The sequence below is a fragment of the Podarcis muralis genome, chromosome 9 (genome assembly GCF_964188315.1).
Source record: "Podarcis muralis chromosome 9, rPodMur119.hap1.1, whole genome shotgun sequence".
Lineage (NCBI taxonomy): Eukaryota > Metazoa > Chordata > Lepidosauria > Squamata > Lacertidae > Podarcis > Podarcis muralis.
In genome coordinates this window covers 60,081,200-60,314,520 of record NC_135663.1, presented here as the reverse complement: position 1 = coordinate 60,314,520, position 233,321 = coordinate 60,081,200, and the positions used below count along the sequence as shown (strand labels likewise).

Here is a 233,321-nt window from a genome sequence, read left to right as displayed (position 1 = left end):
AATTGCTGCTTCTTTTTTATTTGCTCATTGCAAACAGCTGAAAGTCTATAAATTTTTATAAAAACCTGATTTGCAATCAGGGTTGAATATTTTCGATTACAACTGTATATATGTGTGTATATATGCATATCTGTAACTCTGGATAACATGAGATAAAGTGCATCTCATGAAGTGAACTGTAACAGAATTATTAGTATTTGAGGTGCAGTTTGTGCTGTATAGTAAAAGGCAGCTTTAAAATGGTAGAGTCTCAAAGCAGCTTGTAATATAACATAGGGCCTAATGCCCCAAGAAAACAAGTATGACATCTGGTTTGACATAACTCTGGACCATGGTCCTATAGATGTTTTGAACACTGATTTATATACTTTATGAGAACTGTTCTAAGAGTTGATATGCATGCCTACAGTCATATAAACACCAGCCCTAATAACACTTGTACAAAGTTTGTAACAATAAAATGCTCTCCAATAAGGATTGGAAACATTTTACATCTTTTATGCAGAGAAAAGTCAACATGGTGAACAGTTAAGTGTTAGACTAGGCTCTGGAACACTAGGGTTCAGATCACTACTTAGCCATGAAACCCACTGAGTGACGTTGAGCAATCAGAATAAGATCTATTACTAGATTATTGATGCAAATCTCCTCTATCTTCAGCACATTGTATTTTATTTTATTGCTAGGGCTGCGGGCTGGTGTGCAAGTAAAGACTCTTCTTCCGATTCTGAATTTTGGGGTCCTCCAAAAAAAAATCTTGACAACTTTGCGGGTATCAGGAATATGGCAACCCTAAAGCTCAACAATTGTGGTGGTTTCCTTACACTGTATTTTATTTTACTGCTAGGGCTACGGGCTAGTGCAAATAATGATTCTTCTGATTCTGAATTTTGGGGTCTTCCTAAAAAGATGCTCGGCAACTTTGCAGACATCGGGAATATGGCAACCCTAGGCAAAAAAAATTAACAATTGTGGCGGTTTCCTTGCATTGTATTTTATTTTATTGCTAGGGTTGGTGCAAATAAAGCTTGACCACTTTGCAGGCATCAGGAATATGGCAATCCTAGGCAAAAGGGCTAAGTTTCTCAAAATAAAATAAAAATTATTTTATTGCTAGGGGTTGGTGCATGTAAATATTCTTCTTCCACTTCTGAATTTTGGGGTCTTCCTAAAAAAAAAACAAAAAAACTTGACAACTTCTTGCAAGAATATGGCAACCTTGGGGCTAGGTTTCTAAAAAAAAAAAGACAAAGCTCAACAATTGTGGTGGTTTTCTTACACTGCATTTTATTTCATTGCTAGGGCTGGTATGCAAAGCAAGACCCCTTTGCGGGCGTCCAGAAAGTGACGTTTTTTGAAAGATGGCGACTCTAGGCCAGAAGGGCACGAAGCGGCAGAGCGTACCTGGCGAGGGCCTCCGGGGTCGGGTCTGTGGGCCCCACCGCGGACTTGCCCGGGGGGCTCCATGTGGGGTGGGAAGGGGCCTGTCAGGAGCGCGGCGGCGGCGGCAAACGAAAGGCGACTTCCTATTGACCGAGAAACAAGGGAGCGCGAGGGGAGCGCGCAGAAACCGGAAGTGAGGTTTCCACCCACCGGAAGGGCATCGAGGGCGCTCGTTCCCATAGACGACATGACGCCTAGAAGGGAAATCCGGAAGCCGGCGGAACGGGGGTCGGAGGAGGCGGGAGAAGACGCAGCCTCCGAGGGCGGCCCTAGGGAATAGAGGTCTCGCTTCCCTCCCGGAACCCCGGGGCCGCGAAACCTTTCCTCCCCCCTCCGCCCTGAGGGAAATGGGGGAGAAGACAGGCAGCGGATACGTGAATACGTTGTAGATATTTTCCCACATTTATTATGCTGTTTTTGTGATATACAAATGACATGAGAAAACCTGGCATGCTTGTTTGTATAACGTTATTCTTTTCTTTTTTTTCTAAAAAAATTTTATTGGTTTTACAACATTATAAACAAACAAACATTGGCTTAGGATTTTATTTATGTTAAGGGGTGAATTAATATGTTTAATTTCATAATGTGAAGATCTAAGAATGTCATTGTTTAAGAATTGTGATTTGGAAAACCGTTAAAAGGATATGCAGTGAAATTCAACCAAGGAGAAGCGAGGAAGTCACCTAACAATGTTAATAAGTGTAATTTTCAATAAGGCTATGATTTATGTTTGTCTTATGTATAACGTTATTCTTGTTTATAAAACCCAATTAACAAAACCAAACACCGTGGCTCCGAAAGACAGGCAGCGGATACTTTAATATGTTGTAGATATTTTCCCACATTTATTATGCTATTTTTGTGATATACAAATGACATGAGAAAACTTGGCATGCTTGTTTGTATAACGTTATTCTTGTTTATAAAACCCAATTAAAAACAAAACAAAACACCGTGGCTCCCAAAGGGTGCGGCAGCAGGAGAGGATCCAAGAACAAGCAAACGAGACATTTGAGTGCAGTGCAGTATAGTATCAAAATACTTGTTTCTGTGCAGAATATGGATGTTTTGGGAATCATTCCTACTATTTTTCTATAAGCTGCACGGTTCTACATTTGCCGGATGCCCCGCAATTGTGTTATAAGGTTGCTGTGTTGTCAGTTTGCTTTCCAGTGTATTTGGAAATCGGTCCGTCAACTAACTGTGAGAAAGGCTACGAAATTAAAGTGGAGTCAATAGATGTACCGTATTTTTTGCCCTATAGGACACACTTTTCCCCCTCCAAAAATGAAGGGGAAATGTGTGTGCGTCCTATGGGGCGAATGCAGGCTTTCGCTGAAGCCTGGAGAGCGAGAGGGGTCAATGCGCACCGACCCCTCTCGCTCTCCAGGCTTCGCGGACCTCCCCGCAAGCAGCGGGAGCGCTCCCGCTGCTTGCGGAGAGTTGCCGGCATGCCGAAGCCTGCGCACGCTGAGATCAGCGCGTCCAGGCTTCGCGGACCTCTCCACAAGCAGCGGGAGCCAGCGCTGGGCTCCCACGGCTTGCAGAGAGCTGCCTGTTTGGGGGCTGGGGTCGGGGGAAGCTCGGGCCTCCCCCGCCCCAGCCCCGCGCCTGGGGGGGAAATAATTTTTTTCCCTTTATTTCCCCCCAAAAAAACTAGGTGCGCCTTATGGGATGGTGCGTCCTATAGGGCGAAAAATACGGTACCCGTTTGCATTGTGACACACACAAAAACCCAATAAAAACGAGTAAAAAAAATCAGGGCGTTGCGAGCAATTTTTTATTCTGAAAGTATGGCCCAGAGGGGTGGGGGGGAACCACCGAATATTTCTCATACGTGTTTAGTTTGAGCTTGAAGCAAAAGAGAGAAAAACGATTTAAGAGAGTTTTGAGGTTGCAGTCCTACACACGGTTACCTCGGAGAGTGCTCCAGTCAGGGCTGACTTGAGTAACATTTTGACTTGGTAGAGCTGCAGTTTTTAACAACTTACTGTTTTTGCAGCATTAGGAGTCCCGCAGCACTTTTTAAAGGGAAGGGTGCCCTTGCACATGTGCAGAGTGCCTAGTCTCTCTAAAAACCCCCCAACTCAATAATTCCTCTGCACATCAGTGGACAAGCAAAGTGCTTCTGTGTATGAAGGCATAAGTATGATTTTTGCCTCTTACTAAGAAATAAACCACAACATGAGCATGGGCATAGCTGGGGGGGGGGCTGCCAACGAATCAAATAAATCAATAAAAATACTGAGGTTCTGCCCCCCCCCCCCTTATCATGAAGCCTGCCCCCTCAACATAAATCCTGGCTACATCCAAGACCATGTGAAATAAATTTTTGAATTCATGTATTTCCGCACCTACATACCTGTTGCCAAAAAACCCCTAGACACACAAAAACTTTTTAGAGGTGCGGAAAACTTGCTTCTGGCTTGCATGCAGTTTCCTAACAGCATCAATTTCACTTCCTTATACAAAACACTTTTCCCCATACATTAAAAGAACAAAGTATTCCAACCAATAGATGGGAAAAAATGATTGTTTAATTTGAGCCAGGGCACATCAGAACACATTTGCAATGCATGGCTCAGTCCTTAAAATGTGAAGTAATAATCTCTCTTCATGTGTAGAGTTCATCATACCAGACTAAAATCCATACTCTGTAATTGCATGTGGCCCAGAACTACCTGACCTGCCCCAGCCAGTAGCTGTTGCAGCTTTTAAGGAGTAAATGTACGGAAATGGTTAACACAGTTAATTGCAACACATATGCAAGCTGTCGACTGATGTCTCCTCCCAGTTCCCCAATTAAAAGCAGCAAAATGATTAATTAAACAATATGTATTATAGAAAGAGACTCACTGTTGTTTCTTTGTTTGCTCACTTGCTCTATTGTAAGGTAACAAAACAAATACTGAACTAAATAGCAAAGTAGGAGACACTCACTGTTGCTTCTCTGGCCTTCGGTGAAACAGATTTGACTATGCTCAAAACCATATTCTGATAGGCTAATGCTGCTAGTACATTGGTCTGCTTTTTAAGCAGCTCTGACTCTTCCCATATCTGCTACAGTGTGCACTAGAAAGCCTCATAACAACAGCTGGAGTAGGAGCTTTCCTACCAGGGCTGACTTTCCAGCAGCCCAATCATTCACATGGTTTTTCTTGCTTAAAGCACATGGGAAGGACTTCATGGCCAGAGCTATACTTTTGTATTAGGATTGGCTGAGTGGTGCAGAGAGCAGAATGGCCAGAGAGCAGGAGAATGACAGAAATGCCTCTAAATTCAAGGAAGTATAAAATGTGTGTGAGACAAGAAAGGGCTTGAGCCAAGTAGCGTCAGTGGAGCAGCCGTCATCGGCCTTAATGAACTTAATGAGATTTACTTTGGCTAGATACGTAGAGGACCGCATTATTGGACATTTGGTGCTTGTTTTTCTTCTCAGTTCAAAATGAAATATCCAACATAAAGAATTCAAAACATGTTTTCTATATTCAGATTACATGATTTGCTAGAGAGACAGGAAAGAGAAGTTATAATTGGGCAAAATATATACAAAATAAAAAATAAAAAAAGTGTCCAGTAGTACCTTAGAGACCAACTACGTTTGTTCTTGGTATAAGCTTTCGTGTGCATGCACACTTCTTCAGATACTTCAGCAGATGGTATCTGAAGAAGTGTGCATGCACACGAAAGCTTATACTGTACTAAGAACAAACTTAGTTGGTCTCTAAGGTACTACTGGACAATTTTTTGTTATTTTTTATATTTATTTCGACTGCATCAGACCAACACAGCTACCTACCTGAATCTTGTTAGAAGGCATAGCAAAAGAGAAAAGCATTTACTTACTTTTTTTTAATGTAATAATGTTTGGGCAGTGGGTGCTCTTACACTAGGCTGGTTTTAGCTGAGCTTACTTCAAAATAAACATGTTTCACACAGGTAATAAGTGGAGCCTAACATTCACATCTTTTCTAGTACTGTACGTGCAGAGTCATCTGGAAAATCATAGCATGGTTAGGTGGAGCTCAAGTACCATGAAGCAATTATTATTATTATTCTAACTGAAAGCAGCTAGAAACTGCAGCACACTTGCTCGTTCAACACAAGACAGATTAATAAAATCAGAACAGGGTCGGGCAGAGTTTCAGAGAGCTAGGACTGGCAAATCTGCAATCTAAATGAGGTCAACTTTATAGGAAACAACCTGAGTACACACCAGCTGTTGACCCCTCTGATTTTTCACTGAGGTTCTTTTATCACGGATTCCTGAAACACTGGTTTTGCCTGTGCACATGCTTCTTGTCCATTTGGGACTGGAAGCCAGCTCTCCCTAGTCCAATAACCTAACCATCTTGTGGCTGAGACTTGTGAAGGCCTGACACGAACTTCCACAGGTTTGATATCATGCAGATGAGGTAGGTCAAGGAAATGAGACAATCTACTGACTACAGATCACGCCACCTATGTGGATCAGAGTCACATACATCCTAGAATACATTTACTCATTGTATAGATGAAGAATACCATCAGATTACTTATGCAAGCCAACAGGTACGTACATGGCTGTTGCAGCTCGGTCAAGAAAGAAGGTCCAGTGAGGAATTATTTATTTATTGTCAAAAATACACCTACAAGTTAGGAGAAGGCATGTCTGCCAGCCCTATGTCTCTTGGCTATGTCTAAGTGTGCACCCGATGAAGCAGTTGCCTCAACGGTGAGGCTCCACCCCAAATCTCGGCTTCCCCATCCGACCTGCGCACAAGCAGGCAAAGACTACACCTGCATGTAATGGGCTTCTGCTCCTCCCACTTCAATTCTCTCCTGGTCCTGGGAGACAGTGGAGCAGGAGAGGTGGAGGCAGGAGGAGGAGGTGTGGAAGCCCTTGACTCTACAACTGCCTGACCTCTCTCTCCCACCTCCTGCACCTGTTCTTCACCCTTCAACCCTGCAGCTTCTCCTGCCACTGGCTCTCATCTCCCAGCTGTCTCAGGTTTCCCCGGATCACTGATCCCTTCTTCCAAGCAAAACTCCCTGTGCTCCCTCTGCAGTATCCAGCTAGTCCCCGACAATGGCAGAGCCCACAAGTGCCATGAACATTAGTGTTATGTACTGAAGTTCTCACCCTGGGCCAGCAGGGGGATACTGTAGATAGTTCAGGTCCACATATGCAAATAAGGGATCGAAAGTGACATTCAGTGATTTGATAGTTACAGAAAGTTGTTACAGTTGTGTTGTACTGGAGCTCTATATAAGCAGGTTGGCTGAACCCTTCAGTTCAGTTCTGTTCTGGCCTGTGAATAAAGAAGAGCTGTTTGAAGAATCGCTGTGTCGTCTGATATGTTCACCCACAACTTAACAATTAGTGTGGGTCAATGGAAAGACAGCTTAGAGCAGATGAAGAAAAAAGTGGACAGTAGAGACAGATAGCACAGAGAAATGCACAAGAACTCGGCATCACTCGCTGAAGCTGGTATCCGTTGTGCTGGTACTAGGCCACCAGCCAAGGGGAGGCTAGATGGCACAGGACATGGAAACAGCCCTGAAGATTACCCAGCTCCTTCTACAGTTGCCCTAGCCATTGATGAAAATGCCTGGAGCAAGAACTGCTGCCAACCTGGCTGCTTTTCCTGCTCACCTCCACCGCTACCCTCCCAATTTGAGCCAAGTGGCCTAGAGGACTGCTCACTCTCCTCTTTGCTCCCATCTTTCAACTTACGGTCCTTCCCATCCCACCCCCACTCCCACTCCAGTCTGGCAGCCAGCCTATATAGCTCCCCAAATTCCCCGAGACAAAATTAAGATATAGAAATGGCAAAAGGCATGCAGTTACAAAAGCTGAAAGCGACAAGGCTTTGGTAAAAGTGCATGATTGCGAAAGTCATGTGGGTCCATTCATCCAGCAGGTTGTAGAACTCTGTGGGCAAAAGACTTTAATGCATAAGTGGATTTGTCCCTACAAGTGACTGACAACTAGCTTGGGATTCCACCCTTGGCGTGGCATGTTCACCATGAGGACAGCAGCAGTACATTCTGTGCTCAGCTTAGTCCATTGTCCAAGTCACACTGTTGGCAAAACAACAGCCCATTCCACTTTTGAGCGAGCTGTGTTGATTCTGAGTTCCACAATGCACCCCACCCATTAAAAAATGTGAAAAAGAAAGACCCAATATTATGTTATTATGTTATATGGCCCTCTTGGCATCCTGAATTTTGGCTGCTGCCTCTGGGTAATGTAATGCAAGGGGGACACTTAACTGCTCCATAAGATATTTTATTTTAAAATGTTGATCTGGTCACTGTGGGGGCAGCAGCCTCCTGTGGCCTTTGTGGTGAATACAATAGGCATGCTGTTCTCAGACCAAAACACCACATAGCAGGATTCAGATCACTCACAAGGCAACCAAATTAGTACACTGGTTATGACTGCCAGATTTTCCTGATTTACAAGTGCCAAGTTTTCCTCCACAGCAATTGAAAAGCTCTCCTTTCAGAATTTTGTGAAGACTTTGAAAGTTTCCTCCAACATGAATGCCATTTTGTTTGCTAGTAGGAAAATAATTCTACATTATGGTGCAACACACAATAAACTTTCCAAACAATATATTAATGGATTCATGGATATAAAGACATATCAATCCAGCTGGATTCTTAAATATCCTTGGAAAGTTTCTCCTAGCATGGAAACTGGAACATATGTGGAAAATATAAATTCAAAGGAAGCCAGAGCTCATGTTATAGCTTATTCTATGGTGGTAAAGGCAATGTAGAAGCAGTATTTCTCTGCCAATAGTGCATTATCATCAATGCTGTCCAGGATAACTTTTATAGGAAGTCCATGGCATTCTCTAGTCTGACCAACAAGATGATAAAAGGGACCACTGTGACTTGTTCATCAACTATTTTGTGGATACTGAAAATTTACATCAATACAATTGCTCACATCTGTAGGAACCTGGACTCCATTGCATGTAGTTAACATGCTCAGAGCACCTAGTCCTATACTGTGGGATGGCTTTCATTTGTTGAGGCTTGATGACATGTATCAGGTACTTAGAAAAATGTAGCCAACTTCTTATTTGCCCTGCTGGGGATTAATACCAAGAAGGGGAGGATTGACTGGCCAGGTCCAGCAAATTATAAATGTCCCTTTCAAAGCAACCAAATCTACTCCTTCTCATAGTAAAACAGTTTTGGATCTAATGCAATAAGGAACTAGTTATAATATCCAATGTCAGATTTTACAGAGCACCTATAAATAGTATGAGAAAGAAAACTGCAGGCAGATGTGGTTGATATGAACATGACTCAAGAATTTCCAAAATAGTTTTAACATGCTAATTGTGAAACAAGCATCTATTGCTAAGATCCTTCTGTTATGTTTTATTAAGTGGAAGTCTTTTGCTGCAAGTCTGAAAGCACTAACTCAAGAGTGGATCTGTTTAATTAAATGGTGTTACTGTCCATACTGATTCCATTGTATGTGATGACTGTAGCACTATAAGGGTTAAAGCAGCATGGTGAAATTATTTCTTCTATGCAACTATCAAAAGAATGTTCAGGGTCTGGACTTTGTAGTCCGAGGAACATCTGGATATTTTAGAATCAAAAAACCGATTTGTTGGAAAGATCAGTTCCCTGCACATTCCAATAATACTAGATACTATAAATAGGTTTGATAAGAGCATGAAAAGCACCCACATGGTAGCAAATCGTGATGAAAAAGTACAAAACTTGTGTGGTTCCCTTGTGAGGAATTGTATAAGAAAAAATATTTCAAAAGCACTTTCTCAAAACCACGAAGTTCCTGCAAACCTACAGCTGAAGCCTGGGAAATTCAGTAGTTTATCTCAGTGAAACAATGTGAATAATTTCTGGCAAAGGACAATATCTGCATATTTGACATTATCTTGGCAAAACACGCAGAAAAAGAAGCAACCCCCCTGCTTTTATTTAAGGAAAGGAAATGTTTCCATACTTTGAAGTATATGGCAGTCTTTATTGTAATTATAGCAGGGACAGAGAGATGCTTGGAGAACAACCAATATGTGCTTAGCTCAAGACCAGAGGGGGAACAAAGTGAACAGAAACAATGAAAACATCATCACAGGAATGCAAGCTGCACCTTAGCATTCTTGATGACCCCGCCATGCAGTGCCAACACCCCCTCCTTGCCCAGAAATGGAAGGAACTGGCCAGTCTGGAGCACAGGCATGTTGCTGACACACTTTCTCAACATTTATTTATTTAATTGCATTTATATCCCACCTTTCTCCCAAAGAGATTAATGTGGCATACCTGGTTCTCTTCCTCCCCCCCTGCACCCTCACAAGAAGCCTGTGAGGTAGGTTAGTGTCAGGAATGAGCCAGCTCAAAGTGAGGGTTTGCAGCCAAATGCAGAAAGCAGCCAACAACAGGGAGGCTTTGATGTTAGTCAGGCAAGAGATAGCCAGCAGTTGCAGATTTTGGCTTTTCCTGACCTTGATGAGCCGGATGGTAAGGCAGTAGCTGAGAGCAGGCTGGAACACAGCCAAAACTCGATGGAAGCACAATCAGGCACAAACAAACCCCTCTCAGACCTGGAGGAGGTTGGAGCTGATCCAATAAGTCCGTAGAGTCGGCGAATGGGGTGGTGGTGTTAGATCAGAAGCAAAACAAGAAACATCAGGGTTGTAAGTTCAATATGTGTTGGCAATGCCGGAAGAACTCTTCAGAAGGGTCATCTTGAGTAATGGTGCCGGAGGCTTCGTTAGAGCCATCCGGAACTATCTGTTTCTGCAATAAATCCTCCTTTTTCATTATCTACGCTTACTGGATTATCAAGCTGGGAACCTGACAGTTAGGCTCAGAGACAGTGACTAGCTCAAGGTCACCCAGTGGGTTTCATGGCTGAGCAAGGATTTGAACCATGGCCTCCCAGGTCCTAGTCCAACACTCTAACCACTACACCACACTGGCTCTCGAAATATAAATTTTAGGTTCTACCTTGATTTGAACTCAGATCGCTGGATTCAGAGTCCAGAGTGCTAACCGCTATACCAGAGGACCACATGCACAAGAGATACATCTCACCCTCAGCACCACCCATTCTCCCAAAATGTGAGCACCATTCTTAGAAATGGCCCTACAATAAACCACCTTGAGTCTCTTGAGCAAGCATGTGGGGTTTTTTTTGCATCTGCACCTTAGTTAGTTAGAACAAGGATATTTCCTTTCGAGCATGTAATTCCATCAGTAAATATAGCTTTCTTATTTTCCTAACCTCACTTATACCAACCTCCAGGTATACTCCTCCAACAGGGATCCAATGTTCTGTTTAGCTTCTGTGAGCGTGTTAACTCCGAACACCAACAGGAGATCCACGTAGATCCTGATTTCTAAAAAATTTTAACACCAAATAATGAATGTTGGGTACTCTTAAGTTTTGATGCATAAGTTCTCAGAGCAAAACCGGTCATTTGAATTACATATTACTTACTACAGTACTTTGTTATTTGAGTTGAACACCATACATTCAAATCACGCTCAATATTATTTACTCTAAGGCCGCTGTCTATGTCCCACTAAAGTCAACTGGGCTTGCTTCTGAAAAGACATGTATAATTGCACTACACTGTAATGATTACTCTCTAGTTATTTGGGCTACAAACAAACAATTATTTGAGTACAGCAATGGAGCCACTTTTGAAACATGCTCACTGTTGTCTGTGCAAAAGAACAATTCCTATCCAAAAATGAGCTCAGAGAAAACTGGTTCTGCAAGTTTGCTGCACAATCTCTCTGCACTGTGTTGATGTGTTGAGACACTATGCAGTCATCTCCCACCTGATCCTTGAAGCATTAACCACTTTGAAAAAAAATTGCAATCAAATTGTACAAACATTTGAGCTAATGTCTGCACATCTGATGCCTACTAAAAAATAATAATGAAGGTGACACCCCGCAGCATCGGATGGGATATAAACAGCTATAATAATTAGGACAGTTACTTCTCTAGGCAAATAAAATGGCCGACATGTAACTGCCATCAGTTCTAGATCTGGGGAGCAATACGTGGAAGCTACTTTGTTGTTAACGCACCAACCACTGTGTATATAAATACAAACTCCTCCACCCCTAGCTTTACCAGAATCACGGTTTCTATCAGAGCGATAAATTATTCGATTTATCAGCTCAACTGCCGCATCTGGTACTGCTGAATGTAGCCAAGTTTCTGTAATAATTACCACACAGCTCTCACAAAGAAGCTTGTTTGCTGCCATCAGCAACTGTAATTCGTCAATTTTGTGGACGAGAGATCTGATGTTGGCCAGGAAGATGCCTGCCAGTGCTGGTCTGGTGGGACTTTTTCGAAGCCGGGTTAACAGACCAGCTCTGCAATCACGTTTTTGCTTTCGCTCTTTTCTCTTTCACTTTTTTCAGCACTTCCCCCTCCTGTCGACAATCCATAGAGATCCTGGAGGTCTTACTATGCAGTTTGGTATACAGTGGGACCTTTGAAACTCTCTAGTTATCTCTATTATTCTTGTGAGCCCGATGTTTACCAGTTTTGTGCGTGAGTAGGTGAGGTATTGGGAGCTCAGAGCCGCAGCGTATGAATGCGCCGCCATCTTGGAATGGAATGCCTGAAACTTGGGAGGAGAAAGTAAGATTGATGACTGAAATCTGTGTTGAATTGCTGGCAAGTACATCAGTCAATTCTGTGGCAGGCAGACACAAATCACCCCACATGAAAAGGTATGTTACAACTGTTGCAAATGTTTTGTGTGTGCAGTCTTACATACAACACTAGGTGAGCAGCATCCCAGATGGAAGAAGTGATGTGGCAATCGGCAGCATCTAGCAAAACATCACCACACATGTAAGCAAAACCCCACCCACACAATGCGCTACCATTGCACATTTTCCAGTGAATTCCAGAATGTGAACCACTGATATTGGGTCTACACTTAACTGTAGCCACTCCAATTGAGGCCTTCTCCAGCAGAATTACAGCCTGAAGCTGTATGGTGGACTTGAATCTACTTTCCCTTCAGCAATGGGAACTTCTGCTACCTTCCCCAATATAATTCAGGCAGCATTTTTCGATACTCTGCGGTACTTCACAGCTGCCCAATGACACACAAAAAAGTATTTTAAATGGTTTGTCTTCACCACTTGCCAAAGGCAGAGAAATGGAAGACCAGTAATGAAAATGGTGGATAACTTGCAGGGCAGCAAGCACACCCACCAACAATTATGAAGGAAAAGTTGAAATGGGAAAGTAGAAAAACTTTTTTTTTCAAGCTTAAGTCACTGCTAGCAATTCCTATGATGATGGTGCAATGCTACAGCACACCACAATCACCAGTACACGGACAGCAGAATAACCTCAGCTCTGGAAAAGCATGAAATGAACAGGCAGAAATAATAGGTGGGGTACAGATTAGCCTTTGTCGGTGCTTCTAGATGGATTATAGGATTGGTGTTCCTCATGCATGGACATTTTCTGCACATGGGATCATAGTCCTAAAAGTGACAGACTGATATCTATTTATACCAACCAATATTTACTGATACTATTGTACTATTATTTTTAAAAATAATAATACATGGTCTTATGTGTTTTTTAATGAAAGTGCAGCATAGCAATATTTAAATGAATAGTTTTAAATATTAAGCTCCTGTCTGCAAGCAACTTGCTTCAAGCGGTACACGCAAAAAACCAATGTTGCTCAGCTGCAGGAGAAAAGCAGTGTGTGTGTGCAGACGGGTCAAAGGCACATTCAACAAGTGGGATATAAATCCCTAAATCTAAATTATGTAAAATTTAAAGCATTTTAAACCCCCTGAAGTAACAGCACCACCTTTCTCATTTAAAATGGAACAGAGATTTGGCCGACGAGGAAAAACCCCACGAGGGGAGATTTAAAGGGCCCCAAAAACCCCTGAATTCTCCGCATCAACGTTGAACAGCTGGGCGGTCTTTCTCAGCCCTCTCGGGGCTCCCGAGGACAGAACCAAGATTGATGTCCACCTTGACCACTCCCAGAGAGAGGAAGCGACTTCTTCACACCAATAAGCGTGGGGGGAGGGCGGAGCTTTGACCACCTCGGCGTGCCGATTGGCCGGACAGGTCGCCCGCCTTGGCGCATAGGCTCGGAGCCGGGGCCTTACCGCCGAGGTAGCCACTGAGGATGAAGGCGGGAGGCGGGCACGGGAGAGCGACGCTTCGCCCGACCAACGAGCCGCGGGGATGCCTGTTCCTGTTTGAGAGGAACGTGCCAATGAGGGTGTCGTTAGGGCGGGGAGAAGAAGGAGCTGGGCTTTGCGAGTTATCGAGAGAGAGAGAGAAGACTCGGGATAATAAAGGCGGCGGGAGGCGGCGGCGATTGGAGCCGTTCTGAGCGGCCACTGTCGGGCGGAATCCTTTTCAAAGCGGCCGCGCGGAGGGCGGAGCAGGCGTCGCCGTGACGGGAGGGCGGTGATGGTCGCCGACAGGATGAAGTAGCTTCGGGGCGGCGGCGGCGGCTATAACGTCCGGGCTGCTTCTGAAACCTCCGCCAACCGGGGCGAGGTGAAAGCGCCTCAGGAGCGTCGCCACCACTAAGCAGGTATGGAAACCTGAGGAGCCGAGAGAGAGAGATTGTGGTTTGAGCGCCATTCGCGAGGGGTTCTGTGGCGGCGGCGGCGGTTTCCCGGTCCCAACGGAAACGGAGCCGCCGGCGCGAGACCCTCTCTGGAAACGAGGCCGGGCGCGCGCGAGCAACGGCTTCTTTCCCTCAGGCTGCTGCTGCTGCTGTGAGGCGCTTTTGTTTATAGCCGAGGGGCGTGTGTGTGTGTGTGTGCGCGCGCGCGCGTTCTGAGCGGCGGTTCTCCTCCTCCCACTCGAGGGAAACCGAGGAAGAAGGGGGACCGCGGGTTCTCGATCTCGCGCCCTTTCTTTCCCAGAGCAGGTAGCGGGTTCGTCGGGCGTTTCGCGGAGGAGAAAGCGCAGCTGCTAGGAGGAGAGCGGGGAGGCCGGGCCGGGGGAGGGGGGTCGTCCGCAGCGAGGCTTCGGGAGTCGCCTGCCTGCCTGCCTGCCCGGGAGGGAGCGCCTTTCTTTCTTTCTTTTTCTTTCTTCCTCCCTTCCCCTCCCGCGAGGGAGGCACCCACGCAGCCAACTTTCTCGTAACTGTCGCTCGGCGGGGCGCTTCTAGCCCTGCTTCCTTCAAGACGCAAAGAGAGAGGGAGAGAGAGAGAGACGTGCGCGCAGGCAAAACCCTGTAAACCTGAGGATGTGGGTGTCTTCTCTGGCGATCACTCGTAGCCGATTGTCTTCCACGAACACGGTCTTAACAGCGAGTCCGTAAGTGACCGTGGAGGCCAATTCTGGATCCACACGTCCTTCCACAGTGGCGACATAGGTTTCTAGGCAGGAGTTGGTCACGGTGAGGATTTGCCGAGCGTGCCTTCCTCTTAGCACGTTTCCATTTTTAAGTTCAGAATAGAGTACAGTAGTTGCTTTGGAAGACGATCATCAGGCATCCGCACATGACGACCAGTCCAATGCACTTGATGTTGAAGAATCATCGCTTTGACACTGGGGATCTTTGCTTCTTCCAGTACGCTGGCATTAGTTTGCCTGTCTTCCCAAGTGACTTGTAAAGTTTTTTGGAGACACCGTTGATGGAATCTTTTGAGGAGTTGGAGATGGCGTTTATATGTGGTCCACGTTTCACAAGCGTACAGTAAGGTTGGTAGTACAATAGCTTTGTGAACAAGCATTTTGGTTTCCCTGCAAATATCCTCAAACACTCTGCGCTTCAATCAGGAGATGCTAGATTTCGGCATCAGTGTTGGCCCTTGTGGAAAGATAACTGCCTAGGTAGAAGAAGTGATTGACACTTTCCAACGTTACACCACTGGGTTGGGTTTGTGGCGCTGCAGAGGGGTTGGTTTGTGCCTAAGGATGTGGGTGTAACCACTCTTCGGCTCTCCGTTTGCCCCCGCGGAGTTCAACACCTGAGCCTAGCTGCTTCCCTTTGGTGCCTCGAAGGAGGCTGTGTGATAGGGTTGCCATAGTTTACACAGCGACAATCTGGACAGAAAAGCTGTGGGTTGGGGGAAGTTGTTGAGCTTTCTTTCATTTTGCCCAAAGCTGTTGAGGTGGGGTGTTTTTGGTTTGTTTTTTGAAAAATCGCTAAAAATAAATGCTATTTTTGAGCTATTTTTGTGGGGAAGTGGCACTGCCGACATGGGCTGACGTACAGTCAGATTTTTTGCGGATTTCTGCCCGGACTGCTGCCGACTGCAGTATTCTGAAGGTATCCAGGAAAATCCAGGCTTACAACAACTGTACTACTTTTTTTCCAAATTTTTAAAATTAATTTTCCAAATTATTACAAATCAAACCAATTGAATTAATTTAATGCAATTTCTTAAAATCAGGTTTCCTGCTCTGGTTCCAAACATATGATCATTATCATTTCCTTGTATAGCCGCATTGTTTCTTATTTAGACTGAGTCCAGTTGACATCCTTCACTTGCTGTTAAACCATTCTTCCAGCTGGCCGCTTTTTCCACCTTGCAAACAGCACCTCCGTTACATCTTATATGACAACCCCACTACATGATAGCTGTGGGAGTTAGACTTGGGCTTGCTAGTGGGCGTGAAGCCCAAGGGGGTGACAGGTGGCAGGCAGGTCACTGTTGCTGAAAGGAAGGGTGCAGAGTGTGAGCATCTGCCTATGCCAGCACAAGATGCCTTTGGTTCAGTCCCCAGTGCCCCAGGTAGTGCAGGGAGAATTTTCCCTCTGAAACCCAAGCTACCCTTTGCCCATATAAAATGAAAACTGGCTCCAGGATCTGCCATGGTGGAGCATTGCTGCTTTCTCAGTGGGTTCCTGGAAAGAAACATTCTGTTGTGCTAGCAAGCCTCATGACAGTTAAATGAAATGTAAGGCACCTTTAGGGATGTTTGAAGATTTCCAAATATGGTCTTGAGAAGCTTGTTTTGAATTGGAATTAACTAATCCCTGATCTCATGGCTGTGTAGTGGACAGTGGGAGTGGGGGCTAGTTTCTTGATCTTAATACAACTTGTACACAAATAGGAATAGTAAGCAATATGTTGTTGATAGTTGTGTCAGAAGTTCTGTTGGGTGAGCTTATGTGATCTTCAAATAATACATGGTACATAGTTAGATAAACACAGATCAAAGGAGTTGAAGTTTGGCTAGAAAAGCAAGTGTTTTCTTGAGACTGCTGATTTTTGTTTTTTCTAGGATCTATTGTAAAGCGCCCTCATCTTGGGAATACAAATTACACATTCCAGATGCAAACTTTTTGTACTTATGCCCATTGTTTTCAGGTCACATTAGTAGCACATTTTCTTTTCCTCCCCTTGTATTTTGCAAGCTTCACATGTTTGTGTTGGAGAGCTGAAGCCCTTCTCCTGCCCCCTTTTCTTTGCTCAGTTTGCTGGGACTGCCAGGGCTCTGATCAAAAGTTCAGAAGGAAGTGACACATGGCCTCAGAGGTTGAAGAAAGTTAATTTGTCTGTGAGACACTGCAGATGAACTATTGAAACAGGAAGAGTTATTACCCAATAATACACTATTTAATGCTGAGCATTTTGTAATACAAGCAGTGGCAAATGACATAGGAATAATCCATGTTACTTGTTACTTCTGTACTTGTAAACAAACACATCTGAAACAAAGTATCCAGACAATAAGCGCTACAGTAAGCCCAACCTGGTTTGCGCTCTGGTGGACTTCCCTTTCCACAAGTATGTTACTATATTGCAGTACTTCACTACTATTGTAACTTATATAGGTTTATGTAGAAAAACTTCAGAATCTCCATAGATGGTTAGAGAGCACCAAGTGTTGGAAAACTGCAGAGATACTTATATTGTCCTGCTGTTGTTGTTTTTGGATGCAGGGTATGTGGAGAGGGGGAAGAAACTACTGGAGATAAGAACTATAAATTGTTCTGCTCTAATGTCATCTGATATGTAGTTGCCTTAATATAATTTTCTAACTCTTCTGTTAAATTAAGGCCATTGAGGAGAGGGAGAAAAGAAGGCCTTGTTTAGACCAATTATTTTAAAGAATTTTTGAGTCATTAAAGTCCTAAATGGCTTTGGCCTGAAGGAGTGTCGCCCCCCCCCCCTTGTTCAGCCCGGATACTGAGGTTCAGCTTCTGGCGGTTGCGTCATTGTGAGGTTACAGGGAACCAGGTACAGGGCCTTCTCAGTAGTGGCACCCACCCTGTGGAATGCACTCCCATTAGATGTCAAGGAAATAAACAACTATCCAACTTTTTGAAGACATCTGAAGGTAGCCCTGTATCAGGGATTTTTTATGTCTGATGTTTTACAATTTTTAATATATGCTGTAAGCTCCCCAGAATGGCTGGGGAAACTCAGCCAGATTGGTGGGGTATAAATAATAAAATTATTGTTGTTGTTGTTGTTGTTGTTGTTGTTGTTGTTGTTGTTGTTGTTGTTGTTATTATTATTATTATTATTATTATTATTATTAAAAGATGATAGTACATTGTTAATAAGGTTTAAATGAAAGAATACATATAAAAACACATGCAATGCATATAACAACCCTTTTCCATGGTCTTCTGATTTCAAGCCAGTAGTCTATAGTCGCACCTTGGATCCCAAACGCCTTGCGAGTCGAACGTTTTGACTCCTGAATGCCGCAAACCTGGAAAGGAGTGTTCTGGTTTGCAAACATTCTTTGGAATCCGAACATCCGACGTGACTTCCGCGGCTTCCGATTGGCTGCAGGAGCCATTCCTTGGTTTCCGAAAGTTTTGGAAGTCAAACAGAATTCTGGAATAGATTCCATTCAACTTCCGATGTACCGCTGTAATTGTAAACTTTAGAAATAAACTTAAATAGACTTAAAATCTAAAAGCCATGGCGGGTAAGGGAATTGGGCCTGGGACAGTGCAAATCCACCCAGAATACATAATCTGCATAGTCCATTCTCTCACCTGCCAAAAGCAGTCTTGTATGGCCTAAGTTTCAGGTGGTTTCTCTTGAGCCAGTCATTATTTTACTGAACACCTACAGACCTGGTTTACATGTCAGATTAACCATAGTTAGTGCTTCTGGATGCTGCTCAAAAGTATCAGCACAGCGTGGCCATGAGTGGGAGAGGAGTGAAACGGAGGTGTTACAGCAGCATGCACATGCTGCTTGTTTAAGTTTAAACCATAGTTAATATTAACTATGATTTAATGTGGCTTGTAGACAGAGCTATTGTCACATCTGAAGTTGATGGAAAGTTGGAATTTGAGCTACTGCATTGTGATGATACTTCACATTCATTCAAAACCTGCAAATGAGTTATTACACAGTTTCATGTAACAATTAAAGGGCAAATAGTAAATATCATGAAGGACCTAAGTGGGTCCCTCTGACGCTTGCAGGAAAAATACCCTGAGGTGCCACAGTAGTTCTCCCAACCATCTAGAATTGTTTTGTCAGATAGGATCAGAACCACTAGAGTATGGCAGCAAGAGGTGATGAGAGGTCTAGGACAAGTTAACACTTCCGCTTCCTCTTTCCCATAAAGGAGCTTGCCCACTAGTATGACTAAAGCTGGACTAGTGATGAAGTTGAAATGGTTTCGAGATTTTTGTTTGTTTGTTCCAGGAGTGTCTAGAATTGCATTGGGGCCCAATGAGTTCCCCAAAGATTTCAGTATAAACTTCATAAACTGGCTGGATATAGTAGTGAAAATGTTGGGCTATTGATGGGTATGTTACAGCTGGTTACCGTAGTTGTTATATATGAACCCCTACAGTGTACGTTGCATGTAAGCCCTATATGTAGTCTGCCATGTGATTTTCATGGTTTATTTGTGATTTCCTTCTGCCCACATTGTTCTCTGCCTTTTGGCATAGTTGGTAGTGACTATCTTGAGCGAGCAGTCCTTACAGTCAGCTTGTCATATGCTTAACCTGTGAGAATGTTCTCAGAAGGGAAAATGTCAGGGTGGGGATGGTGGTTTTTCTACTCACAACACTTTGAATGCTCCCAATTCTGTGTTACAGTCTCAACAGTACAGTGTTTTTCTTTGTTTCCTTCCTGTGGCCCCACAACCTGTCCTACCAGTAGAAAGGTAGCGTTTAAAATGTTTTGTTTGTAAACAAAACATGCTTATAAATAGAACCAAGCAGTTCAAAAGCACACCAGTGCAAGTAGATAAATAGGTACCGCTGTGGTGGGAAGGTAAATGGCATATCCATGTGCTCTGGCTTCTGTCACAGTCCTCCATGTGCTAGAAGTGGTTTGTCTGTGGACAAACGCCACCTTCCTTGGCCTGAAAAGTGAGATGAACGCTGCACCCCATAGTCACATTTGGATCCTTTCCAGTTGGGATTCAGGCATAATTATTGAACCGAAACTCCTTGGTCGCTCTGGTCAGTGATCTCCGGCGGGCTAGGGACAAAGGCGAAAGCTGTTTCCTAGTTCTGCTGGATCTCTCAGCAGCCTTTGATAGAATCAACCATGACATCCTTCTAGACCGTCTAAAAGGGCTGGGAGCTGGGGGCACTGTTATACAGTGGTTCTGCTCCTTCCTCCTGGGCTGTGTCCAGAAAGTGGTGTGGGGAGATGAGTGTTCGGATCCCTGGGCTCTCATTTGTGGGGTGCCTCAGGGTTATGTCCTCTCCCCCATGTTTTTTAACATCCATAAGCCGCTGGGAAAGATCATCAGGGGGTTTGGGCTGCGTGTTCATCAGTATGCGGATGATACCCAGCTCTACCTATCTTTTAAATCAGAACCAGTGAAGGTGGTGAAGGTCCTGTGTGAGTGTCTGCAGGTGGTTGGAGGATGGATGTCGGCTAACAGATTGAGGTTGAATCCTGACAAGACAGATGTACTGTTCTTGGGGGTCAAGGGGCGGGCGGGTGTGGAGGAGTCCCTGGTCCTGAATGGGGTAACTGTGCCCCTGAAGGAGCATGTGCACAGCCTGGGAGTCATTTGGACTCACAGCTGTCCATGGAGGTGCAGATCAATTCTGTGTCCAGGGCAGCTGTCTATCAGCTCCATCTAGTACACAGGCTGAGACCCTACCTGCCCATGGACTGTCTCGCCAGAGTGGTGCATGCTCTGGTTATCTCCTGCTTGGACTACTGCAATGAGTTCTACATGGGGCTACCTTTGAAGGTGACCCAGAACCTATAATTAATCCAAAATGCAGCAGCTAGACTGGTGTCTGGGAATGGCTGCTGAAACCATATAACGCCAGTTCTGGAAGACCTACATTGGCTCCCAGTACATTTCAGAACACAATTCAAAGTGTTGGTGCTGACCTTTAAAACCCTAAACAGCCTTGGCCCAGTATACATGAAGGAGCGTCTCCATCCCTACCATTCAGCCTGGACACTGAAATCCAGCTCTGAGGGCCTTACGGCAGTTCCCTCCATGTGAGAAGTGAGGTTACAGGGAACCAGGCAGAGGGCCTTCTCGGTAGTGGCACATGCCCTGTGGAAGGCCCTCCCATCAGATGTCAAGGAAATAAACAACTATCTGACTTTTAGAAGAAATATTGTTGAAGCAGAAAAACATATAATCATAGAATCACAGAGCTGGAAGGGTCATCTTTCTAGTGCAACCTCCTGCAATGTAGGAAACTCAGCTAAAACATCCATGACAGATGGCCACCCAATCTCTGCTTGGAAACCTCCAAGGTAGGAAAGTACAGAACCTTCCAAGGGAGATCCATCTTCCATGTTTTATAAAATGTAAACAACTCTTATTTGACCCCAGTTATCTGACACAGATACAGTCCAAAAGGAGCACAGGGAATTGTGTATACATGGGAGAATTTTAAGAAGCAAGTGGTCCTCACTAACCTGGTGCAAAAAGATATTGTCATCTGGAGGAGGCCTGACTGCCTAGATCAGTGGTGTCCAGACTTTTTTCAAAGAGGGCCGGATTTGATGAAGTGGAGGGCTGACCAAAGGGCCAACCAAGTTGTTAACCTTTTTTTAAGATTGAAGTTGTTGAGCTTTTTTTATGATTTCCCCCCAAAGTTAAAGTTGTTGAGCTTTTTTACAATTTAACCCCAGGAAATAAACTCCCACTGGGGCTGGATTGAACCGACCAGCGGGCTGGATTAGGCCCCTGAAATGGACTTTGGATTGGACATGCCTGGCTTAGATAAAACACTATAGCGCCACACACCCTTACTTGGTAGAAAGACCCACTGAACTCAGTACAGCTTTCTTCTAATAAGGAAAAAATTCCACTGCCCAGCTTGTCAGGCTGCCACTTCCTGCGGGTCCCTCTGGTCAGCAAAAGGAGTCTGCAGCCAAGTTACAGAAGCAAATCGGCAGACAGGAGACCGGATCTTTACTTGTTGCAGCAAATGTTCAAACACCAAAGAGGAAGAACCCTGAGCATGGGGTTGCATGAACTTTTAAGACTTTCCCCCTTTTCCCACAATACATTTCCAGTAACATCATCAATATATCACAGATATGTCACAGTAGAGGCATGGTTGGCATGGAGAAACATGAAACTGTCACCCACTCTAGTTCCCAACACCTTTAAAGTATCTGCTTTCCCAAGAATAATAAAATTATTTACACATTTCTCTGGCCTCCAGGCTTCCCTGTTTGTGAGCTTTCAAAGGATATAGTCTCAATCCAATCTACCAATGGATTTCTATCTGGAACATTGTTGTTCATGAACACCTCCTGCCCCCCACTGTGGGGTTTGATTTCACACCTTGTGGAGGAGTGAGGAGCATTTGACCATATTCTCAGGGGATTATGGAGGAAGGCAGTAGCCTGGATCCGCCTTCCCTTTAGGAGTAATACACAATTAGAATTGAGAGATCGGACAAACCGTTGATTTCATGTGAATTTTTGAAGTTTGGGTATGTTTTAGGGAACAGTCAGGCTCATCGTCCTGGCCTTAGTTTGAGGCTGCGATGGGGATTTCGAATTTTCAAGGTATCACAACTCCCCCCCACCCTTTTGGTTTTAATACATTTTTGAGTAGACACTTACTGTAGTTATTTACTAGATGCAAGTCAGCAGCACCAGATGACCCCACTCGGCTAAGCACTGGGGTGGATTTCACCCTGTGCCTTGCAGAGCTGGGCCGACGCTGCCAACGGGCCCTGTCCCCCTCGGCAACATCCAAAGGCCCTGATCCACTAGGTGCTGGGGTGGATTGTACCCTGAACCTTGCAGAATCAGGCCCAGGCTGTCACTGGGCCCCAGGACTGATCTAGCAGGTCCTAATGCTAGCAGAGGCAATGGCATACTTGGGAGGGCAGGTTTAGGGAGCACTTTTGGGCCTTCAGGGTAATCAAAGCACTTGGGCACATGTTAGGCTAATTCAGCAGTCATGTGTATTAGCCAATAAAGGTTATGACATATGTAAATGATCATGAATGATAGCCAGTATTTGAGTATTTGGATAACACCCACAAATTCCAGAAGGATCACTATGTTAGTCTACCAGCAACAAGAACAGAGAGCCTTAAAAGTCCTTTTAAGACCACCACATTTATTGGGGCATTGTTACAAACTAGAGTCAATGTCATTAGATGCATGGTATGCTATCTTCAGTTGATGGGTGTATACAGATGGGGGGGATGGGGGGTTAAATGATGCATAGGGTGTTGTTGTTTTTTAATAGCACTCTTATTTAAGAGATTCTATGAAGTAGTGAGATTCTATTAAGAGAGCGAGCACGATTTTTAATCCTCTATTTAATCCAAGCATTGCATTTATTTCCCTTTTCATGAAACAGTGTGTGCCACAACTGGCCAATAGCTACATATATGTATAAAGCATATATCTTTTAGGCTGGGGTAGTATCCTCTCAAATTTAGGAAAGTGCACACATCAGTTAAGTTATAGAGTAGCCTTTCCAACCTTGGGTCCATAGGGTTGGTTATACTGTACTACAACTCACATCATCCTTTGCCACTGCCCTGATGGCTAGGGATGATGTGAGTTGAAGTTCAACACCCTTTGGGGACCTAAGGTTGAGAAGATCTGCTCTGCAGTGTTTCGCAACTGGGGGCCCATCATGGATGTTTTAGCTGAGTTTCCTACATTGCAGGGGGTTGCATTAGAAAGATGACCCTTTGGGTCCCTTCCAGTTCCATGATTCTGTTTTTCTGTTTAAACAATATTTCATTATGTTCCTATCATTTTATGTAATTGCATTTTTTTAAAATTATAAAAAACCCATGTTCTGTTTACAAACAGAACATTTAAATAGCTACCTTTCTACCGGTGGGACGGGTGGGGGCATGGGTGTAGCCAGGATTTTGTTAGGGGGCAGGCTTTTGTTAGGGGGGGCAGAACCTCTGATTTGTTTTGATTTGTATTGATTTTTACTTATTTGGGAGGCAGCTGCCCCCTGCCCCCCTTGGCTACACCCATGGGGGGCACAGGAAGGAAATAAAGTTGTAAGGAGGCCACAGCTGGAAAAATGTTGGGAAACATTCAATGTTAGATATTGAGATATGAAAGCTAGGAGCTAAATGGCACCTTACATCTAGATTATGGGTGCAAAAACAGAATCTCTACGCACCCTTTTTAATAACAAGAATACAAAGCAGAAAATGAATGAACTGCAGTTAAAATATTATGTCCATTTTTCACATGGTCTAGTCCAGTTTATCTCAACCTGTGGGTCCCCAGATGTTGTTGAACTACAACTCCCATAACCCCTAGCTAGCAAGGCCAGAGCTCAGGGATGATGGGAGTTGTAGCCCAACATCTGGGGATCCACAGGTTGAGAACTGCTGGTAGGCAAACTAAGGCCCGGGGGCCGGATCCGGCCCAATCACCTTCTAAATCCGGCCCGCGGATGGTCCAGGAACCAGCATGTTTTTACATGAGTAGAATGTGTACTTTTATTTAAAATGCATCTCTTAAGTTATTTGTGGGTCATAGGAATTCTTTCATTTCCTCCCACAAAAAATATAGTCGTCCCCCCCAAGGTCTGAGGGACAGTGGAGCGGCCCACTGCTGAAAAAGTTTGCTGACCCCTGGTCTAGTCCTTCCCCTGCCGTCCCCGTTAATATTCTTCTCCAGTCTTCAGAGAGTAGCTGGAAGTGGGAAGGCAGAAAAAGGGCCTCCTTTCCTTCCACTCTGCACTCCAGAGCTCAGATACTGCTTGCACAAATGACATTCCCAGTTGCAAAATGTGCCTAGAACAATGGGAGTTTTGAACACTGGAAACACTGCTCTAGAGCAGTGTTTCCCAACCTTGTGCCTCCAGCTGTTTTTGAACTACAACTCCCATCATCCCTGACTAGCAAGACCAGTGGCAAGGGATGATGGGAATTGTAGTCCAAAAACAGCTGGAGGCACAAGGTTGGGAAACACTGCTCTAGAGGACTCAAGTTGGCACCTAGAGTTCTTTCTTAATTTCTATGAGTTCTGTCATTATTGCTTGAGAGATATTGGAGGGGAAACACTGTAGCAACATTTGCAGGGGAAATTTGATTATTCCTTGCAACTTTAAATAAGCTGCATAACTTTCATAGGATTTTGTCTGAATTAATCCAAACAAAAGATGGCAAAAATGCTCACCCTATTGTGGTATTTTCAGTGGAAAGCACTTTGTCACTTTGAAAGTGTATCACCATTTGCAATAGCTAGTTTAGAATAGCCCCATTCAGTGCTACAAAAAGCATATTACTAAAGTTTTGTGAACTCTGTTTCTGCTCTTGCTATTGCCTATCTTGTGTGTTCTGAAAACAGATTTTTATCTTGTTCTTCTGGACAACTCTAATCAGGAAGTAGAATCAATTGTGCATAAAATGTGGAGGATGATTAAGAGGGAGTGGGCTTCCCATGTTTGACTGGTTTCCCATTGTTTACTTCTAAAAGGAAACCAGTAAATTCTTGCATCAGAACACTGATAAAACTTGTTCTGAATACAGCTTTGTTTACATCTGTAGACTTTCAGACTATGGTAACTGACAATATTTTGTTTTTTAGAAATACCCTGTTATTGCATGCTGAGACTTGAATTTTTGTGAGCAGTTAAAATGCATTCGAGTCGCCTCCAGTGTGAAATTAATAAGTCTTAAACATTTAAAACACTTGCTGTGGCTCCTAGTAGGGAAGAGGAACAGGGGGAAGCCCTGAAGCTTAAGCAAGTTAAAACAAGTTTGTAACTGACATGGAGTCTGAAATATGCTCTCTTGAACCTTTCCAGTGATTCACTAGTGAGGCATGGTTTTAAAAATGTAGGTGTTACTTGTAGTGTCATAAACACCAGCTCCCTAGGCCTGAAGCAAGATGAGCGCCACACTCCATAGTTGCCTTTGACTGGACTTAACCATCCAGGGGTCCGTTACCTTTTACCATTGATTGGTTTTCTTGAATGCTTTATGTATAGCATTTAACCTTAAAAGATATAAAATTAAATGCCTTTTCTAAGAGGCTGCAGGAAAAAATATTTTCCTAGTTACCTCTATTATTAAAATAACATGCTTTCTTAGTAATTTTGAAGCCAGTCGTGAGCTATACATTCCATAGTGTATAACGTCTTGAATGAAATAGATATACATTCTCTTCAGCCTATTTTAAGGACTATCTCCATAGAGGGATTTATACAGTCTACTGTGGTTTTGTGGTCCTCTGTGAATTGAGTAAATGGAAAGAAAACAGATGAGGTCATTGCTAGGTAGAATATAACTAGACAGAGGACAGACTGTTTGCTGCTTGGGAAAATGGCGAGTGGAATAAAACATATCTGTCTATGTCAAACCAGCTGACCAATCAAATTAAGCTGAAACTATCTTGAGAGTAGTAGTATTAGGACAAGAAGACAGGATATAAAGAAATTCAGAGGAACTCTTTACTAATTTTTAAAAATATATATTTCCCCTCTTTCTTTCTAGCCTTGAATATATCAGTTTCTTGTAACCTATATTTGTCCAGCAAGGGACCAAGAATATTTCATCTTTTTACCTGCTCTTATATAGTGAAAGTACAAGCTTGGCTCCTGGAAAAATATCATGATAGGTCCATTCCAGGTGGCTTGCATCATTTGTTGTTGATCACAAATGGTTTTACATTGGTATATCCTCCTGAAAAGGTACCTTTACCTTTATCCCCCTGAAAAATCTTCTATAACTATAGCTACTTTGTATTAATCTCTGCTTTCCCCTTATATTGGTGTGGCCCACTAGATGTTGCTGAATTACAACTCCCATCATTGATGAACATTGGCTGTGGTAGCTAGAGTTGAGATCAGAAAAGCCACAGGTTGGCTACTTGTGTCCTAAAAGCTTTCATTTTATTTATGTATTTATTTCATAAAATTCATATACCACTTGATTGTAAACAACAACCACCACCCCTAAATTAATAAATGTCTTTTCCAGTTATACCCACTACTGTATAGTTTTACATGTGATCTTAAAACTTCTAAACTGGAACTTCAGCAACTGTTCTTCAACTATCATTAAAGGCTACCAAAGCATTAACTGTACACACTGTTTTCCTCTAAGCAATGAATTGGAATGTTCTCTTTGATCTACAGTCCTGCTCTTGAAAACTGAAATGGGGTGGGAGTGAGAGGGTCATTGGTTTTCAGACTCTTAAATAATTCATTTTAACCTTGACTGAAGCAGAAATGGCTCATCTCTGAAGCAGAGGAAATAACACTAGAAGGAGAGGTGATGAGAATCTGTCGTAACCCATTCTTATCCTAGTATTTATTGTCCGGCTGAGTATGATTTGCTCATATGGGTATTTGTTACCTTATTGACCGAGTTAGAGAACCTCTGGGCCAAAGCAAAACACAGCGCAGCATGCCTCCCAGTTTGGCCAGTTTGGGCAAGCCATGCTCACCCTACAGCAGATGTCATACATGGTGTGTGGTGGGGCAGTTATGGGCAGGTCTTCAAAGGGGCAATTGGGAGCTTAAAGTGAGCTCCCAGTTGTTCCTCTGCTCCAGGAGGGGGTGAGTAACAAAAAGGAGAAAGGTGACTAACAAGTATTCACACTTGATGTTTTAATGTGTGTTAAACCACTTTGAGATTTTTTTCCTTTAAAATGTAAAGCGGTATAGAAATGTATGCTGATAATAAATAATTATTATTCACTTCTCTCTCCCAGTGCTGCTTCTTGAACCTTTGAAAATCAGAGGTTCGAAGATCAGCATGGGACTTCTTGCAGCAAGGTTTTCCAACAGCCCATCCTCCAAAGTCCCTTTGTCATAGTAATGCCAAGGTGATTATATGTTAAATTTTGCCCTTCAAAGGTGTGGGGATAAGGACCTGGCCTGGTCAGGGGGAAAAAAACCCACCCCGATATATAAGTACAGTCATATCTCGTGTTGGGTTCATGTTGCGTCTTTTCGGCTTGCGAACGCTGGAAACCCGGAAGTGTATACTTCCGGGTTTTGCCGCTCATGCATGCGCAGAAGCGCTCTGTTGTGCTCTGCACTTACACAGAAGTGCCGCTCTAGTTGCAGACTTTTCGGGGTGTGAATGGCACCCCGGAATGGATTGTGTCCGTAACTAGAGGTACCACTGTATATGAATATAAGTATTCATATAGGAAATCCTGTCATAGTTTTCTTATCTGTGCTGTCAGATGGGACACAATGCATTCCAGAGAAACCATTGCAGTACACCACAAATAGTGACCATGAAAGGCAACAGAATATACTGTAGTTCCATTTTCTCCTGAGACACACTTGCCAACCGGTTATGGAATATTTTCCCAGCTGGCTTCAGAGCCTGAAACTTCCTCATGTAAGCTGGAGTCATTGTCCATCAATTTAGTGCATGGTGTTGTTTTTTTAGATGTAGTCACCATATTTTTCACATGCAATAATTTGTAGGCTACTAGGCCTTCTCTTTCAATCAAGTGAAAATGGTTAAATCACTCTCTCTGCCTCTGAAAATGTTCTCTGGAAGTAAAGTCATTGAGATACACTAACCATTGGCTGTCTGTTTGAGGGATTACAGAGCACAGAGATTATGCAATAATTTTGTGGCATGTTTCTTTAATTTTTCCCATTTCATAATACACAATAATCATAAGTATATATACAGCTGTACTTACTATATCTATAATTACTGTTTGTTTTGATTCCAGTGTCACAAAATGGTAAGCATTTTTTTCCCTTTAAAGAGTCTCCTCTGATAGCATAGTTCCCTCCTATAGCTGCTTATATCATTATTTTATTCATAATCATTACATTCCAGATCTTCTCCTTCCAGAGGTCTGTTGGTGATACAGTATCTATTTCCCTCATGTTTGCTATTAAAACTGAGCATCAATCACCATAAGAGCAACCAGGACAAAAGTCCCTTGGCCAATGTGGTATTCTTCATTGCCCAATAACATTCTCAGAACCTGATATTTCTGAACAGTGGTACCTTGGGTTACATACGCTTCAGGTTACATAGGCTTCAGGTTACAGACTCCACTAACCCAGAAATATTACCTTGGGTTAAGAACTTTGCTTCAGGATGAGAACAGAAATCGTGCTCCGGCGGCGCGGCAGCAGCGGGAGGCCCCATTAGCTAAAGTGGTGCTTCAGGTTAAGAACAGTTTCAGGTTAAGAACAGACCTCCGGAACGAATTAAGTACTTAACCTGAGGTACCACTGTAATTTCTTGCTTATTTCCCCTCAAATGCCTTTCAGACATCCACAGTTCCACCATAGATGTGCAAAAGTGCCTCTGCTATTGAGGTTCTTCTGAACAGCTGTTTCTTTACAGGCCTTTGGAGTTGTGCCTGTGTGCGTGTGTGTAGGAAACCCATGCTGAAAATGACTGTGAAGCTCATTAGATAGCCCTGAGCAAATCACAATATCTTGAGCTAACAAGCTTGCTGAGAACTTTTCTCAGTCCTCCTTGTAAGAAGGGCAGAATGCAGAGTAACAAGCTTGCTTGTCTCAACTCTGCTTTTGCAGATACTTTATTGAGTGTATTTAGAAGACATTTTTGAGGGGTTTTTTATTTTGGGGGTGGAAATATCTGTTTCTGGAATCTAAGAACAGTAAGATGTGTCAAAATGTTTTAAACTAGTCAGAACTAGTCAGATATGCACTTGTATAATTCAGCTAGCAGTTGGAAGATGTCAATTGTACTCATGTTGCTTTTGAAGTGATATGTTAAAACATTGTTCTGTGATTGTGGTTTCACATGTGCAAGGCATCCTTCAATCATGCCCTTACGTGTGCATCCTTAGGCTCAACTCATTAGGTAGGAATGGACTGGAATGATTCAAGTGAGATGATGGACTGTGGACAGAGGGCCACTTTTCAAAAAAATGCACCCCCCTGTTAAAACACAAACTAATACAGCAGAGTTTGGAAGAGTTTGGATTTGATAATCCCGCTTTATCACTACCTGAAGGAGTCTCAAAGTGGCTAACATTCTCCTTTCCTTTCCTCCCCCACAACAAACACTCTGTGAGGTGAGTGGAGCTGACAGACTTCAGAGAAGTGTGACTAGCCCAGGGTCACCCAGCAGCTGTACGTGGAGGAGCGGAGACCCGAACGTAGTTCACCAGATTACGAGTCTATCGCTCTTAACCACTACACCACACTGGCTACAGCCTTCTTCGCAATGTGTTTTTCCTATGTCTAGGAAGTTTCTACATGAGGAAACTTTCAAGAAAGGCACCCCTTATTTACAGTCTGACATATACAGTCTTCTTAGCATCTCTTTCTGGTGCATGTATAATGATCTCAGAGGCTTGGCTCCATTAACTAACATTTGTCATTAACAAGGATTACAGCTCAGTAGATCAAAACAAAGGCCTTTTGTTGGACACTTCTATCTGCTAATTGTAATCTTGATTTTTAAAAATAAAGTTGTCACAAGAGCTGTGCTGTGTCAGAGCAAAGGCCTATCTGTCCAGCATTCCCTTTTCACAGAGGCCAACCAGATCCCTATGGAAGGTCTGCAAAGCAGTACACGAGCTCAACAGCATTCTTCCCAACTTGTGTTCCCCAGCAACTTGCATTCAGAGACATAATGCTTCCCATTCTATAAGTAGCATGTTGCAAATAGCCATTGATAGCCTTAACTTTCATAAGTTTTATCTAATCTGCTTCTAAAGCTGTCCAAGTTGGTGGTCATTGCTACTTCCGGTAGTGAATTCTATTTTTCCCCACTATGTGCTATGTGAAGAAGTATTTTGCCTGTCCTGAAGGTTACAGCATTCAGCTTCATTGGATGATTCTAGTCCAGTATTGTGCGAGAATGCATTTCTCTTACTCTGTTTTTGTGAATTACTTTAGCATTCAGGGAAGCACTGGCTCCAAAACAGGGGCAACGTTTGAAAGGGGAACATTTAGTGATCGAAAAAACTTGGTTTTTGCTTTGGGCAACAAACAGCAGCACACGTAGGGGGCCTTCATACTGGGGTAGGGAGGGAATTGGCATGTATGCTACACTTTGTTTAGTGGGAGTAGCCCAATTCAATAACTGTATTGTTCTTGGTTTCATAGGAATGCTGTATTTAATGCCATGTGAATTTTATTTATTCTAGTCATATTTTAGAACTATCCTTTCTTTAGCTTTTGGTTACTATAATTTTTTGTTAAACCAGAATGTCCAAGATACTACAATTATAGAAACAAAATATTTTGTGTATTTAAACTTCTTTAATAAAAACCCCCAGTTGCTTTAGGTTTTTGTTTTTTATTGGTAGATCTCTGCAAACAGCTCTTACTTGTGTTGTGTCTAACCAGCAAAAGAGCTGTTTCCACCTAGCCCTATTCAGATGTCATATGGAATGTCCCTTGTATGAACAAGAGTCAGAATGAATATTGTTGTTGTTGTTTAGTCGTCTTAGTCATGTTTGACTCTCCGTGATCCCATGAACCAGCGCATGCCTTGGAAACACTCACTTTCTTCTCAGAGCTTCTCCTTTTTTATGTCCATGGAGTTTTCTTGGCAAAATACTGGGGTGCTTTGCCAGTTCCAGAAGTGGATCACATTTAATCTAAACTCTTGGCTATTACCTGTCCGTCTTGGGTGGCCCTGCACGGCATAGCTCATAGCTTCCTGGAGTTATTCAAACCCCTTCACCACGACAAGGCAGTGATCCATGAAGGGGAAGAATGAATATTGGGACTACAGAATTGAAGAGAGGAGACCAATAACTAGGGAGAAAAGATGGGACAGCTATGGGTGGAGTCAGAGTTGAATAGGATGGAGGCATCACTTCTTGTGGTGAGCACACTTGCTTTCTTTTGCTCTACAGTCATATCTGATTGCAGGTTTACGAAGACTTGTGAACAGAGCTGGGATAGGGTGAGTGTGTTCACACTGGGTAACAATTTTACTGTTGTACTATCTTCAGATTCCGTAGCTGCAAGCAGATGTTTGTGTTCTTGTTTTTTCATCTCACTGTAAATGCACTAATCTTCATAGGGCTGATTTGGTTCCAAGACATCTGCTGTGTTTGGCTGCCTGTCCAAACAGTGTGACTTGCATGCAGGTGACAGCAAGCATGCGGCCAAGCAGTTAGGTAAACTTACCTTCCTCCCTTTTCTCTTTTTTCCCTCTACCCCAACCCAGGGTAGAAACAATTTTCTTTACTGTATGGCAGCTAAGAACTTGTCCTGTTGGAAAAGCAGGATGTAAAATTGCAGACATAATGTAGATGGTTTTAGGAGCTAACTAGAATTTCTGTCTTTGGGTTTATAATACAGATGTATTCTGCCCTTTCTTGAAGGAGCTCATTGCAGCACACAGAGCTTTCCAGCTCACAGGAGTATGTGCAGATTTGCCTGAGAGAGGTCACCAACTGAGCAGGCCAAATGGGATTTTTGTCTTTGTGGCTTTATATACTGCACCACGAGTTCTTTGTTAGTACTTGGAATGTGGCTGAATTTGAGGAAAATGCTATATTTGTGAAGCTTTTTGCTATATCCATATTCCAAGTCTGCTTCTTTATCTGAAATGAAGTGATTGTATCCCCATGTCTTCTCCATTTTTCATTTTTGTTGCATAACTAGTAAAATTCAGGGATTTGGAATAAAAATCTGGGTTTTAGGGGGGTAAGTACAAATACTAAAACGTAGGGCTGATAGTGGATTAAATTAGCTTTTGACTCATCCTACAAGTTTCAGTTTATATAAACATGTAATGTAATGCAAATAAATAAAAGTAATAGTTCTGAAGGAAAAAAGGAATGCTTAATTCCTATTATGGCATCTGTATACATAGTCTTATACGCACTGTTTTCTGTGTGTGAGAAACAGAAAGACTTTCTGTAAGTTGCCACCAGCTGTCTACATCTCTTGTAAATATTTTTGTATATATCCTTGTCTAATCAAAGATTGTAAGACTTTTTAAAAAGTGGATATCAAACTGACTAAATGTTGCAGCTCTGATATAGATTTTAGCAGTAGCAAAGTTTGCTGTGATCAAAATCGTACTCTTATACACTTGTTTTCAGGATCATTAGTTTTTTGTATTCCCTTCTCCTTGGAAAAAGAAAGAACATTTGGCTTCTCTGTTGCCTGGCAAAAACATCAGAATGCATAACAGAGAAGAGAACTTTCCTTAATAGGAAGGGATGGACGAGGGAAGAAAATTAGAAGTATCTCTGAGACCTTGATCTAAGGACACATCCAAACATTATTTATGATTCTATGATTTACTTGAGTGAAACTGAAGTACTTAAAAATAAAAGTCTTGGTCTCTTTAAAATTGATCTCTCATTTAAAAGATTACTCTAATTCTATTTTTGTTCTCTCCCTTTTGAATTTAGTTGCTGTTGCTTTTGGGCTTATTTTTGTGTTCCTGAAAATTGGTAATTGGTGGTAATTATACCTGTTAGTCATGGTTTATCCCACAAGAGCTCTCTTAAGCATTTCACATTTCATGAAACAAGGATCAAACGATAGGTGACGCTGTCTCACTTCTTGAGGAAGCACATTCTGTGGAATTGCCTGCTCATAGCAGGTGCAGCACAAGCAATAAGAGGAAACTCTCATGAAACTCAAGATGGTATTAGTGAGGAACCTTTAAAAACATTTATTGTGGTACCAAAAACATTCTGCAGCAGAACCTATCCTTCTTGAGTAGGGCAGTTCCATGGAGATTGTAGGCTTTAGTTAGGGGTGGGAAAGTAACCTACCGTAGATATTTCAGAAGCATGTGGGCAAATAGTGAAAACATTTTGTAGTTAAAACAGGAAATAAAAAGTGGTAGATTTGCAATTGTAGCTGGATGTAGTTTGGTATTGTCTATTACATGGGTAGGCAAACTAAGGCCCGGGAGCTGAATCCGGCCCAATCGCCTTCTAAATCTGGCCCGCAGACAGTCCAGGAATCAGCGTGTTTTTACATGAGTAGAATGTGTCCTTTTATTTAAAATGCATCTCTGGGTTATTTGTGGGGCATAGGAATTCATTCATTTTTATTTTTATTTTCAAAATATAGTCCGGCCCCTCACAAGGTCTGAGGGACAGTGGACCGGCCCCCTGCTGAAAAGGTTTGCTGACCCCTGGTCTATTAACTAAGGCAGCAGCTCTCCAGGGTGTCAGGCCGAGCTGGAGATTCAACCTTCTGCATGCAAAACATGTGCACTACCATTGAAGACTCTTGTTTAAGTACTTTGTCCTCAAATCATAAACCTAATTTCAGAGAGTGTATTTTAGTCTAGGCTTTTAGGTGCTCAAAGTAAATAATTATTAAACATAAGGTACTTGTTGACAGATCTACATGTACCTTTCATTCATGGAGTATTTTGCACTGCCATCTGGTGGCCAAATAAAAATAGATGTAAATTTATTGGTTTTTTCCCTTTTAAAGAAGACGGTCATGGTATTAAAGAGTAAGAGGCTTAGAACTATTGTAGTTTGTACAGAGAAACATAAATGGCTCAGAAGTGCATGCATAGTCCTATGCTGCTAATCACGTGAGGCTTTTAGAGTACCAAACAGGCACTATTACTGTCTGACTGGATGATGAAGGGATGAGTGCTGAAAGTTTGTTCTGTTACAATTGGTAGAAATGTTAGCTGGGTGTCTGGCCACTTTTTCAAGTCACATGCTTGTATTTAAGAAATGCTTGCCTCCAGATTTCTCCATGGCTTCTGCAGTTGCATTAATACAGGTGTGGAAAGGCAACTGAGTGCTGCTTTTGTCTACTTTTTATCAAGGCCAGAGTGAGAAAGATGGCTTTATCCATCAGCTAAGGCACTTCAGACTGCCTCAGGTCCTGGAATCTCCTGACGCCTCCTCAAGTGAAGTCTTTGTCATGCAGAAGCTTTTCATGTTTGACGGACTATTATATTTTAATATTTTGTTGGAAGCCACCCAGAGTGACTGGGGAAACCCAGCCAGATGGGCGGGGTATAAACAAATTATTATTATTATTATTATTATTATTATTATTATTATTATTATTACTACTACTACTCAGGAGTTGCAGCCTGTCCTGGATAAAGTGAGACTTGAGGCCATTTTCTCCTGCAGTTGCCTTAGGCGGCAGACTGGGGACAGTTGGGAAGGGTGGCAGCCGAGCACTGCTGGAGGAACAGGGGTGCAGGGGGAGCGCACCACCCTCTGCAACACGATATTGGTGAGGTGCCATCACGGCTGCCCCCGTGTGCTGGGTGCCACGCCCCTGCAGACGGCACCCCATGCTCCCAGGACGTGAGCCACGCCCCTGCAGGCAGTGTGCCACGCCCCTGGGATGCACACCAGCCACGCCCCCGCCTGCTCTCTGCCCCCCGCTGGAGCTTGAAGCTCCACCACTGCAGCCGAGGAGCCTCAGCAGCTACCCACCCACTGAGACTTGCCTCCTCCTCCTCCACTTCCTGGTGTGACTCTGAAGCCCCCAGAGGAGTGCACGATTCACCATCACCTAGGAAGGGTAGAGCTGCCACTTCCTGTTCTCTCTGTCCTCCTGGTTTTTCTCTCCCCCCCCCCCTCCTTCACCATGTTGGTGCTTCCCCAGGCTGCCTCCGGTTGCCTCAGGTGGGATAGGGGGCGCAATTTTCTATACATATTGGCCGGCCCGGATCTCTCATAACCTCCAGACTAGACAAACACTGAAAAATCCAAGAATTCTCCTTTTAACCGTGTGTCTTTGAAACTTGGGTCCTGTAAAACTAGAAATCAAGAAATTTTAACTTGAAATTAGTGTATGCCCTGAGCCTTGTAACTGAATTCACTTTCTCACTGTGAAAAATGTAGTGATTATAGTCAAACCACATCACTTTATAAATTTGGGGTGGATGTTTTCAGATCTCAGCTTCCATTTCTTCTCCTAGCCTCCCACCCCGGGAGTTTTTCTCTTCCCTGCCTCTCATGCAGGGTCCTTCACCAGTCATCCATCATCTATCCTCATCAGCCCAGCTTAGAGTACTGGTAATTCTTTGTTTTTACACTTTGTTCAGTTACAAATCAAAAGTGGACACTGGTGAGAGTTTGGTTTAATAGTTACACTAAAACTTTCCCATCCATCAGTTTTCCATACAAAAAGCTTGTACGTTTGGTGGTCAGGCCTGCAAAATCGTCCCTTTCTACTCTGGCTCAGAGCAGCTAGGAGCCCAGCTGCCCATCCTGAGCACTTCCTGCACTGCTCGTCTGCTGCTCTGGGTGGCCGAGTGAGGCTCACACGCTCATTTGGCAAATGCACAAGGAAATAGGGGGCGCTGTGCTGGCACAGCTCCTTGCCAAGGATGCCAGCGAGCCCACATGCTCCTCTGCTGGTGATGGTACAGTTTGGAGAGTATAGCTCAAGGATTTGCACACTTAAAAAAAATAGAGGAGGCTTTATTTTGGAAACAAAATTAGTATTAGAATACAAAGTATTACTATAGAGACTGCAGACGGGGTTGATAAAAAATTACAGAATGCTAAGGATAGAAAATTCGTAATGCTGTGGGCATGGACAAGCATTACTCTCCTTGGACAAGGAAAGTGGGAAGAAATCTGCAGTAATTTATATTTCATTTTATTTTAGGTTCTGATATGGACCATCAAGAGTGTCTTATTTCCCCTTCTTAAGTCTTAACATGCATTTAAAATTTTCACCACCACTGTGCTGCTATTCTCTGTTTACTAGGCCACATGACATTGCATTTTCTTCTTAATTTGTGAATGGAAAATTTGCAGTATCCTTGGAGCACTAAATGGAGTTGCAGTTCTTGTTAAAAATGTATAATCAGCACAATACTGGCCAATCTGTCTACAGATAAGGAGCATTGCTTTATCATCACAAAGATCCAGATTTTTATCAGGTGAAGCTTGGCTGAGATACTTATATTTCAGTACTGTTTATAAAGCCCTTTATAGCAGATGGCATACTGTAATCTGTAATTACAATCATCAGCATAATACATCTCCCAGCTTTCTGCATCTGAAATTGGGGGATAAGGTTAGAATTACAAAGAGGATTACTCACGTTCTGTCAAAGTGAAATTCAAGTCTTATGACATGGGAAATAAAAAATTGAATATAATTAACATGGAATATCTTATAAAATGCAATAAATGAATCAGCATGGTGAAGTAATGTCCAGAGCTAAAATCCCAAGTTAAGACACACTGGATTTTTTTTTAAAGACAACTGATACAAATAGAAAATAATCCTTACAAAACAACATTTTATTTGATTTTATTATTGTAAATTAAGAGTTCTTTGGAATCCGATGGCTGTTTTCCTGGAGCCAATATAAGTAATTTGCTTTGATCTCTGAGGTAAACAAATAATCTATTATAGTGTATTTTGTTGTGAGGTTTTGGCAACTAAACCTGAGAAAACTGGAAACAGTTGGATGACTTTATAAAAACAGAATGTAGCCATATTTTGGAAGCTTTCCCCATCTTTTAAACAGTGTTTAAAAACTTTAATATGTTTCTGTCCTTTCCTTACACTTGTTTTGAAATGTGATGGTTGTGTCTGGAGATAAAAGTTCTGATAGACACTGTTGAATTAAGGCAATTAATATAATCCAGAACTAGAGATTTAGAGGGCTGGGCAACAATCTGTCAGTTGAACGCTGACTCAGAAGACTGAGATCCTAAGATTTCCCCACCCCAAATATTTGGTCAGGGAACACTGGACTTGATAAATTTAATCATTGGCTCATTCAACTACATATCACCTTACCTGCCAAAAAATGCCCTCCTACTGTTTTGATAGGGCAGACAGGTCAGCCTTTATGCAGTGAACATGGATTTAACTAAAATGGGAACATTCAGAACTTGGGTAACATTTCAGTCTCTCAAAACTCTGCTGCTGGATTCATTCACCATATTCCAATAAAGACAATAGAGGTAGCATGAAATTGCCGGCATAGAATTTATTAGCAAATTCCATCCCTCCATGTTAAGCTGGTGATACATCTGTCACCACTGTCCCTCTATAGGTGTTAAATTTGCAGAGCAGGAAACATAGTATTATATTAGATTGCTGATGTGCACGAGGTCAACTCTGTTTGGACTCCGCATAGAAATCTGACAGTACTACAGCTTACCTTGTACATTTCATAGCCTTTTGACCTTGCTCTTGACAGACTTCTTGTTTTGTTTTTTTGTGAAAGAATGGACTGTCCTGGGGTTCAGCAGCATAGCAGGTGGCAGGAACAGCTGGGGCAACCTTCCCCCAAAGCCTCTTTTGCAAGAGCTGCAGGATCACCTTATATCTGCATACATGGAAGCAGAATCCCTGCCCTTGGACTTCAATAGTTGCACTGCCTGGTTGTGAACTCAGTAGTGTTAGGTAATCTGGGGCTTGCCATAAGCAGGTTAACTCAAGCAAGGGTAGAGTCCCTTCAAGGGCAGGCTGAAATAGAGGAATTGTTACTAACTCATATCCATTCTTGGTGTTGGTAACTTCTAGCTTTTGTAGAAGGGTCTCAGAGTGGAAGACAAACATCCTTCCTCGAAGTTTGAATGGGATGGTGTGTGCTCAGGGTATATTATTCTTGGGACCATAAACTTGAGTGGTTTCTCAGTTTCATGCAATTTGTTTGAATGCTACTAACATTGTATATGAATAAAATATTTTAAAATTATCTAGCAGGAAAATAATGTAAACTTTCTAGTGGAATGTCAACAGCGAAATGAACATTGTTGGCAGAATGAATGCCTCTCCCCGCTCAATATCTGCTCCAGACACTAACAGATTTGCAAAGGGTGTAGTTGACTACAGCAGCAAGACAGGAAGCAGAAATCTACTTGCATGATGATGGATGTTGGCTTCTGCTTGAAATTTGTTTAATTTTTGTTACGGTCAAATCCAGGTAATCTTCCAAACCAGTCTGATGCCCTCTAGATGTTTAGGGTGAAGACTTGTTGATCATTGTTCATGCTGGCTGGGAATGATGGAAATTGCAGTTCAAAGTTTCTGAAGGGCATTAGGTTGGGAAGACTGATACAAACTAAAGGCTATAAATTTAAAAAATTCAATCTGAAAAAAGATAACTGTGCAACATATGTGGATCCAAATGTATGAAAGACGTTCAGCCAGCAGCGCTTCTTCTTTCAAGTACCTATTCCTGTATTCTGAATATGTGAATTTCAGTAGCTATAAAATGAAGGGTGATTAATAGTTTAAGAGATGGAGCCCTGGCTTGAACACATTTTTGTACTGAAGTTCACCTAACTTTGTGCATTTGATGGCAGTTACCTTAAAAATAAAATAAAATGAATAAATGCAATGTTCTTACTTCAGTGCAGGTAGTAATTTAGTTTTATTTCATTTCTCCTTAGCTAAAATTCTTGTCTTCCTCTGTGATGGTGTGTATCACAAAGTTCAGCTCAACTAGCCATCCCAACAATTGTAACTCCAGTTAGATGCTTTCTGACTGAAACGGTGGTAAGTGTGTATATATGAAATAATTTATGCCCAAGTACCTTGATTTCTGTTAGTCTACTCTGAACGTAACTTAAGTCAGATGCCATCCCCTATGTATCTGAATGTGTATATCTCTGTAGCATGAATTTAACAAAAAATGTGCAATTACATGGAACAAGGAGCATTTTGCAGATTTGTTGCTTATATATTGTTGCTTAATGCAATAGTTTCATTTGGATTTTTTTTTTTTATGGTTTCCTCTTAGCAATATTTACCAACGAAGTGTACTTGCAGGAAGGAAATTGCTATAAATTTGCCCTCACTGGCTAATACAAGAATTCATCATTTGTTGACAAACTCGAAGTATGAGCAAACAGTTCATTCCTTCTGCTTTCTGACTTTTCATACACTTTTAAAAGATGATTCAAGTGTGATGCCAGCATGCCTGAATCTAACCTCAGTACAGATAGTCTAAACTTTAAGTAAGGTAAAAAAACCCTCTCTGTGTGTGTTGGGCAGGGGGGAGTAGAATAGTAGTCCTGAAGTCATGTATTTCCTTAATCGTCTATGAGTGAACTACCTTGAATAGACCAATTGTGGATATTGGAAAGAATTCATAGTAGCAAATGAGGCAAGCAAGGCTAGTTTTGTAAAAAGGCTTTACATGAAAACATATAAAAAAGCTATTTGTGTAAAAATGGTGCTTAATAAGCTCATTTTCATATACTGGTCAGACTGCCATAGATCTTGCTGCAGTTCTGCTTATCTCTTAAGGAGTTGGAAATGTTTAGGAAAAAATATTTAAAGAAATCGCCTTCAGTGTTGTTTTGTTGAAATTATTTGTTATAATGTAGTGTTGTACACTGTTTTGCCAATACCTTTGAAAATCAAGATGGTATAGAAATAAAAGCTGTGCACGTGTTTCATTTACTTCCACATAAATGACATCTTTGAATAAAGAACTGTTGCAGAAAACAAATTTCTGCTTCCTTTTTATATAAAGCTTTGTGACTTAAATTCTTCACTAGCATTATTCCACTTGAGGCAAATAATCTAAGCTTTTTTAAAAAGCTGTTTCTACTCAGTCATGTCACAAACTGAACTGATCCAGACTATGTGGTGTTGTAAACTGATAACTGGCAGACTTTTCACAGTGATAACTGCTATCGGTGAGTGCAGATGCATACTCCTCCCTTTACAAGATAAAATGAAAACGTCCAGCTAATTGGATAGAAATAAGCTTGTGTGTGTATGCACATGGCATGTTTATGAATCATTAAAGCAATAATTTTGCTAAATTGATTAGTTTATTAATTACCAGTTTAAGGGTATATCTAATGACTGAATTGTTTCAGTCAGTGAAACGTATGGCTTTAAAACTTTCCAGTTAGGAGCTGGTTTGCTGGTGTTTGAGCACCACCCAGTTGTGGGATGACATCATTATGCAAAGTAGTACACAGGCTGCTTTTAGCGTCTCTTCAAGGAAGTTTGCACAAGCACCTGGACTTGCACTTCGTGCAGCTAAACTGGAGACTTTAATCAATGTTCTGGGAATGGTAAAACTCAAGCATGGATTTCTTTAAAAAAATGGTGCCTTCCGTCATGTCAGGAGATGTTGTTTTGGATGTTGGAAGTACTATTTGTGAAAGTTCTCCAAAGCTGCTGAAAATGACACGTACCAACCTGCTCTCCTTAGGGCAGACTATAGAAGGTGACATTCATCTTTTGCATCCTAATTACAGTATGTATCTCTGTAAGTTTTTGAAGTTCAAGGCAAGTGTAATTTATTAAAAAAGTGTTTTTATTGGTCAGCTTAGATTTTCCATGTTGGACCATGATATTTAAAAATGCTGCAGATAGTTTTCTGACATTGTAAGGTTTCTGTATTGTTTACTGTAGAAAGATCATTTTGTCCAATTCGTGGATAGAATTGAGATCCGTTAAAATGTATATCTGCACATTTTGCTGGACTGCTGTAAATATAGTAAAAAGAAATGTTGCATGACTAATGCGAAAGATGTAATATTGCCATGTTGGATGCAACTCATGATCCTATTGCTTTATTGGGTATTTTTGTGCTTGAATTCCAGCTTCATGTCTTGCCTGATCATAGTAGCTGTGTCCAGCTTGAAATCTTCTATTCTATTTTGTCTTTTTTCTCCCTACCCTTTTTCTTGGTATGAAGCCACATTTGAGGATGACAGCTTGTGATGACTTTGACCCTTAAATGTGGAATTAGTTGATGGTTTGGTTACATTGTTCCTCATAGCATGAGATTTCTGTGTGAAATCCAGTGAGTGTTTCTTTTTCTGTATTTAAGCTCATTTGGTATGGCTTGAAAAATGTCAAACAATAAAAAAATATAAATAGTGTCCAACATAAGGACCAGTAAAATCCCAGTTACACATTTTTAAGACCATTCCTTGTTTCCTTTTTATATTATAGCTAATATGATGAATAATTACTTATTTTAGTCTCAACTGATTCTGGTGATCCGGTTTGTAGTTTTGGTTTTCTCTCCAGATAAATTTATAGCAAGTAATTTTGTTCATCAGTGTAATATTCCACATTTATGGTTTCCATACTTCTAATATTTGGTGCCAAGATTTTCTCCATTCTTTTGCCAAAATAATCCATCCTATTATAAAAATACAGGTGACCAAACCCCTATGCTTTCTCTTCTCTTTTCTGTGAAAATATCTCAAGAATGCATTTCTTGTCTAAATGAATTTAATATACTATTGAAATGGCAAACATTCTTAACAATATGGAAGGGAGGTATCTAGTACTTACTGCAGCACAGGTTTATGTTAGGAACCTCATGATAAATTCCAGTCTTCCACATTAACCATGATCTTTCTAGGCAGTTGAAATAAACATACGGTAACTGACACTTTCCAATACTTAACCTTCTGTTGTTGAGCTCTCATGTAATCTAATACTTGCCTCTGTATCATGAAACCCAAGGACATTATCACTTCCTCCCAAGGTTCCCAGTACTTCCACTTTGTCAATCAGTTCCTCCCTGTTTGTGAGGACCAGGTCCAAGATAGATGACCTCCTTGTTGCTTCTTCCATCTTTGGAGAAATGAAATTGCCAGGGAGGCAATGGAGGAATTTGTTGGACCTTACATTCTTAGCAAAGTTTGAGTTCCAACAGATATTGGGGTAGTTGAGATCTCTCATGGCTACAGTATCTCTCCTTTTTGAGTGTTTGGCAATCTACCCTAGGAAGGCATCATTCAAGTCCTCAGTCTCTCTTGGAAGTCTGTAACAGACACCCACAGTAAGGTCACTATTGTTTTCTCTCCTACAATATTTCCCTATATACTCTCAGCTTGCCTTCCATGCTCCAGGCCATAGAATAACTGCATTGTATAGTTGGAAGGGACCCCAAGGGTCATCTAGTCCAACCACTGCAGTGCAGGTCATGGATCTTTTCACAAGTGCACACACCCTTTACATATAATGCTGCTAGACCATTACTGTTTGGTCTATTCCTTTTGAACAGATTACAGTGGTACCTTGGGTTACATATGCCTCAGGTTACATATGCTTCAGGTTACAGGCTCCGCTAACCCAGAAATAGTGCTTCAGGTTAAGAACTTTGCTTCAGGATAAGAACAGAAATCGTGCTCCAGTGGCGCAGCGGCAGCGGGAGGCCCCATTAGCTAAAGTGGTGCTTCAGGTTAAGAACAGTTTCAGGTTAAGAACGGACCTCCGGAACGAATTAAGTACTTAACCCGAGGTACCACTTTATACCTCTTAATTTCTACATTCCAGACGCAAGTCGTATTGTAGGTTTTTTGCCCATTAGCAAGTTTCTGTAGCACCACTTCAGTTTCCTGAGCATCAATGAAGCTATTATCCCAAGTACCAGGTGGTCCCCTGTCATCTGTAATATTGCCTCCCCTTCCCCCTCAGGATTTAGTTTAAAGCTCTCCTAATCAGGTTCATGAGACTCTTAGCAAACACATTCTTGCCAACCACTGCGATGTGGGACCTGTCTCTTGCCAGAAGTCCTTCCTCAAGGAAGCAGAGAGCATGGTCCAAGAAAGAAAAGGTAAGATTAGAACTAGGGATTTTTTATTTGTAGCTCAGTCACTACACTTTTGCAGCTTTGTGAAGCCAACATGTTTTGTATTTTAAGTAGAACGGCCTAGACAGAAATTATGCATCACTTTAACTGTGAATAAGAGGTGTGTATCAGTTCTTGAGTAAATGCTATATTTGGAGGGAAGTTTATTTTGGTGTGGACAGGTAACTCTAATGCATCATTAATTTTATCATACTATCTTCTCAAATTCAAAAAGCTTAAGCTATGCTTGTGAACATGGTATTGTCTAGCCATTGTGATTTTTTAAAATTTGTTATTACTAAATGCAGACATATTTGTGCTTTGATTCAATTTACCATCTTCTACTTGCTGAAATTCAAGCAACCGACTGCCTCTAATTCGATTTAAGGAACTGGAGTGGGTGTGTAAGTTTTAGAGTCACAGCCAGCACTCCACATAAAAATAATTTAGTGTGAGGTTCACTGGCAGCTTAGTTTTCTTGCTAAACATAGTTAAAATTGAAAGTACTGATAATCAGTTAGATTGAAGTGATGCTACTGTAACACAGTGAGACTGCAGGTGGCAATCTGCAGCAGTTGAAATGAAAGAGGTCTTTTAACATTTATGTTGGATGTACTCTAGCTTGGTTGAGCAATTGAGATAACAGGCATAAAGTACTCTAATCCTACAGTTGAAGATTAATTCTCTATTTGGTCTGTTTAAATGCCGCCAACTGGCTATGTCATTAGAAATTTCTCCAAATCGTTTCCATTACTACTATTGCAGAACTGTGTGAGGTAGGCATTTATGAAATGCAGATTATAGTATCCTACAATCATGCTTTTTACAATAGTAGACAGCAGCTGAATCCTCTTTAAATTATCTGCTTATTTCTATTTTTGTATCCTGATAATGGAATGAAGTGCTCTTCTAGCACACGCAGAGAACTGCTGAATTACCAGTGGGATGTTAATAGAAGATGGGGGTCTGACACAGGTAATGATTAAATGTGAAATATAACCCAACTTAAAAGGCTTGTTAATAGGAGATAGCTGTACGTGTTACGATATTTGTAGTAAAGTTAAGTAAACTTGAATAAGTACAGTATTAGACTGCTTGTTCTGTGTACAAGTAGCTTACTGATAAGCAATGGGAAGTTGCTGCTGATGGTCTTATGAAAGCTGAATTTAGGTTTATAACCTGCACTTACTGACATAGGTATTGGTGAAAACCTGATCTTTTGCAAAAACTTGTAACAATAATAAGAAAATGGAATTTTATTCCTATTTGTTTCATAAAGGGAGATACCTGTGCAACTTCAACCAAGTATTGTTCTGTTGTATAAATGAAAAAAAGAATAATTTGTACCTAAGGTTTATATGAAATTGATAATAGTGATGTGGTCTTCTTAAAATAGATAACAGGGTAGTGCTTAATTAGAAAGGAATATTGGACTGAAAACATATGCTAAAAGGATTTGTTCACCTATTAGATTGATGTCATTGGTAACTGTCTTCAAAATTCAGACTACTTGTGCAAAAAAACTTAAGGCCATCTGTAAAAATAATAATGAAGGGAAGGTGCCGTGGGAAGAACTAAGCATGATGCGTTACCTATTTTTGTAGATTCATTTTTAGTTACAAACAGTATCTACAAACATTGGGTCTCCGTTCTTGATCTCCTTGTACTCTTTGAAAATATCAGTCAATGTATTACTTTTGGTCATAAGTTGTTACAACTGTAGCATTATAAACAAAGTACAAAGGGGAAAAATTAACTTCAAGACAGTTAACAGTGTAGTGTTCCACCTCTGGCTGTTGCAAAGGTACATAAACTTATTCCTAATCTTTCCAGCTACCGTTATGGGCAGTGCTGCCCAATAGGTAACAAATTTAGTCAGATTGGCAAGGGTGTGGCTAGCAACCTGAGTCTGTAAGTCCTGATTGCTTTTTGTTGGTGTCTCACAGTAAGTCTCTTGAGGAACACTGCAAACAGTAATGTAAAGTATATTGTGCAATTCCCTCAATTGTACTTTGGCAATGTGAATTTTATTGACAACCCACTCTATCTGCCATCCATGATACCTGAAATGGGATGTATAAGCTTTTGAAAGTATATTTCCTGAGAACAGTCCACCTTCATAAAGTGGCACCACTGCCGTCAGTAATGTACTCAGAATTGTTTCTATACCTACTAGGAAATGCTTTAAAAAATATCTTAAATCTTATGTCTACTGTGGCTCAAACTTTGTTGTGCTCAGATCTCTATTAATTATAATCTGATAGTAGCAGCTCCTGTTACCTTGCCATGGACTTTTTCATGGCTTATGCAACTTGCACATATATGGAAATACTTGAGCACTCTGGATTTTACTGAAGGAAAGCCCAGCTTCTGAGCTATGAGGCAAACAAACAGGGTGTTTTAAATGGAGCTGGACAAATTTTAAAGCTAGTATGTGGTGGATTTGTGGGGCCTCAGCAACGTGCATCAACCAGGCAATGAGTTTAGCCATAAAAACTGTATGGGCTAGCAAATAAACTCCAGATAACTACAAGCAATCCCATAGAAGTTGTAGGTTGACTGGAAGAGTTATGCCCTTTTAAAACAAACCATCTAGTGCACATACTGTACAGGTAAATGGAAGTTGTAGCTAAGTCTAAGGCTGATATAGCCAAACTGATATCTATCTGAATTTATGTTTTTGGCAGGCACACTAAAGCGATGTAGAGGTGTAGAAATATTAACTGATTTCTCCAGAGATTCTGTATTTATTTATTGTTATTTCATAATTTATTATTTATCTTTTACATGTGTGTCAAGGCAGTTTACAAACATATCACAAAAAGAGCCAGAAACAACCCACACCAATAGGCGAGGCTATAATTCAGCATGTTGTTCTAGTTCCTAGAGTGTCTTATCAATTGGTCACTCTAAGCCAAGAACCAATTAACAGACTGATTTTGCTCCTTTGGAGATAATGCATTTCTCTGCCCCACCCCCACAATTAGTCATATATCCCCTGCTTAAGCAGTAGGACTATTCCCCTGTAACAGATCCATTTCTCACATCCATTATAATATTGAGAAATAGGTGTTGTAGCAAGGGATGCGGGTGGCGCTGTGGGTAAAACCTCAGTGCCTAGGACTTGCCGATTGTATGGTCGGCGGTTCGAATCCCCGCGGCGGGGTGAGCTCCTGTCGTTCGGTCCCAGCTCCTGCCCACCTAGCAGTTCGAAAGCACCCCTAAGTGCAAGTAGATAAATAGGTACTGCTTTATAGCGGGAAGGTAACAGCGTTTCCGTGCACTGCGCTGGTGCTGGTTCGTCAGAGCAGCTTCGTCACGCTGGCCACATGACCCGGAAGTGTCTGCGGACAGCGCTGGCTCCCAGCCTCTTAAGCGAGATGAGCACGCAACCCCAGAGTTGGACACGACTGGCCCGTACGGGCAGGGGTACCTTTACCTTTACCTTTTAGGTGTTCTAGCACTAAATATAAAAATGGCCGTCTTAATTTAGGAAAAGACCTTAGTAGGCTTGAGAAGAACGCTGTTGAGTCTGAAATGACGGTATATAGTGGCCATTCAAAGTGTTAATCTTTATGTAACTGAACACAATGACAACCTGGAACTTGAGAGGAAGGACTCCGCTCACATGGTTGCATATATTACTGTTTGCAGAGAGCCATAAAGAAATCTTCATTTAGGCTAAACTAAATTACAAAAGCTTGGGTGTTCCTTCTGGAAGCTCACAAGCAGGGCAGAGGTAATGGTTATCTTCCTGAAGTATCTGATAATCAGAAATATATTGCCTCTAAACAGTGAGATTCTATTCATGGACTGTTCCTGAAAGCTGTAAAAAGATACACTCAAGTCTGAATGCATCTCATTAAATGTGTCTTCTCTCTTAAAAATAGGTGGGGAACTGGTTATAGCTGGTGGGTCAGATCCTGACGTCCCCTACTTTTGGCAAATGGCCACGGCCACTCACTTGTAGGGCTGGGCGATATCAGCTTTTTAACATCACGATGTATCGCCAGCTAAACATTGCAGTTTGGTGGTATACAGTGATATTGAAAAAACATCTGCATTGGCCTCTGCCCGTAAGGTGCCCCAGCTCTAACTGTGGAAGCTGAGGTGCTTTCACCCAGGTGCTTGTGGGCTGGGACAACAAGTTTGTTTACTCAGCTCAGCTGGGGATCGGAAAGGTTCTCCCTCCCCAACTGAGCCAGCCCCGGAGCGCCCATACTGCCACATGCTTGCAGGAGCCAATACCGGGCTGAAGGCTCTTATTGTTATTGTTATTTTTTATTTTATACCCCACCCGTCTGGCTGGGTTGCCCCAGCCACTCTGGGCGGCTTCCAACACACACAAAAATAATAATAAAACATTGAACATTAATAGTAACAATCAGATCCTAAATAAAAATCACAACAACTTCAAAATAAACAATTTATACCAAATAAAGCAATATGCAGTAATGCATTAGAATCCAATAGTAAACACTCAAACTAAACATCAGCAGGTAATAATTAAACAGTTAACTGCCCGGCTGATGCAAGGCTGGCACACTTCCTTAGCTGAGCAGTTTAAAGAACAAGCTGTATCATGCCTTGCCAATACAGCTTGTTTCTCCCTCGGTGCCGTATGAGGGCAGACCGCGATGTCAGCTTCACTCAGGAGTATATCGCTGCTGAAAGTGCTGCTGCTCCTGAGTCCCTCTGCTTGCAGCGCCCGCTGGAGGAAGGAACTCTTGACTCCCTCCAGTAGACGCTGCTAACAGAGGAACTCAGGAGCAGTGGTGGTTTTCACCAGCATTGCGGTCTGCTCTTCATACTGGTCCTGGGTGATATATCGCCCAGGCCTACCCACTTGTCAGTCATCTAATATCACCATGCCATCAGTTGAAGCAGTTTCTTTTGGCCGTGTGGTTTGAGATCAGTGAGGGCAAAGCCTCTGGGATTTGCAGGTACTGCTGGCCATTGATGCCTGCAAACCTTGCAGGGAGCTGTGTCTTTACCTACTCTGCTCTTGATGTCACATATATGAGATCATATGTGGGGCTGGTGGATATGGCTTGGGGAAAACTTGCAGACCAAATTAGGTTCATGGACCGATGGTTCGCCATCACTGCTTTAAGATGTTGGCGGTCACCTTTTCTGTGACAGTGTGTTCCACAACTTTGGTATTGTATGGAAAGTTGTTGCCTCTTCTTAACCATATAATGGAACCTACTTCTGCTCCATTCTCTGGAGGAAGAAGCAAGGTAGGGATTAATTGATAATTTATTAAACAAATACCGGTAATTTGTCATCTAGGCATTGCCTACCTCATGTGGTTGTGATTTTTCAAATATCTGTGTTTTGGTTATAAGGATTTTATTTTGAAGCCTATAATTATTTTTGTTCAATGTAATATTGAGTGCCTCATGACTGTATTTTAAGTTACTTTGGGAAAATATATATATATTGTATTCCGAGTTCTCAAACAAGGAGCCAAATGAAATCTATGATTACATTTTAACCTTCTTTCAGAATTGCTTTTGTCTGTTTTTGTGGGGACAAAGTAACAATAAATGTTGATACTGTATGGAGGTGAACTAAATACAGTATCTGCCTCTTCTGTGACTTCTTTCTCTCCTAAGTGGGCACTGTTTAGGAAATGAGATATGAAATATTGCATTAAGTACTTTTAGAAAGCTCATAGCATGGTTACAGTGCCCCTCACATTCCATTAGCTGTCATAATCTCCAATAGATTAAGCAGGAAGTTGTACTCTGCATTTTCAGGGGCATGTTGAGAAGTCTCTGCTTGTGTTCAGACTGTTTGGAATAGAAAGAATGCATTACTATACATTTATGCCGGGGGAAGCAGTCCTGATGTTGGTGTCTAATAGAGTACAATCTAATAGAGCATAATACTTCATTTTCAGTTTGCAAGTAGGCAAAGTTCTTTTTCCCATTATCCTTTTTATTATTAGAGTTCCTGCAATAAATTGTACCTAAAGTTCCAAACTCTCACTGGCCTGTGTTTACTAACAACAAGGTGACTAACTAACAGCTAATATCTGAATAGCTTTCTTCTATTTTTGTTTCTGGTGTGTGGGATTGATTTGTGTCAGCACTGAGAAATATGAGGATCCTGAAGGGCATCCTGTCTTGACAAGCGTGTAAGCTCCCCCCCCCCCCATACTGGAGAGTTCATCTGCATTCAGCAGCATTTCTACTATAGTTGTGCGTCACTCGGAGACTGCATGGTAATGAAGCGCTGATGCTGTGGGCCAAAACTCTGTTGCCTGCAAGCAAAAAAGGATGACTGTTAGGAAAGCCATACCACCAAAACTGTAGCTGCCGGTGCTGCTGCTGCAGCAGCTCTCTGAGACATGATGTTGAGCCTCCAGGATTCTGTGCTTTTTGAAATTAACATTAAATCCCTGCTGAAGTCATGGAGCAGCAGCTGTAAGTATATTATCTTGACTGAGACAGCTACATCATGGGTGTTCCTCCTTGCATGCTAATTCTTGAATGTTAAGCTGCTGAAAGACAGAGTATTTTGTGTAAGACAAATGGGAGAGATAGATAAGTACAGGCAACTAGAATATCTGCTTCCTAGTTCCCATGCAAAACCCTCCAAAATGTTATCTTTAATTTCTAACTCTGTGTGTGCATGGGAGATGGGGGTGAGTAGGCTTTTTGCTTTCATTTGGAATGGTTCTTTGCAAAAAATAGAGGTGACAATTTCTAGATCTTAGGCTCTGCAGCAGATCTGCTCAGTACTATTCCATAGTTCCCTTCAGCACAAAATGCTTTTGAAGCAAAATCAGAGGCCTGCAGACCATAAATAAGTTCCACATTAACATACTTACAAGTGAACTGTTTAGTCAATGTAATTTATCCATAATAAGCAAAGAAAATTTCATTGTTAAACATTCTATAGATGAATCCCAGCTTTTTGCTGTGCATTTAGACAAATTAATTCAAGTGAGCACAAGTAGGTTTCTAGCTAAAAAGCCTGAAACTCTAATCTTTAACTTGGTGATTCCCAAATTACAGGATGGGCCCCTACCTGGGTGTATGGTCACTCAAAGGTTCCTGGGATGTCTGTCATACTGAAGCAGATGGAGCCTACCATTCCCTTTAGCAGGAATTGAATGCCCCCTGACAGCATAAGTGCAGTCACAAAACAAATTGTCCAAACGTAATTTTGGAGAGGAAGAGGGATCAAGAAAAAACTGCTGCTTTGCTGTTCAGATTTTTGTGTGAATGGTTTTAGGAGTCTGTCAGAGAAATCCTCTTCTGTTGACAAATTTGGAAATTAGTCCCTCATTCACAGATCCTCTTGTACAGCAACATACATGACTGCATGCAAGGATCTCTCATGTTTGAAAGAGGTGGTTGGCTCTTTTAAGTATGAGTAGGTGAGAGTAGAAATCAGCAACGTGAGAAGTCAGGACAGAGTTCAGAAATTTTTAGAATCTCTGACTCCGTTTATCTCTTTTGGATGATAGTTTAGTTCACAGAACATGGGTCTGACACTTCTATATTGTTATCTGTGATGTATATATTGGCAATTTTCAAATAACCATTGCATGGCAACATGAAATAACCTTAGAAAGAAGAGCTTTTTCAAAACTTGGAGGTAAGCTTTCCTTTTCTAGAATCAATTATAATTTGTTTCAAATAATTTTCCTTTTATTTATTTTATATAATTTTCCTTTTATTTAACTTACTCCAGCAGTACATTGTGTAGAATGATATTCAGTTTGAATATATTCAAATACCAATTCTTGTAATGCTCATTGAGCCTTGTAGGTTATATAGCATTAAACATTCAACAGGTCGCTTAGTAGATTATTTTTAACCATTCACATGTGCCAGGCTATGTTAGAATTGCAGATCATGGATACAGAGCAAGTTGAAAACAGTAAAAAAGTGATTCATGGTTATAGTAGAAGCTAGTAACATTTTAAATATCTGCTTTCAGTTTGTATATGAACAAAGCTCAAATGTATTCCTTTTAACAACCCAAAGGAGATTTGAAACAATTGAAAGATGTTCCTGATTTATATATATTCTGTCTTGAGGTGTGTTAAACATATATTTGAAACTTTTGCTATTTTCTTTAAGGTATGCTTTGGGTTGCGAATTGATAAATATGCTGAGGCTGCTTGCGGTTCTTTAAATAGTCCATATTATATATGTCCCCTCATAAGTATATACCAAAGGCAAGTTATTTACTGATTATACAGCTGCCTATAAATTTAGGTCTCTTGTGATCACTTATGGGTTATCCTGGATGGATCTTTTTTCTGGTCAAATAGAACTGTTCTTAAGCTATAAAACAGTATTCTGTATCACTGGGATTTCAGGTCTTAATAGTTTCTTTCCTCTATGAGCAGTGGAGAAAGAAATATTACATAGTAGTGGTTCTTGCTGTGAGATAGGTCACCTTAGGGAGATGTGGATAATTTCTGGAATGGATGCAATTTATTTCCTACAGCTTCCTCTCAGTATGCCTTGATGAGGTTTGGAACAAAGTGCTAACCTTTGCAATCTACTATAATATTAGAAGATTCTGTGCATTATCCTTCCTGTTGGTTATCAGAGTTAAGGAAGACTATTCCACTTTTTCTGGTTTTGCTTTATTCTACTTTCCTTGACATCTCTCCTTCCAGTGACCTTGAAATATATTATGGGTCTATATGGTTCCATTTGGTCAGTCTTTTTTTCTTTGGTTTATCTGAGATTCAAAATATCAACAGTTTGGTTTCATTAAGTTCAGGAAAGTTTCTTCAAGACTGGGATTGGCTCATCCTGAATACTTTGCATTATTATGCTTATTTAGGCTATAATTTTCTAAACCAGGTTATTAATTTGCTCTATTCTGTACATTACACTATAATTGCAAAGTACTTATTTTACTTATTTGAAAACTATATGTAATGGAATCCTGTTGGTGGTAATTTAGCTCCCTGAAATTCCTAATGGTTGCTCAGTAGTGAGTACTTTTTAAAATACAAATGTTCCTTTTAAATGGGGTACAGTGTGGCATTTTCTATTGTATAATTTACACAGAATGACAATGGGATATAATTAGTGCTATAGCTACATTTTGAGAGACTGTCTCCAGCTACTTCAGTCAATGAGATTTCTTGTTACAAAAGGAAATCCCAATGTACTTTTGGTTTTTTATGATACCCCTTCTATGAGTATGTATGCTTAAATGTATACACTCAAAACACTGCTTCATCTCACTGTTGTTGTTTTTAAAGGCTTGCTTAGCTGGCAGAATGGTGTTGCAATGCTGGCTGGGGTTTGATTGTAGCTGCACTTTTTTTCTTTCACTAACAACAATGAAGTGACATTCATACGGCCTAGATTCAGGATGCTGTGTCTCTGCCAACAGTTTGAAGCATTCTTTTTACATTGAGTCAGGAACATTCTGTTAAACCAGCTGTGTAGTGAGAATATTTAGCAGATAAGCTATCCCCTTATTTCATTCATAACCTTAGCAAAGGATGATATTTTACTAGTTTGTTTTCACTAGTGTACTAGCAAATGTCACATTTAACTTTTACAAATGGGCAACTTTGATAGATTCTACTTAGCCTTTTGCTATGTATATTTCAATCTTTAATGTAGTTTATTATTTTTCTCTCCCTCCCCCTTATATTCAGTAGCACTTCTAAAACATAAAGGTAAAGGTAAAGGTACCCCTGCCCGTACGGGCCAGTCTTGACAGACTCTAGGGTTGTGCGCCCATCTCACTCAAGAGGCCGGGGGCCAGCGCTGTCCGGAGACACTTCCGGGTCACGTGGCCAGCGTGATATCGCTGCTCTGGCGAGCCAGAGCCGCACACGGAAACGCCGTTTACCTTCCCGCTAGTAAGCGGTCCCTATTTATCTACTTGCACCCAGGAGTGCTTTCGAACTGCTAGGTTGGCAGGCGCTGGGACCGAACAACGGGAGCGCACCCCGCCGCGGGGATTCGAACCGCCGACCTTTCGATCGGCAAGCCCTAGGCGCTGAGGCTTTTACCCACAGCGCCACCCGCGTCCCCTTCTAAAACATGGAAGTCCTTAAAAACTATTCACATCAAATCTGTGAAGTAACCTAGACTGGGGGAGTGTGACCTCTCCAAGGGTATTTACTCAGTTTTATAACTGAGCAAGTACAGTAGTTTAAATGTGCTTAATAATAATAATAATAATAATAATAATAATAATAATAATAATTTTATTATTTATACCCCACCCATCTGGCTGAGTTTCCCCAGCCACTCTGGACGGCTTCCAGTTCATATAAAAACATCAGACATTAAAAACTACCCGATACAGGGCTGCCATCAAATGTTTTCTAAAAGTTATGTAGTTCATCTCCTTGACATCTGATGTGAGGGCATTCCACAGGGAGGGTGCCACTGCCAAGAAGGCCCTCTGCCTGGTTCCCTGTAACTTCACTTCTCGTAGTGAAGGAACTGCCAGAAGACCCTCAAAGGAGGACCTCAGTGTTCGGGCAGAATGATGGGGGTGAAGATGCTCCTTCAGGTATACTGTGCCGAGGCCATTTAGGGCTTTAAAGGTCGGCACCAACACTAGTTAGCAGGGATATGTGGATAAGCATGACTGAAAGTATGAAGTATGATATTTCATACCAGTACTTTCTGCCATCTTCATTGGCTCCCAGGCTTTCCAGGCCAAATTCAAAGTGCTGCTTTTGACCTTTAAAACCCTTCACAGCTTAGGACCAGGTATCTGAAGGATTACCCGTTCTAGTTCAAAAGCCATCATGTGTGTGTGGGGGGGGGACTTTATCAAGTGGTACCAATTTCAGCCATGTACCTTATGATGTAATTAATGGTTCCTGTTACCCCTTTTTGGTGCTGTCTGAAAGGGGGCTCACCCCAAGTGTAGTTGGCCTTAGTATTAGTCATTCACAATAATATAATTATGATAAAATGCCAGTTATAGATGCAAATTACTTGACTATAGTTCTTCCTAAGTTGTGTTCAGTAGTATTATGTATACCTATCTCCTACTCAATATGCTTCCCCACCTTGGGCCACTGTTCTTGTAACTTGCGCTTGATGTGAATTTGATAACTCAATTATTTTGAGCATTTTTACTCATAAGACAAATAAGTCAATTATATTGGAGAGTTGGTGCAACGGGTACTGCTGCTAGTAAATCTGTTGATATAAATATTGATATAAAGAACATCACAGTGAGTGATATCTAACATTTGTCGTACTTGGTGTATGGGTCTACTCTGAATATGGCTAATGTTTGATCCTACCCAAAGTTTTGGGACTTGCAGCTTTAATGTGTTTTTGAGACATTAGTCTTTAATGTTTCCAGACAAACAATGAATAACCATGAATAAAAAGGTACTCTGCTTTTCTGTGTATAAGGTGGCTTTATTATACTATGTGAGTAATATAGAATGCAAAGATGCAAAACTACCAGTTGAGGCTGTCCAACAGTTGGAATGTTCATGGTCATTCTCTGCTTATCATTCCAACTCAACTGAGTTGTGTCAGAGGTTACACTGCCAAAAGTGCAATGGCCTGTAGGTCCCTGTCATTTGCCTGTCATTCTCTCTGGACTCATCTACGTTCGTAGAGAAAAAGAGCTTTATATGCGTTATAATACTGTGACACCAGATGACGTCGTGATTTCCCTTTATAAAGTTTACAACGTGTTTAACTGAAACACTTTTTCGATGTGTCTAGACTAGATCCAGCCTCTGTCTTAGCTTTCCACAACAGTATACCTATTGATTTGCTCTGTAAGTAAAAGAAACAGCTCTATGCTACTTTTAAAGCTGGTTTATTTTTAAATGTGTGTTGTGCATCACCAAAGGTCCTATTCCATGCAAATGTCTGATTTAATCTGCCTCTTTCTAAGTGGACTTTACAATTTCATGCTGCACTTCGAAGCCAAATGTAGCTGTGCACATCGCTATATAAAATATATGCACATACTCCTTATGTGTGGCCTTGGTAAAAATTTCTCTGTACATTGAAGGAAGATAATGTTTTCAATTTTTGTTTCTTTTAGTATACTGATATTTGATTATTAAATTTGACCACGTGTTCTTTCTTGCCTGAAATGAGCTGTAACCTATGGCATGGATTCTAAGGCATTTATCTAGTTCTGTACCATTTGCCGGTAGCTGACCTTGGTAGCAAATCTCATTTTCTCTAAGTTGTGTCAGTTTGTGTCATTGGCTATCTCCCAGTCCCTGCCCCTTAGATCAGCTCTGCAAGCTACTGTTGACTCCTTTGAAGCGCATCGGCAGTCAGTGGAGCAGATTATGGGATAGTTTCAGTATCTGAAAGACAGATGATTACTGTCAATGCTAAAGATAATTTACTTCCAAGGGGAAAGATGTTGGATATAGTTATGTTGAATAGATATTACAGAAAGAATCAGACATTTTCTTAGTTTTTCCTCTTTCTTTGAAGTGTTGAAGCTGATAAACTATTTTTTTAGGGTCTGGATAAACAGTGAATATTCTACAATCCAGAGGGATGCAGGTGGCGCTGTGGTCTAAACCACTGAGCCTCTTGGGATTGCTGATTGGAAGGTTGGCGGTTCAAATCCGCACAATAGGATGAACTCCCGTTGCTCTGCCGCAGCTGCTGCCAACCTAGCAGTTCAAAAGCACACTAGTGCAGGTAGATAAATAGGTACCGCTGCAGTGGGAAGGTAAATGGCGTTTCCATGTGCTCTGCCTTCTGTTGCGCCAGAAGCGGTTTAGTCATGCTGGCCACATGACCCAGAAAGCTGTCTATGGACAATCGCTGGCTCCCTCGGCCTGAAGTGAAATGAGTGCCACACCCCATAATTGCCTCTGACTAGACTTAACTGTCCAGGGGTCATTTACCTTTACCTTTACCTTATTCTGCAACCTGCTTTCTTAACACTGAACAGGCACAATCTATCAATGTGTATCTGGAATTAGAGTAATGTTCTTTAAGTGTCTTGGATTTTGATCCTGTAATGTACCATATATTGGATACTGCACAGGTAAACATGTAGAAATGCTTGCATGGTTTGAAGTTAGCGTGTTTTGACCAGAGAAGAATTGCAAATCAAGTTGATGGATGATGCCGAAATGACAAAATTAACTGGGAAGCTCAGGAATCAAGAAGACAAGATTTTTAAAAAAGAATGGGAAAGGTTTATAATGTATATACAAGATTATTGTAAGCATATTAATACATTGACAGGATTTTAAACACACTTGTAATGTAACAGTACGTATGGATAACTTAGAAAGATAAAAAAAATTGGGAGTAGTGATATGAAGTTGAAAATAGGATTAATAGGGCCCATGGAAGGGATAGGGGGGAGGTCAGGAGATTCAGAGCAATCTTGACATTTAGATTTGGAATTGGTTTTGTTGTATGTTCATATTTTTGAAAATCAAATTAAAAATTATAAAATACGAAGTTAGCTTGTTTAACAACTACCTCTTGTTTCTTTTATGTTGGAAATTTTGGATTGCACATAACACTAAGCCAGCATTCTTTGAAACTGAAAGGAAACTTGTCAGAGCCCTCCTCTTTGGCTGCATAGGGAAAAGGGAAGTGCATGAGCCTGACAGTACACTTGGCATACTGAGGCTCATCTACAAAGCATGGTTTAGTATTATGTGCAAACCAGCCCTTTGTATAGGTGTTTTTTTCTTCATGGTTGCTGATTGGATTGATTGAATTGAAAGGCATGTTATAGAGTGCACCAGTTTATACAGGGCTAAACTATAGTCTCTACAGTACTTTTGAATGTGGAAGAAACCTCTTGTTTCAGTTTTGCACTGAAGTGGCTGAAAACATTCTTCTTATGTTGGGCCTTGGGATATCTGATATCTTTTTAATTACAAAGACGGAATATAATTACAACGAGGAAATAGCATTAGATCATGAGGTTTTACTTTATTTACAAAGCCCCAAAATGGTTACAAAGAATGAGATGGTCAGCAGGTGGAAAATACAGCAAAAGGCATGATTCACCTAAAGAGCCCAATCAGCGGAAACCCTTCGCAGGGGCTTCTGGTTGCTCAGTGGAGCTCCTTCCCTTCCTCCCCTATTCATTTTTTGTTGAACTAACCAATGACAATTTCCTAAATTTAAACTGCCCTAAAATTAAACTGTCCAAATAGTTATGCTACCATACACAATGTGGTTAATTCTCCACTACTGTTACTGCAAATAACAATCTTAAATTGAATATGATTTTTTTAAATCAACCAGTTAACAATTCAGAAGTACATATGCACACCTCTGAGAATATATAGGAAGGTTTTATAAATAGTAAGATTTTGGCATGTAGTACCATGGGCCAGTGAACTATGTTGAAAAGTTTTAAGATTAACCAATGCTTTTCATCGGAGAGTAAAATGCTAGATCAGAATACTTCCTGACTGTTCAGGGTTGAGTAACTGAAGTACCATAATGTGAGGAGATAGCTTTTACTTTATGTCTGCTAGATTTTAATGATTAATATAATTCAGTTGTGAAATGGCTCAAATTAAAAATGTAGGTACTTTGCCAGCTTCTGTGTAATCCTCTGATAAGATTTGCATGACCCACTGATTGGTCCTGCCCTACTGCTTGAAGGAACACTCCTGTATTACTAATCTGTAAATGCAAAGTAAATAAGAGCCATGAGTTAATACCATCTGGAATGACACTATTTTGTTGAAAAGTCCCATGCTGATAGCACTCACAGCTGGCATGGAGATGTTACACATGATAGTTTGAAATTATATAGAGACCATGGACCATGTTTTAGCCTTGCCACATGGAAGCATTTCCTAGCAGCAAACATATTGGCTTTGTTATAATATATGAAGTTAACCTAATAAATTCATTTTTGTATAGTAGTTAAAAATGCTTTAGCCAGCTCTAAGGTACTGATTTTATTTTAGTTGAGTTAATTAAATCCTGCGTCCATCATGAAACTTAAGATGTTGTACACAGAATTCCTAGGTAGTTCTTCTCTAGGCACTAACTAGACTCAAGCCTACTTCGCTTCAACAGGTACCTGCATCATGTGATCTCAGACAACTCTTTGAGACTTCAGGTTTTTTCTCTTAGCTGTTTAAATATTGAAATTCAATTTCTGAATAAAGCAATTGTATTACAATAAATAGCCCACCTGTGCTGTACATAACTGCTAAGCAGATTTTACACGGAGGAGGGTGAGACTGTTTTGTCCTGGTAGCATGCTGGAAAAGCTTCCTTCTTCATGAGCCCCGCCTCATCATATTAAGGAAGAATAAAGTTGTTAAATTTTATGAACAGAATACATTCTTGGAAATGACTGTATGTTTGTTTATATATAATAAATGACAGATACATCTACAAGAGGAGGGGACACAATCACTATAGAGCGTGAGAAGCCAAGGTGCTGATATCTAAGTGTCACTGCACAACTTGCTTCCAGCAACTCAGGCCAGCAAGGTTATGATAAGTAAGGAATGATGGGAATCTTATAGTTTAGCAGCATGCAGAGGGCACTATGTTGGCTAGCCCTCATTTAGAACAATGTTTAGCAAGAAGAAATCGCAATGAAAATCCTCATGATTACATATTTTTACATGGCTGTTTATTTGGGGAAGAGACTGTCATAGGAAAAGTAATAGGAAATACTGTAGAAGGTAACATACACATCCCAAACATAATAGAAGGCAAGAGGAGATGCGAAAAGGAAATAAAATTTATATTAACTGGAAACAAAACTTAATGCACATTGAGAGGAACAGAATTCTGTTCATGGGGCAGCAGAGAAAAAGCCAAGAGAGAGCATAAGGGAATAGAGTTTGAACAGATTGGTATGTGTTGTGTAGTAGATGAAGGCTTCCACTTCTGTGTTCATTTGTGTTTTTAAGGACACAAAGCTGTAATTTGCATGCATACCTGCACCAAACAATTGCTGCACGAGTTGTGCTGCTGCTCTTGTGTAGTTTTCCTGTAGTTATGCATTTGTGGGGGATACCCTGGCTTATAGGCCAGTTCAGGCAATGAGGAGATGGGCACTGGAACAATTAAGGAAATGTAACCAAAAAGAGGCAATATCAAATTCTCTAGAGCAAAGATTGTACATAAGCCATGACAGTTTAATGAATAACAAACTCTGTTCCTCCCTCCTTGGTTCTTGTGTACTATAAAGATTTGAACTTTGATAAGCAAATGCTACGTAATGTAATTATGACCTTTACTGTTGATAGTAATAGCTGAAGTTACGGGAATACCTGTGTAGTATACAGTGGTACCTCGGGTTAAGAACTTAATTCGTTCTGGAGGTCTGTTCTTAACCTCAAACTGTTCTTAACCTGAAGCACCACTTTAGCTAATGGGGCATCCCGCTGCTGCCACACCGCTGCTGCATGATTTCTGTTGTCATCCTGAAGCAAAGTTCTTAGCCCGAGGTACTATTTCTGGGTTAGCAGAGTCTGTAACCCGAGGTACCACTGTATGTGAACTCAATGAAGCGAAAATCTACAGAGAGGCAATTGTTGGGGACAAACCACAATTTCCTCATGGACCAGCATGCTTCATGGAATCATATAGTTGGAAGCGACCCTGAGCATCATCTAGTCCAATGCAGGAATATGCAGCTGCCCTTTAGGGAATCTAACCTGCGATCTTGGCATTATCAGCACCAGCTGATATCATGCTCCAGCTGAGTGATCCCAGGTGCTTCTTTTGCTTTTTATATGGAACAGGTAAATTTGAACATTTATCAAGAAAGGTTCAGAATTTCTGCTAGTATGTGAATAAGTTACTTCTTATACTTTATTAACTTATGTGCCACAACCCAGTGCTAGATTCATGGTTGCAACCTGAGATCTTGGTGGTAGTCTTAATATGTTTTGGAAGGAGTGCAATTCTCACTGAGTTTAATGGGACATAGTCCCTGCTATGCTTATATAGAGGTAAAGCTAAAACTGATTCCGCCCCCTTACAATGTGTACAGAGACCCCCTCCCCCACAGATTTCAGCTGAAATTGTCAATGTTTCCACAGCTAAAAACTATTGGAATCAGGACTTAAGTAGATTTTTCCATGACTAAAAAAAAGTGTACTCAAAGTAAGTCTGAACCAACTCTGAAGTCTACTACTAGAAATTTCACAAATGGCCTTTCAGAAGATGTGCAGGTACTTAAGTTTTGATTGACTTCCTACTTCCATATCAGCCTGCCCATTCACTGGCCTCACAGCATGATAAACCACAGTCTATCTATGGTTTAATGGTGATCCTGTCTTTCCTTTGCTGTGTAGGGCTCCACATGGCTCAGACAAGCAATACTATGGCATATTGTGTCATCTGAACCTGGTCTGCAAACAATGAGCAGCAAGCCAGAAATAAATCAGAAAGAATGGCCCCTAGGGAGAGGCAAATTCAGGATTAGAACGTAGTTTAAGATAAACCGCTGCTTATCATGACGTGCAGACAAGGCCACTGAGATAATTGTCAGAGGCTTCTCTCTGGGTGCTCTTGCTGACTAAAGTATGACACATGGTAACCCGCAAGAGGGCTGTCTGTCGAATACTCACCCAGAGGTGGGCTGCATGTGCTCACTTCACTCCCTCAATGCTCTCTTTTTGATAACTGGGTAAGATACATGCTTTATTTTTCTGGGTTCTTCAAAGTATTTTTAACCCTGGCCTGAACCGTTTTAACTGCTATTTTTAGTTCTGTTACATTTATGTTGAATTTTTATTGGGCTGAATCCAGAGAGCTGCTTCTGCAAACAGAAGAGGCTCTATTGTTTGAGGAAGGGACTGGGAACTAGCTGGGACTCCTGCTAGAGGAAACCAGGGAAGGCATTTCTCCCCATTTCCACATTCCCCCTGCAACCACCTGACCATCTCTCACACTATTCTGGAGTGGATTTTGGGCACTGCAGTGGGAAGGACTATTTAGCAAAAAACTACATCTTGCATATTGAAGCACCACTAACTCGCAACCCTCAACAAGAGAGCACTTGCCCTATTTATTTAGCAGATATACTTGATGAAAAATTCAGAATTTTCTGATAATATGACTGTACCATCATTGAACTTGCTCTGGAAAGTAGCTTCCAGCCCATAAAAACATGAAATCGCAAATGCATAGGTCTTTTAACACACACTGAATGATTTTAAGAAAGTACTGTTGTGTTTTCATCTTCTCACATTGTTCATAGCTATGTTGAAATGATTTAAGCATCTGCAAGTAGCATTAATTTGGCTACTAGAGACACTAGCCTGTTCATTAAAGTATTTATGAAAGCATAGGAGCTAGGATATATATTTATTGAAGTCTTCCTATTGCATATGGAACATTTTCATATGATATACTGAAGTCTGAATTGGAAGGCAAAAGAAGCAAATGAAACCAGGTTTAATAAAGTTTGTTCCACAGCCATATTTTATATTATATATTTTATATATTCTATATGTGTGTGTGTTGTATGCCTTCATATTAATATACTAACATGCCTAAAACCTTAAGGTTATGATTTTTAATAATAGTGGCAATAGGATGGCGCATCACTCAAAAAGACAACAGATTTGTAAAAAAAAAAAAAAGCTTATGCTACATTATATATAGGCACACATTTAGAAATAGTTACTATAATTTTAAAAAGAAATACAATATATCTCACCATGGTGGGGAAGAATCTGTCCAGTGCACCTGCTAAAAGGATTTTTTTTGAATAATAGACTGTAAAGTAGGGCATATTACTCCATGTAACAAATATTATGATTGCGTATAACTAAGTCGAAAAGAGATTTCGTTAGGAAAGTGCCTGAAGTTTGTGAATGGTGCGCAGGCCATGGGTTCCATGTTGGGGATTTCAGAATAGAAAAATGAGCTAGAATTGTGTGGGGTTTTTTGGCTACAATCTGGAAAGCCAGGGTTCAAATCCCTACTGAGCCATGAAGTTCATTGACTGACCTTTAGCCAGCCACTGTTTTTCAACCAAAACTATCTAGCAGTGTTGTTTTGCGAGTAAAATGGGGAGAGGAAGAACCCTGTGCACCACTTTGAGCTACTTTGAGGAAAAGTCAGATAAATATACAGTAAAAAGAATAAACATCTCAAAAAGGAATGCGTAATCTTTAGATTTGCATGGAAGTCATCTACCGGTAACTGTTCTTATAGTTAGGATGCTTTCTGTAGTGTTAAAACTGCCTCTTTCTCTCCCTCTGCCCCACTTTCCTGTAACTAAATCCAGTATTTCCTGTTCTATATTTTGCATGTCCTAGTAGGTAAGGTGAAAACTAAAAAAAAGAAAGAAAAAGAAACTGTCAGCATGTTCTTTTTTTCTACAAACTAAGCATACCCACTCCTTCAACCTTTCCTAATTACTCTCTTTTGACCTCATATCACTCTTGTGTGGCAACGCTTGCTCCCTACTCTCTTGCATTCTTGTAAGGCAGCCAGGGAACACTGTCCTGTTTGCATCTACCAGGCTTGGAGCAGTTTCTAGGATGGTGACAACTTGGGTGCATATCAATCTGGTGCTATATACAGATACTATATTGCCTGCACCAAAAGAAGATGGGTGTGTAATCTGGTAACACATTGTGGCCTTTATCAGATCTGCAGTAGCTGAACACAGTTCTTTAAAAAGAAGCACACAGACAGAGGTGCTGCCATCTAATATGGCACTCATAAAGAGAATTTTCTGGTCCTCGCTGGTCTTTGAGATGGGCATATTGGCACATCTTCCTTGGTCAGTTACATGGCATGGAGAGAAAGGGAACAGGAAGAGAAGGCTTCATTTTCCTCCCTCATTGGAGGAGAAGGGGTGTGACCTAGCTGAGTCTAGGAATCTAACTTTGTGATCTTAACCCCGTTGTGCACTAACCACCACTCATGCATGGTTATGTTTGCACGACTGCCAGGACTGCCTCTTGACTTCATGTTAGCACTGCTAAGCGTGGGGTGTCTTAAAGGGGCTAGTTGCCTTGGTGGCACACCTCATACAAAGGTAGTTATTTGCCTCTGTTTCGAGGATGTTTTCATACATTTCCTCAATAGGAGCCAAGGCTAGAAGAGTATTTTAGACCATTCAGTTTTGTCTCATGATCCATAGGCTTGCCAATTGTGATGAAAGGTTGCTCCAGTTCTTGGAGCACCTAGAAGTGGTCCTAGAGTAGTTTGTAGACTATGCTAGCAACCCTTATGGAGCAGAAGTGTGACTATCATGTCTGAGCCAGTGTTTTCCCCTGTCTTCTAATAACTAGTGTATTCCCTCTCTTTCTCTCTCATATGCATCTGTGAGACTGCTTAACCATATCATTATTATATTAGTTTTAATGTCTTCATGAAGTCACTACTATTTTAGTTTGATACATTTCATGAAGTCACTAATAGTTTGATACATTTTGAGAACAAAGTTTTCCTTTTGCCACTATTCGTTCCTTGGATGTATTTTGAGAATTGTTTCCAAAATATACACACAAATTTCTAAGCAACAATGAATTGGTTCTTGTGGAGTACGTACCTTTCCTTTCTGAGTTACTTCAAAGGATAAGGATAAGCATTCTATCTTTGTATTCAGTTCCCAGGACACTTGGGAAATAGTTGGGAAGTCATTGTTGCAAAAAAAAGAGATAGGCAAAAGAACAACCTAGTTGCATAACTAGGCAAAGATGCCAAAAAAATCAATTGTAAAGCTGCCTATTTTTGGAGGGGATACAAGATTGATGCCAGAATTGCTAGTTGTTGTTCTTTTTTATTAGAAGATTTTCTTGGTTTACAAAAGTACAAGCATTGTCTCAGACTGTAGAGTCTTTTTTTAGATTTGAAGTGAGATATCAGTGTTGTATACAGAATAAGGTTGGGGGAAGAAGGGGGTGGGGATGATTATACATAGCACATATTTTGAGATTTTATGTCAGCATCACTTGGGTAGGTTCTCTTTCTAGTTCTTCTAAGATGCAAAACACAAAACAAACCAACTTCTGTTCCTTTGTTTCTTTTCAATATTAGAGGAAATGCCAGCATTTCATATGTATTATGGATTGTATATCTTTCTCCTGTTAGGCTCATTTGCAAGATTAGGTACCATTTTAATGGTAATTATTGCTTATCACCCAGGCTCAGAGGAAGAGGTGATCTGAAATACTGATTTGCAGCTGCTGTTAATCCGTTTTTATAAGCTTAAATGATCCAGTGTTTCTGACTTTTCTGGAAACGGTAAACTCAGACCCAGTGCTGGCCCTGTTAATTGGTCTTTCCAACCACTTTGAACTTGTTATGCTGAAATGTTTGAATTGTATTCCTCTTAGCAGCAGCCTGCTCGGAAATAGCGCATTGTTGGAGGCCTTAATCACCCTTTGCGGAGAAAAGTTGGTCTTGATAAAGTGTGTGACTTTTCAGCTAGCGCTAACTTGCTAGCACAGTGTTTTGTGGGGGAAGCCCCAAAAGAAAGTTTTGTAGACTTTTGTTCCCTTGTTTATATAAGTGCTCACCCACAAAGCATTTTGTAGGAATCTTTCCCCAAGGCTAATTCAGCACAATGTCCAGGAAGACATCCTGCAGTATTAAATGTTTGTTACGGTACTGCCTGAACTGTAAAGAAGTGATACACATGTGTAGTTGGCCTGTTGTTTGTAACTTAACACTATTGAAAACAACAAATAGTTCCACTTTTAAAAAAGTAGGAAACTCTGTCTGAGTGAGTGTGGCCTGCCCATATCATGACTTGAGCTCTCCTTGAGCTCCATTTGGAGCTCTTTATTCACCAGACTGCCTGCATTATTATTTTATTCATGTTTCTTAAATCTATATACCGCCCTACACCTGTAGATCTTCCTTAAAGCATTAAAAGTGGGCTGGCCTACTGTCTCTGATAAAAGGATGCCTCTAGTAGCATGAGTAATTAATTATTCTATTACATCAGGGGTAGGCAACCTAAGGCCCGTGGGCTGGATGCAGCCCAATCGCCTTCTCAATCCGGCCCACGGACGGTCCGGGAATCAGCGTGTTTTTACATGAGTAGAATGTGTCCGTTTATTTAAAATGCATCCCTGGGTTATTTGTGGGGCATAGGAATTCGTTCATATATTTTTTTCAAAATATAGTCCGGCCCACCACATGGCCTGAGGGATGGTAGACTGACCCACGGCTGAAAAAGGTTGCTGACCCCTGCTGTATTACATTCTGTTTGCCTGACCTTGAATCTTTGATAACTCTCATATTTCAATTTAAGATGTTACAGCACCTGCACATCTGAAAACAACCTTTTGACTAATTGAGTAGCTTAGATAGGTGTTGGAGTTGTAGAGTAGTATCTTTGATTGGTATTCAAAGTGGTGTTAAAATGGCATTAAATGGTATTTAAATGGTATTAAAAGAAAGTATATCTCTTTTGTATTAATTTGAACTGGATTTCCCCCCCAGAAAGGAATATTTTCAGGAGTGTGTCTGTGTTAAAATTGCCATGGGAAATGACTTTTATTTGGTATCTGTTTATTTTTCTTTGTTTTTCTGATAAAGACAACTCTAAATAGCTCTGTTGCAGCTATTTTCAAAGCGATATTGGTAGAGTTGCCTAAAGCTAAGATTTTCACAGGAAAATGATTTCAGGCAGAATTTACATTGAGAAGTCAACTATATTTCAGAAATCTGTTTGCCCCTAGTGGCTTTGGAGTCAGAGAACAGGACACGTAGAATAATTGTATTTACTTGGCTTTTAAAATGTGTTAACTGGCCTCAAGATTTATGATATGAAAAAGATAAGAGGGGATGGAGGATTTTCAAAGGAAAGAAACAAATTCAAATATGTCAGTACCAGTATTGTCTCTAGAATCCTTTTTATGCTTCCGCATTATGTAAACTTGTCAATGATTCATATCCTTGAATTTAATAAACATAATCAACAAGAACTACACATATGAAAATATGATTGTATCATACTTTTGAAGTACCTTACAAGTATATTTTCTTTGCTGGCTGTATTTTGTTCCTTGTTTGTTGCTAATTAAAACATAAGGAAGTGGTCACAAAATTAGAGCTTCTTTCCTCCTCTATTAGAGGCATTTATTAATCTGTTAACTTTGTAAAAGGTTTTGCTACTTCTGAGAAATGCTGTGTTGATGTTTCTGATTTTATTTTATTATTAATGATCAATATTTCTTTTCCATCTAGCATCAGCACCAGCCAGAAGCGTTACTAAACGCAGAATTTCTCCCACCATCAATTCTACCTGGGAAAAGAGAAGCGTCATCATGTCTAATATAACCATTGATCCAGATGTCAAACCTGGTGAATATGTCATCAAGAGCCTCTTTGCTGAGTTCGCTATTCAAGCTGAAAAGAAAATTGAAGTTGTAATGGCTGAACCTTTGGTGAGTTCATTTATATAGCCTTCACTCAATTGTCCATGTTCTTCGGAAATAGTTTAACCTTATTTTGATAACAAGATGACTTTGAAATTGGCTGAATAGAATAGGGTTGCCATACGTCTGGGAAATCCCAGACATGTCCTCTTTTGGGGGGGATTTTCACATTTTAAAGAAAAAATCTGGGATTTCAGGGGGATTTTCACATTTTAAAGAAAAAATCTGGGATTTCTATTTCTATTTTTTATTGGCTCGGGTGTAGGCGGCGTGGGCATGGGGTGGCTTGGGCAGCTCTGCAGGCTGTGGCTGCTGCCAGCCTGAGCTCAGAAAGAGGTGCACGGGTGGTCTGCACACTGTGGCCACTGCCAGCCTGAGCCGGGGAAATAAGAATGATACCTAGGAGGATGTCCAGTAGAAGAGAGATGGAGCTCTAAAGCCTGTCCAGCCTTGACATTAGTAATATTACATAATATTAGAAAGTATTTTTATGAATCCAGTTAAATTGAATTGAATTACTATAGACAAGGCATAGTGTGCTACCTCTGCCTCCCACTACCAACAGTAGCCACCACAACTCAGTACTTCAGCAAGCCTCCAGATAAAGGTCCAACAAGAGCGGCCATTAAAAATGTAGAAAGAACTGTTGCATATAATTTTGTAACTTAGCTTTTCTGGAACAGGTTTTATAGTGTTTTTTTGGGTTAAAGCTGTCTGACTGAGGTATGCAGCTTTGACTTGGGTAGAAGGACCCTCCACAATGTGAATATTTGGATCATGGTGTGAGCATATCAATTTTAAAATGTAAATATGGCAGCTACAAGAAGTAAGGTATCGTGTAAGATAGATCAAGCACTAGAGAGTTTCATACATGTTATGATTGACCCATCCAATGGTTTGCAAGTTACATGTTCTTTCATCACTAAATTTTAGTAACTCACCGCCTTTTTATTTTAATAATTGTATTACACCTTTCAACTTATGTATCTTAAGCAACTAAATTTCAGCCTTCAATATAGCATATTGATTAAATGTATCAGCCTTTGTGTTGGTAATATAATAGTTTCGTCTAGACAATTTATTTAACCCCTGCATGATAAAATTAATTTTCTTTGTATGAGAAAATTAGCTGCTGCACATGGTACATTTCTGTTACTACAAGAAAAAACTGTTAACACTAAAGGCAAAAAAAATTCAAGAATGCAGAGCAGCAAAGGTTTATTTTATGATATGCACTGATGATCTTGCATGTATATTATAAGCTGCAGCTTTTCAAAAACCTTACTGTATTGTTTACTTGTGGAAAACGGTTGACTTTTGGCAGCCTTCTTCACTGATAAGTGATCAGAGGAAATATAATTCATTTTCTTTGAAAAACAGAATAGGTACAATAAACCACTGTTTGCTCACCTGTTGTAACTCCTTTTACATGTGAACTAAGGCCATAATCGGGCTGATTATGGCCTTAGTTCACATTTAAAAGAAAAGTCTACTATTTTAGTAATAAAATATTATAGATTTATTATAGGCATTGTAACGTCTTCATGTGCCACCTGTTTCTATCCTAAGTAGTTTTCAAGCTTTATTTTTTATCATGCTTCAAAATTTCCAGCAATTGAACATCTTTAACTGCACAATCTGTAAATGCCACATCATATTAGAACTACTGTGTGTCTCAGTCAAGTAACCATGAGTGCTTCCTATTCCAGTTTAATGTAAATATGTTCAGATGTTATGATGAGCCATGACCCCACTCTCATAGGGACGTATTCAACTGACTTTTACCTACTGATTTTATTCATGGTCTACTTTGTCTAAAACATGGGTGGCGCTGTGGGTTAAACCACAGAGCCTAGGGCTTGTCAATCAGAAGTTCGGCAGTTTGAATCCACGCAACGGGGTGAGCTCCCATTGTTCAATCCCTGCTCCTGCCAACCTAGCAGTTTGAAAGCACGAAGTGCAAGTAGATAAATAGGTACCTCTCCAGCGGGAAGGTAAACGGTGTTTCCATGTGCTGCTCTGGTTTGCCAGAAACGGCTTAGTCATGCTGGCCACATGACCCGGAAGCTGTACGCAGGCTCCAGTAAAGCGAGATGAGCGCTGCAACCCCAGAGTTGTCTGCGACTGGACCTAACGGTCAGGGGTCCCTTTACCTTTACTTTGTCTAAACGTTAGTTAAATACAACCCATATGTTACACCACCTTCTCTGATATGACTGTGAGTTGATCAGAATCTTTTGCTTCCAATTTTTATTAACTGTAATTTAGTGTTGTATCCAAATAGTAAAGTGTGGTTAATCTTAGCTGTATTTTTTGGAGGAACCAAGTAGCTCCACAACACAAGGTTTGAAATTAGATCGTTTCAAACAAGCCATCCAGTCTGTCAGGTTTAGACAAAGCATCAAGCTGTGATGGATAAAAAATGGAACAGAACGCTTAACCCCTCTTTGCTGCCATACTGGAGGTGGATAGCAGAGGAAGAGCATGTGAGCACAAGATTTGCTGCAGCTTTTTCACGTTATGATTAGCCATCATTTTTATCATGATGTTCAAATGCAGCCACTATCTAAAACCACTGATCCACTGCTCCCTGATCTAGCTTTATTCTTCTAATATAAAGAGAGAGATGGAAGAAGCAAAGAACTGTGGCTACATTAACTAGAAAACAACTCCTGACTGCTTAATTTCTTTTATTTTTTCATACATACTTTTCACTGTGACCCTGGAAATAATAATCGAATCAATACTTCAATGAGTTGTAAAATGTTTGTGGAGAATCTAGTATGTTCCTCGAGAGGCAAAAAAAATGGGAAGGGGGGACCTGGTGCATATTGGCCGAACTGCTAGAACAAGTTGTGCTGCTCTTTCACAGCTGGCTGCTTTGGCATGTGCTGACTACAGTGATAGCAGCAGGGAGTGTCTGCTCTCGCTGTAGGAATTGTCAATAAAGTTGCATCCTAAAGGGAGATCGTACCTTGGCAAATGCATGAACTGAATATCAACAACAAAACCAATAATGAAAAGCAACTGGAAAACTGCTTTGTGAAACAGCAGGGGAGGGATAGGCAATAATTCATACTGGATTCCCCCTCCCCCCCCATTTTGTATTTGTGTATTATTAAACAACAAACAAACAATGTAAAGACCTGTTTTCAGGATTCAAAGGAATGCTATGAGTGGCTTATCATGTGAAAAAAAAAATCACAAGGAGGAAAGGTAACAGGAAAGTAATTCTCAGAATGGCAAACACTATGTTCTTCCTCATTCAGTCAGCACTGCAAAGGTCATACTGTCTTCTGACAAGGATAAGTGCTAATGGTTTTCTCTGCCCCTCATAGAATTGAAATGAAGCTTAGTGTAAGCTAAAATCTGCTAATTATGACCCTTCAAATGGAGTTGGTACAAATAAAGAAGAAACTGGCCTTTGGGGGGCATTTGTATAGCATTTTGTACTTGGTGTTTTCAATATAATGCCCCCTGTGTACTTGTTAATTTTATTGTCCTACTATGCTCACTGTTTGTGGGCTTTTGTAGCCGTTCATATAGTTCCTTGGAAAACCTAACATAGTCCTCAAAGCAGGGGTGGGGAACCATAGCCCAGGGACCAAGTACACTCCCCACCCTCTCTATCCAGTCTGAAATGTGTCCTTTAATGGCAATAATGCCTCTTGGGCAACTGGATGGAGGATGAAGGGATGTGCATGTGTGACTCCTCTACTATGCCTTCAATGTGGCTATTAAGTGAAATTTCTAAGAAGTGAAGTAGAAGGGTTGCTAACTTTTTTTCCTTAACAGGATCCTGTATTTTTAATGGGGTTGCCAACTTTTGCTGGCTGTTGCTGCTTCTTTCTCTGTAACAACCAGTTCACTGGGTGACATTAGCTGGGGCGCATGCTGGTGCACGTGAATTCTTGCCCTTATGAATAGTGTGTGATTTCTTATTTAATTAGGTTATTCTTCCTTCCTTCCTTCCTTTTTGCAGTGAGTTTAGCACTTTCAAGTTTGCATGATGAGAGAGTTATAGTTACAGCCTTCTCAAAAACGTCAACTAATTCAACCAAGAAAAAAATCCCTTCCATTTTAACATTTTGTTTTAAGGGCTTTTTATGTTCACTCAGTCTCTAAAATGCCTGGAAATTACAGCTGTTAAGGTTCACACCCTTACTAGACATTTCATTTAGGCAATATTGATATAGTATGGTATCCTATTCCGTGGTTAATTTCAGCTGCTTTACTGCATTGGAGCTGGGTGGCTGTCAATGGTAGTGTGGTGGACCAAAGTCCCAGATTTGTCCATGTGGAATAGACACATGAAGTGTATGCAACAATTGAAGTTACCATTCTACTTTACAAGTGCCCAACCAATCTGAAAAGAAGGCAAGGATAAGCCTGAATTATTTCGCATTTGGGGTGCTTGATCTGTTGGGTACAACTTGGTGCTTTAACTCACTATTCTATTTCTAGGAAAAGCTCTTGTCCAGATCTCTTCAGAGAGGTGAAGATCTTCAGTTTGACCAGGTTAGAGAAGCTTTCTGTTACAGTTTGTTGCTTTCCTTGAAAATAGATTTCGTCTCCATAAAATGGGCTAAAAACATAAATGAAAATTTTTTAAAAAACGAATTAAACAAATGTTTAATTCACTTTTTAAAATTTTCATTTGTGTTCCATTTTCAAATGTTTCATTTTCTGAAATTTGGGGGAGGGTATGGCAGAAGAAATCACAGAAGACTTTCAAAGACTAATATCTAATGGATGTGACTTAGTTAAGGATATTTTAATTCCTGTTCATGTTGGCCAATACAAGTGTGGCTGCACTTGTTGGTCAAATCTAGTTTTGGATTATTTCTTGTCTTGAAATTATTTTAGAGGTAGGACTGTCATTCAGTTAGGAGCATCCTAAAACATATGAGACTTAGTTGATCAATTAATCCATTAAAGTTGCATTAAAGCATGAGTTTTGAATTTATTTATTTTAAAAAACCTTGCTTTTTTAATCCCATTAATAAGCCACTGAGGTGCATGCGCAGCTGTTAGCCAGACAGGGAGGGAAGCAATTTTAGGTGATTTTTGCCCTTACTTTTAGCTCCTCGGTCTTGATTATACCTGCTCAAATCTGCTCCAAAGTGTTAGGGAAGAGATGAAAATTCCTTCCCATTCTGGTGATGAAAGACTTCCCACCAGCTGAGTGAGATTGTTGGATGAAATCCTGTCTCTTTAAAATAACAGGAAAGCAATGCTACAACATTAGTTCTGTCAACATTTGTGAAGACTGATTACTTACATTAGGGATGGGGAACCTGTGTCTCTCTGTGTGTTCATGGACTCCCAACTCCCATTATGTAGACGTTTATTTTTATTCAGGGTTGAAAGATGACAAAGCAAGGCTGTTGCAATATGTAGTGTTGATGTGTTACAGTACGTGTGTCATATCCCCAAAAAGTAAGAAGGGGGAATGCTGTGAAAAGATGCTGCATAAATAAAAGCACTTTATGCACTCAAACTTTTCCTCTTTACAGTTGATAAGCTCTATGAGCTCAGTAGCAGAGCACTGTCTCCCCTCCTTACTACGTACCTTGTTTGATTGGTACAAACGCCAAAATGGAACTGAAGATGAATCTTATGAGTACAGACCTCGATCCAGCACAAAATCCAAGGGGTGAGTGGATGTCTGTGATCATTACATTTAGGATATAATGATTTCTTATGTTAAACTTGCTGCCTCAATAATTAAACATTTCATCATGAATGATCTTATTATTGCTATAATTTCCAACTTTGCTTCTAAAAATAAGGTTGGTAGAATCACAAGAGTTTCCTAGTATAACATTTTTCTTTTCTGCTACTATGAAATTCCAGATAGTGTGGAATAGCAGGATGGGGAGGGGCGCAACTGAATGGAAAAGACTCACTTGACTGGTCGGGCCAACAAATGAAAAATATAAACCATAATATGCATCGTATAAATGTCTTTTTTAAGAGGAAAAGAGTCTTATGCTATGTTTGTTTTTGTTTCAGGGATGAGCAGCAGCGTGAGAGGGATTATCTACTTGAAAGGAGAGACTTAGCTGTAGATTTTATTTTTTGTTTAGTTTTAGTTGAAGTTCTAAAACAGGTAAGTGCTTTAAGTTTTGCAATCTATGCGCTATCTCTAGTAATCTTTTTTATTTTAATTGTTTGATGAACTGAGTATTTGTGTAGTCTGCCTAAACGCTTATGTGCAAAAATGAGGCCTATGTAAGCAGAGGACACGTGATATTACAGTAATCCTTTTAGCTGTCCAAAACATTCTTTGCTTCCTAAGCTGTTTTCTCGAATACTGTACAATTTAGAATCTAGATCCATTAAATCAAATCTCCTATGTCAGTGAATAAAGAGATGCAAGTAGTAGGATATAGCTTCATTTATTTAGATCCCTTCTTTCCATTGTGGCACATGAGTTGTCAACTGCACATCTGGACTACAGTACTGTGAAGCACTGTATGTGGGGCTTCCCTTGCAGCTGGTACAGAATGCCATTGCACGGGGGGGGGGGGGAGAGTGGCACTCCTTATTGGGCACATCTCAAGCCCACACTGAGGGGCTCTGCAATGACTGCCTATTAGCCACCAAGCCAGTTTTAAGGTTTTACTGCTTACATACAAAGCCCTAGGTAACACTGGGCCAGGTTGTCTCAAAAACTTGCCTTCCTCTTCCACTTCCCACAGCCTGATGATTATTGGCCTGTGGTAGCATGGAGGTGGGTTTTTTCACCGGTGGCACCACTGATGAATGCTCTCCCTGCTGAAATTCGAGAGGCTCCATCAGTGCTGTCATCCCACCATCTCCTGAAAACACACCTATTTGGGCAAACATTTTCCTAAACTGAACATCTGATGTTGTTATTTTAACTGCTTTAATGGTTGTGCTTTTTAATTGTTTGTTTTATTGTCTATTTTGCTTAAGGATGTTTCATGTCCCAATGGATTTGTTATTGCCTATTTTAATTATGGATTAATTATATCAGTGGTGTCCAAAAAACTTTCAAAGAGGGCCAGGTTGTTAAGGTTTTTTTAGGATTTTACCCCAGGAAATAAACTGCCACAGGGGCCAGATTAAACCGACTGGCGGACTGGATTAGGCCCCCAAAACAGACTTTGGACATGCCTGGATTATATAGTTGTAAACTGTTTGGAAGCCATTTTGGTGTATAAGTGATATAAAGCACTCTTCTTTGAGTTGATGTGTATTTAGCTAATTAACATGCAAGTTATTTCCTGACACAACATTTAAGAAGTAATGTTTAGCAACATGTGCCTTCTGTGTTACAGATACCTGTTCATCCAGTGCCTGACCCTTTAGTTCATGAAGTTCTAAATTTGGCTTTTAAGCACTTTAAACACAAGGAAGGGTAAGCACATTTGGCAAAAAAATGTACATTTCTTTCAAAAGTTCTTAACTTTGATTTGATTACCCAGTGGACATTGGTCACTGTGGTATCACAGATAAAAGATACACTATTGCAAATCTTCAGGTTTAAGATGTGAATATATTTTTTAAATTGTTATTTGTTTGCTAATTTTTAATTACATTTTTGTTAAGTATTATTTTCAAAATCTAATAAGGCCTAGATGTAACATAAAGGGATATACAAGAAATATTATATTGCTTATTTATAATGATGCCAAAAGCAGCTTGCGGAAGTTTAGCCCAATTTCAAATATGTTCTGTTTCTGTCCTTATGATGTTCCATTTATTTAGATATTAATTCGAAGCCTAAAAGGAAATTCCTTTGAAATCAATGTGGCTTTGAACCATTTTACATATGATAAAATCCCTACTTCTTTGTAGGGAATGACAGATAAAATGTGTGTGAATATTCGTTTTTTGGTGCATTGTGTACACCATTATTCTATGGAGCCAACTATGCAGTACATGTTATCAAATGTAATTGTCAATACACAGGTTGCCAGCCTTATTTACTACTACATAGAAGTGCATCCTGTGTAGAAATTCATCACAATTCTTTTAATCTTTAGTAGGGATGGGCAACTTTTTTCTGTCAGGGTTGGATTTCCTGTAGCAGGCCAGTAATGGGTGGAACTGAATACAGTTATGGGTGGACCTTCTCCCTCCCACCCCTCCTTCCATTTCCACTCTGTGGGCTGCCAGAGAAAAGGGACAGATTGCTCTTGCTAGAGATCTGAACTATGCTTGCATACGACTTTTGAAACTAGCTCAAGGGCTGCAGATTGCCCTCCCTGATCTATAACTATAAACCCCAATTATAAGTTTGAGCTTAAATATTGTCATCAGTGTGGCAGTGCAAATATAATTTTGTTCTCTCCTGCCTCTGTCTATCTATCCATATATATATATATATATATATATATATATATATATATATATATATATATATATATATATAAAACCTTCCTCCTAGTAGATGGTGTATCTCTTATCATTGTGCGCAGCATTGTATCAGTTGTAGCCATTACTGAGTATTAAGTTTGTAGTTTTTATTTGTGTACTTCCTTCTATTCACAGGTATTCAGGAACCAACACTGGGAATGTGCATATTATTGCAGATTTATACGCAGAAGTAATAGGGGTTCTTGCGCAATCAAAGTAAGCTGCTCTTTTTACACGAGGTTTCTAAGATTTGGAACATTCTCCTTTGGAACATATGACTCATGTTCATATGGAAATTTTCATGAGTGGTGATTGAAGGTTGTGTGCATCCTTATCTTAACAATAGCATCTAAATATGTGACACCTTGTGACAGCAGTTCATTGCCAGATAGATATATTCCCATAGCAGCTTCTCTGTTGAAGTGCTTCCTATTTTGAATAGAAAACACTTTTTTTAAACAGCTGGCACTATTAAAGGTGCAAACAAGTTCTTAGAACACTTGAAAAGTAACCCTGGTTCATGTATCACTTGAAACTATCATTCAAGAGTGCACACTGCTCAGCTGTGGTGCTCCTGCCTCTCCACTTTCCGCTTCAGCCTGCTGAGAGGAAATAGGGCAAAGGCCAACTTGCCATTACGGATGAATCAGTGCTTGTGCTTTGTTTCTCTCCTAACAAACCACATTGGTAAATCAAGATTTGTTCTTTGTTTACCACTGTGGTTTGTTAGGAGAGAAATGAACCACAAGTTCTGGTTTGCCCATGAAGGCAGCCCATCCTCCAGCTTGTTTCCTCCATGGCACACTGAAAAGAAGGAGTGGGGTGGCCCTAAGCACATTCTTTTGAGCAGCATAGAGTAGCACTCAGATTCTTCACAGTGAACCATTGTCTCATTCAATGTATGGTTTGTGATCTGAGAACTGGACCATAGTAGAATGGTAGGGAAAGGACAGCTTTTGAGGAGCAGTCCCAGACTCTTTCCCAGATTGTCCAAATGACCCATGGCTACCCAGCTTTTTAATGGCAGAGCGTAATACATATGGACCAGAAAATCTGTTTTAAATATAAATAATCTAAAGAATATTGAACAGCCTTTGTGTCTGCCTTCCCACGATCTAGGTTTCAAGCTGTCAGAAAGAAGTTTGTCACAGAATTAAAGGAACTGCGACAAAAGGAACAGAGTCCTCATGTGGTACAAAGTATCATCAGCTTAATTATGGGGATGAAGTTTTTCAGAGTAAAAATGTATCCTGTAGAAGATTTTGAAGCATCGTTTCAGTTCATGCAGGTAAATTATTTTATTTTACTTTTTCCGCGCCCTCAGTGTGAACAGCACTTAACAGAGCACAAGGGCACAGGTCTCTGCCCCTGAGGAACTTACTATCTGAAATTAGACACAGGAGATATTGAAGTGGAAGAGAGAAGTGGAAGAATATTTAACCTGAGTCAGTTGATTAGCGTGTGGTGCTGATAATGTCAAGGTTTCAGGTTCGATCCCCATATGGGACAGCTGCATATTCCTGCATTGCAGGGGATTGGACTGGATGATCCTCTACAGCAGGGATCAGCAAACTTTTTCAGCAGGGGTCCGCTGCACTGTCCCTCAGACTTATATTTTTTGGGGGAAATATGAACAAATTCCTATGCCCCACAAATAACCCAGAGATGCATTTTAAATAAAAGCACACATTCTACTCATGTAAATACACGCTGATTCCTGAACCGTCCATGGGCCGGATTGAAAAGGCGATTGGGCTAGATCTGGCCCCCCGGGCCTTAGTTTGCCTACCCATGCTCTACATTTCTATGATTTTATGTGATTGTTTCCATAGCATGTGCTTAGCTACAGGCTTTGTATCTAGGTTGCTGAGCTAATGACTTCACAAAAAGCAGGTTTTGAGGAGGGATTTGAAGAAAGAGAGGTAGAAAAAGAATCCTTTAAACAGGGAGGCAATTCCAAGCATATAGGCCCTCAAAGGAGAAAGAGTAGAGTTTTTGAGGAGGGAGGAGACCTTTGGATGCTGGGGGTGGTGAAATCTGAGGACTGAAGGTCATGGACAGGATTCTTTTGTAGTCTTCTAAAACATTAGGGATTGATCCTTGGACATTTTACATTTAAAGCATGTCCTGTATTGCTGAGCCATGCACCTTCCCACAAAACAGCATGGAGAAGCTGCTGCTCCTAATGGTTCCGTGTCAGAGCTTTATTGGGCTCAATTGATTTGCAGCTAATGCATACTAAATGTTGGCACTGCATAGACACATTTGGTTTTAAAAGGCCAGTGTTTGGATTTCTCATATATGAACATGGGAAGCTCTTCATAATCTGTCAACTTGTTTTCTTACAGGAATGTGCACAGTACTTCTTGGAAGTAAAAGACAAAGACATTAAGCACTCACTGGCTGGTTTGTTTGTAGAAATACTCATTCCTGTTGCTGCTGTAAGTAGATTTCATTCTTCCACAGAAGAAGTGTGTGTGTGTGTGTGTGTGTGTGTGTGTGTGTGTAAGCACGTGTGCACATGTTTTCTTCCCCCATGCGACTGTTGCTTAGACAAAGATCTGGTTCGTGTGTAATAACAGTAAGCCAAAATATGGCTTAGCATGAATGCGCAATCATGAGAGTTTCTGGAAAGGAGATTGTAGCTAATGTGCTTCTACGTCTGCCACCCCTTGCGCTGCGCTTCTGTGAACTAAGCCATATCATCTGAACCTGGGCTCATGGTTTGTCTAATGTACGCAAACTACAAACTGTAAACCTTGGTTTGCAAGTTTTGTTTACAGCTCCTGGTGTATCTAAAGCAAGATAAGCCACAAACATAGGTTCAGACATGTCACTAAGCCCACATTATGACATAGTGCAGCAGAAGGAGAAGCAAAATGGCGATGATATTCTCTCCAGGAGGCTTCCCGCTCACAGATTCACACTAACCCATAGTTTAACTTAGTGTTACATGTGAACTAGCTCTGTTCCCCATGACATACTAGTGATTATTGTGGGTCTGTTCAGGCCTGCAGGTGTATGCTTTAAATTATGGTGGGAATTAATCCAAAGTTAGTTGCTTCAGTTGTCTCAAACCTTCCATTAAACCTGTAAACAAAAGAAGACCAAAGCATTACCTCTCTTACAACTTTGGTGAAATAAATAATATTTTTTTCCTTTTTTGTTGAATCTAAATGAAAGCAAAATCATTTTTACAAAATTGAACATATTTTTAAAATCTTTGTTTTCAATTTTGGTTATTATTATTATTATTATTATTATTATTATTATTATTATTTAAAATAGAACTCTGTTGATTCGGGATCTTCAAAAAAAGTATTGTTTGTTTGTTTATGTATGTGGATGCATGCAAATTTCAGCCGATGTCTTGATTAAAACCAACTAAAAGATATTGATAGCCTTATTATAAATACAGCTGCCTCTTTAGAGATTGCATACTAAGACTAACTTCAACCTAGTGAGAGTCTTGGCCATATGTGGAGCCATACCATGGGGATAAAGTAGGATCTGATCCAAACTGTAGCATATATCGTTATTTCTAGGTACCCAGCACTTAAAAAATGCAGTACAACTTTGATAAGAACCCTTCCTCTTCCCGGTCCTGATTAGTGGATTGGAATGAAGCATACAAGAGCCTGTGATTCAGAATCACTTTTATCCATTGATAGGGTTGTATTATTTTTAAACCTAATTAAATGTAAATGTTTATTGCTTGACTAACTTTAGTGCTGCGTGATTTATTGCACATTCATTTCATGTGAGCCGCAAGACTTAAATGAAATCTATCTGTAAGGTGATTTAAAATGCTTATTTCTCAGATCATTTTATCATGTTGTGAATTTCAGTGTCTTCATTTCCTTTTCTGAAGAGTTCTTTTTGGTCTATTTCTTTATTTGACATTAGGCTGTTAAAAATGAAGTGAATGTGCCATGTCTGAAAAACTTTGTGGAAATGCTTTACCAGACTACCTTTGACCTGAGCTCAAGAAAGAAGCATTCATTGGTATTTGAAAATGTTTGTTATATTTGTCCAGAACTCATGCATGCAATTTAGCAAAGTAGCATAGAATTGTAGCCTTGGATGGGATTCTGAGGGTGTTTTAGTCCAACTTCCTGCAATGCAGGAATCTCAACATGCAGCCCCCCATTCAATTTGAAACCCTACTGAGCCCCACTTAGCTTTGCAAATGTGCTAGCAGTTTTAATGCAGCACCACTAGGAGGTTAGTAGTCACACAGATATCAGGAATGGCCAGCGACACGGGACTCAGAAGTTGAATGACTGAGAAGTAGAGCAGTAAGTTGTAGTCTATTTGATTTGAGGATTGTTTGATTTATTCCCCCTCCCCAAGTTTAGTGAAACAGCTTTTTAAACCGCAGAACTCCGTAACTCTGTATGGAAATCTTTCAATTATTCTCTTGCGTACTGTAATTCTGAAAGATAAATTTGACAAGTTATTTTCCTCCTCAAACAGGCTTTGTATCCACTGATCACCTGCTTGTTGTGTGTCAGTCAGAAGCAGTTTTTTTTAAATAATTGGCATATCTTCCTGCAGAACTGTTTGTCCCATTTAAAGGTAAGGACAATTCTCTTAATATTTATGAATGTCTGTGTGTGAGTGCAGCAGACCTCCACCCATGCAGCAGAACCTTTTGCAGCAATAAAATACCATTGGTAAATAACTTTATGACACTTCCCCTTTATCATCATGTTTAGCAGAATAAATGAAATCTGCAAAATTTCAGTCCTGATTCTCTGTGATTTTATTTCCCGCTTTATCAATAACTGCATATTTCCTTGATATAATATCTTTACCTGCGAGTTCATTATATAATAGAGATTTAACATCTGTCAGATTCCTCCTAATCTCATGCCTTTGAATCATAATCATGGGTTGTATCTGTTGAAACCCATTGACTAACTTAAACCCATTGATTTCACTGGGTCTGCTTTGAGTATCACTTAGTTGGATACAACAACATATTCTTAGCTTTGTAAATATCGATGATAGATATAAATTCCAGAAATTTTTATTTACTCTGATCAAATGTCAAAAAGCTACATGCATTAATTTTGAGATACGTTACTTTCCACCCAGTAAAATTACTTATTCCATAAAATCAGAGTAAACTTGAAGAGATTTGGGTGAAATTTCTGGGATAAAGATCCTGATATTTAGACCAAATTTTAATAATACTTGATACTGTTTTGCTTATCTTGTTGTTATTTTTAAAATACAATATTTTCAAGAAAAATCACATTCCTTCCTGCTCTACATCATGCCTTTCCTTCCATTCTTTCTTCCACCAATGCACAATTCTTATGTTGGTGCCTGCAATCCCTCTAACCTCAGTTTCTGCATTTTATTAAGGCCAATTCTTTGGTGATTAAGAGGTGATTAAAAATGTTTGACTCTTGCTGAGTAAGTTCTGTGGAATGGGAATCATTAAAGCCAGGAAGATGAAAATAAATTTTGGGAGGACTTTCATTTTAATTACTGAAATTCTACCAAACCAAGAAACTATATTTGTTCCAATGTTGTGAATTTTTCCATCTGCTTAATTTGATTAGTCTAAATAATGTACGCATTGAGATCCTAACTATTTGCAAGTTAACTATTAAAGGTACACCAAGGCCCAGCCCAACTTAAATTGCTCAGGCAACAAACCATTTGTGACCAATTTATTATGCTCATGATCTTGGGGCCTTCTTGAGTGCTCCATGAGGCATGAATATCTTGTCACTAGAGGGGGATATCGCCCTGTGCATGCATCAAAGTGCACTTTATGTTCACCCATCTAAGACAACAAGGGAGAGCATTCTACATGAAGAAATACGCTAGCATCAGAGACTAGAATGGTTATGTATAAGATGGTTCTCCAGCATAATCTTGCCTTCCTACATGGTTTCTATAGCACTTTGTTATAGAGAATGGTGTGGGTTCAGTCATATGGGCATAGTAAACATGCCATTTCCATACTGTTAGGGTATGGTCCAAAGACTTGCTTACGGTGAAATTGGTGACAGTTGACCACTTTTGAGTCATGTTTATTTCAGTGGAAGAGCTGAAAACATGTCTTCCCTCTTACTGAATTCAAAGGACTTCACAGGGTATATAGATTTTCATTGATGTACAAATACATCCATTCCTTTGATAAAATGGATTTAATAAGAATTTTATGTTGTATACAGGCAAAATATTTAATGAATTTCTGCTGGTGATAGGTTGATATTAACAACTGGAGTCTTGTATTTCATCTTGTTATAAGTGTTTCTTGCAGCTGCCTTTGTGAAAACTTCAGAATTGTACCTATGTTTTAAACTACGTAAATAATAGTGAAACATGCAAAATCTAGCAGCTAGGTGTTTTACTGTAGGATCATCTCCACATATAATTTTATATCGTGTCAAGGTTTTGTCTATTTCCTTTACACATTTGCAGCTATTTTGCAATGTCTACTTTTTGTTTGTCTCTGTCTTCTTGCTATTGAAGCTTTCTCTGTGTAGCATATAGAGGAGGGATGCTGGTATCTCTCACTTCTTTTATTTAGAAAAACCCTTATTGCTGGCAATGGATGCATAAAATTTCTGTTGTTAGGGACTTTAATTAGAACTCATAAAGCATGTGTTTGATACTTTAACATAGTTTTGTTGACCCTTAACAACACATTTTATTATGGGGCTCTGTTCAACAGAAATGGCACATAACATTTACAGTACTAACTGTATATAAGGATTTCATCTCAGATTTCAAACTTTCAGACTAGAATTTACAACAATATTCCTGCTGTATATTGAGATTTTGATCTCTTTTTTTTTTTAATTGGCAAATGCCTATAACAATTTATTTGAATTACTTCCACTTTTAGAAATAATTTGAAAATATAAGGCGGGTTTTTATTTATGTTTTTAAAAAACATATAGTGGTCCTTGGTGCCCTGGCTAATGGCAGAGACTAGAGTATATCTTCCTTTGGTTCTGAAGCCCTAGGGTAATGAGCAGCTGGTGCAGAGTGTTCTTCCTTGAAGGAGGAGTGAAGCAAATGGTCTGTAGCTCCTTTGGCTCATGAATGAAGCTAGGTTGGTCACCCCTCTGGCATGATGTTCTTCCTGGAAGGCAGGAGTGGAGCCTTCAAGTTGCCATGGCCACCTGACTGGTGGCAGAGACCAGAGTACGCTTGCCTTCAATTCTGTAGTCCGAGCTAATGAGCATAAGGCTGGGACACAGTGGCATCAGTGTCTTCCTGGTGGCAATGGTGCTGCCATTTACAGGGTGAGAGCAGGTACCTTTGGGTGGCAACCTCACTACCCTCCTACTCCACACTGTCTCTGTTCATTGCCACTAGGAGGAGGAGGAAGAAGATGTTCTCCACCCCACACCACTACTGTAGGTAGCTGGCAGTGGTGTCTTATCTGCAAAAAGAAAAGTGTTTCTGCTGAATAGAGCCCCCGTAAGCAGCTTTCTGTTTGTGCTTTTTATTATTTTATTTTTTCATCTAACATGCATGTGCTTCCCGTTCTCATGTTTGTTATGTTTTGCTGTCTTGCATTGCTTTATTTAGATGCCATCTAACAACAGTATCAGAAAACAAATAGAAACTCTCCAGGTAAGTTAATATGTTGTATTAGCAAAGTAAGAAATAGCTTTATCTGACTTATTTTGGGGGGGTTGATTGTTACATTGTATGTCCTCTTTGGTTGTATGCAAACTGCAATCACAGTGTGAAGAAGCAACTGCAGAAATAGTAGCTAATCTTTGAAAGGAAAATCAGGAGTAATTTAGTTTCAGTGGATAGAAGAAACAGCTGCACACATGGTATAGTTTAACGCTAATTACATTCCTGTTGCACTTGTTAAAAATGCTTCATGTATGTGAGTGCACAAAGAAATATGTTTTTTCGGGGGGGGGGGGGAGCTATGGCTTTCATACTACATTCTCCCTTTCTCCTCTCCTTGTCAATATGAGAACATGTAGACCGTGCTAGGGGCATTGTAAGAATGAGGAGGTATGTGCATGATTTTTCATATCTGCATCCTCTGTTCCAGATATGGCACCCTGTGGCTCTCCAGATGCTCTTGGATTACACCTGCCGTTATATTTGACCACTGGCCATGCTGGCTAGTACTGATGGGAGTTGAGGTCCATCAACCTTTGGAGATCCACAGGTTCCCAATCTCTGCTCTATTCATCCCTGTGCTTTGGATTGAACTGAGCATTTTATGATGCCGAGGTCCCCGAGTCAGTGTGTAGCTTGTAAGTATAACGAAAAACCACCGCCATTCATTATACGTAGTTGACTTGGATCAATCGCAGGGGTGTGAAGCAGAGCATGTTTACATTAATCAAGAATGAAAACTACATAACTTTATTTGTGGATCTGCTCCGAGCTTATTGAAAACGTTTGAAAGACACCATTGGGAGAATGGTACTGAGGACTGAACCAATATTGGCTTCCTTTTAATCTCTATTTCTTGGAATGCTGTTGTTTGCAGTGACTGAGTTTAGTTTCTAAAGGAAGAGTGGTTGCCCTTTGTCAAGGGCCACATTCTCTCAGGGATAATCTATCTGCTGCATGCCAGCAGGAGGTGGGGCCAGAGTCACCTGATGCCCCCATATCATCACTGCCCACACACACACAATTCATTTATTCTTCATTCATTTTCTTCCTGCCACACATCAGTTTATCCATTCACATACACAAGCACACACCCCATTCATCCATCATCTGTTCTGTCTCTTACGTACACCCCATCCATTCTGACTCTCTTCCATTGTACATGTACGTGCACATAAAAAACAAGACACATATGTCTCACATTAATCCATTCATTCTCTCTCACACGCCCTTCACCCATTCTCACAGGCATGAACACACACTCCTTTCATCAATAATGTATTTGTTATCTCATTTCAAGTTTTAATGTTAAAGAGTGAACTAATGTGGAAACTAAGTAGGTACAACTTAGGACTAGATATTGTACAATTCTTCCCTGTAGTACATAGTAGAGCAGAACCTGCTGGGATTAAGTGAATCATGGAGTCAGTTGCTTTACATGTGCCTTGTTGGCTGGTGTCTCCCAAAGAGAAATAAAAAGCATGCTAAGTAGGCAGATTTTTTACTCTGCTCAGGAGTTAAATACATTGCTAGAGAGCAGCAGGAGCTTGGAGCTTGCTTGTTGTTGCCCACATCAGGTGCTGAGGCCTCTTAATAGCTCCCACTCTCCACCTGAAGCCTTGCAGACAACATTAGAAAGCTAGCAGCTTGCTAAGCTATTGAGCATTCAGATCCCCTCCTTTGCCCCCTAAACTGATAAGGTCTTTTCTGCTCTGCAGCGAATGGCTGCCCATGAATTTTTATGAAGTAAGAAAAATTAATACTCTTCTTCTTGAACATGTTAAGTGATGCACCTGATGGATTGCTATTCTGAATGATTCTTCTAGAAGAGGGATAATAGCTTATGTTTTTGAGAGAAGCCTAACCAGAATGAAAACATGTTAGCACTGGCTTCATTTTGTTCCAGGAGCTTGTCCCTCTTAAGGAAAAACATGAAAAAGGGAGAACTGTCAACTATTCTGTGTTGGCAGAACACTGGGGGACCTTAGCTGTTTTCATTTAATTTTGCAAACAAAGAGCTATTTCTTCACCCCACCCCCCCAAATATTTACCTAGGTAAAATATTTACCTAAATTTTCACTATTTACTCTTTGGTGATAAATGCCTTATTTTGGTGAGTGTCTTTTGTCAGAGAGAGGTTCATCAGACTGAAGTGAGCTGAAAATGGAGAAAAGTAACCTCTAATTAATTTACCCCACAATCCACCCCCCAATGCATTAGTATGTATAGGTTGAATCCAAACTAAGATAGCTGTACTTAAAATTTCAGTGCAGCTGAAGTTGGAGTCAACTCCTCTGGTTGATTTCATTGATACCTAAGTTCAGCTAACATAGTTTGGGTCCATCTAATGGTTCCTAAGGGACGCGGGTGGTGCTGTGGGTAAAACCTCAGTGCCTAGGACTTGTCGATCGTATGGTTGGCGGTTCGAATCCCCGCGGCAGGGTGAGCTCCCGTCGTTCGGTCCCAGCTCCTGCCCACCTAGCAGTTCGAAAGCACTCTTAAGTGCAAGTAGATAAATAGGGACCGCTTTATAGCGGGAAGGTAAACGGCGTTTCCGTGTGCTGCGCTGGTGCTGGCTCGCCAGCTGCAGCTTCGTCACGCTGGCTACGTGACCCGGAAGTGTCTTTGGACAGCGCCGGCTCACGGCCTCTAGAGCGAGATGAGCACGCAACCCTAGAGTTGGACACGACTGTCCCGTACGGGCAGGGGTACCTTTACCTTTACCTAATGGTTCCTAACTCTGGTATGTGCAGGTGGGTGATCAGAGCAAGCAAATAGCGACAAGAAATGGTGAACAAGGAATGTGTGATTTAAACATACTAGGGCTTTGCACAACAAAGTCAGCATTGAGAACTAGTGAGGTTGTCTCAGTGTGAATGCGATACATATGTAGAATAATTCTAACCAAAGGACTTCCACCAAAGATATGGCTGCTAAATTACAACTAGGTGAAACCCGGTCCCCTATAGCTCTCCATATCAGGCTTCGTAGCCAAGAGCCTTCCACCTTCTAAAATGTCCTTTGTGTGTCAGAACTCTATAGTATCGTTTCCAAACTAAAGAAGTACCTTTTTTTGTCCTATAGGGCGCACTGGCCCATAGGACGCACCTTGTTTTTTTGGGGGGAAATGAATAAAAAAAATTATTTCTCCCCCCCGGCCGCGGCTGCCGCCCCAAGCCTTGCGCACACCTGCCCGAAGCACGGGGAGGACCTCCCGCAGGGCTTGCAAGGCTTGCGGATAGCTTCCTGAAGCCTGGAGAGCGAGAGGGGTCGGTGTGCACCGATGCCTCTCGCTCTCAAGGCTTCAGCGAAAGCCTGCATTCGCCCCATAGGACGCACACACTTTTCCCCTTCATTTTTGGAGGGGGAAAAGTGCGTCCTATGGGGCGAAAAATACGGTAGCTTATTGCTGAGCCAGTGAAAGGGAGCCCTGTGGAGTTAAGAGTACAGGGAGCAAGGGAGGTAAGAATTGTAAGACACTCCTTCACTGGCTCAGAACAACTAATAAGCTGTTCCTGTGATTGTTTCCTTAGATGCAAGTCCCATTCAGTTTTGGGACTTAATCTCAAGTGCGCTTGCACCCTAAGCTACAATTCTGTGTACACATACTTGGGAGTAATTTTCATAGAACCTATTAACCAGGACCGGACTGAAAGCAGTTGTGTTGTGGAAGGAACAGCCAGCTTCTATTCTTGGCAAAAGAGAGGGGAAGAGGAATGCTCCTGCTTCCAGTGCACGTGGCACTTCCACTCTGGCTACAACATAGCCCCCATGCACCTGAAAGTAGAAGAGACCAAGACAGTCTTACCGGAGGGAAATGGGGAGTGGGTGCTTCAGCCAGCTCAGAATACCACTCCTGCCTTCCTAGAACCTGGACTCAGATTCTACTAGTACAGTTTTCGTGGGATGGGGTGGAGAAAGTGATCTGGACCACTGCACTTGCTCTTGCTCACTGAGTGTTGTAGAAGGGCAGGCCTGTGATTATCCTTCTGCTTTGCACCAGTGCTTATGTCACATCGTCATTTCCTAGAAGCCCTGTGTGACAGCTGGTGCATCATACATACGCTGTTTGTGGTAAGGGTTCTTTGTCACAAATGTGTTACAGTATAGATTTCCAATAATGAAATGTAAGCTATTTAAATTGGTGTTTTAATAGTGTTTTTAAAATATCCATTCGAAATGAAGTCCTATACATAACATAATATTTCTCTTTTTTAAATTATTTTTTAACAGAATAAAGATCCCAAAATGTCTCGAGTTGCACTGGAATCGCTGTATAGATTATTATGGGTTTATGTTATTAGAATAAAATGTGAAAGCAACACTGTGACACAAAGGTAAGCGGTTTGGTTCAGTATATTTGAAACCTTTGTAACTTTTTCCTTCAAATTGAAAAGCACTGTGACTGTTTTATGATAATGCTCTTGCTGGGTTTTCTCAATGCGGCTCTCTCAATTGTTTCCTCTACAGCCGCCTCATGAGCATTGTATCGGCACTTTTCCCAAAAGGCTCTCGCAGTGTGGTCCCTCGAGACACACCTCTGAACATATTTGTAAAAATTATTCAATTCATTGCTCAGGTGAGCCCTTCTGCAGTTTGTTTCAATGCACAGTAACACTCCTATTTTCAAATTTGCCACCTTTCCATATTGCCCACCAAAGAACCTGCTGCAGTTTCAGAGAACTTACAAACATATTATAGGATGCACATTTGCTTTATGTTGGTCTGTTAGACATTAGTGAGCTGAAAAGGAAGCCTAGAACACACTCAGTGCTCCCCTTTGATTTCATGTAGCAGGGATAGTCAGTGGTGATAGGCAAACTGTCTTTGAGTGAAGCCTGTCTGCCGCTGCTGCTATCTTCATTGAGGAACCCATAATAAGCCTCTAAGAAACCCCATGGTTCCACAGAGTACAATTTGAAAACCGCTGCTCGAGCCGCTGCAGTCTGCTGTTGCTTTTTGACAAGAACAAGAGCAAAATCCTTCCTTTGCATAACTCTTATTTGCCAAAAGAGTTGGCAGGCTTGCAAGACACACACACACACACACACACCACTGTTTTGAATACATCACTAGAAACTCTTTTTTCCCCTGTAGTAGAGCATTTAAAAACAATCTACATTTGAAAAACTTACTGCTTTCAAATAATTTGCATTAAAATAAAAACAATACTGGTACACTGCATTATAGAGAATTCACTTAAGAATAGTAACTAGTTTTGAGCCAGTTATCCTAAAACACAAAGCTCTAATGTTCACTTTATTGGCTTTGATTATGTGCTACAGTTTACGAAAAGTCTTACAAAGACATTATTTTCTTCCTAGGAACGCTTGGATTTCGCAATGAAAGAAATCATTTTTGATCTTCTCAGTGTTGGGAAATCACCTAAAACCTTCACTATTAATCCAGAGGTAAAACAAAATTGGAGCTAAAAATATTTGTTGTGTTTTTGTTTGTAAGGCAGTCAATTTCATATGCAGTTCTGAAGCAGGTTCACAGCAATGCATTTCCTTAGAAATTCTAGAAGTTTGCCAATGTTTTCAGACAATTCAGATCTAGAATCTGTCTACAGTCTTAATATTTTTGAGCATATATGCTCCTAATCCATGTAGGCAGGACTAGTTTGACTGCATCTTTATCTGCCAGATGCTGGGTTGGTACAAGCATGCAATGTGTCCTTTGGGGATTGACTTGCACAGGAACCTGATTTGAGGCTAACCAAAGGGTTAGCCAACCTGGTGTCCTCGAGATGTTATTGGACTACAACCTCCATTATCCCCAACCATTGGCCATGCTGGCTGAGGCTCATGGGAGTTGTAGTCTTATCGGCATCTGGAGGGCATCACATAAGCCACTCCTGGTTTACTCAATAGAACCCTTGAGTTTTGATATCTTCTTTAGAATACATTATTTTGCAAAGGTTAGCAAACTTTTAATGGTCATTTAGTAAGATGTTTTGTGGAGATGTTTGGCCTGTTGAGTACTTCCTCTGCAGAAGGAGAGAAGAATATTCATATTGTAAAATGTAACTTAACATGAGTTGTAATAGCATGTCTAGGTTGCTAATAAATGTTCCCTTCTGCAGAGAATGAATATAGGGCTCAGAGTCTTCCTTGTGATAGCAGACAGTTTACAACAGAAGGACGGCGAACCACCTATGCCAACTACAGGTGTTGTACTTCCCTCAGGAAACACTCTCCGGGTCAAGAAAATTTTTCTCAATAAAACTCTGACAGATGAAGAAGCAAAAGTTATAGGTTAGTCGGTGATGGTATTGAAGGGGAAGAATGGAATGTATAGGAATCATAATGGTACAAAAAAGCGCAGTGTTTTATTTCTTAACAAATCTAATAGTGCATTTTAAAATTAAATCAGCCTGTGGATCATATTTTTTATTACTGCAAGGGCCAGTAGAAGTGCATATCTCGCACGATACAATACGGTAATATTTATTGTCATTGTCCCATACAGAACAACGAAATTGAAAAAATCTACATCAGACATTCAAAAAGCAACAAGCCTGCTATCCCAGCTATCCCAGCCTGGTTAACCCCCTAAAAACTCTGATACCCCATAATTAAATACAATATACTCTCATATTCAATCCATAAAGCGTCATTGAAGAGCAGTGTACAAGTATAATTAATAGATAATAAAAAGTGGAAATATGAACCATGCATTCCTTTCTCTTGCTCAGAGCTTTCCAGTTTAAGAGCTAGAAACTTATACCCATTCATTCTCTGTCAGTCCTTAACGTAGCCCAAACCAGCACCCTCCACATGCAAAGGGGAGGTGTTAGCAAGCTTTTGAAGAAACCCCAAGATCTGTAGACACAAGGGGAGGAAATCCCTAAAATCAGGAGAGAAACCAGAAAACCACCCAGTGACAACCGAACATACTCACTGGCCTTAAAAACACATACGTGTCTGGTGAGAGAGGGAATGTAGTATCCTGAAAAGGGGCGTGAGTGGGTGACTGAAACCTTTAGCATGAGCATAGCATACTGTAACCTTTTGGTGCAAATTTGACCTGTGCTTTAAAAGGGCTTGTTCCTCATTTTATTTACCATCTAAATTATATTTTCAAAATATGCAAATACTGTACAGTTAATTTTTCACACATATAGAAACCTTACCTAACAGCGTTAAAGCTGTAATTCATTAGTTTTCAAAAGTTAACTTCATTGTTGGGCTCCACAATTCCACATAGTATGTTGAGAGTTCCAGCTTTCCTCGTGACTTCATAGTGGGGAATAGTTCATACAGTTCTGCTGTCTTTCTAAGCAGTGAAAAGCACAATCCCAGCCCTCTTTTCCAAGCTCAAGGACTGGGGCGTGTGTTACCAGAATTTTTAAAAAGGTTGGAGGGGTGTTTCCAGTTAAACAAGACACTGCACCCCCAGACCATCCCCCAAACTGACACCATTCAGCTTTTTAAATATCCCCATAAAACCCACCACAGTTTTGCTACATTGTATCTTGTTCAAGTATTCACCTTCCCCCGTGCAGCAAAACCTTCAAATATTCATATAAAATCAGCCCTATGTCAGATCGACACCATTCCAACTTCATTTTACTCAGGGAAAAGATGGCTACCAAAGGGGGGGGGGGGACTTGGGAAATGGGTAAAGACAGCCATAATCCCTGAAACCTGGGATCACATACTTAACAGCCTCTTGCACAAGAGATAATCACTGGCATCCTGGCAAATGGGTGCCAGACAGGTAGTCATCCTGTGGACAATAGCAGACCATCCAGGAATGGATTAGGTTCTCAGTCAGGACAAAGAAGTGTGATTACCTGACCTGGAAACCCAGGAACTTGTAAATATAGGGCAAGGGAGAGATGGGGGCAAACTTGATGATCAGGTTTCTGCCAGAAATCCCCTCCCATAATGTGACAGAACCCTGATTTATTTGTGATGTGTGCATGATGCTTCACTAAGTGTGTTATGGGTATAAGGGAAAACTTATAAAAGTTGGAGCTATCCTTTGTTCGAGGCTTCTTGCTGCTTCTTCCATGTGGTGGGTGGAAGTCCTGTTGCAAGAGTCTTTTGAATAAAGATCACACCTACAGGCTGCTGCTTTGCTCCTATATTCCTGGCTGGTGTCTTTGTCAATCCAAGTGAGCCCAAGGATGTTCCTATAAGTGTGTGTGTGTGTGCACTGCATTTTTTTAATGCACATGTAGTTCTTAAAAAGTACACTACAACTGCAAGAAAAATCTGAAATCCCTGAGAATAGAGTTTAATGGCTTCAAGTTGACCTTCAGAGCACAAAATTGTATCAGGAACACACCCCACCTAGTTGGAGAGACCTGTGTGGCATCCACAAGTTTTTGTTTGACTACCAAGATATCTCTGTTCTAAAAGATTAGCCTGTCCCAAGGCTAATTTATTTCTTGCTGGAATATCCTTTATCTTTAAAAAATACCTTACTTGAACTAACCCTCAGTGGAATTCACTATCGAATGGTAGCTTCAGGATCAATGCAAAAATGAGTATCTAATATGACTCAAAAAAGGTGAAAGTTAAACTGAAGTACACGGTTGAGGATCAAGCGCTGTTGAACTGTGTTCCCTCTTCAGGAATGTCAATATACTATCCTCAAGTAAGAAAAGCACTGGACAGTATCCTTAGACATCTAGACAAAGAAGTTGGAAGGCCAATGTGCATGACTAGTATTCAGATGTCTAACAAGGAACCGGAAGACATGATCACGTACGTAACAAATTAATCATGCTTATATCCGATTCATTGCAGTACTCCTTTTATCTGAAAGAGAGTTGATGCATGATCCTGCATTGTTAAGCATTGTTAGGCTCCACTGTAGTCAACAGGGCTTAGCAGTTCCAGAACTGCGCCTATAGAAATCAAGTTACAAGAAAATGTGTATCAGTTTATCACAATTGAATTCCTAATGCATGTATCTAATGCTAATGAGCTCTATGTAAGCTCTCCTTTGATCGTTTTAACACCTGCTTTATTTCCACAGGGGTGAGAGAAAACCGAAAATTGATTTATTTAGAACTTGTATTGCTGCTATCCCAAGGCTAATTCCAGATGGCATGAGCAGAACTGACCTTATTGAACTGCTTGCAAGGTAGAGACTGAACCTTTAATGAGAAAACCCATTTACAGTATTAAAGATGAATTTCAGAAACTGTGGTTAAAATTATCAATCTATTATTTGAATGATTGATATTTTTGCAATAGGGCAGAATAGATTGATTATTTAACCTTTTGGGTCGTCTTCAAAGCTAGTCCTACGCAGAGAAGGCCCATTGAAGTGAATGGACCAGACTGTTATTGAAATTTACTCAGTATTAATGCAGAGTAGATTCTAATGTATAGTTAGCAGGATAAAAACTTAAACACGTTGCAGGATTCCCAAAAAATAGACCAGAGGCAATTGTATTTCATCCAGTAGAGCTTTACTGCTACTGAAGGCGAATGAGCATAATGGTCATAAATCCAATACATTCAGAATTGGCACTGTCCATAAGAAATCCAGTTACAGCAGATCTAACTTAAACTTACAATAACTTATAAGAAGTCTAAACCTTAGCACTAAGCATACTATGTACAGAACACCACACCAGATGGAAAAGAGATAGAAAGTGAAAGTGAAACCCAGGCTCCTTCTGGTCTTACTTTTATAGTCAGCATGACCTTGAAAGAAGAGATAAGAGAACCAGTTTAAAACCAGGTGTATTCAACTTCTCTGAAGTTATAACCCAAACATCATGAACCTTCTGCTTGTTTCTTTCACACAGAGAAGCTTCCAGAAGCTTCCAGACCCCTCTTGAATTACAGTGGTGCCTCGCAAGACGAAAAGAATCCGTTCCGCGATTCTCTTCGTCTAGGGGTTTTTTTGTCTTGCGAAGCAAGCCCATAGGGAAATTCGTCTTGCGAAGCGCCTCCGAAACGGAAAACCCTTTCGTCTAGCGGGTTTTTCGTCTTGCGAGGCATTCGTCTTGCGGGGCACCACTGTAATTAGAATAGGAAAGATCTCTACACATCAGATCAATACTTTCTGCACTAAGAAATGCAAACTAACAGGTTCATTGATTTTAGTGGGTTTAGTGTGAGTAGGACTTAGTTGAATACAATCCTTTCCACTCAATGTCTGCAAGGTGGCTTACAGTCTTAATATAAAATTGTCACCGCTTCCCCTGCCTCCTGTCACAGTATGCAATAGTGACTTGGAGGGGGGCCAGGCAGAGCCCCACCACTCTCTCTGCTACTGTTGTCGTCCATCTTTCCCATCATGAACCATGTTTCCGTAATGTGTTGAACTCTTCCCTTTAGTTCTAAACAGCAACTTTGGTTCCCCACAGGTTGACAATTCACATGGATGAGGAACTGCGTGCCCTGGCTTTCAATACGTTGCAAGCATTAATGCTGGATTTTCCAGATTGGAGGGAAGATGTCCTGTCAGGATTTGTATATTTTATTGTTCGTGAGGTCACTGATGTTCATCCAACACTTCTGGACAATGCAGTCAAGATGCTAGTGCAGCTAATCAATCAGTGGAAACAAGCAGTCCAAGTGCAAAATAAGAACCAAGAAGCTCAGGTACAACTGTGCTGCATGAAGCTATTGTCAGCGTGTATGCCTTAATACAGCCATAAATGCCTCACAGTTATTTGAGACTAAGTTGCATTATATTTCACCATTTATCAAAACACCAGTGTTACATGGACTTGTAAAAGAATATTGGGAAATAATACATAATGAATTGGGAAAAAATGTTTAAAAGTACTTTCCCAGAGTCCTTTCTGTTTAGGGTAATTCAGACTGAAATTCCCAGGTGTCAAAAAAGGTTATTTATGTATGCCACTACTGCGGCCCATGTTTTGTTAGCCCCAAAATGGAAAACGAACGAGGTCCCAACCAAAGAAGAATGGCAACTTAAGTTGACAGAATATGTGCAGCTTGCAGACTTAACATATACAATAAGAGTACAAGAAGAACATTTGAAGTTTAAAGAAGATTGAAAAGCTTTTATTGAATATATGAGAAATAATTGTGTACAGCTGAAAACACTGGCTGCATTAAGATAAATTCAACAGTGTAAATAAGTTTTGATGGATGCAATAATGGAATACTGAATGGTATAGTTTTTTGTAAAATATGCAGGGATTTATGATATGTAAAATGAACCATGGAAAGAGAAGAAGGGAAGTAATAGATATCTTAAGGATGTAAATGAGTACTTTAAATTGTTAGGATGAATTTGAGTTGTTTAGGAAACAATTTAATATCTTGCTTATAGAAAGGCTTAAAAGCAGTCTTCCACAATATGGTGCATGCCAAATATTACTTAACTTTACCATGCTGACTGATGGGAGCTGCACATCTGGAGGGCACCATGTTAGAAAAGTTTGCTGTAAGGGGTACAGAGATTGCATTCCCCATCCTTTTCCTTGATTCCTTAACTGCTTTGGTATTGCTTGTTTCTTTGATCTTGCTGCTTCTGAGTAGGAGGATCATAACAATAGTGTAATTAGCAGCAATATTTTGCCTGGCTTTCTGTAGTCCTAGTATACACAGAAAAAAATGGAAAAATAAATAAGTCCCATTGAGTTCAGTAACTCCTGTTTTTCCTTTTAGCGTGGTGTAGCCAATGGAACAGCTCCTACCCTTCCCTTGGAAAAGAGTCCTTATTCAAGTGTATTCCACGTGGTAGAAGGATTTGCATTGGTCATTCTCTGTAGCCCAAGATCTGCCACTAGACGATTAGCTGTCAGTTGTCTTAAAGAGATAAGGGCCTTGTTCACAGTCCTAGACATTTCTAAGGTAAGCTAATTGCCATATGTACTGAAATGTCTTACCTTAATATTCATTGACTTTGTCATGCAACATGCATTTGTAATTTTTAGGGTGATGAAGAGTTGGCAATAGATGTAATGGACAGACTGAGTTCATCTATTCTTGAAAGTTTCATACATCTCACTGGTGCTGATCAGGTATGGTTCTTTTTTTAAAAAAGAAACTGTTACTCATGGCTAGTGTTGTTGAAGTGGGGAGAATCCATGCTGGAGAGGGAGCAGGGAAGGGAAATCCTGCAGCCCACTTGCTAGCTTATGGTTAAGAGAGAGGCAGCATTATGTTCTTTCTTAGAACATAAGGCACACATTAAAACAAATTCATGTGTACTAAACTGATTTATTTTTGTTTGTATACACAGACTACGTTACTGTACTGTCCCAGTTCAATAGATTTACAAACATTAGCTGACTGGAGCTCCTCTCCTATCAGCCATCAGTTTGATGTTGTCAGTCCATCACATATATGGATATTTGCACATGTAACTCAGGGTCAAGACCCTTGGATTATTAGCCTCTCCAGTTTTATGAAACAGGAATATCTTCCAAAGCACTGCCCTACAGCCGTGAGCTATGCCTGGATGTTTGCTTATACCAGACTCCAACTGTTGTCTCCACAGGTTGACATAAAGTAAGTGCCTTTCTTAATATAACTTTTTCTTTCTCTTCTTCTTACAACAGCTATACCACCCTTCATCCAAAGAGCACAGGGTGGTTTACAATATAAAAAGACAAAAATACATTCCATAATAAACAAAAACAATACCCCCAGTTTCATTCATGAACATGGAAGTCTTGCACATCTTGCGTTGACGTTAGCTTGCTAACGTAGGGTTGCCTTTAGTGGGATATGGCAACCCTAGCTAACATTAATTTCTTTTGATAAAGCAATATAAAAACAGAGGACATTCTTAAAAGTATGTGGAAAGCTAGAACAAAATATACATGCACTTTTTAAAAGGTTGGATTCATTATTGGAGTTTGTACAGAATTGGGAAAAACTATGGTAGAGGATTTCCCCACCGGAGAACAGTGTGTAAAGATTTTCTTCGAAGGCTTATCTTATGCCAGACTTCGTAATATGGATGCAGGCAAACTTTGCACATTCCTAGTTTTGTGGTATATTTGTTGAATAATGAGATCGTATTAACCAGAGACATTCAGTACATTACAAAGGCTCTTTAAAAAATAACAATACATTTTCTTTCCTTTTCTCTCCTTTTTTAAACAGCAGCCCTATCAATGCCAAGAAAGTAAATACTGCTATAAGCAGCGACTCCTATATTGGGCTCTGGAGAAATTACCTGATTCTTTGCTGCAGTGCAGCAACTTCTGCATCCTCTTCTGCATCTGCAGGTTCTGTTAGATGCTCCCCTCCTGAGACGCTGGCGTCTACTCCAGATAGTGGCTACAGCATTGATTCAAAAGTATGTTCACTCAGTGCTTCTAAGCAACTTGAAAAATTTTGAAGTATCAGAAATGCATAGGCAATGTAATCTGTGATTCCCTTATTTTCATATGATAACAAAAGAAATGGTAAAGTGCAAGGTTGGTTTATTGATCCCGCTCTGAAGCCATCCTCAATCATAAATGGCACTCTTTCCCCCCAAGATTTTGTTGTATTTTGTGTTGATTTTAATTGTAAGCTGCCCTGTATAGAACATAAGCAGCAGAAGGGCAGGATATAAATTTTCCTATAAGTAAATAAAATAGTAAATATAAAAGCTAGAAGAGTTGATGAAAATAATAAGCAGCAGTCTTTTGGAGTCAAATGAAAGGATGTCTGCATTAGATATAAAGTCATTGTTGACTCATTAATGTAGAAAATTGTGAAGGCTAATGGTCTAGTTGGGTTGAAAAATGATTAGAGAAATTTGAGGCCTGTCAAAAGCTATTATAGCAAAAATGTTTGAAGCTGACGACGACTTCTGGACCTCTTTGTAGTCTGCTTGTTGGAAGGTTTCATAACACACCGTTGTGAGAAGCATGGAAATAGCATACAATGGAAATACTAGAGATATCATAAAACCATAATTACTTGTGAAAGTATTCCAAAGATGATACCCAACACTGAAGAAAAAGTAGGTTAACAGCAGCTGGCAAGCCCTGTATTAGCAGCATCCATTTAGATGGGAATTGTGAGATTCTCTTAACCTCTTTCCATCATTGATTGCCTTGTCTTGAACATCAGCTCTTGTTTATTATAATGATATAAACATCATTACAAATTGAATTATGATAAGTAGGTACTGATATCCTCTTTCTGTTTCTAGATAATTGGCGCTCCATCCCCTTCATCCTTGTTTAAGCACATTGTTCCAATGATGCGCTCTGAAAGCATGGAAATTACAGAGTCCCTTGTGCTGGGCCTTGGCAGGACCAGCCCAGGTGCTTTTAGGTAACCATTTTACATTCTTTTCATTTTGGTGTATATTTAGTAGGCCGTTTATAAAGCTCCTAATACAGTGGTGCCTCGCAAGACAAAATTAATTCGTTCCGCAAGTTTTTTCTTCTTGCGAGTTTTTCGTCTTGCGAAGCACGGTTTCCCATAGGAATGCATTGAAAATCAATTAATGCGTTCCTATGGAAACCGACTTCAGACCAGGTCCGGGGACAGTCTGTCCCCCGACCTCTTCTGAAGGCTGGGGGGGGGGGGACCAAGGGCTTTTCTTCCCACCCCCAGCATTTTAAAAAGCCCCGGGACAGCGGGGGACTTCTCCGCTGTCCGGGGCGATCTTAAAATGCTGGCGGGTGGGAGCGAAGCCTCCGCTGCCGCCCGCCAGCATTTTAAAAAGCCCCGGGACAGCAGGGGACTTCTCCGCTGTCCCGGGGCGATTTAAAAGCCCCCAGGAAGGCAGGCAGGGGGGACAAAGACTTTTGCCCCCCGCCAGCCTTCAGAAGAGGTCCAGGACCTCTTCTGAAGGCGGGCGGGGGGCGAAAGTCTATGCTCCCCCCCGCCTGCCTTCAAAAGCCATCCGGGACAGCGGAGAAACACCCTGCGTTTCTCCGCTCTCCCGGGAAGGCAGGCAGGGGGGAGCAAAGACTTTCGCCCTCCGCCCGCCTTCAGAAGAGGTCCTGGACCTCTTCTGAAGGCCGGCGGGGGGCGAAAGTCTTTGCTCCCCCCCGCCTGCCTTCCCGGGAGAGCGGAGAAACGAAGGCTGGCGGCGGGAGGAGGTCTCTCCGCCCCGCCGCCAGCCTTCGGAGGAGGTCCAAGGACAGTGGGGAAGACGTGCTGCGCTTTCCCGCTGTCCCGGAGATTTCCCTATGGGCTTTCGTCTTGCGAAGGAAGCCCATAGGGAAATTCGTTTTGCGAAGCGCCTCCAAAACGGAAAACCCTTTCGTCTAGCGGGTTTTCCGTCTTGCGAGGCGTTTGTCTTGCGGGGCACCACTGTACTACCTAAAGTAGCACCACACAATATATCACGTCATCACACTGTTTTCCTTGGTTGTTTCCCAAGGATCTAAAGGCAGAGAAAGGGGAAGGAGGAGGCAGGGCAGAAAAGGAGAGAACTCACGTGTGTCGTAAATGACATGGGCAGGTTAAAGCAAGGCCTTGGGGTGGGGGAAGAAGGGTCTCTGTGTGTCACAGTTTCTCCACTAAGCAGAGGAAAGTGGTAGTTTAAAACAGCGGCAGGGGTGAAGAAACACTGAGAGGAAAAATGTGGTTTTAAACAACAGCAGAATTTTTGAGTAAAGCAAAAATAGAGATACACTACAGTGTAAATTGTGGTTTTAAACAATAGCTGAAGGTTGAATAAAGCAGCGTTGGAGAGGCACTGAGGGTTTTATATTAAAAAACAGTTTTAACAAGGAAAAATACACATCAGAGCATTTCCCAACTCTCGTTGTACTCAAAACTTGTTTAAAACAGCCCCTTTTTTCCTCTCAGTCTCTTTCCATCTCTACTTTACTCAAACTTCTACCTGTTACATTTCTTAGCTGCCTCATGGGAGAGAGATAACAGATGCAGAGTCCTCAAATAGTCGATAATAACTTCACATGATGTATTATGCATTGTCTTTAACACGAATCCCTCAATTGAGTGTAATAATGTAGAACAGGTATTTTATTAACACACAAACACTTATATATGTACATCAACTGAATTGAACCTTCTCTGAATGAAAAAGCTGACTGACCGGCTTGATATTAAGATATTTTAAGATGAATAGAAACATACACCATCACTGAATGTATGTGCAAAGCAGGGCTGTGGAATAGACAGTATAAATAGCTTCAATAATAGGCTTGGGGAAGTGGGATGGGAAGGAGTTAATATGGAAGTGGGTGGGGTTGGTGAGCAAATCCAGCAGAGTTTCCCCCTGCTTGCATTTAAAAATAGTACTATAAAATGGGAGACACTGCCAGCACTTTGTGATGGCTGAAAGATTGTATTGGTTAGCATGCAATTTGTCTCCCATATATCCTATCGATTCATGACTTCTTGTACAAAGAGTAAGACAGTGTAGGATTTCTGAGTTTTAAGGTGGTGATTGGTTGACTATTTTGGAGAGCCACTATTTGCATGCTTAGATAGACTTCTGTAAGGTTCTCAAAGTCTGTGAAGTAGATAGTAGATGATAATACCATCAGCCTAAGAGGATTCCAGTACTGTTGGGTGTTAGTCTCTATGTGCATGTTTTTAGAAACTCCTCACCATTGGGAAAAGCAACGGAATGCCTAGATTTAGAAACCTGCTATATTTTGTCAAACATAGTTGAATATCTAAACTACATTCAATTCCCCCCTTGCTTGTGTTAGTCATGCACTTCTCATATAAGCTGTACATCTCACTACTTGTCACCAACTAGAATTCTAGATCACTGGGCTATTCTCTTCACTGTCTACAAGGAGGCAGGTTCTTTCCTAGAACAAATGACTGGGGGCCTACAATAGGCAACATCTTCCATTTCCTGCAGCGATCCAGTCTTTCTTTTGCCTCCTTTGAGAACAGGGTCAGGTTTCTGGGTCTGCTTTGGCTAGCAGAGCAGATAAGTATTTAAATTTTTTTTAAATACCTTAATGAAAATTCACAACAGATATATAGATATAGATATGTTCCTAAGGTTACCAAAAGCGAGTTTAAATACATGTATCAAAGCGTAAACTGATATCTGAATGTGCTTGGTTGTAATATTTGGAGACATAATTACCGATTTTACAGTATTCTCATGATGATTTGTAATTTTCTTCCAGGGAATTAATAGAAGAGTTGCATCCTATAATTAAAGAAGCACTTGAAAGAAGGCCAGAGGTAATCATAAACTCATAGAATAGTAGAATTGGAAGGGACCCCAAGGGTCATTTCATCCAGCTCTCTGCAATGCAGGAATCTCAGCTAAAGCATCCATGACAGATGGTCATCCAACCTCTGCTTAAAAACCTTTAAGGAAGGAGAGTCCACAACCTCCTGGGGAGGACTATTCCACTGTCAAACAGCTCTTACTGTCAGAAAGTTTTCTGTATGTTTACTCAGAATCTCCTCTCTTTTAACTTGAAGCCATTGGTTCAAGTCTTACCCTCCAGAGCAGGAGAAAATAAGCTTGCCTATGAGATTTTACATGGAGTTATGCATCCATACACAAAGCAGATGTTTGAGTGTGGCTTGAGTTTTCTTCATTTGCACAGCAGGGACAAATTGTATGCTTAGGGAAAACTCAAATATATTATTCACTTGAGTGACAGACATTGCTGTTCTTATTTTTACTACCTGTCACAGTCGAGACTGTTGTGATGACTGTGTAGTAATACATAATATGGGTGCATTTCTGCTATATGACATTTAAATTATTGTAATCTTGTTCCATAGCTGTGCTTTAGGCGCTAGCATAGATCAAATAGACTGATTAAGTTGAGCTTCTATAGTCAACTGTGCTGGAGGTTACCACTGTGACAAGTTTCTCTTTTATTATATTACTGCTAGGCTGTACAAGTGACTTTTGAGCTCTGAGAGTTCTGCATCAGGAACTTTGATTGGAAATCTCCCTTTAACACTTTCCAAGAGAGGAGCTGTGCACAGTATCTATTTCCCATGTGCCATTTGTTGGATGAGTTTAAGATAAATACTTCCTTGGACATGTTTGAGTTTTGTTGGATTTGTAATTATTGTGCCACCCTCTTTGTCAATAGTGAATAGGCAGTAAGAGCCTATCCTGATAAAGTTTCGTGCTAAATGTTAAAAAGTATTATCTGAACATATATTGGAAACCTAGTAGCAAATATAAGCAGACATATCTAGTTGTTCTGGTAATATAAAAAACACATTGCGAAATAGCATATCGCTTTGAAATTCTAATGCCAGGAAATAGCAATATCAAGGAAAGATTGCAATTGTCAACATAGTGCTTCATTTAGTTTGTCTTTGTCCAGCTAGGAAATAAATGCCCCAAATGGCATATTATCTAAAACAGGTGTTTTGAAGCCTTCTGTCATATTCAGTTGTAATTTAACTGTGCTGCTCTGTTTATCTTTCCTGACAGAACATGAAACGGCGCAGGCGTCGAGATATTTTACGTGTACAGCTTGTACGGATATTTGAACTGTTGGCAGATGCTGGTGTCATTAGTCACAGGTAAGCACAAAGTTTCTGAATAGGATTCTGTCAAATGCGACTAGGTTTAGCTGCAGTACTAACATGCTGCAAAGGGAAGCCCAAACCTACCTGGGGCATCTGGGTGCAGGGAAAGGAGGATACCTTCCTCTCTTTACGTGTGTGTGTGAGAGAGCTCAGAGCATAGGTATAGGCATGGGATGTGCAAGTGTAAAAGTTGCATATACCTTCAGTGTACGAAGCAATATATATACATCCCATGTCTATTAGTATCTCATGCAGGTAAGATGAAATCAAGTGAGAGTTGAGCTCCCCCAAGTGGTTGAAGGCAGAAATCACTGTTAAAGTTACAGAAGCTTTTCTGCGTTTCATTGCCCTTTAAGATCAGTTTTTATTTCTGCCTTCACCTGGGTGGTTGTATAGTGACTGTGTTATACTGGTCTATCATCTCCTGTGTGTGCCTCAACCCTTCTCATTTTCCTGACATTTTTTCTAGCTCTTTTTGTTGTTGTTTTGTTTTTGAAGCCTATACATTCCCCCTGATCTGGTCGGCTCACTACTCTGGCCAGATGCTCACCCCATTTTTCCCCAGGCCAAGCTATTCAGAAACAGGGCAGAGTGGGAAGTCCACCTTTGGTGATTACCTTCACCAAAAGAAGATGAGCTTTCTATATGTCTTGTACTAAGGCATGCAGAACAGCTCAGCGTACTGTGGTCATAGTTGCTTTGCATAGTACTAAGGAATATGCTTGGCAAAATGTTTTTAGTTGCAGAGGTGCTCTATAGCATCAGCAGTGCAGCAACTATAGGATTCAAGTGCTTGGTAGCTCAAGATTTCCTACCAAATGTTCTCTGTCTCTTAGAAAACGTTTTCTGAAACTTTGGGAATATTATGAAGTCTGTGTTTTCATATGTATATCTTGTAATTTTCATGTTTTCTTTATAGTGCAAGTGGTGGCCTTGATAATGAAACACATTCCCTCAACAACACTTTATTGGAGTATGTGGATCTAACAAGGCAACTCCTAGAAGCAGAAAATGAAAAGGACTCTGACACACTGAAAGATATTCGATGCCATTTTAGTGCCTTAGTGGCAAATATCATTCAGAATGTTCCAGGTATTCAGAAAAGGTTTCATATTGATTCCATTTTAGTACATCAAGCCCAAATAAAGGTCATGCTCATAAGTAATTGTGTTTTTATTTCTACATTTGTGGAGCATGCTAATGATCAAATTTATCATAAAAATCTTGCTCTTCCAAGTTTACTATATTTTAAAATTATCCATTCCAGTTCAGCTTTCCATTGGTTGCATTCACATGTAGTGGTAAGTTAAGAACATTGGTTTAATAAACCATGGTTTGCGCTGATGCATGAAGCCCAGTCTCTTCTCTTATTGCTTCACACAAATTAGGAGGACGATTCATCACTCTGGCAGAGTTCTGAGGTTCTGAGGACCAGGCTCTGATCTAGCTCAGCTATCTATCACAAATGCCTTACAGCTGTGTTGGACGATGGGAGTTAGCATTCAAGACCAAGGCCTGCTGCCGATTACTGTTTTCAAGTCAACTCAAAGGCATTTTGTTCCTTGTCTTCATCTATATATTTAACTTCTCTATTCTGTCCTGAGGTTACACATTGTAAAGATATGTTGGTTTATCTATCTCTTGGGTAAGGAATGTTACATTTCTACATCGAGCAGTCTAAGGCACAGCTTTGATTTGCTGATAGTAAACAATAGAAGGCAACCCTGGTTAAGAGAGTTCACCTTTACGTTTGTTCATTTCTTAAAAGACAAGCTAAGTTTTTGTTGTCTATCATTGGTATATTTGGTTTATGTAAAAGCATTTATTTATTTTTTTGTTCATCTGTGTTGCTTTTGTAGTTCACCAGAGAAGAAGTGTCTTTCCACAGCAGAGCCTCCGACACAGCCTCTTTATGTTGTTCAGTCACTGGGCAGGACCTTTCAGCATCATGTTTACTCCTCTGGACAGATATAGTGATAGAAACATGCAAATAAACAGACATCAGTACTGTGCATTAAAGGTAACACTCTTAAGAACATATTTTACCAACATATATTTACTAATAGTGATATTTCATCAGCTGCCATATCGTTAACTTTGATTTCAAGATAGTGATAACCTGCACTCGCACCTAAAACATTAATGTTGCCATACGTTTGTAGTTGCTGCAACTTGTCCTCAGGCAGCAATTGCACTAAATGACAAGGATCCATCATTGTTCTAGAGAGTCAGTCTTCTGTGTAAATAGTTTAATGTTCTCAACTTACACAGAAAAAGAATGTTTCACTTTTATTAGTCCTTGGAATAAAATCTGGAGGGTTGTCTACTCAGAATAGACTCATTGAAATTACTGGACTCAAGTTAGTAATTTCAGTCGGTCTACTCTGAGTAGGACTAACATTAGCTACATCTAGGGTTGCCATATTTCAAGAGGTAAAAATCTGGACTTAGAAAGTTGATGAGCTTTTTTAGGACAATCGCCCGATAGCCCCACTGCCAAGCCCAACCTGACCATGCCAGAGCCAGAGCCAAGACCAACAGAGCCAGAGCTGCCTGCACACAATTTTTATTTTTATTTTACCCCAAATCCAGGACATTTGCTTTAAAATGTAAAATTCCCCCGGATGGGCATGTAGGACCCTCAAAAGAGGACATGTCCAGGAATTCCCAGACACATGGCAACTCTACTACAACCCTAGTTTGTTTGCTTTTTAAAGTAAAACAATAACAACCTCTTTTATCCAATTTCTTTAAAGGCTATGTCTGCTGTACTTTGTTGTGGCCCTGTTGCAGATAATGTAGGTCTCTCATCAGACGGCTATTTGTATAAATGGCTGGACAATATTTTGGATTCGCAGGATAAGAAGGTAATGTATAAGCACTAGTGACCTTAAAAAGAGTGGTTTGTAGTCAGATAATCTGTGGCTGAGATTTCAGGAACCTGTAAAATGTATAGTACACTAAAATTAGTCTGGCAAATTTAAAAATGAGTTGAGGTCTCTTACCATCTCAGATCTGCTAAGAGGTTTTAAAAAACAATGGAGGGGGTGTCAGCTATAATATATTGATGTAAAAGTTAACATCTTTACAATATCAATTCATCTAACCTCTGACTTGACATTGGAAAAGGCAAAATGCTTTTGTAAATTAATTCCAGAAACCTTTATTACCAGTCTACTTATTTTTAAAAGCTTTACTGCTGAAAATGGGTAGATAAAATTTCTGTAGTTCTTGTTCAGTTAATGACTTAAAACTGTTGGTTGCAACTCTTGAGTTTTGTATTGTATTGTTTTTAGGTTCATCAGCTTGGCTGCGAGGCAGTTATGTTGCTGTTGGAACTCAACCCCGACCAGAGTAACCTCATGTACTGGGCTGTAGATCGCTGTTATACAGGCTCTAAGCGAGTAGCAGCTGGATGCTTTAAAGCCATAGCCAGTGTATTCCAAAACAGGTATTAGATAAAGTTACTGTGCGGGGCGGAATCAGTTAAGATGGATGTTACTATTTTTTAAATGTTATTTGCTTGTTCATTTTAAGCATCTCAAAGTGCTTTGTGTTTCATTTTCTTTACAGGGATTACCAATGTGACACAGTTACTCTTCTCAATCTTATATTATTTAAAGCGGCTGACTCTTCTAGGGCTATCTACGAAGTTGCTATGCAGCTCCTACAGGTTTGTATGAAAGGCTTTTAGAAAATTAAGATCTATAAGTGTTTGAGATTGATTATTTATTGTTGCATAATGTTAACATGGTAATAAATATCAGTATTCTGACCCCAACCTAATACAAGATGTACGATGGGTATTCTGTGAATGAACAATGACTTACGTGTTTATTGTTTAAAATAATATTCTTTGTGGTTGAATTAATATCCTAAGACAATTTTTTGTACATCTAATTTTTCTAGATTTTAGAGCCGAAGATGTTTCGCTATGCTCATAAGCTTGAGGTTCAAAGAACAGATGGGATATTGAGCCAGCCTTCGCCTTTGCCACATTTGTACTCTGTGTCCTATTATCAACTTTCTGAAGAATTAGCAAGGACATACCCAGAATTAACACTTGCAATATTTTCAGGTATATTAGAACATTTGCTGATGCTAGGATGTTTGTTTTTAGGAAACGTTAAACTTATCTGAATACATTTTACTGTGCTTTCAAGCTGTCTTTGACTTTCTTTATTGTTAACAGTAGTCTTATTGATTTCTGATAGCATAGCACTGTCCTAATTGTGCATTATTTTAGTGTGGCAAGTCATTGGCCTGCTTTGAAGTGAAACACATGCCTCAAGCAAGATAAGATTTGAGGATTCTCCCTTTGGTCTCTAATTGGTATTTGGCTTTGAGCAAAGGCAGGAAATGAAGATTCGAAGGAGTGAGTTAGTTCCAACAATTTCCCTTATTTCAGTGTTTCCTGCCTTCGATCTGTAAGGAGTATCAAATCCTGACACTTGAGAAGAAAGGCTTTTAATGGTAACACAAATTATTCCTTTTGCCCATGTGCACAGTCCCTTTGATCATCCTGTTTCATTCAATTTGGGAAACTTATTACTAGCTTATTACTTATAGACTTCTGGTTTAATTGTGGGTCACACAAAGGAGCTGTGTGTATGGTCAAATGCTTCTTTATATCTCTCAGCCTGTTAAGTCAATGTTTGATTGTCTAAAGCACAAGCCCTTGTACTTTCCCACTAGTTTTGCACAGCTGCCTTTTCTCTCTAGAGGCAGGAATTCATACAAATGAGAGGGACCGCATCTTTTTTCATGTGACCATGACTGTTGATCTAAGCCTCCTACCAGTATGAGTAAAGCACATAATTCTCCTTACTGCTTCTGTTCAGTCTAGTAGTTCACATTTTTCAACACGGGTTTCTGCAGTTAAGAAAATGAACAAAAATGCATCTTTTCTCATAACACACAGATTTGTTTGTCTTTTAATTATTGAATATAGAGGTAAGCCAGAGAATTCAAATGGCACACCCCTCTGGAAGACAGGTGATGTTACACTATCTGCTACCGTGGATGAATAATATTGAATTGGTGGATCTGAAACCTTTGCCCACAATTCGGCGACAAGATGAAGATGAAGAGGATTCCTTGAAAGATAGAGAGCTGATGGTGAACAGCAGGCGCTGGCTAAGAGGCGAAGGTTGGGGATCACCACAGGCTTCTGCTTTGGTTTTAAACAACCTCATGTATATAACAGCAAAGGTAAACGAAAGGGTTGGATCTTAAGTGGATTTTCCATTTTGAGGTGATACAGTTACTAGTAGGAATGCTAGTATTGGATACTGAACTTCACTGTGTAACTCAAATCCCTGATTTTCACACTTTTGATTGCAAAATTGTTCTAAAAGTTACAGAGGAGTCGCAGTAGGCTAAAACGTACTTTGAGAAAGTTCATTAGTGCTGCTAATTTGCATGGTGAGCTATCTCCCAATGGTTCAAGCTTAGGGGCCCATTCTAGATTCAGAACGTGGATTTAGATAGAAAGGGTGGGGAGATAAGCACAGATATGCACACCCCATTCTTGTGCTACCCTTTTGCTGCTGTCTTCTTAGTGTGCCAAAATATGCTAGAACTTTTTCAGTTGAACCATCATTTCCAGTTTCATTCACACTGGAAAAACTGGTTACTAGCTTTGGAACATGCCAGAAACTATAATTATGATTTGAAGTTGGTTCGAATGCTACAGGAAACTATGGTTATCTGAAGATTTCTGGGTTTAATTGTGGTGCACTGCAGAAGAAGTGTGCACAGGAAAGGCTCAGGTTTGGAAGCCAGGACAGGGCAAACAATGACAAAGTGAAAATTAACACACTTAATAATGATGGTCGTTTGCTAAACAAGCTTCAGAGTCCTAGAAATGTTTGTGGGCTTAAGTTGCTTAAATAAAGCTTATTGTTTCTTTTACTGTTGACTTTAAAACATATCTCATAGTAAATTATTTTCTTCAGGTAGATACACACACACACACACACACACACACAGGTATATATGAATGAGATTGTTGAACTTGTTGGAAATGAATGTCTCAACATTGTTTTCTAGTATGGTGATGAAGTGGCATGGTCAGAAATCGAGAACGTCTGGATTACTCTAGCAGACAGTTGGCCAAAAAATTTGAAAATAATTCTGCATTTTTTGATCAGCATTTGTGGAGTGAACAGTGAACCCAGCCTCTTGCCTTATGTAAGTGACACGGAAGCTCTTTGTTATGTCCCTGTTTCACTTAAGAATAACTTTTAAGGGATAATTTTTGACAGAGAACAACTGGGCTCAAATCTGTACTTGACCAAAGCTCACCTTCAGGTAGTTTCTGTCTCACACATAGTCCAATCTCCCTCATATAGTGGTTGTAAAAAAATAAAATGGGATAACTCCGTGTAGACCACATTGAGCCCTTTGGAGGAGGAGAAAAATACTTCCAGAATGTATTTCCTTTATGAGAATGTAATCTATAACCCGTTGAAGTCAATTACAAAATTGCCATTGATTGACCCTTCCATGAAATATTGCAGTACAACATCAAAGGTTGAAATAATGTTTACGTATAACATTTTAAAACTAAGTGTACTAATAATATTCAATCATTTGATGTAAAGAAGAAATCTTTGATATTGATTATACGTCTGGAGTTTTATTTAGGTTTTTGTTCTTATTTTGTTCTCTTTATATTGAACACATCCTTTAATATTAAAGAGAATGAAGAATATTCAGTTGCTATAAGATGTTTTAAGACAAGGAAGATTAACGTTTTGGGGGCTAATGGCCACATTGACCCATGGGCAACCCTTGGGGGGGTCACATATAAAAGCGGACATGTCAAGTCTTTTACACTATGTAATATCATTGTCTTTCAATCTTAATTTCAGTTCTTAAACTTTTTCTTCTTTAAAGTTTAAAGCAGAATTTTCAGGAAGGTCTTAGGTGCAGTCACAAGAGCCTTTTGGCATCACAGAATCGCAGCAAGGGATCTGCAGGTGTAGTCAGTAAAAAAACAAAAATGGGAGGACTGGAGTCCCCCAAAAAACTTTTGGCATCAAAGTGAAGGACCTAGAGGAGCAGTCAGTAAAACATGGAAAAAAAGAAATGCAATGAGCAAATTTAAGGGATGCTTGGAAGCTCATAAAAACTTTTTGGGGCAACACAGGAGCTGTCTGTAAAAAATAAAGTTAATTGGATGTTTTTTATTTTGAAAAATGGAATTTGGAGACGACAAAAAATTAGGCATCATAGGAGGGAACCTACTGGTGAAATCAATAACTTTTTAAAAAACCACACCCTAGAATAATTACAATGACATCTTAGGGGGCTTCTGGGGGGCACAAAACCTTTTCAGGGGCAAGATATATCCCCCAGGCCATGTGCTTGCCACCCCTGGTTTAAGAGCTATGTGTGTTGGTGGTGGAGTATTTTTGTTTTGTTTTATGTAATTTAACTGCCAATATAAAACATAAATGTTATCCTAACTTAATATTTATACACAAGCAATGTCAGACTTCATGTTTAGTGATTTGTTTGAATGGCAGGTGAAGAAAGTCATTGTTTACCTGGGTAGAGATAAAACCATGCAGCTTTTGGAAGAGCTGGTGACTGAGTTGCAGCTTACTGATCCAGTCAGTTCTGGAGTCACTCATATGGACAATCCACCATATTATCGCATCACTTCCAGTTACAAAATCCCTTCTGTCACCTCAGGTGAGGGTGTGAATTTAACCAATCATTTGATGTACTTAAGTAGATATATTTGGGATTGATTGATTGATTGATTGATTGACTGATTGACTTTATATACCACCCTATATCCGCAGGTCTCACTGTTAGGTAAAAAGCCTGGTATAAATTTTTACATTATTTAAGTATGAAGCTTTATTTTAACCTTATTTTTTAAAAAATCTAAATTGTTAAATACCTGTGTTATGAACAATGGAGGGAAAATACTTGTTTGGGAGGAGTTTGGGTGACATGAATAGTTTACCTGGTCTGCCTCCCTCACCATTTTAAAGAAATGCGGAAGGGAGAAGATAAGCTCTAGATGCAGTGCTATTTCAAAATAATGTTTGGAAGCTTTGAAAGATCAACGACAAAAGAGCAGATAAGCATTAGCTCTTCTCTTTGTCCCTAAAAATATGTATTAAAAAATTCAGGAACAGGATCACTGAAAGTATTTATTGCATTTATTTGCAAGCCCAGTCACAAACTGTTTGGTGAAACTTATTTCAGTTTCAAAGGTTTGCCATGTTATATTGTGCCCGGGGGTGGGATGGGGTGGGGATTTCAAGAAAAACAAATCGAAAGCACATCTACATATGCACATCTAGCTGCATGGCTCCTTGCATCTTTCATTTGCACAGGCTTGATGAGTTCATATGCAGATCAAAACAAAGTAATAGGTCAGGATGTTTAAGTAACTTCCATAATTCATGTACATCTCATAAGTTTTTCATCCTAAATACGCTGTTACTTCAAATTTCAGGAACCACTTCCAGTAGCAATACAATGGTGGCACCCACTGATGGTAACCCTGACATTAAGCATGCAAAAGATAGCATTGATGAAAAGTGAGTAGTACCTCAAAGAATAACAGTACTGGGAATTGGAATAAAAATAAGCCTTTTTTATTTCAAAAAATGTAGCCAGTCAAGGCACAGTTTTTTAAAATGGCTTGTTGCGGGTCCCTTAGTAGAACGAGGAGGCTGAAGGGGGATGGGAGTAAATTATGAGACGTAATGTTGAATAATTATGTATATTATATACCAACCTTGAACAAAAGATGATAGTTCAACATTTTAAGAAACAAATGTATATCTCTAGTTGACACCATTATTTTTATTCCTTTAGCTATGTACATCTAGATATCTACAGTGGACTAAACAGCAATCTGAACCGCCAACACCACAGGCTAGAATCTCGTTATAGCAGCAGTTCTGGAGGATCATATGAAGAAGAGAAAAGTAAAAATAATAATTTTGCAGTCTCTTTAGTAATGCACGTTTTAATTACATACATAAACAGTGTCAGCTGAAAGAGTTTATGGCAAAAATTGTTGTTTTTGCTAGATTCAGACACAGGGCATTTCTCTTAATAGGGATGACGCCTCCCCCTGGGGGTGACATGCAGGGTTCTAAACAGCCTTTTGCTTACTTCTCCAGGGGGGAAGAGCCTCTCCCCTCACCAGACTAATCCTGTCTATGGTTGGAGCAGGTTGAGTACAAATTGTAAAAGGGACGCGGGTGGCGCTGTGGTCTAAACCACTGAGCCTCTTGGATTTGCCGATCAGAAGGCCGGCAGTTCGAATCTGAGTGGCAGGGTGAGCTTCAGTTGCTCTGTCCCAGCTCCTGCCAACCTAGCAGTTTGAAAGCACACCAGTGCAAGTAGATAAATAGGTACCGCTGTGGCGGGAAGGTAAATGGCGTTTCCATGTGCTCTGGTTTCTGTCACGGTGTCCCGTTGCGCCAGAAGCAGTTTAGTCATGCTGGCCACATGACCCGGAAAGCTGTCTGTGGACAAACACTGGCTCCCTTGGCCTGAAAAGCGAGATGAGCGCCGCACCCCATGGTCCCCTTTGATCGGACTTAACCATCCAGGGGTCCTTTACCTTTACCTTTTTTTTTACTCTCTTTTGTGGAAAGCCACTGGAATCTTTTTTTTATTTAATTGTCCTGTTGTTGAATGTACAGATTTTCTTCCTGTGCCATTTTTATATTTCTCTTCTTTGCTTGTGAGCGGGTTCTTTTTTCATCAGTGTCAGGCTTACATGGTAATAGCTTCCAGAAACACGTGGGAACATCCTTCCATGTGATCAGCTCAGAACATGTAATAGGTTTGTGTGTGGTGGGGGGAGAGAGACTGTCATGTATGAAACAACTTTTGGAATGCAGAACAGTATTGGGAATTGTATGGAATGCAATGGTACTACATGCATATTTGAAAAGAACATGTTTCTGCTAACATGAATGCATTAAACTGAACTCTAATATTCAGCTATAAAATGAATACTTTTGATAGGCGATTCAATGCCACTGTACTCAAACTGGCGGCTGAAAGTGATGGAGCACAATGAAGGGGAGCCTTTACCATTTCCACCTTCAGGGGGCTGTTGGTCACCGCTGGTAGATTATTTGCCTGAAACAACCTCCCCAGGCATGTCTCTTCATAGGTAAGCAATAAAAGTAAATGGAAACAATGCAAGTTCCTTTTGATATTCAGTGTGCATGTCACAATCGCCCCTTCCCCAAGAGATGGGAAGATCAGCTGTTTGTGCCTTACACAGGAGGAATGGTTAGTATCCAATATTTTAAATTATGGCCTTTGTAGGGGAAAAGTTTCAACCCATGCTTCTTGAGTCTCTCTGCCTTTGGGGTCACATTGCCACAGTCGTAGTAGTAGTAGTAGCAGCAGCAGTAGTAGCAGTAGTAATTTATTATTTATACCTTGCCCATCTGGCTGGGTTTCCCCAGCCACTCTGGGCGGTTTCCAACAAAATATTAAAGATACAATAAAACATCAAACATTAAAAACTTCCCTAAACAGGGCTGCCTTCAGATGTCTTCTAAAAGCCAGATAGATGTTTATTTCCTAGACATCTGATGGGAGGGCGTTCCACAGGGTGGGTGCAATGACCAAGAAGTTCCATTTTCCAAAGCAGAGGGCCTGTTGTCCTGTTCCTATCTTGGGGAAATCTCACCCAGGAAGACTCTCAGGTTGTAGGTGGTTCCTCAGCTCCAAATGGCTTTCTGCAATGAGGCCTTTTGCTCTAACTTTTGTTTTCCCAAAAGTATGGTGGAAGTAAAAATTTGGGTTGACAAAGCTGTCCTTTGACAAAGCTAGGTCTGAATTCTTGTCAATCAACAACCATTAATCAAGATAGAACCTTCATGTTCAGAGTTATTGGTACTTCTGTATACTCATTACTAGATCTGTACAGCATTAGAGAACCCTTGAATTATTCACCTGAGAGGATTTCCCAAATGTATTTGCCTAACCACTGTTGGAAACAATTCCCTTGTTCTGATTCTGGGTGGATTTTTGGTCTATTTTTGCAGGGCTGCTCTTAGCGTTAAGATGTTAGTGACCACCAACGTTCTGAGTATCCCTCCTGTCTGAAAGAGTAGTAACAATAGTTGTGTGCTAAACCTTCCTTTACAAGTTTTTGATTCTGTATTGCCTCAGCACTGATGATCAGAAAATTGAATTCAGATTTGCTTCCTAAATAGAAGCAGTTAAGCTGTGGCACTGTCATATTAAGGCATACTTCATATTCAAATGTTGTCTGTATCATCATAACTAATATTTTTAAAGTGAAATTTCCTGAAAGAATCAGATTTGTTTTGACTGGTGGGAACTTTATATGAAATAGTAATAATGTAACTAGACTACTATCAAAGTTTCATTTAAAAGTATTGCATCTTAGAAACTGTTTCTGCATCCTCTTCTGTTTCTGCATCCTCTTCTTTTAACCTTACTTACTTTTGCTTGTAGGTGTAACATAGCAGTGATTTTGTTGACTGACTTGATAATTGACCACAGTGTGAAGGTTGACTGGGGAACCTACCTGCACCTCTTGCTTCATGCAGTTTTTATAGGTAACGACATCTTTATTAAAACTGAGAGACAATGTTAGCTCATCGTTTTGTGCTCTTGCCTTTTAATCACTATAAAAGAGGTGGCTTATCTATGTTAAAGTAAGACAACTCTGGCAATCGGAGGTAAAGCACAAATTTTGAAATGGAGTAGCCAAGGATCACAAGACGAGAACTATTGTTTTCATATTGCATAAAAATATTTGTAGTTTGAAAACACATATTTATAACTCCTGTGAATTGTATACATTATAATAATGAATGAGAGATTATATAAGTCACTGATTCCCCCCCCCATGGTAGACCTCTGATACGTTTAGTGTAGCAAACTTGCATTTAAATTACAATAGTACAAAATATCATAAGGGTGATGTCATTGTTACTGGGGTACATCTAACATTAACTTTATTGCTTACAGGACTTGATCACCACCATCCTGAAGTATATGAACACTGTAAACGCCTCCTGTTGCATTTATTGATAGCGATGGGCTCTAACAGTAATGTCCAGTCTGTGGCTTCTGTCCTTCTCAGGAACAGGGAGTTTAATGAACCCCGGGTGCTCACTGTCAAACAAACAGCACATTTGGATTACATATTCACAGGTACATTAAATGAATTAAATATTTCTGAAGAAATAATGCAACATTATGTAATGAGGTTAAAGTGTTATACTGTCAATGACAACATGCACTTTAGCCATTGAAAATAAAAGCTATTTCGCAGCTGGTGCATAGCTGGTTGATGAAGATACATTATCAGTTAAGAAGGGATAGTACCTCTGGTAGGGGACACATGGTGCTCCTTCTAGGGTTTGCCCACCTTTGGTCCACTCCCTGCACTCAGCTCTCACCTGTGGCTCCTAGAAGCTGTCAGCATGCGACAGCGGCCTCATCCCGTGAAACAGCTTCGACTGGCCGGCTAAACCAGGTGAAAATAGCTGATGGGTCTCAAACCTTCAGTGAGATAGGGACTTCCTCTACATCAGAAGACAGGCTCTGGCACATTGAGCAGATGAGACCAACAGTGGATCCAGCGGTCAAGAAGGTGGTTTCTGCACATGCTGTAGAGGGAAGTGAGGAGCAGATGGGTCTTGTCAACCGAGGAAGGTAGCCCATCTAGGAGAAGGAAATGAGCCTAGGCAAGCCTTGGGGCTCTATGCCCCTCTGTCTCCTCTTTTCCTCCTGCACAGTGGAGAGAGGCTTGGAAGCATTTGCCTCCAAAATGGATTAATTCTGTTCCTGCAGAATGGATCAGGGTGAGAGCAATGTGCAAAGCATGTATAGGCTGGTACCAAATCAGGGGAGAAGATCTCTCTCCAGACCCCTCCAAGGCTTCATAATATCCCCACCAGTTGTGCGCTCTATTACTTTCCAGCAGATGGCAGCACTTTGTCATACAATATAATCGCAAGTAGTTGATCTCACAAAAATATTTGGTTTTGTTGTTTCTATTTTTATTAAATTGCGCTTCTAACATCTGTTAGTAACAACTTGTGAAGACGCATTGTTTTGCTCAAAAATTCCCTGACCCATTAGATTAAATCCTGCTACGGCCGAATTCCTGCTTTTTTAAATACTGTTTTGCTGTTTTTGTTTTCTTTCTGTTTATAAGACACTGCTTTATTGTTTTCCGTTGTATTTTTGTATCTCTTTTAGAGATTTTTAAATATCAATTGCTAAGAATGCTTTCAGTTGAATGAATAAATAAAGTAGATCTTGACTGCCATTTTACTGTACGGGAACTCATTTTTTCTTTCTATAATTAGGTGTTAATGATTTTATACCGGATCACCAGCCCTCCCCAATGACAGACTCAGGGCTCAGTTCAAGTTCTACCTCTTCTAGCATCAGTTTAGGAAATACCAGTGCTGCCATTTCTCATATGCACAGCACCATCCTCAGCGAAGTTGACATTTCAGGGGAGCAAGAGGAGAAAATGAAATCACTGATGGAGTTTATTACTTCAAGGTAACATTTAAAAGTCAGCTGCTGTTACTTATCTGTATGAAAATACAAGCGTGCAATGTTTTCAGTCCCATTGTGAATGTAAAGATAAAAAGGCAAATAGGCTTGTGCTTTAACATTAGAGCTTTCAGGAGGTACATTATGCTCTTGCTTTGAGTAGTGATCAGTTTGGCTAACCATATCTTGCTTTGTAAGACACTTATGCTATTAGAAAGCTACTAAGTATATTATATTTATCTTTCATAAGTAAAGCCCTTCATAGTGCTTTTTTTTTTTTTTTGGCAGCCTTACTGGTATGTTTCCCCACCTTGAATTTCTCATACAATCTTAGAATTCTGTTCTTCTCTGAAGTGTTGATAAACACTTCCTAGTACCCAAAAAAATCCAGGTGGTGTTTAGAAATGTCGCAGTATCATTTCTGACGAGAAGGCTTTACACGTCTTCAGAATTGCTGTATACTTGTTAATAGCAACTGCATTTTATATTGGAAATTGCTTGTGGGTAAAACGGGAAGCCTTCCATCTTTATGCTGAATGTTCCTAATATTTCTGAGAAATGAGATTTGGGCTTGGTTATTTGTTACTCCTAGGAAACGAGGACCACTTTGGAACCATGAAGATGTTTCAGCAAAGAATCCAAGCATAAAGAGCGCTGAGCAGTTAACTGTATTCCTAAAGCATGTTGTTTCTGCATTTAAACAGTCAAGTTCAGGTATGGTTGAAAAAGTTGAAGTATGGTGCAGTATTCAGTAAATTCAGTAAAAGACCATTCCTTAAAAATAAATACTGTGTACAGCTCCTATATAAGAAAATGTTCATGATATATATTCAGATATACAGTCGTACCTTGTTTTGCGACTGGGATCCATTCTGGAGCCCCAGCTACTAGCCAAAAAGGACGCAGGGCAAAGCGTCGTGTCTGTGCATGCGTGAGTGGCAAACCCGGAAGTAACCCATTCCGGTACTTCTGGGTTTGCTGCGGACGTTCACGGAGGTATTACTGTATATGTTTAATTTTCCCTAGTACTCAGGGGAATGAAGACAGAAGGTATATATTGGGTTTATTTAAGAATATATATCTAGTAAGTACAACCATCTCGTTGCTACTGAGGATGCGTAATCTGTGTTTCTTGCCATCTCCCTCCTGTGCAACTCTGACCCTGGCTTCAAGCTTTGAGAGTAAGGTATCGCTCCCTGTTTGCAAATGCCTACACAGCCTATGGCTGCCCGTAAAGCCTGCTTGTGAACTCAGAATCCTTCCAGAACCTCGGTCCTCACTCCACATTTTTACTACTAACTTTATCTTACAGTTGGATTTCAGTTAGAGCACCATCTCAGCGAAGTTGCTCTGCAAACTGCACTTTCTTGCTCCTCTCGGCATTATGCTGGAAGATCCTTTCAGATTTTCAGAGCACTGAAGCAACCTCTTTCTGCAGCCACACTTTCTGACATTCTATCTAGGCTTGTAGAAACTGTTGGAGATGCAGGAGAAGAAGCTCAGGTATTTGCATTTATTGTTTCTTTTGGTTCAGTTTTAAAGAGTACCTTTTTTCCTTGTTCACTCATTACTTGATGGCGTAAATATGCGATTTACCAGATGTTTGAAACAGGCCTAAGTTTCCTTCAGGCAGAAATACGACTCTGTAAGGTAAAGGTCCGGTTTGCGCATCACACTAAACTGTGGTATATGAAGCTGCGCATAAGCAGAAATGAGACTTAGTGCTCACGCTCCTTTGCTCCCCTCTTCTCCTCCTAAACAGATTGAGGGGAGAACTTCAGCAGCTTTTAGTTCTCCAGAGCGAGAGAGTCTAAAGTGTGCTAAAGGAGGATAAAAAGATTGCACAGAAGATGAATGAATTCTTTGTTTCTGTCTTCACAGTGGAAGATAGAAGGCAGATCCCAGCAACTGAACTAACTTTTGCAGGAAGGAAATCTGAGGAACTGAGGCAGATAGTAGTGAAAAGAGTTGATGTTCTAGAACAGGAGTCAGCAACCCTTTTCAGCCATGGGCCGGTCCACTGTCCCTCAGACCATGTGCTGGGCTGGACTATATTTTGGGAAAAAATATGAATGAATTCCTATGCGGCCCAGTCGTCTTCTCAATCTGGCTTGCGGATGGTCTGGGAATCAGTCTGTTTTTACATGAGTAGAATGTGTCCTTTTATTTAAAATGCATCTCTGGGTTATTTGTGGGGCATAGGAATTTGTTCACATTTCCCCCCCAAAATATAGTCTGGCCCACCACATGGTCTGAGGGACAGTGGACCGGCCCACGGCTGAAACAGGTTGCTGACCCCTGATCTAGAGTTAGGGGTGAGCAGTGAGATGGCCATGTTTACTGATGATACTACAGTAGTACCTTGGTTCTCAAACCTAATCCGCTGTGGAAGTCTGTTCCAAAACCAAAGCATTCCAAAACCAAGGTGCACTTTCCCATGGAAAGTAATGCAAAATGGATTAATCCGTTCCAGACTTTTAAAAACACGCCCTAAAACAGCAATTTAACATGAATTTTACTATCTAATGAGACCACTGATCCATAAAATGAAAGCAATAAACAATGTACTGCAGTCACACAGTCCATCAATCAGTAGCTGAACTGGGTTCCACACAGTCACAAAAAACAAAACAATAAAGTCACAAAAACACAAAATAAATAGCAAAAACAGACAGACCTTAGCAGACTCACCTTCTCACCCCTTGCTTTTTCCTGTAAGACCTATTGCAGTCGTTAAGAGTCGTCAACAGGCTCATCACAGCTATCTGCCAATCACCCATTCTCACCACCCTTCTGAGTAATACCCCTCCCTACCTTCTCACTATATACAGTGGTGCCTCGCAAGACGAAATTAATTCGTTCCGCAAGTCTCTTCGTCTTGCGGTTTTTTCGTCTTGCGATGCACGGTTTCCCATAGGAATGCACTGAAAATCAATTAATGCGTTCCTAGGGAAACCGCCTTCAGACCAGGTCCGGGGACAGACTGTCCCCGGACCTCTTCTGAAGGCTGGGGGGGGGGGACAAGGGCTTTTCTTCCCACCCCCAGCATTTTAAAAAACCCTGGGACAGCGGAGGACTTCTCCGCTGTCCGGGCGATCTTAAAATGCTGGCGGGCGGCATTTTAAAATCGCCCCGGGACAGCGGAGGACTTCTCCGCTGTCCGGGGCGATTTAAAAGCCCCTGGGAAGGCAGGCAGGGGGGACAAAGACTTTCGCCCCCTGCCCGCCTTCAGAAGGTGTTCCCGCCCCCCCCCCCGCCCGGCTTCGCAGCAGCGCTACGAAGCCCGGTGGCTGGGGCAAGTGTTCCCGCCCCCCCCACCCCGCTTCGGAGCAGCGTTCCGAAGCGGGGTGGCTGGGGCAGGTGTTCCCGCCCCCCACCCGGCTTCGCAGCAGCGCTACGAAGCCCGGCGGCTGGGGCAGGTGTTCCCGCCCCCCCCCCGCTTCGGAGCAGCGTTCCGAAGCGGGGTGGCTGGGGCAGGTGTTCCCGCCCCCCGCCCGGCTTCGCAGCAGCGCTACACAGCCCGGCGGCTGGGGCAGGTGTTCCCGCCCCCCCCACTCCGTTTCGGAGCAGCGTTCCGAAGCGGGGTGGCTGGGGCAGGTGTTCCCGCCCCCCCGCCCGGCTTCGCAGCAGCGCTACGAAGCCCGGCGGCTGGGGCAGGTGTTCCCGCCCCCCCACCCCGCTTCGGAGCACCGGGAGAAGCGATCTCCCCGCAGCCCCTTGCTTCAAAAGAGGTCCGGGGGCAGACCTCTTTTGAAGCAAGGGGCGGTGGGGAGAAGCGATCTCCCCGCCGCCCCTTGCTTCAAAAGAGAAGACCCGCTGTCCCCGGGGCAAGCTTCGTTTTGCGAAGCAAGCCCATAGGGAAATTCGTCTTGCGAGGCAACTCGAAAACGAAAAAACCTTTCGTTTTGCGAGTTTTTCGTCTCGCGAGGCGTTCGTCTTGCGGGGTACCACTGTAGAAGGATCTGGCAACTTCTGTTTCAGTGTATCTGAAGAAGTGTGCATGCACACGAAAGCTCATACCAAGAACTAACTTAGTTGGTCTTTAAGGTGCTACTGGAAGGAATTTTTTTTGTTTTGACTATGGCAGACCAACACGGCTACCTATCTGTAACTAGACCTTAGCATAACACTCAAAACGGAATTGTGGCATTCAAATCGGAAGCATAACACTCAAAACAGAGCATGTTCGGCTTCTGAAAAAAGTTCGCAAACCGGATCACTTACTTCCGGGTTTGCAGTGTTTGGGTTCCAAGTTGTTTGAGCACCAAGGTGTTTGAGAACCAAGGTACCACTCTATATTGTTCAGGTCCAAAGGTGGGAGAAGGGGCTACCAAACACCACCAGCTACCTAGGAGGAGAATGCCCAACCCTGAGACCTACAGGGACTCCTTATCTCACTAAATCATGGTTTGGTGTGACATGTGACCCAATGTTCTGCGCATCCTAAACGGATGAGAGAATGGTGGATGGATTAACATCTAACTTAAGAACATAAGAAGAACTTGCTGGATCAGGCCAATGGCCCATCTAGTCCAGCATCCTGTTCTCATGGTGACCAACCAGATGGGAAACGTGCAAGCCAGATTTAAGCACAAGAGCACTCTCCCCTCTGGGTTCTCAGTATCAAAAACTAAAGTCAGAGAAGCTGTGCAATCTCAGTTTCTAGCAAAGGAAGAAATATACATTGTTGATAGAATATATCATATGCAAGGGGCTTTACTTTTTGTCATCTGTCTCTAGCACTAATTTTCTCTCCCCCCCCCCACCCTACAGGGTTTTGTCATAGAACTACTTCTCACCTTGGAGTCAGCTGTTGATACACTAGCAGACACCATGAAGCATTATGATCTTCTCGCGGCGCTTTCCCAGTAAGAATTGCTGGTAGTTTACTTTCGTTTGTTTCTGAAATGTTTCTTGCAACATCTTGGCTATGAAATTGCTTTGTAATGGATAGGGAAGGGATGCATGGGCCCTGAAGCTGACTTTCGTAGTTGCAGAGAGAAGTTGGAAAAAAACCTAAACCTATCTACTTGCAGACCCAAAAATGAATGGAATTATTGACCAAAACTGTTGGTTGGGGGACTGTTTAAGACAGCTTGCAACACACAATTCCCTTTCCTTTCCACTGACTAAAGTATTCTGAAGTGTGCAAAAGCTGACTGAAGCTGGCATGATTGATACACATAAACCATAAGCTCGTAAATTCAGAATGTAGGATTTACAGTGAAATCCTATGCATATATACTCACAAGTAAGGCCCATTATTTTTCAAAGGATGTAGGTACATGTGCTTAAGTTTGACGCTTTTATCATTCAGAGTGCATCCAAACACATATATACAACAAAAACTGATTTCTCACCCCCACACCCACGGTCTTTTCTGCAGTGGCCCCACCTTTTTGGAACTCCTTTCCCCAAGAGCTTTGTAAAGCTTTTCTTCAGTTGTTTTTAGAGAGGCCCTTATTTTAATTTTGTCAAGCCTTTTCAAAATTGGCTTGTGGTGTGTATGGCATAATTTGGTTTGGATTATATACTGTATTCAGTTTAGTGTTTTTTAAAATATCCGTCCGGATGCTTTAGTTGAGATTCCTGCATTGCAAGGGGTTGGACCACATGACCCTAAGGGTCTCTTCCATCTCTGCAGTTCTCTGATTCTATAAGGCACCTCATGAGGATTTTATCTGAAAAGATGGGATATAAATATTTTAAAGAAAAATGGAATTTTTGCCAAGCCACCTGAAAAACAGTTCTAGAAGGTCAAAGACGCTCCAGATGAGGATGTGATAGAATACAGTGAGCTAGAATGGGAGGTGGGTGTATGTTCCTTCTGTTTGTGCATGAGGATTTTGGAGCTAACTCTCTGAATAGAGAACTGTCTAGATTACCACTGTTTCACGGTGATCTGAAGAAATCAGCATTTTTCTTTCCTGTGCTGAAGCTCTAGTTAGACCTGCTAGTGTTTAAAATGTTGGGAGTCAAGTTTTGTTGTTCTGTTCAATACAAGAAACATGCAGTTTATTCTAGTATCATCAAGCAAGCAAAAGAATCTGATTGTACAAGGTTGCTCATTCAGTATCTGAAATTAAAGGACGTTAACCTCCCTTTTTTTAGTGCTATGTGAGTGTGGAATGTGACTCTTAACGTGCCATATTCTCTTTTCATTTCAGCGCTTCATACTACGATCCACTATTGGGAAACAAATACGCAGCAAACAGGAAAAGCACTGGTCAGATAAACCTAAGCACAAGTCCCATTAGCAGTGGCAACTTTTTAGGCTATTATAGCAACATGAGAAGCAACTCTTTGAGACTGAGTTTAATAGTTGACCGGAAGAGCGACCGTCGCAGGAGCAACACACTGGATATAATGGATGGAAGGATAAATCATCCCAACAGCTTAGCAAGGACTAGAAGCCTTTCCTCCCTGAGAGAGGGAGGAATGCACGATGTGCAGCCCACTACTGATCCGATGAACCTGATGGCTACCATATTTTGGATTGCCGCGTCTTTGCTAGAATCAGATTATGAATATGAATACCTCCTGGCTCTCAGGCTGCTCAACAAACTTCTGGTTCACCTGCCTCTGGATAAATCTGAGAGTAGGGAAAAGATTGAGAAGATGCAGAGTAAATTAAAATGGAATAACTTTCCAGGCCTTCAGCAGCTGTTCCTGAAAGGTTTTACCTCCGTTTCTACGCAGGAAATGACTGTTCACTTGCTCAGCAAACTTATCACAGTCTCCAAACATACGTTGGTGGATCCCTCCCAGTTAGCAGGTACACTTTTAAAATGTAAATGTACAGAGCCACACTGTACTGAACTGTGAAGCTAATTAATTGTGAGTTATAATTGAGGAACTGTGTAAAACTGACTTGAAAAAATGAAAGATGCACTATAAAAGAAGAGTTCATAACAGTGCAGAGGAAAAAGATACCCGAACTAGATTAAGACTATATTCCCTTGTCACTCCACTCACTGACCTCCATCTCCTTGACTCTGTTTCCTTCCCCAAGACTGCAGTGTGTCCTTTCTTCTTCAGATCACAGTATCTCACCCCACGAGGGGCAGAATATCTCCTCTCACATCCTAGAATATGCGCTCTCCCACCCACAGTTTCTTACCAAAAGGCAGCAATATCTCTCCTCCTCTCCACCGCTCCCCAGTTTCTTTCCTCTCTCTTTCTCCTTCTTCCATCCTGCTCCTCCTGAGGTGACCCATTTGGACACCTGCAAGGGTCAGTCTGTGTACTTCTTACTTCCCTTAGCAGCTCAGACAATCACCATGACAACAGTCCACTGTCCACCTCTAGCTTTAAAGGCAATACAGTGGTACCTCGGGTTACATATGCTTCAGGTTACATACGCTTCAGGTTACACACTCTGCTAACACAGAAATAGTGCTTCAGGTTAAGAACTTTGATTCAGGATAAGAACAGAAATCGGGCGGCGCGGCGGCAGCGGGAAGCCCCGTTAGCTAAAGTGGTTCTTCAGGTTAAGAACAGTTTCAGGTTAAGAACAGACCTCCGGAACGAATTAAGTACTTAACCCGAGGTACCACTGTATGCTTCTGAAGACCAGTTGCCAGACCCGGCAGGAGAAGAGAGTGATGTTGCCCTCAGGTCCTACTTGCCCACTTCTTATTAGCATCTGAGCAGCCACAGTAAGAACAGGATGCTGGACTAAATGGGCCACTGGCGTGATCCAGCAGGCTCGTCTTAGCTTTTGTAACAGACAAATATTATACAGAGAGACATTGTAATAATGGCATGATATAGTAGATTTCTCAAAGAATTAAGTTTCATATTTACTGGTTTTAGATAGGTTTTCCGGGTGAGAATTCTCGGAGAAAGTGGTCAGAAAACACCGGGAATGTTTTTGTACAGATAAATTATGCTTCATATTTTTCCGTGCAGGATTTCCTCTTAACATCTTGTGTTTATTGCCTCATCTAATCCAACATTTTGATAACCCAACTCAGTTCTGTAAAGAAACAGCCGACAGAATAGCCAAGGTATGTAGCAGACTGACACCGTTCAGAAAATTACTTTTGGCTTTCATAGTGAAGGCAGAGATGGAAATGTGATTAAACATCTGCTTTTACTAATGAGCTATTTGTTCTCCAATATGTTGGCAAGGCAGGGAGGGGTGAGGTAGTAATAGTCTGCCTGAATGAATGATAGAACACTTGGGAAACCACATTAAATGAGGTGCCAAAGTGTAATTAAATTTCTTCCCAAAGGGCATATTTATTCTTAAAATAGTCAAAGGGGGGAGAAGTGTTTCTTTAATGTTTGTTAGTCAAACTTTATGCAAATATCACAAAACCAAGAACAATTCTGAAGTTTATCTAGGGAAGCTGAGTTACTTCAAACTGATTATTGCAGTTTAATCTTAAAATTTTAGAGACGCATAATGGTGATAATATGTTATGCAACAATTCAACAATGGTAGTTCAGGCTACTTTGTATAATAAAAGTAGGCCTGATTGTTATGTTAATGTGGCCTTCATGTGGTGGAGCACTTTTTTATTGAGGGTGTGGCGGACTGGGTGGGATAGAAATCACACCATCAGCTCTTGGAAATAATGTGCAAGACAAACATTGTAGAGGATGCACTAGATAAATAACTGAATGATTTGATAGTTGATGCTACAGTGCAAACTCTTGTTTGATGACCAATATATTTCTGGTACAATCCATTTCATTGGATATAAACCTAGAAGTAGCCTTTATGATTTGGTTTTCTAACAGTATTGCTGCATACCAGCAGTCTTACAGATTTTCATAGTAACGTCCTCAGTTTTATTGACCATAAGCTTATTATAAGGCTTCACCTTTTTAAAATTCAAAAACTATACTTAAAAGGTGTTCACTTAACAAAATATTTTGGCTTTTTGTCTTTCATAGGTTTGTGCAGAGGAGAAGTCCCCAACGCTTGCTAATTTGGCTCATATGATGAGTTTATACAGTACACACAGTTATTCCAGAGACTGTTCTAACTGGATTAATGTAGTGTGTAGATACTTGCATGACTCCTTCTCAGAAACTACTTTTAATCTTATAACATACCTTGCGGAGGTAATGAAATAATATATCATTTTACATTATTTAAAGTGTCTCTCTCAATTGTGCTATACCAAGGGTGGCCAACTCCCAAGAGACTGCGATCAAAGTTGTTGGGTTTTTTCAGGGAGGAGGTAAAATGTTGAGCTTTTTTAGGGGAGCCACAGCTTCTTTGGGGGGAGCCAATGATCTACCAGTGATCTACTGGAGACATCCAGTGATCTACCTGTTGGACATGCCTGTGCTATACTATTTCCCACTTAAATAAAGCTGAGCATTTTGTCCTTTCATAGATAAATGTCAAATAGGTTTGGAGTAAGGGATTTTCTTCTTGTGTAAGAGACTGATTCATGTTATTGACTTGGCGATGCAATGAAACAGCTTATCTCCCTTCCGGTTTCATGATTTGGAAAGAGACAGGGACCCTGCTATCCACAGAAAGTCCAGAATGACTGTTCCTTCATCTGCTTCCCCCTCCCCTTACCTGGAACCCTGTGCCACTTTATTCATTTTATATTTGTAACATTTTTATGCCACCTTTTCCTCCAAGGAGCTCAAGATAGAGCTCCTCACGATAACATTGTGAGGTAGTTTAGGCTGAGAGAGAGTCACTAGCCCAAGGTTACCGGGTGAGCTTCATGGCTGATTGGGAATTTGAACCCTAATCTCCCTGGTCACAGTCCAATACTCTTAGCTAGTTGTAACTGTGGATGGGTTGGTGTTGCTGTGCTCTCCACCTGACCATCATCTGGCTGAGTCTGCAGCCAGCATACTGAGATGGAGAGTAGAAGAGATGCAGTGGCAGCAAATTTAGGGTGATACAAATGCTAGTCCACTGCTCCTGCCACTGGATTTGCATGGATCTCCCCTACAGAAACACCTGCGCTTCAGATCTCAAGCAGACAGGTTTCCCGGTGGGTAAATTCTGTGGGTTTGCCTTTTAAGGTAATAGGTTGGAACTGCTTAAGAAAATATTGGACTTGGAAAATACAGTTTACTTCAATAGCTTTCTGTTTCCAGTATCAGAATTCTTTTACATGGAAAAAATGTCGCATAATCAAAACTACAAATTTAAAGCAAATTTCTGCTATTTTTGAAGACAACAGATTAAATCAATTTTTATACATTTGTTTTTAGCTGCTAGAGAAAGGTCTATCCAGCATGCAGCAATCTTTACTGCAAATCATTTACAGCCTTTTGAGTCACATTGACCTGTCTGCAGCACCAGTGAAGCAGTTCAATTTGGAAATTATAAAAATCATTGGTAAATATGTTCAGGTGAGTATTTTGAAGTACCTAATTTGAAAATGTATATAACTATATATTTTCACTGATATTTTGCGCTTACTCAGACCAAAGATGCTAGACAGAATTTTCTAGTGAACAATGGGGGGCCCAGTTCTATTTTATCAATGCATGATTTTATGCATTTTATTTATTCCCATAAAGCATCTCTGTAACAATATTGTATGTATATTCTAAATTATCTGATAATATTTGGGACACTACAGATAACATGTGCACAGATATAATATGTACAGATTTTAATTTTAATCTGTACAATTTTTCAGCTGTGAGAGATGTGCAAATTGGCTTCTCAAACACAACTCTGAAAAAGGAATACTGTATGCATAAATCCACATTCTGCATAATATTTTTTCATGCTCACTAGGTCATTGAAGAGACACTGAAGTTAAAAGCATGCTTGAATTATTTCCTGTGTTGCCATTTCTCATATAGATATAGCTGCTGAAGTTGTTGTGATGAAATCTGAGTGTCTTGTTTTATTAGATAGTACACACATCAACTTGTGCCCCAGTAACTTGTTCATTGTTTTATATTTAGAAGCATAGCTTTCAAGATTTCATTGAAAATATAATCCCTGGGAGATATTTAGGCTTTTTGCAGAAGGCTGGTTGTTGTTAAGAATGCCTGGAGCATACAATTATTTCAGAATACATTTTAACAATTTTATCCTTTACCTTTGAACTATAGCACAACAAAATGCCTTAATCCTAATTAACCAGGAAAAATGGTTAGTGTCCATCTCTGTGCATTTTTGGCCATTGATAGATAAGCACTTAAGTTATTGTATTCTTGTCAGGAAACATTAATCAAAGTAGATGATCAATGTAGTTGGAGATATTATAGCCTGCCATCTGTTCCTTTCACCTCTAACCTTTCTTATGGAAGATTAAGGGACCTTTTGCTTCATTGGCTATATTTTTAATCAATACTTCAGCTAGATAAAAGGCTGGTAATCTGCATATTGTTGATATTAAAGTCTAAGTTGATTAGGTGGAGTAAAAAAAATGTGGGTGCCAGCTGTTCTTGGTAAGAAGAAAAATATAAATATATAAATTTATGGCAGTGATTTAAAGAATACTGAATAATGTTTTGATATATGAATATCAAGCTACTCAGTTCTGAATTTACAGCTCTGAAGGAGAGTGTCCTACTTCAGTCAATCATATCTGAGCTTAATAAGACAAACTATGAATGAATCTTTTGTCCATTTGTACAGCCTGTTCACTGCCAAATTTGTGTAAGCTGCAATTACCGGTAAACCAGAAGGGTCATTGTTTTAGTATCCTGGCTTGTGTCAAAGTTAGTAACAGTATTTCTCCATTTCTTCTGAACTGGAAAACTATGGTTAATTAGACACTTCCTGGTTTAATCATGGCTTAATCAAAGGGGTTCCACCTATTAGCAGAAGGCTTTTTGATATCAGTTTATTAAGCCCATACATGATAATCAGAATCTGCACAGTATGTGATGGGCATTTGTGTGTGTGTGTGCTTGTTGGTTGTGATAAGGCATGCTGTGATAAAAGGTTCTAGTTTTTAATACTTTTTGTCAACCTCAAGTTGAAGTCTTTACAATTGTAGGATTCAAAAATATTGCAACAACTTAAAAGCAAGCCCCATTGTTTTTCTTTTCTTTTCTCTTTCTCTCACTACATGATTTCTGCTTTTTCCTTTCCTTTTACTGACCTCTCAATCAGATGAATCCACTGTTTAGAGGCTTGTCACAATGAAATTAAGGAGAATGCACTTAGCCTAGAGTCTTCCTGTTGTGTTCTCTTGTCTTGATTGCTCCTAGAAAAGCTGAAGTCTGACCCCATGTGAACTAGTATACTCATTTCTAAATCACACCAAGACAACTGAAGCAGCTGTTCTAGGAAAATAAAAGCCACTTATTCCATCTGTCATGTTGTGAGCATACTGTTACATTAACAAATCGGATGATTTAAAAATGACTATAGAAGCTTCTTGGATTCTAACATAGCATACAAAGTGCTAGACATTATAGCATACATAGTGGATATTCTCCAACGTTTCCAGTAGTAGATGGCAAACTTCTGTATCTTAAGGTTCCCAGTCATATATTTAATGAGGTAAGGTCTACTGACCTGTTTCATAAATTGAATATTTTAACTTCATTTCTCTAGAAGTATATTAATGTATTTTTCCTCAATCTTTTAATGACTAATGCAGATCATGTTCACATTTAAAGGTGAGGTTAATCAATTTCTTATAATTCTGTTTTTACTGACATTAACTGCAGTATGTATGCTCTTTTTCTTCCCCTGTTAGAGTCCATACTGGAAGGAAGCCCTTAATATTTTGAAACTGGTGGTATCTCGATCAGCAAGTCTTGTGGTACCTAATGATATTCCAAAGTCTTACGGTGGCGACATAAGCTCTCCTGAAATCTCATTTACAAAAATATTTAACAATGTCTCCAAAGAACTACCTGGGAAAACGTTAGATTTTCATTTTGACATTTCAGAGGTAAGGCCATATTGAATATAACATCTCTGTGCTTAGAATTTTGTCTTGGGCTGTATTTTGTAAAAACCAAACAAATACTGTGAGCTGGTTCACAGTAATGCTAAGCCAAGCCATTACTTATTTTTGGAGTGAGTTTTCTGTTATCCGCACTGCAGTCATCCTCCCAGCTTGCTTCATTGCCCACCATTCCTCAGTAAATCATGGTGCAGTGTGGACCCCCCTGCAACGTCACAGAGGAACCTCAGAAGTGATAATGCCAACAGTCCTCATCTCCCCACAAGATGCCCCTTGCCCTGCCTTGCAATACACAATGAAAGCAAGAATTGTAAGGCAGATGTGCTCAGCTGAAGAATTTAAGCTACACATTTATATATTTCTTCACTTTATAGACACCAATTATTGGGAACAAGTATGGCGATCAGCACAGTGCAGCCGGCAGAAATGGAAAGCCTAAAGTCATTGCAGTTACAAGGAGCACTTCTTCCACTTCCTCAGGATCAAATTCTAATGGCTTGGTGCCTGTCAGCTGGAAGAGGCCACAGTTGTCCCAGGTGAGTTACCTGGAAGTAACATCACATTCCCTAGGTCTTCAAAATATTGCAGGGAGAGGGGTGTTGTAGCATTTTCTCTAACAATGGTAATATGCACTATTAACAACAAATACGACTTCAACATTTGGGAATATCAGCTAATTGAATATGATAGCACAGGTGCGCCCCCCCACCAACAATCACCTTGTGCATGACCGTGTAGACATGTGGCACTGGGAAATAAATAGATTCAATCCAGGAAATGGCGGGAGAGAGCAGGAGAGTCCTCGTGGCTTGCAAGGAGACCCTCCCTGGAGCCCAAAGAGTGAGGGCAGTGAGGGCAGAGGAAGCCCTAAAGAGTTCAAAGGCACAGCAGGGCTTTGTTTAGGCTGCTCAGCCTCCCTGCCTAGCAGCTGACGCACACGAAAGCGCAGCAGTAGCAGCTTTTCTGTGCAGCCTCCAGTCTCCAGCCCAGCCCCAGAGCTTCACGTCTAGCCGAAGAGAGAGTTGTAGGGAGAGAACAGGAGAGAAAGGGGGAAAATGGGCATTTAGAGGCTTTTTAGAATGTGCTCCTCACACAAAATTCACTTATGCACGTGGGGGTCCAGAACGTAACCGCCGCATAAGTGGGGTGGGGGCACTCCTGCATAATCAAAACCCTTTTGTCTCTGATAAGTGACATGGTTTCCATTTTTTCCAGCGGAGAACCCGGGAGAAGCTAATGAATGTACTTTCGCTGTGTGGTCCAGAATCGGGTCTTCCCAAAAACCCATCTGTAAGTAATTGTAGATTCCAGAAGCTGAGGTTTGACATATTATAGTGACTAATGTGATTTCAAGTTGCCTTGACTCACTCCTAATTTTTCAGGGGTGCATCATTAAGAAATAAAACTCATTCTCTGTATTCTGTTACATTATATTATGTCCTTCTAGGTTGTCTTTTCTTCTAATGAAGACTTGGAAGTTGGGGACCAACAAACTAGTCTAATTTCAGCAACAGAAGAAGTAATTCAGGAAGAGGAAGTGGTTGTAGAAGATAACACCAGTGAACAGCAGTTTGGAGTTTTTAAAGACTTTGACTTTCTAGATGTTGAACTGGAAGATGCAGAGGTAAGTCCATACAGCAGTAGTTCCACTTTGAGACTTTTCCACAAGGCTATCCTTCAAGCAAAGAAAGGTTTGGGGACCTTATTTGTTCCATTTTGATGTACTGTATTTAATCAAAGCCTTTGATAAATCTAGCAAATGCCATAGTTTAGCAAAATTGAGATCTCTTTCTTGGAAGAGCAGGTTGTCCAAGATTCCGTGCTCTTTGACATACCAAGAAAAGTTATTTTCACAGTATCTGCGCACTTTAAATTTGTCTGGAAGGAAAATGAACCGGTATTTATCTTGGATCAGTTCTGCTGGTATGGGACTATCAATAGGCTTTATTGTAGGAATATTTTGAGGGGTTGTCGATTCCATACCGGATATTGCATTGGGAAACATAATGTCAATATTTGGTAGATAGTGACAGTCCTAAAACTACAGACCACATTGCCCAGTGTAACTACACAGAGCATGAAGTATAGCCTTTAGTACCATCAACGCCTGAGCAAAAGTTATCCCATTGAACATTTTAAATGAAATGCTATTCTCATGGTATGCTGTAATACTATCTTGGCAAAAGGTTTATGTTGGAATTGCTTTGACCTTTAGCCATTCACACTGTATCTGGTTTCATGGTGCATTTGTCATCTTTATCTGCATTTTTTCTGTTTTGAAGTAGTAAAACTTAACTGTTCCAGTATGCAAGATAACATTGCAGTGCATGGAAATCATATTTAGGGACCAATGCAATGCTATACTGTAAGCCACATTTTTTTCTAAAGGTTTCAAAAGTACAGGCAGAAAAAAGAGATAGCAGAATATCTTTTTTATAATTGGACTTGCTATACATAATATTTCTGACATGAGCTAGTTTCAAATAATGCACATTATAGAAGATTAAGGGCAGAGTTGTGTATATTCAGCAATTAGAATAACCAGTAGTTCTTTTTTTCAAGGAAGGCAGAATCATGTCTCTATATTAAAAAAGCAAAAGTGTATATATTTCTTTATTTGTATAATTCTGCTCCTAATAGAGATGAGGTTGCTATTATCTGGTGTTCATTAGCTATTTCTGCATTTTATAGTGTGATCATGGAATACATATAGCCCTGGTAAAGGGCTGATCCCCACACAGAAGGTTTAAATGACAGGTATAGCCTGTAAGCAATTTTTATTCTAAAAATGTAACATAAGGATGCTGAAAAACCCAGAGCTTTGCTTCAAGTGGATGTGTATGAACCCTCTTCAATTACATTTTTAGCCAAAGAAGTTATGGAGTTCCTTCACAATTCAGAACTTCATAAACACTCCAGTTTTTATTTAGAACTCTCATGAAAATAGGTTTACCTGCTTGCAGGTAGTTCCACATCTGTGAAGAAGTTGCAGGCATAAAGCCATAGTGATACTTGAAGCCAGTGAAGGAGCTCTCACTGATGCATTCATCAAAGTTCTAGTGAATTTGAAGGGTCCCAAGATCAGAGAGAACATGGGAAATCGCCTTCCCATAAGTGTCCCAAAACCTTGATACTAGATGAAATTCTCACTAGCATTATTGACTCTTTAAGGAAACTTTCGCTTATTTTTCTCACTTTTAAACAAGCCAGATGCAAGTGGAAGGTATTGCAGATATATATACACACACACATAAGGGGTAGGAGAGGAAGAAAGAAAAATTGGATATATTTATTTTTACACTCATTTGCTATGGAAGATATTTGCATTATCTTTTATATAAGTACCTCCAAGTTCAGTTGGCTTAGACAAGTCGTAGCAGTTGAGTGTAAAAGGACTTACCTCTTTAATAGAGCTAGGAGTTCTCAAACTGTGGGAAGGGTACAACTTGTGTGTCAGAAACACTGAGGAGCAAACATGGAGGCTTTCCAGCTGGACCATCCGTGATTGAGCAGTTGACCTGTTTTGTTTGTAGGGGGCATTCCAGCCTTTCCCGTTAATAGTGAATTTAACAATAGGTTGACTGGTCTCACTTCTAGGACCTCCAAACATCAGGAGCCTCGCAGTAATGGAAAGGGTGGGGGCTCAGACTCCTTAATACATAAATATTTATAATAATAATGCTACAGGACAGGACAATGTATTGCTGGTGGACCACAGCTTTTGATGAAATACCGTATTTTTCTGTGTATAAGACGATATTTTTTAAATTGGGGGTCGTCTTATACACGGAATGTTGCAACTAAATATATAAATAAATACATGTCGCCATCCATATTCTTTCCCCCCAGGTTCCCCTCACTACTGGCCTCATGACAAACCCTGGTCTGGTACTCCCTCCCCCCATCAGCCCCCACTCCGGACACTGTCCCTTCCACCTGGTTCCCTCAGCCGTCCCCTGGCCACCCAGACCCCCCATTCCCCAAGCGCACTCACTCAGGCAGCTCTGGCAGTCGCAGCTCCTCGATCAGCGTTCGCATCTGCTGGCGCTCGTGAAGTAAATACGGTACATACCGTAAATACTGCAACAAAAGTGCAACACACAGGCAGGAGAGCTGGAGCTGCAGCTACAGTGGAGTTACACTGAGCTGACAGGAGCAGCCGCCATTACACAGCTTGCCTCACTGTTTGATGTTTAACTATACGGTGCTAAATATACCGGTGTTTTGAATATTTAATAGAATATCAAAGTTGTTCTGTTTGGTGTTTAAAATATTTATTTCTTCATTTTGGGCTCAAAAAATAGGGGTCGTCTTATATATGGGGGCAACCTATACACAGAAAAATACGGTATATTTCTTAGCTGGGCTAGGGGAACTTGTGGCCATCCAGATGTTGTTGGACTCCCATCTCCCTGCAGCCTTAGTCAGCATGGCCAGGGGTCAGGGATGATGGTTTGTAACCCAGCAACCTTTGAAGAGTCAAAGGTTAGCCACCCTTGACATAGGGGTAGCATTCAAAGAGGCCCATAAGCAATTATTAAAACACATTCCTGCTATTAAAACACATTCCCATTCCTAGCAAGGAATTAAAAAGCGCTTTACTTCAGGATTGAAGAAAACATTCATGTTTTGAGAACATGAATAATCATAACACTATCTAAAAACATTTATGGTTTCCTGCACTGTGAGTAAAATTTATGCATTCTATAGTTTGTCCTGTAAATGTAGATAAAGTCAATTTAAAATCTCATCTGTGTTACCCTCAAACAATTCGCTAAATTTGTTTTAATATATGTTACACCGAGAAAATGTACCATAGCCATCTTGTTTTAAGTGTTTGTCTCATAATGTTTTTTTTAGCTGATTTTACTGCAATGTGGAGAAAATGAAATGTTAGGGTTTTTTGGCAAAAGCTTTTCCAGAGCTTGAATCAGTCTTCTACTGTTGGCAAGCATACAGTATAGAAAATGCCCCCATTATAAAGTATCTTTAAGTGTTTGTCCTCGTTCTAATTATGTGTGTTTTTCTTTTTGCGAACCAGGAGCTGCAGGTAAGTTGCAGCCTGGTGCAGTGGCTTGTTTCATCTCTTGTCATCTGTGATGTATTTGTCTGTCTGTGCTTGGTAGTCAGATGCCTTGTATTGCTAAGGATATATGGCTACAGAAAATAATACACTGAGCTATTGCCATCCAGACACAAGGTATCTGCAAGGGAACATTAAGGAAATTGTTTTTGCCATGTCTTAAAACACTTTGAATACAAACAACATTAGTTGAATTTATATATCCAATTAACTTGAAGGGCTGATTGAAACTCTGCTCCCAATTTATTCAGTATTTGTGTGGCTTTGTTTTGCTGTGTTCATTTCAGTATTATGTGTATTCTGAGAGCTTTAGAATAAACATTGCCTTTATTACAGGGTGAAAGTATGGACAACTTCAATTGGGGAGTCCGCAGGCGTTCCCTGGATAGTATTGACAAGGGAGACACACCATCACTCCAAGAATATCAGTATTCTGGTAGTACCCCAAGCTTGAACTTGACCAATCAGGAAGATACTGATGAATCTTCAGAGGAAGAAGCCCTGACCGCAAGTCAGATATTATCACGATCACAGATGGTAAAACATTTATTCTCAGATAGTAATCGGGTTTCTCCTTGTTTTAACCTTCAAATGGTACTATCAAGTGTGTAAATTATTCAGAGTTTTGACTTGGTCTCTCTTTTGCAGAAGGCATGGAGAAGTGTGGTGTTTTAAGTACAGCAGTATATATTTATTTAAAACATTTCTGTACTGCCTTCTATAAAAATCTCAAGTTAGCATTACAGTGGCTAACTTGGCTGCGGCTTCCGATTGGCTGCAGGAGCTTCCTGCACTCAAATCTGAAGCCGCGTCGGACGTTCGGCTTCCAAAAAACCTTCGCGAGCCGGAACACTCACTTCCGGGTTTGCGGTGTCCGGGAGCCGATTTGTTTGGGAACCAAGCCGTTCGACAACCAAGGTACCACTGTACAGAGTTAACAAGAACGCACAACAATTAACACAGATGTACAAAACAGGAGCAACCAACCCGAGGCAAATTGAAACCAGTCTGTATTAAAAGCTAGATGTGGCCTACACAGATGTAATCGGCAGGTGCCTAAATTTAATACCAGTGTCAATTAGAAGCAGCTCCCCTGGTTTGGTCCTGTGGCACTTCCACCAGAGAGACTGCGAAGCACATTGACCACATCAACTTCCCTCCTGTCTTGCCCCTTTCCCAGTAATGGGCAGCAGCACTCCTATTGGGAAGCAAGCGCTGCCGCTCGGATCAAGCTGCTCCTGGCTTTGGCACCTGCCTTAATTCAGAGAGACGATTCCATAAAGAGGGCACCAAAAAGACCCTGGTTTCCACCAGATGCAGGCTGTCCAGGACGGCTTGATCAGCTGACCCCAGTGACTGGATAAGTTGGTATGCAGCCTCTGGCTCTCCTCCTCCTAGTTGCCTGAATGACAGCTAACAGGAGTGATCCGCTGAATGCTGCTCTGGCATAACTTGCTCACCCCTTGCCAACTGAGATATGTCAGGCTATAACAACATAGCTCTTGTAAAAGACTTTCGGCTAAATATTCTGTGGTTCCTGCTCATTTTAATACCTGCCCAATTCTCACTAGTGGTCCCACTAATTGTTCAGTTGCAATGATAATATTGAAGTTTTATTACCGTGTTTTTTAGTACAGTGGTACCTCTGGTTGCGGACGGGATCCATTCCGGAGCTCCGGTTGGATCCTGAGGTTTCCGCAACCGGGGGTGCCGCTTCTGCACGTGTGCTCAGCATGTAGAGTGCTTCTGCACATGTGCGAGTGGCAAAACCCGGAAATATACTTCCAGGTTTGCTGCTTTCATAACCCAAAGTTTACGTTACCCGAGGGTAACGTAAGCCGAGGTTCTACTGTAATGGGGTGTGTAAGACAGAAATTTAAAGAAATATTTAGTTGGTTTTTCAGATTAATCTTTTACAATCCATATCCAAGATACAACATAAAAACCAGATTCCAAAGAATCCCCTGGACCTCCCTCCTTCCCTCTGTGGGTCCTATTGCTAATCAGTTTCCTCCTGCATCTTTTATTAATAATCCAAATCTTTTCCATCTCCATTATATCCAAAATTCAACTTTAAACTACAAGTGTTAGTCCAGCCCTACTAATGATTTTAACCGTTTACAATGGTTTTTAAGATAAATCATAAATTTCCCCCACTCCTTAATACAATTTTGGTCCTCCTGATTTCTGAGAGAAATGTTTTAAATATTGTATGATCTTTCTGCTTTTCAGCCATCTTGAGTTCCTTTTTGGATATAAGATTTTTTAAAAATAAATAAAAATGGAAAGTGCGTTTCCATTGTGCTTTATCAATGGAAATCTGCCTTTTGCTTTAAGAATAAAGTTTCCAATCCTCAATACGTGTTTCCAACGTGGTAGATATACACAAGGTGGTAACTGAATTCGTAAGTAATGCAAAATTTTGCCTGTATTTTGCTTTGTAATTAGCTGGAGGTGTTTGTGTTTATTTATTTTTTCTGCTGATCCTTGTTTTATTTTTGTCTCCTTAGGTAAACAGTGACTCAGCTGCTGATGACACAGCACTAGATAATTCTGGGTCGCTGCAACAGTCTCAAGATTCCACTAGCAGTGTTGGAACGGAAGAAGTGCTTCAAATCAGAGCTGAGACCCCAAGTTTGGAGGTTTCCCCTCTAGATAATGCTAGCAACCAGCTGCCTGAGGTGGGGAATAATGTGGGCTGCTGGTGCATGGCTGATTTGGGCTCTTTCTAGCACTGTATAGTATCTCTTTGCTTCCTTTCCGAAAGCATTTTCTTCTGTAATTGATTGTTTAATTGAACCGGTTGTGGTGGCATAAGGGAACGAGAATGTTTTCTGGAAACCAATCATTTCCTTCATGAACTAAAGATGTTCACCAAAGATTAAAAATAGGTTTGAGGGCTAATAATGGATATTTTGTGGTGCAGAACAATAATTGAATAAGCAAAATGGTTTTCTGGATGCAGCAATTATCTTCCTGTGGTCTTCCCTCCCCCCCTTCCTCCTCCCCCCATTTTTGCTTTGTCTTTGTGATTGGGTGCTTTCATTGAAATTTGAACCTCAGGCCAGCTGTGTTAGCAACTGGTTGATTCAGCTAGTCCATTTGAACAGGAGATCTATATGCTAGTGGCATTTTTTTTTCTCTTAATGGAAATGCTATATGGAGTAAGCCAGATTCCCAGCTGGTAGCTGATAAGAAATCAGTGAGTATTTTAAGTTTGTGTTTGCCATTGCAAACATTATTTTTTTAAATATGCAATAACTTCAAAGATGAAGCAGTCCATCTCTGATCTGTAGTTCTTACTGGAAAAACTAAGAGTTAAACTAATCTGTACAAGAGTAGTTAATGACACATTGTTTTTCCTCTTTTTCTGAGCCACTCAAAGCCATCATAAGACAGCTCTGGAGAGAAAACTAAGCAATCAACTGCTGCTCATGGCCTCTTAAGGTAGAGGTGGGGAACTGGATCTAGCCACTAGGCCTAAGTTCCCCACTTTCCACAGGCCAGTTTTGACAGATGGATGTGGCCACCCACCAGTCACCTGGCGTCATAATGGCATCAGATGATGACACCTTTCAAAGTTTGGCTGATGGGCAGTTACAGTGGCCTTCTTTGAAGGTGTGCAGTTTCAAAGGGGGTTCCCCCATTAGCACAGAGTGGTTTGCATTGAAACTGCTTGTGCAAACAAGAGCTCCCTCCCATTTTAGCAAGCCGTTTCAATGCAAACCGCTTTGCACTAGTGGAGCAATGCCTCTTTGACGGCACACTCGCAGCAACAAGGTGCTTTGCAGAGGAAGAAAGCTGTGTTTTAGCAAACGGTTTCCACGCATCCCACTTCAGAAGAGCTGCCTTGACTGCACTGGGGAGTTCCCGGGGCCAAATTGTCGAGCGCAGCTGATCCTAATGGATCTCTCCAGATAGCTCCACTTGCAAGGAACAATCTCACTTTAGGATCCTGCTCCATTGGAGCCATTTCCATACCTATCACACCTCACACTGCATATGCTATCAGTTATGGGGTTAGGTGGCCATGATTTGGGGAAGATGGTGTTGTGGGCCAGGTTAGGATCCCTGTCAAGCCAAATGAAGCCCCCAGACTAGAACTTCCCTACCCCTCTTTTAGAGGGTCCGATCAAATGGGCCCCTTCAGCTTGACATATTTGCTCAACCTGCAGGTGATAGGGCCTTTAATTCATTCTGATGTTTCCAGGCAGTTGCAAAGAGCTTATTTGCCCCTTTTATCAGCCTTGTAAACTGATCAGATGCAGACACGAATTGCACTAGCAGCAGTAACTGGGGTGAAGGTAAGTGATAGCATAGCAGTCGCACTAAAACAATTGGAGAAGAATAAGGGAGCTTGTGACAGGGCGCTGCCCTACAGAGCTAGTATTTAGGAGCTTTAACTTTGCTACATTGCATGATGAGCAGTGCCATTTACAAAAAGTCTGCTATACAGGGCAGGTTCTAATGTTGCAAGACTGAACTTCCACCTATGCAACAGGACTTTATCTGCCTCTTCTTCCCCCTTGCAGCACCCCCCCCCAAATCTGCTCACTTTACCCTCCAAAACAGATTTTGAGGGCCGACAAGGGACTGCAAGGGAAGAAGAGGGAGTCCTGTTGGGCAAGCAGATGTCAGTTCCACTTCAGCACAAATAGCTCTGGATACAACCCACAGTCTTTTTGTTGAATCCTTCAAAAACCTTTAGCCATCATATTCAGGGCTTTTTTCTGCTGGCCTTTGCATTAAGTACTATGATTCTTAAATTTTCATGAGTGTGAAGAATCCTGTTTCGATACAGGGTAAACATAATGTGTGTGATCTGTTTGAGGAAATTGCACTTATCTTTTAAAAATATAGGCTGTTTGAAGACAGTAGATGTCATTATTCTTGGAAAACAGAAAATGATGACAGTCGTTGTCAAAATATTTGGTGTCTTTGGTTAAGTGAGCTTGTATCTTGTTGCTTGGACTAAAGCATGGTTGCATTCCATTGTGCATACTGTGGGAGAAGCATTCACCCCTTATCCAGCCAGTTTCTTCTTTGTAGCCTCGGTACAATCAGTAAGGCACATCTGTTAGAAGCTGCAGACGTAATTTCTGTTGAATGATGCTAAAAGGAACAAAGTCCCATCCTCAGGATTTTACTCTCTTTTTTTGCATTTAGCTGTCTAGTTTCACGATTCAGTTTATATACGGAAAGATGAAGTCTCCTAACAAGAGAAGCTTGCTGCTGACAGCAGAAGATTGTTTTCCTCTGCTTACTAAGCAACAAAGATATTGGGAATATGTTTTTTTGTGAGCAGTGTTTTGATACATTAAATATAATTAGTTACCTTAGAATACGGTGGGGAAGGTTTGCATTGCCTACTTTGGTTATTTTTTTTGACTGATACACTTTGCTGAGTTTTAGAATATTCTTTCTCTGTCAAGAAATAATGCAATTTAAAATTTTGGGATTTTGAGACACTGCTCCTTAGCAGTATTTGATGAACCCATTTTACTTCTGGGTGAGTTTTAAGACTCTGCTGCTTGCTTTGCAGGATGGCAGTTCACCAATAAAGGATGAACAAGTTAGTACAGCTAGTGAAGATACTGGATCATTTGCGTTGCAAGAGCAGCAAGAGTCCTTGATCTGTCAAGAACCCTTGGAACTAGAAGAAACTCCTGAAATTCCAGAGCACCCCACTGCTGATAGTTATACTGAATCGATCTGTGAAGATGATGTTACCCTTGCCTTGAAAGAGTTAGATGAAAGATGTGAAGAAGAAGAAGCTGACTTCTCTGGTTTGTCTAGGTAAAACTGATTTGAAGCCATATGTATTTTCTTTCATTAAAGTAATATCAGTACTCATTCATTATTGCCTTAGAGAGAGATCAGTTTATTTGGCAGTAGTATGCTGCCAGTGGTATTCCAAGCCTCTAATTTCTGTGATGCTTTGGGGTTGTTTTACTGCTGGTCCATGCTGCTGAAAAGTTCAAATTTGTCTGCACCTTCCTCACTCCTACTGCTGCTGCACTGCCAGGAAAAAAGCCAGAATATGGCTTATCATGATGCACAAACCCTGGGTTCATGGTTTGCTTCCCCAAACAAATCACAAGTGGTAAGCCAAACTTCTTGTGGCTGTTTAGAGAAACCAACCACAAGTCCAGGTTTGGATCTCATGGCAAGCAAACTGTGGCTTGTTTCGTGGCAGCAGCTGGAGTGGGAGACTTTTTAATAACGTGCGCCAGCACACTGTGCATTCACATTACCCATTGTTTGTTTTTAACTAAGGTTAAATATGACATGAGAGCTGGGCTCATGACATGACAATGCCATCGTAATTCTTTCCTAAACTGCTTTTAGATAAAGTCCTAAAATAAGTAATAAAGGATTTCCTCCCCAGATGTCACTTAAATTTTTTTCAGGTGGGGGGAGACTAGCCTACAGCTTGGAAGAATTTATTCAGTTTCCGTGAATCCTTGTTAAGTTGAACAACATTCTTCTAAAATTCTGCTTTGTAGAATCTGCTGTATGTTTGAAACATTTGATAATTAAGTTAGCAAAACAGCAACTTGCTCTTTGTTTTTGGCCCTGCTTTTGACATCATTTCAAACTGATCTACAGGCCCGTTTTAGAACTCCTTGCACAATGCTAAGGGCAATAAGTCAAAAGATCTGAAACAGCATTACTTAGCAGGCTTGTTTTCGCTTTATTTACAGTCAAGATGAAGAACAGGATGGTTTCCCAGAAGTCCAGACATCTCCACCACCTTCCCCATTTCTTTCTGCCATATTGGCAGCTTTTCAGCCACAGGCATATGATGATGAAGAGGAAGCTTGGCGCTGCCACGTTAATCAGATGCTCTCGGACACTGATGGATCTTCTGCTGTCTATACATTTCATGTGTTCTCTAGGTTGTTTCAGGTAACTATCCGCAATCTCTCTTTGTTTGCAATTTTTATTTTGAAACATCTAGTACTGAACATTTGTGTTGGTGTGTATCTGATTTTGGGGAAGAGGGGCAGGGATGTTAAATTGTCACTGTTTACGATTCCTCTGTTAGAAAGCTACCTGTTTCCCTTCGCCACCATCAGAGGGATAGCCATCTCTAGGAGTGAGACTTCCCACATCATGTATTGTCAGGTGACTGTGGCATTGCATAGATATGCTTATGAGGTGTAAAGTATTGTTCCTGCACATCTCCATGTATAAGAGTTGGCTATCACTACCTAGAACTATTACCATGTTGATCATAGAACTGTAGAGCTGGAAGGGACCCAGGAGTCCAACCCCCTGCAATGCAGGAATATGCAGCTGTCCCATACGGGGATCAAACCTGCAACCTTGGCATTATTGGCACTACAGTGGTACCTCTGGTTACGAACAGGATCCATTCTGGAGGCCCGGCCGTATCCCGAAAATTCCGTAACCGGAGGACCGCTTCTGCGCGCACACGCGGCGGCGCAGAGCGCTTCTGCACATGCGCGAAGCGGCAAACCCACTCCTGGGTTTGCCTTGTTCACAACCCAAAAATTACATTACCCAAAGTTAACGTAACCCGTGGGTCCACTGTATATTGAAACAACCAGGCCCCTTTTAATGCAGCATTAGAAGAGTGCTTCAGAAGATATTCTCAGTGTAATATGGTGATAGCTCTCCCCTAGGATAAACTGATTTGCCCTGTCCCATCTGTTAAGACTGCACAATCCCACCCCCAAGCACAGGAAAAAGGGAAATTTAGGCTTACATGTGAACTCCCATTTAGCAATGTTGCCTGCCGTGCTGAAGAAAAGAAAGTGAAAATATTTCTCTATCTTTCTAATATTCCCGTGTCTAGAACATTCAAAGGAAGTTTGGGGCTATAACACATGAATCCATCAGTTTTCTTGGGGAGAATCTACAGCGAATTGGAACAAAATTCAAAAGTTCACTGGACGTTATGATGATGTGTTCTGAATGCCCAACAGTTTTTGTGGATGCAGAAACGGTAATATCTTACGTTTATTAACACATGCTGAGCCTATGTCTAGTGAACTTTGCTACTAAGGTACAGAATGTTCTGTGTTTTGAGATGTGCAAAGAATCACTCCACTTAAAAATATTATAATGTTAGCTTCAGTGCATAAACTGGCTGAAGGTGACTTGGCTTCCTAAATTCTCTGTGGTTGCTTCAAGTAAATTTTTCCTTTCAAATGTCCAGAACTTTGTCATCAATCTGAATAATGTTTGAGAGTTAAAAGGTTGAAAGTCAAGTCTCAAATTCAGTGGATCTCTGATTATGAAGATGTTTAGTACCAAAATTATAAGTGTGTATGTGTTCTGTTCCTGTAACATCTGTAGCAGCACCTGTCCTTTGGAACTGCTTCCCATTACACTTCAGGCTGATGCCGTATCTGTTGTGTTTTCAGTGCATATTGAATACCATTCTTTGTTCCAACCTGCTTTTTAAGTGAAGATCTTTATCCCAGTCTGAAACTGTATTGGATCTGAAATTAAAAACAACTTCATATGTAAAAACAATGGTTTTTACTGTTGAAAATGCTTTGGGATACTTTATGGGAAGTGATTCATAAGTGGAATACATATTAATAATTAAGGCTATTTTTATATCACAGCTGATGTCCTATGGCTTATTGGAAACCTTGAAATTCAGTGTGCTCGAGCTTCAAGAACACCTGGATACTTACAATGCTAAAAGAGAGGCAGCAGAACAGGTAAATGTATTGTGGTACCTGGCTTGTTGTGTTGTGTTGAAAGAGGAAAAAGCTGAAAATTGCAGTTTTCTCAAGCCACACCCAGCTGCCCCACACTAGATTCATATTAGCTATTGCTATCTTCCTTCCCCACCAGGCCAAAAAGGTTACCCAACTCTGCTCTAATAGATGGAGCGCAACAACAAAAAATTGCAGTGTGAAGTGCTTCTGTTCCGGGTTTGAGCCACTCCACTACATTCTCGTTCCCTCTGCTTTTCTTTTCCTCTTTCCAACACTCAGTAAGCTTTCCACGCCCACTGAGCATGCTCATTTTTACTCACTTTTGGGGGAGGGGATGCTCTATGTTAAGGTGGGGGGTGGGGTTAGTAGGGTGTGCCCAATATACAACATTAAAATATTTGATTTCACCGTTAATGTCTCTGGAGCTCTCACATGCATCCTTGGGGACATTTTAAAACACTGTAGGTTATCACTGTAAACCAGGTATGACTCTATCCATACAAAGAGATGAATATCTATAGCTTGTCTTTTCTATATCTTGTCAATCCATACGATTTTTAATATTGAATATTACATTTTACATCCTGATAATCAGGTGGGAGTACTGCTCTCCCTAGGTGTTGAAGGCAGAAATCGTTGCTCTAATTGCAAAAAACGGAAGTGTTACCATGACAACCCCATCCAGTTCCAATTTCTGCCTCACCTTGCTCTGTTGTTGGCTTCAGCTCCATCCCCTTGTCATCAGCTCAGGCCTGTTAATTTTTTTGCCTTTTGTGCCTGTGAATGTTGGAAACCTTTATCCCCCTCCTCTATCTGGCTCTGTGGTTTTTTGCCCTTTGTTTTTTGCTGCACTGTTCTCAGAGCCTCTCCTGCCACCAGCCACCATGTTTTCTCTCTCACCTTTTCTCTTTGTTCCCTTCCTTGATTATTTAAAACTGTAAAAAAAAAAGTCTCATCTTCAGATGCTCCCATTTGCTCCGGGCAAGACACCGCACACCTATGGGCAAATACAGAGGTCTGCCATTACTGTATTACCCTTTGCTGTCTACCTGCCAAGATGCAGGCCTCTGCTATGGCCCCAGTGTCAGATCCCCAGAGAGGAATGGCTGCTTCCTCTGTTACATCCACCTCTTTTGTGCTAACTGCTGGCTCCTTGTCATTTAATGCCTGGACAGAGCCCTTGGTTGAACTGGAGATTGGCGGCTCCAGCAATGGTAAGGGCTCTGAGCTCACTCAGCGTTTGGTGCACAGGCAGCACAAAGTGGCTGCTAATTTTTGTGATGAGGAAGGAAGCCAGGCAAACCTTGGTCAGCTTTTTACTAGGGACGCTTCCCCACAGGAGTTCTCCGGGTTTCAGGACTCTTCCTGTGTAGCCACACTGCAGGGTATCAGCAGTCTCTGCCTGTTTCTACTACGCAACTGCTCCTGCGAATGCCTTACAGGTTGATCTCCGGGTTCTTCACCTGTCGAAGGAAGCTTTTCTGGCAGATCTAGCTAAGCCTTCATCTCCTCCTGCCCAGCCCGCCTCTGCTCCTCTTCCTTGAGTTGCCTCTGAAGGTCTTCTTTGCTTGTACCAAGCCTTTCCGTCAGTCTCAGTCCTTTTTCATTTCATTTCCCCGTCTTTCTGGGCAAGAAAGCATCCTCTGCCATTTTAACGATGGTTGAAAGCCTGTATTACTTTGGCAGATAATGGTTTGCATTTTACTCCTCCAACCAAAATTATGACCCATTTGACTAGAGCAGCATCTGTTTGGACAGCGTTTTCCTTTAATGCTCCCTGTTTGAGTCTCAATACTTTTACTAAACACTATAAGGCAAATGTCTGTGCTTTTGCAGAGGCAGCCTTTGGGAGCCATGTCCTCCTGGACCAATAGGCAGCGCCTCATTCTCTCAATTGTTTGCCACCCTATACAGGTCAAATTGGGTATGTCCCACCTGATGTCATGACGTACGTGGAAAAGATACTACTGGTACTTACCCTTGAATGGTTCCTCTACATGCTTGTAGCTTGACATAAGGTCAATTGACATAATGACCATTTTTCTAGGCTTCCTTTCTCCATGTGATTGGTGGCCCATTTTCTGTGTTACTTTGTGTTTCCTGGATAGGGAGTGTCACATGTTGGGGGTTTTTTTGTCATGCCACTGTTCTGTTTTTGGCACTTACTGTCTTGGCTTATCGTAATAAAAACTGGCGGAGGTCATCATGGTAAGGTCTCAGGTTTTTGCAACTGGAGCAGCAATTTCCACCTTAAACCACTAGGTGGAGCATTACTCTTACCTGATGACATGTTACATACATGCAAGAGAACCCTTCATGGCAAGTACCAATAGTATCATAAGACTTTTAAAAAGTAACAATGTTAAAGGCAAACAACCTTGAGCTTTGAAATATTTTCAGAATGTTAGATGATTCTGATACAATGGAGAATTCTTGTAAATGATAGGGTTGGGAGGACATAGGCTTTGCATTAAGAACAGAGGTTGTTTTTCTGGGTGAAACATTGAAATTAATTCAAACCTGAAGGCTTTCTGTTGCTTCAAAAATACTCCTGCGACCCACTCAAACCTTTGCCCTGCCCTAATCACTCAACATTTCTTCACTGAAAAGCAGGCAGAATACAGGAATAGATCCGCGAGCAATCTTTTGACACCATCACTACAGAAACCTCATGTTGAGAGCTTCTGGTACACTAGGATGACAGAGGTCATTCTGAAGTTACCAGCCACCGGACTCTTTGTGCATAAACAATACACAGATGACTTGGATACTGTCAGTTAATGGCAATGCACAGAAAATAACAATGCCCCACATCTAGTTGTGCTAGAATGCAAGTATTGCTAGGAAAGTGTTAGTTCCCTGAAATAATGTATTCACTACAGTTGAACTGTTAACCCAGTACAGAGGCTCCTTAAAGCTGCACTGGCTCCCGGTGGAGTACAGGGTCAGATTTAAGGTGCTGCTTTTGACCTTTAAAGCCCTTCACGGCCTAGGACCTTCGTACCTACGGGACCACCTCTCCTGGTATGCCCCACGGAGAGCCTCAAGGTCCATAAATAACAACACCCTAGTGGTCCCGGGCCCTAAGGAAGTTAGATTGGCTTCAACCAGAGCCAGGGCCTTTTCAACTCTGGCTCCAGCCTGGTGGAATGCTCTGCCTCATGAGACCAGGGCCCTGCAGGATCTGATTTCTTTCCGCAGGGCCTGTAAGACAGAGTTGTTCCGCCTGGCCTTTGGCTTGGAGCCAATTTGATTCCCTCCCTCCCTCTCTTTCTTTTTTCTTTTCCTTCTCCTCCTGCAATGAGGCTACATTTTAATATTTTAATGTTCCATTATTTTAATGTATTTTATTTTTGTTTTTAAGTTGTAATCATTCTTCTTGTTTTTATTATTGCCTGTAAGCCGCTCTGAGCCCGGCCTTGGCTGGGGAGGGCGGGGTATAAATAAAAAATTATTATTATTATTATTATTATTAAACAGGTAGGAAGATAGATGTATACATGGAACTGCTATGTACGCGAGCACTTCCATTGTGTTGGGCGGATCTGTGAGAGGACACACACAGCTGCTTCCAGCATTAAAGACAATGGCAAAGCCTCTTCACTGAGCAACTCCATGGGCATTTCAGCTTGGGCAAACAGAGTGTCTTGGATTGCAACCAGTCCAAGTGTGAAAAGGCAGTATTGCGTTCTGGTATATTAAAGTGGAGGAAGTAGTTTAACTGCAGCAGGCGCTACTGCTTGTCCCCTCATATTTCTATCACTTTTACTTGGGCAGGCTGAGATTCAGCCAAGACCCCCTGTGCAAGCTCTCCAACTTAGCCTAATGTTCAGGAGTGGAGCAGGTGGTATCAAAATCGAATATGCCTCTAGGAGTCAGCTATGTCAGAGAATCCTGTCTGCCTCTTGAGGTCAGCTTCAAGCTCACTTACTTGCCATTAGACTCTTTTGGATTGTGCATGGTAGATATTTTCTTCTCTTTTATAACTTTCACTTCATACTTCAGTGATTAGTAAGAAACCATTATTACATTGGATCATTGTCAACACTCCCACTGGAGGAAGAAGGGGCGGGCATTCTTTTGTCAATTCCTTTTCTCCTATGCAGCCCCCCCCCCCCCCAGAAATGTACTTGATGGGGGGAGAGACAGGAAGATGAGAGTCAAAAGGAGTTTGCAAGAGCGGGTTGGCAAAAGTTGGTTTCTGCCAAGTCCTGTCTGCTACCCGGCTAAAAATGAACCTTTCCTTCACCCCCGTTAATAAACATCTCAAATATGAAATAATAAGGATGTTATCCGACAAGATGTCCAATATGTCCATTATATCAGCAGGTTGTATTTATGATAATTCTGTGGTCCGCACAAAATACAATCTCTCTGTTCTTCAGGCTCTTGCAAGCATCACTGGGTGGTTGTTGTTTTTTTGTAATCATGCTTGTGTTTTATTTTGTAGTGGCTGAAAGATTGCAAGAGGACATTTGGTACAGATGATGGTATTCATGGAACCACTACAGATGCTCAGGTAGGTGTCAGGCCCTGGTCACTGGGTCCATTTTATGCCATTCATTAATATGAAAACCTTGTGTGTGCCACAGTAGCAGTCATATTCCCAGACTGATTAAAGATTACTTGTAAAGGTTTTCATTTCAGTTATCACAACTGTCTGAGAAATTTTATGAAGCGTTGGCCTGAGAATAATGGATTCTCCATCTTATTGAAGTGAGGAGCCAGGCTCTGGGTCTGGGCTTAATAACACTGAGCAGATAAGCAGGACAGATAGCATCTGCGTACCAAAACACGCCTGCCTTTTATGCAGCTGCTGTTGCAAGCGAGAGAATTGGTATGCTGCATCTCTGCTCATCAGATAAATTACTGTCTGGACCAGAAGCCGTGCTGGATCTAATCTAATTAGTCCTGGGCACATACCTATGACCCGTCTAGAAGGGTACATTTAAAACAATTACTGGAGTGATGAAAATCTTGCCTGTTGTATTTGCAAAGGGCTTTCCAGAACAATACAGCTGTAGCACTTGGAACTAATAGGTGCATGAAAGAAAGCACTGCAGGAACATCTTTGCTAAGGCTTTTTAATACTTAATACCACAATATTACCAAGTATGCAACAACAAGAACAATATTTCAAGTAAATGCTTGCAACTGTCATGGTATTATGAGGATAGTGCTCTTTAGCACCCTGATGGTTACACTGTGGGGTGCTGCCGATGGTATTTAATATCAGTATGAATCAGCTGGGAGTAGTTTGGGGGCAGATTGCCATCAGTAGGTAGGTGACACTTGGTGATACTTCTCTAATATTTGACTCGAGAGAGGATATGGTGTGCCTAGATGCAATGGTGGGATGAATGAGGGGAAATAAGCTGAGGTTGAATCCTGGCAAGATGGGTGCACTGTGAGTGAGCTGTTCCCACGTCTAAGGAATTGGTTGACTGCCTGCCATGGACAGGGCTGCTCTCCTTCTGAAGGAGCAGCTACACAGCCTGGAGGTACTTCTGGATCCAACCTTATCACTGGAGGCCCAAGTAGCTTCAGTGCCTAAACGGGCCTTTTACCAGCTGCACTTGGCATGACAGCCGTTCCTGGACTGGGAGAGCTTTACCACCATAGTTCAGGCACTACGCAAGATTTAATTATTGCAAGGCACTCTATATGGGGCTTCCCTTGTGCTTGGGCCAAAAAAATGTAGCTAGAAGCAGGGTTTTTGTAGAGCTACTCAGAGCTCTCTCTTCAGCAGGCTTCTCAATTTTTTACTTTAATTTCATACCTTCTGGTTTCCCCCCCTTCTTCTTCCCTTATTAATGAATGTATTTATTATTTAATTGTATTTGTTGACTATTTGCTAAAAAGAAGAAAACCACAAAGTGGTTTCCACTGCAAATAAAACCTGAGATATATCAATACAATATAAAAATAGCTACATACATTAAAGCCCAAACAATACATAATCACAAAGCAGTAGCAAAATGAGAAACAAGTGGCCCAGCACCTGGCATTAGAAAGCCCCCAAAGCCAGGATAAATAAATATAACTTAAGCTGACGATGAAAGTGGAATACCGGTGGTGCACAGAGCATAATTGCATCAGGGTGATGAAACTGCTTGTGACAGTATTGTCTTCTGTGCTTATCCTCTAACATTTGTGGGGTCGGACCAAAGGTTAATGTACGGAAGTTTCTAAAGAGCCTGCACTCTAGGAGGTTTTGCTTCATCACCCTCCCCAACTTTTATTGAAAAACACTTGTTGCAAAAAAAATGTATTGGGAAACAGAGTCTGATCCTCTGCATCTTTTGCAAGGGGAGGACACCTTGGCCCATTCCTCTGGCCCTGTTATCGCCTCCTTTGCAGGGTTAGCAGGGTTTGCCTGCTCTGTTGGTGTGAGGTCAAGATTCCTTGCAATGCAAGACCACCAGTTGGAGAAAGAGTGGGGAAATGGGTGAGGTATTTCTAGGTAAATGGGGCTTCTCCCACAGCTGTGCTAACACTGAAACACAGCGGCAGTGCCAAAGATCGTAATGTTGAATACAGGTGTGTGGAGAGGCTTAGGGAGCAGAGCTGGCTGCGGGACAAACCTACAACAAAAGTGGGGCCCAGTGCTTGAGTTTTAATAGAAGCAATCTATATATCTACAGAGGGACGCGGGTGGCGCTGTGGTTAAAGCCTCAGCGCCTAGGACTTGCCGATCGAAAGGTCGGCGGTTCGAATCCCCGCGGCGGGGTGCGCTCCCGTCGTTCGGTCCCAGCGCCTGCCAACCTAGCAGTTCAAAAGCACCCCTGGGTGCAAGTAGATAAATAGGGACCGCTTACTAGCGGGAAGGTAAACGGCGTTCCGTGTGCTGCGCTGGCTCACCAGATGCAGCTTTGTCACGCTGGCCATGTGACCCGGAAGTGTCTGCGGACAGCGCTGGCTCCCGGCCTCTAGAGTGAGATGAGCGCACAACCCTAGAGTCTGTCAAGACTGGCCCGTACGGGCAGGGGTACCTTTACCTTTACTTATATATCTACGGGGAAGCAGGTAGCGCTGTGGGTTAAACCACAGAGCCTCGGATTTGCCGATCAGAAGGTCGGCGGTTCAAATCCCTGTGACGGGGTGAGCTCCCGTTGCTCGGTCCCTGCTCCTGCCGACCTAGCAGTTTGAAAGCACGTCAAAAGTGCAAGTAGATAAATAGGTACCGCTCCAGCGGGAAGGTAAACGGTGTTTCCGTGCATTGCTCTGGTTCGCCAGAAGTGGCTTAGTCATGCTGACCACATGACCCGGCCAATAAAGCGAGATGAGCGCCGCAACCCCAGAGTCAGCCACGACCGGACCTAATGGTCAGGGGTCCCTTTACCTATTCTTATCTACAGGAAAATATTTTGTGGATGAAGGGGGACAACTAGTGTCTAGGGACCATTCATCCTCTAAGATCAATTCTCCACATACACCATGGGATTCCATTATTCAGTATTAAAAGATCCTTTGGAAGTGAAACTTTTTGGCCAAGAGAATGCTTGCTCTAATGGTGCACAGCCTCCAAGCCAAACTTAGCCCCAGCCCCAGTTGTTGTTTTTTGTATGTGTTTGTTTCAGAGGAAAGGGGGGGATCCCTCCCCAATATTTCTTTCTGCAAGGATGGGCTTGCTATCTTGTAGAAAACCTATCCTGCCTTTCCTTCTCCCTCCATTTTGGGTCCCAGTCTATCTGCACATAAACTCTGTAGTCTGCTAATATAGGAAATCATTTGGCTGTGTTGATATGCATTAAAATGCATGAGGTTGTTTTTTTTTATCTTTTTAATGAGTATATGCATGCAGCTCTTTCCTTTCCAATTACCGTATTTTTCGTTCTATAAGACACACATTTTCCCCTCCAAAAATTAAGAGGAAATGTGTGTGCATCTTATGGAGCGAATGCAGGCTCCTTGGCTTCAGCGATAGCAACACAAAGCCTCCGAAGCGCAGTGGGAGCGCTCCCTCCAAGGTCCGGAGGCTTCAGGTTCCTTTCGCTGTAGGGTAGGTGCCCCTTCAGCTAAGGCGCAGTGCGCCTTCAGCTAAGCAGGAGGAGAAATGGAAGGGGCTCTGTTTCGCCTGCCGCTTCGCTGAAGGGGCGCTGCGCAGAGATGAGTTTTTCCCCACTTGTTCTCCCCCTCTAAAACAAGGTGCGTCCTATGGTCGGGTGCGTCCTGTAGAGCAAAAGATACGGTAAATGTGAGAATTTTACAAATACCCTCTACTTTACGCTATATAATTTTGTCATATTGCATGAAAGCAAGACAAGTAGTACATCTACAAATTCAGTTATCTTTGAATTCTGCCTAGACTTTTTACACACAGTGAAGCTTTCTTTGAACGTTATTCTTCTTTTAGTTTATATGGGACATCTGAGAGCCTATTTAAAATGATCTTCTATACTAATTCATGATCTTTTTTCCTTTTTGTATTTTTGTGACCTGCTCACGTTCTTGCTTAGCATTTGGAAATTCTAGCAGTAAGTGATGGCTCTTGATTTATCAAATATTTAACCATGCCAGTAAAGAAACTGGTTTCATTTTTGTCTCTTGTCCATTTGTGATATAGATTTAGATTACAGAAATAGTGTTTGCTTCACTTACCTATATAGTTCTAACTCTTAAAATGCCAGCCCCTTTTAGATGGTAGATTAGTAGCAAGTGATTCCATTACCATTTGCTTTGCTGCTTTGGTGTAAAACAATCTTAACACCCATCTCCCCTGTGATACATACATGTGAAAATATGCAGAGAAGTAATATTGCAATTTTGTTCAGGAATTTATTGCTTTTACAGTTGTCATGCTACTGTAGAACTGGAAAGCTTAAGAGTGTATATTTTAATAAATGTATTAACTGTGGGAAGAAACAATGCGCTTGAACATAAATACCATATTTTGATATGTGGCCTAGAATTAAAACTGACATCACCAGTAGAAATAAAAGCAATTTCTTCCCTGCTAGAGCATGGCATTTCTGAAATGTCATGAGAATCCCTTTCTGTTTTCTTTGTTGTAAATACAGTTGCCCTTCTTAAAAGGTAAAGTTATAAGGGCAACACCACTTTTTAATTATACATCTACAGCTTTCATTAACTTCTTACTGCATTAGCTTGTGAAAATAACTATTTTTTATATTGCAAATTATTCACTAGACAAGCAGTGTGTTACTTTATTGTCTGATTATTATATAGTTGATTAATATACTGAATTTAAGATAATAACCTTGGTTTTTTCATTTACAGGAGTTGGAGTTGTGCCGGAGGCTATATAAGTTGCATTTCCAGTTGTTGCTTCTCTTCCAAGCATATTGTAAACTTATCAGCCAAGTGGATGTAGTTAAAAAAGAGGCAGAGGTAAAGAAAATACCACAATGTTTTTAATAGTGTTTGTTAAAAGTGAACTGCTTGAGATTGTCCATTTTGTTTTAAGAGGATAAAACAATCTGACTTACAAGGTTAATCACATTTGTAAAGGACAACAGTATCCATTATGAACATTCTGTACTCTGTCTTCTAATGCACATTTAATGGTACATAACCAATTTTCACTTTATAATTTCAACCATCACCCAATTGCAGTTGGATTGATGTCAAAGTTTCTGATACACATATACCAAAATTTCCAAGTTTATATTGTTAAGAGTTGGAAGGGACCCCAAGGGCTATCCAGTCCAGCCCCATGCAATGCAGGAATCTCAATGAAAGCATCCATTACAGAGGGCCATCCAACCTCTGTTTTAAAAACTCCATTCCACCGTCAAACAGCTCTTACTGACATTTAGTCAGAATCTTCTTTCTTGTAACTTGAAGCCAGTGGTTCGGGTCCTATGCTCCAGAGCAGGAGAAAACAAGCTTGCTCCATCCTCCGTGTGACAGCCTTTTAGCTAGATGGCTCTCAGTCTCCTCTTATCCAGGCCAAACATGCTCAACCATTCCTCTTAAGGCTTGGTTTCCAGACCCTTGACCGTCTTGGTCACTCTCCTCTATGTACGTCACAGCTTGTCAATATCCTTCTTAAATTTTGGTGCCCAGAAATGGACACAGTACTCCAGGTGTTGTCTGATCAAGGAATAATAAAGTGCTTGAGGTACTTCTGCGAGCAAGCATTTAACCCGAAATATGCCCTGATTATAAATTTAAAAAATAACCCTCTGTCCCCGCTGCTTAAATTGTTTTTAGTACAAAAGCTTAAGTTTATCTTCTTCTGTTTTAGGTAATAAACATGTCAGAGGAGCTTGCACAGCTAGAAGCCTTTCTGAAGGAAGCAGAGTCTGCTTCTGACAGTGGTATTGAAGAAATGGAAATTCCAGAAGCTTCCCAAGCCAACACTGAGACTGCCATTCATTCTCTCATTGAAACTTTGAGGAATAAAGAGTTTATGTCTGCTATAGTACAGGTCAAAGCTTTCAGGTACAATTTGCTAATATTCTCATTTGAAAAGGATAAAATTGAGAGGGACCTTTATGCAATGGCTTACTTACATCAGTATACCGTATTTTTTGCTCTATAGGACACACTTTTTCCCCTTCAAAAATGAAGGGGAAATGTGTGTGCGTCCTATGGAGCGAAGAAGCCATAGCCCCGCAACCCTCTCCCAGCTGGAGAGGTGACGCGCGGCTATGGCAGAAGTCTCTTTAGCCACGCGTCACCTCTCCAGCCTGGAGAGTGCGCGCGGGGCTAAACAAGCCCCCCGGGACCCTCTCCCAGCTGGAGAGGTGATGCGCAGCTATGGCAGGAGCCTCTCCGCTGTGCACCACCTCTCCAGCCGGGAGAGCGAGTGCGGGGCTAAAGAAGCCCCCCGCAACCCTCTCCCAGCTGGAGAGGTGACGCGCAACAATGGCAGGAGCCTCTCCGCTGCGCGCCTTTCCCCGCTCCCCGACCTGCTCTTTGGGGCTGGTGGTGGGCTTCCCCCTGCCAGCCCCAAAGAGCAGGTCGAAAGGAACCTGGAGAGCGAGAGGGGTCGGTGGGCACCGACCCCTCTCGCTCTCCAGGCTTCCAAGGTAGCCACCTGAAGGCACCTGAACGCACCTTAAACGGCACCTTGTTTTAGAGGGGGAAAACAAGAGGGGGGGAATTCTCCCCCTCTCTGCGCAGCGCCTCCTGCTGCTTCGCTGAAGGGGCGCTGGGCAGAGAGGGGGAGATTTCCCCCCCTTGTTTTCCCCCCTCTAAAACAAGGTGCGTCCTATAGAGCGAAAAATGCGGTATTTCTTATTTTATCAATACAATTGTAAGGTAACTCCAAACATGGAGGTGAGTTCTCTCATAACTGTAAGGCATAATAGTTTTTAACCTAGATTTTGAAGCAGGCCTACTTTATTAAAAAATGGAAATATGATAAACTTCTTTAGAAGACAAAAACATTAAATGCATCTTTTCTGTTTTTCCAGATGTATTTGGCCCAATGACATATTTGGCAGTTCTGAAGATGACCCAGTACAAACATTGTTGCAGATATATTTCCGTCATCAGACCCTGGGCCAGACTGGCAGTTTTGCAGTAGTTGGCTCAAAACAAGATATGTCAGAAGCCAGCTCAAAACTAATGGAACTAAATTTAGAGATCCGGGAGTCACTGCGCATGGTGCAGTCTTATCAGCTTCTGGCAAAACACACAGCAGTGGGAAGTTTGAGCACTGGATTTTAAAACCTACTGTCCCACAGAGAAGAACTGAAATGGTCTCAATATTATCAAGCACCTTTTCATATCTGTTGAAACTTGCTGTTTGTGACAGAAACCATACCTGTGATGACCAGTGAAGTACTGGGAGCAAGCTATGTTATTCAGAAATGAAGGTTTTTGAAACCTCATAGCCATCACCTTAACTTTTTCTTAAACAGTAGCTGTGTATGGGCAGTATGGACACTTTTTGAAAATAACTATATACAAAACTGCATTAGAAGAAAAGGGCTAAAAACAATGCCTACAAATGCATTATTGTCTTCAAAAACAGAAATGTAAGACTTGTTGCAATAATGGCCTCTTGATAGTGAGACAATTAAAAGCAGGTAAATGAGGCTAAAAATCAAGGCTGGTTATTTTGGCTGAAGACCTGCGAGGCTTCTTCGCTTTCAAGCAGCAAATAAATCATCAGGTGATGCCAAATTAATACACTTGGCAATGTCATGAGGAATGTGCTGTCATACTGGAGCTGGAAAGACTGCAGACTCCATTGATTTATCAATGTTGTATTTACTCTACCTTCGTCTATAATGGTGAATTATGTGTGAAAGTAGGAATGAATGGATATCTGACAATTGCATTTTGAAGGTATGAATGTTTGATATGGTCTGAGCATGCCTAAAAAAGCACTGCAAGATTATTTTTGGAAGAAAAGAAAATATTTTATTAGATTTAACTCCTTAGTCTGTAAATGTTATGGCATTTAATAATATTTTAAACTGGAATTATCCAGTTTTCAAAAAGAAATAATATATCTAACTCGTTTGGAATGCTGCTCAGTTCTCTGATCAGCGCTTATTACAAATATTGATAACGACTAACCAAAAAGTAGCTGCCTGCAGAGACTTTAAACTGTATATTAAAAGATATATGTTGCTCCTCAGCAACTCATTAGAAAAGTTAACTTATTTTATTCTGTACATACTCTAGAAATTGTATAGTGTAAAATCCAGTATTTTTCTTGTACAATTGTGCAATGCACTGTTACATGAGAATAGTGTATAAAGCTGGGGGGGAGGGGGAGAGAATAGTGGCTGTTAAAGGAATACATGATCTACATCTGTGTATTCTAGAGTTCAAGAAAAGGTGTAAACTTGCTTGTATTTTCATGATAACGCTTAGGAATTTGGGACTGTAGAAGGGAGAGACCACTGACTACCAAAACCTACAATATACTTTAGAATTCCTTGTCAAAATCTTGTAGCACAAAATAAACAGGATTCTATTGGAACCAAAACTTTTTTAGAAGCAAAAAAAGTATGAATGTCTCATGATTCCTGAAGGAACAAATGCCCTGTATTTTATGCATCTCTCCTACCCACTGTGATGTTAAAGCAAAAAAATTGGGCTCTGAAATGTCAGGGTGTAGAATGTAGACATGAAATCTCTTAGCATGGCCTTTTTTCCACTGGGGAAATGGAGTAGACATGTAATTATGTTGAAATACATTAAATTAAGGCACTGTGCATACCATTGGACTGCTGACACAAGTTCTGTTACTTTTCAAAATCCACACATTCATAATCACTGTATTATTTTTTACCCTGATATAATTTAATTATTTTGAAGGCTCTGTGGTACTGTAGATTATGTTCCTAATTATTTAATACACTTTTAAAAGGGGGATGTGTAGTTTTTAGTGGTGTATTATACTTTTTACATCTTCTATTGGCCTTTTTGTGTTTCTTTTTGCTTTGGGGAGGGTTGGTAAAATAAAATCTCATATCTGCTACCTTGTGTATTTTCTGAAAAGGATTGTGGAGTATGTATGCAAACATTTAAATAGAATAAAGCATAAAAGTGATATTCCTAAGAAGTCCTGCATACGGTTTGACAACCTTAGCAGGCTTATAAATAGACTAGCTATAATAAGAGACAAAGATACAATACACATCCTCTAACCAAACATACATGATGTATGCAGCGCTGTAATTGCACTGCATGACTTGCCAGGTGTAAGTGTAGATAATAAATAAAAGAGCTGTAGAGAGGGAGCTGCTCCAAAACTCTGCATGATGTGGTGGTTCTCCCGAGTTATTTATTTGTATATGTTATTGATAGTTCAGAATTGAGCCAAACTCATTTTTGTGCCAATTGAGCGGGGGGGAGAGATCCATAGCTCAGTGGTAGAATATATTAGATAAATGCATTGCAGTCCAAATTCAATCTCGTACCTCCAGTTAAAGGATCTCCATAACCTTGGGAGCCTGGAGTGCTCGTTCAAACACAGGCAAGGTGAGTAAGATGTATAAGGTGGATCTGCATGCAAGTACAGTGGTGCCTCGCAAGACGAAATTAATTCGTTCCGCAAGTTTTTTCTTCTTGCGAGTTTTTCGTCTTGCGAGGCACGGTTTCCCATAGGAATGCATTGAAAATCAATTAATGCGTTCCTAGGGAAACCGACTTCAGACCAGGTCCGGGGACAGTCTGTCCCCCGACCTCTTCTGAAGGCTGGTGGGGGGGCAAGGGCTTTTCTTCCCAGCATTTTAAAAAACCCCGGGACAGCGGAGGGCTTCTCCGCTGTCCGGGGCGATCTTAAAATGCTGGCGGGCGGCATTTTAAAATCGCCCCGGGACAGCGGAGGACTTCTCCGCTGTCCGGGGCGATTTTAAAGCCCCTGGGAAGGCAGGCAGGGGGGACAAAGACTTTTGCCCCCCGCCAGCCTTCAGAAGAGGTCCTGGACCTCTTCTGAAGGCTGGCGGGGGGCGAAAGTCTTTGTCCCCCCTGCCTGCCTTTAAAAGCACTCCCGGGAGAGCGGAGAAACGCGCTGCGTTTCTCCGCTCTCCCGGGAAGGCAGGCAGGGGGGACAAAGACATTTGCCCCCCGCCCTCCTTCAGAAGAGGTCCAGGACCTCTTCTGAAGGCTGGCGGGGGCGAAAGTCTTTGCTCCCCCCCGCCTGCCTTCAAAAGCTGTCTGGCCAAGGCTTCGCGGACCTCTCCGCAAGCAGCGGCAGCGCTGCCGCTGCTTGCGGTGAGTTGCCGGCATGCCGAAGCCTGCGCGCGCGGAGATCAGCGCGCCCAGGCTTCGCGGACCTCTCCTGCCTTCAAAAGCCGTCCGGGATAGCGGGAAGCGCTTCCCTGCTATCCCGGACTGCTTTTAAAATGCTGGCGGTGGGGAGCAAAGCCTTTCGGCCCCCACCAGCCTTCCTGGACCTCTTCTGAAGGCCGGAGGGGGGGGAAAGGCTTTGCTCCCCACCGCTAGCATTTAAAAGAGGTCCCCGGAGATTTCCCTATGGGCTTTCGTCTTGCGAAGCCCGCCCATAGGGAAATTCGTTTTGCGAAGCGCCTCCAAAACGGAAAACCCTTTCGTCTAGCGGGTTTTCTGTCTTGCGAGGCGTTCGTCTTGCGGGGTACCACTGTACTTGGAACAATCAGTGAGATAACAATAAACATTATTTTCATTTATAAGTTTTTCCCACTGAAATCACTGGGACTTCAGAGATGCTTTTCATTGGATTGGGCCTAAGGAGATGCTACTACACAGAATAGGGAAAGGCGCTTGAGTGGCTGAAGGGATCATTAGCAGCAGGACAAGGCCTTGACTATTGAGAAATCTCCCATCCCTTAGTGAATTCAATATCCCACATCCCCACTCCCGTTGCTGACCAGGAAGGAAATATTTGCAGGAGAAAATTGCAACACGTATTCCTGTGTGGCACTGCTGGACTTTTTAAAAAGTTGGGAAATATATTGTATCACTGAAAAACATGCTGTACAAACTGCTGTACAACAAAATCTGTAAGATGCACACATTGAATACACAAATAATCATTTGATGGGGCAGTTTTGCTTGATGGGAGGTATTAAAGAGGAGGTGGAGTGTGCCCAGTTAACACTACAACCTATTTTCCTGCAATCATACTAGCTTCTATCCAGAAGCAAGCCCTGGGTAAAGTGTATCAAGCAAGCCATTTGAAACTTCAGAACCTTAGCACTTAAAGTTGATACTAGAAAGCAGGTATTTAGCAATACACAGCAATTTGGAAGTATAAACGACACTACATATTAGTATTTAAAATGACTGCAGCACGGATCATGTAGTTCTAGTAGTGTGGCCAGTGACAGTTTCAGCTGCCTCTGATAATCTTAAAACCGCTTTAACCAAACAGTAATTCCCTAGCCTTCCATAAATAATAGTTACACTATATCAACTATACTGACATAGTATAGTATGTAACAGTTATAGCAGCAAAGCATGGTTTCCATTTGAGAATGTGCAACAGTGAGCCTTAGGCTCATATGCTGTCCAAGTACTAGAAGAGAAAGTTTAAAGCTTACATTTGCAACCACCAACAGACTTCTGTTTTCAGATGTAATAGGAAACAATGGCAAATTGAAGCTTTAAGCTTCACTTCCTAACAGGAGTGGTGGCATGGAAGCCCAGGGATCACTGCGGGTCCATTCATGTAATGCAGGGGTGGCCAACTCCCGAGAGACTGCTATCTACTTTCAGAATTAAAATCTGCCAATGATCTACCCCCGTTTTGGGGGGGGGGGGGTTTTCAGGTCAAAGTTCCATTTTGGGGGGCGGGGGTTTAAACGCAAGGGTCAAAGGAAAAAGTCACTCGCTTTGAATGAAAACACCCACAGAGAGAAATGAAATAGTTACAAGCCATGATGAAGCATCACAATCCCTTTATTTATACATTCACTCAGATAGCGCCTCATCATGAAAGTTGTAGGTAACGTTTAGAAGCATGCCATTCACTGTCTTGGCTCAAGACAGAGAATCTTAATCTCTCAATTTTGGATGATGGCCAGCCATTAGACATATCCTGCCACTCACCTACAAACTTAAACTGGCATTGGTCGGAAAGAGTTATCCCATTGTACCAAATACTGTACCCACTGTACCTATCAATATTCAGTTATGCATACAACTTAGATCCAGAACAATTGTCTAGTTTTTACCCAGCACCATTCAAGTACATCTCAGTTGAAGAAATCTAAAGGACTATACATCACTGCCTCCTACTTCTAGCATTAAACAATTCACTGCTATTCCACCCCTTTTCATATCAGTTATATATTTGACTCTCCAGAAATTTTAACTATTTCCCATAACTTTACCTGCCCTGTACAGAGCAATTGTCAACGTGAAACTCATACATACAATTACATTTCCCAGTTTGGGGCCACTTAAGTGTGCATTAGGTTCTACATAGAAGCATTTCATAGCAAGAGGGTAACAAGGAAAAGCCTGGTACACATTCCTCCACACAGATGGGTAGGAAGGTTTAAATAAGGCTCTCCCATCACCAGCAACACCACCCTCTTTTTGCTGAACTTGCTTTTCAAGTCTTCTCTCCAAAAAAATCTAGCTGAGTCACAGTATGCCAGGCAGAGTCCCTCCCCCTTAATACAATTACAAAAAATGAAGTGGACATTAGGTTGCATTAGGATTCACAATTGCTTTACTACAGCTTCATTGGCAGGCTTCCCACTGCTGCAGCCTGCTGTTTCCAAACAAAATATCTGCGTCATTGCAAATTTGTATTAAGGATTCTTTCGCTACTATCCTGCTCAAATAATATATTTAAAACTAAATGTACTATCACAAGAGAGACGTTTGCCTTTGCACCTTCCACAGAGATCCTGACGGTGGGGTCTCTTGGGATCTACATGGCGCAATTTCACAGGACAGACGCACCGTGTCTGCTTGCAACTCTGAAATGGGACAGAAAGAGGCACAGTATCTGAAACTACTACAAGCATCCATGTACAAGTTCCGCAGATAAAATATGCTTTAGGAGCCTGCATAGGTATAAGGGTCACAGGTTCCATGCCTTTTTTAAACTCCAGCCTAAGCACCGCTTTCTGTTTGGGGGCCTCTTCAGTGACTGGAAGACTCATGCATAATAGGATGCAACAACTACTACTAAAGCAAACTGTTAACGCTACTATTATTGTTGCATCTCCATCACACACACCCCGACTACAGAAGCACAATTTCTCTCTAGGCAAAACAATGAAGATCAGTTCCAAGTACTGTATAAGGCTCCCATAAGAAGTGGCGAATGCCATCAACTTGGATTGCTCTAAAAGAAGATGAGACAAATCCATGAAGGCTGTCAGCTGATAGTAACCACCATGGTTATATGTCTTACCTCTACCTCCACTGTCGGAGGCAGTCTATCTCTGGATATCAGTTGCTGTCAGGAGCTACAAGTGGGAAGAGTGCTGCTGTTGTGCTCAGGTCCTGCTTTCAGGCTTTGCACAAGGCAGCTGGGTTGGCCTCTGGAAGAACATGATGCTAGACTAGGTGGGCCTGATCCAGTAGGCTCTTAAGACTGCCCATTGGGGAAATGATGCATCTTGAACTTAAACCCTACATATGTCTACATATGTAGCAGAATGCACAGCTGGGGATCAGATATTTAAATTTCCCACATAAAAAAATTAATAATTAAAACTTCATTTCCAGTTGCAAGCAAACTGAGAGCAAGCAAAGGGCTGGACTATATTTGTAACAATTACACAGGGAGCATTCCAAAGTCCTTCATTTGTCTGAAGCAACAGTTCATTCTACCACCACATGTAGAACATGCCTCCATTAAACCTAAACTACTCCACAAAGTATCCAAAGATGAACCAATCATGGGGCCGCATTAACTAAAGATAAACGCCATGGCCTAGTTTGGACTTTAAATCATCAGCCAAATATAACATGGTTTAATAGTAGTTCTGGAACAAGCACCTCCATCTCAATCACCCACCCAGCTTCAATTAAAATATCCTGGTTTCTTAAGCCAGTGTTTCACATGACCTCCCAACCAAGAAACTGATTTGAGTTCACTCAAAACCGCTATAAGATCACCAACACTGTACAACAGATTAAGAGCATTGTCAATGAACAATTAATTACCCCCATCCTTCCAATTTACTTATCCTTCCTATTAGCCATCCGGATGTAATCAAAGTTAAAGGGTAATTAAATTATCATTAAATTCAGGTATCACCACTAGTGAGAACTGATCTTGCACAGGAAAGAGAACCAATTAAATCTACATACTCAAGTAGAGAATGTGCATGTGCTGTGCAGAATGTACACGTTAAACTATAAATGCTGTTCTAGTGGGTTTAGAGGGTTTTCATGCTCTTCATGACTAAGTGCACATCTCAAAATCTGATAGGGGATAGGCAAGGGCCAACTGAGCAGGATGCTGCATCCTGATTCTATATAAGCACACCTGTTTTTCACAGGGGCACAAGTATTCTATACTGCAGTATGGCTATCCAAATACAAGCAGTAGAAAAGACAGAGACAGAGAGATATCTAATGCCTGAAAACAGTATGTTTGGAAAGTATTTTGCCTTCAATGGCCTCCTAAGAGTTGCTTACTTGGCAGGTGATATCCTCCACACGGTAGGGATTGTAGGATTTCTGGCAAGTTCGGCAGAACTGCCTAAAATAAACCTGAGGGTGGGTGGGGAGAAGGAGAAAAGCATGAAGGCAAGTCCTTACCAAAGGACAAGACCACCACCCTCCACTGCTCTAGTGACAATACTCACCTTGTTTGTGCCCTGAACACACCATACATAGGCACTCTCCCAGCGGATGTTGCAGTCCTTGCAGTGGTAATAGCCATACTTCTGCTCTAGGAACTAGAGAGCATAAACCAAACAGTAAGGGAACTGACATCTCAAGCTGAGCAGCCTGTTGCAAGCCCTGACCTTGTGCGCCTTAAGAGCAACTGGCAGCAGCTTCCCTCACAAGCTTGAAGAATCAGAATAATCTTTATTTGCACCAACCACTAGCCACAGCAATAAAATAAAACACAATGTGTTGAAGACAGAAGGTAGAAACTTAACTATACAAAATACATTCTGGAGGTTTACATCAATAATCAAATAATGGATCTTATTCTAATTGCTTGAGGCAGTGTTCAAAATTCACCAGGCATATTTTGCACCCAGCTATCGGCCACTTGTGACCAAGTGAAGATGCCCAGGTCCTAGGAGGGCATATCACATCTCCACCATCCATAGGTGCATGCCTGGGGATCACTGGATCATGACTTTTCATAACCCATCCTCTAGAATTCTATCCACTGCATTATATTTTATCTGCACAATCGGAATGAATTTCAGGAACCAAAAAGTTGTATTGAAAAATACAAATTTTCAGGTTTCTGGCCCCAAAAAGGCAACTAGACATTTCGGTTTGGTGACTAACCCTGGTTTAAGGAGCCACTTGGCACCTAGCTTATGAGTTTCTAACACTGCCTTGAAGAACAGTAACCAACTAACCTTCAACTTAAGCAACACTTTCAATCTAAGTCCAGAGAGTTTCGTCTCTCTTCAATACCTTCTATATTGAGGGTAAGAACTGGCCAATCTTCTCCCTGCAATATTTTCTTCACACTCTTGAATAAAGCAACACTATTATTTCACTAAGAGGTGGAGAGTTTCAGTGCCCCATAGCAATGTAGGTAGTTCTATGAACTGAGCTTCCTATTCATTAACTCAGCCAGACCTGGTCTGCGTCTTCCATACCCTAATCACCTCTAGGTTAATTACTGTAATACACTTCTAATGGGCCTGCCTGGAGCTTCTGAAATCATCTCCAGGTTGTTAAACTACAGCTACCAGGATTCTGACTAGAGGCAGTAGATCAAGTCACATTACTCCAATTTTATACAAGTTTAAGTTGGAAACCAATTTATTTGTTGTTTCATTTGTTTCTAAGAGTATCTTAAAGACCAGCTTCTTTCACATAAAACTGCCTAAGGCCTGCTCCAACTTCCCCACCCTGAGAAATAGCAAGCAGGCAGGCCCTCCCAACCCCATTTTTATTCCCACAGTGCCCAGAAACTGGCATAGCCTTCCCAGAGATGTTTGGCTCCATTTCCACCCACTGGAACACAAGCAAAGACTTGCGTTCAGTGAGCTTCTTGGACACTGCTTTTTGGTACACACGTCTTCTGCCATTTTGATTGCACAGGCTGCATTGTAGGCTTTTTGGTATTGTCTTGAAAAACTACTGCCAGCCACTTTGATTGCTCACCACAGGAAGACAGGGTGTCACAGCTTGAAACAAGTTTCTGCAAAGGGGAAAACAAACCAGTCATTTCTGCTCTCCATTCCATCCACATGTTCTCAGGATGTGGTGGGCCAATCCACACTAGAGGAGTAGTGGGGATGCAGCTTGGTATGCAGAAGCAGGGAGTGTACTAAATGGAACTTTTGGGTCTCCCCACAATCCTATGTCTCCCGGCTAGTCTAGTTTCTCCATACACAATAATGCATGAGGCTCAGAGCCCAGCCACGAAGAACTCTGAAGGGATTCTTTCAATTAACTGCATTTCTGTGCTCCTCCTTGCACATGAGCAACTGAAAAGTCAGGGGTGGGTACCATGTGGCCCTCCAGATGTTTTGATCTCCAACTCCCACCAGTTGCAGCCAGCATTACCTGTGCTCAGCAACATCTGGAGAGTCACAGGTTCCCCACCACTGGCCCAAGCCAACAACCCACAAAGTACAAAAAGCTCCTATGAAACCAACACCACAGGGTCTACTCTACGCCTATATTCAACTTTGCTCCCTTTGCCATAGGCAGGTAATTCCTCTGCTCTTCTGAATCAGATACTTTAATTATCCAAGGATTCTCGTTAGGCCTGCATGAAGAGCCTAGGACAGCTTGCCTTTGCCCAATGAAGCACATCACAATCGGCCTCATGCCAAAACGGACAGTGCAGGTGCCCAACTTGTACAAGTCTTACAAGAGTAAAATTGATGTATAGCATACAGCCTTGTGTGTTTTTTTTAACCTGAAAGCACCTGAAGGTAACTCCCCACCCCCCACAACAAGTCCAAGCTTGGGAGAGGGAAATGGTTAATTTCATCCTGCCACACGGGGGAGGGGGGCAACTTGAATAAAATATTGGGGAGGCAGATAAACCCCAACCCATATAATCAATCACATGACACTATTTGAAAGGCAATGCCCATCAACCTTGGGGGCGGGGGCTGACACCCTCAAATATTTTATTTTATTGGGCGGGGGAGAGAGAAAGGCCCTTTGGCGTTGGCTCCTACAGTGTAAACTTTTGCCCAGACTTTAAAGCCCCCCAGAGGCTGCTTCTGGTTTTAAGCAAACATGTCCAAGAGTTATGTACAAAAATGCACTGCCTGTTGTTGGGCCCTCAGGCTCTCTAAAACTCAAGTTTTCACTTACAAGAGCGGAAGGATAGCTCTATTCTTCATTCAGGAAAGTAAGGCTTGTTCCCGCTACACAATTTGGCCAAGCCTGGCCTAAGCAGACTAACTACCACCCCACAAATAAGGACTCCCACAGGAGCCCCAGACACCATAGGGCAGAAGGGGCTGGTTAAGTTTCATCCACTCAGCTGAATTTTTATGTCCTTTTTTATGCCTTCCTTTGTCCATTTTTATGCCTTCCTGCTTTGTTTTATTGTTCTGCACATAGGCCTGCGGTTATAGGGCGGTATAAAAATTCAAGGAATAAATAAACGTGTTTTTACTTTGACTGCCACCCTGAGAATTTCACTGAAGCGCAGCAAAAATAAAATAAAATAAAATAAACCAACCCTGTTTAGGGAAGTTTTTATATTTGATGTTTTATGGTGTTTTTAGTATTCTGCTGGGAGCCGCCCAGAATGGCTGGGGAAACCCAACCAGGTGGGCAGGTATAATTAATAAAAAAATATATTTTATTTTATATTATTATTATTCAAAAAAAAAATTGTTTTCTCAACATTATAAACAAACACATAAAACAAACATAACTCATAGCCTTATTAAAAGGCTTATTAAATTACACTTTTTAACTTTGTTAATTGACTTCCTCGCTTCCCCTTGGTTGAATTTCATTGCATGTCCTTTTAACGGTTTTCCAAATCACAGTTCTTATAAAATTTAACTTAAACATTAGCATCCTTAGTATTATTATTATTATTAAAAAGAAAACCCAACCCTCCGCTGGCGCACAAGGGAAATAAGGAAGAGCGAGTCTCCTGAACAAGTAAGCAACAGGCGGGAAGCTGAGGCGAGGGCAGCCGCCGAGGGACCCACCTGGAAGCGCACGCGGGCCTTGCTTTCCTCTCGAGGCCCCTCCGAGGGCTTCTCCGCGGCCTCGTCTCCCCGCTTCTCCTCTGGCTGGGGCGGCGCCCCCTCGCCGTCCTCCCCAGGCTTCTCCGGCTGTTCCAGGCCGCCCTCGGGTGCTGGGCCCGAGCCCTCCTTGCTCTCGGCCTTGGGGCGCGGCGGCCGCTGCTCCTCTTGCAGGTCGGCGGGGCCCTCAGCCTTCTCCCCGCCGGCGCGCGCCTCGTCGGCTTTCGGCGTCGTCGAGGCCGCGGCGGGGCCGTCGGGCGGCTCGGCTTCCTCCAGGAAGGTGGTGAGGCGCCGCGGAGCCACGGGCGAGTAGACGGCGATGGTCCTGGGGAAGCGCACGGAGCGGCAGGCGCCGCTGACGGGGCTGCCTTGCTCCTGCTCGACGGCGCGGCGGCGCAAGAAGAGCGGCCGCGGCCCGAGCGAGCACTGCACCGAGGCGTCCTGGCGCGGGTTGACTTGCACGCCCACCTCCTTGGTGTTGGCCTTGCGCAGGCGGGGAGTCAGGTTGGGGTTCACCTGGGACAGGATGGCTTTCAGCTGCGCCCGCTGGTAGTTGTCGAAGTACTCGGCCGCCGCGGCCGCCACCGCCGCCGTCTCGCCATAACCGGAGAAGTAGCCGCCCCGCTGCCTCCAAGGACCCTGCCCGCCTTTGCCTCTCGGGTAGCGGTAGGAGTAAGGGTTGTAGGAAGGGTACGACGAGTAGCTCTCCATGGCGTCGTCCACCAAAGCGGCCATTGCCCCGGGCTGCGCTCATCACGGACGAGGCTTAAATAGCCCGCTGGGCGGGCCGCCTCCTCTCCCGGGAGACCCAAACGAGAGTCACTCGCCACAGCTGTGCGGGTCTCGTGGAGCGAGCTTTGCAAGCCTATGAGAGCTTACTTCGGAGCAAGCGCCAATTAACGTCGGGTGCTTTCCTTGGAGGAAGCATGCATGCATGCACGCGCGCGGCCCGCTGTGTTGTTGCAGCAGCAGGTGGTTTACTCTGCAACAAAAGGCCCCTCGATTTAGCGGCGCGTTCTTCCCATGAGTGTCGGCAGGATTGCAGCCTCACTGCGGAATGAACACCGCCGAACGCTGTAGGGTTTTCTCCCAAGTAAACATGCAGAGGACTCGGCTGTTAACCGGTTTTCTGATGTCTTATACAAATAATAATAGAAAGTAGGAGAAATGATTAAACGCCCTGCGTTAAAATTCCCATATGGTCTACAAATATGCATTGAAAAGGGGACAGTAAAGGCTGTAATCCTAGGCCCATTTACAGGGAAGTAAGAATCACTGAACTCAGCAGAATTTACTTCTCAGTAAATGTACTAAAGGTCCGCCTATAAATGGGGAAAAGTCACTTTGAAATCAGTGCCGTTCAAACCATTCAGGACTGCAATCCTGCACTCACTTATCTGGAAGTAAACTGACTAAAACTCAATGGGTTTATTTCTGAATGGGCATGTACTGGATTGTGCTATATGTGTACCAAGTATATTATTTCTTAATCTCACTGCTAGGCCACATCCCACATGCGATTTATTTTTCCTTGGTTACCTCTGAAGTGGTCCCACAAACTTTAATGATATGGCGTTTCAGACTTTAGTAGCATTTTACAATATACACATAATACGTTCCCATTTAGTCTAATACTAAAGATAGTTAATTGAGTAAATCCCACTAAATTCAGTAGAACTTACTTTCTGGTAAATGTGTTTGGGATTACAACCTTGGTGAACCAATTAAATCCTAGCTTTGATTCCCAAGCAAGTCCACATGACCTACAGAAATAGGAGACCACATAGTGATGTATGCTTTGCATGCAAACAGAACAGAATTCAGTTCCTGGCTTCTCTGGTTAAAGGGCTAAAAAATACCCTTACTTGGCATCTTAGAGAATGGTTACAAAATAGATCTGCATCATGGGTCCAGCTCCTTTGTTAAAACAGATTGCAGATTTTTGCTCCCAGGTATCTACCCTGAAGAGTTAATAATGCCAAGGAGCATTCGGTTTTTAAAAAGGCCCCCACTCATTCGGAAGAGAGTTTCTCTTGACTACTGCTTAGTGGGAGGGAGATCTTGTTCCTCTTCTGTCTGTGAAAAGAGTGACAGCTTTGATATCAACTAGATGAAGCAGACAGTGTCTCATAAGTCCTCTTAATGGCTTGGTATCTTCAGAAGAAATTTAATCAGTGGTAAATATACAACATGAGTTCAACCTTTCCACATACACAGAAGCTGAATACAGTAATGTAAAACAGACACAAAGCTTTTAAACAGCAATTGTTGGTGACATTCAGTTACACAAGAACAAATACTATCAGCATTAATCCCCCTGTTCTTCTCTTCCCTCCCTCTCATACTAGTCTTTAAAATTACCTTATAAAACCCCTCTCTTCAGCATGCAGCCTTCCTGCTTGCTTGCATTTCAGTATACTTTATTGTGATGGCTCATATTGATTCTTTGTGGTAGCTGAGGAGGTGGTCACAGGTGACTCGCTATTCGTGGACAAAAATACTGGCATTTTTACAAACCATATATGCTGAGGGAATCAAGATTACAGCAACTGCTTTGTGCCATCATCTCCCTGCCTCCCGCTTTGACTGAACAGTTTGCTACATTATCCCACAACAGGATTTCCAGTTCAGGTCCTCCCTAGAGGGCAGTCTGCATCGGTTCCATGAGCACTGAGGCATGGCCCTCGGCAGTCACAGTGCCATAGGAAGTATCTGGCATTTCCTCTTCCTTCAGTTTTTTGTAGGAAATGTTCGTATCTTCTTCTTCTTCCCCTACTAGAGGCTCTTGTTTGTAGGAATCCTTGCCGTACACCTTATAGACCAATACAAACAGACCAGCTTCAGCAGCCTGGAAGAGAGCGTAGAGCAAGGGGAACATGTACATGCTCCCAATAAGCTCTGGAGGGAAGGTCAGTTTGAGTATAGCGGTGCAGAGCTGTACGTTTTGGCAGCCGGTCTCCAGTGACACTGTCCTCTTGCAGTGAGGTGGCAAGTGAAATAAGGTTGCTATGCCATAACCACAGCCATAACCAGCCAAGGGCATCAGCACAGCTACTACATAGACAGTAGCAGGGATAGTAGCCAGCAGATCAGGTCCCAACATGGTACCAGTTAGAATGAAAAGGATCACCAGGGAGACCAGAAGGGACCACAATGAAACCTAGCAAAGAAAGCATTTGATTAGATAGAGTAGGATTTTGGAGGACCGCTGCTCTTAATTACATATTACTATATCAGTAAGCATACAGGTTATTTAAAATATATTTCAAGCATCAAGGAAAGCACAGAATCTGTTAAAACAAAAGACTGCTTCATTTGCCAAAGCATAAGAATGTGTATTGGTGCTGTTATATAAATAAATGGTGTATATTGGTAATCACAGACAGAACTAGCAAGATTAACAGTAGAACTGCTTGTTCTGTTTCAATTTATTATTTATTCCAATTTATTTATATACTGATTTTTGTTTTGTTTTTTGCCCAAGGCCCCCCGAAGCAATGAATGATACACTAAAACAAAATATACAGTAGAGTTCAGTGAAATGCCATAACAATATAAGGCAGCAAGATTGCAACATAGCTAGAGAATTAATGGGCACTCTTAACAAGCTCATATACCACATGCTTTGGGGCGAGAAATACTTAAAAAAAAAACTTACCCCAGTATAGAATAATTAAGGGTTCTCTCACCACCTCCCCATTCTAATTATGCAGAGGTGCACAAGCAATCTATGTAATTAATGCAAAAGCATTTTTAAAACAAAAATGGATGGTCATGGTGGATCAGTTGCAGGAATTGCTGGAGAAAACTGATCATCTGAGCACATCTCAGTCATGGTTCAGGCCTGGTAGCTTTCTGACAGTATATAACACCTGTGCTCCAGGAACTGCACTCCCTGCCTGTATGCTACCAGGCCATGTTCAAGGTTTTGGTACTAGTGTACAAAGGCCTAAACAACTTGGAATCAGAGTGCTTCACTCTTAGTTGGCCAACTAAATCACTGATATCAAGGGAGCTGAGCTTTGAGAGGTACCTTGTGCCTCAGAAATCAAATATATTTGTACCCAGCTCAGTAACCCCTGCAATATGGAACATTCAGTGAAGGTGAGGCAGATGATGGCATTGTGTGACTCCTATGTGCCATAAGAACATTTTTATTTAAGCAAACATTTCTAGAATGCCAATTTTATCTAGTCACGTTTAATACTCTACTGTATGTTATGATGTATGTTATTCTATATTTTGATCTGTTGTTAAATCGCCTAGAGAGCAATGGTTGTATGTGATTCTTAAATAATTAAAAATAAATAAATATTCAGGATAAATTGCAAATTACTAGTGTGGCCCTCATCTGCTACCAATTTATTTATTTATTTTTACTGAAGCGGTACCTTTTGCTACTCCAAATCAATTTCCAGTGTATCTTGGGGTGGTAAAATGCCCCCTGAGAAAACCATAGGAAAATCCTATGGGGCATTTATTTTACTCCACCCCTTTTATACTGGGGAGGAAGCACCACAGTGGCAAAAAACAACAACACACATTTTATGTCACAAGACACTCCCCCCCCCCCCCAGAAAGAAAACTGCAAGCGGCTGAAATTTATAAATATTGTTTACTACTATACATATGGCAATGTCGTAGGAGGACTACTGTGTGTGAATTCCCTCTGTAACAAAAAAAAAATGCTCTCAAGGCAGGATTTCACCTCGCAATACTGGACGGGGGATCATTGGTTGCAGTTTACACTGTTGGTCCCTCTAGCTTTGCGTTGCCTGCTTTGACGACGACTCTGCAAGACCTCAGATACCGGCAGCCCTGCTAGAGCGGTTCTTCACTTGGAAAGCAAACATGGCAAAGGGGTCCTGTGCCTTCAGGACATATATGCTCTCCCACTGCCTCACTGGAGCAACACTTTAATTTCTTTGTTAAAATTGCATTCTTACATTCATATATACCACTTTACCTCCAAGGAGCTGAAAGTGGTATATTCCTCCTAAATTTTTTTTTATCCCAACATTCTTGTGAGAAAGAGTAGGCTGAGAGGCAGTCACCAAGCGAGCTTTGGGGCTAATTGGGGATTTGAACCCGGGTCTCCGTGGCCCTATAGTTTGACACTCTAATTACACCACTGCTCTTGGTTCTAGCTAGATGGAACTGTACTCTGTGCCTGTATTAAGGCTCCTCCCTGTGTCCCCTGTAAAGGTGGGCATCTGGGGCCTGGCTTACCTTCAGCAGGATGTCTGCCACCCTGGTGAACCTGTATCGGATGAAGACCCCAATGCCGATGGGGAGCAGAGTGCTGCATAAAGTCATGGTGACAGCGCCCAGGGGCAACAGGCGCACTAACGGGGTGTTGATCCAGGCTCGGCTGTAGATCCACAGGCAAAGAGGCATCAAGACCAGAGCAAGCAACGTAGACGACGTGGTCATGATTATACTGCCAGAGACGAGAAAAAACAGAGTTCCCAGAGGGAAAGGTACGTGATGTACTGAAGTTCCTTCCACCGCCCCATTCACTTTCCACGGGCTGCTCAGACGGCACATTTTATTGCAGAAGCCTCTTCCCTTTGGTCTTTCCAACCTCATACTGTCAGTGGGAACCTCCTGCTCGGCTGCTAATTTTATATGGGTGATTTCTGACTTTTACACTTTGTGTGTGTGTTGCAGAAGCAGAAGCTGGTAGTTTTGAAAGAGAAAGGCACCCTTCCCAATGCACTGTTCTCGCCATGGCATGATATGCGGCTGTGTCTCATCTATCCAGTGCAGGCTTTACTTAAACACATTATCTCTCTTCCCCACAGTCCACACTTTTCTCCCCTCCCTCCCCATCGTTAAAAACTTCCCCCCCACGCACACCCCAAACACTGTTTTCCAGCACTGCTGCCTGCAGGGCGTGTCTGGCTATCAAGGTTCACAGCGCACACTGGCAGCACAGCTCTCTCTCCTCTTTGTGCCGGCTTGCGAGTGAAACTAGAGGGTCTCAGAAAGCAGGGAGAGAAGCAAGAGCTTAGCGGCTTACAAAAAGATGTACTGTGCAAAAGGAGAAGGCTGCCCACATTGTCTGGCTGTACCCCATAGCCCTGTCTTGCCTCCCCCCCCCCCCCATTAATTCTTAATTCATAGAAACAGCTGGAGGGGATTAAAGCCTGCAGGGAAAGTTGTTCCCCAAGCCCAAATGCACACGTCTGTGGGTGATTCCTAGCAGAGCCCCTGCACTTTTCACGGGTGTGTAACAGGCAGACATTCAACAGGTGCATCTTTTATCAGGCTGGAGATGCAGCGACGGGTGAAACTTCCATTAGGAAAGGCAGGTAACTCCAGTGCAGGCACTCTGCACTTGCTCAGTGGCACTTGCCTCTTTGCCCCACCCTCTGGGAACAGGGCATACATAACAACTCGTCTGATGTTTGCTCAGGAGTTTTACATTTCATCTCTCAGTTCCTTTTCCTCGCAGGACCTCTGTGCCTTGAGCAGGTGCTGTGACGGATAAGATATTTTACGAGTGGATTTGGCTTTCATTGTGAGGGGGGGGGAGGAGGGAGCTACACCTGTTGAATGTCTGCCCGCCGTCCCAATGTGAATGGAGTTGGAGCTCTGCCAGGAAACAATGCAACTTTAGACAGTGCGTTAAAGCGAAAATAACTGATTTCAGACAGAAGCACCCACAATCTCTCTCCTCCCCTATTCCTCCTGCAGGAGAAATGCCCTCAGTCTCGCTGCCACCCTTTTCCCTAGGGGGGGGCGTTCGCTGCCCCAGAGATGGGTGGGGTACAAATAATAAGATTTCTGTATGTATGTATTTATTTGTATTAGTAGTAGTAGTAGCAGCAGCAGCATTGTTGTTGTTGTTGTTGTTATTATTATTATTGTATTTTAATCAACTTGGTTTTATTATTGGTTGTTAGCCGCCCTGAGCCCGGTCTTGGGGAGGGCGGGGTATAAATAAAAATTTATTAGTATTAGTAGTAGTATTAGCAGTAGTATTGTTACTAGCCCGTTTGGCTCTTCTTGCCCCACCCGGCCTCCAGCTTGGCCCTCCCTTCCCTTCCCCTTCGGGTACCTGAGGTTCATGTCCCCGTTGACCAGGAGCGACATGATGTTGGAGAGGTTCCCCCCGGGGCAGCACCCGCATAGCAGGACGGTGACGGCTGCCACCTCGTCGAGGGCGAAGACCAGCGCCATCAGGAAAGCCACGAAGGGCATGAGCCCGAACTGGCACAGCAGCGCCAGCAGCAAGCCCAGGGGCCGCCTCAGCTGCGCGCCCAGCTGGCTCAGCTCCACCGTGCAGCCCAAGCCCAGCATGGCCACGAAGAGAGCCAGCGCCACGAAGACGCTCAGAGCCTGGTTCAAAGGGGTGTTCCAGAAAGACGCAGAGCCGCTGTCCTCCCGGGGCGCCAAGCCGGCCGTGGGCGCCCACGACGCCGCCAGGCTGGGGACGGGGCTCTCGCTCGCGCTGCCTGAGGGGACCGTGAGGTTCCCGCGCTCTTCCCAGGAGCTGTCCATGGCCCCAGGCGCGCTCTCCAGGCGTGCGTGCGTCTCCCTCGGACGCTGAGCTTCAAGTGAGGCGAGGAGTGAGGCGCGCCGGAGGAGCCCCCGTCAGTTGGGGACAGACAGACAGACGGGTGGACGAATGAGAGGGGGAAGCAGCTGAGGAGGCTGTCTGTGCGTCACTGCAACAGGCGCCCTCCGCCGCTACTTCGGGACCTTGCCTCGCCGGCGGCCGCATCCTTGGGAAGCTCTCGCGCGCCAAACTCACCGCTTTATTGGCGCTTTCCCGCCGGCGGCGGCGGATGGATTTCTTGCATCGCATCACGTGTCAGTGAGTACCTTGCGCTCCTTCTCTACAAAGGACAGGCGCCTTCTTCCCAATCTCGTTCCTAAACTGCGGTTATTGTTCTATTTCGTTTTCAAAATTAAAACAGACACACACAGAGAGAGAAATCCATGGCTATGGCCAAGGATGGCTGAAACCCTCCTGGGAAATTCCCGCTTGAGAAGAAAACTTAGTGCCACTCCCCTGAAAAACCTTCAAATAATTCTTTGCACCTCCTGGTTACAAATGCAGGCGAAATTCAGGTGGTATTTCATCCCTCTCCCCTGGAAAGTGAGCAGAGTGAGACTCTTTCTGCCTCCCCCCCCCAAAAAAAAATAATATTCAGGCATCTTGGCAGAGCAGGACCATCCAAATTTGCTTGGGATATGTCACCTTTTTTTGGCAAAATTTGACAGCGATTCCAACTATTAACAGCACAAGTCCTAACCATGGCTACTCATGTCAAATTTGTCAAGGCTTACTCGCAGGTGAACATTTAGTATTGCAGCCTAATCAATTCAAAGGTCCTCCTCTCTATGACAGGGAGAGTGCATGTTCTCCATCCTTCAGCTACAGTATTTTTATACAAGGGGTGGGGGAATCAATAATTCCACCCGACAATGTCACGAGGGCCGTGAGAAATGAGGTTCCGCGAGTGTGCAAGCCCCATTAGTGGCTCTGCAAGAGCACTTAGCGCCTGGCAGATTAGGCACATAAAAACAGGGACCAATTGTACACACTCGCACTCTGCCATTTTCTGAGCCTTTCTTAAAATTAACCTTTAAGGCTGAACTACTATGCCACCTGAGCACAGGAATTCTTGCAACTCTTTAAAAACAAATAAAATGCATGAATACCAGTGATGCCCCAACCTCAGAAAAAGACATTATACACACACACACACACACACACACACACACACCTCCAAATTCATGCTCTCCCTGCTCCCATCCATTACAAGAAATAGTGCTATTGTCCCTTTAAAGAAATGCATGGCACTACAGCCTTAAGCGTAAAGCATATTAAGAGCTCACAACACAGACATGGATGAAGGCTTCCTCCTGCATGTGGGCTGGAAAAAGGACCGGGTGGCAATAGCTTGGTGGTATAATAGCATATGATTGGCATGCAGACAGTCTTTGAGTCGGACACTGTTGTCTTCAGCCAAAAGGGTTAGGCAGTAACTCTTGGGAGAGACCCATTGCTGCTTGAGATCCTGGAGAATGCATCTCTGGGTTATTTGTGGGGCATAGGAATTTGTTCATCCCCCCCCCCCAAAAAAAAATATAGTCCGGCCCCCCACAAGGACTGAGGGACAGTGGACCGCCCCCCTGCTGAAAAAGTTTGCTGACCCCTGGTGTAGACCATGGGTAGGCAAACTAAGCCCCGGGGCCGGATCCGGCCCAATCACCTTCTCAATCTGGCCCACGGACGATCCAGGAATCAGCGTAGTTTTTACATGAGTAGAATGTGTGCTTTTATTTAAAATGCATCTCTGGGTTATTTGTGGGGCATAGGAATTCATTCATTATTTTTCCCCCAAAATATAGTCGGGCCCCCCACAAGGTCTGAGGGACAGTGGACCAGCCCCCTGCTTAAAAAGTTTGCTGACCCCTGGTGTAGACATACTGGGGCTAGAGGAATCAATGGGTCTGAGAATATAAGGAATATGACAGCATGCCCAGGAAAGAAGGGGGGGGGACAAATTAAGCACAAAATGATGTGGGCGGATGTTGCTCTTTGTGATACAGGCATGATCCCATCGGTGCCTGTCAAGCAGTGATCTTCCATTATGTCAACGGCAATAAATAATTATCATGTTTGCTGGGCTGCTGGATGAGAAACAAGAAGATTGCTTTTTCAAGCCAGCAATGCATTGCTGTGTGATTTGCTGGGGAAACTGGATGATATTACCAAAACCGAATCACTACAGGAAGGAAAGTTGTAAGTGTTCCACACAATATATCTAGTGTGGAAGAAACATTAGCAGACAAAAAATATTTCTATTTGGTGATGCACATAGCTATCCTTGTTTTATAGACACCAATTGAACCTGTCTTTTCTAAGCCTCCCTCCTGTAATTTAAACCTACTGTTATTAGCCCTCTCCTCTACTATTTCTTTCTGATAATCTTTTAGATATTGACCCATCTCCTGCCCTCCTCCCTCCACTTAATCTTTGTCTCTTCAGGCTAAACATGTTCAGTTCCTTCAGTTTTCCCTGAGGGCAAGATAAGTGTACAGTCCTTTTTATCTACGAATGTAACTTCTGAAATGTGGGCTGGTGTTAGAGATATTTGCACAGCCATATTCTGCAGAATTAGCTATCAGCTATATTTTACGCTCAATTTTAGCGAGGACAGCTTTGCACAGAGTAAATAAAATTCCTCCTTTCACTCCAGTTTCCAACCTACCTTTTATTATTTGCAGTTGAGTTTTGTAGGGTAAATGTTATGTTGAAGGCGGGTGGAAGCAACTCATCTGTGAGAGCACATTTGCAAGTATAATAAGAGAACATTTGTGAAATTGATACGCCCTAAAGGACAAAAATACCGTATTTTTCGCTCTATTGGACGCACCGGACCACAGGACGCACCTAGTTTTTAGAGGGGGAAATCACGGGAAAAAATATTATTCCCCCCCCAGCCCCAAAGAGCAAGGGACAGGCTGCACGCTTCCTCTTTAGCCTTGAGCAGCATCTTTAGCCTTGCACAATGGGATGGATCGTGCCCGCTGTCCACCGGGGCTGGACTAGATGACTCCTGGGGTTCCCTTCCAACCCTGCAATTCTGTGACCTCGCAAGTTGTTGGGGGTCTCCACCACTGGAGGCTTTTAAGCAGCGGTTGGGGGACCATCTGCCTGGCGTTCTTTAGCTGTGATTCCTACATTGTGAGGGGGCTGGGCTAGATGACCCTCGGGTGGCCCTCCCAACTCTATACAGTCCTACACTTCTGCGGCAGGAGATCCACAGCCACTTCACACAATGCCCACTCCCAATTTTCATTGGAGAGACATGTGGCTTCACTGTCTAGGTAGGTACCCCCCTACCTGCCACTCTTCCCTCACCCCACTTAAGCCAAGGGAATTCCTGCCCAGAGAAGCTCCCAGGTGAGGCAAGGGTTAAGATCTACCTCTGGTAAATGGCTTTGTATCCTCCCTCTTTCCCTTTTCTCTTCTTCTTCTATGCTAGTTCCTTCTCTTGTGTTTTGTTTAATCTGTTTTTATTGTATACTAAAATAAAAGGTGCAAAGTTTCCTTTTTTATAATATTCCCCCCTCCAAACTAAAACGTTAATCTAGATAAAAACACTGATTCAGAGGAAAATAAGGGGGTGGAGAAAGGATGAAAAAAGAAAAAGAGGTAGAGATAGAGAGATTTTTAAAAAGTTGGCTTCTTTAGCCTTGTGCAGCCTCCCGTGGCTGGAGAGTCGTGCTAGGCAAAAGAGGAAGCCCGGGCAGCGCTTTAGCCTTGCACAGCCTCCCTCGGCTGGAGAGGCGCGCACGCCTAAAGAGGAAGCCCGGGCAGCGAGCGGGATGGATCGCGCTCGCTGCGCGGGCTTCCCCTTTAGCCTTGCACAGCCTCCCTCGGCTGGAGAGGCGCGCACGCCTAAAGAGGAAGCCCGGGCAGCGAGCGGGATGGATCGCGCTCGCTGCGCGGGCTTCCCCTTTAGCCTTGCACAGCCTCCCTCGGCTGGAGAGGCGCGCACGCCTAAAGAGGAAGCCCGGGCAGCGAGCGGGATGGATCGCGCTCGCTGCGCGGGCTTCCCCTTTAGCCTTGCACAGCCTCCCTCGGCTGGAGAGGCGCGCACGCCTAAAGAGGAAGCCCGGGCAGCGAGCGGGATGGATCGCGCTCGCTGCGCGGGCTTCCCCTTTAGCCTTGCACAGCCTCCCTCGGCTGGAGAGGCGCGCACGCCTAAAGAGGAAGCCCGGGCAGCGAGCGGGATGGATCGCGCTCGCTGCGCAGGCTTCCCCTTTAGCCTTCCACGGCCTCCCGCGGCTGGAGAGATTGCGCAAGGCTTTTCTAGAGGAGGGAGAAGGGATTGACTGGCCGCGTCAGTCCCTTCTCCCTCCTGGGGAAAAGCCCGCAAGAGCCGCGCGAAGCTTGTGTGTGGCTCTTGGGAGCTTTTCCTGCTTGCCTCCCCCCCTGCATTCGCTCCATAGGACGCACAGACTTTTTCCCTTAGTTTTTAAGACGGAAAAACTGCGTCCTATGGTGCGAAAAATACGGTACATAGTGATTCAATCATCTCTATACCACCCTGAGTACTCAGTTCTTAACCAGTGTAGTAAACTATCACAAAAAGGGTATGCTAATCAAACAGGCAGTGTTGTGCAACAGGCAGCCTGTGAGCCAAATCTGGTCCGAAGCCAGCCACTATTCTGCAATGCTGTTTTATTGGCATTTTTAGCTCTGGTTAATCTCTTCAGTTCTGGTAAATCAGCTGTCCTTAGAAAGCAGAACTGGCTGAAACAAATCGGTTGTGCTGCTGTCTGTGCAATCTCTCTCCAAGAACAGTCACTGCAGCACTGGTTCTTTCAGTATAGATTAAACATGGCCCCCACTGAAAGAAGCAAATCGAAATGAAAAGAACAAGGCAATCTTGCCCTGTTAGATCTAATAAGCCAAGCAGGGTAAGGATTGAGCCATCAGGGGATAGGGAACATCTCCCTAAGGAAAGCACTCTGTACATTGACAGGTAACAACATAACTGAAGCTGATCGGTTGGTAAGACAATGTCCTGGACCACTCTACCCTAGACTATGTGACAAAAAGCAATATACGTCAGATTGGAAGTGAGCAGTTTTTGTCAGCAAACACAGCACATTAAGCTTGCAAAGGTTCTCTGGCAACACCCTCGGTTAAATTAGCTCTCTAACTATTAAAATACAGTGGTACCTCAGGTTACATACACTTCAGGTTACAGACTCCGCTTACCCAGAAATATTACCTCGGGTTAAGAACTTTGCTTCAAGATGAGAACATAAATCGTGCAGCGGCAGCACAGCAGCAGCGGGAGGCCCCATTAGCTAAAGTGGTGCTTCAGGTTAAGAACAGTTTCAGGTTAAGAACAGACCTCCAGAACGAATTAAGTTTTAACCCGAGGTACCACTGTACTGTATGTTCTAAACTACATTTGTGTTCTGCAGTAGGCAAACCTCCACAGGCAAACTTTCCAAACTCTGCCTTGTGTTGAAATTTGAGGGTCCAACTTGTGAATGAGATCTCATCCCTCTTTCTTTCTTTCTTTCTCTCCCTTCCCAAAGAGAATAATTTAAAAGGAGTATGATAAAGGGGTAAGAGGGAGAGACAGTAAATATGCATAAAAGGTAAAGGTAAAGGTACCCCTGCCCGTACGGGCCAGTCTTGACAGACTCTAGGGTTGTGCGCCCATCTCACTCAAGAGGCCGGGGGCCAGCGCTGTCCGGAGACACTTCCGGGTCACGTGGCCAGCGTGACAAGCTGCATCTGGCGAGCCAGTGCAGCACACGGAACGCCGTTTACCTTCCCGCTGGTAAGCGGTCCCTATTTATCTACTTGCACCCGGAGGTGCTTTCGAACTGCTAGGTTGGCAGGCGCTGGGACCGAATGACGGGAGCGCACCCCGCCGCGGGGATTTGAACCGCCGACCATGTGATCGGCAAGTCCTAGGCACTGAGGTTTTACCCACAGCGCCACCCGCGTCCCCAAATATGCATAGTCAGGAGGAAAAAACACTGGCTCTGAGCAGCCAATTGCAGGAGTTACATATAGCCTAGAAAGTGGGCATAATACTTTTTGAGGGTTGGAGAGAAAGTGATCAGGGTGTCACTGGCAAGGAGATATGGTACTGTCAGAGGGTTAGACAGCAAACTTTCCTCAGTTTGTGTAAGATTTGGTGGATGCTATGTAGTCTGTCCACCTCTAGGGAATGTAAGCTGAGTGGAACTGCAGGGTTTAAAAGAGACAGGTTGAGGGGAGGACAGAACTGTGCCACAGAGAGAAGTAGGAAAAGATTGATGAGCCAGCTGGGGTTGTGGTATTAACCGGGGGGAAACGAGGTTTCTGCAAAGGAAAAGAAATAAAAAGTCTCTCAGGGAAAGAAGGAATGTAAAATGACTGATTTATTAGCTGCAGGTTGACAGTTTAGAAGACCAAGCAAGGCAAAGATATGGCAATGGATGTAAACTAAATTAGGTTGATGATGAGATAGATGTTGGGGGCTGAAGCTGGGATTGAAAGCAACTACACTGGCCAAGGAAAGCCAACAGAGTATGGAACAGCCTTTTGAAATGTGCAAAGAGCTGTCCGATCTTCATTGCACCTGCTGAGGTTGGCTACAACGATTTACCTTCTATAGTTAGAGGACCTGAAGCTGAGAGATGGTGCCTTTTCAAAACAAAGGAGTTCAGGAGGGAGGTAGGACTCCCATATCCAAGGTCTCCCATACCTAAGTTGAATTCTCCATCCACTATAAGCAATACATTGGCTAGATTGGTTATTTAGCCCTGCCACTCCCCCCCTCCCCCCAAAGCATCCTCCTTCCTTCCTCTGCTCCCATTTCCTGGTTCCATGAAACCAGCTGTGGGAACTGCCACTGCAGGCATTATGCTTGAGCTAAGAATCAAGTAGAGGGGCTGTGCCAGTCTCTGTGAAAACTTTGATCCATGCTCTCCCCCGGGAGTCTTGCCTGGCCCATTCATTACATGTCTTTAGGCACCAGGCAAAAATGTTTCTGTATAACCAGGCCTTTGGCTGATTGAACAAGCTATGGTGTTTTAAAGATGATTTTTTTTGGGGGGGGGGTTGTTATTGGTTTGTTATTGGTTATGGAATTTGTGTTCTCATTTTGTATTTTTATGCTGTGAACCAACCTGTGATTTTCGGAGGAAGGGCAGTTTACAAATAAATCAAACAAACAAAGGCAGTTCTGGTGATAAACCAAACTGAAGGCTGCAGTGGTAGCTGTCCTTAACCCCAGTAAGGAAGTGCTAACTGGCTTGGGATGAAAAGGGGTTAGAGGTTGGCTGTCCAGCTTGCACTTCACCACACACGACGGCTTCAGGGGCTGAAACATATGTGGGAAATTGATTCTACCTCTCCCTTTTGCCCAAAACAATCACAGACACTTATGCTGAGTTGAGAGCTCAGGGGATAGACTAGTGTAAGGTCCTTTAATACCCTGAGCTTTGGACACTCAAGCCCTGCCCTTGAAATTTCTTTAGTTGCTGAGTTGAATGGGAAAGCCCTAAAGTTGGAGAGGGAACTGGGTTCAGAGCACACACATCCCCTCAAGCTGTTGCCTCACAGCTTCAAGAAGCTTATTGGGGCATTTGACTCTTTCTCCAGCACCAGTTTTCTGAGGGCTGCAACCTCTTAAATCCCTCTTTCTTTTTAACAGGGAGGGTGTTGACCATGTCTGGTGTGCAACATCTATATTGGGCCTTAACTAAAAATGGCGGAAAAGGAGATTGCAGCAGCCACAGAAGTTGGGCTCTCAAATTTATTTTAAAAAAATAAATTTAATTTTTTGCTTTTTCAACTTAAAGTTTTACAGAGATGTAAAGGTAAAAGGTAAAGGGACCCCTGACCATTAGGTCTAGTTGTGGCCGACTCTGGGGTTGCGGCGTTCATCTCGCTTTATTGGCCGAGGGAGCCGGTGTACAGCTTCCGGGTGATGTGGCCAGCATGACTAAGCCGCTTCTGGCGAACCAGAGCAGCACATGGAAACGGCGTTTACCTTTCCGCCGGAGCGGTACCTATTTATCTACTTGCACTTTGACGTGCTTTTGAACTGCTAGGTTGGCAGGAGCAGGGACTGAGCAACAGGAGCTCACCCCGTTACGGGGATTTGAACCGCCGACCTTCTGATCGGCAAGTCCTAGGCTCTGTGGTTTAACTCACAGCGCCATCCGTGTCCCTGACAGAGATGTATCAAACATAAATAATAAAAACAAGATCCCAAGGAATCTCCTGGAATTCCATCCTCCTCTTTGTGGGTCCTATTATTAATCATTTCCTCCAACATCTTTTATGGGATCTCAAATTTCAGTGGTGCACTGTGCAACGCTAAAATCCATCCCCCGCCTCTCACGCTCCATTCTGCAGCCTTGTTTTGGCACCCTCGGCAGCAAAGGACACAGTGCCAACAGGCTGGTGGTGCCACCTTGAAACTGCCTCTGATTGTGGACAAATATTCAGAAGATGTCCATACGTACAGCTAACCAACAGCAGTGTGGTAGCTTGACACTTAGAGCACGATGCCCATTATCCTCTCCTGCCTCCCTTTTTAAGAGCAGAGGAAGGACCCTATTCTCATTCATCACTCGCAGTCCCTAATGTGTCGTTGGCTCGTCACCCATTTGCAGCCACTAAGAATGCCTGTCACGTATTTAAGGGTTTCCTGATATATATATATTTAAATCCTACTATTAATCAGCAAATGAGAACACAGTGACTCAGGAGGACTCAGTGTTCTAAAAACTGTTCGTCAGTTCTTCCCATTTACATCCATGGCCACCTGCCCAATACTGCTCTTGGGCACAGGACTTTTGTCAGGCCCACGAAAGGGCAATATATGTCACCTTTTACCTTGTGAAGGATCCACAATGATAAAGGAAAAGTCATTTCCAAACGAGATGTGGTGTAATGCTCCCAGTTATGGAGAGTGGGTAGGACTTGTGTTTAACAGCAAAAAGGCTGTGTGTGCGAAGAGCACAGAGCCTTTCAGCCATTCATGGATAAGGAATAGTCTTATTACCTGCCCTTCACCAGAAGGTCCTCAGGTGGGTTCCAGCAATATAAAATACAGGATTAATATATTTTGAAACAAATTACAGTGGTACCTCGGGTTACAGATGCTTCAGGTTACAGACGCTTCAGGTTACAGACTCTGCTAACCCAGAAATAGTACCTCTGGTTAAGAACTTTGCTTCAGGATGAAAACAGAAATTGCGCGGCAGCAGCGGGAGGCCGCATTAGCTAAAGTGGTACCTCAGGTTAAGAACAGTTTCAGGTTAAGAACAGACCTCCGGAACGAATTAAGTTCTTAACCTGAGGTACCACTGTACAATGGCAACTAGATTGGGTCTTATATGTGTATGCAGGGGCCAAACTAGGCTTTATTTCACCTGGGTCAAAGACCCATTTTGGCACCCCCTCACGCACATTTGTGTACACACACACAGAGGCTGGGAGCCTCAGTGGTACCTCTCTGGAGGCTCCCCCTGGTGCAAAAAAACTCGGCTAGCCCCCCTGTAGCTGTCTGGGTAAGCTGGGAGAAGACCATGCAGAAAATGTGAAGAATATGCTTAATTTATAATATAATCATGGTTCAAGTTATTAGGTATTGTAATGTAACTTGATATTTGCAGAAATATCTGTACTTTAGGATTATATCCTCTCTTTTTGAGAGGGAATTTTTAATACACACACCTCCCCATGCACACAGTATAATAAATGGCTCAAGGACAAAGCATAATATCCTTTTACTTAAGATCCTACATGTGTGCTAGTTCCTTCTAGCCACTGGGCATGAAATATGCTCTGTAGATGCTCCAAGTACCGTATTTTTTGCTCTGTAAGACTCACTTTTTCCCTCCTAAAAAGTAAGGGGAAATGTGTGTGCGTCTTATGGAGCGAATGCAGGCTGCGCAGCTATCCCAGAAGCCAGAACAGCGAGAGGGATTGCTGCTTTCACTGCGCAGCGATCCCTCTCGTTGTTCTGGCTTCTGAGATTCAGGTGTTTTTTTTTCTTGTTTTCCTCCTCCAAAATCTGGGTGCCTCTTGTGGTCTGGTGCGTCTTATAGAGCGAAAAATACGGTAACTATTTTTATTACTACCGAGTATGTCCTTGGTGGAAGAAGTCTGGCACTGGAAACAGGCTCTGGAGCTGAGCCCCGATGACTCTTGGCTCAAAGGAAAGCCTTGAGCCAGCAAAGCCATTGATGAATCAGGAGGTCTGAAGGAGAGGCTTATCAAGTCAAGGAAGAGGGGCATGATTTGATGAAGAGCGAGGATGCACAGGATGTAGCACCGAAGAACAGCGCGGAGCGTGTCTTTTTAATTAAGGAGATGTGTTTAGTCCAAAGCACATGTTCCTTGCCCATTGTTGTTTTGCCATCCAAAAGTCCTGTTGAGACTGGGGACATTGAAATGCTAGGAACAAAACGTCAAAAATGGAAAGGCTGTATAGGGACAAGTCATACTGACGCACAGATCAGTATCGGACCACTTTATCAAGGCAAGCTTCTTTGTCCCCAAGTAACCCTTTCTTGGTACTTGCCATTTTTCCTTCCTGTGAATTTATGCAGAATTCTCCTTGATGGATTCTCACTGCTCACCCCTCCATTACTTCTCACTTCCTCTCCTGTAAGGTTCAATATAGCCTTCTCTCAACTTGCCAAAGATCCAGGATATACCTTTAAAATAAACTCGCATTGCTGCTCTCAAAGCGTTGCATGCATGCATATTACTGGCTTGGCAACATGGAATTTGTGCATAAAGCACTGTTCTAAATGTTATGCTGGCTGCGTGGAGCATGCTTATAAACATGTGGGCGATCATTAATTTGTGTAGAATATTATTAAATATAGATACATACACCCCAATGAAGTTGTAAGAGAAGGAACTAACAGGCACTGCTGCTTTCAAGGGGGCATTTAAGGGACATTCAAATTTAATGCCATTTTAGAGAACAGTCAGTTTCCTGCCTGTTCTAATCTGTCAGGCTACTTTTTACAATTCTACTGGGAAAAGTAAAACTAGCCTGTGTTTAGTCTGCATGTTCAGGTTAATTACCATCTGTTAAGAACACGCAACAGAGCCCAGTGATAAAAACTGGCAGGCTCTGTTCTCAGAGGTGCATGTTAATATTATTATTAATAAAACCCTAAGAAGACCATCCTATTTCTTTGCCAAATCCCAAATTTAAAGATGGTATGATTCTGTTAAGCTGATGCCTGGGTGAAAACGTGATTATCACCAACATTGCTGTTAGTCCATGGCAGAACATTCAGCTTCAGGAATCTTGAGACATTTGGTCAAGAGATCATCAGCAAGCTCCTTAGGAGCAGCAAGGGGAAGACAATGGGATATGTAAATGGGGTGGCATCCTTTCACCTAAAAGCAACAGCAGTTTAGGTATAACTAAAGAGGATGTAAAGATAACGTGGTGCTTTTACAGGTTTCGTAGTGTGTTCCTGCCTCATGTAAGATTAATAATGCACCTCTAGAATGGAAATAATTCTGACACTGCTGTTGAAGTAAAAGTAAGTGGCCACATTATTCTGACAAAGTTTAAAATGTGAGGAAGGGGAGATACAACATGAACACTTGATGCACAAGACAGTGCCCAACATCTGAAAAAATGAAACAAAGAAGTCTCTGTAACTCAACCAGAAATCTAGAGATTACAAAAGGAAAGCAATAGCTCCCTCTGTTGTGTCCTTTCCCAAAGCACACGTACCTAATGTGGAAAGAGACGGAACGAGAGCATACAAGCCAAATATACCATAAAATGAACATCAGAATCTCTGTGTTCATATGTTCAGAATAGAACTATATGGCTGTAGGCCTGGGGGAGACGAGTAATATTTCATGAGTGTTATTTTTATTTGCTTGCATATTCCTTGCTGTAAAGCTTGCATTTAGGGATAAATATTTATTTGCTTCTATATTAAAGATGACTTCAGCTTAGTTTTTCCCAAGGAAAATAATGTGCACCCAGGAAAATTAGCAGTCAGCCATACTAATTGATATATTTATGTTGCAAAAATAATTGTACAGTTCAACATTACATTCAACTTTTATTCTCCTCTGCAAAGGTATCTTCATGTACAAAAATGTTATTGTGAAGCAGGGTTCTATACTAATATCTGTATGAATTAGATTAAAAGCCAAGAGCTAGTGAGGAGTGTGAGATGCTCTTAAACTCTACTGAAACCCGAGTTTGTGAGAGCAGATGTTATAAGAGATTTATTTGCAGATAAGGGTGGCCTCTTTCTCTCCCCCCCCCCCCCTTAAAAAACTCCACTTCTCTAAGAAGGTCTAGGCATTTTGGAGAATAGGTGAAAAATCTGGATTCGACTAGGAGCCAGCAAGCAACCTGTGACTGCTGCTATATAAAAATAAAAGGCTAGCTCCAGAGAATGCTGTCCCTCACCCCCTCTTGAATTTATGAAGACAGCTTGATGACCCTTGTTCTAATTCAAATCTGTTTTAAGAATGAACAGGAATGGGAAGTTATGATCAAAACGTTATGGAGCTCTGGAGAAAACCTTTAATCCATCACTGCACTCTTAATTATGATACAATGTCACTCAGGTGCCATCAAAACCTATAGCCTCATTATTGGCTCAAGATGACACATCGATCCATCTTCTAACAGGAGCCACCATGCCAAATAGTTCTAACAGATTAAAATCCAGGGGTGGGGTGGAGAACCTATGGCTACCCAGATGTTGCTGGACTCTCATCAGTTGCTCTAGCAAATGACCAGGGATGAAGGGAGTTGGAATCCAAGATCTGGAGGGATGGATTCGGTCATCAGCTACAATCACTGAGCCTAGTTGGTGTGGGCCACTTAAAGGTAAAGGTAAAGGGACCCCTGACCATTAGGTCTAGTCGTGGCCGACTCTGGGGTTGTGGCACTCATCTCACTTTATTGGCCGAGGGAGCCGGCGTACAGCTTCCGGGTCATGTGGCCAGCATGACTAAACCGTTTCTGGTGTACCAGAGCAGCACACGGAAACACCGTTTACCTTCCTGCTGGAGCGGTACCTATATATCTACTTGCACTTTGATGTGCTTTTGAACTGCTAGGTTGGCAGGAGCAGGGACCGGGCAACGGGAGCTTACCCCGTCGCGGGGATTCGAACCGCCGACCTTCTGATCGGCAAGTCCTAGGCTCTGTGGTTTAACCCACAGCGCCACCAAACAGGGAAAGTCCCACAAAATATTTCCCTTTACATTCTTCTGGGTTTCTTGTCTCCTGCACCAGCGTGGCAAAAACAACTCAATACTCTGTGCATGAAGGTAAAACAGTACTGCACACAAAGGACATTCAGATGAGAGATTTCTGCATAAATGCCAAAGGGAAAGGAAGAGCCTGCCCTCCTTTCCACCTGAAAAGGAAAGCCGCCATATGGCCACTGGATTCAATGTACTACCTGACATGTTGACTCAGTGCATCAGTGCATTGCAGACTGCTCCCTCTTGACCTCACTGCTGAGAGCTATGACTAACCTTTCCCATTCCTTTGTTCCTTTAGAAATACAGCACTCTGTCCTTAATTGCTCCTGTCTTTCTAGTAATAAATTATAACAATAGTCTCAAGGGACGTTAGGCTTGCTGGGATGTATAACAGTGCTGATGTCACTAAGAGCTTTCCAGTGCATTCAGATGAATTACTATTAACTCCTTTGGTTCTGCACCAAACTGTTGAACTATTACTACAGAACTGGTTACGATGGCAAAACAAAAAGCTGCACTATATCCCCATGATACAATACCTCTAAAATGTTGTGAATCTTGAAGCATACGGTGCAATATTTCACAGCATGTGCTAAAATCAAAGCCAATTATTGGTTTATATAGCAAGCATACCATCTGCTCTTGTGCGCATTTACTTTGTGTTCAGTGGGTCTCACTGCCTGGTAAATATGCATGAAATCTTGCCTTAATTGTTCAGCTGCAATTAATATAAGCCCTGAAAAGATATTGTATCAAGGAAAATGTTTAGAAGGGGTCACAGTTGTCTCCACTGGCCTTACCTTGCCCCGGCCCCAATGCCGCAGGCTGCTGGGACATTCATCCAACATTCTGCTTGGCAACTCTACAAATAGGTCACAAGTTGCACGGTTTCAATGTGAACTGACCCATACATCTTTGCTGGGTACAGAAACAACACACCACCTTTAAAAAAGACAGATTAATGTGCGAGTGTAATCTCAACCCCCTCCATCATTCCATTCTTTCATTAACTGCCCAAGGCTACCTTAGACAGTTTCAGGTTTTTATTTTTTTCAAAATCCATGCCACTCGTTTGCATGTCTATGTATCATAGCCAATGTGTCACTGCCAATGGAACACATGGCCACTAATACCATATTAAACAGATGCGTAACTTTTTTCCGTGGCGTTTCGATTCACCATTTCTATAGCACTTTAATGCCCCAAAGTGGCCTATTCTCCAGCTTGCTTGTCATCACAACCACCTTTTAAGCGACAGCAAACTGAGGCGCAGCGACACAACTACTTCTAGTGCCTTTACATCTAAGCATCAGTTTTGAGCTCATATTGCCCAAGCCCTTTAGCTTCTAGACAAACTCTGGGTATGTGTGCAACACTTGTTTTCCATTTCTGCTCTCTAGTCCTCTCATTTTATCTACTCAGTCCAAGATTTTGGCCGCAGACGTTCATAGTTTTTCTTATTTTGTTGACTGAAGAACTTGCAAGCATCCCTGGATGCACACAGTTCCACGCAAGCCAGAATTGTAAGGCGTCTTCCCCCAATGAAAACAAATGGGATGTGAAGTTCCCTGTTGTCCTGAGCACACTCAGCCCAAGGAGGACAAATGGCTGGTAGTTTTGTTCTTTATTGACAAAGCATGAGCTTACAGTAGCTCCAAAGGGGCACAGAACACGCACATGCTTCTGGTGACTGACTATCAGGCAAAAATGCTGAGAAAATAAGATAATGGCATTTTTAGAAGGGAGTATGGTCACCTATTGACCAACATCAGAGGAGATTCCCAAGGGATCTGTATTTTGTGAACTGGGAAATGCAGCTGTTGTTGGAAACCTTATCTCAGAGTTAAAGGCAAGGCTGTTATAGAGTAGCTAGGTTTAGCTGCATATACATTTGTGGACAGGTACAGGGGAGGAAAAGGCACTACCGAAGAGATGGCAAAGGGTGGTTAACTTACCCTGGAACTTCTTGTACCTGAAGCACAGCAGTTTCATCTGAACTTCTGAAGCAGATATGGACTACGAGGCCCCATTTCAGGCAATAGCTTACATGGTGCTATATAACAGTGGCTATGAAAGGTTCACATTTTAATATATTTTAAACAAATCCCCATAACCCTTAAAACAGTATCATGTGGTACATTACACATTAGGATTTGACAGAGATGGCTACAATGTTCTTACCTTCACCACAATAGATTGTGCTATGTATGGAGGGAAGAATTTCGATCTTTTCACCCACTGAAAACCTACAGGTCCACAAAATCATCTTCATACTCGAGACATCTTAACATCTGGTTAGTTTCTTCACTGGTGATTTATTCCAGACATAGTTCTACAATTCTTTTTTTCTTAAATCCAGTGCTTTGCTATTATTTGTCTTGCTGCTACCAATAAAAAGATTAACGTTTTTGTATAGTATAGTTTTGTTTGTTAACCAATTTGCTACATTTTACCCACAAGTTATCCCCAAAAAACTTGAATCTTTGGGCAACCCCACCACATATGGTAGTATATTCCCAAAGCAGCACGGTTCTTTCTCCAGCACTCAGTGCAGAGTACAGTCGTTAAGCCTATTTGATAAAGGTTCGTTTCCCGCTATTAAGATTTTAGCCTGGTTGTGAGGTACGGAAGTCAGATAAAATAGAAACAATTGTTGTTGGCTGAAATTGTTCATTCTCACTGAAGGTTCCTTCTCCTGTAAATGTATTGCTTAAAATGATGCCTACAAAAGGACCACAATATTTATATTCTGGCTGCAAACATATTGTAGGCAGAAAATGTGAATTTTTCACTGTTGCTTCTTCCATCTTCTGAAACTAAGTACAGTGGTACCTCGGGTTACATACGCTTCAGGTTACATATGCTTCAGGTTACAGACTCTGCTAACCCAGAAATAGTACCTCTGGTTAAGAACTTTGCTTCAGGATAAGAACAGAAATCGTGCTCTGGCGGCGCAGCGGCAGCAGGAGGCCCCATTAGCTAAAGTGGTGCTTCAGGTTAAGAACAGCTTCAGGTTAAGAACAGACCTCCAGAACGAATTAAGTACTTAACCCGAGGTACCACTGTATTGTGCCAGCAGTGTTACTACTGATTGTACATTTCCCTTCACTCAAGTTTTCCAAATAATGAAGAATCAAAAGGAGCTGCCTTTTCTAAGCAATCCTCTGGGCCAGCTATGTGGAAACACTGAAATGTTTGTTAAAAAATCAACTGAATGCTGGTAATTTAACCAGAAATGCCTTTGAGTTCTAATTAACATCGCTTAAAATGCACCATTACAAATATTATCAGCATCTGTTTCAGTTGGATACAATCTAATTTTCACAGACACATAGTGGCTATTTCAAATAGACACTTCTAAGTCACAACATTAACCAATTGAGGAAAAATATTTGAATTGAAACAAGCTCTGTATAGGCAAAGGCAAAGGCAGCTGTTTAGGTGAATAAGGGAAGCAGACGTGAATCTGCCTGCTTAATTCTGTCATGCAACCATGTGAGGGCCTTTTTTCTTTACACAGAAAGGAAGATAAACATCGCCGGTAGATGTCGTTCTAAAGCTATGTGTGTTCTCTTGTTAAAAGAACCACTGCCATGTAGAATTGCTTCTCCTACCCACACACCTATACAGAAACACACACGCACACGCGCGCACACAAGGCAAAGCAGCAACTTTCCCCCCAATTAAATCAGAAACAACATATACAAGTTCTTTGATGTGAATTTGCAATGCTTTTTTTAAAATAAAACACAGTAAGGGAAAGACCAAAGTGGCAAGTAGGGAGGGGGATTTTAACCTACCCACTGGAATCCCTCCTACAAAGCTATTTGGTCCTACCAGCAAAATGAACAAGCGCAACCCTGTATGCCTGTAAGTTTTTACTCCTGTTTTGCTGCTTAGCCCTAAATCACAGATGTCCAATAGTAAGTACATCTCTAAAGAATGGAACTGACCAGAGTAATTAAATTAACTTCAGATGCTGAATTGTATATACAGATTTTATTTTATTTTTTAAAAAGTCAAAGAATGCTGTGGTAAGAATATTTATATTTTTTCCATTTTTTTAAACTTTTTTATTAACACTTACAAAAACATTCAAACACTGAGAAAAAAATTAAATAACTTTGGAAGCAGAATTCCTTTCTTTTCTGCTTACATACATACAACAATTCTGAGCTGTTGGCACTAAAAATAATCCACATTCATAAAACCCTTACTACTATTATCAAACATAAATTAAGAAAATCATAGGCACTAGTTTATCAAATTCATGTTTCCACACTTCTTCAATATACCCAAACCTCTAAACACATATAAAGCCCTAGGATGTCCTGGTAATCAAATAAACTGGTAATGCACAAAATCTCCCCTAGTAAACTGGCAGTTTTCTTCTTTCAGGAATTTGTATTTGCTGGATTTTTATTATGATGTAGCAGCAGGATGTTTCCAGAACTTAATACACCTTCAAAATGACTGAACAGCTGAGTTTGATTTTTAAAAAGTGGTTTATAAAATAAGGCGATGTACCTTGGTTAAAAAGGTAACATCTGAATTTCTGAACAACATAAAATAAACATTTTCCTAATAAAAGCACAAATTAGAATTTCCTCACTTCTGAAGATTGCAACATCTACTTCATTAGAGCCAAGTTTGAAAAATGAAGCCCGATAGTTTTACCTAAAATATTTTGGTACCTCGCTTTTTTTTTTTTTCTCAACATCACATGTGTTGGATTAACAGTACAACACTGTTAATCCTGCCTCAGGTTTCCCACAGGTTATGGGCTTTGATTTCGGAAGACACACCAGATCAGCAGATTTCATCCAGGCAGACTTTTAACTGGATGTAAAGATCAGGGGAAGAATTTTTTAATTAAAATGAATTCCAATTCCCAGACTGTGCTTATGATTCGCAGTGCGTATCATTCCACCATATAAAAAAAGTAGCATTGGAAAGAATTGTGAAGAAATCTACTTAGAAGACCTCTTTAAACCGAGAATCGGAAAGAATGCCCAGTCTTTTTGGGTACTTGGACCTGTTCATAAACCTTTCTTCCCATAATGTGTCTTTAGAAATCAGCATCCTAAAAACTCCTGCAGTAGGAATCCCATGACTTAAACATGGCAAAATGAAGGGCCTCTTGTTTAACCAATAAAGACTGCCCGCGGATTAAGAAACTGCTGGATCAGAGATCTGGTCCTAGTCTGTCTTGTTCACTTATCCAATTCAAGTAAAAGTTGCATGGCTTTTAATCCACTAAACTAAGAAAACTAAAAATCTGAGGACTGTGAAATTCTAGGATGAATTACCATTTGCTGCAAAATTCAAAACACACATATTATGAGGCAGGCATGAATGAGGTTCAAAGGCAACCTACCACACATTCCAACAGAGCCTGTTGGATTCTTCAGTCATTACATAAAAAGTATCCTGGCTGCCTTGTTTTAACAAGTACTCCATGAGTGCTGCAGACTCATAGCGGATGTCATACTGAGAGACTGCCCCATCCATAGAGACATTTACAACAGACCTGCTCCCAGCTTGCTGTTTTCACATCTTCAGTCGTTCAATGCAGCAAAAAACAAAAACATTTTTTTAAAAGGTATGTATGTGTGTGAAGGGAGGGAAATAGGGTGTCATTAGCAGCAGGGTTTTGTTTTGTATTTTAACTGAGCAGGGAACCCTGCAAACAAGTAAAAATAGTGATAAGTATTGGTTAGTCTGACAGCCACTAGAGGAACTAAATATCTTGTAAACATATATGGCTGGGTTGTTTTTTTTCGTTTTTTAAACTCTTACCAACAATGTAAAATACAGGTGTAAGGCAAAGGACATAGTTAAAATACTAACATGGGCAATAACTTCGGAAGAAGTATTTACAATTAAACACAAATTAGTTTAGGAAGCTAATCATTTTTTTTCTTTAAAAAAAGATAAAGAAAACTCCCTCATACCATGAAACATTACCCACATGAATATAATCATTTGGTATCAACAGTACAACTCATTTCCTTAGTATCTCTAGGGCATAAGTGCATAGTCATCTTTTCTTTATGTTAACTCTACGCATGTTCAGTTGAGTTCCAGGCTATTAAGCACTGAGGTGTGATTTTAATGGACAATTTCTCCCTTTTCAAGGAAATTTCATCTGAAAAAGGACTTCTCAAAATAGTATGAGCTGTGTTTTTCAAAATGTCGTTTGCGATAGCAAAGGCCATCTTCCTGAGCCAGGAACTGCTAAGTTTAGAAAGATTGTACAGTTGATACTAAGCCCTTTTGGCAATCCAAAGAAACAACACAAAACCAGTTTGGGTCAAGAAATCAACATAAAAAGATGCAACCTATCCAACTCAGATATATGAGGTCTGCTGCATCTAGACTGTTCAAAATGATAAAAACAATGACATGGCTTCCCTACCACTCCCAAATGAGACTTCCAGATAAAATGGTTCTGCTGTGACTCAGCAATTTCTCCATCCAAATCTTCCACAATTGTTTAAAAGGATTTCACTACCACAGTAGCACTTGGCAAGCCGTTTCCCCCCCCCCCTTTGATTAATATGTTAATGTTTACATACTACAGCTCCAGAAAATTATTTTCCTTAAATCAAATCAAGTCACGTATGGATGTTTTAGATTTTATTTTTAATTTTATTTTTACGACTTTACATGCTGTTTTTCAGGATAGATGTTTCTTTGGCATTGTGTTAGGTGTTTGCCCAGATGTTGACCACTGTATCCATGAGAGCATTTATAACAATTTTTAGGTAGCAGAGGAGAGAAAGCTCCGGAGGTGAAAAGTGATTCATGTAAAAGTGATTTGAGTGATCACCAAGTATCTGATGTTAATGTCATTAAAGTGCTGTTTTATAATCTCTGCCAGCTTGTGCTAATTAAGGACAGAGGTCTGGGGATTTGCAAACCCCCAAAGTCTTATCTGATCAGTCTGCATATTGATCTGTCATTTAGCCTGGGAAAGGAGTACCTACTGAACAATGTTGCTTTGCACTTCAGTAGCAGCCGTCCTTCCAACTCTCATCCTTCACATTGCTATAGGTTTTGGGAGCTGGCAATGTTCTGAAACACAAAAATACATTCCCACGAAAGTCTTAGACCATAATATACAAGTGCAAAATTACAGTTTACTGAAGGTATTAGCACCAACTATTGTTCATTTTAAGAAGTTATCCCCAATATTAGATTAACTTTTAGCAATATACACTTCGAGTAACTAACAGACAACATTAACATTTAACCAGTTTTAGCATTTCAGATACATCCAGCTGGCTGCTATTGGGAGCAGATGCTGGACTAGATAAGACCTTAGCCTGATCCAGGAAGGCAATTATCATAAATACTGCCTGATCTTTTTTTCATTTCACTTTGTTCAGGTAGGTCAGGTTTCAGAAAAGACTGCTCCAATTGTTTTCTCTTAAATTTAACCTAGTACCAAAATCAATCCAAACTGACCCGCCCACAAACAGCACATTCTACTGGGGCTTTTATCTTTGTGCAAGCTATCTTGAAATGAACAAGAACTGCATTAAAACACAAGAGTTCCAATGGAATGGCTTCTGGTGAGCTGCGCCCAGTGAAAATAACAAAGCATAAGCTTGGCTGTACCTCTGTATTGAAGTTAATTGTGGCAACAGCAACCTCTTTAGCTCAAAAGCCACTTACATTCAACTGAGAGAGAAGTAGTAAATGATTGGTGTTAATACTGAACTCAGTGAGGGCTAGCAAATGGGAACTGCAATAGCTCTCTGTCTGTGGAATGCTCTCCCCAGGGAAGTTCGCCTGGTGCCTTCATTTATACACCTTTAGGCACCAAGCAAAAACGTTCCTTTTTAACCAGGGCTTTGGTTGACCTGATCAACATCCCATACCCTTTTAAAATGTGGCCCTTTTGGGGGGAGGTATTAGTGGGTTATTGCTTTTATTTTAATTTTATATACTGTAATCTTTTTATGTGAACCGCCCTGAGACCTCCAGGTATAGGGCGGTATATAAATTCAATTAATAAACAACAACAACAACAACTATGTGAAACAGAGGGTTTTCTGATCAAAAGCAAAAGGCTTCAATTTGGATCTTCATCCAGCATTTAAATCGGCTGAACTCCCACAGAAAAGGCAGGATTCAGTTTGCAGGTGAATTCAACCCAGTCTTATATCTGGATTTTAGGGCCTTAGCCTTCCTTTATATACCGTATTTTTCGCTCTATTGGACACACCGGACCATAGGACGCACTGGACCATAGGAGGGGGAGAATGGGGGGGGGATTTTTTTCTTGTTCTCCCCCTCAAGAAAACCACGTGCATTCAAGGCCTTGCCACTGCCCCCCGAGCTTGTGGGGCTGGCGGTGGGGGGAAGTGCTGCTTTCCCCCACCGCCAGCCTCAAAGATCCCTGAAGCCTTTGGAGTGCAGCTTCCCTCCAAAGGCTTGAGGCTTCAGGGACATCTTTTGTAGCTTCCGCAGGGCGGCGGGGTGCCTTCACCCTGCTGCCCTGCGGAGGCTTTGCACAGCCAAGCTGGAACAGCGAGATGGAGGGCTGCGCAGCGCCCCATCTCACTGTTTTGGCTTCGGGGACAGCAGGCTGCTATCCGCAAGCCTTGGGAGCTCGGCGAAAACAGGCTTGCGGAGAGCTGCCCAAAGCCCGGGGTGCTCAATGCAGCGCTCCCCAGGCTTCGGGCTGCAGGCGGGAACTCCCGCCGGGCTCCGCAGGCTTGCGGATAGCTTCCTGAAGCCTGGAGAGCAAGAGGGGTCAGTGCGCACCGACCCCCCTCGCTCTCCAGGCTTTAGCGAAAGCCTGTATTCGCTCCATAGGACGCACACACTTTCCCCCTTCATTTTTGGAGGGGAAAAAGGTGTGTCCTATAGAGCGAAAAATACGGTAATTAAGGTGGGTGCACCAGCTGAGCTGCATGCCTTTGTGAAACCACCTGATGTTGCTACAGTGATCCCTTCCTTAGTCATCTCTTACCTTGAGGTAGGGCTGCCTTTGAAAACAGTTTGGAAAGTTCAACAAGTTCAGAATGCTGCAACTGAGCTTCTTATGGGAGTGAAATCTAATGCTCATATTCCTCCCCTTTTGTATCACCCACATTGGCTGCCAATTCTCTTAGATTGCGAGTGCAATTCAAAGTGACGGTTTTGACCTATAAAGCTCTAAATGGCTTGCAATCAGGTTACCTGAAAGATGCCTTTCCCTGGTTTTCCATAGCCCAACCCACTTCAGCCAGCATTCTGTGACCATTGAGAACCCTCATTCTCAGTCTTTAGGTCCTGTACCCTGACCCCCCAATACTCTGCAAATACCTCTGTCTTGTGGGCCAGTGGTGCCTTTCTGACTCCATAAAAACAGCACTATGAGAACTGGGATTGCTATTAATGCACAGCACAAATGATACACTATTGGAGTTCGAGACATGCAAGCACTTCTACGGAAGACTGCTTCTGCAGTATGAAGCAAGACTCACCTGCGAACAGGCTGTGCAAGTTTGCTACGAGGCACTGGTATGCCCCCAGCGGAGGGGGCACTAGGTCTTGGCAAACCACTCCTCATCCCTGTTGTCCCTGCGGGTCTTGTAAGCGTAGCACTGTTGATGCTGCTGGCTGGGCTTGGAGAGACTGAATTGGGAGCTGCTAAAGGCCCTGGTGAAGAGCTGCTATGTGAAAGCTGGACAGCTTCTGGAACAGCAGAGCTAGGTCCATGGTTACTAAACGCTTTTACCGGCTGTCTCAGAGCCAGAGGAGACGGTGCTGCTGGGGACCGGAATTTACTGGGAGAAGGAACTGGAAAATCAGCAAAACAAGAATGTCATTTTCAGTGGTGAAGTAACAACAAAATGCAGCTTAAAAATAGGCAGAAACTGTTTCAGCACCTGCAAAATACTATAGATTTACACAACACAACACAACACAGAGGTATTGATGTTTTAGACATCTTTTTATAAGGTCAGAGTTTGTGTATACACACTCACAATGTTCTACTGAAGGAGATTGACATTTGATGTGTGGCAGTATAAAAATGGACACCTATCGTCAGTTATGCTAACAGACAGAGAAGTAGTTTTGTGCCTATTTTGGTCTGACCATTTTCAACACTTTCTTTGGGGGTAGATATGTGTTATGCATACAGTCATTCTCATTCAAATTATTCATAAGATGATGTAGCAAACCTAGCCAAGTTTGTAATGCACTGCAGATTTTTAAAAAAACATGTATTTAGTATGAGAAATGCCCATTACTACTGAATTTGTTCTGTACACTGTGAAAATACATTTATTAGGGAGTATACCATTAATATGAGGCAATGTCTGAGTGTTAAAAGCGCCCCAATGGAGAAGGTTTTAATCACAGACAATATAAGACGCTATTCCTTTAAGAAATCTAGGAAGTATAACTATAGTTCACAGACAGTGTAGCTAGACCTTGTGTTTCACAGAGGTGAACTACATGCTGGAATCAATATGATGAAGGCAGGGTTTATAAATAAAAAAACAATACTACAAACTCGCACTAGAAATTATTGGAATCTAAATTCACATAACTGTGCACACCAGAACCAAGTCTGAATTGCTCTTAAAGCTCTGAAAACTCCCATGACCCTCAAATTACACAGGCTACAGCATCTTGAGAAAAGATTAAGGTGTATAGAAAATCCTTATTGGCATGTTTCTGGGGGAACATTCCACAGTGGCATTATGGAACAAGACACGCCAATGATCAGACAATGAACAAACACCCTAGGCAGCAAAAAGCCAAAAGCAAGTGAGCTGTTTCAGAAGAGACCAATAACTACAAAAACTCCTAAATAAGAAAAGTAAAAAAAGTACCAGAAACCTCAAATGTAATTGCAGGATTTAAAAGGCATTGAACCTGTAATGAAATAATGGATGCAGTTTCAGTGTGCTACAGAAAAAGGTTTTTGGAACAACTGAACAATGTTTATAACATGAGCTTTATGAATAAAACTGAAGATGGTTTTTTTAAAAAAATCTTATAGTCTCACATACCCTTTAAAATAAAACAAAAACTAGATTCCCTAGTCCTTTCTATTCAAATTATAAGAAAGACCATCCAAGCTCACTTTATACAATATTTCAGTATCCAACACCCCACTCTGCCCACTTACTGCACACAGCTGTGAATTTTGCTGTAACAAAAGGTCCTTTACAAGAGGAAGCATGTGGCTCAAAAAAGAATTTCTTTGTTTGAGCTCCAAACCACGACCAGCTTTATGTAATTATTAATAGACTGCCTAGTTAATTCCATTACACAGAAGCCTTTTGCTTACAAAACATCTATGAACATCCACACTTCTAGAGAGACTATCCACACTGATACTTTTCAATATTAATGAACTCAAAGCAAAACCGAATGGTCTCCAGTATATGCCATAATAATGGCCCTTCACTTAAGGCAAGCATTGCAAAAATAATAACAATGGAGGAATATGTAGTAAGAAACAACAACACGTGTGTTGAGAATAAATACCTTGCGTAATCTTAGCCCTATAGGTATAATCTATCTGTGTCTACCGACCGACCCACCCAGAATATTGATCAGCAAGCAACATCCTGATATAAGAAGGAAAGGAGAATTATAGCTTCTTGTAAATAACTGCAGTGAAGTCTGCCACACATCCTAAACTGGTCATTTCCTGCTTTAAAAAGGAATTTACAGTATTCTAAAACAAATGCAAGAGATTGTTAGAGGTATGGTATAGGGCCAGGGAAGTAGCATACAGTATTGTTGAACTTCGGTGGCAGAAGACATTTAGGAAAAGGTTATCCATCCATTAACCATTCTAAGCAGAAAAAGGACTGGTGTTTCAGGAGTAAGGACACAGAAAACCCTAAAGTCCAAAATAAAATACTGAGACAAAATGTGCTTTGTGAATGATCAAATAGTCTGGACTGCTATTGAGTGTATCACAAAATATCAATAAATAATTAGAACAATGCTATGGTCCAAGAACAAAAAGAACTGAGATAATGGGCTTCAAGACCTTGCGTCTAAAGAAATAATTCTTTCAAAAAAATATTGTAACAAATCACATAAATTCTGAACTGACTAGCTTTACACTGTACCCACAAAAACTTTCTACACACCTAGTCATAGCGACATGAACATGAAGAAGCCTCTCCAAAGATAATTTGGCTAAGATTATCAACTTTTAATAGGGAGCCAGACCAAAATGACATGAATAATAGACATAAGGCAGAATTCTCTGAAAATGCTACATGTGTATTCTGCAAGTGCACTGCGCTTGTCAAATGTTTCTGCTTCAAAATACTTAGAAAAAATGTTCTTTAAAATATCTCATTTAGCAATGACAAATGCAAGCTATATTTTGAAATTATGTATTATGAACCAAAGTATTAAGCAGATGTTTTAAATGATGTGTGCTGATTTTATACAAAGAATATTGAAGTTAAGGGCAACACAATGGCATAGATAATCTGCCTAAGTCTAAACCAACAGCTCCACCTTCAACCAGGAGCAGTTGTTAATTTCTGAAAAGTATCCAAGTTTTCCAGGCTTGAAGAATTTGGTTCAGCTATCCCAAACAGCCTACAAAGAAGACTGAATAAAAATGACAACTAAGGAACCAATAATGAAAGGTCTACCGGGAGAGTGTTAGGCAACCGTAGAACTGTTCTGAATATGCCTGCTACTTTAAAATAAAGAATAGGCAACTTGAATTAAATAGCTGTTCTCTTTAGAACTTAGCTTAGCACTAACTTTTCTTGAATTGTAAAACCATTAAGAGGTAAGAGTAATCAATGAGTTCTTTAAAATCATACCCAGTCTTTTGAGAACTCCAAGACAGTGGGCAGTGCTATTGCCCAAAACAAAGGTATAGGCACCATCTCTAAACCTAGAAAACATGAGTTTGCTCCAACTTAATATAACCTACTCTTATGCTTCTAAAGCAGAACATAGGATAAATTCTAACACAACTGATTATTTTATCAGTTAAGGTATTTAAGTAATCCTAAAGCAGTGCTGATAATGTTTTAAGATCAAAGCTTGCTAAAACTTAGCATTTATTTTCATAAGAAGCATATGAGGGAAGATCACAACAGTCAACAGCTAAACAATAGTCAATGCTGAAATGTTCTATAAAGGAGCATTTATGCCATTACATTCACCGATGCAAGCTGTTGCTGTTAGACTCCAGTTGCATTATTTCAACTGCATAAGTCTAAGCAACAAGGGAACAATTTTCTGAATTTAACTGGATTTCATTAAATGGCTGTAAGCTAATTTACCTCCTTTGGTAGCTGGAGTAGGAAGTAGCTGTTTGGCTTTGAAGGCAACACGGGGCATTTTTTTCTGCCTTTGCAGAGCTGTTGAAACAAAGACATGTCATATCTGTCTAAAGAGAGAAGATAATGAATTCAAAGTTCACTTAAGATTTTAGGACCTTATCTACCTAGGAAAAACCAGGAAGCAAAAAAAGCATAACAGTTTTCAAAAGCTGTTACGGCTCCAGTAGCAGTAGTAGTAGTAGTGGAGGAGGAGTGCTTTGCTTTGCTTTGCTTTACAGAAGTGATGCTGACCACACTAAGAAGGATTGCAAAGGTAAATGTCAGGTGCTTCATGGTACAAACTGTGTTAAGCGTTTTAGCAGGCAAAGAGTTTCTTGCAGGCCAAAGCCCAAGGAGGCAAAAATAATCCACACGCCCAGAAGTGAAAACAAACCACCAGCCAGACATGCCACAGCCAAATCAGTGCAAGGTTAAGTTCAGAACACAACGGTCACATTTAACTCAACAAAAGACACAAAATTTCAGCTCCAAATAGTCAATTCAGGAACATAGCTTCTTTCTTCTGAAGTTGAAGAAAATGCGTCATAATATGTATGTATGTACATATATATGCATATTTATACACAGGAATTCACACAAGACTGATCGCTTATTGAAGCTGGTATTTCTGCTTTAATCAAACACTGTAATTCTGACCTATAAAGAAGAGTCAGGAACAAGCTCAAACAACAAAATGTCATCTAAAGCCAGCTGCTGTATCTAAGAGGTCTCTTGTAAGCTAATGCCTGCCATAGATAGAGAGGACCATATATGCAAATCAATGCTTGAAAAGCATTCAAGTATGGCTGAGAATTCAACACAATATGATGGTCCTCTGCAACTGTCATCCTCAGACACAGTTCTAACTTAAGTCAAAATAAATATATATATTTCTGAGTCACATATACATTAAAGAAACTTAAGTGACTTGTAGGAAAGAAACATGAAACTCAGCCAAGCTTTCCCCATCTTTCTTGTGTGTGAAATATCTCATACCCTATTACCAAGGATCAGTGTTGCATTTGGCAATTGCTAATCCAGGTTAAAACAAAATGAGATATGACCTTAAAATCCAAGCGATTTTAAGGATCCTGATTAAAGCCAGGTTCTCAGCAGTTTACTAGCACACTGAGTTTTGTTTTAACTCAGCTTGGCAAATAACAAAACTCAGATAGATGAAGACAAAGGGGGGGGGAATCATGCAAGAATTGAGGCACTGCAGAATAATTTAGAACCTGTAGCCTTCTCCTTAAACGCAGATCAAGTCAAAAGCAGGCTTCACAAAAACCTGCCCCACACTTCTCTAGTTTTATGACTATGCTGAGCAACATGGCATTGAGAACTAGAATGAGAATTATCTAGATAAAAGTGTAACTGAGGAAATTGTGTTCTACTACTGCTGCATTGAATTGTTAAAACACACCAACCAGCACTTATTTATCTTTGATTCCCCATCTCCCTTCCCTTCAGCAAGGAGAAATGTGTTCTTTTTGCTTTGGATAAATGGATGTGTCCACTTTTTCTGACGGTACAAACTTAAGCATGGCTCTTCAGAAGTCAAGTCTGTGGGGAGGAATTGAATGTTGCACTGTTGCAAATGTTCCACCAGCGTAAGCATTTCTGCTCGCCCGATGGAACAATTTCTCCTCTCCTTCCCCCCACGCACTGTTTTCTCCTGAACTCCCCTTACAGAGCCAAGGGGGGTTGTATTTATGATTCCACTATTAAGTCACATATATAAATCTAATAAACAACAACAATAATGCCATTAAAAAGTGTGGCTTACTTAAAAAATAATAATCTTACGGACTGAAAAAACTATTCAAATATAAAAACCCACGACCTTCTATAGTGGATAGATAGACATGTAGGATATATTGTTTGCTTTAATGCTCTATTAAAAAGCCATGGGTATGTTACCCAACCAACACTTTCTCTGACAAGTAACATCAAAATACAGTTTCAAATCAAGTATTTACTCATGGCAAGAACTGCCTCGCTAAACAATGCCAGAAAAAGCCCGCCTAGTATCTGCCTTCAGTGATGGTGAGAGGCATTTAGGAATCTCACAAAAAAGGTATGTCTTGGTTCAGAAAGAGACATCTTGTGACCATTCATTCCATAGACTGCATTAATATATGCTTCCTCTGTATATTCTAAACCTACTTGGAGTTTAATTGGATGATCCCAGTTCTAGAGTTCGTTCACACACATGCTGCTCCATACTTGTTCCAGCCCCCAATTATCGTTGCCACACGTTTTCTGTGGCATTTCTAGAATTAAGATATCCTTCTGGAGACTGAGTGACCAGTGACCAGAATAAGACACAGTGTTTCAAATACTGGTGCACTACCAACTTGTACAGCTATTTTATTTCCAACCCATTAGAGATTCCTAACCTTGAATTTGCCACACCTCCTTGAGCTTTCTATTTTAACTTCACAATCTGTTTCCCAGGTAGTTGGAATCAATTCAATGTATACATCAAGTTATAATTAAAAGCAGCTTTGCACATGATCAAACACCTGCCACTGTACTGCTAACTAATTCAGCTGTAGAGTTCCACAGAATCTGCTTAAGCGTATACCATTTGAAATAGCTTGGCGTAATATGCAAAATGTCCAAATAAGTTTAGAACAAGTTAAATACTACTGACCCCAATATAAACACTTTGTTTTACACTGGCAACTTTCCAATCCTTTGGAAAGGAGGGTGATTTTAGTAGCGAGTTGTGCATTGTAATTAATAAATCAGAAATTTAACGTTTTGAGTCTAAGAACTTACAGATCTGCTATGGTGGCATTTCCTGTGCATGACTTATGTCTTCAGTAATACATTTGTTGATAAAGTTGCTCACATTGATTCCACTGTATCAGTCAATAGCTAAATTAACACCTTTTTCATTCTACATTTTGTTTGGTAGAAGACTGCAAAATTTGCCTTCTCTGTTACTTAATAGTTTAAAATAATGTTTCAGAATAAACCACACTTAAGAAAATGGAACCATAAGGAGGTTACTAACTTGTACGAGAGGTATAGAATGTTCAGGTGACCATTTTTCATGAGCTAGAACAAGCCTTGAACAGGACAAAAAATGAAGCCAAACAAATCCAAAATTTCAACTTACATTTGCAAAGGTTTGAAATAATTTTCATCAAGACTTCTACAGGTATGTTAATGAAATATATTTATGTTTATACAAGCTTAAACTACACTGATACACTGCCGACATACTTTTCATGACCACCACCCATATGTTAGGTATTGCAGCTTGTGAAAATATAAATTAGGGAGTGAACTAGAAGCAAGAAAAGGCAGAAATTAAAGCAACCCTCCCAAGTTAAGCTCATGCAGTACAACAACCTGAGGAAAGAGTGAGAAGACCACTGCAAGTGTACAGTAGTATTTTGCAAAAATAAGAAAAAAAACCCAGTAAATACAGGAAAACCCCAAAGAGCAGAATCTCCATATGCAAAATTATATATACACAGGGATTCGAACTTGTGGCCCTACATATGTTGGAATCCAACTCCTATAAATACCAGCCACAAGGCCAACTAACAGGTACCCCATCCCTTAGCAACAAAAAAACGATAAGCGACATGCTGTTTTTTAAAAAAAAACAGAGAAGCTCCCATTAACACTTAGAGAAGTTTCCCTTGTGATGAAAATAAAAGGTTTTTTTGGGATTTTTCATGAGGACTAGGGAGGGTGATTAAGCTCCCTCTCTCTACCAACCACAGGCCAAATACTGACTAGGCCGCCTGAGTGGTTGCTAACCGCAGTTAAACAAAGGTACACACAATGTTAAACCATGTATTTGTGTGTAATTTGGCTATAGGCTTCCAAGAAAGCATTTGTTAGTTTTTCAAAAGGGAAGGAGAATGTAAATTTCAGTCCCAAAATAGGAAAGCACTTCCTACATTATTTTTGCACAATAGGGACCAGATTCATATCCTTCCTTACAAACAAGGAAATTATGGTCAGGAATTGAAAAATCAACTCTCCTTTTATACAGGCACACCTTTCAAACAAGTTCCATTAAGGGAGAGGCTGATTCTTTGGCAACGTGGATGTGTAAAGACTTACTCCTCAACTTCTATTAATAAAAGAACCTGTTCATACAAGATCTTATTACTCTTTGATCCCATAGTTCTATTACTATATTCAGGTTATTGCATGATGAATAGTAATTTACAATTTATCATTTGCAGAAAGGAGTGCCACTTTGTTCAAAAGGACATTTTCCTCTGGTGAATATTTTTATATTTTCTACATAAAATTATTGTTTCAAAACAATTCAGGAGACAAGCTTATGGCTATAAAAGTGTACGCCTCTGAATAATGTTTATGTATGCAGCTGATCCAAGTAATTCCCAGTTATGAATACTGAAAAGTGAAAATACCAATATGAAAATGCAACTTCTTTCTTTTAAAATTTATAATCCATCTTTCAGGCTGGCAGGCGCTTTCGAGTTTGATGTCATAATTTTCAGTCATTCATCTGTTGGAGGTAACAGAAATCCTGACTCTCATTTCATATTCACTTCAACTGCTTGATACTCACTGAAATTTGTACCAAGGCAGAATGGCAAAAGATGGAAATGGGGACCGTTAGTACACTTTTTACTATCACCCTACGGGAATCAACAGTATGTAGGTGCAAATTGCAACACAGCTAGGGGCAATTCAGAAGACTTTATCATTCCTTGCTTAGGGATGTTATAGGATAATGAAGGCAAGCTAAATATAAAAAATGCAAGTTACACTTGATTAGCAAATCGCAAGAGTTAGAAGGCATCCTGAGCTCAGGTCATCTAGTTCAACTCCCAGCAATGCAGGAATTCTGAACACAGCCGTCCCTGGCTGGGCTTGAACCACCAATTTTCTGGTTAACAGCCAGACCCACTGACCCACTGCACCACAGAGACCAAGCTTATGGAATGTTCAAGATAGACCGTTGCAGAAAAGGTTTCCTCTTCAGGACAGGAGACATTAAGGAAACCATCAATATTGAGAAGTAATGTGGGAAGGCGATGTACGCATACTTCATTGTTAAGTACTGTACTTTGAAATGCTCGTTTGCCCAACATTCATCAGATCTGATCAAGCTTGCATTATCTGCATGAAATGTCTAATCCCTTTACCATGAAACTGTAAACACGCTGCTAATTGTTTTCAGCCGACGCTCAGAAGCTGTGTTTACAGCGTCACTGTAAAGATACTTACTGGCTGAGGGTTGAGGTTGAATACGAGATATTCCTCCATTTGGCACTTGAAAGTTTGAGTCACTTCTACTGTTTTTCACAGACTCAACTTGGATGTTAGATGTCCTGGACAGGTTTGGAAGACTACGCCTTAGTTTCTCTGTATTAAGGAAAGATAACAAGAACACCACAACATACCAACTGATGCAGGAGACTGAAAAATCATGGCAACCTGAAACCCGAAGGACGAGAGGGGGCAAAGTTTGCTACAAAATCTGCATAAAACAAATGCCTAATGTTACATTATCAAAATGACATCTACGAAATTTTAAATCTAGTAAGATATAAAATTACTAGATTTAAAAAATGTAAAAAGAGAAAGAGACAGAGATGGAGAAAGCAAGTACAATTTGTCTATTCTTTTCATCCTGAGCAAAACTTACTTAACTTTTGCTGTCTGGTAGGAGGGGTTAGGATTTAAGGTACAGAAGTAAGAAAACTGCTGGTCTACTCCATTCTAATATCTCAACATAACCATGGTGAGGAAATGTGTACAGTGGTACCTCGCAAGATGAATGCCTCGCAAGACAAAAAACTCGCTAGACAAAAGGGTTTTTTGTTTTTTGAGCTGCTTCGCAAGACGATTTTCCCTATGGGCTTGCTTCGCAAGACGGAAACGTCTTGCAAGTTTGTTTCCTTTTTCTTAACACCGTTAATACAGTTGTGACTTGACTTCGAGGAGCAACTCATAGAACGCAGTGTGGTAGCCTTTTTTGAGGTTTTTAAAGACTTTGGTGATTTTTGAAGCTTTCCCAAAACTTTCCCGACACCGTGCTTCGCAAGACGAAAAAAATCGCTAGACGACAAAACTCGCGGAACGAATTAATTTCGTCTTGCGAGGCACCACTGTACCAAGAAAGCCCCAAACACATACAGTAGTATGCATGCAGACTCCCTGTAGATAGGTCAGGGCCTGCCCTTTCATCTTCTCCCCACCATCATTTGCTCATGACAGTTATTTCATGAGAATATGACCAATGAAAGGAGAGGCAAGGAAAGAAATATGTCCGACAAAGAATATCTTTTTGCACATAAAACATATGTCACTGTTGTTTTGGGAAAGTAAACAAACATTTTATCTATCTATCTATCTGATTTATACTCTGCTTTTTGAAGAAATCTTCCACAAAGTGGCTTACAATATTAAAAAATACAATGCATCTTGCTTTATCAGCTAAATGGGACTTCACTGGAAAATTTCAGGTTTTACAAGTCCCACCATGCAGAGATATCACTAATATTCACCTTCACAATGACATAAAACTATTATTTAAGAACCACATTAAAATTATGAGAGAGGTTCTACTGTCCTCAAATGAAATCAGAGTTTAGACATGAAGAATCCAATAAATTAACATTATTTTAGTTTCAACTTAACATAGACATTAAAGTCTTTGCTCGTGCTAATCAACTTTATGGTTGTATCTAATCAATCTGCACTTTGATTCTTCATGATATTTATGGTTAACATTTAGGTAAGATTCACATTTGAAAGGACCATTCAACAAGCATAGTTATATTCTTTTCTGACTTTTTCCTAAAAGGAAACATGTTTTCAAAACAACAGTGCATATAGGTTTATAGTTACAGGCAGGTAGCCGTGTTGGTTTGATGTAGTCGAAATTTTTTTAAAAAATTCCTTCCAGTAGCACCTTAGACCAACTAAGTTAGTTATTGGTAAGAAGTGTGCGTGCACACGAAAGCTCATACCAATAACTAACTTAGTTGGTTTCTAAGGTGCTACTACATGGATTTTTTAAATATTGGTTTACGTTAACTTTTGCTTTCTCCAAAAGGCAGATTCTTCTAATTGTTGTTGTGATTGTTTTACATTAAAGTGAACAGTGCACAACTATATCCCTATGTCTGAAAATTCTTGGAAAGTAAATTGAAGTGCAAATTTGAGTATGTAGAATAGTCTCTGGCTATGTGCTGAATTGGTCATCAGAACATTGAAAAAGTCAACCGTTACTGGCCAACTAAGTAAAATAAAGCCATGGAATTAGACGTAAGACTGTGGGCAGACATAACATTCAACAACTTCCTTGAATGACCTCTTAAATTTAACAGACTTGGGAATAAAGAAGTCAAGCTCCCTTGGCTGCTTTGGAGGCATGTCTGTCTCCTTACGATTTAAATCATTCAAATACATTTGATTCCACAAGTTTTCATGTGTGGCACACCCATTTCCCATCTACTTTGTGGGATTTCTTTAAGACAGATAGCAAAATTTCTTGTTGGTTGTTGGTGTGTCCCTGCTTTTGAGGGCAATATAGGAGAAACAAATGGAAAAGTTCAAAAGCAAGAAAAATAATGCAAGTAAGGGGGAAAGAAAAGATTAGCAGGACTGTTCAAAGAAGCTTGGTTCATCCTGTCCAAAAATTATACCAGAAATAGATTTCAGAAGCTTCATTTATTTGCCTAACATATATAAAAGTAAATTCCACCCCTGCAGATGGACTCCCACCACATGCAGTTGTACTGTTATAGTGTAGGAAAGAACTGGACAGGGTCCCTTGCCACACAAGCTATAGCCTTTTACAGCAGCAGCGCACTATCAGAGAAATGTGGGGCAGCATCACCATGGACACTCTGATATCTCTATGGACAGACAACTGTAGCAGCAGTCAGCTTTTCCCTAGCTCCCAAGTCCACTACTGTAGAAAGCAGACGAGGGCCCTTAACTCAGCATTGAGAACATTAGGCATTTCTTGAACCAAAGTAAAAAATGTAGCAGCAACATGCATTTTCATTTGTACCGAGGAAATGCACTGTCTAGTCAGACTTGGGAGAAGGAAACAGACGATTGTCTGAACCAGATTTCAGAATTGTCCATTTCTTTCAACCAGCAGCATGGTGCATGGGTATATGCGCATGCAAGAAAGCATGGGATATGCTAGGAGAACGTGAAAAGAAATGAGGGAAAGCTTTGTTTTTTCCAGCCACGCTATTACTTTTGCTATATCAGGAGTGTCAAGAGCCACAAGGTGCAACGAGCAAACATGGCACTGACCACATGCTTTGATGAACTCTGCAGAACAGGAATACAATTACCTGCCTCCCCTCCCCGTTCAACACATCACAACCTGATCTTGGGCCTCAGCACCAGTGCTGCTACTCACCTTTCTAGAGTCCATCTCGGTTTTCTTTCTGGCTCCCTATTCTACCCACCCTGAACAGTCAATAGCAGGCAGCACATTTGATAATGATTGCAAAGAGCGGATTGCAAAAGGATGAAGTAGAATCTCAGTGCAGAAAGTGGAATAGAAACCTTCTCCATAAGCTGGAGACTTTAACCAGTATGTGCAAGGAAAAGGTTAGCAAGGTGCCAGTGTCAAAGCACATGCCTCCCCTCTGAGAATTGTACATTCTTTTCTACCGGACGTCTGCAAGAGGACTTCTGTTACATTTTATAAAGTTGACCCATTCTGGGCTTAGGGCATGTGCAGGTGATAGTGGCAAAACCTGTTTAGACAGATACCACAGGGAGAGAACGTGTGTATTGTGAACAATAACGTTTCTATATTTTATAACCTTCAAGCTTTGGGGAAAAGGTAACATTTGTACATAGCCACAGGACCAAATAATCTTTTGATTATTTAAAGAAAAAACAAATGACTGATAACTAATGGGCATGGCTAAAGGTGCTGGGAGGACAAGACAAAATAACCCACCTGCCTTCACCAGGCCTCAATTTCTAAGGCTGTGCCCTGAACATAGGTCCTAAAGAACATGCAATTCAGCTATGGCAGCATTAGCAAGGATTGTGATGCAGAGGATGTACAGAACTCAAAGCTTTAAAAACAAGGAACTGAAGGGAGTGAACAGGAACATGGAAGCTTTAAAGAGCTGTGTTAATGGATCCATTTACAGGCAAACTTACTATATAGTGAACTGGTCTTACCCCTCCCCTTCTACAAAGCAGAGTTTGCAATGCACGATATCTGAAGGCATGCCTCGAGATATCGAAAGCAATTGAAAAGCTGAGGAACAGGAACATCCAACAACAACAGAAAAATAACACTGCCAAATATTGTTTGTGGAATCTCCTAGCACAGGCTCAGGGTAGAGCTCTCCGTAATAAGTGAGAAGCCAAGTTGAGTGATCATCAAGCAAGTGCCGGTTCTACATACCTCGTCAAACTCCATTCAAAATGGTAACATCCTTTAAAATGGAAATGCTGACGCAACAAACTTCTTGGCGACCTATTTCTTCTGTAATGAACTTATGGTTTGGGGAACATACACAGACAGCTCTATCTAACCAATATTTATTTTATTGTGTCCTTTGGAGAAAATGACTTGAGAAACTTTGTTACTAGAAAAATGTCAGGAATGTGTGTTTTTTTAGAATCTTATTATTGTATTTTGTAAAACCGACCATACTAGAATGCGCATGTTCCTCCCGCAAGTTTAACTTCTACATTTCCAGATGTTAGAAACAGAGTTTTAAGAATCAAATTAAGCTGCCTTATTTAAATCCTCATGCAATGTTTTCCATATGTTAGATCAGCCAAAAGCCAAGCATATGTTGAACTTGTTGCTTTAATTCACGGGTGGGGAACCTCAGGGCCAGGACACTCTCAGGAGCGCCAAACCCTTCACTGGCCATGTTTTGCATCCTCCTTGAATGTTTGTGCCTTGCTAGAAGGTATCCTTGAACTCTAATAATGAATCCTGCTTGTCTGGATGGAGTCCAGAGAGGGAAGTATGTGTAAACAAGCCTATTGTATAAAGGTAAAAATAGTATTTATTACTCTACCCACTTGGGCTTCTATCCCCACCCACAGTCATGTGGCCTAGAAGAGATTACAGCCTCTAGGCAGACAATGGTTCACCATCCCTGCTTGAAAATATATACTTTTCTTTCGTATGTTCTAATACTAAACTGTAGTTTGTGTTAGTTAATACTAAACTGTAGTTTAGTATTAACTACGGTTTAATGTACTTAAAAGGGAAGCGGGTGGCGCTGTGGGTTAAAAGGACTTGCCGATCAGAAGGTTGGCGGCTTGAATCCCCGTGACAGGGTGAGCTCCCATTGCTTGGTCCCTGCTCCTGCCAACTTAGCAGTTTGAAAGCACGTCAAAGTGCAAGTAGATAAATAGGTATCGCTCCGGTGGGAAGGTAAACGGCGTTTCTGTGTGCTGCTCTGGTTCGCCAGAAGCGGCTTAGTCATGCTGGCCCCATGACCCGGAAGCTGTACGCCGGCTCCCTTGGCCAATAAAGCGAGATGAGCGCCGCAACCCCAGAGTCGGCCACGACTGGACCTAATGGTCAGGGGTCCCTTTACCTTTAACGTACTTAAGCACCTTGCTCCTCTCCTACTCCTGACTGTGCAGCGGGAGGGGAGAAAACAAGCCCAGATCTGGGTTGTCTTGATGTGAACCTGGGCTTGTGATTTGTTTTGTCCACATAAACCATAAACAGTAAGCCAAGAAAAAGCCTTAGCTTCATTTTGCGGTTTTGTTTACAGAAGAAAAAACCAGTCCAGTTTTGCATGTCACAACAAGCCAAAATGTCTTGCTTCAAGCTCGTTTCCTTCCATGCATGGCACTGTCAAAAGCAAGAGAGAAGCAAGTACTTCTGTGCATTAAACCAAAGTTTATTTTAAAAGGTGGTTTCATGTTGAGGGTGGACCAGGCTAATGACTGAATGCAAGGGGCAGGTCCTTTTCAGATCTGACATCAATCATGTAGTATTCCTTCCACAGGTAAGCCCAGCTAGGTCTCATTCTGTCATCTAGTTTGAAAACAGCATTTTAGGGAAGCATTTGTGTGTGTTTTTCTTTGCTAAAGCGTTCCAACCCAGACTTTCTATTTATCTGTCATTCTGTTGCTTGTTTTTGTCTTTTATCACATAAACCGTGCTTATTTTGCCGTTTTATGTGTAGTAAATATTTTATATTTGCATTGGTTTTGTGTCACTCTTCTTCTAGATATTCTGCCTTTCTGATAAACTGCTCAGCACTAGAGAAATTTGAAAACTAAGCAGCCACAGAATGACAATCATCTATATCTACCTGAAACTCAATTAGCTCAATTACTTTCTAAGCTTATTGAGTCGCCCTAATGAAAAGAATGGTCAAGATGCTTATTCTACATGTTCTTGCATGATTCTCAGCAGATTCAGCAGAAATGCCACACCGTTTAGTTGGTTTTAAATACTACCTACCGCGCAACTTCCTAGGGCGCTCAACACACAAAATTCGAGACCAAGCCCTTTACCTTCGTTTTTGACATTGCTAGTCTGTAAATCTGTGGGATGGCCTTGAAGTGAAAGACGAGGCTGCTGCAAACGGGTAATCATAGGCTGAGGTGACACTCTGCTGTACTCCATCCCTCTGGCAGGTGATCGAGAGCGAGGAGAATTCCGTGGGGACTGCTTTGGTGAAGGCCGCGGTGAATTGCGTGGTGATGGAGAGAACCGATTAACAGCCGGGTGCACCGCATGATGGCAGCTGTCTTCTTCATCTTCTAAGCTCTGCGCATCAAGTTCCTGGTCGCTAAATGTACCTCGCCTCATAGAACTGCACGAAGAGCCGGAACTACGCCGAGAAGCAGTAGCTGCATATTCTTGCCGGAGACCTAACAACAGTAAGGACACTGTCTGAACTCAAGTTCTACTTGCTTGTCTGATCCCATTTGATTCTGAAGTCACTCTAAGTTAGTACAGTGGTACCTCGGTTTACATCCGCTTCAAGTTACACACTCCACTAACCCAGAAATAGTGCTTCAGGTTAAGAACTTTGCTTCAGGATGAGAACAGAAATCGTTCTACGGCAGCGCGGCGGCAGCGGGAGGCCCCATTAGCTAAAATGGTGCTTCAGGTTAAGAATAGTTTCAGGTTAATAATGGACCTCCGGAACGAATTCTTAACCCGAGGTACCACTGTATAAACAAAGAGCTTCTCTTCCTCAAAGGAAGACGGGCATCTAACTTGGAAATTATTTATTTTAAAATTTTATTTCCTGCTTTTCTTCATAAAATAAACCAAAATCTGCTTACAAAAAATAAAAAATACCGCAAGGACAGTTCAAACAACAAAACTAAACTGTTCAAATAACTAACATCAGTTTTCATTACTGACACCAAGAGTAATGTAAAACAATTCTGCATAAAATCAGGAGTAAGTAGTTTAACCCAAATTAAAAACTCAGTAAAATAAAAAGGCCTTCTTAGCTCACATGATTTAAAAGAGAGGGACAACTGAAACTGGATTTTGTCCAATAATGAACTGGAAACCAGTGCAGCTGAAACAAAACTGGGGTGATGTGATAAGGTAAATCAGATCCAGTAATTAATCTGGCCACCATATTTTGCACGACCTAATATTTCCAAATTATTTGCAGAAGAAGTCCTATGTAATGTGTGTTACAATAGTCCAATTTGGATGTGACCAGGGCATGCATGTCAGTGGCTGGAAGACAGGTGGATCAGTCAAGAATAATTCAGACTGCTGAAGGGAGGAGTAAGAAATTGGATCTGGCCAGTGGGCCAATCCTGCATTCTTCCACCCTTGGTAGGCCATTTTAACACTGTTACTATACCATCGAGTGACCCATCTTTCCTTTGTAGCATGACAAGCTGTGCCAGAAAGAAAATTAAAACCAAGATGTTTCTGACAATTAGCTTTGACTTCAAGCTCTGCTTCTCTGCTGTGATTGGCTGACTGTGGACTCCAAAGCCAACTGATCTCAGCAAAAAAGTAGAACTTGAAGTCCGTGCATATCTGTGGGAAAGTGCTGACTCCAAGCTCTGCTTTCTGCTGGGATCAGGTGTGCTACAGAGTTCTCAGGGAATACAGCAAATCTCAGTGTGTGTTGAAATCAGCACCTATCAGCTTATTAGCAAAGGAGATTTGCTGTCAATACAAATGCACAGCCAGGAGTGCACTTTAAGGCTCCCGGTTATGCACTGGCAGATTCAACTCCACCTGCCCCTTTGGGTATTCCACCTTTCCTGCCATGATAGATGTCTCTTTCAAAGGATCTGCCCCACCTTCAGAGATTCCTTGCTTTAAAAAATGCAGTTAGGAACCATTCTTGCATCAGTGGAAAGCCCATCACATGTCTGACAGTGATAAATCAAAGAAAGCAGGAATCCAGATTTTTGGGATTGAAACCTATGTATGTGGCAGTCAGGGTTGGAGCTCTCGGTCTAAGTGGCCATTCACACTAGATGATGTTGTTTCCACACACCCCAAAAAATATTTTCTTGGCCTATTTGTTTCCAATGTCCCTCACTTTCCTCTGCTCAGTCTCTGAAATAGGTAGACATTAGGACAGCTCAGATAATAACTTTATGGATTATGATACATATACATTTCATACGAAATGAAGAGCAAGAATCAGTTCTCCAAAAATCTAAGTCAAGATTGGTGACTGAAATGACCCACAAGCATACTTACTTTCCTCTTGCATCCGTGCTAAAATTTGCACATCTGTTAAGTCATTTAGTTTGTAATTTGAACCAATTGAATCTTCATCCATTTCTGAAGCACTTAATTCACTATCTATAGAGGATTGTGGGCTCAACGGAGGATTTCTATCTGCTGAATTTTTGTAATGACCTGTAAGAAAAGGAAAAAAATAAGAAAAAAAATCTAAAGCTGTTTTGTACTATATTACTTGTCTCAGTAATTTAATTGGTGGGGGGTGGGACTGTGCTAGAAAAAGCAACTTAAGCTAACTGACCCACAAATTCGCTTTTCCTTTGTTTAGGTGCAGATCAATTTACAATGAGTCAAATGGCATTAACCTTGCTTAGTGTAGATGAAGAAGACTTCACTGAACTGTCACTGAAGAAACAGAATTAAGTTGGATGAAACACTGAAATGTTTTTACAGTGCCATTAATTTATGTAATCAATTCAGGCTTCAATTCAACTCGATTCACCATTCTGAAAGTGTATTCAGGTTCCATTAATTTACACTCCATTCCTTGATATTAAGTAAAGACAAAACCATGGGATAACCACAGAGTAAACTGTCCTGCCAGCCTTAACTAGGTTGGGGGGAAGGTAATCAAACCTATTGTTCACCTTCAGTCTACCTGAGAAGTGCAGCCTTTAAAGAGGTGTGAGCTGGTTGCTCCAAACTCAAGACCACATGGCTCTAACAAGCCTTTCTTGTATTCCTGAACCAATAATTTAGAAACTTTCACCACTGTAATGAAGCCAAGTTTTGCTGCCTGTGTTTTCTGAAAGCTGTATGGAAAAGCACATAATCTGACCTCTGGAGAAATTGTAATTAAGCTGTTTTAAATTTACCAGACGTGTGGTCTTTTTCTGTGCTACAGAAGCGGGAACTTTGGAAGGAACTTAGACATATTTTAAGAGAATGATATACAGCTTTACCATGCTGCATATTTTGTGATTTTAAATCTCTGCCAAGGTTCTCTCACCAAAGAGTACTTGCCCCTAACTTGGATCTGGGCATCCAGTCACAAAAATGATAATTCAAAATTATGCTTCCAGGGTTTTAGAAGAATGAATTTGTAAGAATCAAATACCCCACCCCTTGCCCAAATAAAAGAAATAGTGTGACCCACCTAGAACACATTTGTACTGTCTCTGGAATGTTGGGTGTGGACATGTTCAGGTTTGTAGGAAGTTCATGGCTCACCTTAGAATCATAGTACTCACATCCACATATCTTGCACACAATTTGCATGAAGTGGAACAAGCCAAAGAGAACAATGAATTCAAGCATTCCCTCCTTCCCTCTCCTCTCATGTGGCCAGACAGCAGCTTATGCAAAATTTACTTTCAATTTCCTTTAAAGTTGCCTTATTAGTGCATCCAAACTCAGGACCATGGTTTATCACCAACTACAGTTTAGTTTAAACAAGTGATCTTCATAGCTCATGGGTTGAAGGTGGCACGTTTTGAAACTGACCATAGTTGTTCAGAAATAGCAATAGCATGGAACACAAAAATATGATTTAAATAAATGTTGTCCAAGCTGTCTTTCTGGCCATATGGAAGGGACCACTTGTTGTGGTCTAAGGTAGCCTTATATATTGCAAGAATAAAGCAAAACAGGAATTACACAGTTGTTTTACAATCTGATCATTATTTTTGAGACCCTTACCTGAGTTTCCAGGAAGTATGAGCTGTTTTACTAAAGGAGGTTTCACTGGTGTGGAGGAAGGAGAGTTGAAGCTACTGCTGTAGGGACTGCCAGAATTTGGACTATAGGAGTTTGCATAATTGACAGTGCTGAACGGATTACTATAAAGGCTGTGTCTCTTGAGAGCTGTATAAAAGAGAGGGCGGAAAACAGTGTTCCAGTGCTAATTGTTTACTTTAAATGTCATAAGGCTGTAAGTCTTAATCTCATGTAGTATTAAAAGAACCACAAACCATTCTGAGCTCAGTGGAGGAGGATCAAAGGAAAATGGAATAAATAAAAAGTACTGAACTAAATACTTCAGTTTGAACAGTTGAACCCTTAATTCTTTCCCCTCCTTTAATGTCACAATTAAGGGTCCTGGGCCAATGAGGTTTCAACCATTTTCATAAGGAAAATCAAGAAGCTTGATATTAGAAAGGTACTTTCATGTATAGAACATCTTCACTTATTTAGCAAATTTAGAAAATGAATGCAATCTGAGATTCTGGCAAGTGTCTCCCTCCTGCAACATGGTGGTTTTCACAACACAGCTCCCAACCCCTCTTGCTTTTTTACGTACTCCAGATTCATCTTCTGCAGCATGTGAAATAAACTGGTCTATGTTTGGAAGCACCAGATAAAGAAATAAACTGACATATGAAAGTACAGAAGCTTGTTTCAATCTGGGCAAACCTTCGGTTTTTAGAAGTCCATGGCAAATATGTTGGCAAATATGAAGTAACAAACCAATAGTAACAGCTAAGAGAGAAATTTTTCAGAGCAAATAATATATTTTTAACTATGATGTTGGTCATTTTGGTTTTATTGTTTTTTGCCTGCTCCTCATAAACTGGCAAAACCACAGAAATGCTAGGTTTCGTATGCTTCAGCACCCTACAGCTCCATTTGTAACAAAAACTTTAAAAAAAGATTCCATTTGTAATTTTTTTCTAAATAAACTATACTTGTTTTTGTTTTTTTTAACCTGGAAAATTTTCCAGAAATTTTACATTACTACGAGTACTTCAAGTACAGTGGTGCCTCGCAAGACGAAATTAATTCGTTCCACAAGTCTCTTCGTCTTGCGAGTTTTTCGTCTTGCGATGCACGGTTTCCCGTGAAAATCAATTAATGCGTTCCTAGGGAAACCGCCTTCAGACCAGGTCCGGGGACAGTCTGTCCCCCAACCTCTTCTGAAGGCTGGGGGGGGGGGGACAAGGGCTTTTCTTCCCACCCCCAGCATTTTAAAAAAAACCCGGGACAGCGGAGGACTTCTCCGCTGTCCGGGGCGATTTAAAAGCCCCCGGGAAGGCAGGCAGGGGGGACAAAGACTTTTGCCCCCCGCCCGCCTTCAGAAGAGGTCTAGGACCTCTTCTGAAGGTGGACGGGGGGGGGGGAGTCTTTGCTCCCCCCGCCTGCCTTCAAAAGCCGTCCAGGACAGCGGAGAAACGCGCTGCTTTTCTCCGCTCTCCCGGGAAGGCAGGCAGGGGGGAGCAAAGACTTTCGCCCCCCGCCCGCCTTCAGAAGAGGTCCAGGACCTCTTCTGAAGGCGGGTGGGGGGCGAAAGTCTTTGCTCCCCCCCGCCTGCCTTCAAAAGCTGTCCTGGACAGGCTTCGCGGACCTCTCCGCAAGCAGCGGGAGCGCTCCGGCTGCTTGCGGAGAGTTGCCAGCATGCCGAAGCCTGCGCGCGCTGAGATCAGCGCGCCCAGGCTTCGCGGCCCCGCCGCCCGGCTTCGGAGCATCCAGGACCTCTTCTGAAGGCGGACGGGGGGCGAAAGTCTTTGCTCCCCCTGCCTGCCTTCAAAAGCCGTCCGGGACAGCGGAGAAACGCGCTGCCTTTCTCCGCTCTCCCGGGAAGGCAGGCAGGGGGGAGCAAAGACTTTCGCCCCCCGCCCGCCTTCAGAAGAGGTCCAGGACCTCTTCTGAAGGCGGGCGGGGGGCGAAAGTCTTTGCTCCCCCCCGCCTGCCTTCAAAAGCTGTCCTGGACAGGCTTCGCGGACCTCTCCGCAAGCAGCGGGAGCGCTCCGGCTGCTTGCGGAGAGTTGCCAGCATGCCGAAGCCTGCGCGCGCTGAGATCAGCGCGCCCAGGCTTCGCGGCCCCGCCGCCTGGCTTCGGAGCATCGTTCCGAAGCCGGGCGGCGGGGGGAGGCGTTCCCGCCCCGCCGCCCGGCTTCGGAGGAGCCTTCCGAAGCCGGGCGGCGGGTGGAGGTCTGAGGACAGTGGGGAAGACGCGCTGCGCTTCCCCGCTGTCCCGGAGATTTCCCTATGGGCTGTCATCTTGCAAAGGAAGCCCATAGGGAAATTCGTTTTGCGAAGCGCCTCCAAAACGGAAAACCCTTTCGTCTAGCGGGTTTTCCGTCTTGCGAGGCATTCGTCTTGCGGGGCACCACTGTATATATTCCCCCTGAAGTCAACTGAATTTAAAACTAACTCTCACAAGATCATAACTATTTTAAAAAATCAAGTTCTGATATTATTTTGTATATTTTATTAGTACAACACTTATTCACAAACTCACCTGACATTGTCTGTTCAAGCCTATGGATCAATGATTTTTTAGCACATTCAATATCTGGAGTTGGATAATCCAATATCTGTCTGCACCAAACCAGTGGGCTAATACATTTATGCAATGGAGTCACTTTCTTCTTTGGCGAAGCATACAACCTAATGAAGACAGAAACACCACAATATTAAATGAAAATACATAAATTAAAATCTTGGAACTTGCATGATTTTTCTTCCTTTAAGAAGGGAACACAGGTCAAGTACTGTGCTTTCCTCAGTACTCCTGATAACAAGTCAACAGGTGAATAACCAACAGCAGACACACTACTGAATGACAATAGGAATGTAAGCAAGAAAATGTGTATCAGATTGTGGTAGGTTATCCCTGCTCTCTCGAAACCATGGCCTCAAATGATAATATAAATAAGGAAAATTCCCATTCCAACACAATGTCCAGATTTCAGCACCTCTAGCTGCCTTAAAAAAAGCGGGTGGCACTGGGGTCTAAACCACTGAGCCTCTTGGGCTTGCTGACTGGAAGGTTGGTGGTTCGAATCCGCGTGACAAGGTGAGCTCCTGTTGCTTCTGCCAACCTAGCAGCTCAAAAGCACACCAGTGCAAGTAGATAAATAGGTACCACTGTGGTGGGAAGGTAAATGGTGTTCCGTGCGCTCTGACTTCCGTCACTATGGTCCGTGGGCCAGTAGCGGTTTAGTCATGCTGGCCACAAGACCCGGAGAGCTGTCTGTGGACAAACACCAGCTCCCTTGGCCTGAAAGCAAGATGCGCACTGCACCTGATAGTCGCCTTTACTGCACTTAACCGTCCAGGGGTCCTTTACCTTTTCTTTTTATATACCTTATCTCCTTAATGTCAGTTCTGTCCCACCGGGGGAGGGGGGGCTATTTCCTGGAAGCCCCACCTTTGTTGTGGTTTTGGTTTTTTAAAATCAACAACAATCAGATCTGTGCAATACAGGAAAACCATTATTTCTCCAGATCTCCCTGCTTCATTCCCTTGATTTCACTGCATGGATTTCTCCCACAACCATCCTACTGTTTTGGAAAGGGAAATAATTGCTGTTTTAGAACTGAACATAAGGTAAACTGACGACATACCAAATTTGTATGGAACTGGAAATTCCCATGTGTGAGCTACTGTGCAATTCCTAGGTGGGCACATTTTTTTTTTTTTTAAAAAAAAGGTGTGCAAACTGCTCTGCTAATTCATGAACACACAGCCGTTTTTTGTCAGATTTACGTATTTGAATCAACAATTTGGAATGCAGGGATAAAGGCAGAAGGGAACACCCACTGGTATGGATGAGAACAAGCAGATTTGATCTTCAGCTTCAAGTGTGTGTGTGTGTGTGTGTGTGTGTGTGTGTAAATGAGCTCAAATTTGAATGAAGAAAATGTGGATTCCAAACATAAGCAAGAATCTGTTCACATCACAGGGCTTCCCTGCCTGCTTCTTCTTCCTGCTGCTGCCTCTAGCACCCCCCAGCCCCCAAGTCTCTCCTGAGGCTTAGGAAATTATCAGGAATGGCATGGGAGGTGGTTTGAGATGGTACAGCAGGAAGTTAAAGGTAAAGGTAAAGGTACCCCTGCCGGTACAGGCCAGTCTTGACAGACTCTGGGGTTGTGCGCCCATCTCACTCAAGAGGCCAGGGGCCAGCGCTGTCCGGAGACACTTCCGGGTCACGTGGCCAGCGTGACAAAGCTGCATCTGGCGAGCCAGCGCAGCACACGGAACGCCGTTTACCTTCCCGCTGGTAAGCGGTCCCTATTTATCTACTTGCACCCGGGGGTGCTTCCGAACTGCTAGGTTGGCAGGCGCTGGGACCGAGCAGCGGGAGCGCACCCCGCCGCGGGGATTCGAACCGCGACCTTTTGATCGGTAAGCCCTAGACGCTGAGGCTTTTACCCACAGCGCCACCCGCGTCCCTAAGCAGGAAGTTAGGAAATGGCTAAAATGAGTTGAGGCGGAATGTGTTAATGGAGCTCCCCTTATGCCACATCACATGCAAGTCCCAAATGTCCCTACCCCCCCTGCTCAGGAGAGGGAGTTAGGGGGTGGAAGAGGGAGAAGGTGGTGAGAAAAGCTATACTGCACAGATAGGACTTCCACATGTGCAAGTCTAGAAACAGCCCAACATGCTGTAAACCCAAATATTTACATCTGTGAAATATGATTTTAACTAGTCAAAAACGAAACAATAAACCAAGCAGTAGCTACAACACTAAGCACTGCATGCATCAAGTCTTCATAACCTGCTAAAAATGGAGCACAGAAACTATATTTGGGCCTCTTACAGCTTCAAACTTTTAATCTGGAACATTTATATGAAAGCAGCTTAAACAGAAAAAGCCACATAAAATCTCATTAAGTAAAAGCCGGAACTTCCCAGCAATGAACCCTCAAACATTTAACTAGTTAGGTAGAGAGTCAGACACACACGTATCTGAGCTAACTTCGAAGAATATATTGGTGATTAATACCAATTATAAAAGTGACAGGATCATATTAGGAGCTAAATTACACCATTAAATAGACTTCCTCAATATACTGAGGGCTCCAAATACTGGCACAGAAAGATAAACCATAGAATGAGGCTTTGTTTAATCTAATTACACCCTTTGCAGCATAAATGAATAAATTCAAATGTTAATAATGTTATGAATTTGGGGAGGGGGGTAGGCTGTATGCTTGAGCCCCCTTCTAATTCAGCATGGATTCAATTCCTGGAATAGCCATGCTAACTTCCTGCTGAAGTAATGGCCCTCCAAGTATGGGCCACTAAGGTAACAAAGGAAAAGGCTCTGTGCCAGATACAAAATACGTGCCCGCCCCTCCCTCAACTGGCTGGTAGTTAGAAAGAAAAAGGCCAGAGTTGAATGTTGTTATTTGAGCTAGAAGCTGGGAGACAGGCTAGGAAGCTAGGAGATGCTTGATTTTTGTTGAAATCTAAGGCTGTGGCTATGAGGTAAGCATGACCCTTTTAGGGTGTTAATACTATGAACCTCTCCATCATAGGCTCAGATTGTATAGATGTGTAAGTAAACCATTTATCATAAAGACTCCACAGTCTCCGCTGTGCCTCATTCCAAAAGAAACATGAACCCTAGGTAAGTGCCTGGAAACCTTGAAATCTTGCACTGCTCAGAGATTTGGGTGGCATGCAATAATATGCCCCACCCAAAAACATCTATTTTCGCTGTCACCTCACTACATCAGATTTAGGAAAGGCAGCAGCAAGAAGAGAGGAGGACTTCTTTGTTTTCCAGCATTTTTACCAAGCATCTCTGTTGCTTGGTGAGAAATTTGGGCAGGGTAATGAAATGAACCACTCTTAAGATGGTCCCCATGCTCACATGCAACACCAAACCACAGTTAAGGTCAGTAAGCCAACAAACTTTGGCTTATTTTCACTAACAAACCATAGTTAAAGCACTGAGCTGTGTTCAGATGTAATGGTAAGCCATGGTTTAATGTGATCTATTAACCAGGTCTAAGTGTTACATCACAGGTGTGTAACATTAGCCTGATGGATATTTCGTCCTTGAAGAAGCTGTGGGAAACAAACAAGTGCTTAACCTTTCACTTGCCAGTAACTTTCATCCTGAAATTTACTACCTAGGTTCCAGCCCCATGTTTGTGAAATAAACATTGGGCTGAAACCAACAACCGGGAAACATCTTGGGAGTAGCAAACCTCTGTGGAAAAGCAGTTAGTGGGGAAATAGATGAGCAAGCTGTCCTTGTCCACAACTTTTTCCGGATACAAATAACCTCTGAGGGTTTCTACAGCTGTTTAAAGACCAAAACAACAGAATGGGAAGTCACTCACTTCCACTAAACTGTAGTTAGTCGATAAAAATGTCATCTCCTTTTTTTATTTTTAAAGGTACATACAGTGGTGCCCCGCAAGACGAATGCCTCGCAAGACGGAAAACCCGCTAGACGAAAGGGTTTTCCGTTTTTGAGTTGCTTCGCAAGACGATTTTCCCTATGGGCTTGCTTCGCAAGACGAAACGTCTTGCTAGTCTTGCGATTCCCCCCCCGCTTCCCCCCCTTTTTCTAAACCGCTAAGCCGCTAAGAATCGCGGAACGGATTCTTTTCGTCTTGCGAGGCACCACTGTATATTACAATCTGTACCTGGGTCCTCCCAAAATTAACATTCAAGACTTTAAACTGGGTTTTAATGATCCAGTTTCTTGGCTAGCTAATATTTCTTTCAATATACTTTTTAGCATGATGATAACATAGTTTGATGGTGATACCTGACAAGCTGGTGCAAATGTCTTCTAGTTACATCATGAGTGAAAACACCCTGGAGTCAAAGAAAAGGTAAACAACATTTCCAGAGCATTTATGTCAGGTAAAAGGGGAAGGAGGACTGCATTAATGACAGAAAAATGCATACTTTATAAAATGTCTTTAAAGATAGACACTAGTGCTGCTGCAAGGTATTTTTGAATCAGCATGGCCATACAACTAAATAGCAGCTTGTAAAAATAAATAAAACTTGCAAGTCACCGAATGGTACGGACCAATTAAATTTCCAAACTATCCCTCACTGCCAATGAAGGATCAGTGTTGACTGTAATAGTGCCTATCATTTGCTGTTTATGTAATAAGTTTCCACCCATTCCTTAGTAACATTATGCTGTATTAGTATCTGGAATGTTACAGCCATTTTGAAACATGGATAATATTTCTGGCTTATGCAGAACTTAAGTCACTAGCAGGTAAACCTGGATGGGCCCATGTTTATGTGGCATATTTAAGGGATTTCTCTACTGCTCCTTCAGCAGAAAGTTTCCAGAACAGTTCCCAAAAGACAACACCAACGAAAACACAGGATAATGTGAGGATGAAATGGGGAGGAGGAGAACCATTTATATCACCTCGAGCTCATTGTGGTACAGCAAGGCCAATATTTCAGTTTTGCTTTTTATGATGACTAAAATCAAAACAAAGAAGTTAAGGACAGTATTTGCTTTTGAATACAATTACTTGGGTGTTTCTACTAGTGTGATGATACCAAGGCTTAGGTCATGCTTTGAGAGCAATCTGCATGACAGTGTTAGACTGAGTCACTATTGCATTCATGCAATAGAAGTTTTATCTAAGACCAACCTAGGTTAAAATCCCACATGGCAATTGGTTATGGACTTGGTGCTGCTAATGCATGTGGTTTTGTGCAGTGTCACAGATGACAGACCTCAACCAAATGCCATCCCATATTTTCCTATTTAACCTGACTTTACTGTTTACCCGGAAAAGGCAGTAAGTGAAATAAACCTCCTGAAACAATAAATCCGAATTAAATTGGAAAGCATGGTTTTCCAAATTATAAATTTTTGTGGGGGGTACCTATGATATGTATTGTTATAATTTGGACTAATTGGTTTGATGTGTTTAATTTGGTAATATGAAACTTAATAAAAATTATTTAAAAAATAAATAAATTGGAAAGCATGGGACGGCACTTTGATGAAGACACTATTCTGTGGCACTGCAAGAAACATGCATGTTCGATGAGTCCATAGAAAACTGCTATGTGAAAGCAACCCCAGCTGCAACCACAAGGATTTGCGGTTCTGTATGAGAAAAGATTTTGGTCAAGAGTGTAGAAGTTAGCACAATGAAGACATTGACTTCAAGCAAATAACATCCTCTACAGTTCTTCCCCATAGGATGATAGTGCTAATGAATATGACTGATGAAATATCAGAAGCTGACTAGCAAGTAGACCTAAGTGCAATATGCTCAGTGATGTGAAGGAAGAATGTGAGTGCTCTGTGTAGTAGTGTATTTCATTCTCCTCTACCAACATGATTCCTCCTTGGCTTGTGCTCATCCCCCCTCCTAGGAGAAGAGCAATCTCCACAAGGGAAGTCTGTTTCTCTTACAGATATGACTTCCTATTCTTCAGCTTCTAGTTTCTAGTCTAGAAGTGCTCAAAGACAGGCAGATATTTAAAATGCCTCTCTTTCCAAGGAGTTCCATCTCACTCTCTCGTGGTTAAACATCAGTGTTAGGGCTTTTTCGGTTGTAGCATCCCACTTTTGGAAATCTCTTACCAGAGAGACTTAACTTTGGCCTATGTTAACCTTTTCAATGCCAGGTGAAAACATTTGTACTCTCCCAGGCCTTATTTATTTATTACATTTATATACAGTGCTACCTTTTCTTCCAATGTGGGACCCCAAAACAGTTAACAAGCATAGTTTAATATGTAAGAATAAAACAAGTTACATAAATAACCTAAATAAAACAAGGAATGATGGAACAGAGCCACATCATAAAATGAGGAGCCAACACTTTTCAGTTAAGCTTGTCAAAGGCACATTGGAACAAGACAATCTTAGATGTCAAAATGTCAGAGAAATATCTGCCTTGCACTGGAGTGGCTCATTTCACAATGAGCATTCAAAACATAGTGAGTTTGTTAGAAAATAAAGTTAGAACAAGCTCACCCACAAACTGCTTCACAATCACTAAATTAGTCTAGTGATTCATCTTTGCTGTTAACTGAGACAGCACAGTTGCTCTAATACCTCAACTATAAGCATGTCAATCTAATTAGAAGGTTGTACCCATTTAAAATGAATGCAGTATTTTAAGAGGACAGCAGAGTTGTATGCCTGAAAAGCTACTCATACACACACATGTGTGTGATGTGGTTTAATTAGTTTGAAATGAGGTAAAGATACCAAAAAAATGCAATTTGCATTCAGGCAGTCCACATGACTAAATTAATTAAAACTGATAAATGCTGCTTACGAAAACTGTGCTTTGGTCTAAGCAACACAGAAAGAAAGGTGGCACTAATTTCAGGTACAATATATACTTCCAAGGATACTTGTTGCCTATTATGACTGAGGAAGACTTCTTGGTGTTGAAAAATAAAGAAGGTTGCCTTATACCAAATCAGACCATCAGTCAACCTAGCCCAGTACTCTACACTGAATGGCAGCAGTTCATGAAGGTTTCAGGCTGGGGACATTCCCAGCTCTACCTGGAGAGGTCAGGAATCAAGGACCTTTTCTCCCACTGGACTACAGACTCATCTTTGTGTTTTCACATTCAGAAACTCACCACTGTCAGGCATGCTTATCAGAGTAATTGACACCTACAACTCTGCATAGCAATCACGGAAGCACCGGCAGCAGCAGTACCAGACTGCTGAGATGAGAGATATCTGAATTATAGGCAATCTCCGATTTGTGCTGGGGTTGCATTCTGGGTCAACACATGTGACTGTGGAGTATGCAGAGGCCCGCCCCATCCCACCCACTTTTCCTGCCACTTCTGGGTTTGTGGCGATGCACCTTTACATTATTTGAACACGTGCAAAATGGTCGTTGCCTGTACTCCCTACTTTGTCATTATATTCACCATTATCTAGAAATTTTCAAGAAAATGAGAATAAGAACTTCAAATGTATTGAAGATGACAAAATGGACATAAATAGCACCTGGTTCATCTCCCTCTTGATCAGGTAAGGTAGTCCAAGGGAAAAAGGGGCGGGGAAACAGCCATGTGGGTCAAGAGGAAGACACAGCAGGAGCAGAATTAGGTCTGGTTATTTCAGTGTCCCTCAAAAACAAGCAATCTTCAGTGGCTGAGGGAAGGGGAGAAGGAGATTTACACTGTCTCCTGGCTGGATAAAGACATACAAGAACAATTCACATACCATGCTAATTCAAACCATGACTTAGCACAAACATGTATGTTCTGAGAGAGAAGATCATGGTCACTTCACTTCTTCACAGGTCTTGCTGCTGCTGCGAGCTAAGCCATGGTTTAGCAGTATTATGTCTGAACTTAGGCTCATGGTTTGTCTCACTCGGATAAAGTACTAGTGGAAAACCAAAGAACAAACTTTCACAGCATGTCATAGTTTTACTGGATCAAGATAAACAAGTCTGGGTTTGGACTTAAATAATAAGTCAAACCACAACCTTGCTTGCAGCAGTGTGGCAGTGGCAGGACATGCAGAGAAGCAAAGAGCCCACAACCTTGTCTCTAGGAATCTACACATTTGCTTGTTCATGCTAAGCCATGGTTAAGCTTAGTATTACATGAACCAGGTTGCAATAGGAGGGGCTTGGAAAGAACCCAAGAATCAATGAACTAGTTGGATTTTCATTTTAAGCCACTCTTAGCTATGACTAAATTGATAAGTAATTAAAACAACACAATTTATGAATCACGTTTTACATGTGTTTCAAGGCAATTTACAAACATAACATAAACCAACTCTTTTTGTAATATACTACACAATCCTGAAGGTTCTCCTTTATAATGCAGCCTAGCTCCAAAAACCTTTCATAAAAGTGATGCCCCAGAAGTTGAAGCTTTGTTTTAAAAAATACTTCTGTTTAAGAAGAAGCAACTCCCTCTTGCACTGCATAAGGATCGGTTCTTATAAAAGAACTTGGTACACAACTGCAAAATGCATGTATATCCACACATTATGAGGGGGACAACCTGTACAAACTTAGCTTACACTGCTCACAAGAAAGGAGAAAGATATCCCATACATCTCCTTTAAAGGGAAAAGGCATGATTTCATGTGCACATAGATCTTTGATAATCATACAGTATTTTGTAGTCAGGTAGTTTGCTTTGGTAGCCTGCCCATGAGATTTCATTCATATACCTATCAGTTCTAAGCCACCATTTTGGGAATCACTAAAATATATAGGGTGTGTGTAAAGGATTCAAAAAGTCTTAAAGAATATTGATCAGTCTTCTTGGTCTATCTTCCATATCCTTTGCAGGCATATTCTGAGTTCGCTTCAAGCATTCTTTTCACTAAAATGAAATGCCGAGCATCTTCGCTCAAGAAGAATGAGAACGCCAATTCAGGAAGGGCAGAAATGCCTGTAACTTTTCAAGTGAGATAGCTTAGGGGCCCAAAGCACTAAACCTTACTACGATCCTGGAATCACATCCCTAGTTACCTAGATCACGTAATACAGCATGCCCATGAGTAAAGGATTTAACCACCCTTTCCCTGGAACGTGTGGAAATAAGAGAATTTATGGACTTGTGAATTTGTGAAATATTTCAGAGACTACAGAAGCAGGCCGCTAAACGCTCAAGTCCGGATTTCATCATTTAGAAATCTGAAGATCCCCAGTGCACCGCCCAACAAAAAAAAAATCTGTATGGGTGTCCTTTGCCGCTGTGGTTCTGGGTTGCTATAACAAAAGTACCCTGAAGCCGCCGCTTGCTGGAGAAAGGACAAAGGGATTCTCCACCCCTCGGGAGTATTGGGTAGATTTCCCTTCCCTTCCCTAGAAAGGAACCAAAACAAGGCTCTCCTCCAAGAGAAGGTTAAGGTCTGCAACTCCCAGATTTGTGCGGAGCCTCCCAGGTGCAAGAAACCACGCCAAGAGCCCGTAGGGAAGCCGCTTCTCTCGGGCCCCTTGGGCTGCGCCAGCTCCGGGAACCATGGCTCTCCTCCGGGAGACCCCGCAAGGCAAGGCCTTCGATCTTGGGGGGTCGCCGATCTGAGAGGCAGCGTGCGATCCTAACCCTCCCAAGCGCAAAACAGGGAGCCTTCGCGGCCCAACTGCGTGCAAGCTGGAGGAGGCACCGCATTTGAACCGGAATAAATCAACCCAGCCCCGCGTCCCACTCCTCCTCACCAGCCGGTCTCGTCTTCCCCGCAGCCGGCCAGCCGCTCCAGCTCGTCGGGCTTCAGCGGCTCCACTTCGTCCAGGAGGCTGGCGTTCTCCCCGGCTCCCCCCGACACCTCCGAGCCGATTCCTCCGGCTCCTTCCTCGCTCGGCGGAGGCCGCCTGGGCCCGGCCTTGTTGGGGCCGAGGCAGCGGCTCTCGAGCCCCAGCAGCAGAGGGCTGCTCCTGGCAGCGGCGGCGGGCGACGGCGGCGAAGGCGACTGCGGGGCGCCGGTAGCCGCGGAGGCCAGAGGCGGCGTGCAGGCTCCCGACCCTCCGCCGCCGCCGCCGTGGTTGTTGCCCAGCAGCCGTTTGGGGCTGCCTCCCGGAGCCCCGGCGGCGCTGCGAATGCGGAGCTGCTCGTTCTGCTTCTCCAGCTTCTTCACCAGCTCCTGCAGCTTCCGCACTTCGGCGTCGGCGTTCACGTTGGAGTTAATGTCCTCCATGGCGCCCCGCGGCTCCACCCAACCCCCGCGACCCTCTCGCCTCACAAGGCAGCGCGGCTTCTGCTGCCGCCGCCGCCTTCTCGTCCCTCCCTCTGTCAGGCGAAGCTCCCCCCCCCCCCCTTCCTTCTTTCCCCTCACGCTGAGGCGGCCGGCTGTCTCCTGAGCTGGCCTAAGCGAGGCGGGCCCCCTCTACATGGCCGGGCGGGGAAGCGCAGCCTCGCCTCTCTCGGCTCCTGCTCGGCAGGCTGGGCTGGGCTGGGCCGGGCCGAGTCAGCTGCGCCGGTGGCGGCCCACAGCGGAGGGAGGCGTACACGCATATCCGGCCGCGGCCTCCCTGAGGACGGCGGCCGTCGCCATGTCCGCCCTTCCCTCTCCGTTCTCTCCGTGTGTTGAGGGCGGGGGGGAGAGAGAGGAGCTTTCCCTTCCACAGCGCCGAGCTTCGGGCCGGCGGGCGGCCTGGCTGGGCTTGAGGCGCGAAGACCGGGCCGAGCCGTGAGGGGCTGAGCCGTGAGGGAGGCGCGCAGGGCGGCGCTTGGACAATAGTGGCGGGCGATGATTTCATACTCGTACAAAGTCCTCGAGTCACACCGCGAGCTGCTGATGCCGCTTAAGGAGCTGTTAATGGCAGCCGTAGCCTTCCCCCCCTACCGGCTGGGAAAGCGCCCCCGGACTTTAAATGTCATGAAGGTGCCTTCCCGCGCCTACCCACATTTATTTAGAAATAACTCCTAGGCGTTCTCGGCACCTGCTCCTATTATTGGCGATAAGGTTGTCTCAGAGCATGTGCCGAGTTTCTTCCCTCTTACCACAAGGCCAGCCCATCCCAACTCTAGTCAGTGGCGGATTTTGGTAATATGGCGCACACAGAGGGGACAAAATAGGGTGCCCTCCCCAACTTGGAGTAGGTACCAACATAAATATTGGGGTGTTTGTTTTTTAAAAAATGTTTGTTTGTTTGCACCCTCTTGGCTTGGCACCCTGTGCAGGGAACCACTTGCATCACCCATAACCCGACACTGCTCTAGAAAATGTGAAATTACAGGTTTAGAGCTCGTAGGGTGTAGTAGTAGTAGTAAAATAATAATAATAATAATAATAATAATAATAATAATAATAATAATAATAATAATATTTATACCCTGCCCATCTGGCTGGGTTTCCCCAGCCACTGGGTGGCTTTCAGCAAAATATTAAAATAGAATAATATTCATCAAATATTAAAAGCTTCCCTAAACAGGACTGCCTTCAGATGTCTTCTAAAAGTCAGATAGTTGTGGGAGGGCATTCCACAGGGTGGGAGTGTAGGAAATAGGCTTCTCCTTGTTTTTTACTTCTCTTTTTACATCCAGACTAACCCCTGAGGCAGTCCCACCAATTAAGGCTGTGATCAGTCTTGTTTACAAGCACATTAGAAGCAAGCCCTATTGACAATACTGTACAGGGTTTTGTTCTTTTTGAGCACTGATAAAGGATGGAACTCTTAATATGAAGATAATCCAGCCTTCTGTTTTCAACAGTACTGCTTTCTCCTAATACAGTCAAACCTCACTTCTGGAACAGCCCCATTTTCAAACGTTTTCCCCCAACGCCAAAAACCCGGAAGTAACTGCTCTGGTTTTTGAATGATGTTCAGAAGCCGAACATGCTACGCAGCTTCTGTTTTGAGTTTCCGCTTTCAGTTTTTGGTTGTCGAATGTTTCGGAAGTTGAATGGTCTTCTGGAACGGATTACGTTTGACAACTGAGGTTTGACTGTAGTGAAATTGTGTGATTGATGATGCATTCCTGTACTTGTCTACTCAGAAGTGTGCACCCTCGAAGGTAATGGGTCCTTTTCCATAGGTAAACAGATACAGGATAGCAGCCTCAATGCCTTATCAATTCAGATGCAAAACAGGATTATCCCAAACCAAGGTAGTGATTTCTGTATTATTAGGGAACTCCTAGGCACACAAGTATTCAAGTAAATTAAAAGAAATAAGCCAAAAAGGACTGTGAACTTCCTGAATTTATGATACACTGCTGACAGTTGAGCCTGGAGATATAAAACTTTCTTGAGTAACTCAGACCATTGTTTGGAGATAGAATTACCAGTATCACACCAAATGCCAAATAATGGAATTCTGTGTTTGCTGCTACCTTTTTGTTGGAGTAAGGTAGACATCCCTCTGCCAAATCACAGTCATGCAAAAATTCTGGATTTCTCCATTATTTTCCACAGGGAAGTTTCACAAAGTAAGTAAGGCAGATAGACTCCAATCAACTTAAGTTTATGGATGAGAGCAGTTGAGACTTGAGCTGTTAAGACTAAGAGTGTCAGTTGAAGTGGGAAGTAAGGAAGAATAATTGGCCTGCTGAAACCCCTTACAAGTTCTAGTAAGTATTTCTGGAGGGGGAATGCAGGAGGAATGATTTCCCTGAGTTAAAAAAAACCTTCCTACACTATAGATTAGAATAATGGTTCAGTAGGGAGAATAAAGAAACTGGAGCTATTTCCTACTCTCCAGATACCTCACTATATAGCAATAAAGTTTGGGGTTTGCAGCCAGCTCTGAATTTGATCCATCTAACTCTATATAGTACATTGGGTAGGGTGGGGAGAAATGGGTGTCCTTTCTTCCTCTCTCTCCCCTTCTGAAACCCGCTCCCCAGAGTCCTGAACAGTGCCATAAGGTTCCTATTCTGGCTGGCTGGAGTCTAGAAGAAGAATGTTCCTCTTCTGCAAGTATTCTAGATCAGGCTGATACAAGGCATAAACTGATGGGTTTGTATTTGGGAAATCCTACTTTGTTTAGGACTGGATGTCCAAGGCAGATATGGATCTCTCTCCATACTCTTTAATATGACATACAGTCTACTGCATTGAGCTCTTGTGTGAATAAATGTGAAAAAGATTGTAAATGCTGTGAATGATCATTGGCGGTAATTTTATTCAATGATATACGTTGGTGGTAATTTTATTCAATGATATATGTACAGTCTAATTTTCTGTGATATGTCCTCCTAGGAGAAAGGAAATTGGTGAAATGTTATAGAGAAAGAGTTCCTCAGTTGTATACACCCCTGACAAAGTATAGTGTGGAGATACAAATAATTAGGGAATGACAGACATGTTAAGTTAGAACTATCCATCTTTATCCAGCTTAATTGAATTACTTCTCTTGGATCATGTTCTATATTTCAAAATAGCCAAGTAGAACAGGATAATGTGCACACTAGCTGTATCACTTGGTTGACTGTGCACATTATCCATCTGAGTTAAATAGAAAGAAACTGATTTTTCTAATTTTGGTCCTGTTCCTAACCCCCGTATAATTTCCAAAATTGTCAATATAATGTGGCTATAATTGGCCACAATTTATTTTTTCATCATTTCAACCTCCCTTCAGACAGATTGCAATGGGGTGTGTATAACTAGCTTTATAAATAAGCAAAAATACTGCCACATATTAGCATAGATTTTGGCTACAATAGTATAGCTGCAGAGTAATTTTTTAAATAGGAAATTAACCGTAGTTTAAAAGCCCCAGTTCTACCTCTGCTGATTTGACACAGTTATCACACCTTATTGGACCACCTCAGAATTCATGTGTGTGAGTTGGACCACTTGTTTGAAATTACTCCCATATCACAACATATATCCTGCATGAAAAAGTTGGCTATCAGGATGAAAGCTAGGCTACAAATTCTCTTAATCTTTCTCTGATGACATAATGCTATCATTTTTACATGAGTGCACTTTCAAACAAACTGCACCCACATATATCTTGAGATAATACAGCCATGTAAGAGGACTATATCAAAAGTTTGTTTAGATTCCCGAATAGGAAACTGTTGTCTCCCAACTCTCCAGACACAAGTTATCAACATGTCTGAACATGCTCTTTTATGTATTCAAGTGTTTAGCTGAACCCTTAAATAAAGTCTATTATGAGTTACAGAATTTGGTACATAAGTACCTTCAGGTGTGAATTAACTGATAAATTGACCTTAAATCAGACCTTTAAAAATTAGCACTATTTCAATATACTTTTAAAAAAACAACAACATTTTATTTTGTATTACATACACTGCACACAAGGAGGCTGGGGGAGGGGAGGATAAATAGTTCCCTCTGGAATTTCAATAAGTAGCCTGCAAAAAAACACAACTCTGTTTTTAAGATGCAAATGCTTGGGTGCTCACTGGATGTGGTGCTTGTTCTAGTAGCATGTTTTTTTAAGTTATATAAACTTTGCAGGGCTGTTCAGTTTGAATGTTTAACTATGAGTGTACAATCCTTTTGTAAATATGCAGTATAATTCAGATTCTTAACCATTTCTGTTCTTGCTGACTCTTTTTTCTCATGCACTGGTGATGGAGCATGACTGATACGCTGATCTCAGTCTAAATATGTATGTTCTTGTTCAGAAGCTCTTAGTTCCTGGTAGTTGGACATTCCCTAAACAGTTGTAATCTATTCTACAGAGCTGACTCAGGCTGTTGAAGCATTCCAAATCATCTCTTGCTGTCCATAGCTCAATTGGCTGCTTGGATTACCAATGAGCTTGGAGCTATGAAGAAGGAAGGGGTGCTGGAAGCACAAGTGTCAGAAACCTTGATACAAATACAGTCATACATATGTAAGAGTTCATTATTGAGCTTATTCTGTGTTGGTGAGTGGCAGCAACTTCTTTCTTCTTTGGCGATCACTCGTAGCTGAGTAAGATTGTCTTCCATAAATACGGTTTTAACAATGAGTCCGTATGTGACTGTGGAGGCCTATTCTGGATCCACACATCCTTCCACAGTGGGGACACAGTGGCAGCAACACTGTGTTGGTCACAGTGTATCCATTGTGGCCTTGCAGTGTTGCCTAGTGGGCCACTTTCAAATGTTTCAGGAGTTTTAGAGCTTTGTCCACGAGGGGAGATGGGGGCTCATAAATAGGGCTGCTAAGCATTTGAAGGATAAAATCACCTCTATCTGCCTTATCTTGGACACCACATTTTACTTTTGAATCCAGGGAGGATCCATAGCCCACACTAGTCATTCCTCATTTAGATTGCTGCAGCATGATCTACATAGGGTTGTCCTTGATGTGTACATACTAGGAAAGTGCAACTTGTGCAAAATGCTGCAGCCAGATTGCTGTTTGGTGTGCAATTTACAGACAATATAACACTGAGCTTATTCAACTGTACTAGCTTCAAATGTGTTTCTGGGCTAGGCTCAACTCACGAGTGTTGCTCATATATATATAAATCACTAAAAGGCTTGGGGCCAGGATATCTGAAAGACTGCCGCCTCCTATGTTAACCTGCCTATATTATCTTTGTCTGAGGTTGTAAGATGCCAGACTAATGAAAATGCAGGACAGGGTCTTTTGCATAGCTATCAACCGTCCCTTATTTGGCAGGAAACTCCCTTATCCCAGCACCGTGTCCAGTCGCTGTCCCTTATTGATGATGTCCCTTAAATTTCCCAGGTTTCAAAGGAAGCCGCTCCTCTCCCTCCCTCCCTGCCGGCCAGGGAGGAGGGAGGCTCCAACTGTGTTGCTTGGCTGTGTTGCTCACCCAATAAGGAGTCTAAGAACGACTGGGGGGGTGGAGCTTGCATGCCTTGTGCCGATCAAATCGGCCGCGTTGCCTGGGGACTCGCCTTTGCTCAGCGCTTCCCAGCAGAGACGTGACGGTGGTTTTCCTTGCTGTATCCCCTTTGCCGGGTTGCTGCGCTGTGGGAACCACCGCTTGAGGATTTGTTTGGCTGCTGGCTGGGCTTTCTGCCTTTGGCTCGGAGGGGCTCAGAAGTTGAACATAGCTGTGCTCTGAAAATCCCTTATTTTGGCTGCTAATCCCTTATTTTCGAGGCTGCTGGTCCCTTATTTTCAAATCTGTAAATTGACAGCTTTGGTCTTTTGTGTTGCAGTTCTTTGACTGTGGAGGGTGCTACCACAGTCCATCCCTCTTTACTTTCAGGTAGACAGTAAAAAGCCCCTTCACTGAAAAACCCCTTCACTGGTGAAGGAAGTGCCTGCCATTTCAACACCCCCGCTCCCCACTTGAACAAAACAAGAGCAATTAGATTGACAGTCACTGCATGAAGCTGATGGGGAAGGTTATCCAGGCATTTGGACTGAAGTGTTGTCAAAACTAACTGATTACCTTTTGCATCATTGTTCAGTGGAAGTGCTGAACAGGTGCCTGTAAATGGTAATAGTTAGGATGGAGGACCAATTAACAGAAGCTCAATCCCAACAAGATTAAGGTACGTTGATAGGTGGTTGGTCTGACCAGGGAAGTGTTCAACATGTTCTGGATCAGATTTGCAGTCTGGAGGTTCTCCTTGGTCCTGATTCATTTTTAGAAGCGCAAATGGTGTCAATAGTTGAATTTCTTCCTTCAGTAAAGACTGACACACCAGTGTGGCCTTTCCTCCATAGAAATAACCCAACAACAGTTATACATGCTCTGATAACCTCCTGGTTATATTGCTGCACTGTTTTGTACATGGAACTGCTTTTGAAAACTCTTCAAATATTTCAGCTAGTTTAAAATACAGCTGCAAGGTTTTTGAACAGGATCAGTAGGTGGGAACATTGATATAGTTGTCTTAAATATAATTGATTATCAACTGACCATGGCTTCATTTCCTTGCACAATTCAAAGCCTGTATGGGTTGTTAACCAGGATGCTTGAAGGAAAACCTTTTTCTACATAGGCCTGTTGGACACTGCGATCATAATCTGATGCTCTCCTGCAATGTCTCCTAGCACCAGGTATAATATGGGTGTTGACTGGTGATAGGGTCTTCTTAATTGTGCTGCTTTGTTTATGTATTATATTTATTGTTTGTACTGTCTAAGTCACCCTGATAATATTTACATCGAAAGAAGTATGGAATTTTGGAGAGAGAATATGTTAAGTTGGGATGTGGTGATGAATCTCAGTATGACTAAATTTTCAGGACATGGTGATTAATTAGACTTAATTTGCATCTTAGCCGATGGCCTTTAAATGGCTAACAATAAAAGTGCTTTATAGACCTGTACTCTGAATAGAAAGGATTGATTGTGGCTTTCTTTATTTTTTAAAAAAAGTACATTGAAGACAGCAAAATTTAAAAAGAAATGAAGAGAATTTTAAAATATGTCCTTACGATAGCAGTATTAACTTGGTTGTATAGTCGAATTACAAGTGATCAGAATTGTTGGCACTAAATCCACAGCTGAGCTGTTAAAAAAGATTTTTAGCTTCGTTTATATAATTTCA

The 233,321-nt window shown here is 41.7% G+C and overlaps 4 protein-coding genes across 21 annotated transcripts; 1 reads left to right on the top strand and 3 right to left on the bottom strand.

Annotated features, from left to right (window-relative positions):
• Positions 1–13,807: 13,807 nt before the first annotated feature.
• Positions 13,808–154,624, top strand: FRYL (FRY like transcription coactivator). 13 transcript variants are annotated; one of them, XM_077934359.1, is made up of 64 exons: positions 13,808–14,036; positions 39,129–39,234; positions 66,418–66,617; positions 71,073–71,126; positions 72,125–72,264; positions 72,624–72,720; positions 73,916–73,995; positions 75,132–75,212; positions 76,116–76,284; positions 77,345–77,437; positions 78,903–79,001; positions 79,473–79,574; positions 82,560–82,604; positions 86,847–86,950; positions 87,084–87,192; positions 87,938–88,024; positions 88,699–88,870; positions 91,198–91,330; positions 91,605–91,712; positions 92,950–93,187; positions 94,226–94,411; positions 94,495–94,581; positions 94,803–95,071; positions 95,672–95,867; positions 96,714–96,838; positions 99,637–99,694; positions 100,920–101,011; positions 101,937–102,109; positions 102,877–103,037; positions 103,774–103,884; positions 104,314–104,468; positions 104,591–104,690; positions 104,927–105,095; positions 105,969–106,228; positions 107,069–107,209; positions 108,550–108,718; positions 109,497–109,581; positions 109,862–109,974; positions 111,029–111,179; positions 112,502–112,605; positions 113,021–113,206; positions 114,370–114,571; positions 115,158–115,279; positions 115,878–116,068; positions 119,339–119,433; positions 120,733–121,340; positions 122,477–122,574; positions 123,470–123,640; positions 124,763–124,903; positions 127,222–127,419; positions 127,809–127,970; positions 128,650–128,724; positions 128,882–129,058; positions 132,854–133,054; positions 135,028–135,198; positions 138,060–138,313; positions 139,222–139,426; positions 140,340–140,489; positions 141,118–141,216; positions 145,667–145,735; positions 149,676–149,693; positions 150,457–150,567; positions 151,427–151,623; positions 152,601–154,624. In XM_077934359.1, exons 3-64 carry the CDS (start codon positions 66,498–66,500, stop codon positions 152,854–152,856), a joined length of 9,093 nt encoding a protein of 3,030 aa, XP_077790485.1. In that variant the 5' UTR covers positions 13,808–14,036; positions 39,129–39,234; positions 66,418–66,497; the 3' UTR covers positions 152,857–154,624. The 13 variants fall into 13 exon arrangements, 12 of the variants coding, with proteins under 12 accessions (XP_077790485.1, XP_077790487.1, XP_077790486.1 ...); XM_077934360.1 differs by lacking the exon at positions 13,808–14,036 and adding an exon at positions 14,537–15,157; XM_077934361.1 differs by lacking the exon at positions 39,129–39,234.
• ZAR1 (zygote arrest 1) lies at positions 139,024–165,976 on the bottom strand. Of its 2 annotated transcripts, none has more exons than XM_028744088.2 (4): positions 163,926–165,976; positions 160,404–160,496; positions 160,234–160,308; positions 139,024–140,988 (listed from the first exon to the last, which is right to left on the bottom strand). In XM_028744088.2, exons 1-4 carry the CDS (start codon positions 164,694–164,696, stop codon positions 140,962–140,964), a joined length of 966 nt encoding a protein of 321 aa, XP_028599921.2. In that variant the 5' UTR covers positions 164,697–165,976; the 3' UTR covers positions 139,024–140,961. The 2 variants fall into 2 exon arrangements, with proteins under 2 accessions (XP_028599921.2, XP_028599920.2); XM_028744087.2 differs by lacking the exon at positions 139,024–140,988 and adding an exon at positions 157,510–158,558 and having other exon boundaries at positions 163,926–165,093.
• Positions 165,977–166,112: 136 nt separating this feature from the next.
• Positions 166,113–171,627, bottom strand: SLC10A4 (solute carrier family 10 member 4). The gene is made up of 3 exons (XM_028744086.2): positions 171,025–171,627; positions 169,191–169,401; positions 166,113–167,121 (listed from the first exon to the last, which is right to left on the bottom strand). The coding sequence occupies exons 1-3, from the start codon at positions 171,465–171,467 to the stop codon at positions 166,600–166,602; spliced, it is 1,176 nt and encodes a 391-aa protein (XP_028599919.2). The 5' UTR covers positions 171,468–171,627; the 3' UTR covers positions 166,113–166,599.
• Positions 171,628–188,709: 17,082 nt separating this feature from the next.
• Positions 188,710–226,176, bottom strand: SLAIN2 (SLAIN motif family member 2). 5 transcript variants are annotated; one of them, XM_028745247.2, is made up of 10 exons: positions 225,597–226,176; positions 215,939–216,087; positions 213,400–213,564; positions 211,717–211,878; positions 209,535–209,894; positions 203,274–203,411; positions 198,006–198,083; positions 194,205–194,520; positions 191,715–191,802; positions 188,710–190,408 (listed from the first exon to the last, which is right to left on the bottom strand). In XM_028745247.2, the coding sequence occupies exons 1-9, from the start codon at positions 226,070–226,072 to the stop codon at positions 191,736–191,738; spliced, it is 1,911 nt and encodes a 636-aa protein (XP_028601080.2). In that variant the 5' UTR covers positions 226,073–226,176; the 3' UTR covers positions 188,710–190,408; positions 191,715–191,735. The 5 variants fall into 5 exon arrangements, with proteins under 5 accessions (XP_028601080.2, XP_028601079.2, XP_028601081.2 ...); XM_028745246.2 differs by having other exon boundaries at positions 188,710–191,802; positions 225,597–226,175; XM_028745248.2 differs by lacking the exon at positions 198,006–198,083 and having other exon boundaries at positions 188,710–191,802; positions 225,597–226,175.
• Positions 226,177–233,321: the final 7,145 nt, after the last annotated feature.

Coding starts and splice junctions, on each gene's coding strand:
- SLAIN2 (XM_028745247.2), bottom strand. CDS start 226,072: ATGGAGGACATTAACTCCAACGTGAACGCCGACGCCGAAGTGCGGAAG. Junction 213,565..215,938: donor GCTTGAACAGACAATGTCAG/GTGAGTTTGTGA, acceptor TCTTTTATACAG/CTCTCAAGAGACACAGCCTT. Junction 194,521..198,005: donor TACTCCAGCTACCAAAGGAG/GTAAATTAGCTT, acceptor CTGATTTTCCAG/TTCCTTCTCCCAGTAAATTC.
- FRYL (XM_077934352.1), top strand. CDS start 40,783: ATGGATTTCTTTAAAAAAATGGTGCCTTCCGTCATGTCAGGAGATGTT. Junction 94,582..94,802: donor ATCTCACTGGTGCTGATCAG/GTATGGTTCTTT, acceptor TTGTATACACAG/ACTACGTTACTGTACTGTCC. Junction 109,975..111,028: donor ATCATATGAAGAAGAGAAAA/GTAAAAATAATA, acceptor TACTTTTGATAG/GCGATTCAATGCCACTGTAC.
- SLC10A4 (XM_028744086.2), bottom strand. CDS start 171,467: ATGGACAGCTCCTGGGAAGAGCGCGGGAACCTCACGGTCCCCTCAGGC. Junction 169,402..171,024: donor AACGGGGACATGAACCTCAG/GTACCCGAAGGG, acceptor CGTCTCTGGCAG/TATAATCATGACCACGTCGT. Junction 167,122..169,190: donor TGGCAGACATCCTGCTGAAG/GTAAGCCAGGCC, acceptor TTTCTTTGCTAG/GTTTCATTGTGGTCCCTTCT.
- ZAR1 (XM_028744087.2), bottom strand. CDS start 164,696: ATGGCCGCTTTGGTGGACGACGCCATGGAGAGCTACTCGTCGTACCCT. Junction 160,497..163,925: donor AGGCCCGCGTGCGCTTCCAG/GTGGGTCCCTCG, acceptor TATGCTCTCTAG/TTCCTAGAGCAGAAGTATGG. Junction 158,559..160,233: donor TGGAGGATATCACCTGCCAA/GTAAGCAACTCT, acceptor GTCCCATTTCAG/AGTTGCAAGCAGACACGGTG.